Source organism: Stegodyphus dumicola, chromosome 7 (genome assembly GCF_044657685.1).
Source record: "Stegodyphus dumicola isolate Sdum_Otavi_A_Nest chromosome 7, ASM4465768v1".
In the NCBI taxonomy this organism is placed as follows: Eukaryota; Metazoa; Arthropoda; class Arachnida; order Araneae; family Eresidae; genus Stegodyphus; species Stegodyphus dumicola.
Window position 1 is genome coordinate 108,886,630 of NC_140774.1, and position 288,358 is coordinate 109,174,987.

A 288,358-nucleotide genomic window follows, 5' to 3' on the forward strand; every position below is an offset into this window, starting at 1 on the left:
AAATGCTCTATTGGATTAATGTTAGGTGAATTTAGAAGCTAAGACATGATTTGAAAGTCACTGGAATGTTCCTCGAACCATTCCCTGATGATTCAACCCTTATGACATGCTGCATTATCCTGTTGGTAAACACCATCCCCCACCGGAAATACTGTTATCATGAGTGTGTGAACTTGATCTGCAGTGATGTTGACATAGCGCACAGACATCAGGGATTGTTCTATGAGGATTATGGGTCCTAATGTGCTATATGAAAACATTGCCCACACCGTAATACCCCCGCCTCCGGCTTATCTTCTTCCAACTGTGCATCCAGAAGCCAGTTTCGTTTAGAAATCGCCGTGTTGGCACACACCCGTCGATGTGATGGATTAGAAAACATGATTCAGGGTTGCCACGCTACCTGGAAAACCGGGAAAAGTCAGGGAATTCGAAAATTGACCAAAATATTCAGGGAAAAGTCAGGGAATTTAAGTATTTTTGTCAAAATCTGGAAAAGTCAGGGAAGTTCATACAACGATCCCGCCAAAAAAAGCGATTTTTGCGGCGACGTCGGAAGAGGTAACTTTTTTGGCGAATTATGCATCACGTGAGTGTCATTCAGGTAGTTGGCATAGAGCCAATTTTCGCAGCTCCAATTTGATTGTCTTTTAGAAAGGCAAAGCAACTTTCTCGCAACTTTTGGTTTCCAGTATTCTCGAGAATCGCATGTGCAGTGCATGAACTAAAGAAAGTACCTGTTCTCGTATAAAACAAAATGGGTTTAATCCTAGTATACGGTACCATGGAGGTTAGAATCAAAGAAATATGTATCGTAAAGAAGGAAAACCTCTCTGCAACAGACGTGGCTGTGGCTCCGTTCCATCATAGAGGGAAACAGCTGTGCATGTCTGATATATCTGTTGCCAAAGCTCGAAACCGGTGTCGAAGTTCGAAGGTCACGTTATCAAGAGTTCATAAAATGAATATCGTTTAAAATTTCTTTAACCACTTGCGCTAAAAAGACGTGCCACGCACGTCAAGATGCTTTTGTCTCAACCCGTGAGCGACGTGAACACCACATCGATAAGCATTTATCGCAAAAATGAAAATAACGTGGTGCACACGCCGCCTAACAACGAGATTGTTTATTTCTCGAGTTAGCTCTGGATTGCACTCGCAGATGCGGAGCGGCGTAAATGAGACACTTTACCGCTTGTTATATTGTAGCGCACGGCACCGCAACCGTGAAGTTTAGTCTTAGCGGAAGTGGTTAAACTCTAAAGGAAAAGAAAATATTTTTTGGCGCAAGTAAATTAATTCATGGATTAGTTATTTTCAGGGAAAAAAAAAACTACGAAAATCCGTTTTTAAAACTATTGCGAAAAATCCAAGAAGAAACGTCCTTTGATAAAACGTTTCTTCTTGGATTTTTCGCAATAATTTAAAAACGGGTTTTCGTAGTTTTCTTTTTGTCAAAGAGTGTTTCTTCTTAACACGTGTTTCTCAATTTCCTGTACACATCGCGGAGAGGGAAATTCTGGCCGCCAGGTTCCGTCGCCAAATCCCTTGGCAAATTTTCCCTCCGCATTCTAGCGAGGTAATAGCATTTTACTTGAATGGAACCTTTTCTTCTTTACATAGACGTTCTTTGGTTAGAATAATAATGGGATTTGGCGACATCTTGATGCGCAATAAACGGGTCATTTCTGTCTTGGCGACAATTTTCAAAATCGTGCCAAAGCCTTACCGTATACTAGAATTTTACCGCAAAATCTTTTTAAACCTTTTTTTTTTTTTTTTTTTTTTTTTTTAATAAATACCTTGTCATTTTGCAGTAAAATAAAAAAAATAGTAATCAGTCATCTAGGCTAGCCATGTAATATAACTATATTCGCTAAAATATCGTTGATTATTCTAATTCAATTTTTAAGTAATTATTTTTATGTTATTCATATAATTTAATGTTGCTTCTTCCCTCTAAATTTATTTATTATTAGTAAATAATATTTCCAAATTTCAGGATATTTTCTCTGTCATAATCCTGAAATTAATTATAGCAGTATGATGACATACCATCACGAAATTTAATGCACATATTTTTTCCTTATGTATGCTGCGAAATAAATATAAAATACTTCAATTTATTAAAATAGATTTCTTTCTTTCGTTTAGCTGCAGAATGTCTGCAAAAAAAGCCTTATTTTATTCCAGATTGGGAAGATTCTAATCTCAATCTTCAATGGAGAAAACAACAACTATTATAATTATATTTGTGTTTTCAAGTGTTAAGGTGCCTTTTAAGAACATACCTCACACAAATTAAATTTATCTAAAATCTAACCGAACTATTTAGCATTGCGTTGTGATTTATAAGGACCGGATTAGCCTCGTGTTGAACTGGTGATGATCATGAGTAATAATTAAATAAAACATACATTTGTTATCCAATATATATATCTTAAATTTTATTAAGTTTCTTAAGTGGAAAACTAAACAAAATTATCAAACAAAGTATAGCAAGAATAATTAAGAATAAATGTCCTCTGGGATTTATTGAATAATTAAGTGAATTTGCTACACAATACAAGTAATACCATAATTAATTTACATCTTAGCACAGCCAACGTACATTACGCGGATAGACTGGAATTTTCTTGAAACACACCTGGAAAAGTCAGGGAATTTCATTCTCCTGTTTGAGTGGCAACCCTGATGATTCGTTTGACCATGCGACTTCCTTCCATTCTTCTAATGTTTCTTGGCCCATTGCAGACGCAGCTGGCGTTGACGTGCCGTCAGTGCAGGGGCATGCTTCGGCCTCCGGCTGCGTAGGCTCGCGCAGCAATGTACGCTGCACAGTGTGTTGAGAAGCACTGACTGGCTTGCAACTGTTGTAGCTGGTGGTGATTTCGGCTGTCATAGTTCTTCGGTCACAGCGAATAATGCGTAGCAATCTCCGCTCTCCTCTGGAATAAATACGCCAGCGACGACACACTGCTGGCCAGCGACTGGTTATTTCACCATCCATACACCACTTTTGATATCTGCTCACAACAACTGTACGTGAACAGCCCACTAAACGCACCGTTTCTGATGTTGACCTTCTCAGTTACCAAGCCATAACGATTTGACCTTTATGGAAGGCTGATAAATCAGCTGCTTTTCCCTTTATGTCGCTATGAATAGCATATTCTATTGCATAGCCCTTTATATACACCAACAACAGCCACGCACCCGCAGTGGTATTGTTCCTGTGCGAGCCCATTGTTATAAGTGGAGGGTGGTCATAATGTAGTGGCTCATCGGTGTATATATATCTAGATGTATACGATGATGTGTGGATTTTATATTTCATGTGTTGTAGACTTTAATTTTCTTAGTAGTGATTAAAAGTCTGCAAAATTCGCATTTAGCTATAAATGATCTATTAAGATATATAATATGTATCTTCCGTATTATATTGTTTAAGATGAGATATAGTGCAGAAAATATGACTTTCATATTGCGCGTATAGGGTTTTTAACCACCATTGTAATTACACAACATCAAGACAGTAATCAAAATCATTCTATATTTTCTTCAGCATTATTCTTTGCTGATTTTTACACAGTAACTGTGCATTATGAAATCATGGAGATTTATGGGCAGAGTTTGTTGTGCAATACATTCAAATTCACATTAGCAGATCTTTAACGAATCTCTAAAGGCAAATGTTGCTTGGTGTATCAACCTTGGCTTAGAAAGACATTTAACAAAATTAGCAGGTATGCACTGCGACTTAGCTAAAGTATATGATTTAGCTGAAGATTGATGATTTCGTGGAAACAGGAACGTTTTTGAGAACCGCTCAAACAGGAATCGCGGAAAAAGGAAGACACCAGTATATAAGGGCCAATGATGTCTTCGTTATGAGAGCATGAAAGATTATAAGGTTTTGGTGACATTCTAAAACGTATAAAGTTCATATTTCATTTAGAGTTCGTCAAATTAATGTGATTTTAATTTATGCTACTCTGAAATTGGATGAGTCATTTTGAATAATTCACTATTATTCAGAAGTTTGCCAATTCGCTGTGTGATAAATAAAATGTGTTGCAGGGTTTGCAAGAATTGATCAATTCTTCCATTTGTTTTATTTAATTTTTCTTTTTAATTAACTATTTTATATAGATATTGTTGGACCCTGTATAGCGCGACTTCGATTGCAAACATCATGCACGATCCGAATCGATATTCATGCACATTAAGTAAACGTCTTATTATAAATTGAACAGCTGTTGTAATGACTGTAGCGTCTAGCGCCGAGGTGGCCAACTTCTGTATGTATACACGATCGACTTTTTTTTATCTTAAAGCTGTACTGTGCAATGCGATCTGGATACTAAAAATCTTGATATTTAACGCATTCAAACTTGTGACACAGCATTAGTGGCATTGGAGAAGGAGAAATTAAACTAACATAAAATTTATTAATTGAAAAGTAGCCATAGAAAAAAGTATAGATTAAAGTTTATTTTTTTAACGGTAATTCTTTAGCATGTCTTCAACTGAGGGTTGGTAATTTGGTGTCTATCCATGTAATGATAATGAATCATTAGTAAGGAAATCGGCAAGTAGGGACCAACGTTTACCACTCCATAACCTTAAATATAAAAAAGCCGTTTCATTTAAAATGATTTTTGAAAACGAGCTAATGTGTTCGCTAAATTATCTACAAAATGATAACTTAAAAGACTTAAGATCCGTAATTTTAGATTTACTTAATATATTTTGCAGATAATTTGATATTTGTTATGTGTAGTTAAAAAATGATGACCCAGATTATCTTTTATATTAACGGCTATGGAGGCATAGCATATTAAGCAACAATATTTGTCACTCATCAGTGTTCAAAAGTAGTCCATTTTTCGTGAAAATGGTAAGTCTTTGATTTATTTTGGTGGGGGGGTGTTATTAATTTTAATGAGTACTAAAATGCAAAAGTAATATACAAGTAGACAATTTCAATTTCAATAGAAAGAAGATGCTTACATTTTTGCACTGCACTAATGATAAAAAAAACTTTACACTTTTTCTTAGAAATACTCATACAATGTGACCACTGTGGTAAATACTATCTTATGTGTTGTTACAGCAAGGATTAAAAGAGCAATCTGGTTGATGGGATGACAGCTGAATGAAGGACGTCGTTTTCCCACTTGCTCGACCGTTGGTGCAGAAGCCAAATTATCAGCGTTAATTATGAAACTGAATGGGCCACGACCGTCTGTTTTCATGGTGGTGGTTCTTAAACTTCTTGAAGTCAGGGCGCATCTAAAATATCATAGATTATTGTAGCATACTATATACATGTTTCGGAAAATAATAATTCAGATATTACAGATTCTTGTGTAATGAGAAACACGACCCTGATCTGTCTCAGCTAATCAGTGTTTGGGCATATAATATTTGAAAGGCATATTTTCATCTCATCGTCATTATTTTGAAGAATTCTCTTTTTTTTTTTTTTTTTTTTTTTTTTAACACTTCCTATCTTAATTCATATAAATATGATGTTGTAAACAGTGGTAAAACATTCAAACCTTTTTTCAGATATTGACTCGTTTTTTTACTGTATCATTTTACATCATGGGATATTTTCCGTGCTCTTAAGTTTACTCCTCCAAACTATCCCTTGATGAAGAACTAAATTATTTAAAAGCAATAGCTATTGACAGGGGCTTTTCACCCAACATTATTAATCAAGCAGTTAAAAAATTCTCATCTCAACACACTAAAAGGCACACTCTTGTTTTAGGAGATTATAAAAATTCTGTTGTCCATTCCCTTCTTTCCATCAATTAGCTATAAAGTAGCAGAAATTTAACTTTCAGATCATTTATTCTCCCATCAATAAAATTCCGAGTTCCATACTCAAGGACCCCATTCCGGATATGAATTCCTGGGGTATTTATAGGATTCCTTGCCAGTGTGGTTTAATTTAGATTGGCCAAACTAAGAGAGCCTTAAAATTTTGCCTCAAGGAACATGAGGCATATGTTAGAAAAAGGAAACGCAGACGTCTTCTGTTCCCCAACATCGTTGGTCCGAAAATCACACTTTCAATTTTTCTGCTGCCAAAATTATTTGAAACACATTTTCCATTGGAGAATTGGATTTTCTAGAGGCATTTCGCATTCAAAAAAATCTTTCTGTTCTAGTTAACGATCCTAATTCCAATCCATCTTTGCCTTCGGCCTTTAAAGAAATTATGTTTTATTTCTGGTTTCATCAACAGATGGCGCCACTAGCTTATTTTCTGTCCAGGCTTTCTTATCTTGTCTGATCATTATATCCTATCTTGTTCATTTGCGCTTTTGCAGCTGAGGATGGTGGTTCGGTAAAACCATCGAATAAACTAGTCCTGTGAAAATTTGAAAATATAACGCTGATTTTTGTTGTTGGACTTCTGAATTAGTATTTGTTCGGCGTGTTATTGTGTCTTAATGAGGACTTCCTAAAACATACCCTAAACATGACTTTTAAACTAGATAAATCATACTGTTTCCGACGATCCTCAAATTAGAAGAAATTACGGACTGTCTCTCCCGAGACTAGCAACGGTGACAACTAGTCACCCTTTTTTCTGCCTTTTCCTGCTTTATTTCCTATGAGGTACCACTGTTAAGATTTTTTTTTTCAGGTGATGCGTCTACAAGGCGCTACAATAATTGCGAGAAATACTTGAATAGTAACATAGATATTCTTTTTCCTTGATCTAATTTTGGAAGCGACCGTCTTGACTTTGGCCTTGTGGAAGTGAGAGAAGAAATGTTTCGATTCGAGAAGTTCTTTTGTCAATACTAATTATGAGCATATATATTTTATTCAACTTATCTTTGAGTAAATGAAGTATAATTATGAGATTATGAGAAGATTTATGATTTTCCCTCTGCAATTAGTCAAATGTATGCGATTTTAAGTATAGTTGTTCTTTACCGTTGTTAAATAAATATTCTTAATATAATAAACAATTGTTCTTAAATTCTCCTGTTCTCATATCTTCTGCTTCAACATCACAGAAAGTCTGAAACTTATGAAAAGAAACAAAAACTTAATAGGCTACTCTTTACCCAGAAAATCGCTGTTAAATAACATAATGATATGTTTCAAAAAGAGATGCATATCCATGGTGCACCCTTTAAGAATAACTGTTATATGATTACAACTAAGATGCGTTTTTGCGAATTGAAATCGTCTCGTGTCGGCTGTGATCGACCAGGAATCACTTCACAACCGACTTGCTAACCATTTCTAGAGTTACCAACTCTGCATATAAGATAAAGAGTAAGCATTCGCGCAATCACCATTTTATAAAAAAAATATTTACGTTATATCATAAAAGAACAAAAAAAAAAAAAAAAATTCAATATTTAACCAATGCAATATGCATTTTGTTGAAAAAATATAATTTTTGAATAAAACTAAATTTTAAAAAACAAACATAATGTACACTGCGCAAAAAAATAATAATAATAAATAAAATAAGTGAGACAGTTCTATATCTCCCGTTCTATTGGGCCGATTGACGAAATTCAAATTGCATTCTTCATGTCTCGAAAGCGCGACTTAGGATATATATTAGATTTATATATAGCATTGTTCTAACATAGGTATTTTGACACAAAATCGAACTTTTTCTGAAATAACATACCAACGTTTTTCCATATTTTGATTCTGCGACTCAAATTATGCGAAACTGTCAGGTTTTGTAAAAAATCGCACGAGTAGTTTTTAAAATATTAGCTTTCAAAATTTTAGCTTCTCAATGTTAATTGAATTTCGTATGTATTTATTAATATCTCTTTTTTAGTAAACTTTTTTTATTCTTCCTTTCACATTTCGAAATTTAGGTTCATTCCAAATAAAATTCACCTATTTTTTTATGATTTATTTTTTAAATTTCTATTTTTAAATAATTTTTATAAATTTTTCGAAAAAAAAATTGAATTATTTCTATAAAATTTTTACCATCATCTTAAAGTAGCAAATTTAACCTGCAAAAAATTAGTTTTTCATTCAGAATTTTCTAAGATAAGATGTGCACTAATTGACATATTTTCGCGTTTTGAAATTTAGCATTTTTTTTTTTTTTTTTTTTTTTTTTTTTTTTGACCGATAATAACGCCAAATAATGGTTTGTGGATTTTAGTTACAGTGTATTGCCACAGCTATTTTTAGCCTTAAATTTTTACGAAGAATTAGTTATATGAACTTTTTTCCTCAATGATGCGTAACAAATATTTATTAATACTATATGAAAAGCTACTTTCTTTTAAATTATTGCTGATATTATTCAAATATTCAACTTTTTTAAAAATTTCTTTCTTTCTCCTTTTTTTTTTTTTTTTTTTTTTTTTTTTTAAATATTTGTAAGAGTAATTTTTTACCTTCGCCGTGTTATCGTCTGCTACTTTACTTTAGCTGCATTTAAATTGAATTGTCTAAAACTAAGAAAATTCGTTTGATGTTTATTTTCACAATGTTTTTAAGCAAACAGAACGTTGACAGTTTGGGTCATGTCCCAGCTTCGAAATAAACACTGCTGGCCACCCAAATTGCAACACCAAGTAAGACAAGAGATATCACAACAAAATTTATTTAGTAGATAACATGTTGACCAAGTATCAAATGATTAAATTTATAGACTTCTGTGAAGTGTGGTTCTTTCTAGAATCAGTAGCCGCCATTGTTGGAGATCACCGCTGCCACACGTCTCGGCATTGATTCAAAGAGACTTTGGATGTGCTGTTGGGGTACAGCAGACCAAGCAACTTCCACAGCTACAGGTAGAAGCTAGGCCAAGTAAGGTAATCGAGGTATTGCTGAACCTAGCTAACTGTTAGCCAAAGTTGATCTGGTGTGGCAGCTTGAATGTAATCTGCGTCAATCGTTCAGCATCCATGGACCACATGTTTTCTATCGGCGAAAAATCCGGTGAGCGAGCCGGTCAGGAAAGCAATTCTATCTGGCGATTGACGAAGAACCCTTGGAGAATGCGTGCCACATGTGGTCGCGCATTATCCTGTTGAAATATGGCTGTGGACAAGCCCTGAAGGTAAGGAAGGACAACTGGCTCCAACACCTCGGAGATGAATCACTGGCTGTTTAAAGCACCGGCAATGCTTATTAGAGGAGTGCGAGAAGTGATATCCAATACCACCCCATACCATAATACCCTGTGCCTGGTGTCTCCAGGCTTGAAACCGACCATCGTGGTGTTGCAGACAAAAGCGTGACTCGTCAATAAAGACAATTTCATTCCATTCTACTGTCCACATCCTTCTTTCATCGCACCATTGGCGGCGGAGACGTCTGTGGTTCTGCGTCAAAGGTAGACGAAGCAATGGTTGTCTTGCGGACAGACCACTCTGGTGTAAGCGGCGTCGAATGGTACGCGCAGACACTGGATGATGCGTTACAGACTGAATTTGCTGTACTTATGGTTCGTGATGTGACTGAGCGATCCGTCACTGCCATGCGCACAATGTTCCTGTTATCACGTGAATTGGTGCACTGAGGTAGATGTCATCGAACACGTTGGTCCGTCGTACCCTCCTGCATCCAACGGTCACATATCCGCATTACAGTTGTTTGGTCTCGTCCAACATGACTACCGATTTCCCTGAAAGATAATCCACACTCTCGGTAGGCCACTATACTTCCTCTGTCGAACTCGGATACTTGATTAAACGACGATCGCTGTTTACTACGAGGCATAATTGATTGTATTTTTGAAAAAAAAAAAAAAAAAAATTGCCGAATTTGAAATCGTCGAAAACTCCAAGCCTTAAATAGCTCTTCGAAGTGGCTCCACAGGCCCACGTGATGTGCGTCTGCGCTGAAATTCTAATCATTTGCATATCTCACCTCCGCTAATGTATGTTGTAAATTTCATGTTATTTGCATGCTTCCTTTAGGGTGTTGCATTTACGGCGGCCAGCAGTGTATAAATTTTTACAATAATTCTCTTAGAAAGAATGTTTTAAGTAGTAATTTCCTCTTATGTTGCAGATCATATAAAATGGCAGCAATTGAGTTAGTACTAACGGAAAAAACAAAAACCATAACATTGCAGATTAAATTGAAGAGCGACTGGTTTTCGGCTATATGGTTGTATAAATTTAAATTAAAAAGACCATCATATCGTATTATAAACGGAACATCCCATGATTTCTCAGTCGAATTATTTGAAGATTCAGGAATTTATCCAGTGACGTTATAATGTATTACTCCCGCCTTCTTAGCGTGCCTTCGTGGTGTAATGGTCTGCACGCTTTGTGCGTATTCGAGAGGTCCATGGTTCGATTCCCGACGAGGGCATTGTTCATTTCTCATTTCCCCTGCTTCCAAAATAAATACCTAATGTCTCTACAGTGGCGCCCGAACTAAAAGGTGGTGAATGCTTATTCTTCACCACCAGGATTTCGGGACTGGGTTTCCCAGTCGCCCTCAAAATGGGGGTATATAATGTATTTCTCCCGCCTTTGCGTTCCTTCTTGGTGTAGTGGTCTGACCTGTCGAATATTCTCGGCGCGTATTCGACAGGTCTGTGGTTCAATTCTTGACGAGGGCATTGCTCATTTTTCGTCTCCTGCTTCCAAAAATCATAATATCTCTAAAACGTATATGGATATCATCTAAAGATGTTTTTCCTCTTGATGAAACCAGTCTTTCCTTTCACCTCACGCATTTAAAATGTCTAGCCTCTAAAGACTGATAAAGACCCTGACTAAATGCTGATGAAATGGATTGAATTGAATTATTAAGTTACGGCAAAGCAGGGCTATCTGCCTAAAAGGAAGGTTGCCTTTGTGAAGAACTTTCTAATGGAAACCAGCCGGCATACACGTTACGCGTGAGGGAAACCACGAAAACGCCCAGCCCCCAGCCCGTTTGCCGGGATTCGAACCCCGGAGCGAACTACCAGTATTCAGCGACGTTACCGCTCGGCCGTTTGTGGGCCCTTTTGAAAAGTATGGCGAGAGCTTTATTTAAAATTAATGTCAGAAATACCAAGATGTTTCGAAAAGTTGAATGCTTTTTTGTATACTTGCAAAATGCCTGAAGAAAAAGAGCAAGCCATTAAGAATAAAAAATAAATTTTTGCATAAAATTTAATATTTTTTTTAATTTAAAACTTTTCAATCTTATGATATCTGATTCTTGCGATTTAAAAAATAAAATATTTGACTAAAATAGAATAACATTTTAAGAAATTATATGTACAATGATAAAATTGTGTAAAGCAATGTGCACAATCATAAAGCTGTTTAAAGCAATGTATGCAAATCATCCTAAGTTAAAATGTCGGCTATACATCTCTCATATTTATATATCTTTCCTGAACGGAACATTGAAAGGTGTGTTAACTATGCTTTACTGGGTAGAGTTCCTCATTTTGTAAAGTTTCTGTTGAACGTGAAGAATCTTAAGAACTGTTAAGCGAATAATCTCTTGAGTTCGTGTGACAAGAAACAAGAAGATTGAAGGGTGAATAACCCTTTATTATTCAAATAAGATTTAACAGAACTCCGTCTTGGTGTGTACAATAAAAGAAGACACTTGGGCTTGAATTTAAGAGACTAAGAAGTAAACTAAAACTATTCTAAAAAGATTATAGCCGAAGCTATCAAGATTCTAACCGAGTTGGCCCCTTAAAGCTAACTGACTGCGAAGCTATCAAGGGCCTGAGTACGGCCGAGCGTAATAACAGCTTAGAGAGAGAGCAGCCAAAAGGCAGACGCGCGCAAATCAGAAACTCTGATTCTCTCTAACTCAGCAAGTAGAACTTCGCGGTTAAATACAGCTCTTCCTCATTAGTTTAGTTTAGTGACGGAGGACGTGGGCACCACACCTTTACCATTATGGTTAATTGGTTTAGCGCCACGTCCACCCTTATCTAAAGCTGACTCATGTTAGGGCCACACGAGATCCACTCATAGGGCACATTGATTAGTGTTACAAAACATAGATATTAAAAATGGTTACATCTGTGTGAACACAGTACTTATGAGTTATGAACAAAACTTTAGCATAAGATTACAATTTAATACCCTATCAAGTAATTTTAGCAAGTTACATATAAAGTTTACAATTCAAAACATAAAGAAGATATATCATACATAATGATTATATTGTACTGTTGTGATTGATAAGTGACGACATTGTCAACATGAATTTACTAATGCAAAATTCAACATTTAAACTCAGTATACAAAAAGCGAAGAACATACAAATGCTTATATTTCATACATTGCCAACTCAAATTTATAGTGGAGAAGTATAAAAATGCTTAGATCTCACATAAGTCTCTAATTATTCTGAATGTCATTGTTAACTTTTATATTACAGCTTACTACTAAAGACACAGTTATTATATTAAAATTGGATGTATTCAGAGTGATTCTAAAACTGAACTGGGTTCTGGCCGGAAGTAGTAAGTTGAAGTTAAGAATCGACAGGAAAGGAACTTTGACTCAAAATTTAACTGTTAATAAAATTAACATAATCCTTACAACTGTATTTTCTCTTTTAATACATGCAGTTTTCAAATGCATTGTAGTTTGGGTCACAAAGTATTCTTCCGGAAGAAACGCAATTCAAATAAATAAAATCAAATTCTGGAAAATTTATATTAATAAATATATTTAAAATGCTCTGTTCGAGTGAATAAATAGAAAATTTTAAAACAATTATCTGAAGAGACAATGCAGCACAAACAATTAAAATAAAAGTCTAAAAATTTAAAAATTACCTAAAATATTATCTATGACAAAAATTATAAAGCAAACTATTTGGAAAAAAAAATAAATAAATAAAAGATGCACCTTTTATTTAAACTACGCAGTTCGAAAGGGAAAATATAAAATTTTAAAACAGTTATTCGAAAGAAACCATGCAACTTAAACAATTAAAATGAAATTTTAAAAAGGAAAAATACTTAAAATAATAACAACTGTCCATTAAAAATATAACATAAAGAACATTATTTGAAAAAAAGGAACGATTGAAACTTTTTTCCCGTCACGCACGATGTAAAAAGGGAAAGGAAAATAGGTTGCCATATATTAAGAAGTTCGCCAAGTGAACTATTCTTGGCGCAACTGAAAAAAAGCGCCAACATAAATTTGCGAATTTCTCCGTAAACTTCATACCAAATTTTACAAAATTTCATATTTAGGTATAATTTGAGTCGTAAAATCGAAATATGGAAAATATTTGTATGTTATTCAGAAAATTTGCGATTTTGTGTCAAAATACCTATGTTAGAATATATAAATCTGATACATATCCTAAGTCGCGTTTCGAGACATAAAGAACGCAATTTGAATTTCGTCAATCGGCCCAGCAGAACGGGAAATATATAACTAGACACTTTTTTTTTTCGCAGTGTACATACAAAACATTTTTATTTTGCTCTTTTAAACAAAATCATATTTTGCCTGGCTTCCTACTTCTTTGAAAATATTTTTTTGGGCTGAAGCAGAATTCATAAAATTTTTGGCAGCTCATGTTTAAATTTTGGTGTATCATAATCAACTTTTCCATTGACTCTGGTGGAAACCTGTTTCGTTCATCTGTCTATATTGATTTTATAATATTAAAGACCATTTCAACATTAGCATTATGAGTTGTAATTGCAAAGAACAATGAACTTTTTTTTTTTAATTTATAATTCTGAGGACTGAGTCTCAGTTCTTTAGGAAAAGTATTTTGCGTATTTCAAATCAGTCAGAAGAGTTAAAAATCTAGCACTGCGTTCTATTTCTTGAAAAAAAAAAGTTTAAATTAAGTGACTGATCAAATAATGAAGAGTTATTAAGCTGCAGTCCTCGTCTGCTTAAGTATGCAAGGCATTGTTCAGAATCCTTCCAAGAAGGTATCTTTTCCAGTAACATCCAATCAAAAATTTCAAATTCTTTTAAAGAAATCTATTTATTCGTATGAAAAATTTCCCGTTCATAAATGTGAATAAACTCTTGCATAACTGAGCTTCTTGAATTTTCTACTTTATTTTTTATAATTTCCTTCACTTTCATTAACAAAAATATTCGTTCCTTTCTTTTAGTTAAACTAGCTTTAATTGAATATAATTTTTTGGGGTTTTAACTGAATATAAACTTTGTTATTACTTCCGAGAAAGTTATTCTCTTTTTACTTGTTTTCTATTTCTTGTTTCCTTTTTACTTATTTTTACTTGTTTGTGGAACACCATAGAATGTATAAACCATAAATGCGCATCGTTCAAATCATTAAAAAAATTAATTCACATGGGTGCTCTCGCGATAAAAAATGTATGGGTTTATTTCCAGGATTCATTAAACGGCGGGAACAAAAAATAACCGTCTTATTTTTGAGTGAAATAGCAACTTTTCGTATTATATTTCAACAGAATTACAAAACTCTTTCAATCCTTCGATTCTTACCCTGTAAATCGGAAAATAATTATACACTTTTAAGATTCAAGATCCAGTGTCCATCTAAGGCTGAGGTGTCCTACCCGCGGGCCGCTTGCAGCCTAAAGGAAATGTCAGTGCTGTTCAAGAAGAGAGTACAAAACGCAAAAGAAATATCAGAACCCAACACTGATGATACATTTTACTGTTGTGATAGGAGTTCGAGGCTGGCTTTCAATATGGACGGCCGGATTTGACGCTCCGAGTTGAAGCGAAATAAAATGCATTTTGAGCGGCGGTTCCAAATCTTCTTTTGACTTGTACGCGAAGTGATTATTTTCATTCCGGTATATTATTTGTATTTGTACGCTTCGCCAGGATGAAGATATCAAGATTAATATTTCCAGAGTATTCTTTCATGTTCAAATTGCAATAGATACCAGCATGAGCGTAGCCTACGGGGTGTAGGGATGTGCGTTTGCATCATCCTAAAGAAATGCAATTTTTTTTTCCTACTCCGATATTAATCTGCACAACGTGCCAAAATATTTGCTGTCTTTTTTATTATTATATTAAGTTTTTCAGTGGAAAAATTCGAGGGCCCTGGACCGACAATTTTAATTTTTCTTAACTTCATGAATTGTCATGCAAACAAACAGCAATCGTCTTGTCACTTGAGTCGGAATAGCCTTTTATCTAATCTCACCTTAAAAGATACACATGAGTAGGGGGCAACTGATTGTAATTTCAAGAGTTTTCTGTAGACAGTATTAGTTTTGTGTCTTATTAGTGGACCAACGAATATATCACTTTCTCAGTACCCATGGGAGCCTCACTACCAAGCGAAGCTTGTATTGGAAAAATTAGGGAGTATACCATTTGGGAGTCTCAGATTTCTTTGTACGGTTTATGAAAAAGGGAATGGGAATTGCTGCAAACTCCCCTTAATTTCATTCATTCATTACAATTGTTGTTTCATTGTATGGTGGTAGTTCGAAACTTCCTTGCATCCATTCACCTTAGAACTGCTGAAGATGATTGATTCCTTTTGAATTGAAGGTAATGAAAATAATCTTTTAATCTGTACAAATATTAACTCACGCTTATTCGAGTTCTCCTTCAATAATTCCCAAGCTACAATAATATTGTGCTCGCAACTGCTTACACAATTCGATCTGCATCATCTTTTAATGAAGATTTTAAACACTAACTTTTGAGCGTTAAAAGATATCCGCTCTTGCAAAATTCCACTAAATGTTGACAGATTTAATTTTTAGGAAATTTAGCACTTTTAGCCTTTATCTCTAACTTGAAACCCAACTTAACTGCCTCTGAGTTTATATTTAAATTTAAGATTACTTCATCTGGATTTTCCTGAATACTAAACTGTTCCTCAACATACTTTTCAAGACCATTTTCTCTACAACTTATATGCAACTAATCAAACATTTCTTTCAGTTCACTACTAAATACATAATACATTTTTAAAAGTAATTCGCATGTACTTAAGTCCACATTTTCTATGTTATCTTTATATTTCATTATTTATGATTTTAACACTCTCTTATCTCTTATCTTTTATCTTCCTGATTCATATTTAAAATAGCTTAAAACACAACTTATACTTTATTCGCCATCTGGACACCACTTAACGGGAATAACGCATTCGAGCAGAAAGTCTCCGGTATAGATAGACTGACCATTAACTTGTCATAAGAGAAACACCTGATGATTTGTTTTGTCATTGCTCGTGATTCATTTAAGGCAAAGATTGAAGAAGTATATAAAAACATATATTTCCCAGGTTACAGTCCACTGATGAAATCACCTCCATATGGCTCAACAATAAATGTTCTTGCGTGAACATTTTGTACTAATTATACATTTTTGGGATTGAAAGCAGTCTTTTCTGTACTTAGAGAAATGTACTGAAACCCATTTCCTGTGAGTTACCCAAAACTTTCCTATTAGGTCTGTTTTAATTTTTTTAGATCTATTATACTTTTTAGACTATCAGATTATAAGGTATTTCTCCCGCCTTCTTAGCATGCCTTCGTAGTGTGGTGGTCAGCACGCTCGGCGCGTATTCGAGAGGTCCGTGGTTCGAGTCCTGGCAAGGGCATTACCCACTTTTCATGTCTCCTGCTTCGAAATAACCTAATGACTCTACAGTGGCGTCCGAACTAAAAATGTTGATGGATGATGATTCTTCACCACCGGGATTTGGCGATTGGGTCCCCTAATCCCCAGTTCCATTTAAAAGGGGGAGTATATAAGGCATTTCTCCCTCCTTCTTAGCATTCCTTCGGGGTGTAATGGTCAGCACGCTCGTCGCGTATTCGAGAGGTCCGTTGTTCGAGTTCTGGCATTGCTCATTTTTCGTGTCTCCTGCTTCGAAATAACCTAATGTCTCTACAAGATTCTTGCAAAACATGGTCACAACCATAAACTGAAACATTTGACTTATCACCACAGTTGGCAGTAACTCTAAGAGAATATACAGTAGGCCTTCATTCAGATGGATTTTTTTATGATATATTAGTTTCAGCATTTAGTGAGAAATTCTTCTCAAATTTAGCATTAAATTTTCCCGTAGGTTTTGCATAAGTCTCAGCAATAAACATTCTAACATGCCATTCTAACTTTCCAGTATTCTGTTAATTATTTCTTTCATGAGTACTTTTGGTAAAGATGAGCTCCCAGCTCCATATAAGGCTTCCTTTCTCTCTTTCTCTCTCTCTCTCTTTTTTTTTTTTTTTTGTGTGTGTGTGTGTGTATGTGTGTGTGTGTGTTTTAATTCAGCTGCACTTCAATTTGTATGAATAATTTAGACAAATATGCATAGTAATATAAATTTAGATTGAATGGACATTGCCTTTGTACATTATGTTGGTTTCAAATTTTGATAAGTACCTAAATAAATTTATTGGTATTAAGTTCGTTGGTTCAAGTTCATTGTTCTAGTTCTAGCAGAAATAATGGCACGAAATTTGAACATTCTGCAGGTTCCTTCCCTTATAACTTCTTTAACGTGTGCTGGAGAGCTGCGCATTTCATATCATTCGTATAACTCTGTGACACGCGTTTCCCTTGAAATTTGCAAACGTTTCGGGCCTCTGCTTCCTTGTGTTGCCTTTTCAATATCGGGTAGTGTACTTTTAGAAAACAGTGTGCCATCATTTTATATGATAAGCAATATTCTGAGTCCTGTAAATCTGTATCGACGAAAGAACACAGAGAAATCTCTATTTTCATATTCTGAGACAAATGATGAATCATCGTCATTTACTCCTAAACAACACTCAAAACTCATCATTTGTCTCAGACTACGAAGACAGTGAGTTTGAAGTATCCTTTTGGCGATAAGAAGAATAGTCGAATAGCCAGCCTTCTGTCGATAAGAAAGTAGACTGTATGTCCATAGATCGCTGGTTCGGCTCCGGCTCGACAAAACAAACTGCATATTGTTTTGTTGTATGTGCTGGTTCAAAAATTAATTTTATATATCACATGGATATGAACTATAATCCTTTTATTGTTGCTAGTATACTTCAGGTTACACAGAATTTCTTCTTCAGTTTTACATTTACTCCAATGTTCCAAATTGATGCGACTGTTGGCGGCCTCTCTTTCACTCTCTTCCTTCATTATACAAGCTCTGCCACTGCCTTCGCACTGCTTCTTTGCAACCACATATATCAGAAACTCTCTCGGCATCACTACTCATGACGCACAAACAATAGTCTAGCTGTAGAGTGTGGCAAAGAGCTTAGCGATAAATAGTTGTAAAGAACATATGCTGTAGACATGGATGTAGCCAGTGGGGTGCAGGGAGGTGCATTTGCACTCTAAATAAATGCAGTTTTTTTCCCTTGTCAGATATTAACTAACAAAAAGTTACAAAAGAATTTGCTCCGTTAAACTTTTTTTTCAAGGCAAAAATTCAAGGACCTCTGAACCAACAATTTAAATCTTTTCCTAAACCTCACACTTGCCATGTAAATAATTAGCAGTCGCTTGAGGTCGGGGTGACCTTTTATCTACGTTCACTTTAAAAAATACAAATGAGTAGAGGATAATTGGTAGTAATTTCAGAAGTTTTTTGCAAGTAACACTAGCTTTTTGTTCTGTTGGCTGACAAATGCGTATATCATTTCCTCAGTACCTTCGGGGTGGGGGCTGAAGAGAAACTTATTCGGGTAAAATTAGGGACTATGCCTACAAAGAGTCTCAGATCTCTTTGTAGGATTAATGAGAAAGGAAAATGATATTGTTATAAACTCACCAGTATATCACAATATTAACCATTAAGCAAAATAAGCACATGCTTAGGGTATCAGTGATAAGATTAGGGGACAACACTGAAAAGGTCCTTGAAACTCATGGAACAGGGGCATCACAAAAATTATCATTGTTGATTTTATCACAGAATGCATGCAGTTAAGCCAAAACCGAGAGAAGAAACTGGGTATTATAACTATAAATGTATTACCTGGGGTATCAAAATCCTTTAAAAGCTTACGGCCTTTATTTAAACACTCTGAAAACTCTTTATTTGAAAAATTATTTTCTGATCTACCTTACTGGTGCAAGGATCGGAATTCTGAGACTATTCAAATAAGGATGTGAGTAAAGATATCAGTACTAAGTAAAAAAAAATCTACCTAGGTATTTAAAATATTTTTGTATGTGATATTTTTCAGTCATCACAGGTGCATAAGTGAAAATTTTGGAGTAAGTCCGGTTGGTAGAATATTGAAAAACTGGCTTCAAGATTTGATCCAAACAAATACTGAAACCAAGTAAAATATAACTTTGTAAAAAATATAGCTCATAAAAATGCGATTTAACATCTTATTACGATTTTTTAACTATTTACATGGAGTTCCCACATCAGGAACATCATCAGTTTCTTTGTATGTTTGTTTAACCAATGATCGAGTGGATAGGATAAAATATTACGTAGTTGGACCCGATTTTTGGAGTTCCGAAGTGCCAGAGCTTTTATGATCCACTCTAAGTATAATGCAAATACGAGTCAGTATCCTTTAGAAAGACGTCTATGAACGCATCCCTTCCCTATTGGATAGCAACTCTTGCGTGCTTTACTGTCAACAACTAAATACAAAAATCCAGTCCCTTATATCAGTGATCTCAAATTGGCGGTTTGCGAGCCGCATGCGGTTCTCTTAGTAATTTTATGCCTTCTACGAAGACATTTTAATTATGGTGTTGGACCTATTTCAAGATTTTGGTTATTTGTTGTCTGAATTTACATTATTTTCCTTACTATTAAAAATGAAAAAAATAACACAGTAGCAAATCTATAAATAGAGCTAATTAATTTACAATGCGATATAACTCATATTAAAGTATTTGAAAACACAGATTTTTATTACCTTTTTTTATGCGTACTTGCCAAAAAAATTAAATACTCTCAGTTACGATTTTTTGTGCTGAGAATTTTTTGTATTCCCAACTTTTTTTCACAATTGGCAGTTAATAAGAAAGAACTAGATTAACTAATGAGCATCTATCTATATTCCTTGATGAAGATAATATCTAGTAATTTCTCTTCAAGGTTAGAAACTATATCTGAATAAGAACAAACCACGCCATTACGAGTCATGCTGCAGTAAGAAGTAAAGTTTATAATTCTTTACATACAAATAATATGTGTTTTATTCATGCGCTGAAGAAAAAATAAATAAATAACAGAAGTTATTCTAAAGTTTGGTTAGTTATTCTAAAGAGTGGCTTGTTATTCTAAAGTTTTGAATTTCGAATTTGTTTTATTATCTATTTCATATTTTGTAAAACTTTAACAAATTTTTGATAAGCAAACTCAACGATTTCAAAGCGAGCAATTGCAACACTGTACAGGGGAAAAAAAAGAAAAAAAAAAGCTATTTTTATCTCCAGCTTGCAAGATTGTAATCAAAAATTCTAAAGGTACCTTTTTGAATTATTTTGTGTTATTGCTGCTGAGTTGAATTTTATGGTTTAAGTGCAAAGAATATGATATTTAATGAATAAAGGTAATGCACAAAACTAAAAAAAAAAAAAAAAAAAAAAAAAAAAAAAAAAAAAAAAACAGTTCACATAGCTCAGAACATTGCCATTGAATTACAAATGCCGAGAATTTTAAGTGCAACGACATTTTTCAAATACTTTAACATCTAAATCTGACAAACTTTAAAAAAGGTTTCTTCTAGATACCCTCTAAATACAAGAAACCCTCTAGATACGTAATTAACCTACGTATCTAGGTTCTTTATTATCAGCGGAGAAAATATTTTCCAGCGACAATTTTTTATTGTTATTGTTTTTTACTGGTTGTCTGAAAGGTGCTGGCTGAAAAAATTAGCAAATTATTGCAGTATTTCGTGATTTTTATGACTTCGAAAATTTTGAAAGTGAGATAGAACTTTGGCACAATTTTTAAATAACAGTAAAGATTGACAAAGGAAAAAGACTTCTTGACAATGAGTTTTTTCCACAAACAAAATATACACTTCTTACTTTTTTGCCGCTCATCAGAGGCCGAGCGGTTAATGGCAAAATCTCCCCTAGAAGCAACACAGCACATACAGCGATGTGCGATACTGTCAATTATGCATTCTATCAGTTTCGTAGGAAGTGAGAGCCTTTGCTCTTGCAAAGCAGTTGCAAGCGTGGCAAGGGTCTGAAGAGGAGAATTGATAATAGCTATACATCTTCTTAAAGCATCTCAAATATACTCGATAGGATTCAGGTCTGGTGGTCGAACTGACCACTCCATACGCTGAATTCATTGGTGCTGAAGATAATCATCTACAATGCGTGCCCTGTGCGGTCTAGCGTTGTCGCCCTGTAGCAGAAAATTATAACATATTGCAACGGCCTAAGGGCGCACATGAGCACCAAAGATGTTATAAGTTTGAGCATTCATTATTCCCCGTGAAAGGACATAGAGGTGTGTGCGAAAAAGATACCACCTCTAAACACAGATACTGCCTCCTCCGTATGCATCTCTTTCACGGATATTTTGATGGATGATAACTGATTCCAGGTTCTCTCCAAATCAAATAACGCCTACTATCGTTTTGGAGGTTACACCTGGAAACATCTGTAAAGACAACAGCCCTCCGTTGATCAGCTGTCAAGTGGACATGATGACGTGCCTAACTGAAAAGTTCCCTTCTGTGACGTGACGTGAGCAGCACGCAAATGTTGAGTGCCTCGCGTACATACCTCCTTCGTAAAGCATTCTACGCACGGTGGACGTTGACTCAAACCTTCCAGAGGCTGCAGCAAAAGAAGATCTCGGTTGAGTTGGAGTTGCGGTTATATTCCTTCGTGAAAATAACAACAAACTATCGGTCATCAGCGCTCATTATAGCGGTTGGACGACCTGGACTGAACCTCCTGAATTCTGAATCTGTAGTTAGAAATTGTCGCCAAAGTCTATGAACGACAAAAGGACAAAAATATTTAACCATCTGGCCACTTCTGTCTAACTTTGCCTTGCCTCTAGTCTTCCAATAGCTCTCCATCGCAGTTCTTCGGTCAATGCTGCCTGAAGGTGATTCTTACAAATTAGCTATCCCGGATTTCGTATCTCAGTATCACAGCAAAATTTGCAGGCTTGCTCTGAAGCATGTAGTTTTATGCTCTTCTCAGATGACATATTTCGATGGCAGCGCCATTAATTTGCAATTTTTACATTAATTAATTTGTATTAATAAAACTCGCTATGGCATCTTAAGTATTCCGAGGTTTTCTTTAGATTACTGCTTCCCAGCTTGTTTTATGCGGTTTACCCTTAAAATTTGAAATTTGTTTTTAATTTTTCAACCATACAATAGAAGATGAAGTAATGTATCTGTTATCGGCAAAGTAATGAAACGCCGGCATTTTATAGAATGCCTAGGCATCGTACATAATGCCGGACCATTTTAGACAAACTATGAAATATGAGAATTATTACATACTTTCCCTAGGCGTTGTATAGAATACCTAGGCATTCTGTAGAATGACAAATTCTCTTTTGGAAAAGTATAAAAAAAACCTTATGAATAAGGCTATTATTTAAAAGACGTTCATTCCTTAAAAATACAAACATTATTTTGGAAAAAAAAAAAAAAAAAAAAAAAAAAAAAAAAAAAAACCATTTAAAAAAACTGTTATTCGAAGTATGTAAAAAAGGTATAGCGAGATTATCTTGACACAATATATTAAATTTGTATTTTCTGTCTGGCTGAGACAGGGAATCAGTAAGATCTACCTGACAACGGAAATTAAATCCAGAAACAATAATAAGTTTCACAACAATGTCCATTTTAATATCTTTTTGTTTTTTCTGGTAGGGATCACATAGGTGGTTCTAGAGTTCCAATACCATTACGTGCAAAGTTTTTTTATTTGGTTGAAAGTTCTTTCAACATTCTGTCACGTCGTCCGTGTGCAGTATTTGACGCCTAAAGAGTTTTCATAAAGTACAGGAAATAACTCATCCATGACGTAATAATATTGTATAGTACTGACGCTTTCTTTAACAGTATAAATTAATGTAATTTTATTTTCCACAATCACTATATCCTAGTGATTCAGAAGCCAGTAGTCCCACGGTTCCCTCTTAGTAGTCATTTCAGCCATTTTACATCATTTTTTAACTTCTGGTAAGTAGCTGGGGTCTTCGAAACGAATCGAAAATGCATTTCATACTTTGCCGGTTTGTCATTTGGCATTCTATAGAATGCCTAGGAAATGTGTGAAATATGAATCGTTTCATACATTGGCGGCTAGGTTTTAGGCATTCTATAGAATGCTGGGTTTCAAACTTTGCCGGTAACATATCCAAACGAATTGTACCATAGCTCAGATTGGGAACCCTTGCTCTAACTCTTTTCTCAGGCTGTACCTACATCATGAGTAAGTATTTCGGCTGAATGCTATCTATGATCGAAATCTGTAACAACCATCCAAGGACGGGATTTGATGCATGGTCTGTTGATTAATTTTGATCTTGTGGTCACTATGATCTATTTTCCATTATTTTCACAGAAATTCTACAAATGTGCATTTCTAAAGTACATTCAAGAAACTAGATTTTTGGGCATATAACACTGGTTAACATTAATTAAAGAACTGATTATCATTAATTAAGTAAATTGGAAAACTTGTGGAATTAACCACTATATGCACATCATGATTTATAAGCAGACCTATTTAATGAGTACCTATAAATAATATAAATTTTCTTCCCCGCGTTTTTTCACAAGAGATGGGTAAATTTTATAAGGTATCAGGTAAAATGAGTAGCCACGAAGGTGATTAAATGTGATAGAGAATTGTCGGTACATTTGAGGCAAACCAATCAAAAGCAAACATAGCTACAGAGCTCAATGTAACGCCCAGTGGCAACTGCAATTTGTGGAAAAAGTTTCAGGAAACTGGATCTATATCGAGAAGACCTGGACAAGTTCGATCAAGATCCACAACGTACGGCGACATGGGATAGATACAGCTTCACAATTCTCACGAGAGCTATACGCTGCCACTGTACCTGGGGAGAGACTGGAACATGATACCATCCGTCATCAGGGAAAATTATCTTTGCGATGGGGGAGGAATAAAGGTTTGGGCAGGTATTAAATTGGACCAATTCACACCCCTGCACGTGTTTGGAAAGGCTTCGTGGCTGCTTTGAGATATAGAACAGGGATCTTTGAGCCCTATGTTCGAATTTTAGGGACGCAGTTGGTACTGGATTCCTGTTAATAGGCAACAATGTTCGTCCACATACCGCTGAGTTGGTCAACGATTAATTGGAAAAGGAGGATATTCGCCTCATGGATCGACCAGCCAGATCTCCTGACGTTACCCCTATGAAGTATATCTGACACGCTTTCGGGACAGCTATTTAAATGCTTTTTCTCTGTTATAAATGTATATTTATACGAAATTACGTTAAAAATTGTCCATTAGTTTTTCAAAAATTCGACGTAATATGCAGATTCTCTTAATTTTGTACATGAGTGTCCGTTAACACCTAATTCGCATTTTTATAGTATTTACATTTTGATAAGTAATAAAAAATTACCAGCATTTAGTAAAAAACTGATTTGCATATAATTTATACTCGCGAATTTCTGAACTGAACTTCGATTGAAATATTGCAGACAGCAAGATTCAGATTTCGGCTTAAATATGTTTATGAAAATAACAGATAAAATTAATAATTCATAGAAAGACCACTGAGATTCGTCTTTTGTATTAATTAGGCAAGTATCGATTTTTTTTAACAGAATTCTTTCATGCTTTTAGGCTGTGTACAGAGGGATATGAAAGTCCATAAACCCTTAGAAAATTTGGATTTTTATGAATTTGCAATATATGGTAAAATAGTAACCGTAAAAATGCATAAAATGCCTGTAGAAATTAAGAAGTTTATTATGTAAATTTTGATTACAGTAATTTTAAGCTTGCATTGCTAGGGTATAAGCTTATACAACAGCTGACATTTTGTTAAAAGCAAGAATAATAATTTATATATTATCATTTACTGCTAAAGCTTTTTTATTCAAAATTTGAAAAGATATCAGCTGTATTTACAATGATTTTTCGTGGATTCGAGATATGTAAAAGGACCAATGACTGTCAGAAATCTGAAGACATTTAGAAATTTGATTTAACAGGTTGTTTGGAAGATTTTTCGTAAAATGCAAGACCAGAGGGGATTGATGTTTCAGAACTGGACACTGCTAAATTATGAGTACGCAGAAAGAAAGTTGTGCTGAAATTTCCCATTGAGACTAATTCTTTGTACGTACTTACATGAAATTCAGCATCCTGAGAAAATTAAAACCGATTTTGAAGGTATTAATTGCTTTTTATTACAGATCGAATGCGATCTGGTAATTACAAATAGAACTAAAATATGGATGATACTGATTATCCGATAGCGGATCCTCTCCACAACAGTTCCTCAGAATGGCACCTGAAGAAAATGACTTTTCATGCAGCCAACTTCATTACTAAAGTGAAAATGAAATCTTACGCTTATTCATACTGGAAAAACTGAATCTTGATTTCGTAAAATTAAGAAAGCTGTAACAGCAAAGAATTTCATCGAAGTTATTTTGGTGTTCATTAGGAAACGTAAGCTTCGTTAGGAAATGCAAGAAACGAAAACAGATATGCGAGTGGAGAAGACTACGAACTGTAAATACTATAGCATTTCGCCAAGGATGACATTCTTGATGCTGTAACTCAATAGGAGTCAGTAGAGGAAAGTAAAGAAGAAAATGGCGATGAAACTGTGAGACTAGTCATGATATCTAATATTGGACTAATGTGGACGAATTTAGTGTATATAGGACTCGATTGAACGCGACCTAAATAACGTTATTGGTTCACGCATCGTTTGTCGCACTCTGTGGAAGAATGTCGACCTTTCGACAAAAAAAGAATACAAGAGACTTTTTTCAGAATAAAAACATTTAAGCGTATGTAAATTTTACTGCTATTTTAATTGAACCCCATTTTAGACAATAAAACATTAAGTTCATTTGAAAACCTTTAAATAATTTATTTTTTAACTCTTTCGCTACGAAAGAGCTGGTCGCAGTTATTCATTCGTGGCACGAGAAAGTTTTCCACAAGAGAAGTTGCAATCTGCCGCAGCGTAAGCCGCGAAAAAATGCTTTGCGGCATTCATTCATTCATATTCATTCATCATATTCATTCATTTAACGAAGCAGCAATAAAACATTTTCATTAATGAAAAGTACCGATCTTTGCTCATAATTTCACTGGAAATATCGCTTTGGAGAAACTTACTTTTTAAATCAATGTTCCTTTAAGGTTAACTTTTTGTTCCGCGTTATTAATAACGAAGCAGCAATAAAACAATATAATTCTTTCAATTCCGTCCCTTCTGACACCTGTACGTGATTCCTTTTAAGTTGTCGTTAAAAGTAGTTTGTTTTTCCCACAATTAATTGAATTAAATATTCAGAAAACGCAGTCAAAAGTAATCTAAAATTCTCAGCAAGCGATTTAAATTGCTTTCTACTGCTCCCGAATGTTGTGGCATAAAATCATTAACATTTGGGCTAAACTTCTTAGAAGTCCATTTGATACCAGAAGAGTAGGAAATCGTATTTTAAATTCCTCTTTTTCTTTAGATTCTGAAGTGCTAAGTATACGTGCTGTATTGTTTTTCCTTCTTTTGCAAAATGCTAAATTATACTCATTTTCTTCATCAAAATCACTTCCTGAATCAATTATTTCCTTTATCCATCGTTCTCCTTTCAAGCTCCTTTCAAGCACTCATCTTTTAGGAAACTACATTCAGACTGTAAGTAAAATATTAAAAGATTTACGATATAAACAAACATACCAATTTGTTTTCCGCAACTTATCTGTATAATATAGAATATATATAATTAACGCACGCTGTTGACTAGTTTCTAATCATATAATGGAATGATAAGAGCGGTCGTACCCAGAGAATGTTTCGTGATTGCCGCTATACCTAGACAACATTTCGTCGCTCTGCCGCCTGGCAGCAGCACCTAAAACATTTCGTGTAATTTTATGTAATGTTTTCTCTCTTAACTGTAAAATTATACGGTGTTAATTCATTGAAATGCGATTATTTTTAAATATTTACAGATTTTTTAATCGCACTGTATATATCTGCGAATCATGAAAAGTCCATAAAGCAATATGTTAGTAGCACATTCCTATCGAAAATATGTTTCATACCCTTTGAGTATAATTTTTTCTTAGGTACTCAGCTACGAGATAATTTTGTTTGCCTTTTTATTTTCACATCTAGCTTATAAACAATACCCTTTTATTTCTGTCACCATACACATTATTGCAGTCAATAATATGAAATAAATTTTCACATGCTGATGGCTATTATTACGAATAAAACAGTTGTAAACATTTTGAAAATAGAAGACATGTTTCTGCAAGCTGAATTTCTGTAAATGCGACTGCTGTGTCTTGTTACTGGTAGAGGATAAATTACAGTGCGAGGTGTCCAAGCTGGGGTAGTATACGGAGCTGCTCTTGTATTCAGTAGGTAAGCTGATGTGGACAATGGACTGTAAGTCTGTTCTAATTGCCGCAGTGCTGGTTTTGGATTATAATCTTGAGTTTGTTGAATGGAGACATCCGATGGGCAAATCTTATCAGTTGATTTCAATCTGAAATGGAAGCAGGTTGCGTTATTTTTTAATTAAATAAGTAACACATTTAATTAGTTCAACGCACTTAAAAATAGGTGATCGTCTGAAATCTTAAGCTTCTAAGTTAAAGAAAGGAAAGTTTAGCATTGAAGGAACTATATTTATTGTCCATGAACTATTTTTTAAAATTTATCTAAAAAATTACGTTAACAGACTCTTTGAAAAATTATCGAAAATCAAGTATATATATATTTTGACTCACGGAAGAATTTCCTTTCGCAAATGATTTTCAAACTTGCAGTTTTAATGGTTCTTCCCCTCTCCCCCAGTTTTCCCTCAAATATGCTTAACGACGTTTGCGCGGGTAGATACTACTAATAGAATTATTTTACATCTACATTTTCCAATAGCTGTTGTCAAAGGTACTTCCATATTTAAATAACATTCATTTTTGAATCATAGAAATATCATACAACATATATATATAATTTAAAGTCAAGTTGTAAGAACAAACGAAAAAAGACCCATGTTGTCAAAATTTTGCGCATTGAGCTGTAAAATTAAGGACATTAGAAGATAAATTTTAGTACGCACGCTAAAAAGTTACCAGAAACTGTGGCTCCGTGAAAACTTCAGCATAAGCATATTTAGTTGCTATGAAATGTGTGAAAGAGGAGAAAAATACAATATTTGAATATTTACAAGTAAAATTAATAAAAAGTAAGCTATATACTAAACTAATTAAGTAATTTTTAACGCAGTAAAAAAACAAATCAATTGAACGAGGTAAAATAAAAATAGTAAGCTATATGCTAAACGAATAAAGTATATTTAAAACACAGTAAAATACTAATCAATTGGTCAAGGTAAAATATAAAATAAATATTAATATATATATATATATATATATATGTGTGTGTGTGTGTGTATAAGAATTTACTTAAATTACCTATTTAAAGAGTGTAAACTGAAGTGTATTATTTTATAGGATATGCAAGCTAATGTAACATATATTTGTGATATATCATTATATCCTTGATGAATAAGCAATGTTTTCCATCTTGGAAGTTCGGAATAATCTTATTTATATATAATCATAGCTAGAATATCACTACTGTTCCTGTTAGTGAAATTTTCAAGCTTCTATTAGTTGCTTCAAAAACATTGTTCTTTTTCACCAATATCATTGTCATGATTCTCATACTTATTCTTAGTATCTAACACTGTTAATAAATGTGCAATACGACTAAAGAGTTCTCAGTAGGACAAGCATAGGAATTTTAAAAAATGCTATCGAGCTTTTAAACTGAGATTCAAGATTTTTATTTATGTTTCACACAAACATATAACTTTTGACCGCGATATCCGCAAACAGCAAGTTTGTCATTTATTCTGAATATACACGAGGACCATTCTCACCGTACTGCCAATTAAATTTTGTCGTACATTAATGCGGTAATTACTATTTCTCCGTGAACTTATGGTTTCATTTGAATCATTATTCCCATATTTATGAATTTTGTACCCAAGGTTTTAGTTTCACATATTATCTATCCTATGGTTAACAAGTGTACCTGTAATATTGAATAGCAGGTGAAAAATCCTGTAACTTGCCATATGTATATAATGAAACTTGCTGAAAACAGTTGTAAAAGTAAAAATCAACTTACGCTTGTGTTACCGTGTCGCATCTGGATTTCAGTGATGACATCGAATCGTCCAGGATATGCAAGGCTTGAGGACCGCACAGTGTTTGAATTGGTTCCGAGACACACTTCTCATACTGTCGATAAGCACTAATGAAAACAAATATGTGAAAAGATATCCCTAAAAATCTTAAACAAATTTCACTTGCAAATGTCATCATTATTATTACGAAATAACGAATAGAAAGTTTTAACTCGAAATTGGAATTTTATTATTATTAATTTCCTAGTCAATTACGGAAACGAAATACTTCTATGTATATTTTTATTAAAAATTAAATATGCAAGGTCACTAAAAAATTGCAAATTCTACCTGTAAAACCTTTATATCTTCTGTATACTTACTTGTAAACTGCAATAAAAAAACGAATGGTTCATCACCTGATAAACAGTATACGTGACATGTCTATACCAGATAATTTAGGCGCCACTTCGAGTCAACCGACATAATCAAAGCAATTGTCAATTTTATTCGGCACGTGTTCTAGCTGCGCTTTTTCTAACTTACATAGAAAGCAGTGTTATAACCAAGGCTTGGATTTTGAAGGTATATGCATTTTTTTGCTTTTATTTTTAGTATTTTCATTAAGTGCTTTTCTTAAAAGTTTTTCGAGTAACTGAAAAATAAAATCACCTTTAATGGTTAGGTAAGGATTGTAAATGGGGTTCTGTGGAAGAAGTAACAGCATCAGATCCTACTGAAAATCATTTCTAATGTTAAAAGTTTTAAGAATGCTAAGTGATAAGGCAGGGAAGAATGATTATAGAAAAAGAATGGCAATAAAGGGTCTGTGCGATTTTAGTTCAGACCAAGGGTCTGTGAGATAAATAAAGGGTCTGTGAGACTTTAGTTCAGACCAAGATGTTCTCAAAACAATAATTCAAACGAAATCCTGACCATAGAGATCTAAAAGTAAACATTTGATATGAAAATTTGAAATAGACTATAAAATTTGTCAAAACCTTATTAATTAATATTCTGAGTTTTAATGACGTTATAGCTTTTCAAAGCAGACTGCACATTATCTGAAAGAATGTCAATATGGCTCTCAATCTCTTTCTACCTTTTAAAAGCAATAAAAGACGGCAGCTTTGAAAACTTCAAAATACGATCTAATACTTTAAAAATGAATTTACCATAAAATTCATTTTAAATTTAAGAAGTATAAAAGAATTAAAAAATAAAAAATTGAAAACAATCATAAAAAAATCTGAATGTTTTCAGATTTTACATTACGCCCAAACAGGCATTATTTTCTTTACAGTTGTAAAAGTAAACACACACACACACGTTTCAAGAGCATTTGGGCTGAAAATATTTAAAACCAGCATATGTTTAGAATTTCTGATAGGCAGTCCGGCTCCTTGGAGAAAAAATGTTTTATTCTCTACAGTGTTGTCACTGTACTCTTTGAAATCGTTGAGTTTTTTAATCAAAAATTCGTTAAAGTTTCACAAAATATGAAATATGCAATAAAGTAAATTCCAAATTCGGGCTGCCATATTTGAGTGGAGGGCTACGCCATTCAAAATTTGAATAACTCTGGGTACCGCTGTTTTTTCACAATACGAGAAATATACATACCTTCATTCAGATTCTTTATTATTTAATTTCTTTAAATATAAAACAAGGCAATGATATTTGGTGGCAATAAATTGAAAAGTGATTCAACGCAAAATTCTGTTTTGAGACTAATAACCCTTCTTGACAACGCCATTTGGGCTAAAATTACTCTGTTCTTTTGTTTGCTATTAAATAATGAAAAATATGTATGTATGTAAGTAAGTTTGTACGTTTTTCGCATTGCGAAAAAACGAAGGCACCTAGAGCCATCAAATTTTGAATATAGGTAGTCTTCCACCCGAACATGTGCACTTCGAAGCCCGAATTTTGAACTTCAAATTTATTTTTGTATTATTTCGCATTTTATACGAAGCGATATAAAAGCTTTGCGCTTTTACTCAGAAAGATGTTTATGTTTTGAATTTAATTAGAAAATCAGCGATATAAAAGATGTGTGTTAGCACTCCACAAAACGCAATACATTTGTCTTTCGAAATGAATTAATAAACTCATCGATTTAAAAGAAAATGTTGTTTCTGCCTAAATTAAAAGTACTTTAGTGTATTGCCCTTTGCTAAAACGTAAAATTTTTAATTTTTCTTAAATTTGTTTTTCTTATTAATTAACAAACTAAGTGATTTCAAATCAATAAACGCAGATGCCTTTCCATTATTATTAATTACTTTGCTGGATCCATGAAATTCAATCAGCTTGATTCATTAAGATCAAGCGGCCAGTCTTACATAAAAATATTATAGTTACTCTTTATCAGAACTGTTTGAACATATCATTACGCTTTCTGTTAATAAATTAATTATATTCAACGATTCAGCAAGTAATTGTTTTCAGCATATAAGTTTTTAGTAAATGAGTGGATTTATTTATACTCTTTCAATAAAAACTGAACATTTCGGATCTAAAAACCATTATCGTTTCGCTTGTTGGTATTGGAAACTGTACCTTAATTAATTAATTAAAAAAAAAACTACCTATTTGAAAGCGTTAACCTTCCAAATGTTTTTTTCCGTGTCTCTTTCTAACGTCAAACGAATCCTTCTGGATTCGAAAGGTTTCTGAAAATAACCTTCACAGCGACCGAATGACTTCATATTCTTTGACTAAAATTTACCTACCACGCTAAGTTTTGACTGTGAACTTATGTTAACTTCGCTACAGTAGTATAGAAACATTCATCATATTATTAACAACTGAAGTAACTGAAACCATTTACATTCAAAGCAATCATGCAAAACGACTTGCATGATTGCTTTCACGACAAATTTTCTTTATGTCTTCTTGCAGTCATCATGCAACAACATTTATTTCATACAGATTAAAAAGTATCGGGTATGTGTTCGTCAGGGAATTAAATTGAAACTCAGTAGGAAAACGTTTAGAGAAATATTAATGAACACAATTGTTTAACTAAAAGCAAAAAATATTAAATGCACATAAAAAATAAAGTCTTAAAAAAAGGAGCACGAAAGATTATTTATTTTTCTAAGAGAAATGACAGTTTTTAATAATATTATGTTTTTATTTCATTCGAAAAAGACTTATAACTTAACAGATGTTTGTAGAAACAAAACATTAGGTATCTAGGCAACAGAATCATAGCTTCTAATTAAAATATGGAGAAGGAGAAGGAGAAAAAAATTTAAAACTGTCAAACTGTCATTATTTCCGTCAATTATTTTTGCCAAATATTTACTTTCCATCGATTTACCATGATCTTTTTCACAACGCTTTTTTCCCAGTTAAAAAGATTTTCTTATAATGTACAAATTGCATTTAACGCATTAAAATAGAATCCTATATTCTTTATGCAGATAGTAATGATTAAACATTTTAATAAACTGAAAGTGAACTGAAAAATGGTTACAACCAATCCTGGGATCCTGAGACAAAACTGTTAGTTTTATAACCAATAACTGGAATTTATTTCCAGAAAATGAACTTGAGAATTGATTCATTTCAAAATATGAAATGAGAGTTTGTAGAAAAATTAAGGTTAGAGATAGAATGGATTTTTCATGTATTTATATTCCTATGTGTTACTGAAGTAGAAACTGCATGCATAGTGCATGAAGACTGTTATTAGTATCATCAAGATTGTTGTAGAACACTGATTTTTTTTATTGAATGCTCCAAAAATTTTCCAAAAAAATGCTGAAACTGAATCAACAGCGAAGCTACGTTAAATCTTTTATCACTTCTCATAATTCAGATCTTTACAATAATTTCTTACTGGTTTTCAAGTTCTTTTTTATTCTAGGAGTGCCTTACCCGGAAAACAGACAAATGAAAATTATAAAATTGATTGAAAAATTGCTTTACTTTCTGTTCAATGTAGTATTGCTTTACACCGCTGCTATAAACATTTACACTATTTACAAGAATGGTTTTGGCAATAGAAAAATAATACCATTTTGTGTTTGCCAAACATTTGCCTCACTTATGCGTTTGCATTTTATTTTCAAAGGAAAAGCAATAGTCAAAGAATTTAAGACTATAACGAGTGACTGTTCTGTACAGAAGGCATCCCCAACAGCAGCTTGGAAAGCAGGTACAATCATTGTATTTGTTTTAATTGCAGGACTTACAATTGGCATCGTGATATTTTCAATGTTACACACAGAATGCTTTCTTGATCAAGCAAGATTTATCTTATTTGACTGCTGTTTTCAACTCAATAATAGTTTGTTGGCGTTAACCATAGCTTTAATATTTTGTAATTGTTGTATCACATTCATTATTCCTGCATTAAGTGTCGTATTATGTTCCTTTGTGTACTGTAACTTAGGCTATCTGATATTAGATTTCGAAACGAAAGTCCAGAAGCTTTGCACCCAACCAAAGGTAACCACAAAAGAAATGCAAGAATTCGCATTAGAACTCAGCAAAATATTTCGTTTGATATCCGATACAGATAAATTATTGTCACCCTTAGCTTTATATCTGGCATTTTCTTCCACAGCTTTTGTACTAATTTTGATTATTGCATTTCAGACAAACGAGCACAATATAATTTACTTCACATTTCAGAGTATTGTATTTGGATGTGTCCTGGCTTCCATCCTAACCGTGATCATTTTTGCATCAAGAATACCTGAATGCTTTCATAGGATTGCAATAATTATTGCATCCAAAGTCGGAGGCCAAGAAAATATCTACTTTAACCAGTCTGATAGATTGAGTTATATGGCTCTTTGCGATATGATGAGTTTGCTTAAAACTGATTCCTATATGACAGCAATGGGAATGTTTAAATTCAATAGACATCTTATCATTACTTCACTGTGCGCTTTTATAACCTACGGTGTCATTTTTCATCAGCTATCTATCGATAATTAATGATTATTGTGGGAACAAGATATCAAGCAGAATTTTTTTTCTGGGATAAGGTGAAAATTAGAGAGGATTTTAAAATATCTGTTTTATTTTTATATCTTCGGCCGTGGAAAAATTTAATTTCAAGATGAAAGCGAAGCTGATCATGTAAATTATTTCCGGTTAATTACATACAATTACTTAATTTCGGCAACTAAATGTTTTCATGTACGACAGAGCTGTTGGTTGCTCTGATATCACCAACACCTTTCAAGAAACAATCACAACTCTTTAAGATGAAAGCAACTGTGTTCACTAAAATAACTTTTTGCTTGATTTACAGGAATAATAACTACTGATTACAAGACTGACTGACAAGAATAATAGCTACTACTAACTGAATAATAATTACTGACAAGAATAATAACTGCTACAGCTAACTGATTTTAGCCTTTGACTTGAATATAATCTCAAATTAATGGATATCTTGAAGTTAAGAAATTAGCCTTATAAATTTGAAAAGATCGAGATTACGATCTTCCGAATTCTCTTATTTGGAAACTTCAAACCACATTCTGCACTATGGCAACAGCTTAGTTAATGGCTTTCCGTTTCCTTCTTCACCTTATAGCTGCAATATGCCGCGAACGTTTTGTTATAATAAGTATGCTAGATAGACGACTTACAAATTTACTATCACTAACTTCTGCTATTGTTAAAACTACTTTTCTCCCTAGGGAGTGTTGAAATATAGCATTACAAACACTAATAAATATTTTCAGAATTGTAACAAAAAAAGGCGAATGTGTATGTCCTGGACGAAGTCAGATGATCAAGGTCAAAGGGATTTTGCTTTTTTCTCCTGCCCTCTCGCAATATGAAAGCATAGATGAATTTTTCGCTATTTGCAGGAAAAAGTGAGTATTTTTTGTTCGCGCTGAGTGTGCCGTAATTTATTATTACGTTTTAGTTAACACAAAGCGGTTTTCTGTCTCGATGTTTATATTTAGTTTGTAGAACTATACATGTATGTATCATATTTATATTAATTTTTAGCAATGTTTTTACCTGAAGCATTGTATACAGCGAAGTTTTTGTTTAATTTCATAAGATGATTCATTTTAACTTTACTGCTCATTGTTACGCAAAATTTGAGTTATGTTGTAAAATAAAGCCTTAAAATAATCAATCCATCTTTTTTAATCTTTATTTAATGTTATTTATTTATTATTTAATTTCGTTTAATCTTATCGAGAAGTCTCAAGAAGTGTATACGACATTAAAGTTGGATTAATTTTCTACTTTTTAATTCTCCCATTCTCATACTTATAAAGAGTTTCATGCGTTCGCTTATTCAATTCGTTAGAGAATCGAGGTTTACTAGTAAATCATAGAAGGATTGCATTGAAAGTGATGTAAGCATGGTGTTGCAGTAAAAATATAAGTTAAAAAAATTATGATAAAAAGCGTATATCATATTTCTTCACTATTATGTAAAGTATAATAGCTATGGAAGCAATTGAAGTAATCTTGTCTCGAAGCTGAGTGCTAAATATAATTATATGTAGAAGTACAAGACAAAACTTTGCTGATAAGGATGATTCGAGAGATGTTGTAATTAAAGCCGGGGTATCATCAACAAAGTAGATTTCAAAATATGAGAAAGTGACAGCCATTATCTCGAAAATAACTGAATAACACACAGAGAATAAAGAAATCACTTTGAATATTCAGTTTTGGAATTTGAATGTAATAATTTACTTTACGAAATTTTAACTTCAAGCTAAAATGAGAAAACGAGTATCACCAATTCATCATTACTTTCGCCAAGATGGCAAACTTCGTCATTAAGTGCGCCAAAATGGGGAAACTCAAAACCCTTTTTTTCCGTCTGCTACAGACTGCAACACCATGTTTTTCAAAACTTTGTTTCCGATATATTTTTAAATGCTGCATTTTAAAATCTAAACGTCAAATAGTCTAAAAAACCGAGCGATTCTCAGAAATTCGCGAAACATTCAGAAATTAAGTTACAAAAGTTTCATTTAAAAAAACATTTTTCCACTGTATTTAAAGATGCAAACAGTAAAATTTTGATAGACTCAGTTTATTCTTTAAAGGAAGATATATGTGAAAAATTGTTTAAACATTAAATTAAAAAAAAAAACAGATTTAAAAAAATCGTCTCTACCCATTACATTGGCATCGAAGAAACAGTACGTGTACAAAATTTGAACTCGATAGCTAACGTAGGTTAAAAATCGATGACAAAATTCCACCCACGGTGAAATACCACGAGTGAGACCCCTGATGTAGTCAATCCGAATAGGCTTATCCTATGTTACTGTTGTATTCAATGCAACGAGAAGTTATTGGCTATAAGAATATCGAATCTAATTACGCACGTAAACAAAATTCATGAGATTCGCACGCAAATGTAGCGGAATGTATTATCTTTAATATTAATTCTGTTAAAAGAAATTACAGACACAAATAAGAACCTATACATATTTTATTCGGATGGACACTCCTGCCATTCACACCATAAAAATACGCAGCATAACCTCATCACATTACAATAGCACAACCAGAGTGTCACTTCTTTTCCATCCTAACATTGGGCTTCGCTGTAGCCATCATATATGGATATTGCTGAGCATTCCTAATTTAAGTTTTAAGCATGGTTTTACGTTATTTTTTAGACTTTTTTCTGCTTTATTCAAAAACCACATAAAAGGGGAATGAATTCATGGGCGCAAACGCGCTGATTTTGTGTCCCGGGATACTGTTTTTTCACTTCTCTAACTGCTGTTGGCTGATTCTCAGTTGGCCCTATTCATTCCTTCTTGTAACAACATGGCTACAAAGAAGAACCAAAGAAAACGGAAGAAGAAATCCACCGTGAATTTCAAGTTGGATGGACTGAGATTTTCGCGTTTATTGGACGTGTGGTATATGACTGAGATGTGCGGTATATGTTTATTGGACGTGTGGTACCAAAGCAATGTTAGAAAGCTTTTTTTTTTTTACCTGAAACTATCATAAAATAATCATTTAGGGAATATAACTATGGGCTAAGTCAGTGATCAGCAAACCGTGGCTCGCGAACCAAATGTGGCTTTTTCGCTCCTAGAGTGTGGAAGTCCATAAAATAGGACATGCGGGCGCGCGCATGTAAAAAACAAGAAATTCTTGAACCATCAGATTTTACGCAAGCATAAAAACAACTGTAAACAAATCTGCCAATGTTATTCCTAGGAAATATTTTGTACCGATTTCGGCGTTTTGATGGTGCTGATTATACATCAATTTACGTGTTCGTAGTAATTGTCATATGTCAAATTTTAACTAATGAAATGCTTTGCATTAATATGACATTAAATGGCAGTTTTAACTTGAATGAGAAACTAAATAACGTAAAAATTAAATTTAATTTCAAAATATTAGGAATTTTAGCTTCTAGACTTTTCAAATTTGAAGTTTCCTCAGTGCCTAAAGCAAACCTTTTCCTAGCAACTGAATTTAGGCAACATAAAGTGCATAAACCATGCTTGGGTTGCATATGATATGAATAGTCTTCAAATTAAGAAATATCTAAAAACTGAAAACCCAAGATATTTTGATACAAAATTTCATTTTTAGGTTATTTGGCATATCAAGTTAAAATTACCATTGTTCTGATTCAAGTAAGGTTTTTACTAATGTTTTGATGTGCCGACATCAGTAAAAAATCTGTTCGACGATGTTACTGGCCATTGTACTGATTTCAGTGCAACTGTACCGACAAGGATAACACTGATATGCGCCATTCGATAGTGTCCCTGCCTCGATGCGATGCGCTCGTTTTATGCGATTTATTACTCTATTCTACTGAAGAATTGTTTCTATACCCAATATAATTGCTTATCTTCTTGTTTCACACTTCACTACCTTCAGCTACTTGTTAGAAAGTACTACAGGTTCGAAAATCGGCTAGTTATGTTACACCGGATTAGCGACTCTACGCGGACACCTATCAACAGCTATACGCATTTCGCTTGGGTTCCCTCATTTCTGGCGATGCGCGCGCAGTTCATCCATGACTTGAGTTAGTGTTATTATTTCTGTGAGGTAGTCAGTCAGGAGGCTTGTTATGGGGAGGTTAATGCAAGACGTTTCCTCTGTTTTATAAAAAGGGAAATGGATTCATGGATGTAAACGCGCTGATTTGTGTCCCGGGATACCGTTGTTTTACTTCCCTAACTGCTGTTGGCTGGTTCTCAATCATTTCGCTATTTCTGGCCCTATTCATTCCTTCTTGTAACAACACGGCTACAAAGAAGAAGCAAAGAAAAACGGAAGATGAAATCCACCGTGAATTTCAAGTTGAATGGACTGAGACTTTAGCGTTTATTCAAAACTCAAATGGCCTTCCGACCTATCTTATTTGTCGGGAAAAACTGGTTAATATCAAGAAATCAAATGTGGACACTTCACAACAAAATACGTCTTATTTAGTTCTAATTATCCTGTCGTTGCTGCAGGGAAGAAAGCAACTGAGGAAGTTCAAAAGAGTCGAGAAAAATCAAGTTCTGTATTTAATTACTGGATGGTAATCTTCCAATAATGTTAATATTGCAAGTTTTGTGATTAGTCAAGATACTGCTAAAAGAGGGAAACCATATACAGATGGCGAATACATAAAAAGTTTTTTTTTTTTTTTTTATAAATGCAGCCGAAGAGATGCTTCGAGATTTTAAGATCAAAGCACGGATATTCTAAAAAAATTAAAGGGTTACCATTGTCTGCTAAAACAGGGAAAGACAGAATAGTCAAAATGTCTTCAAATATAACCAACCAGCAAGTCGAAGATCTTAAATTGGTTTCAGCTTTATCAATAGCAGCTGACGAGTTTTGTGGCATAAATGATACAGAGCAAATTTCACTTTTTGTACAATTTATTTCATCTACAGTTCTCAAAGAAGAATTTTTAGGATTATTGCCACTCAAAGGTCAAACACATGGAGAGAGTATAACAAATAAGAGAGAGTAAAGCTGTAATTGGATGCATTGAAAAACATCATATCCCACTCAATAAAACTGTCTGAATTGCAAACAGACGAGGCAAAAAGGTATGACCGGCGTAGAAAAAAATTGTTGTTGTTTTGAAAAGTTTGTTGCTATTTTGAAAGATAAAGACATCACGACATACTTACTTACCACTGTACCATTCATCAAGAAGCTCTTTATGCTTATACATTTCCAGAAGAAATTTGCAAAGTTATGGAATTGATGATTAAAATTATCAACTCCATTTCAGGTACAGCTCTTATTCATCACTAGGTTAAAGAATTTTTAAAGGAAATGGAGAGTGTGTACACACATCTTTTGCTACATAACAAAGTACGTTGGTTATCAAAAGGCAACGTTTCACATCCTTATTAACAGAAATTAAAGCATTTCTCCTTGAAAAGGGTGTTTATTATCCAGAACTAATGGATGATCAGTGGATCCAAAAATTTTATTTCATGGTAGATGTTACGTCTCATCTAAATCAGCTTAATTAAAAACTATAGGGAAAAAAGAATCACAATTTTTTCGATGTTAGAAGAAGTCATTTCATTTGAAAACAAATTATCTCTTTTTGCTCAAAATTTTGAAAGAGAAACTTTTATTCACTTTCCATGCCTGTTGAACATCGCGAAGAAAATAATCCTGATATTGACATTAGCTATTTCAAAACAACAGCTTTAAATATGAGAGAAGTTTTTCTCAGGTTTCAGGAATTCAGAAACAACAAAGCGATATTAGCCTTTGTTAAAAAAACCTCTTAATACTACGTAACAGAATTAATTTTTCTCGCTGACATTGGCAACTTTGAAATCCAGTTGGTGGATTTAAAAAACAAAGATTTATGCAGCTCGAAATTTGAACATCTTAACGAGTATTCAGAAAAACAAACGTGAGCTTAGTTCACAGCACAAATGGTCTGCTTTGAAAGACCTTTAGAAGGACGATTTGTTGATTTTTAACACATGGAATAGTATTCCTGACTTATATAATAGGCTGAGAAAGCTAGCGTTTACTATTCTTTCCTTATTCGGGTCTACATATTCATCCGATTAATAACTTTCAAGCATGAACCTTATTAAGAATAAATTGCGAAGTCGTCTTATAACCTGGAATCATGCTTAAAATTAAAAACAACAACATACAAACCTGAGTTACACAAACTTTCCAAGGAAATGCAAGGCCATTTCTCATCATTATCATTTAAGTTTTTGGATACTTTACAGTTTTACTTTATCAATAAATAGTATCATTATTAAGTAAAATATCAAGCTTTATTTGACACATCTATATACTAGTTTAACTAAGCTTTAAATATTGAAGTATCAAGTTAATTTTATGAAGTATTGTGGAGTGAAAGAAGATCTAGTGCTGAGAATTAAGAAAGGTATGTTAAAATGGTTTGGACATACAGAAAGGATAAACGAAAGAAGATACACGAACCCAATATACAAGACAAGTGTGGATGGGAGAGTTGGAAGAGGGTCTGCTTGAGGGAACGTACGTTAATCAGATTGAGGACGTTCTTAGTAAAAGCCAGCGTAAGAGTACGCTTTTTAAGTAAATAGCAGTACACCTACCTGTATAATGTAAGTTAAAAAAATGTGGCTCTCAAAAGCGATTTCAGTCATTGAACTGTTGATAACTGGCTCTGTTAACCAATGCGTTTGCCGATAACTGGGCTAAGTAATTAGTTAAGATATTTTTTTAATAGATGTTGTTAAGGCAGAAGTGATCTGGCAACCACGATGAGAGAAAACAGCAACGTGGTTAGCTAGAGGCCATTATTGTGCTTGATTGCGTGCTGCTTGTATGCGATGGCAAGAGTGTCCATCCAAACAGAAGTTAAGAGAAATAAAATTACAGTCCATTAAATCCTAGTGTTTGTGTTTCATGAGTACTTTTATTCTCGAACATATTGTGGTCCGTCGAGCCGGAGGAACTAGCGACCTATGGATAAAGTGCTGGTTAAAACGCTTAAAGGTGAAGTGTTAAATTGATAAAAAAGTGTGATATGTTACTTCGCATTCGACAAGATAATTAAAAACCTAGTGTGTGATTGGATTTACAAATTTCGGTTTCATTTGGATTACCTCAAACGGAGGTAAGTGAATTTGCTCATATATGTACGGTATTATTAATTAACGTTAATTATGGAAGCACTTTTAATTAAGAAAAGACTTTTTAAAGTATAACGAAAGCAACTTCAGATTTCGAAAAATATACTTGTGATGAATTTCAGATACAACTTTTTGAAAATAAATGTGCAAAATTTAATAATGAGTGTTCAGAGATTTTTGATAAATTATTTGTAGGAGTAGATGAAAAAGAGTTTGACAAATATGTAACTGAACTGCAAACTGTTCAAGAGAGCATTGATACTTTGTGGGTTAAGGTTAAACGGCAAATGTCAAAATTTAGTGCTAAAGATGCAAGTAATGTAAAGATTGAAAATACCAGTGCACAAAGTATGAAATTACCTAAATTAATCTTGCCATCTTTTAGTGGAAATATTCAAGATTGTTTAAGCTTTCGGGATCTTTTCATTTCAAGCATTCATAATAATAATGTATTATCGGATTTCCAAAAGCTCTCGTATTTGAAGTTATCGCTTAAAGGCGAAGCAGCTAGGATTATTCAATCAGTCACAATTTGTGATAGTAACTATAAAATTGCTTGGGATTTTTTAGAAGAGAGATACTCCAATAAACGTGATCAGGTTTTCGCTCAGATAAAGCGTTTCATGTCAATTTCTCCCATACAAAATGAAAGCCCGTCTTCTATTTTGAAATTAGTAGACACAGTGAATGAAAGTGTAAGGTCTCTGGAAATATTAGACCAAAAAATAGAGGGATTCGCAGAAACATTTCTTGCATATATTTTGCTGCAAAAATTGGATGTTTCCACTTGTCTTTGGTGGGAAAGAGATTCAAAAACAAGTGACTTACCTAAATTAGCTGAGCTTATTACATTTCTAAAAAATCATGCTAGAACTTTGCAGTCGTCAAAGTCATCTAATGTGTGTAATGCAAAAAAGGCTCAAACTATTCAAAAGGTGACTGCCTTGGTGTCAAATGTTAAAGGTCAAGATTTTAAATGTATTTGTTGTAAAAGTAACAATTTTCACAAGTTGTATAAATGTAATTCTTTCTTGAAAATGACTGTAAGTGAACGTCTTGAATTTGTTAAGAAACATAAATTATGCTTTGCTTGGGTTTTAATCCAACTCATTCTGCAAAGAACTGTCGTTCAGAATTCAGCTGTTCAAAATGCATGAAAAAACACCATAGTTTACTGCATTTTCTCAATCAAGACATTTCGCATTCACCTGCTACTATAGCGAGTTGTGTGGGGAGGGAGGAAACACCGGTTAATAATTCTGACCCTCCTTTAGTAGACAACTCGAATCTAAACCTTGACGCCAGATGTTTTGAAATGTTATCTAATTGCAACCAAATAAACAATTCGGAATTTATTTGTTCGTCTGTAACTGCTTCACAAGTGATTTCGAAAGAGGTATTACTATCTACTGCTATTATTTATGTTAAAAATTCTTTCGGGAATTTTATTGCTTGTCGAGCTTTACTTGACTGCGGAAGTCAGTGTTCGTGTTTTACCTATGATTTCGCTAATAGGCTTGGAATAAAAGGGAATAAAATTAACATATCAATTTCATGTTTAAATGGAAAAGCTCTATCGGTAAAATCCAAGCTTACTGCTGTGATATCAAACAAGCGTGATTACCACCGTGCTCTTCAATTCTTTGTTGTACCTAAAATTAATGATTTAGTACCAGTGAATTATTTTAAATTTTCATTTTCACAACTTCCGCAAAAGATCAAACTAGCGGATCCTCATTTTAACAAGCCCCAGAAAATAGATGCCTTGTTAGGTGCAGAATGCTTTTATGAACTATTGAAGGCTGATCAAACTCATCCACGAAATTCTAATTTAACCCTTCAAAATTCTGTATTTGGATACATTGCTACCGGTGTAAATGTTGTTTCAAATTCAGCAAATACGATTCAGTGCGGAGTTAGGAAAGTCAAAGAAGACTTAAATTTACTAATCAAGTCCTTTTGGGAAATTGAGGCTGTTACAGAATCTCTCAAAATAAAAAATAAAGAAGAAGTAGAATGTGAGGAGCATTTTGTGAAAACCAATCAGAGGGATATTAAGGGTAGATATGTAGTGACTCTACCATTAAGGCAAGATGTTCATTTGGGTGATTCTTCTCAATTAGCCACCCAACGGTTAAATAGTTTGTGGAAGAGACTAGACAAAACCCCTGACATGTCTAGGATGTATTGTGAGTTCATGAGTGAATATGTAGCGTTAGGGCATATGCAAAAAATGCAGAGTGTGACGGAAACTCCTAAATACATAATGCCTCATCATGGTGTTGATAAGGCAGAGAGCAGTACAACTAAGTTACGAGTGGTATTCGACGCATCGGCTCCTTCATCGTCTGGTTTTTCATTAAACGATTGTTTGATGAATGGAGGTGTAGTTCAAGATGACCTGTTTTCTATCTTGCTACGATTTAGAAAACACAAGGTGGCTTTCACTGCTGATATATGTAAAATGTATCGACAGATTCGTATAGATCCTGAGCAACGCAAACTTCAATGCATACTTTGGAAAAATACGTTGAATGATGCATCTAAACTTTATCAATTACTTACGGTAACATATGGAACAAAATCAGCGCCATTTTTTAGCAACAAGAGTGTTGAAGCAGTTAGCCGTAGATGAAAAGGATAAGTATCCATTGGCTTCTAAAACGACACTCAACGATTTTTATGTTGATGACATTTTGTCTGATGCAGAAGATGTCACCTCTGCTGTAGAATTGCAGCGGCAGTTAATAGACATGCTACAATCTGCGAAAATGGAATTGCACAAGTGGTTCTCAAACGAAAAAATTCTTTTAGAACAAGTTCCATTCGAAAAACAAGAGTATCGTTTTGGAGAATCTTCACAAAGTACCGTGAAGACTCTGGGTTTAAGATGGAATCCAGAAGAAGACTCTTTTAGTTTTACTGTGTCTAGTTCGTCAAAAATCTGTAAAAAAGGCACGGTTTTGGCAGATATTGCTAAACTATTTGATCCTTTAGGTTTCCTAGGGCCTGTAATCATGCGTGCTAAGATATTCCTGCAAAGGCTGTGGCTTTTACATCTAGAGTGGGATGATCCACTTCCTTTCAAAGAGCGACAAGAATGGGAGACATTTCAAAAGGCCCTACCAGAGTTGAAACAAATTAAAGTCCCTCGTTGCACTCTAATAGAATCAATTAAAGAAATTGAGCTCCACTGTTTTGCTGATGCTTCAAAGTTTGGATATGGTGGAGTAATTTACTTGCTCTGTGTCTCTAAAATTGGAGAAGTGACTTTACTTTGCAGTAAATCTCGAGTATCGCCTATCAAAGTAGTAACCATTCCTTGTCTGGAGTTGTGTGCAGCAGAGCTCCTTTCCAAACTTGTGTGTAAGGTAATAACATCTTTGAGTTTATATGTTGACAAAGTTATTCTGTACACAGATTCAACAATTGTGTTAGCCTGGATTGCTACATCTCCTCATCTTCTAAAAGTGTTTGTGTCAAATAGAGTAGCTCGTATCCAAGAGCTAACTAAGGATTTCTGCTGGCAACATGTCAGAACCGCAGACAATCCCGCTGACCTAATTTCTCGCGGTCTGAGCCCGGAAATTATTGCTGACAACTCTTTGTGGTTTCAAGGATCAAATTTTCTGCATCAACAAGTCATTAATTATAATAGTGTTAATAATAACTTTGAAAATTCAAATGAGAACTATGTGCGCGAACTGAAACTTATTTCTAATGTAAATTTGACAGTAACTGTTAAAAATTCTCTTTTGGATTATGTTTTTAGTATTACTAATTGTTATGCTAAATTAATTAATGTTTTTGCTTATGTTTTAAGATTTATAAGAAATTGTAGATCCAAGGAAAAACAAGTAGGTCATCTGACAGTAGATGAGGTTTCGTTAAGCGAAAATAAATTACTTTCCTTAGTCCAACGTCAAAGCTTTCCTGAAGAATTCAAGAACTTAAGTAAGAAAAGGGAAGTATGTAAAAATAGCCAGTTAAAATTTTTATGTCCCTTTTTAGATGAATCTCAAGTTATTAGAGTAGGTGGTAGACTGCAGGAAGCTAACTTGCCCTTCAACACCAAGCACCCTGCTGTCCTGCCAAAAAATCATAAACTGACTCATTTAATTATGTTACATTACCATATTCGAAACTTTCATACTGGAGCACAAGCGCTCTTGCATAGTGTTAGACAAAGATTTTGGCCGATAAGTGGACGTAATCTTGCTAGAAATATAGTAAGAGAGTGTGTTACGTGTGCCAAGGTAAAACCAGTATTGCTGGATCAAAAGATGGGAAATTTACCATTAGAGAGACTAAATCCATCCTTTCCCTTTAACCATACTGGTGTTGACTTTTGTGGTCCTTTTGGTATAAAGTATACAACTCAGAAGAAGAGCGTAGTGCACAAGATTTATGTTGCAATTTTTGTTTGCCTCTTGATTCGTGCAGTCCACCTAGAGATCGTTTCAAATTTGTCTACATAATCATTTATTGCTGCTTTGAAGCGATTGATTTCTAGAAGGGGTAAATGCGCAACATTATTTAGCGATAACGCTCGAAATTTTGTTGGGGCTAGCAATGAATTGAAGCGACTCTACAATTTGTTGAAATACCCTGATGAATTCTTAACCAAATATCTGACATCTAAAAGAATTCATTGGAAGTTTATCCCTCCCAGGGCTCTTCACTTTGGAGGTACCTGGGAGGCAGGTGTTAAGTCGTTTAAGTTTTATCTTAAGCGTGCAGTTGGGAGATTGATTTTTAAATTTGAGGAGTTTCTTACAATTTTGAACCAGATTGAAGGAATTTTAAATTCACGTCCAATATCCCCTTTGTCAAATGACACCAATGATTTAGAAGCTCTTACACCCGCACACTTTCTAGTCGGGCGACCTTTAACATCAATAATAGAGCCTGATTTAACTGATTTTTCTGATAGTTCTTTAAAGCGCTGGCAACGCACTACTAAAGTAACGCAATATTTGTGGAAATGATGGCAAAATGATTACATCAGTCATTTACAGCAACGATTTAAGTGGTATTTCTCTAAGGATAACATTAAAAAGGGCACTATAGTTTTAGTAAAGGAAGACAACATGCCCACTTCGACTTGGTTACTGGGTAAAATAGAAGAGGTAATTTATGGTAAGGATAAAAAGGTTGGAGTTTGTATTGTAAAAACCAAGTCAGGCTTTTTAAAAAGACCAATAACTAAATTAACTGTACTACCAGTAGATGTTACATAATTTCATGTATATTTCCTGAGTTCAAAAAATTATTATATATGTATTGTATTTTAATTTAGATGTTGTGCATTTCATGTTCTGTGGTTAATTATGTTTATTACTTTTGTTCATGTGTATCAATTTAAATTTTGTGATATATGATTTGGACTATATAGTGATTTAAAACTGTTTAATTTTGGTTATTGTTAACTATGTAACAAATGCCCAACCCGGGCGGTATGTTAAGGCAGAAGTGATCTGGCAACCACGATGAGAGAAAACAGCAACGTGGTTAGCTAGCAGCCATTATTGTGCTTGCTTGCGTGCTGCTTGTATGCGATGGCAAGACTGTCCATCCAAACAGAAGTTAAGAGACATAAAATTACAGTCCATTAAATCCTAGTGTTTGTGTTTCATGAGTACTTTTATTCTCGAACAGATGTTACAGTTCGTGTATTATTGTCTCGGACGTTTTACTTGATTTCCGATTCCATATGCCATGTATTAATTGCATCTAAAACAACACGCTTTCATCATGAAATTTTATCGCCGAAAAAAATAAAAATAGTCGAAATGATACACAGAAGTAAATGATTAATATCATTGTTCTCCACGGTTCCTTTAATAAATAGACTATATATAAAACTTACAAATACTTCTACCTATAAAACTTTTCTGCTTAAATCATTTAACCAATAGTCTAGGTATACAACAAATAGGGAGGTATGCTTTAAATACTTAATCAACGAAAGACATTTATTAAAAGGTCACTTAAGTCATGCAAAAGCTATCCACCCTTGGACTAGACTTGTTGGCCCAAAAGGGCGTTAGCCCGAATGGGCTGTTTGTCTCGAAATGGGATTTGACAACGTATTGCTTTAAAGGTCTCAATCACTTTTCAAAATGTTGCCACGAAATATTAACACCGTGTATTACTTTTAAAGAAATTAAATAATGAAAAATAGGAATGAATATATGTATGTTTTTCAGACTGCTAAAAACGACCTTGGGCCGTTAAAATTTGAATAACATTGTCCTCCATTCGATATGTGCACCTGAAAGCGCAAATTTTGAATTTCGAATATTATATTTCCTGTTTTGTAAAAACTTTAATGAATTCTTTAACAAACTCAGTAATTTCAAAACAAGCAGTGGCAACACTGTACGGATTAGAGTATTATTATCTCCAGCGCGCGAGACTGTATATTGGAAATTCTAGATATGCTGTTTCTAAATATTTTGTGATTTTGCTATTCAACTAAATTTTACATGGGGTAATTGCGAAGAACATGATATTTAATTAGTAAATTTAATAAACAAAACGTTATTAATGAAAAGACAAAAAAAAAATGTTTTGCAAGCCATCTAGGAAAAGTGTACATAAATGAAAAACTAAGAAAAGACTGAAAAATAGAGAAATGTATACCAACAATTAACATTTCACAGAGAATTCTAAACTCATGCTGCTTTTAAAATTGCTGTAATTTTGCTGTTGAATTGTATATGGCTTAAGTGTGAAGAAATGATGTTCAGTAACAAAGCTAAAAAGACAGAAAGAAACGGGTTAACAGGAGGGGCACTGGTAGGCTGCGAGCTCAGCGAGAGCGTTGAAAAACCTTAACAAACCCTTTTAGGCGATCGTTAAAATCTGAGTCCTTCCAGAATTTTATTTTATCTCTCTACATTAAACACAGTGTATTCATAATTTAAACCCGGATAACAAAATCAAATTGAAATATAATTTTACGAAGCAACAGGAAATAATTTGTATCGATACAATCTTTAGTTTAAGAAATTTCATTTACTCTAATTTTTGGGAATGGCAACAAGGAACTTGTTTGTTTACAGAAAAAAATGGCGTCATGCATTGAAAAGAAATATGCCTTCTTTGATCATGGGAAATGAAATCTCGAAAAAGAAATCAGAGGCAGTTCCAACTTTTGGGAATGGCAACAAGAAACTTGTTTGCTTACAGAAAAAAAATGGAGTCATGCATTGAAAAGAAATATGTCTCCTCTGTTTACGAGAAATGAAATCTCGAAAAAGAATTTAGAGGCAATTCCAGCATGAATTTAATAATCGTCTACCAATGAAACAATAACTTAAAAGATGATTAAGACAATTTCGAGAGAGAGGACATGGTTTGCATAAAGGAAGTGCTAGTAAGCCAAGCTTCAGCGATGGAAAGGTTTCTGCCATTCGAGATGTGTTTGTGTGCAATGCCCGTAAATAAAACAGTCGTGTTTCCGAGATTGTATGTTAATAAAGTTGTTCATCGATGTTATAACTAACTGCGTATAAACTACAGATGTCAACAAATCAAACCTAATGATCGAGTAGTTCGTAAGGAAATTTCTGTTTACCGAATAAGTAAGTAATGATGATCAGTTTCTTCAGAAAAACGTATTCAGTGATGAAGCAATATTTCATGTTTGAGGAGAGATTAATTGGCACAACTACAAGATTTTGATATCAGAAAGCACGCATTTTGTAAAAAAAATCATGCGAAATAGCCCTTAAGTTACGTTAATGTGCACTAACTCATAACAAACTGACTAGTCCCTTTTTTCTCGGTATAATCAGTTAATTCGGGTGATTACTGTCGATGGGTTCAGGGTCTTCTTTGACGCATTTTCTCTTGGAAAGATTAGTCTAGAAATTCCAGAAAGTTTACTTTTAGACATCTTTTTCAGTATTTTACTAAAAAGAAGATGCGTCAGATGAAAAGAATTATTACTTGCGATGATCTCACTTACTTCAGAAATTCATTGCTCAGATCCTAAAAGCAATTCCAACATTTTTCTTAATTAAAAAAATTTTAACCCCCTTTTTTTACAACAGATGATTGACTCGTGAGTTACTTGAGAAACTATTTTTGCTAAATATGAATTGCATTTTGAAGAATATTGCATCTCGTAAATTTTTTCCCTCATCGGATCCATTAAGCGTTGCAATTACTTTGATGTGCTGAGACTAATTTCGGTACCTCAATTAGATGAAATGAAGACAAACTTTTTCCAACAAGATGGGGCCCCCTGTCATTGGGCTGCGCATGATCTACACTACATTTGCCTTGATGATCGCAGGTCGTTGGATTGGTACAAGTGAAATAATTTCACGGCTAATCCCGTTCTCCGACGTCACACTACTCCATTTCTTTCTTCTGGGGGATACCTGAAGAACTGAGTTTATGCCGCAGAGATTCGCAGCACCGAAGAAATAAAAAATTTGGATCACTACAGAAACAGCTACTGTGACTCCTCAAAGCTCTGGAGGGAAATCGAGCATATACTTTATATTCTCCGAGCAACTATTGATACTCGTCTTGAAGTGCATTAGCATAAAATTCTTTGAAGTGCTTAGTAAAACTTTAATCAGTCTTTTTCCGTCATTCTTAGTCTTTCGTATTTGAAATATATCTTTATCCGGTGAATAAATTATTGACACCCTGTATGATAAATAAAATACACTTCTTGTGTAGTAGTGAGTAAAGTTTAAACAAGTTACTAACATTAGGAATCTTAAATAACTCTGCCTTTGTAAATGATTTAGAAATTTGAATGTAAGTATGAATTATGACTATGATGTATCAGTATGATTATGAATATGCATATTATTTGACTTAAGACTATGATTGCAGAATTAGTATTCAACTATATGTATATATGTTACAATTATATCGATATTTAGGACTCGATCATGAGATTGTGAAAAACTGATGTGGGAAATTCTCTCTATATTACACGCGAGTGGACATACTTTAGATATTCATTTTACCTACGTTCGAGGCCACAGTGATGTTCTTGGTAATGAGAAGGATGACCAGTTAGCTAAGCAAGCGACTTTCGTGATATTGATTTAATGTTGTCTGTTCCCAAGTTTTATTGGAAGCATGTGGCTTGGCAGAAAACTGATTGGAATGCTAAATATATTTCTTCTTTTGCAAACATTATATTTTTTAGTTTTAATTTTGATGATAAATATAATTTAATATCGAAATAAGTGCTAAATGCTTCAAAATAAATTTATGTTTACTTAAATGGTATTTACGTATTATCGCGACCACTTTAGTAGAAATCGCCATCATGCTAAACTTTGGCAACCATGCTCATAAACATTTATCAAGCAACCTTGCCCATAATAATGCTTCAGTCAAACAACGTCGCCATTTTCGCATGCCTTTTTTTTTTTTTTTTTTTTTTTTTTTTGTTGCATTCTGGGTTCCGTCAGTGTTCAGAGACAAATAGTGATATCTTTTGCCTTTAATTCGGTTCTAAAATATCTCTTATGGAGTTTGTGAGCAGTGGATGAAACTATGTTAAAATATCTCACATATACACTGTTTTGCCGCAGAATCGTTAATGAAAAAACAGCCCCTCCCCAGCGGCCGAGCGGTAAAGTCGCTAATTCGGTTCGAGGTTCGAATCCCACGAACGGACTGGCTGTATGGGCGTTTTCGTGGTTTTCCCCATGTGTAACGTGTATACGAGCTAGTTTCCCTTAGAACGTCCTCCACGAAGGCATTCCTCCTCTTAGACAGATAGCCCTAGTAGGCTTTGCCATAATTAAATAAACCAAACCAAACCTAAATGAAAAAACAACCAGATGAATTGGGTAGACAGACGGTGCGCAATACCGAGTTGCTTGAGTACTTTCATTGTATTAAAGTGAAAACAGATTGCTGTGTACATGGTCCGATGAACAACACCAAAACATTAGATTCAGCAAAAGATGTAACTGTTTTGATTTTTTAAATGTGTCTCATAATCTTTATTTAATAATTAAATATTTCATTTAAAATTTTAAAAGTGGGATTTCGTTCGAAGTTGATAAAGTTTGCCGACTTACGATAAATATCGATAGTCGGGAAATATTCCAAACAAGGAGTAGAGGAAACGTCAACTTAAATCTGATAAATAATTTTAACTTTTCATCTATAAAATATAGCCAGATTTCGCCAACGTGGTAGTATTAATAGGTAAGTGATAAATAAATAATGTAACGATTTTTTTTTACTTTGAGAATCGATTATTTTATTGATCGGTCTTAGTGGATTCAGCTAATTGGTAATCAATCCTTCCCCCATTTTGATGAAACTTTTCACATTAACCAGAAGTTAGAAAAACTTACCAACATATCTGTAACTCAGAGGAATGTGGGTTATACGCACTGTCGACCATTTTCTTGAAATGCTGACCACAGTTGTCCATAGACACTTTTCTGTAGCACGTTGCATATTCTAAGTAATCTGCGAAACATAAAAAATGTTTAACGGGCGAAATGTAAACGGTGAAATATATAAATTTAAATCATACAGTTTAATATAAAATTGTGTTATATGTATTTCCTAAAAATATTTGGCACTTACGTATTACCACCTCGATCGTGAAACTGTCACCAGTGCTATTTAGATCAAGTAAAGGATATCCTTGGCGTCGAAACACATTTATGACGTCTGCGCTTTCGTCTGATGTAAGCTGGATCTATTCTCGATAAGTATCCTTTTCTTTTATGAACAACGATAGAAAGTAATAAATGTTGTTATATTCTTCCATGTCTTTTAAAAGAAATTATTAAAATTGGAACCTACCCTTTAGAGAACAACAAGAAGTGGATTTTTTTTTTCAAATTTACAAAACAGTAATATATTGGAACAATTACGTACAGAAGTTTATACTCACTAGTCTTCTAAACAGAACTTCGAGAAAAATCGGAGGGCCTAAACAAGTAGTAGAACCTGACGAAGCTGACCTTTTAGGAGTTCAAAAACGAAGCGGGTCGAATACTTCCCGCAGTTCGCATTTTAGCGAATTGATTTATCTCTTAATTTAAAAACCTTAATTAATACAGGTTTTTAAGGTGATAAATTTTTAATTTGGATCTGTCGATTTTATAATGCAATGTGTGATTGTTTATGAAATAAAAAGACTTCAGCTCTTTATTTAATGAACAAGCACATTATTTTATAAATTTTTTATAAATAATAGTTAATAAACACTAACATAAGTAAATATTTAATAAATAATAGAAATTACTGTTTATTAATAACATTTCATTTAATAAACAACAATTATTTTAGAATTCCGCTACAACGATTGTCGTCTACAGCTTAGATGAGATCTCCGCCAACTCTCACGATCGACGAGATATAATACAAAAATACCAAATATTTTCAACGTGACTAAATAATATTTATTATATATGATTTAAATGGCCCAATTGCAACAAAGTGATCAAGAATTAACTTCTTGGGAAGGGGTATCATCACGTTTTAACTGTCTTAAACTATCTTGCCAAAGGTAGTGTAAAACTAATTAATCTAGCTAAAGCATATATCGTGCCTCACAAAAGCGATTGTATATTTTCGATTTTTGTAAATAATATCAAAATTTTTAAATACATTAAACTGAAACTAAACATAATTTTCTTTGAAATGTGCGTTTTTCTGGTGTTTTTCTTATATCAAATGTTTTTTACAAAATTAAATTTAGTACTTAAAATTTAATCTCTTTTCTTTTGGGGGGGGAATGAAATCATAAAAGTGATCGTACACTGATTTTTCTATCACATAAAAATTTCAAATAAATTTTTTAAAGTTTTTCTAATGTTTTATTAGCACTTAGAAGCGTAATGTTATCTTTTTTGTCTAAATTCAACTAGATTTTTTAATATTTAGAGCATAATGTTTCGTCATTTCCCTTACATTAATACACTGGTGTGCAAAAATTAAGGACGAAGTCGAAAATTAGCATATCAGCTGAACGAAGAGGCAGAGCGGACAGAAAGACCAATCAGGAGATTAAGTAAGGTGATGTACGGTAGCACATGAGCAGGTATGCAGGTAGACGTAATGGGGGAGTGTCTGAGTAGTATAAAGCATGTTGTCGGTGTAAGATCAGTATTTCTGGCAAAGAGATTGCACGCCGTATAGCAGTTAAAATCACACCGAGTTGCTGCCTCAGCAAGAAATGGCGAATAATCAATCTGTTAGACGACATCTGGATGCTTTCACCCGAGGTCGAATCATTGGGAAGTTGGAGGAAGGCCGCAGTGTGACAAGTGTGGCTGCAGAGTTCGGAATTGCTCACAGCATCGTTTCACGACTTTGGAGACAATTTCAAACTACAGGAACAGCTATCCGGGGTTTTAGTAGTGGTCGTCCACGAGGAACCACACCCGCAGATGACCGGTATATTGCCTTACAGACCAGAAGAAACAGGCGGCAGGCAGCGGCAGAAATCGCTAGACACACGACACAGACGACTGGACGACCGATATCGCGTTTTACCGTGGCCAGAAGACTGCACGGTGGTGGTCTGTTTGCACGACGCCCTGTATGGTGTGTACCTCTAACATCGTACAGGATTCCGGAGCTTCGATTGGCGCTGCAAGATGAATGGGCAGCAATGCTTCAACAACTCACTGACACCTTCATTCTCAGCATGGGCAGACGCTGTGAAACCTGCCTAGCAGTCAGGGGAGATCATATCCCCTATTAAAGACCGGATGTTTCTTGCTGGACACCCATCACAGGGATGTTTCGGCCTTCAGTCGCATTGCGCTCCATGCTACTTTTTCAATAAAGCTTCTTTTTATCCCTCTGATTTCTCTTTTAGTAAGTGTTGCTTACATTACTCATGTCTTTACGTATTGGGGATCTTACAGTATTAAATGTGTTGATTTGGAAAGCTTTTGTACAAAGTTATATTGAAAAAACCGTCTCGTCCTTAATTTTTGCACACCAGTGTAGTTTGAATGGTTCCAAAGAAATATTTTATTTTGGAATTTCAAATTTCGTTGTTTGCCAAATATGCTGGGTTGGATTTAAATCCGAACATTAAAATGGTATTTTGATAAAATTACAGTGGCTTAGGTTTGTTTTCGTATACTTATGTTCTTCAGTTTTATTTGCCAATATCAGTTACTATTAGCAAAATGCCTTTATTTTTCTTTCAGTTGTCCTATTCATTGTCTATTTTAAAACCTGCTTGCTGTGAAAAATGTGATTTAAGGCGTTATTAGTTAAAAACATAATTTATTTAAAATGTTATGAAAATAAACTCTCGTAAAAATTCTGACACTTTGAACGAGTTTATGTTTAGTAAAAAAGTAACGGGACATTAAATAATTTTTTGGATATCCTTTAACTAAAATTACACATTTCATGCACTTTCTCATTGATTCTATATTTTTTTTGGGGGGGAGGGGTTTAAGAATATTCCATTTTGTACTGCTCCTTCGTCAGAATTGCTTTTCGTACAGCTTTCGGAGAAATATTGTGTTTCCATATTCTTTATCATGCTCACTCTGCATATTGAAGAAATATGATACAAGGTCAAACATGTAGACGTTAGCTTAAACAGTATTTTCGTTATTAATTATATCACGAATTTTACCTACAGTACGCTTAGTAGCAAAACAAAGAATATGGCGTATATATCTGCATAATTCATACTATTACCGATATTTACTAAATTTCTTATTCCAAAGGCAGTGGAAAATCCCCATATCGTTATGCCTCTACCCTCATGCTTTACAATAGGCAACAGGTTTTTCAAATTCAGTTCTTAATTCGGATTTTGCTACATATTAATTCCTCTGTCGGCCCCAGATATATTAAATTTCGACATTTCTGTAATTATAATTGCGATATGAAGTAACTTTATTTACTATAGATTTTCCGAGTACTTCTTTGTTTTCGTGTTCAGAACTACCTTTATGCTGAACGCTCATTGTATCCATTTGCCTTAAATAATGCTTCTAAAAACATTTATTTCAAAACGTCCTTCTAAATCTATTGAACGTTTTACAATACTGATTTTTAGGTGTTCTTTGATTTTTCCTAGAATGAATCTGCTATTCTCTGGGGTTAGCCTGGAATGTGTTCCAGAATCCACTGCATTTTCCACAGTTCCATTCAGTTCGCATCGTTTTGTTACATTAAAGGTAGTTAAGTGCTTTCGATAAATTTTACTATCTTTGAAAAAAGATGAATTATTAAGTTTCTTACAGAATGCTAAACAATTAAAAATTTTCAAATGCGGACCACAATTTTTTGTGATGTATTGTCATTTGAAAGAAAAAAAATTATAACAAAAAATGTTGTGTACCAAAACATCTCAATGGAAATTTGGAGTGTTTGAATGATTATGCGAGTTACTGATTAGCAATTTCTGAACAAATTACTTTATTGCAAGGAATATTTTGATTATATTTGCTTTAGAACAAGCAAGGTTTAAAATAAAGAAAAATAATATATTAGAAAAAAATGAAATCTATGTTTTAATATGTAGTACAATATCTCTGCAAATAAATTTCAAAGATACAGTTGTCCAAAAAGAACTTAAAATAGTAGCTAGAACCACTAGCTCATAGCAATATGCTCATGATCTTTACATTAACAAAATTTGGAATTAGTTTATGGTTAAGGTTTATTAAACTGATGATTTCGAATTATATTTTGAGATTCAACAAATTTAAAACTCCATCTTCAAAAAGCGGCATACACTCCCTAAATCATTTCTGCGCCATTTTCTGCTGTTCGAACTAGCTTTAGTTTTCAAAATTCTTCTTTGGTATTTCTACTTGTCTAACTGCATAATAATCAAAGATATTAAATTACTTTTCTCTTCAAATGTTACTCAATTAAAGTATCCCAAATGCTTACTTCACAAAGTTTTTAGGTAAAAAAAAAAGACTTTTACTGTTTCAATAACACAGATTTCTTAACTTGCTAACCTAACAGTACTCCGTATATCGGATTAGTATTTTAACAGTCTTTTGATTTTTCTATATGATTATTCTGCATGCTTATTTATTTAAATTATTCTAAATGATCATTTATTTTAATTATTCTACATGATTATTATTATTGAATATTCTACATGATTATTTAAATTCTTCAACTTTGGGAACACCTAGTAACTAACACCAGTTATCGATAACAGTTATCAATCAACCACCGATCTGATTATTTTAGGAAACATTGTGTTACATTTTACCGGACATCTTAGGTGGCGTTATAAATATTTTTTATTTCCAATTTTGTCATGCTTTGATTAATATTTTATCAAACACTGTTGACTGCTTTAAATAAAAGGCAAATTTCAGATTAAAAATTTTTAAGATTTAAAATCTTAGATTAAAAAATGCTTAAGCAAATTTTCTGACAGGTTTTGCTTTTTCTAGTTGAAAATTAAGAACAAAGTTTAAACTTCTAAACACATATGGTTTTTAGAACAAGCTATGGAACTGAAATGTTGAAATAACACAAATGATAAGAAAACTTTATTAAAAACTCAAGAAGACGGCTTTTTAGATTTTGATTATTGTGGTTTGATAATGTAATAAATGCGCATGTCGTATTACTTTTTTATTTTTGGAGATCGAAGATATTTATACATTATTATCATCAAAAGAATACCAGTTACGCTGAACAGCTACCTGTTGGCCAACCCAGCTGAGCAATTTTAGAAATATGGTTCTCCTGAAATTTGTGCAGTTTATTGATAATATTTACAAGTGATTATTTTAGCTAATTAAATTAATCTGTCTATTTACTGTTTCAAATGCAGAAATATCTCCATATAAGAGGATAATACTTTCCAACACTTACCACAGTGACATGAGTAAACTGATGATATTGAACATTATGTATAAAGATTTTCCTGTAAGATTTTTTGAAAACGGTAAAGCTTAACTAACAAATAAACATTAAGCAAAATAATAATTAAGGGCATTTTATTCTTTACTATAGACTGCAAATGCACATTTTCAAAGCACCTTTCTTGCCTCATTTTCTCTCATGTTTATGAAAAAGAACTTTGATGTTTTATACTAATGCCTAAGGAAGCATATCAATGAAAATGGAATGTTTGTTTGTTATCGAGTATAGTTTTAAATGTGATAGAACTACAAAAATAATGCATTCTCTCAAAACATTTCATAAGCAATGAAATATTTATTTAGTCACGCATAGTCGGTACATATTCTTATAAGGTCATACAAATATATTTGACTTCAGTATTGGGAACTACTTTCGAGACACAGTTCGGGACAAGTTTGGCTTACTGCATTGCACAATATTACGCCGTGTTCTCAATTCACAGGCGTTTTGTAATTCACAAAATAGTTACTTATTTACTTTTCTAAATTTTTCATTATGAAATGTTTTTGGTTTACCTCTTCGATAACGTTCCGAGCTGCAAATGGCGTGAACAGAGTCAATAGAATTACTGACAGCTTCATTGAATTTCGTTCTTTGCTCTTCTGAAGAACAATCGATGACGTATTTTCTGATACAGTCCATAATATGGCTCCATACTCTGGAAAAAAAAGCAGATTCTTTCTAAAAAGGTTAAGGATAATTTTAAGAGTAATTTTAGATTCTCAAATAATTGTCTAACGATGAAAAATTGTCTTTGATTCTTTTCAAATGCGAGTATCTGTGTATGTTTCAGTAGTGTTGAATCGGTTTCAGTTGAAAAATTTCTGACTGAGAAGTTTCAAAATTAGAAGTGTTTATTGAATTCTTAGTTCCATTGACATCTCTTGGCATTAAATCATAGGCATCAAAATTAGTTTAATTTTGAAAATGCATTATTTTCTTTCCTAATAATTATCATAAACTTTTTAAAGATGACTTTTTCTCGGTAAAATATTTTTTGGGTTGCAAAGGATGCTCGAAAAAAACTATAGCAAGGAAAAATACGAGTATTTTCTGTATGACAGAAAATAACAGTAGATCAATGATTAAATGTGGAAATGTTCTGTTGTTCATAGATGATGTGGATTTTTTACACTAAGATCGTCTATAACTGATTGAGTTGAAAAAGAGTTATTCAATTTTAGTAAATGATAAATGTCAAGGAAATAATCAATAAACAAGAGTTTGATAGAGGTATATTATCTTTTTTATAGTTATAAATTTTTACGACGTTAATTCTACTAGACTGACCGATACTCGAAAATGCTGAAATGTGGGTGGTCACATGGCCGTCTTCATATTCGAAGTTGCTAAATTTTCAGTCTGTATTTAAAGGTTTGTGAGTTAAGTGCGCAATATCATGCATGGACTTACCAATTTAAGCATGTCATAGGTAAAGTCTGTGGCATTGCCAACCAGCTTCCTATGCTTTTTGAAAATTACTTCGGACTGTCTTTCAATATAAAGAGAAGGATTTACCTATGCATTATGAATACAGTTCTATACTACCCCCTCCATCCTGGGTCCAAACTATCTTCCATCCTCATCTATTTATTTAGGCAGGCTAGATAGATGAGTCATCTATCTAAAAGACAGACGTCCACACACTTTAGCTAGTATAGAATAGGATTCTGCGAAGGATTGTAAATGGTCATTACCGGATGAAAAGAAAATGTCCATGGTGACTTGACGATCCATCCTATAGTGTACTACATAACTAAATAAGCGTTTCTTCAAAACTGGAATTAGTTGTATTATTACAAATTTTTCAGAAGTTCTAGTTATCAAACCATTCCAGAAGATAATTTGATCAGACCATTTGTTACTCACATGTTTTGAGACCACAGCTTCGGAAACCTCACTTGGAGTGCTGATGTTTACTTCTTTTTTTTTTGTGTGGCGATACTTTTGTCTTTCGTCACTTTCCAACTGATTGCCATACAAGCAATATAAGAGACAATGGTCTCCTCACGTTTACCTTACTTTCTTGAGTTTCATAAGCTGGCTCATCAAAGTAATGGGCCCTCAGAGGCTTAAATTTCTCATCAAGTTTATTAAGGTATCCTTTGGAGCCACATAAGCATCCGTATGCGGGCAATATTATGATTAAAACCGTTATTTCGATCTAGATTTCCCGTTGTTAAATTTTATCAGGCCTTACTACACATGTCCATGTTGCATTAATGTTTCCCCTTTTTATTCCACCAAGTTTCTAGTTTCATATCTTGGTAACATTCAAAATACCAGAGCATCTTTTGAAAAATCCTTTGACCACTGTTAGCTCTTCAATTTTAGCATGCTAAGATGCTTGAAGGATTTTTCTGATCTATTTCACCTAAATTTAAGAATAGAAAGAAAACTTGAAATGTTCTTGTACCAGGAGCGATCAAGATCATCCAGCTGACTATGTACATGTACTCTACGCACAGGAAAACTTGGAGAAAGGAAAGGAACTTCCATAAAACTAACTCCGGATACCATTTTCGGATAACATTGCTAAAAAAGGAAAGGTGATGCGTGATAAGAGGCCTAAAAATGAGCCTTGTAAGATGACAAAATTGGCCAGTCTTTGGAACTCAGAAAATGTTTAGAATAGTAGAATGCAAAAATTTCCATACGGAAAATTACAAAGTCTATTAGACCATGCGAAAAGGTAAAAATTCTTTTACGAAAATTAAATATTAAGGTGTTGACAGTTGAAATCCTACCGAGATATGACGCTGAAAACTTTATTTTCAGAAACGTACTTATAAAACTCAAAAATGCAAACTTCGTATAATTTCTAATACTTTTTCTTCGATGTTAGAGTTCTGTTCTAGTCGTATTCAGTATAGATTAGTTCGATTTCTCCAACAGAATCTCTGATTTAGATGGTGAAAACAGAAAAAAGTACTCAGAAGATTTTACAAGACAAGCCGTGCAACGACATTGCTCTTTATGGATTATGGCATAGGGCGTACCAAATGGGAAAACTCACAGATTACCCTAAATTAAACTTACAGCACTTGCATTAAACATATTTTCAAATATGGAAGTGAGGTGTTAATCTCTACCACATAAGGGAAGATTGACTCTTTGGAAAGGGTCCAAAGCAAACTCTTCGAACTATCACAGAAGCGGTGAAAGCTACCCCGATTACAGCTATGCAAAGCTATACTTCCAACCCACTAATTGCTACTGAAATCAAGAAACAAGCAGTTGGTACATTCGTTAAAATGAAAGCATCGAAAACAGCGCATTGGATGAACGAATGTAAACCAAGTACTATGAGGACCCAAAAGTCTTCCCTAGAGGCTTGTGAGAAATTATTAAAAGAAACAGATGAAAACAAACCGATGAATTGTAAAAATTTCATGGTTAATCCCCTTGAATACACTGATATCAAATACCAGCTAGATATATATGATTTGGAAAAGAAAAACATTCCTGATGCAATATTAAAATCAAACATATTATGTATGTTATATGAACAATACCCTGAACCTGAATGAACTAGAGTATACACTGATGGCTCTAAAATACAAAATACTAGGGTAGTGTATGAATTAAACGTTTTTCTCAATGTACTCCTGTGGGACACTTCATGTCGAATTTTGATGCAGAGATCATTGCAATCTCACTGGCTCTGGAAAACCTCAAGGTAAAGATCGATGGTTTCTATAAAGCAGTTATTTTAGTCGATTCCAAAGCAGTCATCCAGGCTGTAGTTATAAATCATGACTCAGATACTCAGATTATCTGAGAAATAAGACAAACCCTGAACTTTCATTATAAACACAACAAAACAATCGTTTCTCAATAGATCCCTTCACATGTAGATGCCGACGGTAACGAAAAGGCAGACTCACTAACTAAGAGAGGAACACTTGCGCCACAAGACAGCAAACCACTTCCTCCAGAGTCACTTAAAAAGCATATTGTTGGGAAATTCATGGGTATTTTTTACATTTTACCAGGCAGCAAAATCGACAACCAAATCCTGGGCTAACGTTCAAACACACGCGGAAAAGGTTTTTGTCAAAAACCCCGTGAAGAGGCTGTGACAAATTTCAGACTACAAACAGGTCACGATTACATGGCACATCATCTTAATATTTTGGCATCCTTGCATCTAGTATATGCCAACGTTGCAATTCGAGCATCATGAATGCAGAGCATCTTCTTATATGTCCAGATCTAGATTAAGAGTCTCAGAAACGAGGTGAAATAAGTAAACTATATTGGAATGCCAGAGCTTTCATGAACTCCTTGTAAAGACTACATATCTTACGCTCCTTTCCTTGTTGTTTAAATTTTTAACTTTTTACTTTTTGTTCCCATGTTCATTTATTCTGATTCTTATTTTATAAATATATGTTTTTTATTATTTATCACTGCTCTTATATGATACTTGAGCTGTTTCGTATGTTTGGATTGATATTTTCAATAAATCCATATGTAACAACAATAAAACGTAGTCATAGATAAACACAGGTAACTCTGCTGCTGCTGAGGTCTCAAATCACCAATAAATAATTGGAGAAAGTCAGCTGACTTTGTAAAATGGAAGATTAAATTTCAGTCCAGTTTTGTTTCCCGTGATGACTCAGTTGTTTCATTAGGTTGCATAAAGTTCGACAATTGGATGAGAAAAGTCCGACGTGACCTTTTCAAGTAGTTTGCGAGTGTTTATTAGCAAGACGAAATCAATCTACATGGGCGAATCTATCTTAAAATTTAGGGAAGCTCGTCTTCTGAATGCATTGCGGACAGAGAAAATTATGGGGAAATTTTTCAAAATTTCAGGACCTGGTCCTGAAAGGCTGATAGAAAAAGTACACAAGAAAATACGGTAATAGGTTATTAATGTTTAGTATATCACTGATTGTTCAGTATTTTTGTATCCATTTAACGCTTACATTATTTTCGGTAAAAGCAATAATTTGCTTTCACAGATCTTAATATAAACCTTCACAGATTAATTTTAAGAAATTATAATAAAGTTAAGTAGATAGAGTCAAGAAAAAAAAATGGCGACCTTACATAGCAATGACCAAATTCGTGGACCCTTTTTGAAATTCAGAGGAGCAGCCTTTATACGTCTTTCACATTTACACGTCTTTCCATATTGATTCCGAATCAGTCCTATTTATTTTAATAGTAAAATATTTCTTTTATACTTCCCGTAACTTTAGCTGTATATCGCTTTCGCTTGACCTACTGCACTGGTTTTACATTTCGGAGACCCAGCGTTAAAGTATTTTTCTCAGAAATGGGGACAGGAGAAGTAAAAAAAGCATGAGACTGTGCTTTCACTTCTCTCTTTCCGTTTCCCCGCAAGAATACTAATTAGTTCACGTGTATTTAAGTGAGGTCTAAGATCGTGGCCACGTTACTAGATTTGCTATTCTGAATAAAAGTTCCTGTCTTCCGCCTTGCATTATAACTGCCGATAGTTGAAATACATGCCAGTGAAGTTCTGATCCACTTTCGAGCCTCCGGTTTCAAGCCTGTGGTACTTAGCAATAAGTCGCTTAACATCTACAGAATGCCCAACAGAGTTAAACTTATAGACTGAAAACAAACAGACTGAAAATATCTTACCAGATGAATATTTAAGTAGGGGTGTGAAAAAGAAAATGAAGAAATAATCCTATCTTCTTTTTAAAATGTTAGCTTCTACACTGACACTCTCGGAAATTTCTTTGGGTGTAATAAAGCCAGCGAGAAAATATTTCAAGAACAGCATTCAATTCACAGTGTTTAAGATTCAGAATCAAAAGACACGTCAGATGACAATTAGACATTTTCTTTTAAAAAAAGTTAAAATTTCTTGTACACTGGTGTGCAAAACTTAAGCCACAGGTCTTCTTTTTGGCATAACTCCACGAGAAATCATCTGAGAGACATGAAATTCATAATTAAGAGACAGCATTTTATATTTAAACGATGACGAAAGCATAATTGCTCTAAAAGTGAATACAGTGCATACAGTATGGAATCAAACAAAAATAGGCTTTATTGAACTCATAGTATCGTTACACATGATTGTCTGTACAAAAGGAAGAACAACAAGCAGGTGTTCCTTAGTATGGGATATGCTCCAATGGTCTCCCTTACTCCAATGGTTACTTCGAACGGTCTCTCCATACTCAGCACCAAGATTTTCCAACAGATCTTGAGGTAAGAGTGCCCATTCCTCACTCAGCATTTGTTTCAGTTGTTGAGTGTTCCCCGGTGAATGTAATCGTGTCACAAGCGTCTCCCCAAAGCATTCCACACATGTTCTATGGGGTTTAAATCAAGGGAGCACGCTGGTCAATCCATTCGAGTGATATCTTCACTTTTCAGTAACTTCTGAACAGCAAGAGTCCGATGTGTGGCCGTGCATTGTCATCCATAAAAACAAAGTCTGCTCCAATGGCACCTTGGAGTGAGTGAGTGAGTGAGTGCACCGCTATGATGGCTTCCGACTACGGACATGAACCAAACGGAATTATATACCATCACGGCGGGAAAGACTCCAGAATAACAAGGTTGAATATTATAAACTAATAATAGTTTTTACATATTGTTAACTGCAAGGCACTAAGCGTTATTCTGGTTATCTGCTTTAAGTTCTGAACTTTTGAAACATTATAATATTATCCACGGTTGTTTCTGAACAGACGCACATGGGGAAGGATCACCTCGTGACGATAGCAATCTCTGGTTACAAAACTTCTGTCGAAAACGTGGATCTCCGTCCGCCCGTTCAGCATAATGCCTCTCCAGACGAGATCTTCAGGACACCGTAACGGTCTCTTTCCGTAATGTTACTGAGATTAAACCGTGTCCTGACCTCTCTCCAAATCAATTTGTGTTTAGAATCGCTTGTGGCACTAAAACGATTCTCCTCTGTAAGGAGGATACGACTCCATTGATGAGATGCCCAGTTTTTGCGCTTCTTGCACCACTGTAAACGGTGATGCCGATGGCCAACTTTCAAAGGGATGCAGCGTTCAAAACGACAGGCGCATAGGCCACCTTTGTGAAGGTGTTTGGACACAGTAAACCACGACAATTGTCGCCCGTTGCTGTTCACAGTTGTTGAGCTGTGGCGCTTGCTGATTGGTTTCGGACTCTTTTCGTCTGCAGGACTATATATCGGTTATTTACTGCAGTTGTTTTCCTGGTACGGCCACCACCAACCTTTCTAACAGCTGTACCTATAGTATGGAAGGCTTTCTAAACGCGCGAAACGCCACTTTGTTGATTCCGAACTCTTCAGCTATACTGGTCACACTTCGCCCCTACTCCAGATTTTCGATCATTCTTCCACGTGTGAAGTCATCCAGATCATTTCTTCTAGCCATATTTCACGAAAAAACTCCTTGCACTTGCAGCGAATGTCTTTAATTTCATCTCCATCCTTCCTTTTATGGTAATCTCGAGTTGAGCGCGCCGACGGTATGCATATTGCGTACGCTCACGTAGCCTGTGAGCTTTTTTTCTTGACATCTGCATACACATGACCTTTCTACTGAATTGTGTGTTCATTGTACTGAACGCAAGAACCCCTTTTCTACAATTTCATGGCTATCTGATTAAAATTTACATCGTTTCTTAAGTTTTGCACACCAGTGTAAAATGTTCTTGGGGGGGGGGGAATTGTTACCTACTTAAGATAATAATTCAAATAAAAGTAGGAATTTTGTTACTCAATTTTACGTGACTACCCACAGATATTTATATTCTTATGATTTTAAAAACATTAAATTTGTATCGATATTTTTTAAAAATATTACTTGTAAAAATTTTAAAATTTGTTTATTGTTTGAAATATTCATATTAAATAAATATTTACTTAAATATTAATTTTAATTTTGTTTCAACATAGTTAATATCTTAAATACATTGAAAATACTATAATAAAATCGTGTAATATTGTATACACAAAAGACAAATCAACGTGGTGTTCACACAAAAGACAAATCAACGTGGTGTTCAACTCTGTAAGAAAACCTAAGACTTTGGCACATCCTGAGGCTCACTTAGGTTATTCCCGTTGTTAATTTCGAAGAGCTCGAGACTGATTTGTGACATTTGTTCCTAATGTTTGGAGGAAATTTGGCTATGTCTTTAATATTACCGGAGATATCTCTGACGCTATTTCTCCTCCTCAACGGTATTAATTCTTAACTCTTTGGGCGCACAATAAAAATCAAGGTTTTTCTTTCCATCTGGCTTTGTTATTAGAAAGGACAAGCAGTAACTGCTAATGCGTAAGACTGTACTTTTCTGTTATATTTTCCCTCTTCCTTTTAAACTCCCGATTGCTTTCATTTTTAGAAAAAGGAAGTGCCTTTCTTCTACAGCAGTTCGGTATTCTTTTGAAGTGAGATTTATTGAGGCGAAGTCATGTTCTAAAGGTACTTGAGCAAGAAACCTGAAAATTTAACTAGGTTCTCACCTGGTTTCGAACTATATATGGAACTACTATCACTTAACATCGAGCATTACACAACTTACTTATACGAGGTATGCGGCAATTCTTTATATTCGCTCCTCTCTACTTCCAGTCTTACGCAGGGCGACTAGAGACAGTCACGAAACTCAGTATATCAGGACTTGTGTTTCTCTTAATTTGCTTAGGAAACATGATGTGTCCTGAATGGGAACAGGGAGCTTACTCAAGCTATGTTCAAAACAGATGTGGAATGGGCAACACAAGCAGGAAGGATTGATTTTACCCTTTATTCTCTATAAGATTACAGGTGCTCCCGCACTTCGGGATACAGGGACCAACCACTTGTGGTCTGAACGTAAAAATATAAAACTACTAAAATTTTAAATAAGAGCTAACTTTGAATTAGTTTACAAATGCCTAACGCTAAGACTGGCCTTTTAAATTATTACGTATGTAGTACCCAAACTGCCGAAACTACAATACATTTTTATATATCAAGAGGACTAAACCTCTGGCCTTAAAGGCGGGCAGCGCTAATTGAAAACGCGCGTGTAATGCAGTGGCAAGGCGACTAACTTCCTCCCTCTCTCTTTTACTCTTGACAAATAGCCACAACTTAAATAATTGGGCGTTAGCAAGTACAATTTCCATAAACAAATTAACACATTTAATTCTGGCCGGAAGTAGAAAATAAGAAGTGATAGTAAAGTTTTAAAATAAAATAAATGTTATAAAACTTAAATTCCTTTCAAATAGACCAATTCAGGTGATGACAGTGCATTTTATTCCGGATCTGCTATAGAAACATTTAGACTTTTCAAAGCAAGAATTACCAGAAAACAACTAAGCTTTTACTGAGATTCGAATCACAGACATTCCAGTGCTAGTTAGACGTGCTTACTACTTATTCGGATAATTTCTTGTAATGTGGCTAACACCACATACAGTTATAAGTTTTAACTATAACTGAAACTGCGATATTTTGTTTATTATAAACTAGGTAGATCATCAAGCAATATCAGGCATTATGTTTCTTACAGTTATCTACTTATACTTAACAGTTATTGAAGAACTCATTAAACGTTTTGCTTCTTGAAACTTATGTCAGTTAAGCCTCTTTTCTCTTTTTACCTATTGACAAATTTAATTCATGAGAAAACATAGTCATAGGGAAAAAATCGCTCTTCTAATTACCGAGAAATAATTAGTATGTATAATTAATCAGTATGCTTTTTATTCCGTCACAGAAAATGCATGACAAAAACGTCACAGAAAAATAATAAAATAGTACAGAAATATGATTTACATTAATCTCTTTATATTTACACAGAGAAGAATTAAAAGGAATACGCAATAAAAAGTAAGGTCAAAGATTACGTTTTTTAAAGACAAAGTTCTATGGTAACATCTCTTCTGTGCCCACGTGTTTATCCATAATCAACAGGTGAAAGTTGGACAAAAGGAGAGTTTTCGAAACAGGAAATCCATTTTTGCAACAGTTTGCCTGCATCCTCAATTTAATATTTTTTTAACGCTGCTTCATTTGCTTTGTTTACTGGAGCTTTGTTGTCAAAGGGCGTAGTGACATTGTAAGCGCAATCTTTCACTAGAACTTTTTTGTTACCTTCGCTGTTAAAGGGAAAGTAAATAAAGCCCTCCAATTAGGTAAAAATAATGTTTTCTGTACCACCGGCTTCGCACTTAATGATACATAGGAGAATATTTTGCAGGAAATTTATGGGAATTTCATGGACACTGTATTAAAATCTGACATGTTACCTCGAAAGATAAGTATGTTGTGTCAGGAACTTAAGACTCATACAGATCTCTTTAATAATTATTCCAGAAAAAGTGTAATCAGTTTGGTTTATTCGATTATGGCAAAGCATAATAAGTGCTGTCTGCATAAGGGAGGGGATGTCTTCACGTAGAACCTCCTAAGAGGGACTAGCTTGTATCTACATTACAAATCAGGAAAATCACAAAAACGTCCACGCACCCAGCTCGTTCACCGGGATACGAACCCGGATCGCTTAACCAATGTTCACCTACTTTACCATTCGATAACTGGTAGGCGGCAGAAATTAAAACGTTTTTGGAATAAATAGAAGCTCACAGCAAAGTAAACATCTATAAACATCTCAACGGAGAACAGATAGAAAGAATGAAAAACAGATAAAGAAAATTCTTTAAACTATACGAGGGCTTCAAATATCACTCATAGAGTAAATTCTAAAACGTTAATCACTGAGCAAGACATCAATGTAGTCGTATAGTTTTGAAATTTTTGTAACTAGCTGAGACCTACGCCTAAACACAGCAGTACGTGTAGAGCCTAGCGCTTCTAGATGCTTTGGAAAAAATAGTTCTTAAGTTTCTAAATGCGCATTTTCCGGAAACTTCAGAAACAGTTTTTCCAAAACTTCCTAGTTAAAATGGAGGGAAATCGCGAAACATAGATTATAAGTATTTTCCTAATTAATCTGATAATCAGTTTCTTTTGTTTTCTTTTGTTCTGCAGAAGGGTTACCAATATTAAAGGTTAAATTCCATTTATTTATGGCAGAATCCTTTTTGGTCCTTAAGAAGAGGACTTATGTTTGATCAGGTTCAAAATAAATAGAAGTTTTGCTCAAAATCTATTCAGTATAAAGTTGCTGTTTTGCCTAATTTTAAATTTTACATTAGCATGTTTGTCTTCAATTTGGGATAGCGGTAGTTAACAAAATTCTGATGGTTAACTGATTGCAAACGAAAAATATCCAGCTGTTCACAAAAGTGAAGAAAAAGACATGTAATTTTACTTGAAGAAGATGAATGCAAAACCCCACAAAGCTGTGAGCATGGTCTATAGTTCATTGCATTTTGTAAAACTGCACAGTTTATAAGGTATTTTCTCCCGTCTTCTTAGCGTGCCTTCGTGGTGTAGTAGTCTGCATGCTGGGCGCGTATTCCAGAGGTCCGTAGTTCGATTCCTAGCGAAGGCGTTGCTCATTTTTTTATCTCTTCTGCTTTCAAAAATACCTAATGTCTCTATAAGTTGTTTTAATTTAATGTTCTCACCATCTTCTGTGTAACATAAGCTTACAAAACATTCCTGATGATCTAATTAATACAACGCTCAGTTTATAAGACTAAACATTAATTTCACTTCCCCTACTTGTTTTAATAGAGCAAGCACCGAAGCTCTTAACCAAGAGTCAACTAGGATAAATATTCAAACGAGATTGAATACCCCGATACCTGAGAGTGTTTAAAAATCATTTAGCGATCACACAGGCTGAGTTACACTTGATAGAATCGTTACGAGTACCGTTAACTGACGGGGCACCTTAGAAACAGTGATTCTAGTCCCTTATACCGTTCGTATAGCTTAAAAGGAAGAAACAGAAAGGAAAATTCTTCTAAACATGCAAGGGTTTCCCAGATCACGAATATCATTCACAGTGAGAGAAATCGTTCTAAAGCGCAATGGAGGGGAACTCGGTGCATGTTTTGAAAGAAAATGTGCAGGACTGATGAACAGTCAACGGTTTGAAACTAGGAAATATGAAAAAATAAGAAAAAAAAATTCATGGTAGGTGGTGAGAAGTACAAATGGTTTTCCTTTATATATTTGACGCCATTTCTTTTGATGATTAACCTTATATTGGGAAAAGATATAATTAAACAGGTAGACTGTCTACGGGGTCTATTATTTCTTGAGTCTTTCTTTCTAATATCTTTGGTTTTCGGTCATGCGCTGAACGATGAGAGAAAACCGTCGTTGCATAATTTTATTATACCCGTAGTTCTAAATAGATTTCGAAAAAGAGGTGTGATATACCACCTGACAAATGTAAAATGACGTGAGGCCTGGTTACGACAAGTGTCAGTTTTTATTGATAATGAAGAAAAGACATAAATAGTGAAAATATTGTCAAAAACGGGAGGAGGAAAAAGAGAAAAGGAAAGAAGAAAAAGAAAAGAGGATGATCTGAGTTTGTGGAATGAGAAGGAGAAAGGATTTTTTTTTTGGGGGGGGGGAAGATACGAGTATGAAGAAAATAAAGAAATGGAGAATAGACAGAAGAGGGCTGCGTTTATTTTGTAACATGAAGAAAGGATAAATGACGATGTATGCGGTAAATCTCCAAATTTGTCCCATGGATGTGACGAATTTAGACTTATAAAATATATATTCTTTGCCTTAAATACAGATTAGACATTTAGATTCGCTTTGAATGAAGTTATATTTGTCCTTGAATGATTATCAACGGAATTATTGTTCGAGATTGCATGTAGTGTGCAATAGATAGAAAAAAGTCTGATGTGGCCACCACATGACTTCCTTGTAAGGCCTATTAAATTTTACACATTTTTGCCGCTCTTTATTCAAATTTATTTCCACGAATTATTCTAATCTAACCAAACTCTGAAAGCAAGTTGAAAATGACATCTGAAAACTGAATATTTTGAAATTAATATCCTGGTGAATTTTTGTCACACGGGAGTCAAACTTCTTCTAATTTTATTTTTCCATAGAAGATAAAATGTTTCCAAAGTATAGAAACTGGGAGACTGCATTAAAAATTAAATTTAGTTATTTATCGAAATTAAATTTAATTTTTAAATTTATAATTGCCAAAACACGAATATTTTCGTCATTTAAGCCACTTCTATAGCTGTAAGTTCATGGGCATGACGAACGACTGGGAAAATAATGGCCGGATAAGGACTTTTAGGCCAGGAAAGAAATAAAATACATGTACACATAATATATATATATATATATATATATATATAAATACACAATCAAATGTAAGGAAGGATTATTAAGAGTCCTGCGCCTAGGCTGCAATGATTTAATTAAACATAATTATACTTAAAAGTGGATTACTCTTATTAAAATTCTTATAGTTTAGATTAAATTAAGAAAGTCAATAAAGTAAAAGAATACCTGAAGAGTCGGTGTATTGTTTCATTAAATTCATTCCATTGGGTAAAGCAATTTTTCCATGCCGATTTATATTTTACTATTTAACACTTGTAAAACTTTTTAAAATTTAAAAAGTTTTAAACATTATTTAAAAATTACGAATTCGTAAACTGGAATTTATTGGGACTTCAAATTGTAATTCTTTTACTTTAATGGCTTTTTTAATTTAATTTGAAATATAAGAATTTTAATAATTTTAATAGGAGTATTGCCCTATATATATATATATATATACATACACACACACACACACACAGATACGTTTGGCTATGCAATAAAATGGGAGGTGCACAGCTATTGGGACAGCTGTTATAGCAGTCCCATGCAGAAAATTTCAACATTCTACGGCTAATCATTTTTGCAGTTATGCGAGATACATACATATATACGTACGTACTTACAGATGTCAGGGAAAAAAACCTTTGAATCCATTTTAAATCTATTTGGGAAAACAGCAGTCCTTTATTCTGTCGTACGTACAAAAGTCACCCAAAAAATTCGTCCAGATGGATTCGGGAATGGTCAAAGTATGTATTTCTGTGGAAGTATGATACCCGAAACTTTTAGCGGTAAGACTATTTCTTTTACTTCTTGCAAAAAGTAAAAAACGGGATGTGAGCATGCCAGCTCTATTTTTAAGAGATCTGGAGTTTCTGGCCCGTTTGTGACATGTTGACTGACTATCTATTTGATGTGTTCCTGCCTACTGCGATTTAGGTAGAGACTGCTTCTTGTGGGTCAGAGTTGATTCTGCCTTGTCTAGGATTCTAGAACGCTGATATGGGCCTGACAAAGCGCAAATTACTATTTTCCTGGAATGACATCAACTGAAATATTACGTTCGAAACAGTTATTTAGTGCATAATGGAAGGGGGTGGTGGATGTGATAAACTCTGGATGAAAAGCTCTGGCTTTTTGGCTTTCGATTAAGATGTAAGATGCGCAGGAATAGTCTTGTCCACTGCTATTTAAGAAGAAATTAATTCTCGAGAGTTTTTGTTCCTGAGGCTTCGATAATTTGAACCTGCATATTGCCATCTTGAGCTCAATGGTTACAGTCGAAAATATCACGGCAAAAACATCGCGGACGAAAACGTCGCGGGGAAAACAACACAAGGCGAAAACGTCGTGGTACGAAACGTCGTGGGAGGAAAGAAAGCAAAGAGAAAATTTCGCATTTCTAAAAACATCGTGGCACAAAATATCGTCATCGAAAATAAAGCGGTTCAGAAACTTCGCAGTTTAAAATCATCGTCGTCGAAAATATCGTGGTAAAAAATAAAGCACCTACAAATCATCGCATGACGATAACATCGCAGACATGCGTTTTTCAGCTTTTAAAAGTTGTAAATGCATATTCGCATAAAGATTTGAAAGCGCAAGAAATTTTAACGACACTAAGAATAAACGGAAACAAAACAAGATATAATTTTTACCAAATTATATCTTGTTTTGTTTCCGTTTAAAATTAAAAAACGTGAAGTAAAGTAATTTGATAATTAACTATGTAATTTTTATAAAGATTATTCATCTTCACGCAGTTATCTTCTTTTTTTCTAAATATTTTAGGCTGTATTTTTCATGAAAAATATGAGTAAAACGGTATAAAAATATTAATTTATTAATGATATTTGTTAATTAACTATGTAAATTAAAATTTTGTTAAGTGCTCTAAGTTGCATTAACTTTCTACTCATTTTCAGTTTTAAATGTTTAAATTTCCTTCTTTTTCATTAAATTTTATTAGTTCATTCAAAAATATGAAATATAAAAGCAAAAATATTCCTCTTTTCTTCTTGCGTTCCCAAATCATTATGTGAAAATACATTTACAGCTTTAAAAACTTGAAAACGCATACTTGCGGTGTTATTGTCATGCAAAGATTTGTAGGTTCTTTATTTTTTACCACGATATTTTCGACGACGATGTTTTTAAACTGAGAAGATTTTGAACCGCTCTATTTTCGATGACGATATTTTGTGCCACGATGTTTTAGAAATGCGATGTTTTCTCTTTGCTTTCTTTTCTCCCACGATGTTTTGTAGCACGACATTTTCGTCTTGCGTTGTTTTCTCCGCGATGTTTTCGGCGGACACCGATCTATACTGAGAATCCTTTGAATCCTGTTGTTTCCTGAGACGATTTTACACTGTTTATAAGAATGATGAAATTTGGTGTGCAATGTCAGGGCTATCTTTTGCAAAGAGCAGTGTTTCAAAATTATGCCTATTAACAATCAGGTAGAAAATTCATTCTTCATTTACAGGCCAGGATTTGTTACACAAGACTTTCCTGAGATATTAAAATTTTACTGAAGATTGATTTAGTAATAATTTAGACCCATATAATGAGTTTAATCTGAAATATTTAAAAACTGAGTGAATAATTTAGTGAAAATATTATAACATATATTTTTGTTTTTAAATGTTTATCTTATTTAGTTGTTTACTGTTTTTAGATCCACTGTTTTAAGGACCTAAATTGTTTTTTCCAAGCTTGCCCTTGAGCAAGAGGTGGCAACGCTAGTCACGACAGTCTCATTTGGGGAACTTACTCGTAAACCGATTGATCCGTCAATCAAAGTTCAACTGTACTTCATTGTGTTTCATTTTGACCAGTGTTTAGTTGAAATATTTTTAATTACTTTTGAGATGATGACGATATATTTTTTTTTGAAATCATAAACCTTTGCATATGATGAAACCAAAATATATATGACCGAAAGTAAAAAAGAAACAGGATGCACGTACTTGCACATTCCTTCTATTTCAAGTTGAGTTGTGGGAAACATGTAACGAACTTCATTCAGCACTGGTTGCATCATTCCAGTACAATTGTGCAGCTTCCGATCGCAAGCCTCTTTACATTCTATAATCCTCAGATGACCTGAAAAATAAAACGTTTCCAGCTGATATAATTGACATAATAAAAATGTTAAACAAAGCTCAGAATTTTCTATTGAATATTTTTTTAAAGCAATAGTTTTGAAATAGTAGCGAATGAATGCGGAAATGTATTTTTTAATCTACTAATATAAACTAAAAAATAAAATACACAAAAAATTTAAGGTTTTGTGATTTTATTTTAAAAAAACTAAAAACTAAAAATAACGTTTTAGCTGTCATAATATCCTTTGTCGTATGTGGCTAAAACATTGCTTAGGTGCTAAAGATATGTCTTACAACTCAAAATTGTCAAAAAGAAGGAATTCTCATTTGTTTTCGAGCACTTGTATTTTCGAAACTTATTTGCATTAGTCTGTACTAAATATTGAAACACAAACTCAAAATCTTTTTTTCTAATATACTATTTTCACTCTATTTCAAGCCTCGTGTGTTACAAAATAAATGTTATCAAAATATTTCTTACAGTAAAATAATTTATTTAAGAAGTGTTTATCAATAATTCACATGACAATTCGGACACTCGAAAGTTTGTTGAGATATTTTTGTTAAGAAGTGGAGCTTGTCGAAATTCTTTATTTTAAACAAAAATACGTCACAAAATTATTTATCTGCATTTTCAACAAAATATATTAACATTTCCATATCTAAAGTGAACATGGCAAGACGCTAAAAACTAAAGACAAATCGTGCTAAAAATTTAACAATTCACAAAATCTAAAAATAGTAAAAGTGTTCAAAAAGCCCAACAAATCTTTCATGTAATACATCTAACTATCTTTGGTGTATTAAAAGGATGAAAATTGCTTAGAACTGTTAAAAATGTCCGAAAGTCTGAACCATATTCCAAACTAACGCGAAGGTATTAGTATTTGAATATATATGGGTCCGCTAGGCGAATTGCAAAGTCGAAAGAAAAATTGAATCTTTAAACTCTACAGTTAAGTACTCTGATATATAAGCAAGTCTATGTCTGAAAACTCTACTGTTAAGCACAAGGATGGAACAAAATTATTGAGAGATTTTAATGAAAATCTGAAAACATCTTGAAGAAAACTTGGAATGCAAAATACATTCATATTCTGTCAAAATAACGATCCTAAACATGCAGCCTTAAATGTTCGCTTGAGGTATACAACTGTCCTATTATACAACTGTCTCGAAGTTATCAAAATTGTTTCCTATTCTTTGCACTTAAATCCTATTGAACATGTATGGAATGAGTTGACGAGAAAGAATATGGAAACATGACATTTCTTCGAAAGCTCTACTAAAAGCAATTCCTGTGAAGGAACAGTATAAAATAGATATTTTTACATGAAAACAAATTATTGAATCGATGAAAAAGTGCATGAAAAGTGTAGTTTTTAGCTAAAGGATATCCAACGAAATATTGTATGTCCAGTTATTTTCATCTTTGTTTTCAATATAAACTGTTTCTACATAGTGTACTAATATTTATATGAGCTCAACTTTTACTGTGTAACTTTTTGAATAAACTATTTCTTTGTTCAAAACACTTTGAATAGTTGTATTCAAAACAAGCAAATTTTAAAAGGAATGATAGGATAATACATGTAGAATTAAAATAAAGATAAGACGCAAGAGAAACACGCCGACGTGGAAAATAAATCAGGCAAATCGACAACCTTGTATTCGGCGCAGATTTTGTAAAATCCCAATCGATTTCGAGGGCAAAACGGGTCCTCTTTCATGAAGGAGACCCGTTTCACCCTCAAAATCGATCAATTGATTTGCCCTTGACGAAGGGGGACCTGTTTTGCTCTCGAAATCGATTAGGATTTACAAAATCTACGTCGAAAACAAGGTTGTCGATTTGCCTATTTTATTAAAATAAAATAATTTCGCCAATATTTAGTAACTAATATTCGCCAATAAAACTATGTAATTTCTATATAACCACCTCTGTTTTCCCTTAAAATTCTGTTAATGTTCTAATTAATACATTTCGTATATGGTCATCCAGCATAACAACGGTGCTAAAAGATATTTCTTACTTTTTAGTACATTTAAATAAAATCATTTAATTAAAACATTATTTTTATTACTTTACTTTCCTGTGTATATAAGGCATAAAAGTAATAAGAAAAGGAAATACATTGTCTCTATGAAAATTGTTCATTCAATCAGCGTCGCTACTAAGTACAGGCGTTGATATCTTTCTTCTAAAATCTTCCGTTCCATCTGATATCGTTTAAATTTTGGTCTGATTTTAAATCCGATTTCGTCATCTCTTAAAATCATGCATTAATATTGAAAGGCTATAAAATGTTTTGATTTAAAAAATTCATCATTATAATATCCACAGCTAAAAATAGTCGTACGATTTTTGAAAAACCGCAATAATTGATTAGCGTGCTTTAGAAACACAGAAAAATCTTCATTTGGAGAATTTTTTCGATCTCTCTAATGAAGATCGAAACTCGATGAATAGTTTGGGTGTTAAAATAGGATATATGAGAAAAGCTATATAAATAAAAAATAAATCGAAATAAAATTTTGAAATATTCACATTATAACTTTGTATGTCAAATTCTGAAATATTTACATTTCAAATTTGTATGTAAAAACATTTTACGAAAATTGCGTGGGTAGAAGGGAGTCAAAAAGTAATTGCAAATTTGGATCCAAACAAACGAGAGCCAAGTTAAAAGAAAAACTGGGTAAAATTAACTTAAATCAGCTCAAAATCGTTTCCATTTTATAGCCAAAAATTCACATTTGAGGTCTAAAAGATAATTCTTATTGCCTCACGTTCTTACAATGCAAAAAATATAGTTTTTTAAGTATGTTCCATGAATCTAAAAGTTTGGAAAGTTATATTCTGAGAAATCTTCATAAAAATCTTCAAATAAAGTAACTAATTTATGTTAAGAAAGCAAGTCACAGTGTCTAAATATGGCGGGTTGTTTACGTAATTGTTGATTTCACATCACAGGGAGAAGTAATTTGTCAATTGATCATTTAACCTTGAAGAAAACTCCTATTAGTTTTATATCAAATATAGTAATTAGAACATGAATAGGAAATTTCGACTAACTAAAAACCAGAAGTACACGTCAAACAGTCTTTTAGCCTTGACATAACTTAGTGGTTAGTTTTGCTTCAAGTATAGTAGTTAAAGCAATTAGGAAACTTCGCATCATAAAACTCTTCTAAAGCTTCTTTTCGTTTCACAAGTGTAAATTTTCTTAGATTTCGTGAACGTTCGTTGTTCATGTAATGTATGCAGTAGGATTTTCTAAAGCACATTCAATCAATATTGTTGATAAAAATTTCATTATAATGAGCTACAATTAACTAAAAACTAAACGTTCCTCTAGTCTTTCATCTTCCGAAACTCTCGAATCTTTCAAATGATAATAATAAGAAAAATAGGAAAGAAAATTACTTCGTTTTTAATTAAAGCAAAATTTGAAACCTGTATTTGATAAAAAGCAGATTTAAAAAGTTTCTAAAAGTATTTACTAATTATACTTGTAATATATTTATTAATACAGCCTATATTTATTAATAAGATCCAAATTAAATTTAGTAATGAAGTAAATAACTAAAAGTCTTGAAATCTGAGGTTTATTTTTCTTAACAATTGGACAAAAAAAATATACGAAAAACTTCAAAATCCCATTAACACTTCAAAATTGACTCCAAAACACGCGAAGGATATCTGCTTAAGGAAAGGAATGCCTTCGTGACGAGATACATTTTTTTGACGAAAAATAATTATTTGAAGAAATGTTGCACTTAGAAAGCATGCACAATGTCCGAAAAATTAAGCAGTTTTCCTAAATTAAAACTGAAACTGGATGAAAAAGAGTGAGATTTTATACATAATTGGAACAATGATGTTATTTTTAAATCTGAAACAAAAATAATCTAAGTTTGCTTACTGGGAGCAATGGCAGCAATATGACGTATATTCGATAATAAACAGTGTGAAACCTTTCGTAGCATCCTCTCAAACAATCAACAGTATTTTTCAAAAATATATAAATAAATAGGCTTAGATTGTTTGAATAAGGCGAAGTAAGGATTAATTGTCAAAGGGGGAGGATGTTTCCCGGGAAAGTGGCTCGTATCTACGTGACACATGAGGAAAAGTACGAAAGATAGTTAGCCCATTCTTCAGAATTTGAGCTTGGGTCTAACTACCATGTTCAGTGACTGATCAGCAATTTCTGGCCAAAGTTTTATTTCATCATTAAATTTCAGAGTTGTAGAGCCGTGAATAATTAGTTCAACTGATGGACAACTGGAATCACGGCGCGAAACAGCAGTTATCTAGCCTGGCAAGTGCTGCTAGAAATATCCAGCACGTATTAGTAATAAGACATCTATGTTCAGAACTATTGAGATGATTTTAAAGTTACTGTCAGGAATTCTCGGCAAGGCATAGTGTACCGATTATTTGAAAATTGAGGCAGGTTTCATTAAATGACATGTTGATATAGTGTGGCGTTTAAGGCTACAAAAATGTGATACTGAGAATCCGACTAGCACTAAATTGAAAACATTATTTAAAGAACATTATCATTAAGACATCAATTAGTTCCAAAATTTCTTGCTGAAATGTTCGACGATTTTTTAGGTTAGGATTCTAAAGGTTTGAATGACCGAAAAATGCATGAATATTCGAAGAATGCGAATGTACCATCCTACTAAACACCAGAAGACTGCAGTACAAAAATTTAATATTTGCTTGTAATGGCTTATTATACAAGTTATTCATTGCCATATTCCCTATCAGGTTATTCCAGGACTTCATTCTTATATATGAAATGAAAATAATCACTTAGCTTGTGACTAATTAAAATGTACTTCGATAGAAAACTCATAATATGCCCTATGTGATAAATTTACTTCTGTGAAGCTGTATGTCTATGCGGAATATTTAAAGTTCCTTATTTTGGATAAGAATCGAGGCTTAAATTATTGGAGATAACGACTTCATCTTAAACTACGATAAGAAAGCCATTTCTTTATAAAACTTTCCTTCCCCATACTACTTCGAGAATTCAGTGATTTTATTTATATTTTTAACTTCACATTATAGAAACAATTGATCTCGATACTATCAGTCAGTCAGTGCTAGAAAAGCTTTCCTTCAACGTAAACTAAGAGTAATGTTTCCAGAGTTCTAGGAATTTAAGTATAAGTTTTTTATTTTGTTAATTTTCATCAATATTACAATGCAGTTTTTCGATACATTCCCCATTTAATTGAATTACGTTTATGCCGCAGAAAAACTAATTTTGTAATCTGTCCTCAAAGAATTTATTCTGAATTCCCTTAATTCACCTATTTGTGGCATGATCCAAGGTTTTGTAAAATGTGAGAAGAGAATAATCTATGCAGAGGTTGAACAATTTTAGAAATTTTCACCCCTCTTTCTCCAAAAGTAAAAAGATTGCTCTTCACATCTTCCATGGTTGCAAAAACAGTGCTGCAAAAACTCGCATGAATCAGTCAAACAACTTAATCTAACTAAACTACATGAGATAGCTACAAAAACATATCAAGACTTTATACGGTGATCATTATTTAAGCTAACCAATAATTTATAATTTCAATCTTTATTATAACTTCTCCTTTCTGTTTCCTCACCAGAATGCAAACCAGTTAGCCAGTATTCAAGTTGAGGTTTTTGAATTATAAAACAGAGCGTTTTTCTGCCTTTCCAGGGGACGTTAGGTTAGTTCCTGCCAGCTCTGATTAAGTTTGTAATTATGCGGCTTTAGGTTATTGTTACCGAAATTTGAGTTTAATACTCCGGTTAAAACTTCTGAGCTAATTTTGATTAAAGTTTAATTCTGTAGTCTTTGATTACTATTCTGCGTTTTAAATAGATTTTGACTATTACTTTAGCTGTACCACCACGAGTTGTAGCGACTTTATGAGCAAAAGACAATTAATTTTGCTCAAAGCTGATGGCCTAAAGCGTTTCCTGTAAATCCTAAGAACTGAACTAGAGCTTAATTTCTAGAACTTTGGAAACACTCCTATATACTTGCTGTATAAATAAGGTAATCGGATACGCGCCTGCTCATTTTGAAGTTGCATTCTTTATGCACTTTAGTGCTGTTTCAGACTACCTTACTATTCTTAATCTGATGGAATTGGTGACTTTTCTGTTCTCCTGGTTTATTTCATTAATCGCTGATTGTCTCTTGATACCACTGAGTTTCCTTTAAACTATAGACAGCTCAAGGGACATAGTGCTCAAAATGAGAGTGTTGTCCAAACACAGCTGGTGTATGCTTTTCTCCTCAGCTGCTATAAGTTTTATTTCTCTGACTCTTTATAAATTAAACGACATGAATTGCTAATTAGAATATAATTGTACTCGTCCAAGGATCAGATTTGCATCTTAAAGACCAAATGTGGTCTTTCAAATGTAAGATTCCGTATTTTCAGTTTCCTCTTTTATGCAGTATTTCACATTGGTTTGGTTTGGTTTATTTGATTATGGCAAAGAACGTAATTATGACAAAGCACTTGTCAGTTATCTGCCCTCCACAAAGAGTTTCTTGAAGCAGATAGTTTTCTATACATAAGTTCTAGCGAAATTTAAACAGAAAGCATTTAAATTTAAGCACATAAATAGCCTTACCGTCTAGAAAACATTTCTTCATAACTCCATGGATCGCTTTTTTTGGTAATAATTACCTGCATGATCATCATGATACATCTTTGAAGTGATGGATTTAAAGGTTTGGTTCCTGAAAATTCCATGTCACTTGCGCGAAACGTGCAGTAATTGATCTGCTATTGCAGAGCATTATCATAGTCTATATAGAAGGAGTCACATCGCAAGCAAAGCAGAATTTATGTTGTCCTGGAAATTAATTTAAAACAACTTTTGATCATTCAACGCGATGCCGCATTTTGAGCAAAGATGCTTGAGATCATTTAATTGGAAACAGATCTCTGTCATGCCACAACCAAAATATTTGCCACATTTCTTTCCCTCGACTGTTCTCTTTTACTAAGATAGCGCTTAAATCAATGCTTATAGAGAACTCAAGTTATCGAAACTTAGGCGACGGCCGCGTGTGATAGATATCAAAAGGCACATACTAACAATTTTGCAAGAATATGAGAGGTGTTAGAGCAAATGTTGCATGTTCCATATTTATTTGTGGATTAGGCAATTGGTTTTCATGTTTCGTTAATACTCTATTTAATTTTATCTTTATTTTGATATTTACATAAGCTTTATAAGTATTTTCTGAAGACATTTATTTTAAACACAAAACTATTATAAACATAATTAGGTTCAGCTCCTTAATTGCTGGGGCTTAAATGGTAACGCTCTATTCAGGAGTAATTAACTTGGAGGCTACTGTTATTTAGAGCACATCTAAAAAAATAAATATTTTTAATATAACGGGGGAATTTTCTTTTACACCTACAATATTTTGTTTAATTACTTTTAATACCGTAGGCGACGCTATGTGATCGCGGGTAATGTTATGATTCGGATAATGTTGTCGAACTACCCAAGTCCCGTCCGTTTGTGTACAAACACATGGAAAATACACGGCTGATTTCAGTCAATGTAGATTTTGAATAACTTTATCGATTTTGAAGGTGCTGAGACGCAGATCTGTCTTCTTTAGAATCAAAACAATTTCTGCATATTTTCCCTTCTTTAAAAAAAATCTTGCATTGACATATTCTGTTTTAATTTGATTAAGTTGACCATGAAAATGAAATTTTTTTTTCCAAAAGTTAAAGAATATGCATTGGACTAACGAGCTTATCGGAATTTGCCAGTATTTCTGAAACAAATTTAAGCAAATAGCTTGACAAACTTTATGAAAATGACTATGTCGATATCTTTGAACATACTACAAAGGATGAGATGAGGATACCTTCCGATTATTAAGATTACAGGTACAGAATCAGTCAAATATTCACCCAAAACATTATGAACAATTCATAAGTGAACTTTTGCGTAACACTTGCAGACATTCCGTTCGTAATGACTTTCTTTCTAAGTAAAACGTTAGACGGAAAGAAATAAAAATAAAAATTAAAGGTTTATAAAGCTCTGAGGAAGGAATTTAATGTAATCCTATTTCTACTATTTCTTCAAGTGGTACAATAGCTTAACGTTGGCTTCATGTTTTAAGTTCGTGTTAATTCTTCACTGCCAGCTTTTCCATTACGATTATCAACAGACAATAAAAAATGATTACGAACACTCTATGTATGTGCGGCTTTTGAAGCTCTTGAAATAAAACGGGTTTGTATTTTCTAGAGTTCTTATGCAAAACAATAAATTGAGTTTGTACTTTTTGTAATTCTTATGCAAAGCATGAAAATAGAATTTTTTTCAACTTTTATTTTTAGCTTGTTCTAACTCTACTCTTATGCTCTTGCCTAAATATATAGCTTAAATATTTAAATTTCTTTGAGATCATGTGACTTAACCTAAAGTTGTAAATTGCTTTGGGTTTGGTTTCTAGTTGTGCTTAGAAAGAATGAAAACATGTCTTCGCTGATGCGATTACAAACATTTATTCTGCGCAGAAGTAGTAGACTTGTATATACAGTGACGTAGCTAGAGTTCCCAGCGTCCGGGGACAATTGAAGAATTTGCGCCCCTTCCCGTGTGCCAAGAATGGAAAACATTTCATTAAAAAATTTCGTTGCATCAATCTGGCGCCCCTTGGATGCTGCCCCGGGACAGATGTCCTCCCTTGCCCCACTCTAGTTGCGCCACTGTGTACATAACATTTCAAGATTTCATTTAAAGATTCACAACATAATATTCAGTACATTCATCAAATACATGTTGTAAATTTTAATATCTACATCTATATACCCGATAAAAGTCTGTAAGTGAAAATCTGCTTTCTTGATTAATTTTCTGTGAAGGATAACTTCTTAGATGAAAGCCACAAATACTTAATTAAAGCGATGTTTTATCTATCATAATATTCATGGTCGTATGTGGTAAGAAATAAAATAGTGGGACACTCATATAAGAGCTATATGGGGACATTAACAATATTTTAAGTAGCAACAGAAGTGATAATATAGATATGACATATATACAAATGATTGCATTCAATACACTTAAATTTTTATTTACAATTTACCCTTAAAATTCGCTATTATTTCTTAGCTAAATTATTTTTTTAGTCTTACATGAAAAATAATATTATATTTGTTAAAAATTGTATTTTACTGTATGGTACATTCATCTTAAATCCTTAAAAGACCTTTTTATATTCCTTATTTCATGTTTTTAGAATACTGAAGAAGGGAAAATGATTGTTTTTTCTAGGCCTTTTAAGAAAATTAATTCTTCTAATCAATATGGCAACAAAGCGTGTGATGTTCTCTTTCTTTCAAGGTTTTCCGGGGTCTTAAGGTAACATTCAATTAATTTAAATTTCTGTCTTAATTTGAAACTCCGGTCTTATTAATACTTAAAATTGATGTCATACTATTGATAATGAAAGCTTAAATATTTCGACTTAAAAATCCGTACTCGTAAGTAACCACTTGAAACTCCGCACAAATTTTCAAGAAAATCGATTTGGTGCAAGGGAATCAAGAACTAATTTCAAGTTTTTATTCCAATAAACGAAGAAGGAATCCAGATTAAATAAAAGCATGTAAAATACGATAAATCAATTATTAAGAATTTTTCTTGAGCAGATAAGAATTCATGGAATATACAATTTTCAAAAATTAATTAAAACCTTTTTACTTACCTAACGCGATGAGCACTAGCACTGCTGTTGAAGTTTTTAAAAATAAAGACAGCATTTTAATTAATCTTCTACACTAGATTGCAGAAATTTTATGCTTTCAAGTCTAATGTTAAATTCCAGTGGCAACACAACTTAGGAGATCATCTTTATAACTTACAATATTTTAAAAAAATTCTTGACATATTTCACTGCTGAAGATCACCACTATATTTTTAAAAGTAAATTAAAACTGTGCATCAAACTACTTTTCGAAGTTGTTCCGGTTAACTAAGGACTTCGATGCATACCCTAATGTAGGAACAGCGAATGTGTTTCAAGGTCAGAATTTACTAAGCAAAGAGGTAAAAGCTATTATGCGATTTGAGCAAATCGCTGACGTTATCAATAAAGCTGTAAACAAGTAAATAACTGGAAAATGTCTGAAACATCTGCCATCGCAGAAGCGTGTAGTTTGCAAAATACTTCAGGCGGGGTCAAACGTGCTATTCTTCTGGTAGCACCAAATTCTCTGGCTCGATGACCAACAGAGCGCAGTTCCAGGACGTCCGCCATATTGTGATGATGGCATTTTTTGCCCCGAAATATTTCTATTCCTATAAAGGCGGTGACATCCAATAGTCCGTCATGTTAGATAGTGAATGGACTGCGTGTATAGAGCGGGAGGCGGATTCATTGCTGAAGCATAAGAACAATCACAACTTTAAATGTACCGTTTGTTGAATCACTCTCCGGGGCCATGGAACTTGGAAGTCTACCAACAGATTTCAGTGTATTTATTATTTATTTAATTCAGTTACTAAATGAAATTCGAATAGCTGTTGTCATCCGGTTCTCACGTTGTCGAGATTATAAAAAGAAGAAATGAAATATGACATGGGCATCATTTAGTAAAGAAAGTTCAACAGCGTAACCAGCATGTTAGAATTTCAAATAGCATTTTACTGTTGACCTGTCATAGAATTATTTTTTGAGGCGAAATTTTATATTTGGCTAACTATTAATGTTTATCATTGCGCTTAATTCATGAAGTTTAAACGATGTTAACGTGAAACAGAATAAATTTTAAGAAGTATTCTTACCATCTTAGGTTTAGTAAATCATTTAACTGGGATTTATTTTTATGGTCTTCAGATTTAAATATATAGATTATTCATCAGGGCATTGAATCTGTTACGGACAACGTTTGCCTTCATTTGATGTCTGTAATTTCATTTCCGTTTATTTGCTACATTTATATGATTTATCTGATACTATGAATTCCTTTATTATCTACAATTTTAAACAGTTAAAAGTAAAGAACCTTACACAATTAGGAGGGTAACTACTACTTAAGTACTACTACTACTTATTTTGGAAGTTACTAAATAGGTGTTTGTTAGCAAAAAATTTTACAATGATTTATTTATCCTCGGAAATAGCAAAATCTCTTGAAAAGCAATTTCATTTCATTTAGTTTGGAACTATTTGGCTTCTATTTCTGCTTTCAGCATAACGTATTGTAAATAAATTTCAATATATTGAAAAGCTAAAATTGTATTCATTGAGAAAAAATTTAACGACTTCCTTGTATAAATTGCACGTAACAAAACAAAAAGCAAACGAACCAAAACGAAACAAAACAAAAAAAAAAAAAAAAAAACAGAAAACTTTCTTTGTCTTATAAATCACTAAATGAAATGAAAAACTTAAATTGAAGGCTCTTTCTAGAACTGAAATCTTATCAGCATTTAATATTTTAAACTGCATTTCTGTCAGTCTATTGCAAAAGAGGAAAAAGGCAGTCGATCTTAAAGACAATAAACTGATAACATAGTAAACAGAAATTGGGAAATCAGAAATGTCCCAATTAACAATAATAACAGTAATAATAATATGGTAATGATAAAACTAAAGAAATAATACTTAAGTAATGTTAGAATTGCATAATGTCCTAATAAAAGAATGTCATTTATTTTATTTTTTAAAATATGAAAATATTTTTAATGACATCGAAAATTTATGATATTTTTATGAAAATAGAGGGAAAGAAGGAATAATTTATTAATACAATATAAAGCTTTCAGAAGTTTTATACTATTAAATTTTACCAAAGTATTTAACTTTGAATTTTACTTTAATTGACAAACTTATTTTCCTAAATTAAAGACTGTTTCAATTTATTGCACCTACCAAAAAAAACCAAAAATCTATGTCTTATATATTAAAAAATGAAAAATAAAAACTTTTTAAAACATTAATATTTTGTAACATAAACATAACCTATTTTATAAACGTTAATAGCATTTTCATCAATAATCTAAAATCTATAAAATTATTTAAAATTTGCTGTTATTAATAAAGCACATTTATTGACATTAAGCAAATAAATTGCTAAATTTATAAACTATTAATATAAAAAATAAATGTTTCTTTAAAATGATAATAAGCGAAACAATCTAAATTTTTCTTTTTCAACGAAATTCAAAGCTAATATGATGATGTTATACACTTTTCTCGGGCATCGCGTGACAAAACATATTTTGAGCCTTTGGTAGATCCAAAATTCTAGTTAAAAAATTTGATGTGGACACTACATGATTTCCTTGTACGCCGTATTAAATTATACACACTTTTTGCTGCATTTCATTTAAACTTATTTCCTCGAGTTTAATTGGAGATATAATTCGCATTCAATTAATTCAGTTCTCACTTCGCGGCAAGGCAAAAATACATAAAAACTCAAAACATCTTAATTAAAAATTCGAAAATATCGAAAAACATAAAACACTATATACAGTTAAAACAATTAAAAAACAATTTTTACAGTTAAAATGAATTGCAAAAACAAGCAATTCAGACAGCGGAAAGAAGGCAGATTTTTCAATTCAGAAAACTGAAAATTTACTTTTGGTCCTACTCGGCAAAAAGACACTGAAGATGCAGAAATTGACTTTATTTACTACTTTGCACAGTTTCAAATGTAAACAAATATGGCTGTTCCCTTAGGGTTAGCCGCACTTAAACAACTTTCAAACTGCTGATAAATCTGCAACTATTGCATGCAGATTAATTAAAGACATAAAAACCTTAAACGGAACACAAGAACAATATAATTTAATGATCTTTAAAGTAAAATATGCACAGTTTACCAACATCTAAGGATACAAAACCTGAGCTCACCAAGCCGAGTAACAGAGCGGGTATATATTATATGTAAAATATAAAAAATACGATGCCTTTGCTCTAAGCGAACAGTCAACCTCTAATTAACTTTCCGCATTCCCTAGATCAGTACTTTCGAGAACTTTTGGCATGTTATGTAACCGCTGGTATAAATACAGAGTACGCGCCATTTTTCGTCAGACTGCTTCCTACTATTGCTGCGACAAGACTCTGCGCTGTTTTGTCCATCTTTCTTACCTTAGTTAGAATATTTATGATGTCAAAAGCCTAGATTTCGTCTTATTTAACTTAAAACACTATTTGATATGTAATTTGGAGAATTCATCTAAAAGAAAAATGATCTGCCATTTGAATTGAATAAAGATATGCAATTAAAAGCAAAATCCTCCTGTGTCATCATTTTGTCACTCAGCCAAACAACGCCCGGACTCTGATACCAAGCTTCGTTATTCCTATGCCTATCTGCATAATCATAAGATATATATATATATATATGTATATATATATATATATATAGAGAGAGAGAGAGAGATGTATTTTTGGTGTGCCCGATTATAACCAAAAAATGAGGTGCACAACTACATGTTATAACTGTCCTATATACGAAATTTCAACGTTCTGAGGCTACTCGCTTTAGAGTTATGCCTGATACATACATACGTACGTACGTACGGAGGAAAAAAACTCTTCTTAATCCATTTTACAATTCGTTTTAGGAAAAAGAGTTCTTTATTCTGTATTCGGGCACGTCGTGGAGGTTAAACCTCCACTATTACCCTCCAGCAGAGCCGCGCACCTCCTGGATACGTCACCAGGCAGCACCGGTCGTCAATTGCTCCTGCCAGTCGCTCGGGCGAGCCCGTCGCAGCGGGACATTACCCAGCGACCCCGGGGGAAATCCCCACGGGTTACTAGCACCACGCCGCGCTAGGACGTGCCAGACTCCGAGGCCGGCCAATAAGTGACCTTTCCCAGAGCCTTCAGAACCACCAAGCTCATAAATTTTATACCCCCGTGGCCGAGACTGCCTAGGTACAGATCCTAGCCAGTAGCTTCGCAGAGTTCTCTACGTCGACCCCCGGGGGGGACCTCTGTACTGGCCCAGGGTGCAAAACCACTACACCACGAAGACACGCTAGGAAAGCGGGAGAAATACCTTATAAGGTCAAACATCAAAATTTGACTTAACAGGTTTTCCTTTGATAACTCAAAGCCTTTGATAAGTCATTCAAATTAGTTTTGAAGCTAATGTTGGATTTGATTGTACTCTGAAAATCAGTGACAGTTCACCTGAATTGTTTCCTTCTGGTGTTATCGTAAAATACTCTAAAGGTAGAAATGTTTTCATATCATTACCTTGCTCTCTGCGTTTTTTGGTACAAAAATATTGTTGCAGTCATTGTTGGCCCACTAGCAATACTGAACTCGCACACATTTCAGTAAGCTATGACTCTTACCCCCTTCCATGTAGAACTGGTTCAGAAACTCAACATAGATGCATTTTCACTCATGCGTATAACATACTAAATATTACCATAATCTGAAGGTTTATCTTATTTGATTCATTCTGAAACTGGAATCACTGGTCAACGACTAACCATTTAAGAGGTACTTAGTCTTACAATATTTTTAAACTTTTATGATCAGAATGATAAAATTTCTGTCATTGAAAAAGGAAAGAACTAGTCATCAACAACTTGAAAATAAAGAGGATGAATTTTTAATAACTTATCCTCAGTTAATCGCTTAGCTTAACGAAGAATGTTTCAACCGAAAAAAAAAAAAAAAAAAAAAAAAAAAAAAAAAATATCCCTTCTGTTCTTTTCGATGACGGCTGGAGACCTCAGTTGTACTGCAGTAAATATTCCTTGATTTAGAATGAAATATTATCATATCATTCAATTCTTTTTTTTCTTGGTAGCAGGACATTACTCTCTACGGCTCTGTTCAACTAGAATACATCATGGCTAACTGGAGCTATGGAAAATAAATATGATTTGACAGACTATTGAAGCAGCCCATACTTTTCTAGCTAGCATTGTGTTTCATTGCGCGATAACTAGCTGTGGGTTTCCTGTAATATTTATTAAATTTTTACTGGTATTAACAAAAAGATCTCTAAATGTAAAAACATTTTCGAAGCAGTAACTTGCTGTCTGTGTTCTTGAGGCAAGGATGTTGTTGCTATCAATGCTGATCTATAAGGAATGCTGTACTTCAGTAAACTTTGTAAATATTGAAAGACACAGACTTTAATCCTAACTATTGTTATCTCCATTTCCCTAAATAAGGAAAAAAATATATTTCTTCTCCGATGTCGTTTTCACATTGCTTTCAACGTCAATTTTTTTTTAAAAGTGGAACTAAGTGATCAATGAGATCTAATTATGACAGTAAGCGCGAAACTGGCGTAGCAAAAAAAAAAAAAAAAAAAAAAAAAAAAAAAAAAAATTCCGTATCAGAAATGGTGAAGGGTAATTACGATTATTACGATCAGATTATATTGACTTGATTAGCAAGTGTTTATTATTTGATATACTGAGTTAAATGTATACTAAATTTTTCATATTAAAATTCCTTGATATCTAGATGGAATTTAATGGGAAAGATGTCTTTGAATATTAGAGGCTTTGAATCATAACAAAAAATTACGGAAGAATGTGAAATCTGATACTTGGGCCGAGAGAATGAAAAACCACTAATTCAAATGCGACAGTAATGAGAAATGTGCAAGAACTGATTGTGTTATTTACTCTTGAAACACTATATAACAGCAATGCAGTAAAACTACATTTATGATATTCTGTATTTGTCAAAATGACACCGATTTCTTATTTTTGCCTTTTTTTATTCATGAGAGCTCATAAAGATGTTTTTTAAATTTTGCTAATATTTCCATAGCAAGGTTTGAGAATTGATAATGATGAAGAACTCAGGTTATTTTGATTTTTCACGGCAGTTTCCAGTTTTACTTCATGGGATACTAGATATATACATTGCTTTACTAAAATAATTGTAATTATATTGATGGATTAATATGTAAGTTAATGTTTAAGGTTTAATAATCCTTTAGACTTAGTAGATTTACGTGATCGTACTTAGATATTATCGATTTTTTCAACTATCATAAGTAGAGTAATTCGAATGCGGCATTTAAATTATTTATTACTTTGGGAAAAGCTTTCGAAGCATTAAGGTTTTAAGCGACATCTAAGCCTTTGGCATCATTATACAGCCAATTTTAAGTAACCTGGGACAAAAATTTTATTAATTTCGAAGTACGTTAGACTATGTCATCAGGAAGTTAAAAAATGTTCTTGTAAATGTTGTAAAAGGGTAGGCAATCAGTGCATTCTGCATTGATCTTCATGCCATCACAGTAGAAACAAGCACAAAACTTTCTTGAATTCATTTTATTAGAATGGTAACAGTACGTCAAATGTGGTAATGAGAATATAAAAGAATATATGTGGTAATGAGAATATAAAAGAATGTATGAAAGATCCATGTACAGAAGTGGGTTAAGATAACTGAAAGGAGCATTATATTTATGTTTTAATTTGAAGTTTTTCAGTGTTGTTATTTCCTTCAAAAATAGAAGATAGATACAAGAATGTACATTAGAAAACAGTTTCAGAGGAAACTGATATAACTTACATAAAGAAGTATTAAAAACTTAAAGGTATGCGTTATTTAATATTTATCGCTTCTCTCACAGTGTTACGTAGCAGTTTTCATTATACCCTTTTCTTATACCCATTCTTCCATTTAATAAACTAAAAAAAAAAAAAATAAAATGGGAGTTAAGAATGCTGAGTTCTTTATTGCAACGTTGGATTGACAATAGGATATGTGTGGAAAAAGGACATAAAGACGACGCCAAGTATCCAAGGTCACTCTTGAGTAATTATTTGATTGACCTCAATAACGAATTCTGAAGTGTTGCAGTCTTCTGAAAATTATGTTTTTATACAGAGAATGAAAACAGCATGTCTAAGTACCTAATAACAAAAAATGTTAAAACTGTGATTGCAGTGCTAACATTAGCTTAAGAGTTCTTTATTTGCCAGTCATTACGTGTTAGCTACAAAGTGGAAGAGGCTTTTATTTCCTTATTATATTGAAAACTTAGAAAAAAGAGCTGACATATTTCGAATTAAGTGTTCCTGTTTCAAGTCAACTTATTTACTTAGTTTAATTATTTTCATGCTATGTGACAAAAATTTGCATAATGCGTAGTTCTTCATCAGGCTTTAAAAAAGTCACTGGACATCACAGTTTTCAACTCTTTCAGATCTAATAATACTGTTCATTGACTAATAAATGAATCAGCATCATGGATGAAAGATAGAAATATTATTTAGAAATATTATAGAAATATTATTTAAAAACCTTCAGAACATTTATTAGTAACAATTAATTTCAAACATTTCTCTTTATAAATTTCAGTTTTTCAAGATATCATGCATTAGATCTATTTGACTATCTATCATACGTTAGTTCTATCTTTACCATAGCTCCTAATTCCAATGTCAGAAACTTTCGGAGCTGGCAAGATCTAAAAATTTGAATGCTTTCATTTAATTCATGATCTTCATGAGCATCGGGTGCTTTGCTACAAAATATCCACTAAATGCAGTTTTCTGTTATTAAATATATTTTTTATTTTTACAGATATAGTTTCTTTTTTCTGTTTAAATGTATATTTTCTGTTTTTAAAGGTAGTTTTCTCTTCAACACATATATATACTATACTCCTAATTTCTTTTTCTGACTATTTGTGGATCACTATGCAATTATCCAATTCCAAAAACTCACCTGACAAACATTTCATATTGTAAGAAATACTTGTTGATACTTCTAACTTTTCAGTGGTTATTTTGCTATTATTAGCATACTTTTCAGACTTTATGTAATAAAGAAATCTACGTTTTAAATATAATGTATCACAACAGGGAATGTTTCTTTTTTTAGTCCAAAGGGATTTGAATCCCGAAGGACTATTAGTTTCGTTTTGGCATTTTGCGTCGGACTCATAAATGTCGGTTCACTTTTCAAACTGTTGCCACAAAATGTTAGAGTCCTGCATTATATTTGAAGAAATTAAATAATGAAAAATCTACATAAATGTATGTATATTTCTCGTATTGTGATAAAACAACGGTACATAGAGTCATCGAATTTTGAATAACGTAATCCTCCAACGAATATGAGCATGTGGAAGACCAAATTTGAAATTTGAAATTTGTTTTATGATCGATTTCCTATTTTTTAAAACTTTGACGAATTTTTGATTAACAAACTCAAAGATTTCAAAGCGAGCAATGGCAACGTTGTGCATAAAAAACATTTTTATCTCCAGCGCGTGAGTCTCTGTATCGGAAATTCTAAAGATATGCTCGTTTTAAAACTATTTTGCGATATTGCTGTTGCACTGGATCTTATGGTTTAAGTGCGAGGAACATGATATTTAATAAAGAAAGGTAACACACAAAATGTTAAAAAACGCCCCTTTGGACGTAATTTAAAATCTGAAACATTTCAGATTTTTTTTTTTTTTTTTGACTATATAAACCTTTTGTGCAATTTGGGAGTTATATTACTATTTAGACATCAGTAAACAGTACTCGTTAATTTTTGGAATTATAGCTGGATAGTGATTACCATTTGTTCCGGGTGCAGTAAGAAATAAAGCAACACGGGTGTGTTCGAATTTGCTACTGCTTCTTCATTATCAGCAGTGCATCAGCAGTGCAATAAGTGCGTGTTTTTTGTAACATGTCTGCTTTACAAGAAATTTGTAATTCTGCAAACGAAATGCTGTTATAAAAAATCATTTGCGGCCATGGCTGGGTATAAATAGGTACCACTTTTAGCAATAACAAAAGTAGCCTTTATATATGTTGCATTATTTTAGATTAAATTCTTTCTATAGTGATTCTGTTTTCCAGAAAAATATGTTAAGTACCACTTCCGGTTCATCATATGTAGATAAAATCTAATGTGGCGTTTTCAATAATGACTGCGGAGTTAGTTTGATATACATTTTTTCACAGTTCACTGTATAGTTGCATTTTCTCAGTTCACTCAGTTCACGCATACACAAGTTTTAAACATCAAATATGAGAAGTTTTGGATTATATCTTAATATATTTTTTCAGGAAAATCTGTTTAGGGCTTCATGAAAAATATAACTTTATTTTATCAATTATAGCCCAAATCTCATATATTGTTCCCATTGATATAAAAGTCTTAAATAATAAAACTGAAAATTTTTTATTCTATTTCAATACAGTTTTTCATTAAAAACTGCTATAAGTAAAGTACCACTTCCGGTTGTTCAATAAAATCTGCTATGGGCTTCAAGTAAAGTACCACGTTCAGTTTTCCAGTTTTAACCTAAAATTTAATAAATCATGTATATGAATGTAGAAAGCTTGAATATGAGAAATGTATTTGTTTTGGAAGTTTTATGTTAGAGTAATCGTGGCCGAAAAAATCACATAGACAGTCAACCATCACTGCAAAAATAGTAAAAACCCTATTGTGGAGACCCTAATCATTGCTTATTTACTAAAAGTCCAACACCGAATTTTCGGACCGAAAACTATGTGTACGGCAGGGTTCGGCGACCTTGTAGCTGTGGTGTGCCAAATAAGTCTGTCAGTATGATTCAGGATGCCGCGCAGTAGGAAATACGTATTTCAAAACAATTCGATTACTGCGGCAATACATGCAGAATTATGGAACAGAGGAAAACATTCAGACTTGAGTTTTATTATATATTAATTATGCGTCATTTAAAGATATTTATTAACACAAAAATGAAGAACATAAAATATAACTATTCATTCAACATAAATAAATAGTTAAAATTGTACATATATTATGTATCTTTTAATCTTATTTATAAAAATAAAAAACAAGCAACTAAAATATAAGTATTCCTTCAATAGAGTTAAATAAAAAATATAAATTTTAAAGCGAATCTTCTCCCTGAATTGCTCTACTTAATATCTCAGTATCAGGAGTATGATTTGTGACTTTCAATCTGACACATGATTCTGAATATTCAGTTGTTAAACAACTTCTTTTTGGACTTTTTATATTAGATATATTATTTTTATATATTTATATATATTTTTTATATATATTTTTTATATTAGAAAGATTTGTTCACATACATATGTGGAACCAAAAGCAGAAAGCAGAGCACATACAGTTTTCTTCAGAAAATTAAATCTGTCCAGCACTAACATCCAGCGATTTAAAATACATGTCAATTTATTGTTATCTTCCAGATTTTTTTCGTAATTCCATAAATTTTGCTTTCTATAATGCTCAAGATGTTAGTTCTATAAGTTCCATTTCAAAATTATCAGCTTCTATTCACTCATAAACTGACAAATGGAATGGGATTATTAATGGGTCTATTAAATCTCGTTTGATTAGGATGGAAAATATAGGCATACAAGCTTCAAAGTTTTTACTTTATTTGAAACACTTTTCCTTATGTTCTTTAACGTATGTTTGAAGTTCATCTTTGTCTAAGATTGACGTATTTGCAAGCGCTTTGCACCTGGGAAGTATTTACAGATACTAGTATTAATATCAAGGGAAAATATATTTAATTTTGTAGCAAAGCCTTTTCAATATTCAGAATATTCAAGCGCTGTTTGGCCTTTTCCTTGAAATCCTTAGTTCATTGAGATGTTTACTTATATGATTCAAAACCATCAATTTTTATAAACATTCTTTATCGTTCAATTCAGGGGAGTGTTGATTTTTCTCATTATAAAAAACTTTTATGTGTTCCATGCTGACGCAAAAGTATTCAAGATGTTACCTCAACTAAGCCAATAAACAGGGTTTTGTAAGTGAAGATCCATATATTCGCTCTCCATTTCTTCTAGAAGAGATTTAAATTGCCTGGGTACCAATGAAGAAGGAGATACTATGAAATTTATCAATTTAACAAGTGTGTTTATTACAGAAATTAGGCGCTATGATGAAATTTTTGTAACTAAACTTTCCTGACGGTTCAGAGAGGAGAGATAGTGCACTATATAACTTGTCTGATAACTTTGTAGAGTAGTTTAGACTGCCACCGAGAATTGTATCGTGTGCCCATAGGTTGTCGATATCTAGTATATAGGTTGGAGGGAGGTTAAAAAAAAAAAGGCAAGTTTCAGATTACCTTTTATTTCATTCTTTTTCACGGAATCCGCCAAATAAATTCTTTATATATATGCCAGTCAACAATTTTAGTATGAAGTACACAGCTTTTAATAAATCAAGAACCAATACCAAACGCATAAAAAGCAACCAAATTTTAAATATGACTCTAGGAACATTAAAAAAATTCTAGTCAAGAAAATTAAAAACATTTAAGAAAACAATTTGAATAAATACTCCTGAAAACTGAACTGCTAATTAAACTATTTTCAAATCAGTTTTTTAGTTCAGTTAATCAAATATCATAATCAAATCGGTTATAATTATTAACCGATTGTTATATCTATTTTATCATATGTCACCGAACTGACAAATTTGGTGACATTTAGTTGTAATACCTACTATAATCAAGGAATTAGCCATTCTGTATTAGGGTTTTAAAAATTGGCGTTAGAAATATTTTTCATTAACTGCAATAGCAGAGAAAGTATTTATAAAGCTTATCACTTAGGTCCATTATAAATCATAAAATTTAGGTACATTACAAATTATATCAATAGCAAGTAAGAGGACAGTATTTTACAAGTCCTTAATATTTTTTTAAAAATTAGGCCATAAAAATTTGTAAATAATAGAATTAAATTAAAATAAAATAAAGAGGGTTAAAAATTCGTTATAAAGCTGCGAATGAACGATCGTTCTCTACTGACGTACATAATGTATGGTTTAAAATAATAGTTTAAGTAAACACTTATAAAAATATCAATTAAGTACTATGTTAATAAATTACGTGAACTAGATTCGTAATAAATTGCATTAATTACACATAAAATAAAGACATAAATTATTGATAAGTACGTGTTATTCTTTAAAGACAACCAATTACTTAAGGTATGTGAGTTATAAATTAAAGATCTTATGCCTATTTTATAGGTTAGGTTAATTTATTCAGGCAAAGTAAGTCGAGGGTTATCTGCCTACGAGGAAGAATATCTTCGTGGAGGATTTTTAAGGGAAAATGCGCTAGTATCCACGTTACACATGGGAAAGGCCATGAAATCTTCCATGTAGCCAGCTCGTTTGCTGGGATTCAAACTACCGTCTAAATACCAGTTCCACAACATTCAAAACCTCTGCGAACGAGATTTGGGAAGCAACGGTGTTGTGAAATTAAAGATCTTAATATCTTGTAGAAGGTAACACTAACCATGCGACTTGGATGATAAATTATGCGATAATTATAGCCTAGTAGAGTAACATAACGTAAAGAAATGCGGAAAATAGATGAAATGATTTTAACATCGAAATGATTTTCGAAATTGACTCTCAAATACATAAATACGAATAAACTTTACTGCACAAATGTCCGTTACGAGACTTTCGCTTTCACTATTAAACTGGTTAAACGATCATACTACCTAACTACACTCATGTTCATAAATTAAGGATAATTCGGAGTCACGCAGAAATCGAACTCTAAAATAAATATATCACCTGTAAAATCACTACACACAACTTCAAGAATCATATGCAAATTTCAGGAAGTAACCAGATGACACCGATGGTACGTCACAATAACGAGAGTGTAAGAGGGTGATATATAAGGAATACAGGCAAAAAAGTAAAATTGTTCGGAGGCGCTTTATAAGCATTTCAGTGCATTAACCGAATAGTTACGACTCAAAGGACGCATTTGGATGATTATTTACGTGGTAGAATTATCAACCGTCTGGAATGTGGGCGTACCCAACTGGAAGTATCAGACGAACTTGGAATTGCCCAGAGTGTCATCTCCAGGCTTTGGCAACGATTCCAAGATGATGGTATTGTGAGTAGACGTTACAGCAGAGGTCGCCACAGAGTTAAAACGCCGAATGAGGACCGGTATTTGGCAGTTACTCCTAAAAGAAACAGGCGGAGCACAGCCTCAGACCTGTCTCGTCAGCTCTCTTCAGCCACTGGTACGACAATTTTAAGGCAGACCGTGTACAAACGCTTAGGGCAGATTGGTCTATATGCTCGTAGACCTGTCAGATGCGTTCCACTTACTGCAACTCACTGTCGCCTGCGGTTAGCCTGGAGTAGAGAGCATGCATTGTGGACACCGCAACAATGGGATTGTGTGATGTTTTCCGACGAGTCCAGGTTTAGCTTGCAGTTTGATTCTCGTCGGACTTTCACATGGAGAGCTACAGGTACCCGTTACCACCAAGAAAACATCATTGAACGACACCGTTACGGTGGTGCAGGAGTGCTCGTTTGGGGTGGAATTATTCTGGGTTCCAGAACTGACCTGCATGCTCAAATTGGAACCATGACAAGCCAAATCTATCGGGACGTCATTCTGGAACAACATGTACGTTTGTTTCGAGATGCCATGGGCGCACAATTTGTGTTTATGGATGACAACGCCCGTCCTCACCGTGCAAACATCGTAGGCGAATGCGTTCAATCGGAGGATATTACTCGTATGGACTGGCCAGCATTCTCACCGGACTTGAATCAGTAGAGCACGTGTGGGACATGTTTGGCCGACGAGTAGCAGCCCGTCAACCTCCTCCTACATGTCTACCGGAACTTCGGAAAGCATTGCTTTTTGAGTGGTGTAATTAATATCCCCCAAGATCAGATAGATAATTTGATACTCAGCATGCCTAGGCTTTGTACGGACTGTATTGCATCGTCTGGGAGACATAAAATGTATTAATAATCATACCAACCATGTAATATTGGTTTTTTGTAAATAGGTTTTTTTGTAATTTGCTCCAGGGAGAAAAAATCGCTAATTTTTTTAATAATATCAAACATATAGCATCTTTTTTTGCTCTTTACCTTTTGTTTAATAAACAAGCTTTACAAATAAGTCAAATTTGTTTTGCTTCTAACTCTTCCTTTGCCTGATTTTGCATTATCCTTAATTTATGGACATGAGTGTATATAATGTTGCATAATTCTTGCATTTCCTACTTTCAAATTCAAAGAAAGTAGAAAGAAAAAAAACACATTTATAATAATATTGCTATTCATAGCTTGTAACGCTTTTTCTAGTGAAAGTTTACGGAAGTGTTACTTTAAGGGTCTTCAAGCTGTCAATCTATAAATACACAATTAGTCTGTTGAACACTGTAACTCGAAATAGAGGAAAATGTGGCACTTGCCGTGTCAACATCCTAGAAAAGCGGAGAAAAAATAATAGCTCTTCTGTAACGAGTTTAGAAAGCAGGTCACTTGTCGAGTCGCTGAGCACACCTGCCAAGAGGTTTATTTTTCATTTAAATAGTGATCGTCATTCGGGAAATATACAACGGGCCCTAATCTTTTCTTCCCTCTTTTCATGAAATATTAAAATAGAAAGCTTTCTCTATAGCCGAAACGGAATAAATACTTTCGACGAGAAGGGAGACAGCATCTGCAGCACAATTTTATTATTTCATGCAATTTATACTCTCAGTTGGAACATTTCAATTGCTCAAAAGCTATATTCAATCCTTTTTATTGAACTCAGGTATACATACGATTTCTGTTTTCTGTGAAGGCAATCTCCTAAGAGAATACAAATATTGGCGATGTCCACTACCATATTTATGTCAAAACCGTTGAATACTGCTAGTTCAACACGGTTTTGGACTCATACTGGCTGCATGGTACGTGGTTTTCTCTATTTTATGAATGTACAAGAATTTCCCCTACATGTACATGAATACAAGAATTTCCCCTAGACAATTTTCCATGAAAGTCTTCCTCTCCTTAAGGCAGTTTTCGTGTGCTTTGCCTTTTCAAACAATCTAACTCTATTTATTTATGTTTTTGGAAATATTTTTCATCTTAAAGATGATGCTATTAGAGGTTTCATTCCATTTATTATGGAATAGTCGTTATATTTCTCCATAATTCAGAACAAAGAATCATTCAGAACAAAAGGATCAAAATTATCAAATTTTTCAGATAAATGTTTAAGAGTTAAAATAAGAAGAAAGTTAAAATAAGAGAAGTAAATAATCATATTTTCTTAATGACATAAGTCCCGTAAAGAGAATTAAAGTAATATCCAATTAACAATTTAGAATCACTGCATACTCTGAAAAAAAAAAAAAAAACGCAATAGTGCCAAAAATAGAACGTCATCAGATCTAAGCTGAGAACAATCTTAAACAAATTGGATAAGTCTGGAAAGCAAAATAAAGCCATGGAAAGTGTTTAAATCATCTATATCCATATCGGAAGATGGATTGCAGTTTGTGTAGAGCCACTGCTATGTAGAGGCTGCATATGTCATTCGACTATGGCTGCGACTTTACTGGACTTTCCTGTGTTAATAAATTGACCGTTATCTGGTGATGAAGGGAGAGATTCGGTTCTAGAAGATGTGGACATGGAGATCTGCTTAGAGAGAATGAAAAGATTTCTGTCTCATATTTCTTTTATTTTCGTTAAGAATTAAACAACTAGGAACAAGTACTTAAAAATATCACTTTGTTCCCAGCCGCTGCCATTTCTGCTAGACTCTTCAATTAGAGCATATGGAAGGACATACTTAAGGGCATCCAGTTTGCGTTACTCTTGTTCTTTGGTGTTTCTCCGTTTCTCCGTTTCTATAGGTATATTAAATTGTACCTAAAGAGACGGAGAAGTTATTATTTTAGTTCTTAGTTCTTCAGTAATTCTTCGTCTTAATCAATTATGAGATACAAGGCAATGCAGTGGATCAAAACAGACTAAGAAGAGAAGACTGAGTGTAGCTGTTACAGATGGCAATCGCCTGATCCGTATAGACGTCAGTATATAGATTAGAGATGCTGCATGTCGTACCCATGACCCTAGGCTTGAATCCCAGAGAGAAGGCTTGGAACGTGGATGTTTGTAAGTGTCTGTGCTGAATGGGGCACTTAAAATACTGACATGTCGAAAGTCCACTTAAGGGATTTAGTGGTAGCGAAAGACTGGTTAGAGAACCATGGTGTTTCCCATTAAAATTAAGACGAAGGCAGGTGGAGATTATACTTGTAAAATCATTGGTGAAATTTTGGTGACTCGTCCATTCATTTTTGTTCTGTTAACTTCGACTGCGGTCGTGGTTTTATAATTATGTTTCTACTCAAGAAATTTAATTTTTAGTCCGACGGGGCAATTTCCGCAGAAGGACTATTAATTTCGTTTTGGCATTTTGCGTTCATTCGTAGTATAAATGTCGATTCACTTTTCAAATTGTTGCCACCAAATAGTAGAGTCCTGTATTATACGTATATTTTTAAAAAACAAATGATGAAGAATCTGCATAAATTTTGAATAATGTATGTTTTCACACGAATTTGGGTACCTGGAAGCCCAAATTTGGAATTTGTTTTATTACCTATTTCATATTTTGTAAAACTTTAATGAATTTTTGATTAAGAAACTCAACGATTTCAAAGCGAGCAATGGCAACACTGTACCAAAAAAAAAAAAAAAAAAAAGCATTTTTATCTCCAGCGAGCAAGACTGTGTATCGGCAATTCTAAAGATATGCGGATTTTAAAATTATTTTGCATTATATTTAATAAATAAAGGTAACACACAAAACGTTTAAAAAACGCCCCTTTGGGCGAAATGTAAAATCTGAAAGCTTTCAGATTTATATATATATATTTTGTAACTTGCACTTATCTCTCTTTGTTTCTTTCTCTCAGAACAAAGAGAGAGATAAAGAGAGAAAGAATTTTTTTCCTATTTGGATTTAGTTTCTAAACGCATATAAATTAGAAATATCGTAAAATATAGCGTGTATATATGCACAATTGTATACAACCTGCTGTATGTAAAAATACAAATACATTGATGTAAAAATATAAATGGCTACAAGGGCAGTTAAATATTATTTTCGCTCACTAAAGTACAATTCAAATTGATTTTATTTTTACACATACATAGTATACGTTTCCTGTCTGTCAAGTGTGTATGAGAGAAAAATGTATTGAAAAAGAAATTGTACATATCCTGTAAAATGTTTACAATTCATACAGTTATGGGATTGACACAACGTTAAAAGAAATCTTACTTTTATGAACAATGCATAAGCAATGAAATATTCGTCAAAATCCGAAAGCCTAGAAACATGCCTGTTCTCAATATCGGAGCTATGGTGAAAAAACAGTATTGTATATTTTTAGACTTGTTTTTAATAATGTGACCTTATTTTGCCTTTTGTAACTTAAGAATCACTTTTTTATCAATTTTCAAAAAATTTTGGACCTCTCTAAAGTTAGCATAATTAACATCACAGAGACAGAAGCAGTGGATGTTGGGGCACAACCAAGTATATTTTTTCCCTCAGTGTTATTCTTTGTCTTCCTTCATATTCTTCACTGCATACTACATAAAGCAAAGCGGTACGTATACATAAAAGCTTCCGTCTGCATACATAAAGCAGGTCTGCATACATAAAGCCTCCTTGCAAATGAAACCATTTCTAATCATTAAAAAAAAAAAAAAACCTTCGAAATTACAAGAATTGTGTAGCACTAGCTCGTCAAAATTTTAATTCTGTCGATGACTTAGGACACTTTTCCTGTAGATTGCGCAAGACTGCTGAATACAATTTTAGAAGAAAGAAATCTTTATTGTCATATTTAAACTCAGATCAAAAGTTTAACTACATTTATGTCTTTAAGTTGAACAGCATGCATAAAGCTTAAAAGTCAGAGGGTGCGGATTTATAAATATGAGATCAGACAAACACAGAATTAGATGTGAAAAATGCGTAATCGTATGAAAAAGTTTCAAGTAGAATATCTCATAACCTTTCCATTGTGTACCCATTTTGTAGATTACCTCTGGATTTAAAAGGAAGATTAAGATATGAAATCGTAGCATTGAACTTTTAAGATTCTGAAAGAAAAAAGACTTGAATATTTTGCTGTGCAAATAATAACGGAACTCGTTTCATTAACTCTGACTACAGAATATTGGTTTATTTTAGTCAGAAATTTAACGAAAATTGCCTTCAACAAGTATTGCACATTTAAGTCAAAAATATCATTCTAAATTTCTCATTAAATTTGGAATGCATGTCATCAATACAAAAAAACTATTCTACCAACATACAGTCATTCCGATTTATTTTTCCTTCTTATATTTCAGCATCGAACTCCAACTTTCTTCGAGTTTTCTCCAGATAAATGTTTCTTAAAGGTCTACTTACAGCAGCATGATTTTTACGTGACTAGCTTGCAGTTCTTTCCAAATTAGAGTTGATCCAGAAATTTACGGCATCACGATTTTACCATGACTCTCACTCTCACTGACCCTATTACCTTGAACGTCCAGAAAGATGAGTCCTTGACACTGTACATGGGTCAACAGAACGCATATATCAAATCTTGGGTAACCATTTTTTTATTAAACCTGTTTGCCTAGATCCTCGCTTTCAACGTGCCAAAAACTGGTTAATGTCCTACCAGATTTTAACGGTTGCCGGCGATTGAAATAAAATAACTCTCCTAATTGTAACTTCGAGCAAAATTTCTCTCTCTTCCTATTTTTCTTCTTCTTCTTTTTCCTTTCCTGGGAATTTTTTAAATATTTTTAGGGATTCCAGAGCCGTGCAAAATAATCTATGCCGTTAAAGATTTATTAGCTAATCCATTCATTTAAGAAATAATATTCAAAAAGTTATTAATAGTACTATTTAAGGTGAAGAAATTCTGCTTGTTTTATCTAAAACGTTTCTTATATCCTTTTTTATGCAACTGGTTGTCATATTTTCAGTCATTAATTTCGTATCAAATGAGTAGTTTGCTCATTCATTCATTTCAAAACGGCGCCCACCAGCGGCCCGAGCGGTAAAATCGCTGAACACTGGTAGTTCGGTCCGAGGTTCGAATCCCGCGGACGGGCTGGCTGCATGGGCGTTTTCGTGGTTTTCTCCATGTGTAACGTGTATACGAGTCAGTTCCCCTTAGAAAGTCCTCCACGAAGGCATCCCTCTCCTCAGGCAGATAGCCCTAGTGTGCTTTGCCGTATTCTCAATACACAATACACACATTTCGAAACAAGCAAATAAGGATCCAGCACACGAAGCAACTTTATGCGGCCCTCGAATACATTTCGGTTGTATATTTGTTGCATATACGTTCTTGAAAACAGCTTCAAGATTTTAGTTATTTGAAGTTTGAGTTTATATTATTTTCATTACCAATAAAAACAAATATGAGTAACACACTAGAAAATCTATAAATGGAGCTCATTAATTTACAACAGGATATAAATCTTATTCAAAGATTTGAAGGATGCAGAGCTTTTATTTGTACTAGTGAAAACATAAATGCAATCAGTTATGATTTTTTTGCAATACGAATAATTGATCTGCTTGGGAATACACACACTCAGTTGAAAATTAACAAGGAAAGAACCCGGTTGACCGATGAGCATCAGCAATCAGTAAAGAAGATAATTTCGTGTAATTTCTCTCCTAAAAACTTCGAACAGATCAGAATCGAAACGCCACAAGTGTCAAGCTGCAATAAGAATCTGCCTCTGCTTTCTATCATATTATGTGCCTAATTAAAACCATGGGCTAAAAAATTACCAATAAAAACGTGGAGAAGTTACTAGAAGACCATTAAAATGATCTCAGAGGAAAGAATCTGAAGCAGCAACTGCGATTGTAGAAGAAATGTTTTCAACAGAGAGAAGGAAAGAAAAATAACGACCCTGGTTATCTGATCCATGAAATGTGCGCAAAATGTGGTAAAATACAAAGTTTTTATGTAGCAGTCTCGATGCAATAGCAAGCAACAACTTAACCATTTTTCAATGATAATGCCATATCTTTAAACATTTTAAAACATAGGCAGAAACAAACCGCAGCAGACAAAGTAAAAAGAAGTTCAGTGAGTCTCAAGCAGAATCGAGTGGCGCTTTGAGGCAAAGAAATGATAAAAGGAGATACTTCCTAAAGCGAGATATCTGATTTTGCATCCGAAGAATAATTTTTTACTCATCATTTTGCCCTTATGTTGTCTTCTTCATACACTTTCTTTTGTGCAGGCATAATAAATTTAGATTTTGTTCTGTCTTATCTGTTTCAATATTTGCTTTATATGTAATGATTTCCATCGACATGAGGTTATGTACTTGGGCACAAAGTATGTTATAAATATTAAAGAAGCAATCATCTGAGGTCCAGGAGCAAGTTAATTCCTATAGGGAAAATTGTTTCGGTTGACGAACGACCTTCAAGAACGAATAAGTTCGGGAAACAGGGTATCATTATAATTAAATTTAACTTTTGATTCTGTTTCTCCAAAAGCTGTGAACCTTCTTTTCTCTTATTACGCAGTTTGTATTATCTTCAAACTGACTATTCAATAAAAATACTTCTTGTAGTTAATATAGGGAGAATTTCAAGACTAGAGGTAGGTTATCTGGCTATCTTTATTAGTCAGTTAACGTATCCTTGCAATTTCGAAAAATGATGACTTGCAAAAAAACATATTACATATGTATTTGCAACTTTTTCCTCGAAACGAAATGGCAGTGATAAAAAATAAAATATTCGGGAGGAATCACTGTGGAAGCTGGCGCAATAGGAGCTCCGAAAATTCCTATACCGGTTCAGCTAATGACCATTTCCGATTGTAAGAGGTTGCCTAGACTAGTACGTAGTTTCGCTTTCGAAAGTAGGCTAGCTAGTTCATCATTAAACATTTGTTTGTAGATATGTATTTTTCATAACTTCCATTAACTTATTTTATTGCATTCGAAACTTCTTTTATGATAAGATATTATGAGGTCAGATAATGCAAATAACCCGTCTCATAATCAAAATATGAGAAAGGTAATCAGCCCCCCTTATTCTGACGATTCATTTTTTGCGACATTTAATTAAAGAAAATTATAAAACATCCGCTGCTATGTTTTACATGGATTTTTTACAGACTGATCAATTGCAACTCGGTTTATAATAAAAAAATTCGAGACTATATTGAGTAACAGAAATATTTTAGTTTTGTTAACCCCGGGTCGAATTACTGCTGCTCAACGCTCTTATCCACTCTGGCACAAGTAAAATTTATAACGGAGATACTATGTAAGAATTATAATGAAAGATTTTTTCACTCGGAAACGCATTTTCTTATTGAAGGCATTCTTTATTTCTTTCCCAGTAATCGTTTTTAATGCATATTTTAACTTCATAGTTATTTTTTTACTTAAAGCTATATCTTTGAAAATTCTTCGATTCAGTTGTAGCAAGGTAATACGTTTTCCTTCATCTGTGCATGATTCTACTTTAGATGCAAGAGTGATAATTATAGAAGTATGATTACTTTTACATTTGTTACTATCAGAATAAATTTTATAAATTATCATCAGTTCAGTATACTATATAAGAGCTTATTCAAAAGTCTAAGTACCTATTTAGCATTTAGATATGTAACTGTTTTAAAATAGTTTATGTTAATATTGCAATTTTTAAATATTTAATAATTTTTAACGATGAACAAGCAAATTAAAAGAGATTTTATAAAATTGTTTTTAACGTGAATCAAAGCAGCTTTTATGAGAAGTATTAATACTGTAATCAAAACATTTTTTTTCCATATACGCCATTTTGCACTAGACTCAAATTATTATAATTTTAGGTCATGTTTTATCCTTTACATGTGTGTGAAAATACCTTGCAGTTTTAAAAAGCTGAAACTGACAAATTAAAAAATATATATAAAAATATTCCTATCACTGAATATACTCTGGAATTTTTTATTACATACCGATATGTAATTTATCAGTCTATAAAAAAATCCATGTAAAACATAGCAGTGAATATTTTAAAAGTTTCTTTAATTAAATGATGCGAAAATGAAACATCAGAAGATAATGGGTTTACTTTCCTGTATTTGGATTATGAGACAGGTTACTTGCCTTATCTGACCTCATAGTACATCATCATAAAAGCAATATCGAATGCAATAAAATAAGTAAATGCAAGTTATGAAAAATATGTATGTAGCATGTAAGTATAGGCATGTGGAAGCTCTAATTTGAATTTGAATTTTTTTTTATTATCGGTTTCAGATTTTGTAACACTTCAACGAATTTTTGATTAAAAAACTAAACGATTTCAAAGCGAACAATGACAACATTGTACCGAAAAAAATCTATCTTCATGCGAGACTCTGTATCGGAAATTCTAAAGATACGCTCATTTTAAAATTAATCTGCGATATTGCTGTTGAACTGAATTTTATAGTTTGAGTACGTAGAACATGATATTTAATAAATAAAGGTAACACACAAAACGTTAAAAAAGCGCCCTTTTGGAAGAAATTTAAAATCTGAGACCTTTCAGATTTTTTTTTTTTTTTTTTTTTTCTGTTTTCTTTCTTTTTGTACTTTCTTTCTCCCGGTGATTATCAAAAGGTAACGTGTGAAAAAATTTATCGAAAAGAAAGATGAAGTTTCATTGCTATTAGAGCATGCTTAAAACTGATAAGAGATGTCTTATCTGAAGTGAAAGGAATTCTTTAATTTGATAGGTTATCAATGGTAATTTATTAAGCAGATACATATGTTATCCCACATGAGCTAAACATAAATCTGCAAGGCACTAACGTAAATGTTTTTAAGTTCTCAAGGATAATTAAAATTACCTTTAAAAGATTAAAAGTTATAGATTATTCGGATATGGCAAAGCACGTGAGAACTATGCTTGTATTTAAGTTACAGAAGGAAAAGAATAAAAATTACCCATAGAGCCAGCCCGTCCACCAGAGTTAAGCAACTCGAGATGAAATACCAATATTTAACGGTTTTGAGTAGAACCGGGACAATGGTGAGGCAAGTGTCTTATCTGAGTGCCTAAAACGGGCTCCAAGCTAGTTGCGAAATTTTACGAATACATTAAAAAATGAAACTGACTTTTAGTTTTCATTTTCTGAATGTTTCAAGAAGTTCCATTTTAAAATGCAAAAGCGATAAAAAGAGTGCTACATTCTTTGAGCCGTTGCGGACCCTCATATTTTCTCTTAAATAATTAAAGGAAACCAAATCAAAAGCTTAATTAATTATTAAATATTAAATAAAATAAGGTAGAAAATCATTATTATATTATATTTTATATTATTTAAACTCTTTGTTACTGTTTTGAATTTACATAAATGCATCATATTTATACTAGGCATCAAGCGATAAATTATTACAATGGTTGAACTATATGCTTCTTTAAGTAAATCAGTTTAACATTTTTATGTATACCTTAGGGAAATGATCGCCAGCGTCGAGCGGTAAAGTCGCTGAACACTGGTAGTTCGGTCCGAGGTTCGAATCCCGCGAACGGGCTGGCTGCATGGGCGTTTTCGTGGTTTTCCCTATGTGTAACGTGTATACGAGTCAGTTTGCTTAGGAAGTCCTCCACGAAGGCATCCCTTTCCTTAGGCAAATAGCCCTAGTGTGCTTTGTCATAGTTAAATAAACCAACCAAACCTTCGGGAAACTGAATACTGCAAGAAAGAGAGAAGGTAAATAAAGCCTTGCAATCAAAAATTTTTAAGTATGCATAAAGCTCCGCTCTTAAAAGGGGGATTTTTCTATCGAATCCCGGCGAATGGATTTGCTACATGGGTTATTCGTACTTTTCCCTAAATACAAGCCAGTCTTGCGAAGGCATTTCTCTCTTTAGGCAAGTAACCGTAGTATAACTTGCCATATTCAATAAAACAAAACACTAACTGATGGATTTTGTTATACTTTACGGCAAATAAAAGAATTCTTGAAAATTGGGAAAATTTATCTCTAAAGATAAATATATCAACAGAATAAAAAAAATGAAAAAAATGTTGTAAATCAGATTATCAAGAATGAATTGATAACAAAACTACTTTTCAGAAAAATTCTTTTTCATAATAGGAATAATAGAAGTGATAGATGATCTAATCTCACAACTAAAATGGAGAAATGAAAAATGAAATCTTACGATTAAAAATTTTTGACCGGTGAATTATTAAAGAAACTGGATTCAGGTATTTCGAAAGTAGAAGCTTATAGCGTAGCATTTAAGTATCTAAATGATATAAATTCTCTAGATATTCCATTAGAAATATAAAGTTTTAAAAACCGCGCTATTTTAAAAATTCTGGTGGCTAGAGGAGGGTCAAATTTTTTCAACGAAGTTCAGGAGTACAGCTTATTTCAATCATGTCCGATTTCCTGATTAGCATTGAGAATATTTTTAACGTTAACAATTGTTACTGTGAACGAACAAAAAAACTTAAGATAAAAAAAAAAGAAAGTTATGCAAAATCTTCTGATGGCATTGGAAAAAAAATTCAAATACTACTGCTTTCTCTATAGAACATGAATTAAATAATCAAGTAAATATTGTATATTTTACTTCATTTAAAGCAAGAAAAATTAAATTAAAATGTCTGGTGTGGAAACCACATCGTTTCCTTGCATGGCTTATTAAATTATACAAATGTGTTTGCTATACTCCATTGAAATTTATTTTCTCGAATTATTCTAATTTAATTAATCGATCTTTCAAGGCAAGTTGGAAATTCAAAAACTGCAAATTATAAAATTAAATATGGCAGTCAGTTTTTGTCGGAATCAAATTTCTTGAAATAAAGAGTATAAAACGTTCCCTAATATAAGAACTGGGAGATCGCATTAAAAATTAGATTTCGTTCTTTTCGAAAAATTTTTATTTCAATTCGGCATCGTCAAAACATGAATAGTTTCGTAATTTTAATCATATGACTATGACCAACGGTTGCGAAAGTCCGGATAAGGACTTTTAAGCCGGGTAATGGAATGGGTATATTTATATACAAATTTGATTCTGCCGATTGCACTAAAAAATGGAGCTGCACAATTAGGTATTATTGTAGTCCCATATACAAAATAACAACCTTCAGCGGCTAATTTCTTCTTGAGTTATGAGGATACATACATACATACTTACAAACGTCACAAAAAATTCCTTTTGAATACATTTTAAATCTATTTTACAATCCATTTTAGCGAAAAAAATTCCTCCATTCTGTCCTTACGTACAGACGTCACACGCAAAAAAAAATCTTTCAAATGGATTCCGAAACGGTCAAAATTGATATCTCCGTTTAAATATGTAACCGAAATTTTTCGCGATTACAATACTTCCTTTGCTTCTTGCAGGAATATAAAAAGAACTTAAATATTAATTATATCATTGTTTTTATTATTTCAAAACTAATTTATATTTATCAAAAACATACTTTTCAATTTAAAATTCATAAATAATTTACATATATTATTTTTATACATTAAAAATAATGTAAGAGTTAGAGTATGATTTAGTTTAATTAATTTTGTTGAACATAAAATGCACAAATATACTTAATTTGGTTATATTAGAGATGCATATTTATCTTTAAGCCTTCGATAAAAAAATACCGAGGCACAACTCTGGTCTTGACCACTCAGAACTATAATTAAGTCATTCTGCAATCGAAAAGAAAGATGAATTTTGTCCTCCCCCCTCCCTTTAACTAAGTTTTTGGAATACCATGTGAAAATTAGAAACTTATCTGCGCTTTCTACAAGCCTAAAATATATAGCATTAAAACTATCCTCGAATTAAATGACTGACTAAATGATATTATATCTAGTGATTGAAAAGTTTTTGTAGCTTAAATACACAAAATAAAACTTAAAGTAATATGACATACACACACGCACTGGGGGGAACAGAATTTGTTTTCAGAACTTTAGAGTATAATCTTCACTTCCGCTTGTTTTAAGTTGGTCGAGTTCCCTTTTAGCAAACAATTAAATCTTGCGATTTCAGTGAAGTCCTTTTCAAAAAGTGCGGAAAAAATTATCTGATAAAAATAACCACTTGAATAGCAAAAACACTATACCAAAAGATAAAAGCTACTCTACCAACTCTGTAGAACTAGAAATGCCGGAAATTTCACATTATGAAAAGTTTAAGTAACATAAGCACATTTGTCTTCTTCTGCAAAACCATTTGACAGATTTTGAAAATATCCTTTTCTTTTCCTTCCCCCTCCTTTAATTTCACCTTGAAATATTTTTTACTCTTCATAAAGGTGTCATCTGGCGCACTTTATGACTTAAAATGTTCTAAACGCCCAGCTGTTTTAATTGTAACTACTTGTTCTGTTTTTACATGTATTGTCAATCAGCTAGTGAAAGTGGAATTTCGAGTCGAATAGCTCCGCCCCTTTGTCTCGAGAGTCTTATCCTTGGATGAAGAGTTCAAGAGAAGTTTTATCTTTTCTTCTATGTGATTTCGAATGGCAGTTGAATCTTTCGCTCGCTCTTAGGTGAGTTTTCCTTTTCATTCTTGCTTCCTGTGAGTTTTTTCTTTCCATTTCTGATTTGTATGCATTTTTAATGAAAACAATGTAATCAATAAAAATGCCTTCATTACTTACCTCACTATAAATGTGAAATTAAACTGAACATGTAATGTTTTAGATAGCTATTAGCTCTTCTAAATAAAAATGAGTAAGATTTGAATATTAAAGATACTGATGAGCAACATAAAACAGCGTAACATGTATAAATTTGCAGTAATATAATTTGGAAATTTGACTACAGCATTCTTCTTGAGGCTGATGGTAATGACACATGTGGCGTTTGAGTGGCTTATAATATTATTTGCTGTGTTTTTAATTTTAAATGCAAATTGCCATTATTAGTGTAGGCAAACTACAATTTCAAAGATCCGTTTCATATTTAAAAGTCCTTTTTTTTTTTTTTTTTTTTAGTCTTAAAAATAGTCCTTGTTAACTGACAAAAAAATAAGACAAATAGAAAAAAAATATTTAGAATTATAAATAACAATTAAAGCTTTTTATAGAATTTCAATTATAATTTCGCAAATGATTGGGCTAAATATTGAAGATTTCAAGCACAATACTACCGAAAATTTACAGCATCATACTTACAAAGAGAAATTATAATCCTTCTACTACAAATCTATCTGTCAGATTTGAAAATGACGTAAAGTGTTTATTTTGTGAAATATTTAAAATTTTGTTTTGTGCCAAATTCTGAAGATTTAACGTAGTATACATCTGTAAATATTGCAAACATTATGCTATGATAAATTTCACAAGGCAAAACATTTAAAAAGATGAAAAATTTAATCCAGAACATGTATTTATTTGCAGGGTTGCCAAAGTGATTTAAAAATATTTCTAAAAAGCGTTTATTTTGCATAAAATTAAATGATGTGTTAGATTTAAGTTAATATTTGTAGCGTTATTTTCTCCTCTACCGCGGGCCTTCGTAGTATAACTGGAAACACATCACGTCTAGAAACTGAAAGGTTCGGAGTTCAAATTCCAGCGAGTACTGTATATTTTCCTGTTCCGAAAATTTTATAACTCCGATGGGCCGGCGCCAGAGTATACGCAACCGATACGATCGCACCGGACGGCAGAATTTAAGGGCGGCAAATTTTTAGAATTTTGGAAGGGGCCAGGTGGGAAAATTTTGGGGCGCAGAGTTTGCACCGGGAGGCGAAAAGTATAGCACCAGCCCTGGATACCCACATCTTTTGTCTCTCATTAAGTGGGAAGACTATAAAGTATTTCTCCTTTTTGCTACGTGCCTTTGAGTTATGCTGGAAGCACGTCCATCTAGCAAGTTGGAGATCCGAAGTTTGAATGCTGGCGAGGGTACCGCTCGTTTTACGTTTCCTGTTCCAAAAAAAATCTTAATACTCTAAGTATTAATTAGCAAAAAGAAATTTAAATCTTAATATTTAAAAAAAGACTTGGACTTTTGAAAATTTGATTCTTTGAAAGATAATTATTACCTTCTAATTGAGTAAGCAAAATGTAGTGTTTCATTTTAATATAATATTATAATAAAATATTTACTTTTTCTCCAGCACTAATCAAATCTGAAAAATTATTATTTCAAGAAACTACATCTAAACGTTTGACACGTGTTATTAAAATTTATTCATATAATATAAAAATTAAGTTTAATATTTTAAAACTAAATTATGAATTCTGTATACTAATTCTTCCTATGCGTATCTATGTCTTTCGGCATAAGGGAAAGAACATTATAGAAAATACATGGAAGCAAAACCACCGAAAATGTTCCTGTTTTTGGTGCGCTGCTGACGTTACTTTAATAGCGTTTTAATTAAGATTTACTGTAATTTTGTGGAAACTATAGAGTATTTTTGAATAGTAACATTTTTAATAGCATGTACTACCTTAAGAATGCGATTTCTATGTATGGATTTTAATATATCCTTATCAAAATATTCCTGTCAGCATTTATTCTAATAATAAAGTTTCAAAAAGACTTTATTTAAATATAGTATCTGCTCTCATTATATTAATATAAATACGTTTGAATATATTTCTATTAATAAATTCTTTATTATTTCCTTTTTTTAATCTTCGTTTAACTGATATCACTAAGTCTCAAAAACTTACATACAACTTTAAAGTTGTACTTATTCTCTACCTTTTTCCCATACAATTCATACCATAGCGTTCGCTTATTCGATTCGTTAGAGAATCGGGGCTAACTAATATCAAATATGTGATAAAAATCTTGTCTGAAGAAGAGAATTAAAGTTTTAACAATTGTCATTGGTTAATCAAGACCCATACCCAGAAGCAGATTTTAATAACCAAGCGCGAGGAGAAAAAATGTCATTTTGTTTTGCCGTACGCTGTAATTGGATTTACCTTGATGAAGAATCTTCTTCAAATTGTGAAATTTGCGAAACTCTACAATTCGAAAGTTTATTTTTTAATTCTAATTTGCAGCGTACAAAACAAACTTTCTACTTTTTTAAAAAATTAAAGATAACTTAGCCATGCATCAAGTTTCGTTTATGTTAACTTTTGACCCGTTTCTCTTAAAATTCTTTGTACTGCATTGTAAATGCGTTATTTTAGTAGAACTAATAAGCAGCTCATCATTTTTATTGTGAACACAGAAATATATTAGTAACAAAAATTCCTCTTTGTCCATTTTTTACTTCGCAGTTTTGAACTCAGACTTTCATTCTGAAATTAAATCAACAAGCCTCTCAAACATTGAGCAATTGAAAACTAAATTGTGCAATGTATAGAAAAGTCCAAGGTCAGTTATAAAGGGACACAACCTCTGAAACAAACAACTCTTTGAAAACATATCTTGATACTTCAGAAAGCTGGCCAAGGAGAGCAAGTTTCAATTCGTAATATGAAATGAAGTAAAATTTTACTTCACCTCCTTTCAGTATTATTCTTAAACTCTGGCTATAAGGTAGATATATTAATCAAAATACCCACAAAAATAAAATTTCCTACGTGCATCTATATAGCAAAAAATAGAATAGATACGCCGAAATACGATTTTGATATCTGATGCTTATCGTATTCGTCTTGTTCAATTTGATAACAAGAAAATGACAAATATATTTCTTATTAGAAAGCTTTTCTCGTAATCAACTCTTACTCAGAAAAATAAAGCTCACCATAAATCAATTACTAATCTATCGGTCACGATCACATTTTAATTTCGTCTATGTTAGCATGCAATATGCTTCTTCTCATAAGCTAAGTTTCCTGCCCATGCATGACAATCCTCAGCGGTTGGCTAGCCGGAGATGGTAGTTTAATGGACAATCAAATACATAGTGGTCGAGGTCGCCATATATGCAAAGATAATTTTTCATGAAACCTAACCAACCGTTCATGCAGAGTGAAGAACTGTGTAAACTCTGGAATGCCTGTTTTGAGAACTGATTCAACTTCTGGAATGAAAGTGACTCTTTTACCTGTAAATTCATTGTTCCAATCTAGTTGCCATTTATTATAACGAAGTTGACACGTCGAAGATTTTATACGAGAAGCTGGCAGTTTTACATTGAGAGTTCTAATCTGAATTTTTTTGTTTCCGTTGGTTTTGTTATCTGGTCAGCTATGTCATTGCCAACAATTTCAATATGCGGGTATTTAAACTAATATAAATTTATATTTCAGAATAAAGGTGAGTAATCGTAGATTATACAAATTGGCTTATTTAAGCTGGATCAGTCTTTTAGTGGAATGTTTCAAATTCCAGCTAGTGAAATGGCTAAAACTAAAATACTCTTTAGCAGAAAAGTGCAATAGAACGTAAACTGCAGGCGTCACTGCCATGGGCTGTAATTCTAAAGTACTCAACTCTAAAACTATACTCTTCTAAAGTATTTTACAACTTAATTTCACCCTAGTTAGGACTACGGAAAGAAGAAATTACAATAAAGGTTTAAATCACAGTAATTGGCTAATTAGCATAAAATACTCTACAAATAAAAACCCTTAACCTCTCATCTAGCGTAAAGTTTATTACGCATTGACGTTCATTACGCAGACTACTCACTAAGATCTCCAGAATTTAACTGTAGTATTATTACATCTTAACCGAAATTACAAGGTGGTACAGGTAAAGGGAATAAAAAGAAAATTGTTCAAAGACTTTTATAATACTTTGTAAAATTTTTATTCTCCTTTTGTAACTGGCAAATATTTATAGCTGGCTTGTGTTTGCCAAGCTTTTACTAATTCACATAAATTTCAATTTTGTTCCTTGTCTTTCTTGAAAAAACAAATTAGCCAAAGAAGGAATTGGGAGCCACATCTTACCTGGCCGCATCAGTCACTGCATTTAACGTCACGCGACTTTTCCTTCTGTGCGAAGGTTAGGACCAGATATTTAACCCCCTTTAATATCAAGATTAAACGTAATTGAAAAAAGGTATTATCACGACTATTCTTCATGTAAACCAAGCATTGCTAGAGCGTGTATAGTTACGATGGAAATTTGCCTGACATGAAGAGCCTACATATCTATAATTTGTTAAGTATACAAAATCTTTAAACATTTCTCATTCTATTACCTTGAAACTGCGCAAAATTATCTTTCTGTTTTAATGTAGATGCAAGGCGAAATTTCTGAGGAAATTATGACTATCCTAATATTATAGGCATAGTTTTTCCGATCAGTTCAGGTACTGATCATACATTACGTAACCGATAAGCTTAGATTAATAAATAATAAAAATTTCAAATATTATTACACTTTCTTAAATTCTTCTTCTAAGTCTAGATGACAAAACTACTAAACATTTTGCAAGTTTTCTGAATATTTAATGAATCATTTCTTTTCAACACGATGTTAAGAGAGAGCTAATATTTTTACACGATTACTAAGATAAGTATTTTTCCTATGTTGTTTATTCAATGTTTTTTGATTATTTAGGAATCAAATTTTACCTCTACCAATCAACTTCAGATAACACCCAATCGCAACTGTGTTAATTCAAAAGTATTTCTCGAGTCTTCCAGCTTTACTAATAATAAAAAAACCGTTTCAACTTTTAGCTATTTTTAAACGTCTCACAGAAATAAATTAAAGCATTTCAAGTATGCTTAATAAAATGAAAGATACACAATTGATACACAATCTGATTTACACAAATTGAAAAAAATTTTAATATCAGCTACCATCAAATATATATACTGAAGCTTTCAGGTCTTGAAAGCACTATGCATGCATGATGATTAATCTCATTTATATTTAGAAAGAAAGGGACTTTGTACATTTTCCATCGTCTATGGATACTACAGGACATCTAAATCTCAATGAAACTCTACTTATCTGCATTAAACCACTCGCTTCAGTTCCTTTCGGAGAGACCAAAGCTCTCTATGGAAATTCACTATATATATGGCAAATTTCGCTAAAAATAGCAAAAGACCGAAATGAGAGACGAGATATTAGTTGCTGTATACTCAGTGACAGGTCTTTTCTTCTTTATCTATGCAAAGAATTCAAGAAGGGCTGGAAGGCTTAATTTATTAAGCGAGAGGAAAGGGTAGTTGATTAACTTTCGCTGAAAAAAACGCATGTAGGATAACATTCAACAAAATAAAATATAAAAATTGAAATTGAATTTTCATTCTTTAAGCACTGGTTATAGAAACTGCAGAATAACTTAAATACTGCCTTTCTTTGTATTATTTCATGAAATCATAGAAATCCTTAAATCGTTTTAATAAATTTACCTTTCAACAATATCATTTATCAACTCCATTTATACCTGCCTCATATACTAAAGGGCATTTAAATCATTTTCTTCTACTTGATATATCAGAGTCATTTTTATTATATTGGTTTATTTGGTACCAGTCATTGCTAACTCACTTTTCTTAGTATGCCATGCCAGGGAAAACGAAAAGGGAGGAAATGTCCATGAAACGTTTAAATGTAAATTGCTTATTGTTAGGCAGAGGAAGATCAAGGTATCACAATAGCAGGAGACAACCGAAAACATAAACATACTTAAAGTACATTTTTTAAGAAGAAATTTAATTTTGATTCATTTCATGCCAAGGACTTTATCGAGTTAAGAGTTCTGCTCCATTAATATTCTGTAACAAAGTAGTATGTGTATTAGAAGCTGTGTAATTAGGCTTTTTCTTCTGATTAGAATAACTTTAGCATAATGATATTTACAGGTCGCTTAGAAGGAAAATAATTACTCGTTATAATTGTTTCCAAAATACCTTTCAATACCTTTAATTGTAAGCTTATTTTTTTCTGCAAAATGCTATGATTGGAACATCGCTTACACATGTAAATTTTATTTCACAGAACACAAATTTATTGAAGTTTGGAGAGGAGAAGAAGAATTAAATATAAAACTCTTAATTCTTACATTATGAAAAATAACACATCAAGTTAGTTCTATAAAGAAACTTTATACTCAGCAAACATTGAATGCTTTTCCACTTTTCCAATCTCTGGGCTTAATTTTTTTACGTTAAGTTAAATTATTTGAATTTGGCAAAGCCCGGGTTATCTGCCTAAGGGAAGAGGTGACTTCTTGGAGGACTTTCAAACGGAAAACTGGCTCACTTAAACATGGAGAAAATCATGAAAACAAGCCATGCAGCCAACAAGACATTCAGCAGCCTTAACCATTCGGACACTAATGGGGGTTTCACATTTTTTAATATTTGCTTATGTATAATCAGTTAATAAATTTAAATGCATTATCATGTAAAAATATTTTCCTTTGCGATAACGTTTAGTGAAACTGACTGCCGTACCGATGGGCCTAGGTCCGAATACTGTATAAGGCATGAATGCTTTAAAGAGTATACTGTCTGAGCGGCAAGGAGTCACTCAAAATACCCGGCGAATCGGAATTCCTGTCGAATGGTTGAGGGTAGAGGAAAGGAGGTAGGAGACTGTTGGACTGCCCTGCGGGATATTCTGTATCAAAATTGGCACGCCCGGACTCTACCTTGTAGGGTTTATATTTATTTTAACTAACATTTATTTTAAGTTTAAACTATCTTTCCTGTCAAGCCTTACTTTCCCCTGGAACTGCCAATGCCAGAATATGTAAATTTGAGTAGAACGCGCAAGCATTCAAATTATCAGCGGAAGTATTCTGATTTAAATAGAGAGGAAACGAGTTCGGTGTGTGATATTCTTACTTCACGAGCGCGGAGGTAGTTAGCGAGAAATTGAAGAACCCCGCGTTTCGGCCTATGTGCTTGGCGGGAAGTAGTGTTAATCGTCCAAGTGAGCTTCAAGTCTGCTGAATTAGCAGCGGTATTGTAAAACGCGGTGAGTTAGTTATTTTAGAGAGCCTCGTAGTTAGAGTCTTGTCTTTAATTTCTTTTCAGGTTATTATTTTTATTTGACCGCCGAGTTGGCGCCGTCTGTAAGCGTCAAGAGCACGCAATTGTAATTTATTACGTTGAATAAAAAGGGACTTAAACCCTTCACAAGACTCGGTGTTTTATCCAGTTTCCACAGTCACCTCTTGGTTGCGTGCAAGTTGGAGGCGCGCAACGTTACATTGGCGCCCGAACAATTATCGAACTGAAATGGCCGAAAATTGGATGGAAGCCGCTGGACAACACCAAGAAATGACAAGCCAGTTAGAAGGATTTGGATACCTGGTCCAGACTTTGAGAGCGTCAATCAAGCCAAACGTCCATTTCGACGGAAAAATTCGGTGGCGGTATTTCTAGAAGGTCTAGAAAACCACTTTCAGCTCTACCCTGTTCCCGAAAGACAAAAAGTTGCCATCGCCACATCAGCACTAAGAGGACAGGCCGCGCTATGGTGGGAAAACATAGGCAAATTTTTATTAGGGGAATTTGGAAGCCAGACGTATATATTTGAAAATTTCAAAAAATCGTAAGTAAAGGCCTTTCCCATAGTGAAAGATCGCGCACGGCTGGAAGCCGAGCTATATAGTTTCTATCAACGGGATACAGCAGAATTGACGGACTTTATTCTACGAAAAATCAAGCTAACGGATATGCTGTATGGAAAGAAACCCGATGCGGAGATTATTGAAATAATATTACCAAGATTGTTACCCGCTGTTCAAGACTACTTTGAAATTAGAAACCCAAGCACATTGCAGGAACTTTTCGAATTGGCGGTGAAGTTTCAAAATCGCAGAATAGCGGAAAAAGCGAGAGGGGAAACATATTCTCAAAGTACCCGAAGGAAATCTTCAAAGGAGGAAACCAGAAATGGAAATCGCTCTTATGGGGGAAAAAGCTATCAAGCTAACGCATCGAAACTCGAAGGTCAAGGCCCAAAAAGAAAATTTGAAAATAAGCATCCGCGTACCCAGAAGACACAGATTGAAAGGAAAGCTTTAAACGAGTAGAGGGGCCTGTGAAAGGGAGGGTCCAGACCCCGGAAGTTTAAAAAAAACCCTCAAATAGACATTTAAATACGGTCATCGTAAAAAACTCACAGCTACCAATTATACAAGTCCTGGTTGGCGATGTACCAGTAGAAGCCCTCATCGATACAGGAGCAGAAGGAAATTTTATGAGTGAAAATTTCTTCAAAAAGAATTTTGATAGGGTACGACTATTTAAAACCAAAAATACGGAAATTATAGCGGCGCAAGGAAAAACATGTCACTGCATCGGGAAATTATCATTAAACTTACAGGTAAAAGAGGAAAGTCTCAAAGTATTAATTTTTGTGGTGAAAGATCTGCAACACTCTCTTATTTTAGGTATGGACTTTTTAAGGGCCGCGAGGGCCAAATTAAATTTTCAAGATAGTTCCGTGGTGTTGGAGATGGACCAGAGGGTAGTGGAACCTGTGGAGACACTGCAATTGGACCTTAGCCATCTGAATGACCATGAAAGGAAAGCAATACAGCAAGTGGTGAGTAATTTTTCTCATTTATTTTCAGAAAAAACAGGAAACTGCCAAATAGTGACGCACAAGATTCAATTAAATGCCGAAAAACCTTGTAGGACTAAACCTTACCGCTATGACAAACAAAAAGACGTAATCATCGAAGAACATATTCAGGAGATGTTAAAGAATAAAATAATAACGCCCATAAATAGTGAGTACGCGAGTCCAGTCGTACTATGTAGGAAAAAGAACGAGTTTCCTCCTTCGGATAAAAGGGCTTGGAGGTTTGCTATTGATTACAGAAAACTAAATAGTATTACCAAATTTCCAGTTTACCCTTTGCCGGTTATAGACGAGATCATTAGACAGATCAAATCGACAAGATATATGTCTACTTTGGACTTAACGTCTGGCTACTATCAAATAGCTATGAGACCCGAAGATATACATAAAACCGCGTTTACAACAAAATCGGGCACTTATGCATTTTTACGCATGCCTTTTGGGTTGTGTGGGGCCCCATCAACATTCCAGAGAGCTATGGACATTGTTCTAAAGCCTGTCCTAGGAAAATCAACTTTAATTTATCTAGATGATATAATTATAACGAGTAGTACGTTGGAACAACACATTAATGACCTCGAACAAGTTTTTAAATTATTAAAAGAGGCCGGTCTTACAATTAACGCCTCAAAATGCAAGTTCGCAACTAAAGAACTTAAATATCTCGGTTATAAAATTTCGCAAAAGGGTATAGAAAGGCAAGATTCAAAAATAAAAGCTATTAAGAATTTCCCACCGCCCAACACCGCCAAGAAACTTTCTTCCTTCCTTGGGTTATGTTCTTACTATCGATCTTTCATAAAAGATTTCGCTAATATTGTTGAACCACTCTTAGTAATCAAAAGAAAAAGGGCTAAATTTACGTGGACAGCGGAAGCTAACACAGCCTTTGAAAGATTAAAAGAAGTGCTTATTAATGCCCTGTTTTAAAATTCCCGGAGGGGGACGAAAACCTGGAAATTGCAGCAGATGCGTCTGACTATGCGGTGGGTGCGGTTCTTATACAAAATAACCATCCTCTGGCATTTTTTAGTGAAACGTTGAATCAGACACAAAGGAATTATACAGCTACAGAAAGAGAAACATTAGCCGTATTAATGGCTGTACACAAATTTCGAGTTTATTTCGGCAAATCGCCAGTAACAGTCTTTTCGGATCATGCGGCTGTTGGTAGACTTTACTCGGGGAAAAACCTAACGCCCAGGTTAATAAGATGGGCTTTAAAACTCCAAGAATATAATATCACAATAAAATATAAACCAGGTAAGGAAAACAATGTAGCTGACGCACTTTCTCGTATAAAACTGGACGATGAAGGAAATGAACTTAAATGCGCTGTGTTGACTTCAAAAATTTTAGATTCTAGAGATACGGTTATTACTGAACTGAAAGCTGATCCTGAATTTGGAAATATCTATACTTATTTGAAAGACCCCGAAAGCTTTGAGCACACAGATATCGATGCGATAAGAAATAGAGCAAAAAACTATGAAATAATAGATAATTTATTATTTTATACGAAAACAACAAACGAAAATCTTGAGTATAAACCAGTCATCCCAGCCTCGCTTCGATTAAGCATTTTGAAGGAGTTGCACGAAGCAAAAACAGCGGGCCACCTAGGGGTCAGAAAGACTTTAAAAAGGGTACGCGAGGCGGTATATTTCCCGCAATTATACAAAATAGTAACGGCGTATGTCAGGTCCTGCAATCAATGTCAGTTAATAAATGATATTAATTACAGCCCGGCCGGGTACTTAAATAGCATTCGCGCTACATTTCCGAATGAAATTTTAGGCATAGATCTTCTTGGTCCCTTCCCCCAGAGCGAGTTAAATAAAAATCGTTTTTTTTTTTTTAGTAATAGTAGATCATTTTTCAAAATGGACAGAAATTGTTCCACTTAAACGCGCGTCAGCCAAAACAGTCGCAGATGCATTCTTACTCAGATACATTTTAAAATACGGTGCACCGATAAAAGTCATTAGCGATAACGGAAAACAATTCATTAGTCAAATATTTGAAAACATATGCAATGGACTTGGCATACGCCATATCAAAATGGTTCCGTATAGACCACAAGCTAACATAGCAGAAAGAGTTAATAAAAACATAGTAAAAATAATTCGCAGTTACGTGAGCACACATCACAAGCGCTGGGATGGCTACATAAATGAATTAGCTTATGCTTTAAGAACGGCACATCATGATACTACGGGAAAAACTCCAGCAGAATTATTCTTAGGCCGAAAATTAATTACGCCTTTAGATAAATTATTCTTTGTGCAACAAAGAGAGCAGGAGTTTAAACAAAAAGATGTGCAAAAGCTAATTGATCAGGCGCTTAAAACCTCGGATACGGCACGAAATAGGCAGAAAATATATTATGATAGAAAACGCCGTGAAGCAGATTTTAAAGTTGGGGATAAAGTATTGAAGCGAAAATTTTCTTTATCAAGTGCCCCAGACAATTTTATGGCAAAGCTAGCTCCAAAGTTTGAAGGCCCCTATGTAATTCAGGAAATCAAAGGAGTCTTATTATATCTTAAGAACGAGAGAGGGGAAATCTGTAAAGCAAGTCCCGACCAGGTGAAAAAATACTATAATCCAAATGATTTTGAAATCCTTAAAAGTTTCTTGCAGGACTCAAGTCTAAACGAAATAGAAGGTCCAGAGACAACAACTATTCCACCACCCAAGAAACAGAGAACTGAAGAGAGACCTAGCACTTCTACAACCCGGACGTCGGTATCAAAAAGAAAAAATAATTTTCAAACTCCAGCGTTTAAGAAAAACAAAAATACAGATGCACCGGGTAAAGAAACCGTGGTAAAGAGAAAAACACCACCTACAAAGGATTGCAGGAAAAATTATACATCAAGGAGAACGCGCACACGGCCACAGAGTCAGGTGCCAGCAAGGCCGCCGTTCCGGAAACTGAAACGCCAACAGGAGGCACAAAAATACGAGGAACAGAAGAAATTCAAGAAGGACTCCAGACCGGAGGACGTCAAGACCAGCCGTCCCAGGGAGAAACGGAAAAGCCAACAACCAGACGATTACTCCGCCAAGAGGCCAGCATGTAGAGGACGCAAAAGAAAAAGCAACGTGGACCACACTCGGAGATCAATAAGGAGAAGATTGACATCCATGAAACCTCTAACTTGGGATCAGTTTTGCCATAAACGGATGACGGAGTTTCAAGCATCGAAAACTCAAAGATAAGTTAAAACCTTCTATAAATTTTTTTCTCTTTTGTTCCGAAATGTTATGCATAAGTACGAAGTTCTATGTTTTGACGAAAGTCAATATGTCTCGGTTGAGACTTAGTTTTGTTTTACTTCATTTAGCTAAGGCAAAAGTATTATTTTCTTCAAGTGTAAAAGCTAAAAACAAGCATTTTCTATTGGTCGAAAGACTAATTCTGTTATGTTAAAGCCAAAATTTGGCCGAAGATAAAAATAACTTCGTATTCTTGTACTAATAAGAATTTTATTCATTTTATGGTAAATTGTAAAAATCATATATTTTGTAAATGTACATAAATACTTGAATGTTATGTAAAAGTAGAATTTAGTCTAGAAGCATAAAATTGTAGATGCTAAAAGTGAATGCTTAAAAGCAATGAAGTCAAAATTTAAGTATTAAATTGTAGATAAAGTCATGCTTTAGAGCGAAAGCCTGCATGTTTAAAGATGAATGAGGGGGAAGTTAGAATGAATGTGTTTTGTAGGGTTCTCCACCTACATTTGAATTTTTAAGAATATTAAAGTAGCTCATTGAGTTGTAGAATGTCGAGTAAGGTGTGTCTATTTGGTCGTTGAATTCTAACAAATCATGGTGGTTAGGGGAAGTGTTGTAAGACTAAAACACGAATATTCCCGTTTGACACCACACACGGTGGAGAGCCAGGGTAAAGTTAAATTAATGCTTGAAAAATTGAATGAATGTGAAGTAAGCAATAACTAAGAAAAACGAATCGTTTAAAAACAAAAATTTATTGTTTCAAGAAAGTGTAAATTATAATGTATGTAGGAAGATACTGATACTTATTCCTTCCAGATGCTGGAAGGAAAGACCAAGATTGATTGATGAAGTCCAGGAAAAGTTGCTGTAAGAAGAGAGCTTTATAACGAGCAACAGAATTTTAGTATACAAATTGTTACATAAGATATTTTTTTGTGTAAACGAGGTTCTCGCCAATTAGTTCAGAATTAGAGAAACTTACAACAGGTCGTTTGTAGGACCTGCTTCCAAGTTTTCCAAATTCTGGCAGCGGCAAATGTAGGGTTTATATTTATTTTAACTAACATTTATTTTAAGTTTAAACTATCTTTCCTGTCAAGCCTTACTTTCCCCTGGAACTGCCAATGCCAGAATATGTAAATTTGAGTAGAACGCGCAAGCATTCAAATTATCAGCGGAAGTATTCTGATTTAAATAGAGAGGAAACGAGTTCGGTGTGTGATATTCTTACTTCACGAGCGCGGAGGTAGTTAGCGAGAAATTGAAGAACCCCGCGTTTCGGCCTATGTGCTTGGCGGGAAGTAGTGTTAATCGTCCAAGTGAGCTTCAAGTCTGCTGAATTAGCAGCGGTATTGTAAAACGCGGTGAGTTAGTTATTTTAGAGAGCCTCGTAGTTAGAGTCTTGTCTTTAATTTCTTTTCAGGTTATTACTTTTATTTGACCGCCGAGTTGGCGCCGTCTGTAAGCGTCAAGAGCACGCAATTGTAATTTATTACGTTGAATAAAAAGGGACTTAAACCCTTCACAAGACTCGGTGTTTTATCCAGTTTCCACAGTCACCTCTTGGTTGCGTGCAAGTTGGAGGCGCGCAACGTTACAACCTGTACCATCAATGGTGAAATTCTGGTGTCTAGTCAACTTCTTACCGCATCTTCGCTTGCTGAAGTTGATTTCTTTAACCTGCAAGAGAATTTTCTGTAATGAATCACATTAAGGCTATCAAATTGCTGAAAATATTCAATGAAAAGTCATTTTTTGACACACACACACACATATATATATATCAATATTATTTAGTAACTTGTACCACCCAGACGGGAAAGTGGTTAGTGACTCTGACTGCCATACTGAAGGGCCCGGGTTCGAATCCCGGAGAAAGTATTGATGTAAATTGTCTGTCCCTTCATAGGGGGGACGACGACCACGTAGCAGGGGCCTCCATTATAAAATAACCGCCGCTTCTGACCAAACCCTAAAATGGCTAGTGAGTGCCTTAAATAAATAAAAAATTAGTAATATGCATATGATTTAGATTTAAGAGAAAATTTATAAAACTTAGTGCTACTTTCGTTTTTTGTAGTAAAAGTTTCAAAATTCAAGGCCATTTCGAGGCTGTATTGAAAAGTTAAACACGTAGATAGATAAAAAATTATTTTCATTGCCACTTAACGTGACATTTCCTATGGTAATTAAACTGTTGCATTTAACCGTTAGAGAATCAAGTTCAGCCATCAAAGAGGCTTTTACAGAACAAGTGAGAAAGTTAAACGGTCTGCTGTGACAAGGTTAATAACTGGTTTGGCTCGCCTACAAAACTTCAGAGTTGAAGGTCTTTCTCTATAAGAATGTACAATGGATGATAGCTATCTTTACCTCTCATCTCATTTTAGGTAGAGGACAAGGTCTATTAAGTAAGATTAGAACAAGGATACTCTTTCAGATTTCAACAGTTGCGAAAGTTGATGCAAATACGGAATGTATTTTCTTTGTTTTGTGTTTCTGAAAGGATTTAGAATCTTGCTGTCATCCATAGCAAGTAGAATGTGGAATCGATGTAACAATATTCTATATTTTAATCGGCACACTAGGCAAAAAAAGTTAAATTTGCCATTAATTTCCAGACGATTGAAAAAATATTTAACCTAATTATAATGTGTTAAATATTTTTAATGAAGGTATCAAATAATGAAATGATGATATAAAATAAATAAATATATCTGCAATTATTTGATCCCATATATGTATTTACGTATTAAATTTGTGTTTAATGTGGCCTCAGAATAAAGTAGACACTATGAAAAAAATAAGTGTCGGGATCATCATCTTCCTCCCTAACATCACTCTCATCTTGGTATTTTATTCTATTAAATAGGATTGTTAAATAGTCTACAAGTTTGAGCAAAATTCTCATTTTTTTTTCCTTGGTGCATGTGCTGGAATTAGAGCTTAATTAAGAACAAAAATGCGTTAAATAGCGTGGCTTCCTTATATTGTCCTTAACTATATTTCAGCTACTCTTGCGATACATTTTAAAATCTTTATTGAAGCACTTTATGTGCCTTCTTTATAACTTCTTAAGGGATAACAAATCAGAGAATATTATATCAGGTGAAGACAAAATGAAAATATCATGAATGGTTCCAGAATACTTATATGTTAGCGCAACCATCTTAGTAGAAGTCTGATAACCTTCCGCATAACCATTCTTCAGGCTACCATATTCCTAAAAACTCTTCAATTTAGCTACGTCGTCATTTTTGTTACTTTTTTTAATTGGATTCCAAGTTCCAATACGTTTTATAGGTAAATCATGATATATTTAGCTTTAAACTCAATTTTGAAATCTGTGCTTGTAGTATTTCCCAGCAATGGAAGAAACTGCGGTTTAATTTCTGCAAGAATACAGTATTTTGTCGCAAAAGTGCTAAAGGAAGCAATCGTTTTAAATCTTTTGTTAAAACAATCGCCCTAAATTCTCCACCAGAGCAGGAAAAAATCAAAAGTATCTTGTAAGTAGATTTATTGATCGATTTTGGGTATAAATACCTGATCATAATGTAAAACATATAAATGCTAATAAGTATATATGTAATAAATTAATTTTTTCAGTTATGATAAATAATGAACTACGTCATGATTTGTAAAAAGTCGCCACACTGCGTCAAACTGCGTGCTTTTTCTGCAAAAAATTCCAGCCATACTCTGGACAAATTTACTGAACTTATTGGCATCAATAATTATAGTAATGTCATATAATAATAAATGTAATTTTTTAGCTTTTAATCTAGTTAGCAGCTTAATTTCTTGCAGAGCGTTCAGGATCGACAAAAAGAATTTTGTCCGCTATCCGTAATTTGAAACACAGGAACCTGGTTTACATCTGTCCATATTTAATCCAAAATTTTCTCTAAATGAATTTTGGATATGTTTTCTAATTTATCTGGCTGTCTCTTTATTCTCTCCTTGGGTTTATTTATTGGAAGACTTCAGAAAATATTCCAAAAAGGTGTCCATCTGTATAATACTGACAATTTTTCTTATAAATTTTCGGTCTGTCTACCTCTATTTACCATTATGTCAATAAGCTGAATTTCCATTTATGCCACAACTTAATAAACATTCTTGTGCCGCTGAAATATAGTTACGAAGGATAGTGAATGAAAACGTCTTATGTGCACACCTCATGACTTCCCTGCACGACTTATTATACATATTTTTTTGCTGCACTTTATTTAAACTTATTTTCTCAAATTTCTTCAGAGGTATTTTTCATTCAATAAATTCAGTTTTCACTTCGCGAAATTAAGGCAAATTTCATAAAAGCTCAAAACTTTTATATTAAAAATGATAAAATATAGAAAATCGTAAAATACCAAATAAAATTAAAATAGTTTAAAAAACAATTTTTGTAATTGAAATTAGAGTTTCTACAGAAAAATAAGAAATTCGACCAACGTGCAGGAACACAAAATTTTCGGTGCAAAAACATTTCAGTGACCCAAAGTTTGGGCAAAAAGATTCTGAAGTTGGTGCACGAACAGACTTAATATTCTGACTACTAATAGTTTCAAATGTAAACAAAGAACCGCCACGCTGGTAAACCTCACAAAGCATCAAGTACTAAGTACCGTCTTTCGATGAATTCCCAATACCTTCGATTTCTTGAAATTGCTGGAAGGCATTCATAATTATAGTTACATAAGGTCAAAAGCAATTACAGTTACATATGAAACCAATTACAGCTATACAGGGATCGGGCCAAAATGTCACAAAATTTTCGCCAAGTTTGACGACATTTGGAGATTTCTCGCCAAATTTGGCGATAGAAATTAGTTGCCAAAGCCATCGACCGCTTGGCGAGATAACCATGTGCCTTATAAGGTATTTCTTTCGCCTTCTTAGCGAGCCTTCGTGATGTAGTGGTCTTTTAAATTGGAATGGCATTTCAGTAGATATCAGTGATATGGGGATAAATACTTCGTATCCGTTTCCCTTTTCAGTCATAAGTTCGGCTTCGATGATGTTAATTCGATAGCTGTTTCACGACCACCTTTGTTCCATTACATAGTTTTAGTGAGTTGAGATTTCCGAGTAGGATCATCCGGAGATCCAGTTTTTCGTCGAAGGTAGTGTAATGACATTCCCTGGCACTTGCGAAGAGTTTAAAACGTTTACCATTGTGTCAATCGATTTGTATATTCTCTCTTCACATAGAATTTTCGTTTGAATATTAAAGTTGATATTGTCTACAATATTATTTTAGTTGCCAAAATTGCCCTTTGAAACAGGCACGCCGGATTGGTGTTTTTGTGTTTGTTATATTCTTTCGCCGGGGTAGTAGTGGGATGTTTCATTTGTTAGGTTGTACTGTTTACTTGTCCTTGTCAGCGCTTCTCGTAGGGTGATATTTTTCATGGGTGGCTTGCGTTCGCAGTCTTTTATTATAGGATTGTGTCACAATTCTTGATTCTTCAATTCGTTCATTTCGTTGTTCTTCTGTTTCTCTGCTTCTTAGAGTGCTCTTCTCCTTCGTTGGCAACGTAAACGCGCTTCGCGCACTTCGACTGTTTCGTTTTTTCGTTGTTCTTTTCGTTTTTTCCGTTTTGTCTCAGAACCGGCAAGATCTTCTCCTCTTTTACGTTTGGACATTCTAATGAATCAAATCTACTTTTTATAGAAATACCGTAAGTATCTTATATTCAGTCACTGTATCACTTTGATTACTCACACTTCACTGTTTGTTTTTATTAACTTGTTGCATTTCACTGATGAGAAACTGACGTTCGAACCCACGACGGATCTTGGTTTATGTACTCCTACAAATGGGTATCCCCACCCATACAAAAACGGCTTGAAATGATCCACAATGTTCTAGAACATTTCACAACATTCGAGAGTGTTCTGGAATGTTCCACAATGATCTGGGATGTTCCCGAACATTCTATAATGTTATGAAATGTTGCGGAATGCTCTCGAATGTTCTGGACTGTTCTAGAAATTTCTAAAGGGCGAAACTTTCGGCCCTTAAATCTTCAAAAGCACGCTCTTCAGGTAAAAACGGGAACTTTCTCCATGGATCGGGCATAGAGGGCTATCACGCCATATAAATCCACTAATCGTACCAGGACTCGTTTCTGAGGTTTAGCGGCACGCACATTGTACAGTTACTTTTAAAATATATATCTATGTATTATAGAGAATATTTATTGCTTTGAATTATAGGAGTTATTTTTCAAAACTGCTACTGTCTTTTTTCAAAATGTTAAGTATGTACTAGGTAAAATAATATACCATATTTAATAGGTTTTTTTTTTATTATTATTCTTTTCCTGCTGCACAAAATGTCCGCCGGTTTAGATTCGGCTCAATAATATTGCCAGATATCACTAAATGTTATTTATTGTTAGCTTCAGTTTTCTGGAATTTGTTTATAATCAGTGCTGGCTTAGGATTGAATAAATACGATATATCTGATCAGATATCCTCTTAGCAACAGGCGAATGAAGTGAGAAATAGAGAAATAATAATTGAAATTCAAACGTCAGTCAGCAATCATTTAGAATTTGAATTTTTTTTCCTTCGATTACGAATAATCGTTTCAAGCTAATGCGGTAAAGACAGACGAACATGTTAATGTATGCGAGTGCTATAACGAGGAAAGCATTCAATTTTTCATCTGATGAAGGATTTTTAAGCATTTTACTCAAATGCTCCTGAACAGATGTTTACTTTTATATTATATTAATTAAAGACTTGGTGAAAATCCATTTATCGCTAGACGATTTATTATTTTAAGAGTTGTTATTATTATATTTATTACAGGTATAACCAAAATGATACCTGTGCTTGAATTCTTCTTTCCGGTCACTTGGTTTTTACTCTTACTGTTTCTCGTTTGGTACTTCCTGTTAACGGACTGTGATGCTGTTTTAGCATTTGCGGAAAAGTTCGGTCGTCCAGTAGGTAAGTGATTTTCCTTCCTTTTCAACCAAGAATATTGTCATTGAAACTCAGTAAGTTATTACGATATTATCCGAAATCAGATATACAAGGTATTAGGTTATAAGTAAACCCTGTTTATATTTTAGTTCTAGTATAAGTTTCTTTCTCAACAGCGCGGTAGACTGAGAAGGTTCGGATTTTCTGTTTCTTATGCATGTGCGAAAGTAGAAAGTTTCATTTCGCAGAGCGGCGCCTTTTGTGGGGGTATAACTACTGTGTCTTAACCTCTATTATAAAGTTTTAGTTTGATTAGATTTGGTTCATTTGATTACGGCAAAGCTCTCGAGAGATAGCTACCTAAGAGGAGGAATGCCTTCGTAGAGGACTTTAAACTGGCTCGTATACACGCTTTACATGGAGAAAACCAAGAAAACACCCATGCAGCCAACCCGTTCGTTGGAATTCGAACCACGGACCGAACTACCAGTGTTCAACGACTTTATCGCTTGTAATCAGCTGGGTCTAACCTCTGTAAAGAGATCATCCTGGACTTGAGAGCCCTAATGCTTCCAGAATCATATGAAGAAGAATGTTTTTAAATGAGACACTAGGCTTAAAATGAGAGTCCGAATCTCTCATTTTAAGAGTATTTTCATGTTGAGATCTCTATAAACATACCTTAACTTCCAGTAAGGCTGTAAGGTATTTTTTCCAGGTAATATAACTAAAAGTGCGTCTAGTTGGGGATCGTAAGGTCCGGAGATCGAATCCCGGCGAGAGCACGGCTAATTTTTTATGTTTTCTGCTCCAGATAAACTTAATTACTCCATACGGTCATGGAGTGAAGATAATTGCATTGCAGCCGTTTTTTTTTTCAAGGTAAAAGATTAAAAGCAGAGAGTTATTAACTTGATTCATCAACGAAACACTACCTAAATGCCAGTTTTATTTCTTCTTAACAGATTGAAATCAACGAGTTGTACAGTTCTCAGACAAAAATGTTTCCATCATTCTCATATTGTGGAAACAGTATTGTTTTGAAAATCTTTCATGCAAACATCTCTTCCATCTCATATGGAAGACACTCATGTGAATATTAAATACCATTTTAAACTAAGGAAAAATCAGTCTTGGATGTATGTTGATTTTTTTTTAATCTTAACTTGTTTCAATTGTAGAGTCATTAGCTTATTTCGTTAGCAGGAAACATGAAAAATGAGCAATGTTCTCACCGGAACTCGAACCTGTTCCTCTCGAATACGCGTTAAGTGTATTAGCGTTACACCATGAATGCATGCAGAAAGTAGGAAGAAAATACCTTATTCTATGAATGCAAGTACAAGGTCGCTTTTCTACAAGAAGCAGAATTCTACTTATTTAAGACAGATTCATTTTCAATTAGAATCAGAATTAGAACTGCAACCGAAATACTTTAGCTGCTCGAAGAAGGGAGAAGACTTCCTTATCTTCATTAAAAAAAAGCAGTAGTGTTTCATCAAAATCAATTTCCTAGGTTGGCTTTTGTTTAAGCTTGTTGATGTCAAACAGCAGTTATACATGCAGGGCATTTAGAACTTTAGCAGTAGATATTACTGATATAATGTATAATAATATGGTATAAATATTAAATTTAACCCTGTCAGGAACTGATAGATTATTCTGCGATTTACATAATTATAAAAATCTAATTTCTTTATATTTTTCCACCTCTAACTATTGCATTGTTATCTAGTAAGAATTTACTTTTTGTTATCAGGAACCGACTTGATCTGCTAAACAACAGTGAAAATTATTGCTCTTTTTTTGCATATTCCTTCAAACGAATATTCATCATCAAAAAGGTCGCATTACGATAAGTCCTTTTTCCCTACTTACCATGCATAAAAGTTTGTTTTATGTGAATAGATGGGAATAAAGCAATATAGCATTCAACAGACATGCAGGGTTTTATGTTAATTTAACTAAATCAGTGGTTTTCAAAGTGGTCCCTACGGACCCCCAGGGGTCCCCGGTATCATTCAGGGGCTCCGCGAAAAATTAAAATTGATTTAGGGGACCCTGAACAACGTCAGGGGGTCCGTGCAAAGTTTACTATAATAAAATTCTGTTCCATTTTTATCGTTATGGAAATTTAAATAAATAACAATAAATAACATAGTAGCGATTTTTACGTCCTGAGTAAAATATAAATATAGGTGGGTGCTTAAAATACAGTATGTTACGTAAGCACTGAGCGTTATGTAATACCTTTTGTGAATAAGCATTGCATAATTCCACTGATTTTTCACTTGTATTAAAAACAGTGGTGTATACAACTTGTTTTAATGTTATTACTAAAACTTAGCTATTGTTCAATTTACTTCAATAAATTTACGCTTTCAATTTCCATCAACACGCTAACAACAATATAACAACAAAATAATAAAGAAATAACAGTTAAAAAACTGAGATAATTCGTCAGATACGAAAATAAAAGAAAAAATCCACTGACACGCGCCTATGATTTAATATTTCTAGATGGCGCCAACTACTTAAGTTAATAACAAACATGGCACGATGCGAGACAGATGGCCGAAAACAGGTTTATACAGGAACGCAATAACGCCGCTATATGCACTAACTTTTCTACAATATAAATATAAACTACACTCGCTATTATAATTGCAACACCAGGAAGGAATGATCTGACGAATGTCAAAAATCACATGTAACGAAGAAGAGGTTGGGATATGCAAATGATTAGTATTTCAGCGCATTTAGACGACACGGGAGGCAGATCTGAATCATTGCATAAAAGGAGAGTTGTGTAGTGGATTTCTCATTCGGAAAGCGCTTTGTAAGGTCGGCGTTTGCTCAGAATATCGTGTTACGCCTCGAATAAGAAGATGACGTGGTTACAGCAAGTATCGGAATTCGATAGAGGCAAGATCGTTGCCTGTCGAGAACATCGATTATCGTTCCGTGATTTCGCCCGTCGCACTGGAAAACATCAATGTGTTGCTGAGGGTCATACTGAACGGCAGGCAGGATCTCAACACCCTCCCATGACTAACTCCCAAGAAGACAGCTATATTGTGAGGTCAGTCCTGCAAAATTGTACGGCTACATCACGGACCATTAGTCAGAAAATGGCCATGTTTGCAGCACGCCCAGTATCCGCTCGTACGGTGCGTCGACCTTTAGAGCAGAGTGGACTATCAGCACGACGACCATTCCTTCAGCTTCCCTTGACAATGCAGCACAGAGAGAGACAGCGACTCTGGTGCGCTGAACGACAAAGCTGTACACAGGAGTAGCATAATGTCGTCTTTTCAGACGAGTCCTGGTTCTGCTTGCAGTATTCTGATGGCCGTATACGTATCTGGAGGCTCCGAGGAGATTGCATGTCGCCTGTGTGCATTTGATATTGGCATAGGGGCTCTGCACCTGTGATGGTTTGGATAGCCATGGTGTGATGGTTTAGATAGCCATTCGGTCCGCGGCACGTACCGCTGTAGTTCGGATAGACTGTAATTTGAACGCAGATCGGTACCTTTATGACATCTTACGTCCAGTGGTCATGCCGTATCTTCGATACCTGCGAAACGCCATCTTTCATCAAGATAATGCCAGACCACATGTTGCACGTAGTGTTCAGACCTTTTTCTATACACAGGTATTCGATTGTTGCTCCGGTCTGAACGGTTGAAAACAACTGGTCGGTTGAAACACCCATTGAAACCATCTAGACGTGGGTTGCTAAGAGGCTGGCCTGCCACCCTTACCACTTAATACGGTTGATGAAGTGTGGCCTAGACTTGAAGCAACATGGATAATAATAAGTAGTCTATTTCTGTCATCCAAGCCTAGTTCGACTCATTGCCCAGTTTGTCTTCATGCCATACTGTTTACGTACAATAAATATCTTTTTTCTATTTGCTTTCCTTTACTGTCTTGCAGTTTCAATGGCCAACATTGGATAAAACAGTCGTACATTATGCATCTAATCAACAATTTAGTTGATTAGATGTTATGCTGATACGAAGTGTATAAACAAATTTTCCCATGCTTAAACAAAAGGAAGTTTTGTATTGTTAGCTGGAAGTTTTGGTATATTTGCATTTGGTATATTTGCAGTTTGTCTTCATGCCATACTGTTTACGTACAATAAATATCTTTTTTCTATTTGCTTTCCTTTACTGTGTTGCAGTTTCAATGGCCAACATTGGATAAAACAGTCGTACATCATGCATCTAATCAACAATTTAGTTGATTAGATGTTATGCTGATACGAAGTGTACAAACAAATTTTCCCATGCTTAAACAAAAGGAAGTTTTGTATTGTTAGCTGGAAGTTTTGGTATATTTGCATTTTTACTTCCTTGTGCGAAGTAAAAAGGAAGTATTGTAATCGCGAAAAGTTTCAGGCAGCATATTTCAACGAAAATATCCATTTTGACCGTTATCGAATGCAATTTAACGATGTTTTTGCGTGATATCTGTACGTAAGGACAGAATAAAATACTCTTTTCCTTCAAAAAATTATAAAACTGCTTTAAAATTAATTCTGAAGAGAATTTTTCGTGGCGTCTGTACGAACGTATGTACGTATCTCGCATAACTCAAAAACGAGTAGCCTCAGAACGTTGAAATTTTGTATATAGGACTGTTATAACATGTAGATGTGCACCTCGTATTTTGGTTGCAATCGGCCGCACCAAACGCATATAAATATATTTATATATATATCCACTTTGTTACCCGGCTCAATGATCTCAGTTTCTTTACTCTTATATGTTTGTAAATTGTACATTTTTTGCTTTAAAAATGATTGAATTATGTTGTTTTTATCTTTCGGTTAAGGATTTTATGCCTTTGGTAAATCTGTGTGCAATATTTTTAGAATTATCAGCAATTTTAAAGTTGTTTAATTGCCGCTAAGCCTGTTTTTAATGCCGGCCATTGATGTTTACATTTGAAACAGGAGACTAGAGGATTTGTTGCCAATCTAGAGAAACTTAGCTTCGCAACAACAAAGATAACGCATTCATTTATTATTGCCAATTAAATCATGCTTAATTCTTTCTGGAATTTTTTGGAGGAAATAAGTGTTTGAGATTTACTTCGTAATTTTTAATATAGATATTTTGAGTTTTTATGTATATTTGCCTTCTCGCGAAGTGAGAACTGAATTAATTAAATGAGAAATACTCAATCGTCTGTGAAAATCTGTTTCTTTTTTGTTTTGTTTACTTAATTTCTTTTATACATCATTCTAGCTTTATTATAGTATTTGAATAGAACATGTGGCAACGATTAGATAATTCTATTCTTTAAATGATATAAATTTTGTGCATTATGAGTTATAATATGAACGAAATATATACGTTAACTGTTATATAATTATTGGATTATATAACAGTTAACTTAGTTTCCGTTATATAATTAATGTAGAAGTTAACTGTTATATAATTATTAATACTGTTAAGTGAATCTAGTGCCAGAGTGTCGCTATGGTAAACAAATACTAGAGTGAATTTTAAAGAATGCATTTATTCTACTGTGGTTTATGCGCTGTCGGCGAAGTAGATTTAATTCAATCCAATAAGTTTAAATAAAATGCAAGAAAAAATGCGTATAATTTAATATTCCAATTTAATATTCCAATACAAGGAAGTCATGTGGTGTATACATCAGATTTTTTGTATTGTTACGCAGATAGTGTACTTTTGTTATGTAAGTATATTTGAGGTCTTTTGAAAAAATTATATATCACATTTTTCACTATAGTACTTAACTAAAGTTAAGGAATTAGTTATAATATTAGTTACTAATAATATAGTAATCCCTTAACGTTAGGTTTGGTATAGTTGCATTTTTTGCATTGCTACATATATAGTATACTTTTGTTACGCAAGTATATTTGAATAAAATTTGATCTATTTTGAAAAAATATCATATATCACATTTTTTAATATATTACGTTATTTTACTAAATACTTAGGAAGAGATCGTAAGTTTTTTTAATACAGATATTTTTTTAATAAATTATTGAGAATCATATTTATTCAATTTTTACATGAAATTTTATTTTTACGTCAAATAATTAATTCAAAAGTGCTTCACTGCAGCATTCCACTGAAAAGTTAATAATAATTAACAGTGGTTTCTTGCAAATAAAGCATTTGATGTGCAAATTTTCTTATATCCTTTTCTGCCCTTTTTAACAGATAACAGTATGAGTGAGCCGAAGAAAAAGTGCCGACAATACAGTGTTGAATATTTGAAGTATGGCTTTATTTCATCAACAGGAACTAAGTACTTTAACTATGCCTTTTCTATGTAATAAAACTATGTCAAATGATTCAATGGAACCTTCGAAGCTTAAAATCCATAGTTACAAAAAAAGTTTTTTCATTTTAAATTAACGTAAATAATATTGCGAGTTGGTTGCGTTTCAAACCTGAACCTTGAGTTTATTTTCTAAAACAATAATTCTATGGGATTCTGTGCAAGAATAAGAATTCTCTGAGATATAAAAATAAAGAAATAATAATTATGTAAGAATATAAAAAATTCATAGAACCCTTTTTTCTCACAGAATGTGAGAAACAAGAATTCTATGAGATATAAGATCCCCATTTTCCTAAAAAATATTATGTTGAACAATATTTTCACAATGATCTGCATAGAAATGCCGTCACATAATCTCTTAACATCAGAAATAATTTTTAAGCAATATTTTATTTTTAGTTATGTTCACATGCAAAAATTTCACTGTTCAATTTGTGTATGGCCCCTGAATATGATTCCCGATCTCTATATCAAGTATCTCAGTAAATGTTTGTGGTAAGGGAGTCAAACGTTTTGGGTCTTCTTTTTTCGTAACGAGTAAACATTTTTTTTCTGAACATAAGTATAGGGATTGTACGAGCGTAAAAAAGTTATATTTCGTAATAGTTACAAAATTGGTGTCTTTAAATTTGCAAATATCAAAACATAATTCTTACGTCATTAGATATAGCTTTGTAATTGGAAATATATGTGTACAACAAATGACTGCGAAAATAAAAGCCAGATAAACAGTTTTGTTCACGTGGTGTATGTGTGTGTGTAAATAATGAAATGTTTAGTTTGTCGCTGGGGAGGATTCGAATGATAGCTGATTTGTTATAAGGAAGTTTCAGTAATGGACTGTTGACGCATTTTTTTATTCTTGGCTTTTAACATTCTTGAAACATAAAAAATTTAATTGGCGTAAGACGTGCATCAAGTATTCCATAATTATTAAGTGTACATTTAACATATTCATAGATTACATTGAACTATAAAGAAAGACGATGGAAAATACGTTTGTTGCTCAGATGCAAGCATGAGAAGATAATTATAGCCTGGACATAAGGTGTAGGATATTAATGGATATATAAGGTGAGACGCACGCTCGTTATATCCCATTTTCTGACATAAGTTTCTGATATTTATTGATGAGAAATGAGACAGCAAGGTACATGCTGAAGAAGGGAACTCACTGGATCGCACTTGGTACACGAATGGTGGATAAATGAATTTTGCTCTTAAGAACCAATCACATTTTTATTTTATTAAATGGAAAAGTAACGTACTGGTTCTGACTTAACGGCTTAGTTGTAGTAATAATTTTGAAGCGATGATGTGAAATGGGTAGAAGATAAAGATCTTCATTTTTAAGTCAAAATTATGCTGTGCCTAAAGTATTCAAGAAAGTGTATTGGACTGATTGTTATGAGGAAACATATCAGTGCACTATTTTTTCTACTTATGTCGTATTCATTTTCAACCTGTGCATGCTGGAAGTCAAGTTACAGATTCAGTAGGTTTGGTTCGGTTTATTTAAGTATGGCAAAGCACTCGAAAACTATCTGCCTAGGGGGTGGATACCTTCGTAGAAGACTTAAGAGACCGACTCGCATGACTGTCACACATAAGGGAAAACCACGAAAACTCTCATGTAGCCAGCCCGTTCGCCGGGATTCAAATCTTGGACGAACTAACAGTGTTCAGCGACTTTACTCCTTGGGCACTGGTGGGCACAGTCTTAGTAGGAAAACGGATCATAAATAAAAATCGATCGGTTTAGCTTAAAAATCTTTCACGGAAGCTTCTCATGCAAGAAAAAAAATGACTCTGAAATGTTTTACTACAATATAAAGGAATTAGAACTTACCTAAAAAATGAGCGTCTGAAGGAAGATGAAGTGAATCCATGAATGCAAATAAGTGATTTCTGTTAGTATTATCAATTTTCTGTTCATCCTATCGTGTTTCGTAATGTTCAGTATTCAGCAGGGAGCCAATAACTCCAAATTTCGTACAGCTTTTGATCATCGAATGCTTAAACTAAATTGTCTTTGGAGAGCAAACACAGTGAGCATAATTTAAACGCAATGTTGCCGTCACTATTACATTTTTTTGCTGTGTTCTTGTGTTCATGAGACTTTCAGGACACCTTTGGCCACAACAGTCAAGCGGCTTGCAATAATATTTTACTTTAAATCGCTGTGAATGCATATTTGCATTTTAGAAAAGAGAATTTATAGAAAAGCGAATACTGAGGTTGTATCTAAGCCTTTAATGTTAGATTATTTAAAAGCGATATATCTCTCCGCCACACTGGATTTATTAACTTTAGATACAGTTATTGCATTTTGTTATATACACTAATAGTTTTCTTGTTTTAATGATATCAGATAGAACCAATCTTTTTCTGTTATAGTGTTTTTAAACCAGCGTATTGTACAATACTGAATACTTCTTCTTATTATGAATAAAACGACAGTTGATTTGCTGAGTGACTGCGCAGTTTTCATTGCATAAAAAAGTGAGAAATTTGAAATGCCGCGTATGAAACAGAAATTGCCACACATCTGATGTTTTTAAACTAAGGCTGCATTTCTATTTGCTACTAAAAGAAAGAGAATGAAAGGATTTGCCTATCAGAAAGTTTACAAAATTGGGTTTGTGAAATTATGTACTGATAGTGTAGAAATTAATGCTATTTAAGTATTAATTTGTGCTAAGTAATTAATTATAAATAACCAAGTAACCAATTGTACCATCCAAGTACTTGTGTCTTCTCTTTCCTTTCATAGTTAGCCTAATGTCGTGGTTTTCTCCAGGATAAGAACCTGTTTATTTTAGAAATCGATAAAGACATCCTCTTTCCATAAGTAGATAGCTCTCGAACTGCTTTGCTTTAATCAATCAATTTAACCTTTTATAATAGTTAGGAAAGTAAGCAATCATGTGAGAAAAAAATGTCTAACGTTGTTTTATATATATATATATATATATATTCTTCTTCAAAACAGCCAGTTTTGTTAACATGAAAAATTGCAGTTATCTCGTGGCAGATTTGAATTCATATAAGCTTGATTTATTAGCTAGGCAGGAAATACATTTGGTGAAAAAATTGTTTATACTCATTATTTATACTATTATCCCCACAACTATTATTATAAATTTTTTTTATTTTAGAATAAGTGATTCAAAGTCCTCTCTTTTTCTGCATTCCCTCGTAACCATGGTAATATCTGCTGAGGAAGCTGAGCAACTTTCATAATTGCTTAAATTCCTTAAGCCCCTGTAAACGACGATAAAAATTCACGTTACGAATGAGGCAACGGTCATTGCGCTATTTACGTGCTCATTTTAACGTAACAGAAAAACTACAATTTAATTGCAGAAGTAAAGAAATAAAATTGACTTTGAGAACCAAAATGTGTATAGTTATTTACCGGTATTAATATACACTATAACACTTGCAATATGAAGTTTCATGACGTTGATTTATGTATCTTCAGGTTTATGTTATCAGCAGGAAAGCATTTAGGAATCGTATTAGGATAATTTAAACTATTTTTATTTATTTATTAAGATTAACAAATTTTTAAAAAATATGCAAGTTTTAATTTATAGAAATGAAATGCATCTTTATCGAAATTCAAATAAATAGTAGTAGGATGTCACTATTGCAATCCTAAATGCATAAATTTATATGTTAATAAAAATTCTTAAATTTAGTTCCTAATAATTATCTTAACTGAAATATTCGAAATAAAGAAAACTTGAGCTAATTTAAAAGAGTTTATTATAATGCTCATTTATTTCAATTTTAAGCGCGAATAATTAAATACTGTACATAAGTATTGTACTGAAGTATAACTTTTAATGAGTTTAACGCAATTTAAATATTTAAATTACGATTAAAAATAGAAGATTTTCTATAATATAAAAGTATTTTTTATTATATTACCGGGCAGTTTTAAAATTTTAGTTTTATTAAAAATATACTAAACTCTGCTTATTAGTTCTGTTTAATATTCTTCTATTTAGCTTCTACAATAATAGAAAAAAAGGATATGGACACCTCATGACTTCTTTGTACCGCCTGTTAAATTATGAACATTTTTTGCTGCACTTCATTTTAAATTATTTCCTCGAATTATTCTAACTTAATTAAACGATCTCTCAGGACAAGTTAAAAATGAAATTGGCATAAAAATGAAAGATTTCGAATTTAAATATCCTGGTCAATATTTGTCGTATGGCAATCAAACTTCCTCTAATTTTATTTGTTCACAACGAGGATAAAACTTTCCCAAACATAAGTATAGGAAGCGAGAGACCACATTAAAAGTTACATTTCATTATTCGTCGAAAATTAAACTTTTGTGAAAATCTGATATTGCCAAAGCATGAATATTTTCGTCATTTAAAACACTTCTGTAACTGGAAGTATATGACTGCGACCAATGATTGCGGAAAGGAATGCTGGGTAAGGGATTTTAAGCCGGGTATGTACTTTCGGTTCCACCGATTGCATTAAAAATAGGAGATGCACAACTACATGTTATGGCAGTCCCACATACAAAATTTCAACGTACTACTGCTAATCGCTTTTGATCTTCACGAGACACTTACATACATACGTACGTACGTACAGGGGTCACGAAAAAACACCTTTGGAATCTATGTTAAATCCATTTTCCAAAAACGAGCCCTTTATTCTGTCCGTACGTACAAAAGTCACTTAAAAATTGTCCAAAAGGATTCGAGACCAATCAAAATGGATATTTCTGTTGAAATATGATATCCGAAGTTTTTCGCGATTACAATACTTCTTTTACTTTCTACAAGGAATTAAAAAGCAAATTTATCAGATGTGGGAACTTGATTTGTACAAAAATGTGTAGATTTAGTTACACTTTTGGGGAGGAAAAATTATTTGGTAATAACTTAAAGGAGAGTGAAAACCGTTACCCTTTTAAAGAATTTGGTATGGTGCTCGGAATCTTAATAATTCTTATTTAGTATAAATATATCGTTTATGCAACAAAGTTCACTGCAGATATTCCGAATTATTTTTAAAATATAGATTGGATTGTTTGATGGAATCTTTCGTTTCACACTGCAAGTGCGCTGTTTGGTGGGTAAGTTGGAATTAGTCAGACTGCTAGTATTTTTTATGCCTTAGTTTATTTTTAAAGCTCATTGATAATTTTTACAATTTTTCAGGGGACTTCAAAAGAAAGGTGGTATGGGTTACAGGTGCTTCAAGTGGTTTGGGAGAAGCGATGGCATACGAGCTGGCTAGTGTAGGTGCGAAATTAATTTTAACAGCTAGAAGTGAAGATTTGTTGCAGAAAGTAAAGGAAGATTGTATAGGTATGTTTCTGTCATTTTGAAGTCTTTGAATTTTAAAATATTTAGGTTCGATTAAAGCTCATAAGCATGATAGTTAATGATCTAATTAGGGTATCATAAAATTATTTTTTCCATTTGATTTCAAAAACTTCCTTCCTAGTCTTCGGGTACATATTCTTATAAAAATTACCGTTCAGAAAATCAGTTTTTTACTGGACTAATTACTCTATAATTAACAATTAACTAATTCCTTCCTGATTTATAATAATGAGAGGTAATTAATTTATCTCTAAAGGAACTTAAAATGCAAGTTTGTTTGTCCACACATTTCAAAGAGGAAAATAAATTTTGAAATTTTCAAGAAGAAATACGACTTCTACATTAGATTTTGAGCAATGGAATGATTAAATTTAATGTTAAAAATGTTTGAATTTGAAACAAAATCATCATATTTATTAACAGGCGTTGAGTGAATTAAATCATCGAAACAGAAATTGGCTGAAAACATTTTCTATTTTTCTGTCTTATTATACGAGTCCACATACGCAGTGATTTAAGTGTTCACAAGAAGTCCATCACACTTTCTTTACGACTTCCTAAATAGAGAAAAATTGGCGCTATTAAAATAAGCGTAATCAATTTATTAATGGAGAACGAAGAAATTGGAACTGAAAATATTGCGGATATTAATCAAAAAAGAAAAGAAAAAAAAAAAAAAAAAAAAAGAAAAAGACTTACAGAAATTCCAATTTACAAATCCTATGGCTCTAACAGATAAAGCAGGAATTCCCTTTCAAGATTGATGTACTTCAAATTCTCTCAAGTCACAACATGGTCGCAAAATGAGCCAATTTTAGATTTTAAAGGGACAATAAATAATTTATTGAAATACTTTAAGGAATAACAGCAGTTTGCTATTTAGTGCCAGCAATAAAACAAAGTCCCACTTTTATCCCAGCTTTTCGCGCCCAGTTGGCGACGTTTGAATTCGAAATACAAGATCGCTAAGTTTGGAGAAAACACAATTAAAGGCAGCAACAGTAACTTTTTTAAACTAGAAAGAGAAGGAGTGATTAAATATTCTTGTTCTCCAGAAATTGATAGGCAAATTGCGCTTATAAGTGCACACAGCTGTAACTATTCAGATGATAGGCTAATTTATCATGTCAATTTGCATCGGTTTTCGAATATCACGTTGCACTTTCTATCTTTGAAGTCACTTTTTTATTGTTTTTCCCTCAACTAATTATCAAAATGCTGCTAGCCCACTAAAGTGACTGATTAAAACTGATGTGACTAAAATGAACGAGGATGAATAGTGTGAAACTAAAACCAGAAGTGGCCTAGAGCAAAGCTGAAAAATAATTATAATTCAAAGGTTTGAAATATAATATTATCTTTATATAATAGAGAAATATTAATCTCTTTTTCTATAATTAAATTCCACTGTTTAGTAATATGTTTTAAAAGCAATCCTGAAATAGTCAGAATAGGATTTCTTGCAGCCATTAGGGCAAACTATTTTAATTAATGGAAGCCAAATGCTTCCATTAATTACAATAGTTTGAAGCTAAAATGCATCTATACTAGCTGTACGTGATTCAAGAAGCCAAGCAACTGCAAATGAAACAGCTGTGGAATCTTAGTTTTTTTACTGGAAACAATTTTCCTCTTAGTTACTATCCAGAGGCAACTGTTGCTTACTGCGAGGTCAAGTTTCTTCTAAAGCTGTTTAATTAACAGTGTCCACAACTGTAATTTTGTGTTCAAAGAATTCGAAAATGTTCTATATATATCATATTCAATAAATACTTCAAGCTGTCGGTTTCATACTTTAGGATACGATAGTGTTTAATAAATCGACTAAAGCACTCCAAAGTATAATATCAATCTTAATTAATTTTTCCAGTATATTTCATCGAGCATCTTGTTTGCAACAGCTTTATGTGTTAGCTGCTACATCATTTGGCTTTAAATCCCAAATAAAAACTTTTATGGATAGGTCGTCTTTTTCGATACACTGATAATTTAATCTATATTTACAATGTATTAGATTACAATTAGTCAAAACTTTCTGCTTTGCAATGCTATCAGTGTTTAAATGATCATTCGTGCTGTCTACCACAAAAACGTATTTAAATTATTACTAAAGATTTCATTCTGTAGAAAAGGTATGTTTCTTAAAATGTTTTCAAAGTTTTTAATTATTATTTTCAGTAGCACTATATTTAGGAATTATATCAAATTATTAAATAATTTGCCATAAAGCAAAAATTGAAATTATTTGTTTTAATTTACATTTGAACATAGTTTCTCTTTTAATTTCTTTAGAATTATCTCAAGGACAATTAGAGAAAAAAGATATTTTAGTTTTACCTTTTGATTTATCACGCCTGGAGTGCCATAAAGAAAATGTAGAGAAAGCAGTAAATCATTTTGGAAAAGTGAGTTTTATTGTTCATTAGATATTTTTGCGTGTATGAGAAATAATACAAAGTAAACACAGTAATCTTATCTCTAGAATTTACAAAGCATTCGTTCATTCTGAATAACCATAATGTACAGTTGCTTGATAAACTGAGCTAAGATAATTATTAAAGATTGTATAAATTTACTATGTGCAAATATATTAATGGCGCATCAGTATGCACAAAGAGTTTAAATATCTTAAAATAAAAAAATAAAAATTAGAAACATATACAATTCCTTCTTTTTTCCCTAACTCATTTATTTTGTTCCCTGTCCAATGAAATGAATTACACTTATAGCATTTATTGCATTTTTTTTACCAGAAAAGAATGATATGACAGTTTTCTAACCATTCATTGCATACAAAATTTTTTATCCAACAGACTTGTATTGTACAGCTAACTCGTGATTTATCCATGTTTAGTAACACACGAATATGCATGAATAACTGGAAAACTTATAAGGTATTTCTCCCACTTTCCTAGCGTCCTTCGTGGTGTAGTGGTTCTGCACACTGGGCCGGTATTCCATAGGTCCGTGGTTCGATTCCCGGTGAAGGCGGTTGCATATTTTTCATCTCGCTGGCTTCTAAAAAAATCCTAATGTCTCTACAAGTGGCGCCCGAACTAAAAGTGTTGTGGATGATGGTTCTCCACACCCAGGATTTGGCGACTAGGTACCCTAAAACCCTAGTCGCCCTTTAAAAAGGGGAGTATATAAGGTATTTCTTCCACTTTCCTAGCGTCCTTCGTGGTGTAGTGGTTCTGCACGTTGGGCCGGTATTCCAGAGGTCCGTGGTTCGATTCCCGGCGAAGGCGGTTGCATATTTTTCATCTTGCTGGCTTCCAAAAAAAAAAAAAAAAAAAAAAAAAAAAAAATTCCTAATGTCTCTACAAACTCACTAAAATTGTAACTAAAGTGAGGTTACAAGTTAATTATCAGATGTTTTGAGTAAACGATATATAAGCTACTAATAACATTTAGTCAAAATAATGGTAAAATTTGCGTAGAATATGCTATGTAAACTATACCTATTTAATGAGATTTTTTTTACTTATGCAAGATCTATTTGATTGGTTTATAGGCAACTATATGCTATGCCGATTTGATAGGTTTTTGTATTGCAAAATGCCTCTCATTCAGAAACAGTAAAAACTAGATTCGCTGTAAAGAACTCACATTTGACTTATTTTAAAGATGGGTATCTTCTCAAAAATCGAATATTTTGTGGAACAATTACTTTTCTGCAAAATGTTCTGCCTCGTTATTCTAACTGTAAGGAAAATTATTAGCGAAATATGCAAATGAACTTACAGAGAAATTATATCATACTACTTCAAACCAAAATATAAAAGCATGTGGAAGATTTAACAGCCTTACCCTTTGTTGGCTTACCCTTGCTTTAAGAGCAGCCTAAATTTTGTAAAACTGAAAGTAACAATTATGTAGCACTTTTTTAAAATCTTTTTTTAAAAATAACATTATATCAACAACTTTCCATAAACCCACACGCAAAATCAAATACAGTAAACTGTCAGTTACATGCTTGTGTTTTGTACGACTATTTCGCTTACATGATGATTTTTCAAGCTCCCGTTGTGAGAAACTGGAAAACAATGCTTAGGTTTTTCACATTTTATATCATACATTTTAGAACATACTCTTAGTTATGCGTTGCAAAAATGTTTTCTTTGAGCTTGGCTTAGATAAAAAGAATATTTATGTACTATATATTTTTATACTTTACACTGTTTTTGTACAATGCCAAAAAATTGATTTTATAACAAGTTCTTTCAAAACCACTCAGCTTTCAGTTAATCCATTGCTTAATTTGTCCACCTCTCTTTCTCAACATGTTGAATGCAATACCTATAATCATTTTCCAAATATTTCTTGCGCTGCTAATCGGAGAATGCACATGTGTTAAATGTAATGTACAGAAAACTTTTTCTTAAATTTTAATGTTTCTAAATTTAAGATTTTAGAAATCTGAATAAAAGAGAAATTTTATTAATCTTGTTTAAAACGGAAATCATTTGCACAACAGGAAAGGCTCTAATGGCTTCAAAAATAACATCTTTTGCAAAAGTTTCTAATTGCCAGAATTGCAGAGCCATTAGGTTATTTTTAATACAGAAAATGTGCAGTGCCTTCACCGCGACTCGAACCTGGACCTCTCGAATACGCGCCGAGTGTGTTACCATTACATCACGAAGGAATGCAGAAAGGAGATGAAAATATTTTATATACTCCCCCTTTTAAAAGGCGACTGGGGATTAGGTGACCCAGTTCAAATTCTGGTGGTGAAAAATTATCATCCACCCTCTTTTAGTTCGGGCGCAACTGTAGAGTCATTAGGTTATTTTAAGAAGGAGGTACGAAAAATGAGCCCTCTCCGGGATTCAAACCTGGACCTTTCGAATACGCACCGATCGTACTACCGTTACACCACAAAGAGATGCGGAGAGGAGTGAGAAAATACCTTATAAAATGAACTCTGAAAGAAATCTCGAAAAATAAGATTCCAATAGAAAATACTAGAATGACTAGAACGTATTCACAGAAACGATCTAGATTTCAGAATGAGAAATTTGAGACTTCGGAAGATGTTAAACAAGCTTTTCTGCAGATCTGCCTCTCCGATGAACATAAGGATGCAGTTCGTTTTCTTTGGAGTAGTGATGATCCAAGTGTTGATAAAAGGCCCAATTTACAGACTTACCGTTTCAATCGAGTAAATTTCAGGGTCAGTTCGAGCCCATTCCTGTTAGCAGCTACTATTAGACATCATATTAAAAAATACAAGGAAGATTTTCCCGAAACAGTTGAAATTTTAGACCAGTGTTTTTATGTAGATGATCTCATTTCTGAAACCGAGGATTTCGAAGAAGCACTTGAAGTATCCAAAAATGCCAAGAAAATTATGGAAGAGGCTGGAATGGTCCTCAGGAAGTGGATTAGCTATAATGCTGAATTAATGGAGCAATGGAAGAATGAAGAATTCGATACTATCCTGCAGACGCTACTCTCAGCTTGGGCGCACACCAAACTAAAATCTTGGGACTTGCTTGGAAGACACACGAAGATTATTTAACTATGGATACTAAAAATCTTTTGGAATTTCTTTCTATTTATAGATAACGAAACTGATTCACGCTGTTCCAAAAATCTAATAAACTCGTCAAATGTTGGAACTACGAAGTGCGTGCTACGCACAAAGAAGGAGAAATCTAACCGTTCTGACGTGAGCAATTACTTGTAACCGAAGCTCACGTCAGACCGGTTAGATTTCTCCTTCAAGTCTGCTGCCTCAATCATAGGAGGCAGCAGATTTGAATAACTGAAACTTTAACATTAGTATTTCATAATTAAATTTATGTTAAGTTCTTGCATGTGAACATAGTAAGGCCGGGCGGGATGTTGGCGCATTTTACGCCAACGAATCTCGCCAAATTATCGCCTCCTACGATTGAGGCAACAGACTTGAAGAAGAAATCTAACCGGTCTGACGTGAGCAATTACTTGTAACCAAAGCTCACAATAAATTGTATTTTGCTTCACTGTAAATATTTGTATATGATGTTTTTCTAAATAAAATAATTAAAAAACGAAGCAGTGAAGCTGGTCCGTCGATAAAAAATAACCTTTAAGAAAAATAAGTTTAATCAGGCTGCTGATACTTACAGATATGCTGGAACAAATTTATTTATTAAATTGCATAGCAAGGTACCTTGCTTAGTAAGGTATTACATTTTTCAAGAGGGATATTTGTGATTTTGGGTAACGGTCTACAGAAAGACTAACTGTGCTCTTTTATGCTTTAGCACTGGTGGAAGTGAGACATTTTAACTTCTAGTTATTAGAAAATCATTGAAAATCATTTGCTTCAAAAACTCACAGAAATGCAATGGTTTTATGCAAATAACAAAAACGCATGACCAGCATCTAAAAATTCAAAATGATAGGCACAGGGGGAGGAAACTCCTTTGTTTTACAAATCAGTGTGGTGTACCTCCATAGTATTTCGCAATATATTAATTCTCATATGTTGCCATTTTTCCCTAAAAGACTATTAGGAGATTTAAACTACTAGATGAGTAGTTTGAGATTATACGATCACTACAGATACACTATAACAAAAATTTTCTGTTGTTTTCAGATTTAAAAATATATATGTATATAGCAGTTTTGTTTTAATCCTGGATACGAAACACACACTGTCTTCTTCCGGTGATAAACAGTCATGGTCCAAACAATGTATAATTGTTTCAAGAAAGCGGTTTTTTTTTTCCGAAGAATGAAAAAATCATTTTATGAGAACACACACTAAAGAAGGAAAATCATGATTCAGTACTAAATACTAGATCAAGATTTTGTCCATGTTAATGATCCCAGCAGATGAATTAAGAAGTGCTGAGGATATATGGCACGAAATGGTGACTGAAGAAAATAATGATGGCAATTAAGCTGACTAAGAACAGTTTATATCCGTCGGGTATACAGCTTTTATGCCTTATTCAAACGCCAAGGTTTGTTATCTGATTTGGTTGATGCGAAAGACTTAAAATGCAACAGCATTTTTAGCTGCAAGTTTAGACTCACATATTTTTTCTCTGTTGCTCTACACTTCGTAGACAGTCAAAATACCTATTAAAATGCATTCAATTAGTGGGTTCTTTCACAATTAAAGTCATATTTAATAATGTTTATTAAACAAAAGAAACGCTAAACAACATTTTAGTCTTTTTTTTTTTAAAAGGAAAATTTTTATGTTTCATTTTTGTCTCCATGAAAATTCGTTTTCTTTATAAATTCAGGACCTTCAAAACAGTATCATTTTAAAAAGAGAAGAAATGTTTAACACTCTTCATCTAAAGCGGTATAGGGCCTGCATTAATAGAGAAAACGAATTGTCATTTATCTTTTCCAAAGGAAATATTCTCTGAGATGATAAGAAATAATATGCCTGAAAGAAAATTGTTAAAATTATTTTTATAATTAATTTATTTCCCATTTTATTTTTTCTTGGAATAATAATAAAGAACTAATTGCTTAATGCCTGAAGTGCAGGTATTCCTCTTGATTATTAATAATGGTTTCGTTTGCGTCTTTGTAACCATAAGAGAGAAAATAGGATTCCAAATAAATTAAAAAGTATTTTTGTAATTCTTTCTTCTTTTATTTTCAGATAGATGTTCTCATTAACAATGCGGCTAGATATCAGATTGGAGAGATCATTGAAACCGATATCGAAGTGGACAAAGCTATCTTTGATGTCAATTTCTTTGGAACGGTATCTCTTACAAAACTCCTTCTAAAGCATTTTCTGCAGAATGGTGGAGGACGCATTGTCGTAATTTCCAGTATTGCAGGAAAATATGGTATCATCTGTGTCTATTTACAATAATAATTTGCTATTCAGGATGTCTAGAAAAGAAGTACAATTCCACAGAGTATTTGCAAGAAAGTGCTGAGTTTTAACAACTCACTTTTTCTATCAGACGGAAGTGGTAATTGTAAACGTTCACGGAGTTTGATAATGGACCCAAAGCACTGAATCAGAAATATCAAACAAATAATTTCTTTATTAAAATAACTGTTCCTTGCACAAAATATCTGGATATATGGAAGCAATTTATAATTCCACTACTCCAAGACATTCCATAGATTGTTTTCCATCAGACATTGTTCCTTCCAAGGACTGATGATGTAGGTTTGGAACTCTACATATAACATTTCTTTTTGGTCTGAAATGTCTGTTTAACTTTCTTTAAGAGGGAAAAGTAGGAATGAAATGAGAAGTTATGGGATTAGATTTCAGGTCTTTTTAAAACTTGAGACCCTAGATTCAAGTTTTGTGAGTTTAGTAATTCAGATTTGTGGGTCTCGCGGTAGATTTAAGAACTCGTGGGCCTCCCTTTGGTCATTCAGTCACTTGCACAGATTAACAATTCTTAGAGCATTGGACTGGACTTAGTATTTGGTACCATTTCTTGTTAGGAGTCTACTCTTCCTTTCCCCTTTGGCTTTGCTAAAAACGCTATTTAAAAAAATCGCGTAATCTTCCTACACTTGTAATCGAAATATATCTATGGAACTATAGATTATCGTTTATTCCTTCTCTAAAAGTGGCATACGTGAAGACAAATAAAATATTCAAAAAAAAAAACTTTGACTGCTGTAATTCATTTTAAAAACTAATTAAATTACCCTGTATCACAGTTTTCTAACGAAATACATTAGAAAGCAATATACTTCTTTCATAGACATCATGTATTATTATTATTATAATTTGATTTTCAAGAGAAAAATTACTGTTCTCTGAATATTAATTTAAATTCCTTGCAAGCAAATGTTCTAATATTAACAAAATTATATTAGCAGTAATTTTTATTAAATTAAAAATAAAAAGCTGCCACATCTGAACCTGATATATTTGCATTTATGTAAAGTTACAGTTGATGATACAAATATCATTTAGTATCCATGACAATCGATATATTCCATTTTGTACGTCATGCAATGCTTATTTATAATATAACGCGGTATCTGTAGCATAAAGTGGATCACCAACTAAAGCTTTGTGCTATCACTTTGCAAAGCGTAGGTTACAGTATTTGCGTTTCAAATTTAATCTAAACTAAGCGATTTAAAAGCGGAAAACACAGATTATTATTCATTACTCACTGAATCCGTGACATTACACTAGTTGGATTCATCAAAAGCAGCTATATATATGATGAAGAGTGTCCGTTTGTTTGTGCGCATACAAAGCTGCAATTTTATTCCGATTTTAAAGAAATTTTGCGCAATTTTATTCCGATTTTAAAGAAATTTTAAACAAGGGGAATCTACACAAAATTTCTAAAAACCGTCCCATGGGGTCCAAACTCAGGGCCTTTATATTAAATTTTGCGCTCGTGTTACTCATCTTAGATTCACGTCTCCGTTGTTACATTCGCGCTGTTAGTGGAAGTCATATATGCTAAGCGAAGAATGTAAAATATTTCTTTTTCTTTTGCTTTTCCTTCCCCCTTTTTTTACAAAAAGTAACAGTTTGGTGATCATATCATCTATCTTAGGTTAATGTCGCCATTGTTACATGCCCGCTATCAAAGGTACTAAAATACTTAGATGGTGCCATGTTTGTTTACTGTTTAATTAGATGGTTCCATGTTCGTTTAGTGTTACATTGCAGAATTCTCCAGAAGAGGGTACAACAAAGAATATAAGTGCGCTCTCTTTCAGATTTTCTAGAATATTTCGTAAACGTTGGAGAAATCAGCCGGAATGGATGGGATTTTCAGAAAACAGGCATAACCGACAATAAAGTAACTAACAATTCTTACTAAAACCGTTACATGTTCGAATTTTTATTCTACAGTTTTATTCGATCTTGGTAAAATTTTGCATAATTCATCTTGAACAAAATAAAAGAAAAATTTCTGCTTCCCTGAGATTTCCAAAAAACTACCCCTATACCTATAAATAAATCCTCTTCTCTCTACGTAAATCCCGGGCAAGGCTATTACTACAACGCTACTTGATATTTCAACTACTATCATTATAACTCAGACGTTAATTAATCCAAACTATAAGTTAAAGGCATAAGTTAACGTATAAGCAGAGATCAAAAGATTTTCATCTGCTAGAGCTGTGTGATTTATACCAAAGTTATCGTACATAACAGCCATGATTAAGACATGTGAAGAGTAAGACATTTCATTGTTTTCAGATTCGCGTACTTGACGAGTAATAATTAAGTTGAGGATCTTTTATGTCAAAACCATACAAATAGAAAATTTGCTGCTATTATTTGTACTTCTAAGAAAGTATTTAAGTTAGTAAGTGTTTATTTGGATCTTAATACTACAGCTGAAATGTGAAGCTAAGGCGAATCGTTTCAGTAACTTCTATCCTTCAAATGCCAGGATAATCATGCAGAAATTGAGTAGCTAAATTGTCCTTATTTGATTTGTTAATCCTCTGTCCTCTAAAAATGCATCTGAAAGGGGATTAAGATCAATTTAAATCAGTCAATGGCTAGAACAGAGCTATATCAGATTTTCACGTAGTCTATCTACCTCAGTTTTCAATCAGGAAAACATCTTAAATTTTATCATGGATGGATAATTACCTTAACTCTAGAAGTGAGACATTTAGTTCTTTATGAGCTTGATGGCTCGTGACAAGAACAAGTCAGCTTTCAAATCACCCTTCAACCAGGGCTTTCTAAATTGTCTTCCTAAATTAAATTTTATAGCCTCATATTTAAAACAGTTGCTCTAGAATGTGCAAAAATAAAATAAATCAAGCTGTTGACAAATGGCATGCTTAAAAAATCTTAAATTTATTTTATATTTATTTTAGTTATTTATTTGTGGTTTTTCCTAGTTGTTCTTTTCTTTAAAGTGCCTTATTTTTGTTTATCGTTAGATCCTGGATAATACTATGAATGGTTTTCAGTAAATCCTGTTTTGAAGTTTGAGTAGTATATATACATCACTGAAAGTACAGTTTACATTCAAGTTTCAGTTACTACTTAACTTCACGAATATAACGTCCAAATTCGAAATGTTCAGATTGTGTAAATGCTTTTCTTTTATTAATAGCATCTGCATTTTCTTTTAAAGATTTAATCTTTTAAAACCAAGTATATTATTTTTTCTTCAGCTTAATTACGTAAATTTTATTAATATCTTCACCAATTTTCTACGTTTAAAACTTAGTTTAACGAGAATTTTAAAAGCCTAGAAACAATTTTTATATACGAACTTAACGCTCTTGTGGAGAATGGCTAGTACTCGCCTTATAAGCCAAAACGTTGCTCAAGATGCACCACTGTGAGCGACCGATTTCACCCATGAGAAAAGGGAACTTTCTCCCAGTTTTGATAGAGGGGACTGATCCAAAGCCCTGGGTTGACTGGTCCAAAACTACTCTCCATCAATATCCGAGGATGTTTCTAGATCTATCTTCCCACCAGCAAACATCTTGAGAGGATTTTCGGGTCGTCAGTATTTTAAGTGACCGCATACTATATACTTACAATCATCCAAGCATTCTCCGGTATTTGAATCCTAGGATCTGTCCCTCGAGATGCTTTCCATTAAAACTATGATGGAACTTCTCGTGAGTATAATTCGGTCGCATGCTTGGCAATATCTTCGTTGATGGGACTGCTGAATGACCAGTAGCTATTGGCCTTTATGAACGAACGTATTAAACTGTACTTGGCCGGTAATTTAGAACAAAAACAACAGCATAAATACAAGCAGTGTAAATGTAAACAACCTTAATTGTAGGTAAACAAGCATTTAGCGCCATTTATACACATAAAAGAGGGTGAAGCAAATTAATTATAAAATTCTTATAAAGAGAGTACGAGGTTATTAAAAATGGTTGAAATGATTAAAAAACGAGGTTATTAAAAAGACTTGTATTTCAGCAGCATTTTATAATGCATGATTACATAATGAATACAGAAATTCATAAAATCGCATACTTTTTTATTAAAAGAATCTATGTGCACTTTTTTTTGTGTGTGCGACAATGATATATATTCATACTTTGATACGAATGTAAGAATTCAGGATTTCTAGGGCAGTAGCAGTACTTTTCTGTTAACCTGAATTAATTCCGCAGTGGGCCTGGTGATGAAAATTGCCTGAGAGATATCTCGTAGCGTGTAACCTGCTAGCGAGAAGAATCTATGATTTCTTCATTAAAATCGAGTATTTTCTTCAAACATGACTTGATAGATCTAACAAGCCTTTCCCCGAAACCGCCCCACCGCAAATGTGGGAGCAGATTTCTACGGCTGTTCTTCATCTCGATAAATTTTTGAGTGATTATCTTAAGTGGAAAAAATTCGGAAATGGGTCTAAAAATGAGTTGAGTGACGAAAAAAATTAATTTTGCCAATAAAGTGCAGAAATAAAATTTTGCACCCTCGATTTTCTGATCCATGGCGAAGCGCGCTATTCAGCTGAACTGGTATGTCGTCGGAAAGGAGATGGAGTTCCCGTAAATAAGGCTTGGCGTGGGGGAAATTGAATTTATTAAGCAAGAGTATGGGCCGTAAAAATGGCCGGGCAGAGTAGTCATCTTCTAAAGATCTAATAATTTAGAAGGTCAGCAAAGTATGCTGCATGATTATTTAAGGCCCTTTTTATTGTAGAATTTTTCGTTGAGTTTATTTAAGTGGCGTCTTACGCACTCGATTTTGGGGCTTGTATGTAGGCTTTTCTTTTTAATGAAGTACTTGATATATTCAGAGGTTTGAAATTAACATAAAATCAATTTATCTTGCTCTTTTTGTGAATGTTATATTCATATGATTAATTATCGTATTTAATGTATATGAGTTCTACTAAAAATAACATTTAATTTTATCATAATGTAGGCATTCCGTCAACGGCATCGTATGCTGCTACTAAACACGCACTGCAGGTATGTTTTTCCTAATAGAATTAATGTTATGACATGTTAAAAATTCTTATTGTTAACAGAATTTATTGAAAAGATGAAAAATTTTAAAACATCGTTTCACTTATAAACATGAAATGTACGTTCATTTTGATAATATATCATTCATTTTAATATATAAAAATATAGGCATATTATTGTTGTAAATTTCTGCAAATGTTTAAATCCTTTTGATCGCATTGTTGTTTTTTTTTTTTTGGGGGGGGGGGGGTATTTTCGTGATATTATGTATTTTTATGTTAATTTATTTATCTAATTTTTACATTTAGGGTAAGAGTTTTTGAGTTAATTTTGTATGCAAGTGAATTTGTGGCCACATGTTTTGCATATAAGTATTTATTTCTTAAAAAGATATGCGGATCTTTCAATTAAGTCCAACAATGTGTAGATCGTGAAAAAAGGCTCAACACTCCTGACGCGCCTTAGAGGAAATTTCTGTCACCAAACTGGGGATATTTGGCATTTTTTCCTCCAAGCTGACAACTTTTTTGAAGATTAGGGAAAGCGGATTTTGTAAACGTTAGGAGTGATTTTTCCCGAACCTTCCAGAAGTCCGTGCAGCAATAGAATTGAATATAGAGTTCCGAAAGTAAGTAGTCGGGTAGAAATCATCTTTGAAAGTTTGCCGTTCAAAAAGATTTTATTGCATTTTAAAGTTTACTCTAAACATAATATTGGGAATATGCGATATTTTTGGCATTTTTCCGGGATAGAAAATGTTCTCAACTCGAGCCTCGACCCTAGCAGAAAAACAAAGGAAATCGACCTTCACTGGTTATCAGCTAACAATATTTTTAACAAAATCATTAACGACGCTTGTAAACGAAAGATTACTTTCATTACCGAAATCACCTCTGTATGAAAAAAAAAAAAAAAAAAAAAAAAAAAACTTTATTTTTTTACAACTATATACAACAAAACTTTTTATATTAGAACGTTCATCATTTTACTTTTGTTGCCACTACATTTTTATCAAAAATCCGCAATGCGGTAAAACAATATAACGAGCAGAAAAATAAAAAAGCCACGCTCTTTCGTGGTCAGTAACATAAACTGTAACATGATGAACTCTTGGTGAACTCCTTGGTGAACACCCTCGATGAACTCTTGGTTCATCAAAGGTTTGGATTCTGAAGTTATCTTAACATTAAATGTTTTTAATGTCTACAAGTTTAAATGTTCATAGAAGCAGTGTTCGTAGTTTAAGTTCACTGTATTCAGGTCATCTCTAACGGGTACAATAACTGCACAGGACGACGAAGATGATTTCCATTAGCTAAACGGATAGTGCAAGACCTTATTTTTCCATCTCGTCCTGGATGACACTCCTGTACAACACCTATCTTCCATAATAATCTTGGCAGTTTTTCTCCATGTACTAGAACTGCAGATCCCTTCAAAAGCTCTGTTACGGCATTACCTCTCTGAATTTGCTTTACGTTTCTTATTTCAAGTAAGTATTCCCTTTTCCATCTTTTCCATAAACCTTCTAATAATCTTAGCCGGTATTTATATCGCCTTGTTAAATTTTCTTTAGTTGAACCGGGTTCAAGAAATTTGCCAGATGGTAAAGATGTCAATCTTCGTCCAACTAGAAAATAAGCTGGTGTCAGGTGTTCTGATTCTCCGACTTCACTATAAATATAAGTCAGCGGACGTGAATTCAAAATTGCCTGAATTTCAATTAAAACTGTTTCCAGCTCTTCAAATTTAAGTAAAACCTTCATGAGTATTTTTCTTCAAACATGACTTGATAGATCTAACAAGCCTTTCCCAGAAACCGCCCCACCAGGCCGCCTTCTTCACACTGAATTTCCACTCAATACCTTTATTACCAAAATAATTTTGAACTTCTGTGTCCTTGATGGTATTCCATAGTTTTTGTAAATCCTTGTCTGCTCTTTTGAAGGATTTTGCGTTGTCTGAATATATCAGACCCCATGTAGTACAATTTCTGAATCAGCTATACATAATAACTCTGCTTTAAAGAATGAAGACAAATTTAATTACCTCAAATATTTACTAATTGACACAGCTTTAATGTCAATAAAGGGATTACCATTAGTTTCCGAAAATTACGCTAAGGCAATAAATATTTTGACAGAAAGGTTTGGTAGAAAGGAAATTTTAATAAATGCACAATAGGAATCGTCTGCTGAATTTAAAGCTAGTAAAAAATGAATGATATTAAAACATTACGTAACTTATATGATAGTTTAGAAAGTAAAATTAGAAGCCTTGATTCCATTAATGTTACTTCGAATTCTTACAGCTATTTGTTATGCCCACTGTTATTGAGAATACTTCCTAGCGAATTAGTTTTAGAGTTCAATCGATCGCTAACCCCTGACCAGGTGACTAACATTTTGGAATTTTTGAAAAAAGAAGTGACTAACATTTTGGAATTTTTGAAACAGTGATTAACATTTTGGAATTTTTGAAAAAAGAAGTTGAAAGCAGAGAGTGTACACTTTTCCAAACATACGCCAAATTATTTTGAGTTTAACATAAGAACCGAACAACATAAACATCAATCGCGAGACTTTTTTCAAAGTGAAAAATATCATACTGCCTTAAAAAACAAACATTTTGTCCCAGCAGTTGCGTCGTTGAATACGAATGCATCAACAGCCGATTCTATATTTTGTGGGAAGATAGAAAATGAACCTTTGAAACATTCTACTTCAAATTGCGCAATTCCAATTGAGGAAAAAAAAGAAAGAAATTAAAAATGGCTGGCAGACGTTATTTATGTTTTCGTAAGGCTCATACGTCAGCCTGTTGCAGCTCGGATATACGCTGCGATTTATGTTCATTAAGGCATAATACCATTTTACATGATAATAAATTTGAAAATAAACGAGAAAATAAAGGTGAGCTTAAAACAGACACAGGGGTAGTGTCGATTTTGGAAAGAGATAACATAAATAGGATTTATTTATAAACTGCAAATACAATAGCTTTAGGTCAGAATAAAAGAAAAAATGAAAGACTTATTTTCTATTCTGCCTCTCATAAATCCTCCTGGTAGAAGTATCAAAACAATTAAAATTAAGTTTTGTGCGGAAGAAGTACTTCAGATTTACACCTTCGGCTCTACCGAGCCTATAGTTAAAAGGCTAAAAAAGGTTAAGGTATATGTGGACCTGGGAAAATAATCATTGAATCTCTTGAAACTCCAGAAATTAACCAAGCTGTTACTGGTATGCAAGAAAAGGTACAATAATTATGAAATGGTGCCAAAATTCCGAGATAACAGTGATATTTAGATATATTATGATTTCAGTATTTGTTATTGTTCGATTAGTGATTGAATATTGTTATTAAGATGGATAAGTTAAAAGCAAATTCAGAGAGGTAATGCCGTAACAGATCTTTTGAAGGGATCTGTAGTTCTAGTGCGTGAAGAAAAACTACCAAGATTATTATGGAAGATGGGAGTTGTACAGGATTGTCATCCAGGACGAGATGGAAAAATAAGGGCTGACACTATCCGTTTAGCTAATAGAAATCATCTTCGTAGTTATTGTACCCGTTAGAAATAACTTGAACACTTTGAACTGAGCACGGTGAACTTAAACTACGAACACTGCGTCTATGAACATTTAAACTTGTAGAACATTAAAAACATTTAGTGTTTAAGATAATTTCAGAATCCAAACCTTTGATGAACCAAGAGTTCATCGAGGGGGGGGGGATGTTACAGTTTATGTTACTGATCACGAGAGGCCGTGGCTTTTTTTATTTTTATGCTCGTTATATTGTTTTACCGCATTGCGGATTTTGATAAAGGCAACAACTTTCTGCCTGCCACAACAACAGTCAACAGCCATCTACCCGCCACAGCAACTTTATTTTAAAAATTTGAGTGGATCAGCAACAGTTTCCCCGGCTTTGCTTTTTCAAGTATGACTTAATGCGCTTAATTATTCCTGCAGTTGAATACCGTACGTTTTGGTTAAATTAGAATAGAATAGATCGGCCGATTAGGCCTCCTTGAAGGCGAATTTTCTTATATATCCTTTAATACAATATTAATATACAGAAAAAAATAGTATATTAAAAGAAAAAAAAAGTTTTCCATGCAACAGAAAATGGCGTAAAAACTAAATTTGTAAAATAAAATTTTGATTGAAACCTCTACTAACACACAATGGAAAAACCTTTTATTCATTTCTTCTTGAATGATTAGTGTTAATTTTAAAATCGTCCTCATTTAAGGAAAAAAAAGTGAAAAGGTTCAGATTTTAATATTCGCTCAAAAAGGTTTGTTAAATATTTTTACGCTCTCGCTGGGCTCGCAGTCTACCAGTCTGCTGTTGCACTCACTCTTGCTTACCCATTTCTTTTTGTCTTTATTACTAAGCATCGCTTTCCTCGTAGTTACGCCCTATGTTATTCAACTACAAAATTACAAAAATTTTTAAAGCAGCGTATGTTTAGAATTCCCGATGCAGTGTTAAAGTGTTGGCATACATTTCTCTATTTTTTCCAGTCTTTTCTCAGTTTATTATATCAATGTTCCGTCTTCTTAAAAAGATGGCTTGTTAAACTTTTTATTAACATTTTATGTGTTAACTTTATTAATTAAATACCACGCCACATAACATTCAATTCAGCAGCAAAATCACAAGTTACTGAAAAGCAGCATACCTTTAGAATTTCCGTAGAGTCTCGCGTGCTGGAGATAAACTTTTATTCCGTACATTGTTGCCACTGCTCGCTTTTATATCGTTGAGTTTGTCAACAATTTGAAATTTATTAAAGTTTTACAAGATATAAAATATAAAATTCGAAATTCAAAATTCGGTTTAGAGGTGCATATTTTTGGAGACAGGACTATGTTATTCAAAATTTGATGGTTCTAGGTACCGTCTTCTTTCACAATGCTAGGAACATGCATATGCACAAGTAGATTCTTCATTATTTAATTTCTTTAAAAATAATATCGATAATATTTGGTGACAACAATTTGAAACCGTTTATAGCGGACAATTCAATATTCAGTTTCAAGACTAATATCTCATATGTGATAGCGCCCTTTTGGGTTACTAATAAAATCTAATTTATTTTACACTAATTACACACCTCAAATGTGAAACTGCAACAGCAAGAAAGAATGCGCGTAGCGTCATGCAAATTGCAAGAGCGAGAGTTGTGAGGTGGATATGCAAATGATAAAAGTTGCGTACGCATTGGATCACGTGGTATGCATGTGCAGGCTATAAAGGTCAGCCACTTTCCCTTAAACAGCATCTGAGGGCTTACGGAGCATTGGAGACGTTAGAAGAGCATAGGAAATGCCTCTGAGACGTCGGTGAGCTCAATCGACTCAACACCCTCAGTTAACGACCGGGGAAACGTGACCGTATTATCGAACTCCATGAACTAGGTTTGTCGCTGCGCACAATAGCCACTCGTGTTGGGCACAACGTGAAATACCATTCAACGTTGTGTTGCACGATGGATTGCAGGAAGGTGTACGATCTCATCGAAGAGGAAGTAGTGCGCACACGTGCACGTCAGACAGCTCAAACCGGCATATTCGTCGGTCAACTACTAGAGACCCTTCCTCAACGTCACGTGATATACGAAGCCGGTTGCCTCTAGGAGCAGGTGTATCTGTGTTCACCCAAACTTATAATCAATAGATTGCATGAAGTACACTTACGTTTACGGGTACTAGACATAGGGGTACCACTGACTACTGAACAAAAGACTACATGCCTGGTGTAGTGTCAGCTTCATAGTGCGTGGACTATGAAATGGCATCGGGTTTTGTTCACGGATGAATCTCGTTTCTGTCTGTGGAGGAATGACGGCCGTCGACGGATACGGCGGCGACCCGGAGAACGCTACGAAACAGCCCATTTTGCCGAGCGTCACACAGGTCCTGCACCGGGAATTATGATTTGGGGTGGTATAATGTTTGATGACAAGACGCCTCTGATACACATTAATGGCAGTTTGACAGCGGATTGCTACGTCACGCAAGTTGTAGAGTTTGTTCTTCTGCCCTGGTTGCAGGGCGTACCCAAAAGTGACCTTCGAGAGGGAGAAGGCCATGACACTTTATAAACATGGCGGAGCTTTCCGTCCGATGTTATCGTCTGAAAGTCATCTGGATTTTTAAATTTTCGTCGGAAATATAACTTTATCATGTTGCTTATTTAATTAAAATAGCTGAAAGAAAGGAGGCTTTATATGCATTATTTTCTTTAGCTTTTTAAACTTTTTACAGTTATTTTAATTAAATTTGTGCATAAATATAATTGAGAGAACCGGAGAACAAACAAACATTTTACAAAAATTTAAACGCTGATTGAAAATTGCCACTGTCATGATAAATTGAGAAGGGATTCTTAAGATAATAATTAATATTTTACCTAGGCTCAAGTATTAATTTATTCGTGTTTCAAAGCAAAATATATAACCATCAACTTCTATATCTCCAACGTATGTAAATGAAATACTATATAAACTAGCTAATAAATGTGATAAAAAATATTTCGCACAAGAAACATACCTAAATCTTATGACGAAAAAGCCTTCCAATATTCATATTTGAAATGAGATAACCTAACAAACAACATACAATATTTTTAAATATTAAAAAAATATTTTAAAATAGTGTATATTTAGTGTATGTGGCAATATTAAAGAACGCATAAACTATGCAGTGTTTGAAAGCTACCAGAACAAAGTAACAGAACTACTATTTCCAATTAATAAAAAATCCTTTAGTGTTTTTTAAATAGCAAGCTGTTAAAAGTACAATAATTTGTAGTAAGGCTGATGATTTTTAACATCATTTCTTTCAATCATATGTAAATATATATATATATATATATATACACTTGTTTTAGACAATGGCAGATTCTCATGGCCATTTTATTCATTTTTTCAAATCAATAACATTCCTTTGGATACTTTCCCTTGGATACTGCGCAGAAATGATTTGAATAATATACACAATAATAAGAAATGCACATTTAAATCTGCTCTTCATTAAATAGCACACAATAAAAAGTTTTTTCCCATTTATCATGAATTTTATTGCTATCACAAGCATGTACAAAAATTAACAATGAAAATAGAATGTATTCAAATGTAATAGTTAAAAACCATAACTTGCAACACTCGTATTCATACCAAGAGATATATTACGAATTCCAAGAGAAAAATAACAGAACTGCAATTTGCACTTAATGTAAAATTTAATGCTTTTTAAATAGTATATGATTACAAATTAGGAATTATTAGGAATTACAATATTTAGTAGTAATACTACTGATGTTTCTTAACACCATTCCTTTCAATCATATGCAGGTCTACATATTTTTAGTTTCTAAATTTTAGGATAATGGGAATTGCGATTATCATTTATATGCATTTTATTATTTTTTATTGCCAGTTGTGTATGTTGTTTGTTAGGTTATCTCATTTCAAATATGAATGTTGGAAGGCTGTTTTTTTAAAGATTTAGGTGTGTTTCTTGTACGAAATATTTTTTATCACATTTATTAGCTAGTTTATATAGTATTTCATTTACATACGTTGGAGATATAGAAGTTGATGGTTATATATTTTGTGAATAAATTAATACTTGAGCCTAGGTAAAATATTAATTATTATCTTAAGAACCTCTTCTCAATTTATCATGACAGTGGCAATTTTCAATCAGCGTTTAAATTTTTGTAAAACGTTCGTTTGTTCTCCAGTTCTCTCAATTATTTTATGCACAAAGTTAATTAAAACATCTGTAAAAAGCCAAAAAAGCTAAAGAAAATAATGCATATAAAGCCTCCTTTCTTTCAGCTATTTTAATTAACTAAGCAACATTATAAAGTTATATTTCCGACGAAAATTTAAAAATCCAGATGACTTTCAGACGATAACATCGGACGGAAAGCTCCGCCATGTTTATAAAGTGTCATGGCCTTCTCCAGCTCGAAGGTCACGACCCAACACAGTATTTCAGCAAGACAATGCTAAGCCACGTGTCGCACGGCGTACTCTTAACAGCCTGACTGGATCTGACATCCTACTCTGGCCGGCAGTCTCTCCAGATCTGAATCCCATCGAACACCAGTGGGATGTCATTGGACGTGACATTAACCGAGGACCACGACCGCAAACCCTGGATGATCTGCATGCATCATCAGATGTGGCTTGGCAAAAGCTGCTTCAGGCAACCATCAATGAACTCATTGATAGCATACCGCGTCGGATTGCGGCCTGTATCGCTGCCCGAGATGGCACATTAGATACTGAATAAATTGAGTTATAATAATTTTATGTACCTTTCTTTTAATCATTTGCATATCAATCTAACAACTCTCGATCCTGCGCAATTTGCATGACGTTACGAGCATTCTTTCTTGGTGTTCCAATTTCACTTTTGAGGAATGTATATTTATAAGAAATTTAATTTAAAAAGCTTTTATTTTATTCCAAAATATACTTCAGAATGCTTTTCCAGGGATATTTCGAATCGGTGAGAATGGAGCATAACAGAGATCGCATTTCCGTCACCATGATATGTCCTGGAATCTTCAGCTCATCTATATTTGGAAGGACTATGACAACTAAAGCAGATGAAGTAAGAAAATTTTACTTGAATATAGGATAACCTAAACAAACCTGAAATCTATCTAACAAAAAAAAAAAAAAAAAAAAAAAAAAAAAAAAAACATGACGAAGTACTCACTTTTTTTATCTGAAGTGAACAGGGTTGTTACAGAAGAATTTAAATATTATACTATCAGGTTCAATGTTTCTTCTAACCTTCTTCGGAAACATACAATGACCTGACTAGAACAGAGAGCTTACTAAAGCTATGTTCACTAATTGTAGTAAGTAGACAGGATACAGACGAAGGGTATACAAAACCCTTTATTTTTTCTTTATATACAATGACTTCCGTACTTCGGAATACAATGACCCTCCACTCGGGGTCTAACGTAAAAGGTATAAAAATAAAACTAAACTCTAATTTAACTTTAGAATTACACACGTGTAAGATTGGCCTTATAATAACAGGAAGCGTATGTAGCACAGAGACTGTGAACACTACAATACGTTTAATTTATCAAGAGGATTAAAACCTCTGGCCTGGAAGGCAAATAGCAACTGCGTAACTTCTAAGGTAAGCGGCCTGCTTCGAACTCACTGCTTCCTCTCTCTCTCTTGGCAAAAAGGCCACACTTAAATACTTGGCGTTCGCCAGACAACTTTGCATAAACTCCTTCACGCTTATAATTCTGGCCGGAAGTAGAAAATAAGAAGTGATAGTAAAGATTTAAAATAAAATAAACGTTAGTAAAACTTAAGATCCTTACAATACATCTGCTAACGACTATCGCCGCCTTTCAGAAATAAACAAGAAAAATTGACGTTAAAGCTCTGAATACTTACTGTATTTCTTCGTGTATTCTTCCTCCCCCCTTTTTTTATCGTCCGAAAATTTAGAGAGTAAAATTATGTGCATTAAAACCTTTGTAGGTTCTGTTCAGACCAAAAGATAATTCGTTCCAAGTCTGTTAGGAGTTTTGATGCCAATTTATGATACGAAAACAAGTCAAACTTTACAAAGTACATAAAGTACCAGAGGTATTTTGGCATTAAAATACAGAAAGTACCACTTTCTCATGGCAGTTTTGGAATCTGTACTTTCTCAGTGAAGCCCAATGCGGGTCAGATACTTGGCAGTTAAGTCGTTTTCTCTAATCTCTGTTATTATAAAATGAAGTACCATATTTCCTGGCATATTCCTCCTCCCTTTTATTTTTCTAATTTTATTGTCCCAAAAATTAGAGAGGAAAATTTTGCGAATCAATTAATTTTCGAAGGGCGCCGTTACTTAAGGAGATAAAAAATGAAAAGTAGTTATGGACAAACTACTGGTGACTCTCACAATAATATTTCTTTAAAAGAAATGTACATTCCAATAGGAATACATAGTAACATTAACATTACAATGTCTAATAAACTATCTTTATTTCTAATTAACTGTTGTCTTGAATTTCGCCCGTTCTTATTGCTGTCTCTGCTATGCCTTAGGCCTCAAAACATTCATAAATAAATGGAGATGAATGTGCAGCTGATTCATCGAAATTGTTGACCCAATGTAAATTCGTGTTTGCTTCGTTGTGATGGATCGTTTCTTCTATTATTAGACTAGCATAAAGTTCAACAATAAAAAAATAAAAAATCTCGTCTTGGCCTTCGCAGATAGTTTGCCGAGGTTTGTCTTTGCCAGTAAGATGAAAGCAGTCCCCACGTGCACGAACCCATTTTAAAATTTAGGGACACTCGTTCTCTGAATGCTCCAGAATTGGGAAATTTTCCATCTCATTCTTTGAACGCGTTGGAAATAGGAAATGAACGCATTGGAAATGGGAATTAACGTTAAATGTACTGGAAATGGAAAATGTATGGAAAAAATCAAGTGAATATTAAAAAAATTTCAGAGCCTGCAGCTAAAAAGCTAGGGCAGGAAATGCGGTATATAAGTTTGTTGAAGCCCATGACGGTCTAATGATAATGTAAAAAAAAATTGATACAAAACTTTCAGTGGAAAACGCTATTTCGACATTAAAAAACACTTTTTTTTCCTTTTTTTTGCTTTACTTTTATTTTGCATGATTGAAGGTTTGCGATAAGATAAGAAAATAGTGATGTATTTCTTTCTCTACAGACTGTTTTCCGTGCTAGTTTCAATCCGTCACTAGCCGAGTGGATAAGACAGATGTGCACGGATAATTCGGTATAGGTTCGAGTCCAAGCAAACAGGCTGGCTGCATGGTCCCTTGGAGTTTTCTCTGTGTGCAACATAAATACGGTCCGGTTTTATTACTGAAATCTTTCACGACGGCATACCTTTTCTTGCCATGCAGAGTATAGTTTTAGTAGTTATATAATAATAATAATTTACTAGTTTAATAGTTTTTAATAGTATATATTTTAATATAATCCATTTTTGGTGGTTTTCGTAAATTGCTCGTAAAATCTTTGCACATTCTTCAGGTTCTCTATATAAAGAAATTAATTATCCAATAATATTACTGTTTAATTATTTACATTTAATAAAATTGTAACTCTTCGTATAATTAATGTTGCAATTAAAATGCGGATGCACAGCTTGATAATGACTAAATTAGTCATATAAGCATTTTAATATTTTCTCAGCTGTTATGCGTAGTATAATATTGTTCTAAGGTCTTATAAATTTAAAAAAAAAAAAAAAAGTGCCGCGCATTTCGCACATTATTTCTTTTCTCAACACCACATGAAAACTGTTCTTAATTTGTTTTTAATTTACAAGTTTTATATTTTCCATTAACTTGAACCTTTAATTTAAACCCTTGAATCTTACCTGCATTAACCATTTCTATCCTTTTGAAATGCAGATGTTTATAATAGTCATTGAATTTCTTAAATCGGGAATTCCCAAAGCACGGCAAAAGCATTGCCACCTACATTTGTGATAAAGTATTACCAACAAATCATGATCACTTAAAGTTCCTACAGCTCATACTCTATCAGACAGATGCATTATTTCTTATTTCTACCAAACTATTATAACAGGTTAAATTTTTGTTTGAAAATATGTTTTTACGTGGCTGCAGGATCATTTTTCGCTGAAATTCATTCTGAAATTTTCATTTTTTTTAAACTCACGCTTGAAAGACTTTCTTTAATTACGGCCATCTTGTATGAAAGTAAAGAATAAGTTAGTAATGAATTCAGTATTTCTTTAAGAAAAACAAGCCATTCGGAATTCTGCGGGCGAGTAATGCCAAATATACAATCCATAATCCTTTGCAATAAGTAAAAGATAATACTGAAGTAAAAAAATAAATAATCAGAAAGTTACTGTTTATTATTAAGGAGTTTTAAAAGAAATGAAAAATGTGAACCCATTTAAAAATATAAAAGCCAAAATCCTAATTATGTCAACAGTTTTTACATCAGCACATGCGCAGATTTGAATCTTATAATTCTGACTCTTATGCTAAACATGATCTGGTTGGAAAGGATAATAGAACGTTGTCAAGGATTGCAAAAATTCAGTGGGTCCACCAGCGGCAGAGCTGTAAAGTCGCCGAACACAGTTAGTTCTGTCCGAGGTTCGAATCCCGCGAATGGGTTGGCTGCATTAACGCTTTCGTGGCTTTGTATGTAATGTGTATACGAGCCAGTTTCCTTTAGAAAGTTCTCTACAAAGGCATCCGTTCCCTTAGGCAAATAGTCTTAAAGTGCTTTGCCATAATCAAGTCAAATAAACCAAACCATAAAATTTAGTGTCGTACAGAATCCTTTGCATGTTCTTTAATTTTTCTTAGTTTATTTTCTCTCTCTCACACTTTTTTTTTTTTTTTCGTCTGACAAAGCATTTTTCACAGATACCGATAAGCAATATACTATGGATACTTTTCATTGGTCTTACAATCAAGGTATATGGCGGCCAAATTCATATTTCTTCTTCTGTTTATGTGTGTGTGATTATGGCAAAGCCTCGAGGGCTATCTGCCTAAGGGAAGGGATGCCTTCGTGGAGGAATTTCTAAGGGAAACTGGCTCGTATCTTCTGTTTATGATAGCTCGTACACTTGAAGTATTTTCAATTGATTACTATCTCAGTTAAATTTTCACTCAATCGATGACAAGTTATATAACACGTCTGACCAATCTTTGGAAGGTATTTTCTCTTTCTTTACTACGTATCCTTGTGGTCTATTCAGAAGTACGCCCGGCTAGCATCGCTTGCTGCGAATTTCGAATCCCTGCAAAGGCATTAGACATTTTTCGCGTTTCTTTCTCCGAAATATAATGCCTAATGATTTTTGCAGTTGCGCCCAAACTAAAAGGTAATTAATGATAATTCTTCACCTTCAGAATTTGGCGATTTTGTCTCATTTCCTTTACATAGGGGAGAATTTAAGGTATTTTCTCTTTCCTTACTGCATGACTTCGTGGTGTAATTAGGATCATGTTCGGCTGGCATGAGGAAATCCGGAATTCGAATCCCGGGGACAGCATTTCACATCTCGCGTCTTCTGTTTCGAAATAAAATGCCTAATAATTTCTTATGTCTTATCTAATAATCAACTCAGCATTTTTATGAATTCTGAAATCTGGCATTTAAGACGCTTTGTATGATCCAATGGATGAGATCACCGAATAATGCAGTTTTTTCAATCAAAAATGTGAGTTCTCTTTAATTGGAAGTGTCCGTTTCTTTGAAAGCATTTAAATGGGATTTTAAATTCCGTATGTTCATATGGATTCAATTCTTTGCGACAATTTGCGGAATTTACACACTGTTTTCTAAGTGAAAATAAATAATTTGTATTCATTTATGAAGCTTTTCTTCAAAAACATGCATTTCCATGACAGATATCCTTTAGTGTTTTTATCGTAATAAATTACAAATACCTTCAGGATATCTGCTAGGATTGTTTTAAAATTATGACAAGGATATAGAATCATTCTATATCCTTGTCATATGACATGATGTCATTATGAAAACTTTCATATTAGTACGAAAGTTTTTTTTAATCACATATGGTCCGTTCTCTGTATGACATAGATATATTTATTGACTATGAAACCTAGTCATAGTTATTATTGAATATGAAACGAAGTACGGATATTTTCTAAATAATAAAATTCAGATGTTATTTATTGAATACGTTTTATATATCAAATAAAAGGATGTGTATTATAATCGTATTAAACCTCCTAAACGATTTTTTCGAATAGCTCTTGCTGTATTTCGTGATCTTGTTACCTCCAAGTCCAGGATCTTGGTCAGGCTACCAGCTCTTGAAATGTAGTCTTGAAACTTCTCATTTATAATAAATCAAGAAGCCCCCATAACAAACTAGGTTAATGCGAAGCATAAGAACTCAAAACTATTAATTAATGTACCCAAAATACTCATGTTTTGAAATGTCGTAAGCTGCATACTGATATTTCTCAAAATTTCTAACCAACTTTACATGTACTCTGCTTTTTTAATTTAATTACAAAACACATATTTGTAGATACTGCAGAAGGACTACATTCATTATGAATGTACGAATATGTCATCAGAAAGATGCGCTCACCTGACGCTTGTGGCAGCAATAAATAAATTGTTTGAATCATGGATTGCCTACCAGCCATTCCTTCTCATGCTTGGATCATCTCAATATGTACCTGATTTGTACAAATAGTGAGTAAATTTATGTTTTCTTTATTATGTGTATAGCTATAAGATATCCGATTCTATATATTAGACACATATTTATATGAATATTTTACAAAAGACATATCGTTTATTGCCCCTTTTTAAAAATTTAAAAATTAATTTTTCATTTAATAATTTTTAATTTTTAAAAATTTTTTATCGTTTTATTGCTTATTTTTTAAGCACCAAATGTGTTCTCGGTCCTCACTTTTTTTGTGCGTATCACTTTTCAAATAAAGGCATGTAGCCACCAAATATTATTGAAAAGTTTATTTTTTAAAGAAATAATATAGAGATTATAAGAAATTGTATGGCAACAGAAATAAAAGAATGTTGCCACCAATGTTATCGCCGTGTATTATTTTTAAAGAAATAACATAGTGAATATAAAAAAATCTATCGTACATTCCATCGGGAATCCTAAAGATATGCTTGCTTTTAAATATTTTGTGAGTTTGCTGTTGAATTTTATGTTGCTCAAGAAAGTAATATGAAATAAATAAAATTAAAAATATAATAATAAAAAGATAAAAAGGGTTACATAAGTCATGTGAGAAGACTGATCATTGATAACATAAACAAACAAAAGACTGAAAAATGAAATGTATAGTAGCATCGGAAATTCTAAAAATATGCTGCATTTAAAATTTTTAGTCCAAAGGGCTTTGTCCCTGAGGGACTATTGTTTTCGTTTTGCGATTTTGCGTCGAATCATTCTAAATATCCGTTTCACTTTTCAAACTGTTGCCACCACATATTATCGCTCCGTATTATATTTGAAGAAATTAAATAGTAAAGCATATGCATAATTGTATGTATGTTTCTCGCATTGTGATAAAACAACGGCACCTAGAGCCATCAAATTTTGAATGACGTAATCCTACTGCGAATATGAGCATCTGGAAGCTCAAATTTGAAATTTGGAATTTGTTTTATTATCGATTACATATTTTGTAAAACTTTAACTAATTTTTGATTAACAAACTCAAGGATTTCAAAGCGAGCAATGGAAACGTTGTACAGAAAAAAACATTTTTATCTCCAGCGCATGAGACTGTGTATCGGAAATTCTAAAGACATGCTCAATTTAAATTTATTTTGCGATGTTGCGCTTGAACTGAATTTTATGGTTTAAATACGAAGAACGTGATATTTAATATATAAAGGTAACACACAAAGTGTTAAAAAAAATTAAAAAAAAAAAAAAAAAAAAAGAGAAACGCCTCTTTGGACGTAATTTAAAATCTGAAACCTTTCAGATTTTATTAATTATTTTTTATTTTATTTATTTGTTTTAATTTTACTTTTGATTTTTATGTGGCGTAAGTGCGAAAAAAGTAATGTTGAATAATAAAATTTAAAAAATAGAAAAAGTTGTGCTGAGTGTGTCTAAAAGCAGACTGTTAAACTGCGAGTTTAGCGAGAGCGTTATAAAACCTTAGTAAACGTTCTGATTGCGATGCTAAAATCTGAAATACTTTTAGACATTTTCCTCCGTCGCAAATCAAATTTTTGCTACAATCCTGCAAAACAGCTATATTTTAAAATGGCAATGCGGCTTCTTTAACTTGCCTCTATAAGTGAGACTGACATTTTCTATTACTTATTACTGTGATTTTAACAGACTTAAAAATCTCCAAGGTTTATGGACGTAAAATTCTGCGTAGACGGATGGCTTTCCAATTCATTACACACCAAAAATTTCTGCCAGCTCCTGATATACTGGCTGCATCCACCTCTCGGTCATTTATCGTCCTTGTACCTGAAACGGTTAAAGCTACCTTCTTTCCTTTCTGCTCTTCTTCTGACCAGATGATTCATCTTAAAGGAAACCGTCAGAAACTCACGGCGCGAATTCCAGTAGTTATAGATCCCTATTACATAAAGTGGATTATATACATTTACTTATTAACCGCTTATATTTCTGTCTATAGTTATTAGTTTTAAGGGCAAAATTCAGACTTTTCCACAACGTGCTGTCATTGTATACATAGAATTTTCTGCTGTCATTGTATACATAGAATCTTGGTCTGATAAATATCCAAGCGTCTTAATCAGTCTTGTCTTTTTACAGGTACTCATCAACACTTTTTTTTTTTTTCGTTCTGAAGTTCTAGAAGTTTTAAAGTTCTGAACTCTAGATATAACAAGACCGGCTTCTGCTAATTGTTTATGGGTAGACAATACCATCTTTACGACACCAGAGATCAGTCCTATTTTTTTTTTTTTTTTGGATATAAAATAACAATAAATATTTTACTCTTTTCTAAACTTTAGGAATGAGATTTGTATCGGAAATCGCAGGTTTTCTCCGAAAACTATCAAATTTTTCATCTTCGTCAGGTACAAAATCTTTGTCGGATGCAAGGATGATCCTCATTAAGATCGCCGGGAGTTTAGTAAAAGGAATTTTTACTTATCGAATTTGTGGAACCTATTTCACGTGGAATACCTTGTACATATAATATATGTGCACGTAATTAAAAAGTAGACATATTAATAATATTATAACTAGGCGAGTTGATTTTTTGAAGCTTTAATTCATTAGATTTTCTACACTTATCTTTCAAACATTAAAAAAAAAAAAGTTGCATTTTAAATTAATTTGATTGAAATCTTTCTAAAGGGATATGAGCAAAAAATTTTGAAATATTCCAATTGATTTCTATTAATCATTTTCAGTTAAGAAATAATTTAATGCCGTTTAACTTTTTCCCTTCTAGTGTCATGAATATTATTTACACCAAAAAACGTGTGTCTCAACTACAGGAAGGAAAATGGCCACATGATCTACCAGTCTGGAGACCCCTATTCAAGAAAGCGACAAGTCCTACTCCAGTCAGAGTTGTAAACGGCACTACAACTCCAGTTAAAGCTATAAATTGCACAAAATAAACTGTGCAAAATGAATATCAGCACATATAGTTTTAAAGAATTGAAGATGTAACACATAATTAGAGCTTCGCATCATCTGTTATCATAATGTCAAACGGAATTTTCGAACCAGTTTGTTTTGCAAAAAACATTCCAATATTGTATATTTATGTATGTATGTATGTATTACGTTGATCACGTACGTGATCATCAACATTCCAGAAAGAAGGAATAAAATTACTTTATCATATACAAGTATACTGTTAAATATTTTGCATAATCGCCTGTAGTAACGGCAACCGCCGTCAATAAAAGGAGGTGCTTTCCTTGGTAGCGGTGCAGTTCATTTTCAGTTCGAGCGAGTAGACCTGCCCGGGAGAGAAGCCAGGGGATGATAAGGTTCCGGTTTCAGTCTTGTTCCGGTTTCCATCCTGTTCCAGTTCCCGTCTTGTTCCGGTTCCCGTCTTGTTCCGGTTCCAGTCCTGTTCCGGTCCTGTTCTAGTTCTAGTCCGGCCGTTTAAGTCCAAAACACGTAGTAGCTGAAGTGTGAATTCAGCGAAGCTAAAATGGAGATATATGCCGAAAGGGCCAGATGGATTTTGTCTTTTTAAAGAAAGTGTTCTTTACCGTGCCGGAATAGCTGCCAGTTTAAAGCATTTTGAATGTTTCCACCTAAGATGTTACGTTTTCGTTTATGATGTTAAGTTTTTCATCATTTTTGAAGTTCCAGTTGAATAAACCTTTAAGTTTTACACAAGGTTTTGTGTTCTTTAGAAATTTTAGATTCGAAGTCAGATATATCACATAGGATTTAACAGGAAAAATCAACATTTGGCGTCCGCGATCTGGTTATTGTCTGCAAGGTAAGCGACTTTTTTATTTTTGAATCATGGAAGCCTTAAAGTTAGCACGAACTCAATATAGAAGATTATTTAGTAAAGCGTGTAATGAATTTGACAATGAAGAAACTAAATTTAATCAGGAAGAAAAATTAATTAAAATAAAAGTTATTGCCGAGAAAGCTAAAGTTTTGTTTGATACTGAAATGGTGGTGGTGTGTGTTGGTGTATTTAATTATGGCAAAGCACACGAGGGCTATCTGCCTGAGGGGAGGGATGCCTTTCGTGGAGGACTTTCTAAGGGAAACTGGCTCGTATACACGTTACACATGGGGAAAACCACGAAAACGCCCATGCAGCCAGCCCGTTCGCGGGATTCGAACCTCGGACCGAACTACCAGTGTTCAGCGACTTTACCGCTCGGCCGCTGGTGGGCCGATACTGAAATGAAAATACGAGAATTAATGTTTAAAGAAATTACAGATGAGACCTTACTTATTAAGAAAATAGATGAATCTGAATTACATTTTGATTGGTGGAGACTTATGGAAAGTAAACTAAAAGATCTCACTTCTGGTACCCCGAATGTAACTTTAATTGATCCGTCCTTTGTTCAGAATAAAATGTTACATTATCCGAAGATTAAATTGCCTATCTTTGATGTTAACGTGAAGAAATGGCTATAATTTTGGGGGCAATTCCAGAAGATTGATAAAGATCCTACATTAGACAATAATGATAAATTTGCTTATTTGGCACAGGCTATGGAGAAGAATTCTCCCGCAGAGGAAATAGTTAAAAGCTTTCCGCCAACTGGCGATAGTTACAACAGCGCAATTGAGGCACTGCAAACGCGTTTCGGTAACAAAGAATTATTAACGGAGATTTATATTTGTGATTTGTTAACTCTTATTATTCAAAAACAAAGTACACATTCTTTACGGAAATTATACGATGAACTTGAATCTAATCTAAGAGCCTTGGAGATATTGGGAATAAATAGAGGCAAATATTGCGCGATATTATACCCATTGGTAGAATCAGCATTGCCGAATGATGGTGTTGGTGTGTATTTAATTATGGCAAAGCACACTAGGGCTATCTGCCTAAGGGGAGGGATGCCTTCGTGGAGGACTTTCTAAGGGAAACTGGCTCGTATACACGTTACACATGGGGAAAACCACGAAAACACCCATGCAGCCAGCCCGTTCGCGGGATTCGAACCTCGGACCGAACTACCAGTGTTCAGCGACTTTACCGCTCGGCCACTGGTGGGCCCATTGCCGAATGAAGTTTTGAAAACGTGGAAGAGACTAAGGTTTTCGCGTAAAGGATCAGAAAGTTTAACCGGCGAAAACGCCGAGTTAAGAGAAAGAGAATCTGAATTTGAGTGCCTTTTATGTTTCTTGCGCGGTGAAGTTAAAAGTGAGGAAAGAATTTCTTTAGCAGCTAAATCTTTCAATGTTTTCGATCGATTGGCTCACGATAATAAGAAAGGAAATTCGGGTTAAAAGATAAGAGAACCTCACTTAAAACCTACGGCAGCTAAACTGTTTACTTCTTCTCATGAAGCTAGAAAAGTCTGCATATTTTGTTCCAGTATAAATTATGGTTTTGCGGAATGTTTTCAGGCGCGTAACTTATCGTTGTCGGAAAGAAAAGTTTTGGTCCAAAGGACACGATCTTTTTACCTGTGTCTGAAATCTGGACATTCTGTCAGGAGGTGTAGATTAAAAACAGTTTGTTTTACATGTGGTAAAAGGCATCATATTTTTCTATGTAAAGGCCATTCACAAATGAGTGAAACAAGGGCAACGGAACAGCCTCCAAATCAGGCTGAAACTCTCGCCAACATTTCTTCAAGGTCTCCTAAAGTTTTGCTGCAAACAATAAGAGTAATAATTAAAGGAGATAAAAAATCTCGTTCGGCTCGAGCTATAATTGATATTGGTTCTCAGAGGTCGTATATTCTGCAAAGCACAGCTCAAGATATGGGTTATAGGTATATGGTTAAGGAATACCTTAGCCATGCGTTATTTGGCGGTACAACGACCAGTTTGTGACGTCTGGCTCGTACAGCTGTAATTTTGATACGTTAAGTCAGCGTGTTATTTGTAATAATATACCTTCTATTGGACAAGGAATATTGTTTAAAGAGCTTGCTGACTGTGGAATAAGTTTAACAGATCGTTTAGAAGGACCTATAGAAATTTTAATAGGAGCCGATGTTGCAGGACGATTATTAACGGGAAATAGTAAACAGATTTCAAACGGTCTTGTAGCTATTGAGACAAAGTTAGGATGGACGGTTATGGGAAAAACCGGGGAGTTGAATAGTGAAAAGGTTCAACATTCTTAGTTACTTCAATGTTGAATAAAGAAGCATGTATTTCTTATTTATGGGCCCTCGACTCGCTTGGTATTACGAATCCATCCGAACAAAAGAGTAAATTGGAATTGTATGAGGGTACCAGGCAACATTTTCTTGATACTGTAAAAATAGAAGATGACCGCTTTGTAGTGCCTTTGCCTTGGTTGGAAGGACACACTCCCCTATCGGATAATTTTGAGTTATCGCTTAAAAGATTGCACAGTACGATTAGGCAACTTGAACTGAATAATCTTCTCCTAGAGTATGAAAATATATTCCATGAATGGCTCAAAGAGGGCATAATAGAGGAAGTACCCGTAAATGAATTAGATTTACCCCATCATTATTTGCCACATAGACATGTTGTTAAGGAACATAGTACTACGAAGTTACGGCCAGTATTTGACGCTTCGTCTAAAGGAAAGGGTTCTCCGAGTCTCAGCGATTGTCTTGAAAAAGGATTAAACCTTATTGCATTTATTCCTGCAATCTTAAATAGATTTCGCCAAGAAAAAATAGGGGTGATTTCTGATATTCGTAAGGCCTTTCTACAAATTGGCCTGAATTCTAGTGACAGAAACTTCCTCAGATTTCTTTGGATAAAGGGTGAAGATTGCTTGAAGCATTTTCGTCATTGTCGAGTCGTATTTGGTGTAACCAGTAGTCCATTTTTACTTGGAGCTGGTATTCAGTATCACTTAAATTCAATTTCAGAGAAAAATGATGCAGATGTAAAATATCCTTCGGACATTATTGTTAAATTAATGAATAGTTTCTATGTTGATAACTGTGTAATAAGTGTCAGGAGTGAAGACGAATTACAGCGCTTCATGAACGTATCTTCAGATGTTATGGCAGAACGAAAATTTGAATTACGGGGTTGGGAATATACCGACTGTAGTTTAGAAACAGAAACTATTGCGAATGTATTAGGTTTATTATGGGAAAGACAAGGCGATACTCTTAAAATAAATGTTGCTAATTTGCAAAATCTTTGTTTTGAGAAAGTCACGAAAAGAAGTATTTTGGCAATAACCCATAAAGTATTTGATCCCATCGGTATAGCATGTCCAGTCCTTATATTACCTAAGATGTTATTACAGCGTACATGGGAAACAAAAGTAAAATGGGACGAAGAAGTTAACACTGAAATTAAAAGTAAATTTTTGAAATGGGTAAAAGACATTTTTCTATTGAAAAACATTAAAATTCCAAGGTGGATACGATATCAGCCAAAACAGTGTTCAATACATGTTTTCTGTGACGCCAGTCAAGCAGCGTATGCGGCAGTAGTTTTCATTCGTGTAGAAGAAACTGAATCAGTTAAAGTCCAGTTGCTTCAGGCTAGGTCTAGAGTTTCCCTTGTGGTAAAAAGGAAACGACTATTGTAAGATTAGAATTGTTAGCAGCAACTATTGCATCTCGTCTTGCTGCAAACGTTCTAAAAGACTTTGAGGCCAGAAGTACATTTTTCTGTACAGATTCAACTACCGTCCTTGCATGGATAAAAAGGGAAGAACCATGGGGGACATTTGTACAAAGTACATTTGACAAATACAAAATAGAGTACAGGAAATAAGGCTTTTGGCACGTGTGGATGATTGAAGGCATACACCTGGTCACCTTAACCCTGCAGATCTTCCAAGTAGAGGGTGTTCAGTTCGCCAACTCTCCCGGTCAAAATGTTGGAGGGTCCGAGCTGGCTTAAATCCCAAGAAAATATAAATATAAAATCCCAAGAAAATTGGCCGAGTGCCGAATTCAGAACTGATGAAGCGGAAATAGCCAACAAGAAAAAAAAAAAAAAAAAAAAAAAAAAAAAAAAAAAAGCAGTGGTTTCATCTCTAGTGTCTACTGAAAGGTTTAGTTTGAGTGAGCGCTTTTCTAGCTATCGAAAAACAGTTAGAGTTGTTGGTTGGATTCAACGATTTTCCTTTAATTGCGAAAATAAGAAAAAAAGGAAAGGTGAACTCACTGTTGATGAAATTGATTTTGCAGAAAAGTTTGTTATTCACTTGATTCAATCGGAATCGTTTCAGGATATAGAAGACGCACGCTTACGAACTCTTAGTCCATTTTATGATGCGGGAATTCTAAGAATTAAAACTGGTGCGTTTCGAAGAGATGACACGTTAGAGTTTAGAACACCTATAATATTACCAGGAGAACATCCGTTAGTTAGAAATTTAATTATGGAAGAACATAAAAAGAAAGGACATGCAGGTGTACAATATATACTGAATACCTTAAGGGAAAGGTTTTGGTTGTTGTCTGGCAGAAGAACTGTGCGTTCTGTTTTGAGTAAATGCATTACTTACAAGAGATATTCTGCTGTACCTGTTGACCACATATCAGCCCCACCGCCAATAGAGCGAGTAAATGATTCAGCAGTATTTCAAGTAACGGGTATAGACCTTTTTGGTCCTTTATTGTTGAGAAACAAAGAAAAGGCATGGATTTGTGCTTTTACATGCGCCGTTTATAGAGCGGTCCATTTGGAGTTGCTGACTTCTCTATCTACAGAATTGTTTCTTCAGGCTTTTCATCGGTTCGTGTCGCGAAGAGGTAAACCCACAACTGTGTACAGTGATAATGGAATTAATTTTGTAGGAGCTTCAAATGCATTCAAATTAATAGATTTTAAATAAATTAATCGGCAGGCAGCCAATGAGCGAATAACATGGAAGTTTATTCCCCCTGGTGCTCCATGGTGGGGTGGTTGGCGGGAACGTCTTATCGGAATGATGAAGCAAGTCCTTAAACATGCTTGTTTAAATTATGAAGAAATGTACACGATACTGTCTGCCTGTGAAGCGATTCTTAATGACCGACCGTTGACAGTAATTCCTTCCGATCCTGAATTTAAAGCTTTAACTCCTGCCGACTTTTTAAAAGAAATCAGAACTAGTAGTTTGCGGGATATAAAATACGGTATTAAATCAAGTAATTTACAAAGAAGATTTCAGTATATTCAAACTGTACGAGAAGCATTTAAAAATAGGTTTCGTAAAGAATATTTGGGAATTCTCAAGGTTTCGCATAAAACAGCTGAAAGGAAAGTTACTATTAAATTGGATGATATTGTTTTGATCGGTAGTAGTGACAAAAGACTTTTTTGGCAACTTGGTCGTGTCATAGAACTACTTCCAGGACCTGATGGAATAAATCGGCTTGCAAGAGTAAAGACCCGTCTCATTTTGAAACATGCTCTGTCTCATTTTGAAACAATGACCAGGAGATAGATCCAAAGATCATCTATCCCTCTTCCATTCCCATTAATTCTTGAGGACTATTTGTTTCCTTCTATATAAAGTACACAAATGCCACAAAGTGAAGAGAAATTTAAATGCCATCAACCTGCACCCCTTTAGTTCTCATTCAAAACTTTTCAAAATAAATACAGATTTATCATATGAATATAGTGCATAAAAACAAAAACATATGGGGTAATTAATTTTTTTTTTTTTTTTTTTTTGTTCATTCTTCAAAAATCTCTCAATAGAAAGCATGGATTTTCATTTTTCTAGAATGAAAAAGTGAAATAATTATTTAATATTTTTATTTAATGTAATGACTGCAAAAATGTACGCCTTAATTTTAAGAAGGTATACTGATCTAAGGCAGTTTCTTCAAAATGCTTTGATCATGTATGAAAACAAATTTTTGTGTATATTGAATATATTAATTTTAATAGTTTATACTAACCATAACACAATATAAACCTGAATTGCCAGTGCTGTGAGCAAACAGGCATAGAAATCATAGGAACAGTACACACTGAAGCAATGGTTAAGATACTACTAAATGATTTTCGTTCTTCTTTCTGCATAAAAAAATTGCATGTTTTACTATCAGATCTTTGACAACTCAGGATACCAAAAATAATTACTCAATCAACTGTAATTATAATGCACTTGCTGGCCTTTTAAATGCTAATTAATAATATATGTATTATTAATTAGACTATATATTTATTACACCATTTTATATTTTATTACTTTTAATTTGTTTAAATATAATTTGAAAGGCTTTTTCTTCCTAATTCGAGAACATTTTTCCGTTTAAATTAATGATAAATAGTTCTTTGATTTATACCATTTTGTTTATAAAAATGTTCATTGAAAGATTGCTTTTATTATGTATTAAATCTGATTTTAGTTTTTATACAATTAATTATATAATTAAAATTTTATATAATTAATAAATTTTATATAATTAAAATTTTAAAATTGTTCTGTAGTTATATCAGCTTGACACTATTAATTAAAATAATTGCCATAATTTTTAAACTTTAAATTTCAAGATAGTTATTTCTTAAAAGTGCACAGTGGATATTTTAATAACACACAAACTAAAAGCAACATTATGCCAAACTTATGGTGTATAATAAGAGGAAAAAAATATTAAAAACAAGTCTTAAAATATTTTCATGCTTTTAAAATGAGATATATTTCTTGCAAGAGAGGTAGCACATAAAATTGTCATTTTGCCACATAAATTTGTCATTTAAATATTATTTATTTAAACGTTACAATTGTCAAATTACTTAGCTGACACATTAGAAATAATTTTTCTCTTGCAGTCATAGAACTACTTCCAGGACCTGATGGAATAAATCGGCTTGCAAGAGTAAAGACCCGAAATGGAATTTTGCTTAGAGCAATTCGAACTCTGTATCCTTTAGAGGTAACGCAAAATGATGTACCCGTGAAACTGCAGAATGAAAAACAAGATTCGTTGTCTGAACTTAAACTCAGCGTAGATGATAAATCTGTAAGACCTGTAACACGGTCTGGTAGAACTGTAACTCCGCCGGACAGACTGGCATATTAACGCTCTTTGGCATTGTTTTACTTTGTAGTGAAACTTCTCTTTTTTTTTTTTCCCCTTAGGTGGAAGGATGTTAAATATTTTGCATAATCGCCTGTAGTAACGCCCCGTCAATAAAAGGAGGTGCTTTCCTTGGTAGCGGTGCAGTTCATTTTCAGTTCGAGCCAGAGTAGACCTGCCCGGGGATGATAGGTTCCGGTTTCAGTTCCAGTCCGGGCATTTAAGTCCAAAACACGTAGGAGCTGAAGTCTGAATTCAGCGAAGCTAAAATGGAGATATATGCCGAAAGGGCCAGATGGATTTTGTCTTTTTAAAGAAAGTGTTCTTCACCGTGCCGGAATAGCTGCCAGTTTAAAGCATTTTGAATGTTTCCACCTAAGATGTTAAGTTTTCGTTTATGATAAGTTTTTCATCATTTTTGAAGTTTCAGTTGAATAAACCTTTAAGTTTTAGACAAGGTTTTGGGTTCTTTAGAAATTTTAGATTCGAAGTCGGATATATCACATAGGATTTAACGGGAAAAATCAACAATACCATACAATATTATCACAGCTTTATACAGCATTTATATAGCAAGATTAGCCTAAAAGATCTTTTAGTCTCGAAACGGTACTTAGCACCAAATCACTAAAAGCGTTCAATCACTTCTCAGATTGTCGCCACCAAATATTATCTGCCTGTATTATATTTAAAGATATTAAATAATGAAGAATCTGCATGAATGTATGTATGTTTATCTATGCAATATTTTGTAAAACTTCAACTACTTTTTGATAAAAACTCAACTATTTCAAAGCGAGCAGTGGCAACTCTGTACAAAATAAAACATTTTTTATCTCCAGCATGCAAGACTGTCTATTGGCAGTTGTAAAGTTATGCTGTTTGTTTTTAAATATTTTTAGCCCAAAGGGACTTTAACCTAAATATTCTCGAAACGTGTACGTGTGTGTAAATGAAGAAAACGCCCCTTTGATAAACACTGAAAGCTTTCAAATTTTGTTTTCCTTTTTATAGTGTGTATGCAGAAATAACTACCACTTAATTAACACTGCATTTGCACTTTTTTTTAGCGTTTAAATATCTCTTAAACGGTTGGCTGTAGACCTGCAGTTTTGGGTTAAGAAATAAATAAGTTTACAGATGACAATTATACATATTTTATTAAAAATATTGAAAAACTAAAAATTTCAACTTTTCCTTATTGTGCAGAAAATTATCCTCTTTCTCACAGAATGCTCTTAAATGCCTTCTGTAAAGACAGAACAGCCAATTCTATAATATGAAAAACTGGCTTTGTATGAATTAAATTATTTCCACTTTAAGCAAAATCACCGATTTTAGAGAACAAAAAATAATTAAGTTTCTTCAGATATATAAGATATCAGATTCTACCATTTTTAGGAATGTAAATTTGAAACCCATGCTTCGGTATGTTTATCTGACGTAAAAGGTTATCTTTTAAAATCTGTATTCGATAATGTTTATAATGCATAGTTGCCAGCAGCAGTATTTGTACAGAAGTTTGAAAATTTTTAATTAATGGTATCTCGGGAAATTGTTACTATATGTACATGCATTTTTTAAATTCACCACTGCTAATCGAATAAAAATTTTGCATATTGTTATTTAAAACGTCCTGTGACTAAAATTATCGTAGTCTAGAAGCACATTCATTTCATTAATTTTACCTAGAAGTCTTTGTATATGATATATTGAATTGCTTAAAAAATAATTTGCATTAGTCCCAAATTCAAATTACATGTGGGCCAAATAAACGATATGAAAACAGCTGTCGACCCGATATTTTTTAACAGAAGTGAAAAATTTTTAAGACAAGTTTCACTTGCTAAATATCTATCTATATATCCATAAATACTAATAATAGTAATGCAAAGGAAAAATTTATGTTGGTTTTCTATCTGAGGTCTAAATATTGGTACTTATACAACATTTCTGTTGGTTACATTCTGTAAATCAAACGTATTGACAACTAAATATTAAATGTTCAGTCTGACATTCATTTCAAATTCACAAAATAACTTAATTTTAGTTAACATTTTTAAAAAAAATTATGAAAACTTTAAAAGTTTTCAGAAAATCAAATGGGACAAAATTGACAATAAATAATGACAACACTTTCTTAATATTTATTAAATTTTTCTTGGATACATACAAGCAAATAATTATAAATTTATTATAACTTGAAACTTAAAGGTGTTTTGATTTTGATAAAGTTTGTAGCCTTAGGTTTTTGATATTATTACAAATAAAACATACAGTTTGATTATGTACAATATCACTAATATATGCAGTTTCACTTTTACCTTAAAAAACGCTTCCTTTTCCCCCTATTTTACCTTTTATCGTTTTCTAAAGAGCATGGCTTGTGCAGAAAATTCAAGAAAGTTCATTACTGAATATTAATACCGAACTTAATTATAGCTTCATATAATTATACATAACATAGGTTAGATTTAATACAATTTTCCTAGACCTATACCTATACAGTTACTTTGAACGCTCAAAATGACAAAGAGGTAGGCCATTAGCGGCCAAACATATAGCACAAAGGTGAGTGGTTGCTTAAGGAACTTTGGTCAATGTGTCCATGAGGATTGCTACACATGCTGCTGTAATTTCTAAATGAAGGGCTCTGGTATAACCAATTCTTATGCTATACAAAGTTCCTGAAAGCCATGTTGATTTACTATCATACATCACATATTACAGTCATGAGACCATGAAAGTACAGGCATGGGTTGAATAAACACCATACTACATAATGAAACGCTATTTCAGTTCAACTTAGAAACCATTTTCTTCCTACACATTGTTATGATGAACCTTGCAGAACAGTAGTACCAATTTAATATGAAGAAACAGGAGGCATCAGAACACTGGAGCCCCACAAACTATAGCAGGTTAAATAGATTTACTGATTGTACCGGCATGGGAAGCTCTTCTACTTTACTTCAGTCATACAGTGACAAACACCATCCTATTCATTCCAGCTCCTTTTATTCAATAGCAATCATGCATATAAGCTCAGTCTATAGCTGTTATCTCTAAAACTGTATGCGCCATTAGATAATTAAAATGCATTTGCGAGCCTTCTTTCTTTCGGGGAACATCAGTTTGAGATCACTGCTATTTAGTTTAATCTAAAACTTGCATTACAGAAAATAATCCTCCTTTGTTAAAAAAGTTGGTGGGAAAATATCATTCTTCTCAGGTGTGCTGACAGATAGTAAATCAAAGATATTCCTCTTTTGTTTGGAGTTGATTATTTGGTAATTTCTTGAATGTGGAAACAGTTCCAAACAAATAAAACAGCTGCCAAGAGACTTGTGTCTGGTAGACCAAGGGTTAGCACTATTTCTAAAGATCAGTCTATTGCTACAGTATTCAAATGGAATTGATGAGCGATTTCCACAACTATGACAACTGCAGGGTATTGGGACGACACCATATTGTGAAGGTATGTTGCAGCAGTTGGTCAGGTATTCCATCTTATAGATGATGCCTATACCCATTGAGTAAATATTGTTAAAGAGTACCTAGAACATAAGGGTATTTTTTTGTATGACGTGATTGCCGTATCCCTCCAATATTAATCCCATTGAAAAATCTTCAGAATGCCCTCAGGTCTGCTGTTAAAAGTACATTTTCCTTCCCTAGCCAGCTGGAAACTGCCCTATTCTAGGCATGGCCATAGTCTGTTACTTTAAAATAGGCACTTCAAGACTAAATTTAAGCCAGCTATGTCCCCGACACGAGTATTTTTGTCATTTGCAAACATAACTTGTGTCATCATCACCATGCAGCATTTAAGAATGTAATTTAATCAACATTCATTCGCGTATTTTTCATAAAGCAAAACTCGCTAACTAGAAATGAAGCAGGTGAAAAAAAAAATGAGTTACTTTTCTTCTGCAGCTGTTGTTTCTATGGTTACAAGTCAAACTGACTGGCGGAAAATAATCTTGAAATTCCTGTTCTAAAGTAACAGACTATAGCACCTGCAGTGCTCAAGCACAGTAAAATTCGGGTGAAGTTTGGGCAGTCACATGCCTTATTAATATTAGTTTCATTTATTAAATTTTAGCTTTAAACATCAATTAGTTAATAACCCAGATGTGACATTATATAACTTATAAAAACTATTTTTTTATGCATAAACAGATTTGCTACCTTCATGTATAATTTAGTGCTATTTATAGCTTTAGTTTTCAATTTTTGTGGTTTTACTAATGCACACTTAACTTTTGTAATCCAGAGTATTATTTCCCATTCAAAATACACCAGTTGCTTATCAAAAACAACTGCTTTTAAAACATACCGCCTTAAATACTCCAGTACCTGTTTCAAAATTGAAGGACACGTATAAATTTGACTGTTAATAATTTTCTGATCTTAGAAAAATGTGTGTCAACTGATAAAATTAACAAAATATTACACACTGTTTTTACTAAAAGGAAAGATTTTTAATCATGTCATTTATTTTTATTAATATGTTACAATGTGCAGCAAAAACTAATAAAACAAAAATTTTTTATTTATTTATTTATTTTTTTTTTTTCAAATGGCAGTTTTTTACAGATATTTTTTCATTAAAAGTTTAAACTTAAAACATATAGAAGCATTTGTGTTCATTTAAATATGTACATACATATTTAAATCTTTTAAAAAATACACAGATTTCTTAAAACACTGATTTAAATTACACAATCTTCTAAACATATATTGATACTTTGATTTACAATCAAGAACAAAAGAAAATCAAAAAATACTCCAAGGAAAACTAACTATGTTGTACTCAAAAGAATACAAATGGTACTTAAGATATAGTCGAAAACTATAAATGATTATAATGCAAATAATGTATGCATAAAATCAATAATAAAAGATTAATGAATACTTGTATACTCAGAAACCATCTACAAAAATAATATTTTTGTCTTCCATCAGTGCATCCATTTTATAAATTAATTTAAGACAGGGGAAAAAATCTATTGGATAAGCCTGAAATACTATAATGGCTGCAAATCTCAGAAAACAAATGAAGTAATCTGTACTCAAGCTTTGACAGTAAATATGTAACACTATATATATATATTATTAATTTCATAATTATATTCATTTTATGGTCATTATTTAGGAAGATAGAAATAAAATTTTATTTTTGAACAATTATTATTACATAAGCAAAATTAGTTTAGTTTTTAACTGAATACAATTCACATATTAAAAAGACTCAGAAACACACTAAAGATGACAAATTAATATCTAAAATATTTTGTAAATAGTTACTGGCATTTTATCATTAACCAAATTTGCTATAAAATTAACAATATGAAGAAACAACACATGATTAAATAAATAAAATTTTCCAAAAATGCTTGATGAGAAATATGAGAGAGAACCTTAACTACACATAAGAAGTAAAGCTCTTATAAATACACTAAAATAAAAAAGCTGTCAAATAATTTCTTCCAATTCTCAATTTAAAAAAAAAAAAAAAAACTTCTAGAAGAAAATTTCACAACCAGTCAAAAGTACAACAATCTACAATCAAAACATCTGTATAATTTCTTAAAATGGGCAAAAACCCACAATTCCTTAAAAACTTTTCAATAGTGGGAGGAAGAGGAGCAACATGTGGAATAATTAAAAACATGTTTGACAAGTTCATGCAGAATTTGCTTCTGTCTCCCTCTTTTTAAATTTAAAAATATCTCCAACTTATAAATCAAAGTTTTTCATAATGACAATTATATCTTCTATCACGCAACCATTTGTTTATTTTGCACACACGCTAAAAGATAGCTATATCATGCAGCAATTTTTCATGCTGGCACACTGCACACAAATTTTAAAAGGCAAATGTTAATACTGCAAAACAAATGCAAAATTTGCATTACATAATATAACATGCATAATATAACAAATTTATTAGATCATCTCAATTGTTTTATTTGGAAACACTTCATACATGAAGCTAATATTACGAAGTATCAAGAGGGGCATTCTTCAGTACCATCTCATTTCAATAAAAATTACATTATTCTTACAGAATGGAAAAGGGAATTAAACGATGCAACTTAATTTGAAAATACATTTAAGAAAAGATTACTTCCATTATTTCACTTGCATATAGCACATATTATACATTTATACTGCAGTTTCTCCAACATTATTTACTACAATAAGAGAACAATGAAAGCGAGAGGGAAGAGGTTTAAAGAATGTAAACATATTCCAGCAACCAAACAAAATAATAATTGCATTTAAGAGATATGTACAAAAACTTAAATATTGCCTTTTCACAAAATTTTCATTTCATATACTTTAAATAAACACGGTCAAGTTTTCAAAAACTTATGATTCATTGTCTTTTCATATAAAAATTGTTTCGTATACTTTTAGCGAAATTAATGCCATAAAATACATATAAAAATGGGCTTTACTGTAAAATTTCTAAAATGAATTTTAATAGCACAGAAGAAATGCAAACAGATATTTCTTGCGATGCTGCAAAGCCATTTCTAAAATAAATTTTTCTACTAACACTGTTTAAAATCAAATTTAATTATTCACACATTACAAACAAGATGAGAAAACTATCTATAGTGTATCAATTTTAAAAAAGAAATAAAAAGTAATTCATACAAGAAAATTTCTCTGAATGACTTAAATTAGTGTTAAATGTTTTAGAGAACTATAACTGATTGGTTTTATTTAAATAAAAGAAATATTAAAAACTTAATTCTAATAGTAGTAAATGCAATCTGAAAAACATAACAAGCATTCTTAATAGCAACACATTGGAAGAGGGGGACACAATTTGAAATGAAAATACTGCAGACATTTAAGCAAATGCAATAGACATACATTCTACAGCATTTAAATACTGAAAAATATATATATTATAAAGATTAATGTAATAGAGCAGATTAAATGGAATGCCTGACATTTAAATATGCTCTTTGTTCACTCTTCTCAACAGAATCATTAGAATAATGAAATTACAACACATCATATTTCAGTTAAACCAAATGATGTGCTCTGCGATACGGTTTTAACAAACATATGTCGACATGGGATGTTGTATCACAAAGAGCTGCTGTATAAGTGGTTGTTAAAGAGGATGCTTCTTATAAAGCACTGCATGCAATTAACCAGATTAATTCAGTAATATACATATGCAAAAAATTTAAGATAAAATTAATTTTAGCCTAAAAATATCAAATAAGTTTTCAAGTCTACACTTATTAAAGAGGAAAAATATAAGAAGAATATAATCATGGAAAAGTGCACAGGAATTACTGATGCTACAATTTGACACAATTTAAGATTTGTTTGTACTTTCAATTATCCACTTTATTCATGGTCAAAATACACCATAGGTAATTTTCTAAATAATGCTATCAAATTATCACAATAATCATGCACCATATAGTACATCAGTTCTCAAACAGAAATATATACTCCTTTAGGGACACACAAGAAGCTCTAATGGGGAAATTATTCAATAATACTCTTTCCTACACATGTCAAGGAAAAGAAAGGGTAGGGGTAGATTAGTTAACTGATTAAAGAAAGAATGCAAACATTTTTAGAGAAAAGAGTAATTGTACTCATGTCATGCACATGGAAAACTATGAGAAACTAATGCAACCAACCTGTGCATGGAATATGAACTAGGATCAAACTTTCTTGTTCAACAATCTTATCAAACTGGAAAATGGAGCGCTCTAAGCAGAGAAAGAATTTATAAGCTCTAGAAAAGGATACTCTCCCAACAACAACAACAACAACAAAAAAAAAAAAAAAAATCTAATATTTTTTTTTCTATTCCATTAAAAGATATAAAAATATTAGATTTGAAATAATTAGTATTACAAGCACCCAGGACTCTTCAGACATTTTCGAATTCAGTTAGATGATCTATACTACAATGTATCAACCACTCTAGATTGATACACTGTAATTTTTTTTTCAGATTTTTTACCCCTGAAATAAAATATAATAATGAGGAACTCCTGTTTGTATTAACTGTTCGAATTACATCACAGTAAGCAATTATAACATTGCAAATTTAAGTAGAACTTTATTCTTTTCACCTCTACAATTAGTAGAGTTTGAAATCTCTTTCACAGCATTTTCCTCAAAAAAAAAAAAAAAAAAAAAAAAAAAAGTCTTTTCATATCAGTCAAGGAGAATAAGTGACTAAATAAACAAATCTGACCTATTAAAATGCAAAGACAAATATTAAAATTGTATGCAACTATGAAGATGATGATTTTCAAAGATTTCCTGAGACTATATCTTCCGTTCTTAGTCCTACTCACTAACAGAAATGCCAGCACAGTGTAAGAAAATGCTTCTGAATACCTGTCCTGCAAGTCATATATATATATATATATATATATATAAGAAATCAGAAAATTGTCAGAATCTAAAATCTCTCATGTGTTTCTTGCCGTTCCAACAATTCAAATTAGATAAAATTCATAGTAGTAGTTTTCACAGGCAGGTGCTTGTTGCTGTCAAAAGATATATAACACAAATATACTGAATACAGAAATAATGAAGAAAGTGACTTTCACAACATCAAAAAGATGACAACAGATTATTTACATTTTGCGAAAATTTCAATTTTCAAACTAAGATAAGGTGGCTTTCCAAAGAAACTTGCATTTTTTGTTTGCATGAAGGCAAATTAAAGTTTTCCTTTCTGTTAGAAAGTGTGAGTTTAGTGACAATTTTAATAAAGATGACCAGTGATTAGATTCTTTGGCTGATGCTCCTAAATCTGAAAAAACTGAAGAAAGATTTCTTTAAGTTAGATATAAAACCTTTCATGAGTTATGACCAGAAGGAAAAAGTACTATCATTCTTTTTTTATTAAAAAATTTGCTATGAACTATTAAAAAAAATGCAAGTTTTAAAAAGATGTTTTTTCTGAGAACAAAATAAATGAGTTCCAGATATGAGAGATTTTCAGTGCAGTGGAAGACTCAATTATGCTACACGTTTTTGTTTCCTTGTTTTGCTTTTTAAGTGGAACAGAAGATACAAATGAATGAACTGCCTTGCACTAAAATATTCAAATTTCAGTTTAAACAAGATGACACATTCTGAAGAGAATAAACAGGTTTCCATCTATCACTGGTAGTGCCAACAATTTATGATGGAATATTCAATACTACATCAGTGTTAGAATAGTTTTTCATACATGGTACAACAAAAACATGAGAACTGGAATTAGCTAAGTTCAGTGCCAAACTTTAGCCTGAAAATTTCAGAATAAGAACCAGTCATCAAAAATTTATATTTGAGTTAATCTTCCCCTTTAAACTTTACAGAATTTTTGAAAAAACATAAAAAATTATGAATGTTTACTATTACACTTGCATTTTGTCTTTTTTTAACTGATCCTAATATTTTGCAGTAAGAGATAATATATGACAGTAAAAGTAGGATTCTGCTGCACATTGTGATATTTGAAACATTTTAAAAATTAAGAAATATTTTCCCCCACTTTGAAAGGCTTAAATAATTTACCAGGTAGTTATTGTTTTTAACAGCTATGAGAACTTTTCTTGTTTGGAGTAAGTTAAACCTTTATTTGTCATCAAAAGGTACAAAGTAAAAAAAGGAGGAGGCTTATGAACCTCTGACATACTGATTTTTGCATACTAGATTGAAATACAGTTAAATCAGTTGTGAAAGGAGGAAAATAAATACCACTTATCTAAAGTTGCATAAAAGCTAGTAAGTATATAAACCTGAAATGATATGTATATGAATAATAATATAAATATATATATATAACATAAAAAATAAAAACAGAGGAATAGTTACTCAAATATCATAAATCAACAATCATATATCAGTATACAATATATGAGTTTTACAGACTATTTAAAAACAAAATCAAAAATGAAACTTTTAAGTTTTAAAATTTTATGAAATTCATATACCTTACTGCTATGCAATTACTTTTTATTGCATTTTCGCAGGATAAATATTACCCAACTTTGTTCTTTAAAATGCACTCTTCAAGATTTAAATGAAGAATCAGTTTGAAAACATTACCTAGCCTTCATCACGAGTACAGCATGAATAATTTTATATACAGAGCAACAATATTTACAACAATTATGCTGAATAAATACACTGGGAGCAATTCAAAGTATAATATTTTAAAAGAATTAATAAACTTACAAAATAACATGTTATGATCAATTAAATTAACATGCTTATATAAAAAGCTTTTGAAATATGGAAATTATTACACCTCTTATCTATTGAGCTTTAATTTGTAACATAAAATAGAGTAATCACATTTAATTTGTACTATCACATCAAATGCATTGCATATGAACAGGCACTGCTTTTTATGAAAGACGGCATAATAAAACAAATTTCTGGATTGAAAAAAAAAATGTTAAAAATCTAAAAACTCAGAAGGCAAAGTATAATTAAATTTATAATGTGACAGAATATATGCATTAACATATTGTTCAATAAGTCCCGGGACTAAGCAACAGATGGCGTTAGTAATATCAACTTGACTTCGTTGTTCGAAAAAACTAACCGTTGAATGACACATATATGATTTTGATGGCATTCGGATCGGAAACAGTGAAGCTACTGTGGGGAAAGTGACACTACTTGTGCATTTGTGGACAAAATGGAGAAAAACGAATTTAGAGTGTTGATCAAACATTGCTATTTAATGGGCAAAAATACCATGCAAGCTCAGCAATGGCTTGAAAAATGTTATCCAGACTCTGCTCCATCAAAAAAAAAAAAAAAATTGACATTAGTATGCATATTTTAAGCACGGTCGCACAATACAAATGATGCAGTACGCTCGGGTAGGCCAAACGAAGCAGTCACTCCGGAAAATGTGAAACATGTATTGAAAATCATGAATGACCGCAGAGTGAAAGTTTGTGAGATTGTCGAGATGGTAAACATATCAACTGGAAGTGCAAGTACGATTTTACATGAAAAAAGTGTTTTCACAAATGTGTACTCACAATGGAACAAAAGCAGCAATGAATCGACAATTCACAGAGCTATTTGTCACTGTTTACTTGTAATAAACAGGATTTCTTCATCATGTAACAATGGGCAAAACATGGATCCACTATTTCACTCCGGAGTCAAAGTGGCATGCAGCCGGTGAAAGCCGTCCAAAAACGCAACAGTCAGATGGCAAAGTCATGCTGTCAGTGTTTTGGGATGTGCAAGGTTACAATTTACATAAACTACCTTGAATAGGGAAAAATCTATCAATAGCACCTATTACAGTGAGTCATTCATGCGTCTGAAAGACGAAATCGGAAAAAAAAAAAAAAAAAAAAAAAAAACCTCACATGAAGAAGAAAAAAATCATCTTCCATCAAGATAATACTCCATGCCACAAGGTCAATGCAAACACTGGTTACATTGAACAAGTTGGGCTTCACTCTGCTTCCCCACCCACCATACTCCCCAGATCTACCACCCAGTAACTACTGCCTGTTTGCTGATCTCAAAAAGATGTTCCAGAGAAAAAGATTTGACTCTAATGGGGAAGTCACTGCTGCCACTGAAGCTTATTTTGCAGACAAGGATGAATTCTTTTACAAGCATGGTATCGAAAAGCTACAAAAGCGCTGGAATGATTGCATAGCTCTTGATGGTGATTGTGTCGATGAATAAACGTGAATTTTGTGAAATGGATGTTGTTTTCTTAGTTAGTCCCGGGACTTGTTGAACGATGTGTTACAATGTTTATTACAAAATTACTTTTTTATTCATATCATTCAAAATTTTTCTAAAATTAATTCTTTTGAAGACTACTTATTGAGCATACTCCAATAAAAATATAACCTGATGACTAAACAAAGTAACTCTGCATTAAATAAATTTTTAAAATATTAAAAATGATACCATTAAGGAAAATGTTACTCATTTAGCATTAGGTTAAATGACATTTTACATACTGTAAATGCAACCAAAGTGAATGAATGATAAAATGGTTTTAAAGTGCATAAAAAAGCTATAATATTTACATGAAATTTTCATTCATTAAAAAAAGTTTCAACAATCCATAATACTTAGAGCTGTTTCTAAAACATTCTATACAGATTAGCACAAAATATTTTGAAAAGGCACAACTAAAATAATAGCAAAACTCCAAAAAGTAATATAGTCAAGCCTGAATATAAAATACCCAGACATACGCTGCATAATCCCTGCCAATTATAAAGGTTCAAGGTATTCACATTTAGTGTCATTATGAAATATTCATGCTGCTATTATGGTCACTGCAATCTGAAAGTTCAAGGTTTCTCTATTAACAGTTTGAATATTTTGCAAGAAAGTTTCCCTCTAGTAAAATCATTGTTGTCATATTGTCAACAGTCACTCTTTTTCAAGTTCATATTCACATTCATTCATTGTTTGTGCCATTCATCTGGCCCCTTTGCTTATATAACAAAAGGGATGACAAGTGGGGTAAGAAAGTGACAATATTTTATGATTCACCTTTTCATCATCATGCATCACTCAAAACAGAAATTTAGCAATCAAGTTCTGAAACCTTAGAAATCAAATTCTAAAACTAGCTTGAAGTTATCACATGACACGCATTCTAACTGAATAAGGGACTAAAGATCTAATTTTCATTTGTTGATTCTTCAAAGAAAGAAGGGAAAGAAAAAGAATTTCTTCTTTGCAAACTGAATCATCATTAGAAGTGAAACTAACATTCTACATAAAATAAAATACTTTGATTTGCCAATAATAGAAATTCTGGCGACATCATTTTATAGTTGCTATGGCAGTCAATGCTGATGAAGATTTTGAAGTTATGAATGAAAGTGAAAAAGGCATGTGAATATAAAACTACGGCATTAATTAACTTAGTGTAATGCAATTTTTAATGACAGCATGTGATGCTACAGAAAAATATTTAAAAGTTGTTAGTAATTTAGTAAAACCTATTCAGCTTTTGAAAAAAAAAAAAAAAATCAATTTTGGATTAATAATTTTTTTTAACAGTCTAACTCAAAGTTCTGTGTGATGTTGTATATAAATAAAAATGCATATATAATTTTTAAATGGGCAGTCATATTTGAAAATTTTTTATACAAATTATATTAATTTATTTGCTAAATACTGAAAATTATAAATTGAATGAAAATATTTATTTAAAAATAATTCCTTTCTTTTTTCATAATATTACATAACTTAACAATTATGTAGTTTCATGCCCTTTCTCATATATTAAGTCATCCTGCTTATACAGTCACTTTTGTCAAGTACTGAGCGTTAATTTTATAAACAAGGTTTGACTTTCCAATGCCAAAATCACAAGTATTTTGAATGGCTTTAGTTTCATTGCACACAATACACAGCAAAATCTGATGCACAATATAACAACAGATTTACATTTCTAAGCAACCGCAGAATAGAAAATTTGCTCCCTAATAGAGGTAGCAAAAAAAAAAAAAAAAAAAAAAAAAAAAAATTAATATATAAAACATTGATAAAAATCTAAGGAAATATTAGTTACTGATAATGTAACGAAATGAAATTCAAAATATTTCTCCATCACTCAGGAAGAGAAATGCAATTGCTTCTTAATGATAAAAACAATTCTTCATACATTGTATAATTGTCTGTAATAAGAAAATATTTAAAAACAAAATAACTTTTTAAAATATAACATTTAAAATACCACTCAAAAATAATGCAGCATATCACACTAATTATCAGAACTTAAAATACTTCTGATAAGTAGTAATTTAATGAAAAAGTGAAATAAGAAAAACAGTCATTTGCTTAAATCAAAAATAACCTTCATGTTGAAAATGAATATACGCACAACATATAACTATTTTTAAATTACTTATTTAATCACACACAATAAACAAAATTTTTTTGTTCACCATCCTCAAAAATAATGCATTTCAAATGACAGATATTAGTAAGATATTAAGTTTTGCATCTACAGTGCAAAATATCCTACAAAAATTAAAGTTATAATTGAAGATTCTATCAGATCTAAATAATTATAGAATAAAAAAAAAATTATAATTTGTTTCGTAAGAGAACATTTCAAAATTTATTATTGTCTCCCTATGTTAAATGTGACTACATAAAAGGAGAAGGAATTGTAAGGCCTGAGGTTTGTTATAAAATAATAATCTTCTAGTTAAACAGAAATGAGGCTGAGAAAGTTTCACCAATATCTGGTGTGTTTTAGGAACAAAACAACTCATTGAATTTCCAATATCTTAATTAACTATACAAATTATGAATGATCAAATCATCAGTTTTGTCAGCTTGAATTTACAGAATGCAGTTGGCTCTTTAACCGCTTCACATAACATTCATGTAACTGTATCACAAAGTCTTCATCATTCTGAAGGAAGAAAAAGAAATAAAATTTTGAAATTTGCAAGTTTAATAATCTAAAATATTCACGTTTGATATAAACTGATTGCAAAATCTTGAAAATAATAAAATCTCTAAAAGGAGAAATTCATCAGGTCGATCACTGAATGTGCAGCTAAGCTTGGTCCTCAGTGTGCGTTTTATCAAAATTCTACAGCATACACACCCTGTTCACAAAAGTACTGACTTTTATTTTCAAAATCATAGGTCATAGGTACTTCCAATTATAAATATTTTTTAAATGATGCAAACATTCTTATTTTCCTATTTTTCAATTTAAAAAATTAATTTTGTATAAAATATGAAATCTAACTTTTCATATGTTCTTCTGGCCTCTATACTTATATTTAGGATATTATTAAACTCATTATATACCATATAATATATAAAAAACATTTGAAAAAAACTGACCAAGGTATTTGGTATTAAAGTCAAGGTTCATACTTAGGGACTGTTCACACATTGAACACCAAAATGTTTGCATGCATATGTAACTAAAAATAAAAATTAATTTTGAAAAAATGTTTCTGATACTAAGAGATTAAGTGATCGGCATGTCTATGCAGATAATTGAGAGAAAAACTAATCAATATAATTTTCTTTAAATGGATTCACAAAATCTTATAGAATGTGTATGATAGGAAACACAAGTAGGATTCAGCCAATTTGAAATATTACCTTCATTAATTAAAAATGAAAAATATTTGAAGTTAAAGGAATTTTTTCTAAAAATTTCCACAAAATAAAAAAACCACAGATTCTAAAATTAAATATCTTGGTCAATTTTTGTCATAGGCCAGTCAAACTTTTAGTTTTTTTCCTTTTTTCTTTTTCGACTTTTTTTTTTCAACAAGTATAAAAGTTCCCTAAACATAAGGACCAGAAGATTGTATAGAAAGAGTCAGTAATTTTTACAAAATTAATTTCTTTTAATTTAAAAGTGCCGAAAGATGAATTTTGTGACATTTAAAACATTTTTATGACAGGAAACATGTATTTATGGCCAACAGTCAAGGAAATAAAGGCTGGGTAAGGACATGACATATATATGTAAAATAAAAAAATATGTAAATCAAAACTTAAATTAGCCAACTTAATCCTTCATTTCAATTTGGGCATTCCCCGTTTTTGTTCCAAACGTAGTCACTATTTATACAGTATAAAGTAAGAGATCTGGACATCCAATATCTGGAATGATCTAAAATCTGGACCTTAAAGCCATCACCGACCAATTTCTTTTAGGGGGGTGGGTATGCTTTACACATGCGCATTTGATGTTTTCCTCGTCATAATAAAACATGCGGAGAGTCCAGATTTTTAATCTCACTTTAACACTAAATAAAATACCTCATTATTGAAGAAATAATCATTTTACATAAATTTGTGTGATCAATAATTTGACTCTGTAGCTGCGCATCTGCTACTCACATATCTCAAACTGAAACATTCTACATAGAAACACTGCTGATTTTACACCAACTAATATTTTAAATCCTTTACGTCAACCTGGCGAACAACAACAACGACAAATTAAGTAATGACTTATACAGCGATGTCTAAACAATTTTTTTTATATTAGTAATTGAATAACATAGAGTGTGGTAACATTTTCTGTTGGCATACACTTGGCGTTGATTACAGATTTAAGTAAATGCAGTAAGAAATGTTCATGCGGAAAAATTTAACAAAAATTTTTTTCCATATGCTAAAAATAGATTTTGTTAATGATACTCATAGGCCAAAAGATTACATTTAGTGCTATTTGAATTAAGAATAACTAATTTGTTATTTACATAAAGCCAGAATCACCATCAGAGCTCACATGGTCATATCGGGCATCAGAATTTAAGGAAGGAGAGTTAATACAAGTTTTCCATTGTCATGGCAAAGGCCCAATCATCAATTAATTAACAGATGACAATATCTGTTGTATGGTTCTAGATCAAGAAAATACCACTATTGATAGTGAGGAAAGTGAGAAGTTATTGAAAAAGAAAAAATTTCGATTAACAAGTTAGCCGGCATTATCAATACAGCAATTACAGGGCTTGAACAATGGAACTTAGTAACTGAATATGAAATTCTATCTATCTATAGAATTAAAGAGAAAGTATTAGCACAAAAAACAAAGCAACTTAAACAAGTTACATTAAAAGAAATGTTTAATAAAATAAACATATAAATATTAAGTTCTTTTTTTTTATTGGTAAATTTTGATACACTTTAGATCATAAATGCTTCATTATTTCATAAATCATGATTTCATATTTTTAATTTTATAATTTCTGCGTTACTTTACTAGATTTAAACTGCTGATTTAACATCCAGAAAAATACCAAATCCGGGATCGCCGAAGTCCCGACGAGTCTGGATCTTTGACTTGGTACTATAATAACTTTTTCTAGACTACTTCATTTCTAAATTAGTTCATATCACATGACTTAAACACTGGTAATTTAAATGGAACTAAAACTCATTTTCAAGCCAATATTAATTATCTAATCAAGTGCATTAAAACCAAAACTGACCCATTTTGAAATAAGGATTTTAATCCTGAACACATCACATTACACATCTGCTCCTTTTGTAACTAAAATGCTGTCATGCTACTTTCTTCCTAATGCAATATCAAAAATTTAATTTTCTTGAACAGGCTTGATTTGTGTGCCAATTTGTTTGTTGCTGCAAAACAGTTAACTACAATAACAGCAACATTAGTTAAACCCACTATTATTGCATCTTATTGTATCTACACAGCTTCCCAATTTATTCTTTATTACGAATCAACTATGCATGTTTCAACAACAATCTGTGTCATTCCCAAATCATCCATACTGTGTAAACACAGATGAACTAAACCAATTTTATACAGAATGGAAAACTACATTCAATATTCTCCATTTCCATTCCAACCTATCACATTACCTTTAAATACTATAGAAATGGTTATTTTATTAAAATTGTTCAATAAATTAAGAATGCTTTTTTTTTGCATTTAAAATGAAATGCTAAAATATTGTTTCAAAGAATACAGTTTTGTACTGTCCAATAAAATTATAGGTAAATTGGCATGCAAGTTTGATAATCAGGGAATATCATATTCTTTAAGAAACTTTTAACAAACAGTTTGTAAAACATTATCTAACTTCAACAGAAAAATTTTCCCATGTTTAATTGTGTGATGCTATTTTAAGAGCACAATACCAAAAATAATTATCTTATTATGCAGGACATACAATGTATTTTTAAAATACATCTTCTGGATACTGCAAAAAGTAAAAATTACAGTGCATTTTATTTTAAATTTAAATGCAACTTAAAGCATACTAAGAAAATGAGACATTTGGGTTTGGTAAAGGATATTTCAGATTACTTTTAAATACAAGGTTCTAAATTTAAGTAAACAAACTAAACTATAATGTGATCAACTATGAAATCTACTTTTTTTTTTTTTTTTTTTAACCCACACTATAAATTTGCACTACGCTAGAAACACATTTTCAGTATTGGAAACTTATATCAATGGTGGTAAATGTTTGTTATTTGTCATGGTAGTGGTCTTGAAATTAACAGATAATTGAAGTTTTGGTGTACATAAGACTGAAAGCAATTAAAACATGCATTTAGCTAGCAAAATTTAAAAATATATAATAAGTATATAATAATATAATATATATATATATATAATAAGAGACCTGCAGCATATAAATTAATGCTTCTCTGAGTTGATCCCTGTTTAGAGGAGTGACAGTAGAAGGCTTTACCATGGTATGCAGGTTTCCAGACACAGAGCCATTTATTAAACAATGAGGATGAAGTAAATCTTCATTACTATTTCCATTACCTAAAACATGTTAAATTTTTAAGCAGAAGTATGTATGCTGAATGTTAGAAATTATATCAATTAAAAAAATAAATAAAACAAATCTATTACAGTTAAATTAGTTCTAATCTATTACAAAAATGGGTCAAAAGATTATAAAAAGATTTTAAGAAATTTATATAATTATAAAAGAAACATCAAGGATTACACTAACACTTATAATAGTCATACTGCTTAAAAGACACTCATGTCTAAATTTTATCTTTACATGATCAAAATTAATGATACTAAAAGAAATTGATATAATCCATTTTTGCAGGGATGCTAATTAGCTGCTTTATGAAATTAAAAGGGATCAAATAGTTTCTGATATGCAAATCCAGGCATGACATCATCTGATGGTGAATCAAGCACTTTTAGACAAAGCAAATCTGAGTGAATTTCTGCAATACAGCACCTGATTTTAGTGTCTAAGGGACTTAAAATGGTTTGTTATGTTTCCAAAAAATCATTCTGAACAATTTGTAAGGTGATTAATCATCAACTGTTTAAAACCAGGGCAGATGTTTATGGATGCAATATTTCAAGACAGAAAGTCTACACGTAGTGGAAACAATTTCAGAACTCTAACACTTGTAAGACCAGGACAAAGTTGTAAATGAATAAGAAGTGCTTCTCTATATTGATATCTAGCAATGGCTGCCCATCATATCAGTCTACTGCTCCTCAACTTAATTCAACCCGTCTACGGAAAGTCTACAGTCCCTCAGTATGTTGCAGCCATCACTGTAACTGTTGCATCATGACAAACTGTGTACAGAAGACTTAAATGAAAAAGGCCCTTTGTACCAGAAAGCAAAGATATATGGTTCACTATATGTTTCACAATAAAAGAGGTATTGCTTCAATTGGGGCAAATAACATCAGGATTGGAATGAACACCAGTGGTCCTATATTCTGTCTACTGACGAGTTAAGATTTAGTTTCACATCTGATTCTAAGCCTGTTTACACCTGCAAGGAGTCACAAATGCAAAATCTTTCAATGAACATTATGGAACATGATCATTTCAGTAACACAAATGTTGTGGTAAAAGAAGGAATAATGACTGATGGACATATGTGCCTAAAGGTTTTCAACAGCAGATCTGTGACCACTCAGAGATATTGGCATAAGGTGTCTTACAGCCTTAAAGTAAGACTTTTCAGAAATGCATATAGACCTGCTTTATTATTTACGGACGATAATGCTTGTTTCACATCAAGAAAGCTTCGTCGAAAGTGAAGACATTGTGTGAATAACCATGACCAGCAAAATTTCCCAATCTTTAACCCAATACAGAACTTATGGGACTACCTTGGAAAAACAGTTCCACAGACACTTCCTTCTCATAGAGATGTATGTTCTGAAAACCATATTGTTGGAGGAGTGGAGTCCTACTGTGGTTCACAACATTATTGCCAGCAAGAAAACTCAAAATCAAACTTAAAAACCATATATATTTCACCTTCCATTTCAATTTGCAAAAATGAGCATGAAATGAAATTATCGAATACTACATAAGTCATGTACAGAAGCAATGTGAAAAACAGCCAGTAATGAAAGGCCTTCACATCTACAACTTTCTTTACCTAGAAACCAGCACTGCAAAATATGGAAAGACTATAAGGTTCTGCAAAGTGGAGAAATAAAATACAACATGGTATGGTTTGCCAATATCTTGCTCATATCAAAACTAATTCCTGTGTTGGCAATTGTAACAATACATTTGATGTCATATTAGCTAGTATTGCTAATCTATGCCAACCTGAAAAATAAAACTTTTTTTCTAAGTAGGAACTTTTTCTAATATATTTTCTTTAAAATGTCATTATTTGAAAGCACATTTTATTATTATTATAATATTACATAGCACTTAGCAATACTTTTTTCCCTTGGTGCTTTGGTTATTACAGTTAAAACCAACAGGTACCTAAGAAAGAATCTTAAATATGTTATTTATGAAAACTACCATGTGTGATACATAATTTATAAATAATAAGCCATAAATTACCACAATGGAGCATATCATTCATAAAAGTTGTGCCTGATTCTGGAGAATATGAGGATGGAAAAGTAGGGTGAAGACCTTTCTTTTTTCGGCAAGGAACTGTGAAGTCCATAGGTGATAACAATTGATTTGGAGAATATGACCTAAAATCCTTCCCCTTCTAACAGAAGAAAAGAAAAAGCTTGTTACAAAACATTTAAAAATAAAATACAATGCAGACTTCTACCTATGCACCTTCTCGCACATTTTCACCTACATACACTATCATAATTACGAAATATAGCAGAGATAAAAAAAGCTGCTAAAAACTATCAATTTTTCATAATTAACAATCATTAAAAAAGCAGTGAATTGGCAATGCATGGAACTCCAGTGTATATTGTTTCAGAAATGTCACAAAAATAAGTTACATAACTGAATGTTAGCTTGGGGGAGAAGGGAAGCATTTTACCTCCTGCCAATCTGTATACATCAAAGAAAGTAATGTTTATGGTCCAAAAATTCAATACCGAGTTTTCGGCAAATAAGCACAAATTAGGGTTTGCAAAACATTTTTTTAATATTTTTACAATGATATTTGTCTGTGTGTGATGAGTTTTTCATTCATGATATTGCTTATATCAAAACTTCCAAAATCTTCCTTTTACCATAAAGCTTTTTGCATTCATATGAACAGTTGATTAGATTTAGGCAAAACTGGACAAATGGAAGTAGTACTTTACTTGAAACCTATAACAGTTTTTAGCAAAATACTATATTAAAATATAATCCAAAACTTTTCAATATTTAAGACTTTTATATTAATGGGAATAATATACTAGATTTTGGTTAAAATTAATAAACCAAAAGAGATACTTTACTTAAGCTCTGACCGGATTTTCATGGAAAAAATATACAATGATGCAATCCTGATTTCTCCAATTTGGTATTTAAAACTTGTATATGCATATATGAGGCATATACTATCACCATCATGTTTGAATGCATATTGCATTTTACATATATAATTATCCAGAAGTGATACATGGAACTTGTAAGACTTTCATGGAAAGTTATAAAATCACTATAATAATGAGTTTAATCTAAAATAATGCAAGCCATACTAATGCTATTTCTATTATAATTAGATATGATACTATATTAGGTCATAGAAAACAATGAAGCAATTAAATTATATGTTATTCAATTGTCCACTAAAATATAAAATATAATTTTTAATAAGAAAAAAAATAGAAGGGAAAACATATATGTGTAAAAACTAGCATATAAAAAATAAATTTAGAGAAACCAGTTTTTACACATGACAAATTATATTTAATAAAATATAATCCAAAGTTTCACATCACAAACCTTTTTTATTTCTTGGAATAACAGATTAGATTCTCTTTACAAACAATCAATCGGAAGTGATACTGTTATTTAAATCATGAAACTGGCAGGTGTTCATGTACTGGCCACAACAGATATTTTTCAATGCCACAGAGACATAGGGGCACCCAAAAGTAACTGGAAGGGCAACACTGCATATGCATATTTCTTAATTACGGGTTAGGAAGCATTAGCTTTAGATTTCCTGCACTAGTGTAGCTCATGGCATCAATTTGCACTTGCTGCTAATTTTTATTCCTACTCAAAGACCAACAAATTTTGTAATAGTTAACTAACAAAAAATCTGTGTGAAATTTTGCTTTTCGTTATACAAAAATGCTGCATCAGAGACAACTGTGCTTTGGCAAGTCCTGAAAGAAGAGGCTTTGAATAAATCACATGTGTATCAATGATTTTTCTCAATAAAAAAAATGACAGTTGTTAACTGAAAACATGCCACGAACTGGCCATCCATTGACAAGCAAAAATAAGAAAATTCAATTAATAAAATTCATTAAAAGACTACTGACTGATTTTCTGAAGAGAAACATTTTTGGTGAAATTTATACCCAACAATTTTATCAGAAGACATGGGAACATGATAGTTTATCACCAAGTTTGTGCCTTGCATACACACTTACACGGGAGCAGGAAGAAAACTGCACAAATGGCTTAATGTAGAAATTGCATAACGATCCAAACTTCCTTAAAAAGATAAAACTTTGTGGTGAGATGTAACCCAGAAACAAAATAAGCATCAAGTCAATGGAAGTATTTAAATTTATCAAACCCTAAGAATCATGTCAAAATTTGAAACCAATCCAAAAAGAAGGTCAATTTATGGTTATTTTTTTTTTAAATTTTTTAATGCATGATACTGTAGATAAAGCATTTGTTCTTCAAGGACAAACGGTGAACCAAAATTTTTATCAAAGCATTTCACAAAGATTATGTGCTAGCATGTGATGAAAACGACCAGAAATATAGAGAGATAGAGATGATTCCTTCCCCATGACAATTCAACAATTTTGGGTCAAGAATAACATTAAGCTTATGACTTTACTTACTTGATCATGCCCCTTATGACTTTTTCCCTACTTCCACGTAAAAAAGGTAGGTCTCTCAAAAATGCACAATTCAGAAATATGGGTGAAGTACAAGAAAATATGCTACGTTCTTAGACAGTATTCTGGATGAACAGTTTTAGATTTGCTCCCAGCAAAAGACAAAATATTGAAATAAGCATACAGATGAGTTCAATACAATTAATTGATTAAAGAAAAATTTGAGTTACTTTTGGGTACTCCCTTACATACCTCAGGCAAACTCACCTTATTTACAACCGTAATAAGGCAGAAAATTAAAACCATAATCAACAAATCAAGTTACTACTTTTAGACCTTTACTATCACTTCTTTGTTTCTCCTTACCAGAATGCAAATCACTTTAGAGAATATACAAGTTGAGGGGTTTTAACTGTAAGACACAGTGTGTTTGTGCCTCCCAAGGCCACATGTCTAAGTTTTGCTAATTCTGATAAGATTGTAATTCTTCAGCTTTGTGTTACTGCTTCTAACATTTAATTGTTACAACAGTACAGACTAAACAAATTTGCATTAAATCAAATGGGTAGTTCTTGAGTATTAGGCTTAGGTTTAAACATGAATTTGTTATTTGTAAGTTTTATTGCCGCAAGTGGTAGTTGATTTGCAAGCATAAGCTATGCATTTGATATTGAAGTTCCGATTTAACAGAAAGGTTGTTTTAGAATTTTTCCAAGACTCTGATATTACTACATGCGAAGCAATAATCAGCTCCAAGCCTCTTAGGAGTTTGATACTGTTTATGCTACCAAAAAAAGACCAAACTCTATAATGGTGCCCAAACAATGGCTTAAGAAAATTCAACTTTTAGTCTGCCCTCCACCCATGATCACAGACTCCACCAGCATTTATAAATCCCATGGAAGGTACAATGTCTCGTAAACTGGGATAGCATCAACTGAGACCTAGAAGACTATGAGGAATTATCCTCAGGTCTTAGTTAGAACAAAAAGTCAGAAGACAGGTGTAAAGAAACCTTTATTAATATAGTTTCACAGTTGGCCCCCCCCTTTGGTGTATATACAAGCCAGCACTTCTGGCTTTAATGATGAACTTAAGATTAAATGTAGTAAGTTTAGCCTAATGGCTGAGGTTAATTTAATGTACATTGTACAGCAAAGCTCTAACTTGACATAAACAAGCCTAATGGCTAGAAGCATTCAATGCCAGAGAAATCTAATCACTGGTAATGTAAGATAGCAATAAGGCCTTCAAGCATAACACATTCTAAAATCTCCGTCCAAAACCTTCATTTAAATACTTTTTACCTCATTTGAATACATGCATGCTAGCTTATTAACATTCTGGCAAGAAAGCGTGGGTGAAAATGACAATGAAAGAAAAATTGTTTTAAAAAAAGAATTAACTGCTAGATAAATGAATTTCCAAAAGGGATTTGGATTTACAGATACAATGTGAGCATGCAATTACTTTGGATGCAGTACTCTGCATACAAGGCATGAAACTGGCAGTTATTTTGGATGGTAGAATTTCTGTAATAACCTTTTTGGAACAACCCGATTTGCATTTTTGGCTTTACCTGCTTATAGAAGTACAGAAGATCACCACAGCAACACCCATACTATGAAGACAAGCATTCAGCTGGGACAAAAGATTGCTAAATGTTTGTTTAGTGAACCAGGCAGTGAGAATTTTACATTCAAAGTATTTAAAGCTATCCTAGTAAAAGCATTCAACGTAGTAAAAGACAGCGCAAAATTAGAATCAGAACTGTTTGGTAGACATCAAACTAGGGTGGAAGAACTCGCTGAGTTTATACTCAGAAAAATTCAAGTTGTAAACCTGACAAATATTTGACAGTTAGTTGATATTAATTATATGTCAGCCGGGTATCTAAATAACATAACAGCTACTTTCCTCAATGAATTAATAGGAATTAACCTACTAAGTTTCTACCCATGCAGCAGGAAGAAAACAAAAATACATATTTGCTTGTAGCTGCAAATCATTTTCCAAAGTGGGTAGAAACACTTCCTCTTAAAAGAGCTTCTGTTAAATTTGTTGACAATTCATTTTTAAATAAATTTATTTTAAAATATGGTGCGCTACTAAAAGTAATTTCAGACAATGAAAAGCAGTTTGCTGGTAAAATCTTTGAGAATGACTTGGCATACAGCACTATAAGATGGCTTCTTATCACCCACAATCAGTTGCAGAATGGGTGAATAGAAATATAGCAAAAATTGTTTGCAGCTATTGTAAAAAATTACCATTATGCTGATATAACTGCATCAAGCTAAAAACTTTCTGCGCATGCGTACGCATATGAGTTTACGCATGCGCATAATACCTTTACACATGCACATTTAATGAATAATGGACGGTAAGTTAGGTTAAAATTATCTAATTATCTATTTCAGTTAATGTTGCAGATTGCATTGTTCCTTAATCTTCTAATTGGATCCGGGTTATTATTTTTTGCAGACTGTTTGAGCAATTCTATAAAATGTAAGCCTGAACTTTCGATTATGTCAAAAAGAGTTTCCGATTCTGGAGCTGCCAAAGGATCTACAAAGCGAAAGCATGTTTCGATGTCCATCAAACAAAAAGTGGAATTGCTGCAAAAAATGGATAAAGGCATGAAGAAAGTGACAGAGAGGTTAGTGAAAACGAAAAAATTTCGATTGACAAGTTAGTCGGTATTCTCGGCACTGCAATTACAGGACTTGAACAGCAGAATTTTGTAACTGAACAAGAAATTATGTCTGTTTATAGAATTAAGGAGAAAGTATTAGCACATAAAATGAAGCAACTTAAACAACTTACATTGAAAGAAATGTTTAATAAAGTAAATAAATAAATATTAAGCTTTTTTTGGTAAATTTTGATACCCTTTAGATCATAATTACTCTTTATTTCATAAATTACGGTTTTATATTTTTAATTGTATAATTTCTGCATGCCATGTTACTAGATTTAAATTGATAATCTATAATCCGGAAAAACCCCTAATCTGGAATCGCAGAAGTCCTGACGAGTCTGGATTAAAGACTTTGTACTGTATTATGAGTGCAATGATATGATGCCTCCACTTAAGGATGTTTTGCAGGAACCACCAAGTCGGAACAATGCAGGGTATTGTTCTGTTATTGGGACTGGATTCAGAAATGTATGAATGCATGCATGTGTGTGTATGTATGTGCATATATATATACCCACATACATTTGTACTTACATATATACATGCATACATGGACACATACATGCATATTTACATGCATACACACATACATTTCTTTATCTGATCTCAATAACAGAACAGTACCCAACGAAGGACCATCTGGAAATACGGCAAATTTACTGTCAACTTCAGGAATGCAAGGTCCCAGAAAGCAAGCTGGAAATGGCAAAACATAAAAGAAAAGACCCAAGTGTGATGAATTAAAAGGAAACTTACAAGGATCTTGCAGATGCAGCAATTAACCGAGTAATTAGCAACAACCAGTAGAAAGTCAACGCATGAAGAACCTCATAATGATGGAAAAATGCACATTTACCTAGTGCAAAATTCACAAGCCAAATGGCCAATAAAAGAAACCACCCCAGGAAAGGAAATTCCAAAAGAATCAAAGGATGGTTCCAACAGTGCACTGACTGACAAACCAGCCGATGAGGACAGAGAAGGATTTCTGGGGGCAAGCCCACGTATGACTCATAACGAGGAAATGGCCCACAACTTCAGATTTCACCCAGCCGCCAAGTTTACAAGGGTGCAGAGAAAAAGGAAAAAGAAAAAAAAAAGTTTCAAGTTCACAAAGAAGGGAATGGAGGTCTTGATGGAAATTTAAAGAGTTCTACAGAGTACAATGTACCTTTCCTGGTTAAGTTTGTGTAGAAGCAGATGAATGACTACTATCAAAACAAAAGGTAACTGAAATTTATTTTTATCACATTTTTAGTTTATACATTAAGTATAATAGTTGTTAATTCAGAAGTCAAACAACAAAAATCAGCGTTATATTTTCAAAATTTTCGCAGGACTAGTTTCGATGGTTTTTACCGAACCACCATCCTCAGCTGCAAAACCACAAATGATCAAGATAGGAAATAATGACTAGATAAGATAAGAAAGCCTGGACAAGAATAAGCAAGTGGCGCCATCTGTTGATGAAACCAGAACTAAAACATAATTTCTTTAAAGGCCGAAAGCAAAGACGGATTGGAACTAGAATCGTTAACTAGAACAGAAAGATTTTTTTGAATGTGAAATGCCTCTAGAAAATCCAATTCTCCAATGGAAGATGTTTTTTGAATAATTTTGGCAGCAGAAAAATTGAAATTGTGATTTTCGGACCAACAATGTTGAGCAACAGAAGACTTTTGTGTTTCCTTTTTTCTAACATATGCCTCATGTTCCTTGACTCGAAATTTTAAGGCTCTCTTAGTTTGGCCAATGTAAATTAAACCACACTGGCAAGGAATCGTATAAATACCCCAGGAATTCATATCCAGAATGGGGTCCTTGAGTATGGAACTCGGAATTTTATTGATGGGAGAATAAATGATCTGAAAGTTAAATTTCTGCAACTTTATAGCTAATTGATGGAAAGAAGGGAATGGACAACAGAATTTTTATAATCTCCTAAAACAAGAGTGTGCCTTTTAGTGTGTTGAGAATTTTTTAACTGCTTGATTAATGATGTTGGGTGAAAAGCCTCTGTCAATATCTATTGCTTTTAAATAAGCACACCCAACATTATTAATCAAGCAGTTAAAAAATTCTCCTCTCAACACACTAAAAGGCACACTCTTGTTTTAGGAGATTATAAAAATTATGTTGACATTCCCTTCTTTCCATCAATTAGCTATAAAGTTGCACATATTTTGCAGAAATTTAACTTTCGGGCTGTGTATTCTCCCATCAATAAAATTCCGAGTTCATACTCAAGGACCCCATTCCGGATATGAATTCCTGGGATATTTATACGATTCCTTGCCAGTGTGGTTTAATTTACATTGGCCAAACAAAGAGAGCCTTAAAATTTTGCATCAAGGAACATGAGGCATATGTTAGAAAAAGCAAACACAGAAGTATTCTGTTGCTCAATATTGTTGGTCCGAAAATCACAATTTCAATTTTTCTGCTGCCAAAATTATTCAAAAAACATCTTCCATTGGAGAATTAGATTTTCTAAAGGCATTTCACATTCAAAAAAAATCTTTCTGTTCTAGTTACCGATCCTAATTCCAATCCGTCTTTGCCTTCGGCCTTTAAAGAAATTATGTTCTAGTTCTGGTTTCATCAACAGATGGCGCCACTTGCTTATTATTGTCCAGGTTTTCTTATTTTATCTAGTTATTATTTCCTATCTTGCTCATTTGCGGTTTTGCAGCTGAAGATGGTGGGTTCGGTAAAAACCATCGAAACTAGTCCTGCGAAAATTTTGAAAAAATAACGCTGATTTTTGTTGTTTGACTTCTGAATTAGTATTTACTCGGCATGTTATTGTGTCTTAATTATAATAGTTGCTGTTTATTTTGTGTTTTTCCTTCAATCAAGGAATAGATTTGTATGTAGGAAAAATATTTTAATTTAATTATGCAATTATTTGAATGATTTTGCATTTTAGCACCAGAAATGATATTTTGACTTTAGTCCAACACACTGTAAAGTAAGCTTGCCATGTTTGTTAAATAAATTTTACGCAACTGCTGTACATTGTGATGTAAAATTCAAAATGGGTAATCTTTTGAATGCAAATGTATTGTAAATGTCCCATGAAGTAAGTATGTTTACTAAATTAGTTTTCTAAACATAAAAGTTTTCTGTTAACTAGTTTGTAAAAGGTAAAATTACTAATGTAGAATTATTAATGTAGAGACTAATGTTACATTATCCACATGAGAGAATTTAGAACAAGCGAGTATGTTATAGTAAAATACGTTTAAGAAACAGTTAACATTGTGAATGCATGTAGTTAAAGTTAGGCTTTCCAGTCATCACAAAAGTATAGTAAATTTTAAGCTTATCACATCAGGAATAAATTTGAATTTAAGGTGTTCATTGAGGTCTAAAGTGTATCTAAAGGCCCGTCCACACAAGTATCCTCGAAACGTAGCTGACGAACATGCTTTTATGTTACCAGCGTAAAAGCATCCAAACGAGTACGCTTGCGAAGAGCGCGTTTAACCAATAGAATTATTTGGGGCAAAAATCACGTGACACTGTAATATAGCGTCAACAGAGCTGTATCTTATTACTTCGCTGCGCTTCAGTATGTTTACAGCAAGTTGTCCGAATCAGATGATTTTTTTTTTTATAGCTGAAACTTTACTATTAAGTGCACTCATTAAGCAGAGGCAACAAAACCGCAAAAAACGGCAAGAATGGGTCCGAAAGATTTATTTAGAGCGACCTGTTCAAAGAGATTTTTTTTTTACTGCCTCGTTTGTGAAATGAATAATCCAGAATTATTAAATTCCTGCTATTAGCTCACACTCTCCCTATATCTTGTTCAAAGTTTCAGTACATAAAATGCTTTTTATTCATCCACTCAATTGATCCAATTCAAAGTTCAAATACAATTTTTTAAACTTGTAGTGAATGACGATGTTAATACAGCTTTTTCACATATTAAAATTTTTCATTTAAAAAAATTCTGTTTGTATTTTTATTTATTTTTTTATTTACTTATTTACTTGTATTTTTTAAATTTTTCTTTGTGGACCTAAGTAGGAATTTTTTTTTTCTTGTATATTACTTGTTTTTTAATTACTTCAGGATGAGTATCGACCAGTTTGACAGACTTGCAGATTCTATATTGTATGAAAATTAGGATTTATAAAATTGGTTTGGAATACAGTATAAAGAGAATTAAATTACTTAATTCTCATTTCACAAGCAGTGGTTTCATTACCACAAGCGGTGGTTGATTTGTAAGCATGAGATGTGCATTTCATATTTAAGTTCCGATTTAGTAAAAAGGTTTTTTAAATCTGTTGCAAGATTTTGCTGTTATTACAGATCAAGCAATAATTTGCTTGAAGTATGTTACGAGTCTGATACTTGTTTATGCTGCCATATAAAACCAAACTCTATACAGTAATCAAATAATCTAGCTTTGTAAAGAATTTTATATTTTCACTGTTTCTGAGAAGACTTAACTAGAATTCTAGGCACTGTATGAACTGAAAGACAAATTTGATTAAGAAAACAAAAATGGCATAAAACATAAAGCTCAAAAGTTACACCCTATTTTAAACTCTTTTTCATAAAGCAAATCTAAAAGAAATGAGCGTGAATCAGTTTAAAAAAGACATGATAAAACATACCTAATAAAATTAGCATAATAATAGAATGATGAAAAAAAGTATCATACAAACTACCTTCACAGAGGGTATAGCTAGAGTTCTCAATGCAGGGGACAACTGAAAATTTCATGTTTTCCCCTGTTTGCCAAAATGCAGTGGGGAACATCAATTTGGCACCATCTGGATGGCGCACCCAGAGACAGATGTCCCCCCTTTGCCTCCCATTCTAGCTATGCCCCTGCAATTTGATAACTTAATACTCACACAATAATTTACTAATGGCCAAAAAATTTTATATATTCAAAATAAAATAATAACAGTGATAAGGAAATAGTTATAATAAAGAATAATGCCACTTTACTCAAAATATATATCTTTTCTATGAAGTTTTTAAAATTACATTACCACTGGGAAAAAAGCATTGCAACTTTCAGAAGCATTTTCAATAGTCTCTACGAGTGATCCAATTTTTGTAGTAGGAACAGATGAAAATGATGATAATTCTAACATGGCTGGTGTGAGAATCGGAATATCAATGGGCTCACTTTTGGCAGGTTCTTTCAGTTCTGTAGTAACACCAGCCTTAGAGTCAGTTTTCACATCACAATTAGTTTTAGGCAATAAGTTTAATTTTTCTTTTAAATCTTTTTCCAAAGTTTCTACTGAAAGCATTCGTTCACCAGCAGAAAGAGCTCTTGGTTCAGAAGAGCCTTTTTTTATTTCTACATAAAAATCACCATTATTTTGCCTGCCTTCAATGTGTTGCAATGTGTGCGCTGAATTTGACATTAAGCTCTGAAGTATTGCTTCAGAACACAACTTAGAGTCACCTGAGGGTTCTTTAAAGCTGCTTGTAGAGAATGATTTGACACGAGATTCAAAATCTCTAGTGTTCTCATCTGGCTTCTTCTCTTTATCACCTGCTTGTTCAAAAAGCATTCCTACAGTCAATGGAGTTATGTCACTGTTTGATGCCACTGCACCATTCACTCGAACTGGTGTTGGTTTAACAATATCACCATTTGCAGCATGCTGAGAATTTTTTGAATTCCTCCAGAGAGAGTTCTTTGCAGCAGATGATTTCTATTAACAAATGATAAAAAAAAGTCACATAGATTGAAAAATGAGACAAGAAATAAGCATTTGCAAGTTTACATTATCACAATTGGTCTTTTAACTACAAATAAAGTACTGTAATATAAGAGATATTAACACATCTAAAAATGTTCTCTTTCTTCTAAAAAAATCTAAACTTTGTTGCTTTCTTAAGTTCTTACGTGATTAATATATTTTATCTCTTTGAAAAATTTGTATTATCATTACAATTCACATTACTATTTAGAAGTAAATCACAGAGGTAAATATAAAGAACCATACTATATACAATACATAAATATATTTAATATTATGTATCTCCATTGTGGTGATCCAAAAACATTGCATGATATGTGGCAACACTATAGCCATGCTACAGAAGAAGCCGATTTCTTATTTGCTCGAGTGGGGAGGAATCATTTTCCAAACAAAGAGGCTCCAGAAAAAGGTCCATAGGCAAAATATATATAGATTTCGAATGCAGCCTACTCATGACATAATCTTTTGATAACAGTAACAAAGCATTCTCTACAAGCAAATGTAAATGGCATTTTCAGATAAAGGTGACAAAAATAATGACTGAGCAAAAGACAGTAAAAACTCAAAACAGTCATAATTCATGCACAAATAAAAATTAAAAAATTCGAGAAAAAAGATTGCACAGACAAAATGTGTCAACATTGTACCACAAATTGTAGCAAACTTAAGATAAAAATCACAACTAGGACAAAATAAGATATTTCTGTAAAACACATGGAAAATATTATCAAGAGTCATTAAAATTGGCAAAAACCATAAAACTGCAATGATTTGTGAAAAATATAGATTTCACTAAATTTGTCTCTAGAGCTTCCATGAATCTCTCAATGGCACCATTCAATCCACATTTCTCTAATGTAATCTTGTTTGTCACAGAACAAATCTTTTTTGAACTTGATCATTTAAAATTTCTAAAAAAAATTGTTCAATTTTGAAGCAAATAAATAATCTCTGCAAAAAGCATTAACATTTTCCTTGACAATTTTAGTTACAAAAACACTCCTTAGCAGAAAAAAATAAACTTTGGAAAACAATGTTATGGATAAAAATTTATAAATACTTTTCTTCTTCCAATGTAATTAACCAACCTTATCATATTCATCTTGGGCACGTGTCAGAAGAGATATGATATCCGCTTGAGCATTATCTTGTTTCAGCTGCTTTCGATTACTTTCAGAATATGAACGTTGTCTAATACTATTTGACTTGTCTGGTTTAGTAAATGCTAATTTAGATAAGCTGCAAATTAAGCAAAATGGCAAAAACAAATTCATTATTAGAAAAATAAAGAAACAGATTTATACTAATACAAGAAATCCTATTTAAGAAACATTATTTGTATATGCAAATGATTACAAATCAAACATAAGATTTATTTAAACATGGTGCTGCAATACTTACCTCATTAAAAGTTTGAAAATTTTTAAACAATTTTTCTCTTCATAAAACCATATACCATATATGTGACCTGAAAATTTCATAGTTTGTTATAATTTAATCTCTGATACTGTAAAGCATTTTACAAACATTTTAAAAAATAAAATGAACTGTAGAGTTCAGTGCTAATAGAGAAAACACCAAATGGAATAAAAAATGAATTATTTCCCTATGCATTTTAGCAAAAATGTTTAAATCTTCCTAAACAATTGACTGGTTATACACTAGATCAGTTTATCCATTTTAAAAAAAGTTATACAAATAAAAGAATATACTCTACAAAATGGTAAGCACATAAAAATACTTTCAATGGAATTTTAGTACTTTAATCACAACTAGCATCGATTAGTCATTACTGCTAATAATGCAACAATCACGTTATCATGGCTCACCAGTTTTACTGATTCCCCTAAGTGTTCTACTTTTTGGCTATACCATTTTTTTCTATCAAACTAAAAACAGAAACATATTAAATAATAATAAAAAAACTGTTACAATTAATTCAAAAGGAAAATTTTTATAAACTGAAAATTTGATACTATCTGATTGTCCAACATCAAAAAGTTGCAGATCTGTTGCTGACTTAGGAGAGAAATCTTTGGGTACCTTTACTTCTATTTCAATGATACATTCAGTGTCGCTTACTTTTTTACTATCTTATTCTCACATGGAAGAATGTTCTCCTTATATATATATATATCAGTTGATTTTCACCAAGTGAAAAAAAAAAAATCTGAGAATTGCATGATAACAGCACAGTGCATGAGCCCCGATCGTCCAAAAGCAGTTGAAACTTTGAATGTAGACTCCAAGGAAACTTTCCACTATGATAAAAATAAAAGAAAGCACACTCCATAATTCCACTATAATTCAATGGCAGAAACAAATGTATTCAATGTAAAAAGAAATGCTACAAAAAAATCTGAAAGACTTCAGATTTGACATTATGCCCAAAGGGGTTTTTATTTTTTATTTTATTTATTTATTTTTTACCTTCTGTGAGTTACCTTTATTTGTTAAATATCACGTTCTTTGCGCTTAAACCATAAAATTAAATTCAAACTGCAATATCACAAAATAATTTTAAAATTAGCATATCATAATAATTTCCGAGACACAAACTTTCACGCTGGAGATAAAAATGTTTTCTTTTTCCCATACAGTATTGCCGTTGTGCACTTTGAAATCTTTGAGTTTGTTAATCGAAAATTCATTAAAGTGTTACAAAATATGAAATCAATAATAAAACAAATTCCAGATTCCGGTTTCCAGATGCCCATATTCGGGGTAGGACTACATTATTCAAAATTTCATGGCTAAAAAAAGTGACTACATTTTCATTGAGACAAAGCGGGACAAATGGAATGAAATGAAAATTGTAATTTAGTTATAAAAGCAGACCAAAACTTGTCTGTAAATATACAAAAATATATTTATTTCTAGCTATTGGTAAAAAACTATAAATTGAATATAATGTTTTTTTAATTAATTTAAAATTTTACTTGAAAAATTTTGATTTTCTTTCATGGTCATATTTTTTTATCCAAGTGAATACTTTGCAATAGATTCAAATCATTTAATAAAATGTCGTAAAATTTCTCACATGAATTGGTCAAATTTCATTTACCCTTAATACAGATTTTTAAAGTATTAATGTTCAACTGCGTTTCTTCAATTGTCCTTATTTTATTGATACCAGAAAAAACACGTTCTGATGCTGCATTTGTTCCTGGAAGGGAGAGCACGTGTTCTACAATTTAAAAAATATTTTCATAAGGAATATTATTAAATGACATCTCATAAAAAAAGATCATTTTCACAAATATTATTTTTCGGAAAATGGTTACTAATATATTAAAAAGATTTTCCTTTATATTTCCATAAATCTCCTTTTTACTTCCTTGTACGAAGTGAAAAGGAAGTATTGTAATCGCGAAAAGTTTCAGGCAGCATATTTCAACGAAAATATCCATTTTGACCGCTATCGAATGCAATTTAATGATGTTAATTGCATGATATTTATTTTTGCACGATATCTGTACATAAGGACAGAATAAAAGACTCGTTTCCTCCAAAAAACTATAAAACTGCTTTAAAATGAATTTTGAAGAGAATTTTTCGTGGCGTTTGTACGAACATATCTTGCATAACTAAAAAACGAGTAGCCTCAGAACGTTGAAATTTTGTATATAGGACTGTTTTAACATGTAGATGTGCACCTCATATTTTGGTTGTAATCGGCCGCACCAAACATATATTTATATATATATCCACTCTGTTACCCAGCTCAGTGATCTCAGTTTCTTTACTCTTATATGCTTGTTAATTGTACATTTTTTGCTTTAAAAATGATTGAATTATATTGTTCTTATCTTCTGGTTAAGATTTTTATGACTTTAGTAAATCTGTACGCAATATTTTTAGAATTATCAACAATTGTAAAGTTGTTTATGTGCCGCTAAGCCTAATAATTTTTTTGATGGCGGCCATTGCTTGTTTACATTTGAAACAGCAAAATAGTGGATTTGTTGCCAATCTAGAGAAAAAGATGCTTCGCAACAACAAAGAGAAAGCCTACATTTATTATTGCGAATTAAATCATGCTTAATCCTTTCTGGAATTTTTTCGAGAAAATAAGTGTTTAAGATTTACTTCGTAATTTTTAGTACAGATATTTTGAGTTTTTATGTATTTTTGCCTTGTCGCGATGTGAGAACTGAATTCATTGAATGAGAAATACTCAATCGTCTGTGAAAAACTGTTTCTTTTTTGTTTTGTTTGCTTAATTTCTTTTATACATTGGTCTAGCTTTATTATAGTATTTGAATAGAACATGTGGCAACGATCAGATAATTCTTTAAATGATATAAATTTTGTGCATTCTGAGTTATAATATGAATGAAATATAATACTGTTAAGTGAACCTAGCACCACAGTGTCACTATGGTAAACAAATAGAGTGAATTTTAAAGAATGCATTTATTCTATTGTAGTTTATGCGCTGTCGGCAAAGTAGATTTAATTAAATCCAATAAGTTTAAATGAAATGCAAGAAAAAATGCGCATAATTTAATATTCCGTACAAGGAAGTCACGTGGTGTATACATCAGATTTTTTAATATTTGATTTCTGCACTTTCACAAAAATCCAACATGCATGGTATATATATATATATATATATAAAATATGAATAAATTTTTGCAATAATATTTTCAAGATCCACTGGAAGTAAGTCAGATGCTGTTTGAACAGTACTGTGTAGAATGCGCACTGCACAACCTATTCCAATAATTTTTTGGTTCAAATGTTATTGATGCTTCTTCTAGCTTTTCTACCAAAATTTGCATTAGTATTATCCTCACAATAGGCAATAATATTATTGTTCAAATTATTCTTTTTTAAAATAGCACTTATTGAATCAAAAATTATTCATGAAGTTTCACCCAGCAAAAAAACAAAATCTAATTTTAATTCTTGTTTCTGGATCAAAAAGTCTGTCTAACTATTGTGGGAAGCAATTTTAAATCTTTGTGGTTGGAAGCATCATAATATATGGATATAAATGTACATTTAATCTAATTCATTCTGCAATTGTGAAAACGAATATGTTGAAAAACAAACATTACAAATAATTGCTTCGTTTTTTGTCCTTACACATGCAGATTCTTTGTCGTACAATCGCCTAATTTAGTTTACTCTGCATGCATTTTATGCATTTATTTTATTTATGTACTTTTATTTCTTTATACTTACTATAATAATTAATAAATACAGTCAAAAGTCGTTAATCCGGACTCGTCGGGACTTCGGCGATTCCCGATTATAGATCATCAGTTTAAATCTGGTAAGATGGCATGCAGAAATTACAAAATTAAAAATATGAAACCGTAATTTATGAAATAAAGAACAATTATGATCTAAAGGGTATCAAAATTTACAAAAAAAAAAAAAAAAAAAAAGCTTAATATTTATTTGTTTACTTTATTAAACATTTCCTTCAATGTAAGTTGCTTCGTTTCATGTGATAATACTTTCTCTTTAATTCTATTAAACAGACATAATTTCTTGTTTAGTTACAAAGTTCCGCTGTTCAAGTCCTATAATTGCTGTGTTGAGAATACCGACTAATTTGTCAATCGAAATGTTTTCGTTTTCAATAACCTCTGGGTCACTTTCTTCACTATCGGAAGCGAATTATAATGACGAGGAACTTGATTTAAATCATATCAAAGACAGAATGAAATACTACACTTAACGTCTCTCTGTGGCAAAAGACATTCTACCATACAGACTATGAGAAGCGCAAGCCGATCATGCTTGGACACCCTGCAGATACTGATTTATTGCACACAATATACATGCAATACACGCCGCCAAGTGAGAAGGCATTTGCCATTTATACAGATGGCTCAAAGACGGAAAAAGGCACAGGCTGCGCCTACTGTGTACTCCAAGAAGGAGAAATGGTTAAAACTTGGGAAAGACGACTGGCAGACAAAAATACCGTCTTTCAGGCAGAGCTTCTTGCATTAAAAGCAGCCATCAATTTGGCAAAATATCAATTAGGATTAAAGGTGAGCATATATAGCGACTCTGCCTCAAGTTTGGAGTCCATCCGAGGGCACAAGACAAGGAGTCCTTTGGTGCAAGATATTCAGAAAATTCTTCTAAGTATCCCACCAGATGACAGACCTATCCTGATCTGGGTTCCAGCTCATGTGGGTATTACTGGCAATGAAGCGGCAGACCTGCTTGCGAAATCGGCTGCCAATGACTCCAGTAGACTGGAAAGTGCAGTAAGTGTTCCGCAGTCATATTTAAAAAAAACCACGCTCAATAGCCTTTTTCAAGAATGGCAGAAAAGATGGGAAAGGGAAAGCACAGGGAGGAGAACCTACAAGTTCTTTCCAAAAGTCACGTGCTCAGTTAATACATACAGCGGAGCACAAACTCAATTCTACACTGGCCATGGTCCCTTCCCACATTACCTTAAGAGATTCGGCATACGAGCATCAGATTTGTGTGAATGTGGTGCGGTAGGTGATGCAGATCACTTCCTCTTCAACTGCCCACAAACCAATAAACTGCATTTAAAAATGCCAAGCAGTGAATACTGGCCGCAATGGGCAGAGAATACCCGCGGCAACAAGCAGACGAAAACTAAAATAGAGGAGGTAATCAGGCTTTGCTCAGCAAGATTCTAAGAAATTCTCCCCCTCTCTTGAGAATTGTATCTTCGCAGCATAATTTTAATAGCAATTCAAAATACTACAACAACTGAACATCAACACTAGGAAAATAGCTCACCCCGTAGAATAATAACAGGACTGTAAGAGCAAAACTATTGTAATGTAAGCATATTACTATCCAGTTTATATGTACTTGATAAAAATAATATTGTAAAGCAGTTTAAATGATATTGAAAATCCAGTCAATGTGTAAATGAATTACAAGTTTAATTTTGATTATCTCAATAAAAGTATTGTAAATATGAATTCATATAATGTCTAAAAATGTACACATAGCTGTCATGATTTTATGTATCTGTCATATGTAACTTGTACAAGACAATGATTGTAATCAACATATCTATGCTTATTCACAGGCCTTGTATGCCCATGTAATATTTATATGTATATTCTTACACGGAGGAAATTTTCCCTTCTGCCAGGATGACTACTAACACTGTAAGACTTTTACAACAAAGTTAGGTCAGTGGTTATCTCAGGCGGCACTCAGTATGGAATTATAAACCAAATAAAATAAAAACATCTGCCCTGAAGATAAGGATAGTGTTGACAGATCAACTCCCAATCCGCCGCGTGAAATTGATAAACAGATTTCGGATCTCAAAACATACTTTCGCTTTGTAGATACAAATTACATATTAGTAAATATATATCGGAAATTCTATTTGACATAATCTTTCTAATCTATCATAATCTAATAATGACGTTTCTGCCACCCCCCCCCCTCTGCCGCAGAGCAGCGTGAAATTGATAAACAGATTTCGGATTTCAAAACATACTTTCGCTTTGTAGTAAATATATATCGGAAATTCTATTTGACATAATCGAACGTTCAAGCTTACTTTTATAAAATTGCTCTGACAGTCTGCAAAAAATAATAAGCCGGATCCAATTCGAAGATTAAGGAACAACGCAATCGGCAACATTAACTGAGTTAGATAACTTTAGCTTAGCGTATAACTCCGTTACAATTTAAACGCGCATGCGCACAAACATATTCGCAGCCGTAAGGGTCTTACGCGCTCTCGTAAACGCCTGTGCGCATGCGTGAACGCGACGCATGCGCAGAAAGTTTGTAGCTTTGAGGTCCGGATTATAGATCATTCCGGATTATGGGTGTCCGAATTAACGACTTTTGACTGTATATATATTTTAACATATGCACTGAAAGGAAATTGCAATACATATTCCTATTTATACCCTTTTAAATCGATCCCACCAGTGACCGTCTGGTAAAATCGCTGAACACTGGTAGTTCGGTCCGAAAAAGCATAAAAAATTAAGGCATACAAAAACTGTTTTCAATAAATAACTAAATGTATTATAAATATATTAATATATGCAGTGAAAGAAAATTGTAGTACATATTCCTATTTATGCCCTTTTTAAGTCGATCCCACTAGTGGCCGAGCGGTAAATCCGGATTATGGGTGTCCGAATTAACGACTTTTGACTGTAATAGGTAATATATTTTTACAGTACATTTAAAATAATAAATGCAGATGTTTTCTAAAACGTGGGACATTTTTAAAAATTGGTGGGACACTCCTCCAAAAAGCGCGTCTTGCCAAAATCGGGACGTGTGGTCACTTTACTCTAGTTACCGTTGTTTTGTCATAATGCAAGACACATACATACATTTATGCAGATTCTTCTTTTATTTAATTTCTTTAAATATAACATAGAGTGATAATATTTGGTGACAACAATTCGAAAAGTGATACAGACATTTAAAGTATTCGATGCAAAATAGCAAAATCAAATTAATAGCCCTTCTGGGCTAAAAAGCAAAAATCTGAAAACTTTCAGAATTTACGAGGGTTGGAACTTTAATAGTGGCAACACAGCTGAAAAAAGGCTACACAAAGAATATCGCGTATAACCACACGTCAACTACATACCTACCTTACCTCTCAGCAAAAAGACTCGTCCTGCCTACGTCACGTGCATGCAAAGTGACGCGAAGAACGAATCCTTGTATTAGCTCGCGGTCTAAAGTAAGTGTTGTCAGGATGTTTTCAAAACAAGAACAACGATGTTGGATAAAAATTGAATGTGCCAGAGGTCGTACAGCACGACAGTGTCATCAAGGGCTTCAAGAGGCTTGCGGGGAATCTGCATTGCCTTACAGAACCGTAGCAAGATGGGTGAAAGCATTCAATGAAGGACGCCAAAACGTGGCAGACATGCTGTGGCCAGGTCGTCCGAGTGTCAGAGATGCAGACGTGCAAGCTGTTGCCGCACTAATGGACAGTGATCACCACCAAACGATTCGTCAGCTGGCCGGACAAACAGGATTAGTGCCTACGACTGTGCTGCACATTCTGAAGGAATGCCTGTCCATGAGAAAAACTGCTTCACGATGGGTTCCACATCAATTGACTGAATACAATACCATGCTGCCCGAACCCACCTGGAGCACTATGAGCCCGAAGGAGATGCTTTTTTATGCCGTATCATTATGCTGGATGAGACTTGGGCCCGATCATACCAGCCAGAACTGAAACGCCAAACGAATGGCGTCATCACGGGTCACCACGATGTTCGAAATTTTGTCAGAACCCCAGGAATGTGAAAGTTATGGTGATTCTCGTGTACGACTGTGATGGTGTCATCCTAACGCATACCATTTCCCCACAGCAGACCATTACTGATCATTTTTGGAGCACAATCTCTGACCAGCTTTGAGAAAAAAACAGCGACACTTTCTGCAGAACGCTCCTCTCATTTTGCATGACAATGCTATGCCACATGCAGCGCAAGCTGTGAATGATTTGTTCAAGCGATGGGGCTGGGAAGTGCTTTACCATCCACCATACTCCCCAGATCTAAGCCCTTGGGACTATGACTTAATTCCTAAGATGAAGGAACCACTTCGTGGCACTCGCTTCCAAACTGTTGCTGAGATTCTTGCGGCAGTAGACCGGTCCATTCAAACTATCAACAAAACAGGCACTGCTACAGGTATTCTGCGACTTCCACATCGTTGGAAACGGGTTGTACACAATGCTGGTGGCTATGTTAAAGGACTGTAAAACATGGTGACATGAATCACTTTTGTATTCCTTGTAAATAAATAGTTGCCACTATTAAAGTTCCAACCCTCATATTACGCCCAAAGGGACATTTTTTAATGTTTTGTGTGTTACCTTATGTTAATATGTTGTGTTTGAGCATGATATTAAATATCATGTTCAAACACAACATCTTCGCACTTAAACCACAAAATTAAATTCATCAGCAACATCACAAAATATTTAAAAGAGCAAATCTTTAGAATTTCCGATACACAGTCCCGCAAACTGGAGATAAAAATGTTTTTTTTTCGCATACAGTGTTGCCATTGCTTGCTTTGAAATTGGTAAGTTTGTTGATAAAAAATTCTTTAATGTTTGACAAAACATGAAATAGATAATAAAACAAATTCCAAATTTGGGCTTCCAGATACCCATATTCGAATTGAGAACTACATTACTCAAAATTTGATGTCTCTAGGTAGCGTTTTTTTCACAGTGTGAGAAATATACATACATTCATGCAAATTCTTAATTACTTGTGAAACGACGCAAAACGTTCCAAAACGAAATTAATACAGTCAAAAGTCGTTAATTCGGACACCCATAATCTGGAATGATCTATAATCCAGACCTCAAAGCTAAAATCTTTCTGCGCATGCGGCGCGTTGACGCATGCTCATAAGCGTTTTAGGCGTGCGCGCAAGACATTTACGACTGTGCATATGCGTCTGTGCAAGCGCAGAATACGTTTTCGCGTGCGCGTTTAATGTATAACGGACAGTATAAGCTAAAATTATCTAATTATCTATTTCAGTTAATGTTGATGATTGCGTTGTTCCTTAATCTTCGAATTAGGTCTGGCTTATTATTTTTTGCAGACTGTGAGCAATTTTATAAAAGTAAGCTTGAACTTTCGATTATGTCAAATAGAATTTCCGATGCTGGAGCTCCCAAAGGATCTAGAAAACGAAAGTATGTTTCGATGTCCATCAAACAAAAAATGGATAAAGGTATATCCTTTGTTTATCTAACCGTTCCGAAATCTGTTTACCAATTTCACGCTGCTCTGCGTGGGGGGGGGGACGTCGCGGTGCGCAATGAACTGGAAGTTGATCTGTCAGCACTATCCTTATCTTCAGGGCAGATGTTTTTATTTTATTCGGCTGATAATTCCTTACTAAATGTAGTATTTAATCTCGATGTACTCCGTCTTTGTTATGATTTAAATCAAATTCCTCGTCATTATAAGTATCATGAATACAAATCAAATAGTTTTCTGGTTGCAATTTTCTAATTTCGGCTATGCGTAAGGTATGCTTTACGCATGCGCGCGTTGAAAAAAATGTTTAATAAAGTAAACAAATAAATATTAAGCTTCTTTTTTTGTAAATTTTGATACCCTTTAGATCATAATTGCTCATTATTTTATAAATTACGGTTTCATATTTTTAATTTTATAATTTTTGCATGCCATCTTACCAGATTTAAACTGATGATCTATAATCCGGAAAAATCGATAATTCGGAATTGCCGAAGTCCCGACGAGTCCGGATTAAAGACTTTTGACTATATAGCTCTTCTGGGCAAATTACTTCTTTGGACTAAAGAGAAACACTGAATTTCAAAAGTGCAAATGCACATGCACATCAATTAACACAAATACTTTTGGGCAACATTGTGAACTACCACATAAATATTTTTAGCTACATGGTGAATTACCTCATCAATACTTTTTCATGGATTTTTGGTGCAGATGCAGATACCCAAAAAGCACAGCAAATTTTCACTAGCTGAAGAAATGTTAACAATGCATATATGTGCACATAGTGACCATTAAACTTCCGTAATTTTGGGAAGAAACACCACAGCGTTTACATGTTTAAAACTTAAATTTACAGCGGGTACAGCATTTCTACCCATGTGGTGTTTATGTGCACTAAAAATAAAATATTTCCTATGATGGTCATTGTACATAGTTTGGATGGCCTTGTCATTGTACATAGACTGGTGCTGTTCCACACAAAAGACCACTCACTTGCTTTTTGCGAACGTTATTTTGTTTACATTCTTTCCCTTGAACGGACCTACATGCCTTATTCACCCTAAACGGGATCTCAGAACAATAACATTCTTTCCCCTTTCAAATCAACATTCTCATCAGTTTGAATAGTCTCTCTCCTCTGCCATTCGATGAATCTTCGAGGACCCATCCTCTCCCCACCCCTGCCTTTTCTGCAATTTTTTTTCAAAGGCGGACACAACTCCACCTGTCTCGCAATAACGAACTCTGATGTATTTCCCCTTCAGCACGAATGGTTTTTTCTTGGCATTCTGCCAGATACAGATCTCATCAGTTTGGGTACAAGTGCTTGTTGGATAGCTTTTAAGTAAGAAGGGAGCGGAAAATTTTTGAAAATGGCACCTAAACGGCACAGAAGCTATACTGCTGGTTTTAAGCTTAATGTAGTTTCAAGTGCTGAACAAATTGGAAATAGAGCAGCAGCTCGAGAGTTTGGAGATGTATTCGACATTGGAGTACTGAAAAAGAACTTCTTAAAAATATTCCACAACAGAAACAAGCCAAAAGGAGTGGTACTGTAAGTTGGACGAATCCAGAGGATGACCTTGCAAACTGGATAAAGGAGCAACGAGGAAAGGGAATGGCAATTTCAACTGTAAAAATTCCCTTACAAGCAAAATTTATAGCAAAACAAATGAACATAAATGATTTCAAAGGAGGGCCTTGCTGGTGTAGCAGATTTATGAAAAGAAAAAAATATTTCTGTGCGCACTAGAACAACAGTCGGGCAACAATTACGAATGGACTGGCAGGATAAAAAGGCATATTTTCTAAAATATGTGACAGATATTATTGACAAAAAAAACTTCGGTCACAGATAATAAATATGGATGAAACGCCGTTAGCTTTCGACTCTCCTGCAAACTGTTGATGAAACTGGTGCAAAAACTGTATGTGACGGGGCATGAAAGAATGTCATTTACATGTGTGTTAGCCTTGTGCCACAAACGGTGACAAGCTAAAGCCGATAATCATTTTTAAACGAAAGACTATTCCAAAGGAAGATTTTCCTAATGACGTAATTATTTGTGCAAACGAGAACGGCTGGATGTGCGAAACAATTATGAATGAGTGGCTACAAAACATTTGGCAGTGTCGTAAGGGATCTTTCTTCCAACCAGAAGGCTTTATTGATAATGGATTCCATTCGTGCTCATTTACTCGAGTCTGTGAAAACCAGATGTCAAAAATTGTCTACGACTGTAGCAATCATTCCTGGTGGTTTGACAAAAATCTTACAAACATTAGATTTGTCAGGTAATAATACCTTCAAAGCTGAAGTCCGAAAGTGGCGGGAGCGTTGGATGAGTGAAGGATTGCATACGTATACCAAAAGCGGTAAAATGCATAGAGCATCTTATGAAAAAGTTGCAAAGTGGGTAGGAAGTGCGTGGAAATTGGTAAAAACATCATCAATAATAGCAGGGTTCAAAGAAGCTGAAATTATATCCTTAGATAAAGAGACTGTAAACCAAGAGGATGAATGTGACGATCTGGAAGACTTGGACTTAGATCAGGATTTACTAAATCTTTTTAATTCAGATAGTGAAGAATCAGATTTTGATGGCTTCATATGATGCATAGTTTGCTGTAATTCCTTTTGTAAGTAAAATTTAAAATTTCTTTTTGTCATCCAAATTTAATAGTTCGTTGTTGCAATATTTTTTATAATATAATCTGAGTATTACAAATATGGACTTCTTTTGCGGGTAAATATGAGTATAAACATGAACGTAAATATATTTTCAACATTTCTTACCTTTAATTATTTTTGAGTTATGGTTTCATTTCATGCATTTTTCTTAACTGATATGTCATATCAGGACTTAGGTTGAAATTTTGCCTCTATATGGCCCACGATGATGTCACGCGCAATTTAATCTATTGCGGCGTTTATGTTGATGCAGCGTTTCTGTGTAATTTTAATTTTTTTCTAGAGCGCGGCCTTTCTTCCGGAAATTACAGTATTATATTTTAAAACAGAAAATTTTCACCAGCTGAAGGAACATTAACTTTGTGCAGACGTACTACTCATTACCATTCATTCCTCATAAAGGCGGGAATATGCCAAATTTGTTTCTCACCATGGGCACTACAAAAAATAAAGCCTTTAATAAAAAATAAAGGCCTTACTGTAATTAGGCCTTTAATTATACAAAAAATAAATTAACACTTCAATACCATGATATGCGAATTTTCTGTACATTAGGCTTAGCAGTAAATTTCTTACACTAGGCTTACAGCTTCAGTTTTAAAATGTGACAGATTTACAATTTTCACAAAAATGAATCAAATACAAAATCTCAGCACCAGGTGCTGATCATCTGAAAATAATTGTGGTCTATTAAGCACAGATGTGAATTATTATGTATAATAAAGTTAAGCTGTATGCGAGATTAGGTGCTAATATGAATCACAGAAAAGGTTGGATTTTTCCAGTATGGCAACGTCATAACCTTCGCCATTGCTGCTCGAAATAAAGGTAAATCCTTCTTATTTTCCCAAGAAGGGAGGGGATAGGCCAAAAAGTTAAATTAACCAAAAAAAAAAAAAGTTTTTGACAGTTTTTTAAATATAGTTTTAATAAGTTGGCTAGAATTTTAGCCATTAAATATTTAGTAAATGAAAGAAATATGTAGAAAGCATATTGCTAATGCAAAATGAGATGACTTTTTTTTTTTTTTTAAATCAAGTATGTAACGAGGCAAGGTAATATGCAGATAAAATTTGTCACCATATTATACTAAAAACTCACTAGCTCCATGCTTACCCAGTGGATTACAAGTGTCCTCTCTATGACTCGACACCACCAGTCCTCCCCCCCCCCCACACCCAACAGGCTTTTCCAATTCTTCCTTGCTTGATTATCGAGCCTTCTTTCAGTGGTGAAAAAGACAAAGTTCTAAAAGTATGTTAATAACTTTGTTCTAATAAAGAACAATTTTAACGGTACCTTTATGTGTTGTTTGATAGCTTTTAAAGAAATGAACTCTATGCCATTAAGAGAATTTTGAATAATAACTACTATATGCAAATTTTAAATGACTAGAATTTTGAATAAATAAGTGAAAATTTGATAGGCATAGTCAAATGAATATGGAAGATAAATCAAACATCCTAGCCATACTCAAAAAGTCTCTAACAAACATCCATCAAAACATAATACTGAATACTGTAATGATGAAAGAGAACACAATAATTAATCTACTGTGTATGCTGTGCTCAATTTCTGCCTTTAGACCTGCTTTATCTTTTAGATCTTCAGCATTTTTTTGAATTAATGGTCTGATTATGTTGCCCGATTATAAAATTTGTGGCAAAATCAATGCATGTATAGAGTAACAAACTTTTATACATAAAAATAGAACGCTCAATTTAAATATAAAAAAATTTTCAACTTTTGATAGCATTTACTACTCGGAAGAAATTTGCCAATGATGACTGTAGCACACACATAAATTATTTTAATCCGTTAAATAACTAAATGGTATTTTTTTGATTATCCATACCACAATGGGAAGTTGCCTATTCAATTGCGACTTTGCAGACTGATGGAAATCAGTTGTTTGGCTATCTTTACAGATCATACGTACTGTCATATTCACAAATAATAATAAAAAGAAGTGTTAGTAAAAACGAGAAACTTTATGAGAAAAATAAAAATTTGTAAGGCCTATATGTACATTTTTACAGGTTCTAGATATGTACTATTAACACGTTGACTGCCCAACACAAGATAATTTGTATTAGTGTTCTTCTTCAGGACGCCCAATACAAGTTATCTCATAGTTTCCTGACTTGCTACTTTTGCGCCGTTACGAGTTACTTACTCGCTTAGCGCTTGTTTTAGCTGTACTGAGGCAACAAGTGAAGAATGTCTGCATGAATCAACTCGTAGTGGGCTTCTGCGAAGAGGTTTGTCTAACAAAAGCTGACTACAATATAATTCGTTAGACCTTTTTTTCTACCAAAAAAAAAAAAAAAAAAGTAAACTTTTTAATGATTGTTATGGATCATAATTAGTATTTTTTTAATAATATAATATGATTAAATCAATTTGGCTTCTCGGACCGGAATCTGAAAAGTGCTGTGGCAGTCAACATGTTAAATATACATGTGTAAATTCACATGGGCTTCAAGTACATATGTGGATTGGCTACATATGAAAAAAATGCCAAAAACGGGACCAATTATATCAAATGTTAAAACATGGTTTAAACTAAATGTGATAATGAGAAAACATCTTTTTATGTTAACTAACTCCCTAATGGCTTCTCCACCTCCAACAAAATCACAGGTTCTGTTTACTAATAAGTATTTTGCTACAAAGGAAAGAATATTGCACAGAAAAAGGCTCCAGAAAAATAATGCAAAAATAAATAAAAGCTTGAATAAACTAATTTCTTTTTTAAGTCTGCTTTCAAACCATTTTAAGACAGTATAACCAATATGACATTCTTTTAAGCATGTTATAAAAGTATGATTTATACACATGAAAGAATTAATGTAAGAAAGAAACTGAATTATGCTGTTGAATACCATATTTGGTTATATTCTCTCTGCTTAACAATAAAAAAAATTATGTATTGAAGCTTACAGAAGAAAAAAGTTTAAAGAAAACTATCAAAATCTGGAAATTTTTACTTAATGATAGAAAGTTTCTCACTTTTTCACATGCAAGAGTTCATGAATATATTGATTTAATTCTTGTACAATTTCAAGTGTAAAATTTATAAACTATAACTTAAGCATTCTACTCACCTTTTCCATTGCGATATAAAAGAAAAGGAGTCTGGTCTTGAAAATCTAAATTTTCTGTAATAGGTTCTACTAAATTTGTTGTACTTAACCTATTCATAACCATGAAACCATGCTGGGGCTTTTGAGATCTATTAGAATATATGATTTTAAATTAGCATATCAGAAAAGATACATTACACTTACATTTACACATATTAAAACTTAAAATAAGGTATCCATTGCATATAACTCAAATGCTAATGAATAAAATTAGGTAATAAATGCTAATTTATAGCAAGCTACTATATTAAAGACTTATTGCAAAAGAGAAGCTTATACGAGGGCCATCCAGGAAGTAGATTACGTTTCCGTCTGTGTCCGCTAGGGGCGGGGCTAGCGCGGCCATCTTGGGGTCAGAGCGTTGCACAGCTCAGTCTGCATCTAGCCGTGCTAGTGAGAGGTTCGTGCTGTGCTCCGTTCAGATACTGTGACGGTTTGAAATGTCTGAGTTAATTGAAAATCCCGCGAGGTGCGCTCAGTAATAAGGTTTCTGACTGCAAAAAACTGTAAACCGATAGAAATCTATCGGCAGCTTCGTGAAGTGTATGGGGACAACATTATCACTGAAGGTGGAGTGCGTCAGTGGGTCATAAGATTTCAAAATGGCCGAACCAATGTTCACGACGAAGATCGAAGTGGGAGACCCAGCATAGTGACCGCCGAACTTCTCGAAAAAGTCGATGCTAAAGTCCGTGAAAATCGAAATTTCACAATAACGGAACTTTCTTTGAGTTTTCCACAAATTTCGCGAAGTTTGTTGCACGAAATCATCAGCGAAAAGCTTGGTTACCACAAGTTTTATGCAAGATGGATTCCAAAAATCTTGACAGAGGACCACAAAAATCAGCGAATGGCTGCAGCGTTGAACTTTTTGGACGCTTACCATAAGGATGGTGACTCTTTACTCGATCGCATCGTTACTGGTGACGAAACATGGGTGAAACATGTGAACTGTGAAACGAAATTGCAATCAATGCAGTGGGGGCACACAAGTTCTCCCCAAAAACCCAAGAAATGCATGCAAACAATGTCGGCAAGGAAGATGATGGCAACTGTTTTTTGGGACAGAAAAGGTGTAATTTTGGTGGACTTCCTGGAAAGAGGCACTACAATAAACTCTCAAAGGTATTGCCAAACTCTCCAAAAACTCAGAAGAGCAATTCAAAACAAGCGCAGAGGAATGTTGAGCTCTAAGATCTTGTTGATTCACGACAACGCCCGGCCCCACACGGCAAATGTCACTCGTAAAGTTCTTGAATCTTTTAAGTGGGAGTTGTTTCCTCATCCGCCGTACAGTCCCGACCTGGCACCGAGCGACTTCCACCTATTCCCAGCAATGAAGAAGTGGCTGGCTATACAGCGTTTTGATGACGACGCACAGCTGCAAGAAGAGGTAACGAAGTGGTTGAAGGCGCAGGCGGCCGAATTTTTCGACGAAGGAATTTCCAAGCTCGTACATCGCTACGATAAATGCCTTAATTTGTATGGTGACTATGTAGAAAAGTAGTATTTGAGTGTGGCTTTCATCTGTATATAATAAAATTTGTTTCCTATACTTTGTTTATTTTTTTATTCCAAAACGTAATCTACTTTCTGGATAGCCCTCGTATTTAGAAATCTGATATCTTTAATGAAAACCTATTTGGTATTTTTTTCAAAATTCATATCAAAATACAAATTAGTTTAATTTTAAAAGTGACATAAAGATCAGCACTTACATATTAACACAACCACTTTAATGCAATTTGGTGATTTTTTACAGATGAAAAGGTAAAAGTTAAACATTGGGTGCAAGTTGGGGAGACGTAAAATGGGGATTTTCTTTTAAAAAAAAAATTTGTAAACTATTGATATATTGTAGCCGGCAGATATTATCAATACATGAAAAAATATACTTAGCAAATTAAAATACAAATTTAAATATTAAAAAAAGGCTTATTTTATGCATTAAAAAAATTAGACATTCATTTCCAAACTTTTTGCAATTTCCCCCCCCCTTGTACAGCAATTTGTTTTTGCTTAAAAGAACATCAGACGATTGCAAAGGCTTGGCCAATGTACAAACCTTAGCAACACTGGCTATCTACCAATGCATCTCTCTGTTGTTCCCATTAAAGATTTTGCCACAAAACTCTGTATTCATGCAGAAATTTTACTGTACTTTCTTCGACTGCTGGCAAATCCCGCAAGTGCATATTTTAAGGCAGGGATTCTCACCCTTTTTGTCCCTAAGACCACAATTTAGAATATCTGTTTTCTGTAAGACCATTTACTTTTTCAAGGTGAATTTATAATATGATAGAAATAATAATAAATACACATAAAAAAAGACATCGATTGCATTTCGCTTTGTGCTGGTATCTGTGTTGGGCACAATTTCTATTTCATTAAAAATGAGAAAACTTTCACTTAGAATTTTATTGAAAACTAAAACATTTTTATTGTGATCACATTGCGGCAGGTATACGTTAAACGATCGGCGGGTGCCATGATGCCTGCTTGAATTTTGAGAACCCCTGCTTTAAGGTTTTATTTAAAGCAAAAAATATCAGGATTTGTTTATAAAAACCATTAGAACTTAAAATACAAAAAATAATGCAAATGAAAATGGTAACAACGCTTGACTGAAAAGAGTCTGAAGAATGGTTACAAAAATGGCTTTCAAAGTTTGGCACATTCTGAAAAGTTGGCGACTTCTACTAAGGTGGCTGTGATAACAAATAAGTACTTAAAAAGTCTAGGAGAAGAAAATGTTAACATACCTCATATACACAAAAAGTGTACCTTCTATCTCAGTTTTTTCCTAAAAAAAATTAGATGTTAATCAATTATCTAAATTTAATATATTTAATACAAACATTTAGTTAAAGATTTTAACTACATACATATATCACTAATTTCAGTGGTACTCTGATCTTTATATCTATGCTACTGTATGTCTTATGCACATTTTTTAAAACCATTAAACATTTTAACACAAAACTTTAGAAAAATACATTTTATTGGCATCCAATACAAATTTTCATTATAAAGAGACCACAACTATTGCTCCAAACTTAAATTTTCAAGTAGTTTATTGTGTTTGATGGCAGATAGTCATAATAGAACTGATATGAATATACAGATGTCACGCAATATATAAGGCTAGTTCAAGTCAAATGACGAACTCAAAAGTAATTCTTAAAATGAACTACACTATTCAGGTTTTAAAACTACTTTTGATTTTTCTCAATTTTTTTAAACAGAATTTATTCTTTCATATTAGTTTTTATATATGTTAATTCATGAAATAATTTGTTCCTCCTCTATATTTGCTTTGATTTAAAAATCTGGAAAATATAAACAAATCTTCAGTTATTATACAAACATCCCCCCCCCCAGCTGAGAAAATGAATCTTAAAATTCAGAAGCTCTAATTATGTATTTCATTTGTACCTTCTTAAGAAACTCAGATGAATTTTTAAAAACTTAATTCTTAAATTTGCTTTCACTAAATGCAGAATACAAATAGATTATCATTACTATTATTCTTATGGGAAGGAGCAGACTCACTGATGAAATTAAATGCAATCAATTTATAACATGTCATAAGTACATATTATTTATTAACTGCTGATGTTATAATTATTATTTTGTATATTACATACAGTTTTTTTTATTAATTATCAATCACATTTTGTAAGTCATAAAATTTATGAAAATAGAGAAGTTGATAAGCAAGAATAAAAAGAACTTTTCTGAGTGACATGCAGTAAACAGATATTGATTCATACTTGATGCTTATAGTTTGATCATTTGTTGTAGGATTACTGCATTTCAATTTAGTATTACAGGGTTCATACACATTTCTGCACACGGAAATTAAGTACTTTTAAGGACCATTAATGGAAAAAATTAAGGACCTATGAGCAAATGGAAACTGAATAAATTTATATGAAAATATTATCTATGCCTGAACTTCACTTTGTAATACCATCCTAAAAATAAAATAGATTTGGAAGTGGGATGCATTATTATTAAACATAACGTAATTAACATAATTATTAATAAGTTTGAGAATTAAATAAACTTTATGAAACTTATCAAGTAGCATTAAATATTTTATGGACATATTTGAAAAAAGATACGTTAGATTTTATTTAGGCTTTACTAACAGTTAGCTTTATGTTCTTTTTTTTTTTTTTTTTTTTAAATGTCTCATTTTGTCACATACTTGATCAGTCTAGAGCAGGGGTGGCCAAAGAGCGGATCACAAGCCTGATACGGCTCTCGCAGGCAATTTGTGTGGCTCACATACTTGTGTGGCTTTTCATACATACATAAAATATATGTATGAAATATGGTAAACTAAAACTATTCAGTGTCCAAAAGGAAGTAATTAATTAGTTTAGACTCTCTTTACAAAGTTATCAGGGATTTCTTTCTATTTAAAACCTCCTCCACTACTTGTATAATGATATAAATATGAACTTGTGGCTTTTAGAAAATCTAGATGCGGCTCTCGAACATTCCTGAATTCAAACGTGCGGCTCTTATTGACATGAAGTTTGGCCAACCCTGATCTAGAGGTCTGGTAAATAATAAGTAGATTTTATGCTAACCAGCATAGGTTAAAATGAGAAGTAAAATCATAATCAGATTGATTCAAAACAAAAGACTGGCAGTTGTCACCGCTCCTGCTTGCCTAGAGAGAAACCTGCTGATCAGAGCAAAGCTGAAAGGCCTTTTGCAAGTTTTGGAAGTCAGCTGGGCTCTGTCTGACGGAGTTAGCCTCGTAGCTTTGTGTAGAGTTCCAGGGTTGTAACTCAGTTAATATACTTTAAGGTTCTAATAATCAACCAAAGCACCAGAGGTAATAAATTGTTTTATTTTAAGTCTCAATAGATGCGAAGAATAGGTTTTACATGAATTTTTACATAGTGTTTAATCTTGTGACCATGGTAAGGGTTAATGAAAAGCAATAACTCGCTTTAATATGCAGAGATAATTTTTAAAGGTAAGTAGTAAGTTATAAGTAATTAAATTAGGTATTAAATAACCTTAATCATTGTGGAGTTACATGAGCACTATTAAATTTTATTTATTTTTTAACAATATTTGTTGAAAAATCCTTATTAAAATCACAAACTAATAAAATTTCACAGTTTAAAATACATGTAATTTATGACATTGATTCTTAAACAGTATTAGGATAATTACACATTAAAAGCCACAAAACATTTATGTTCTGTAGCAACAATATGCAATAAAATATTTATGCATCTTTTTAATTTGAAACATTCAAAGACATTTTGGCTAATTAATATCGATTTCCTTCTCTTTAAGCATCTTTTCTAACAGTTAGAAATTTGTCTCAATACGCAAGACAATGTTCTGGGTAGTTTCTGCGAGTTTTATCTCCTAACCTATCAACCTCTCCAAAATGTACCTATGAGGGTTTACTTGATCTGGTAATAGTTAAATAATCCACCCCTACTCCGACATATCTAAAGCAAATTATCGCTATGTCTCAGAGTAACTATGAAATCAGACAAAGGTTTAAATAAGCTTCTTATTTTAAAAGAACTTAGAACATAAAGGTATGTTCTTATGCTAACAAAATCAATTACAGCTCGTAGTGATGTAATTAAGCAACAAGAATCAAATTCAAACTAAAAATAGACTAGTGATCAAAGACTATACAATTTAATTTCATTTTAAACTGGCTCAGTAACTCTATTGTAATAACAAATTCAAATGTCAGCAGCGGTAATGTAAAGACGAATAATTACAAATTATCAGAACTGGCAGGAAATAATGCAAAGAGCAAGTGGAGGTCAGAAACACACTCTTGTCATAAAATCCAAAAACCTCAGTTTACAAACTGTCGAAGTGATTTGTATTCTGGTGAGAAAATATAAATGGGAAATTATAGTAAAGGCTGGAATTGTAAACAACTAGGTAATTTACGTGATAATATCTGTAGTTTCTTTCTTCCACGTTTCCTTTTCATTTTAAAATTTTTGGATTTAATTAAAGATTTCTGTTATTCTAAAATCACTAAATGCATTTAGAATGTATAGAGAAAGCTGCTAATTTGAGTTCTTTAGGCATATGAGTATAATCGTACTTCTCCTCGCCTCATAAACTACTTCTTATCTCTAATATTCAGAAGAATTATGAAATGTATATGGTAAGGTCCAGTTATAAAGCTGGTGTGGTAGAATTTTTAGAATTTAGTGACACATCGTTAAGTCTTGCCTTCAAATCTTTCTAAACTTTCCAAGCTGCAATGTCCAAAATCCTAACAGAAAATTTACCTCTACCAATTCGGTAACAGCAAAAAGCCAGAAATATTTTGAAAAAAAAATTCAGAGGGTAAAAAAGTGTAAAATTAATTTTATAGAGGAAAGTGATGCATATTTTGAGAATTCTGAATATTCTCAGACAATTACATGGAAAAACTCTAACCATGAAAAAATTAAAAAGACATTTTTAGTTAATTACATAGATATTTTGCTTTTGCTAAGACCTGTTTTGTAAATTGTGCTTTATAGCATTATACCTTCCTTGTCTTTCATATTCAAAATCAATGTTACAATGTTCTAAAAAAATCGTCGAAAAATTCCCAGACCTTGGAATAAAAAATTATCTATAGAAACTGATCTTAAAATCGCCAAAATGTTGATAAGTCACCAAAAAGAGCCATTTAATAAAAAAATTCACATCTCCAAAAGCGAAAAGTTCTTTAAGAGCTCTTCATTAGAAAAAAATGAAATAATTCAAAATGCTTATGTTTCACTTCTCGATCAGAAACTCTATAACAATATTTATATTAGAAATAGGAACAAATTATAACCCACGGACGCATTCACCCATTCAAAAAATAACAATATTTGTCCTCCAAAATGCTAATTCACACTCAAAATGGCAGTCGTAAAAACAGACAGAAATTTCAGATGATTAAAATTAAGGACCTTCTGCTGATTTTGGTGGAAATTAAGGATTTTTAAGGACCAAAAATAGATTCCAAAAAACTTAAGGACTTTTAAGGGACTCTTAAAGACAGTACGAACCCTGTATTAGTTGTTACAGATATTTTTCTGTAAATTAAAAAAAAAGTGCTGATAAAATTTAAAGAAAAAGAAAATTACATAGGCAGTTCTTTACAGCAAACGAATTTTGTTAAATAATATCTCTAGGATTACACATGGTTTAAAACACAAAAGAGCATACATTATACCAATGATTCTCAACGTGTTTAGTCCCATGCACCCCTTTCACCATTACTAGAAGATATTTGACCCCTTCTTTCCAAAACTGGAAAAATACACATATACATTTATTTAGATTATTTTTAATGTGTTTTATATATAAGTATGGTTACAAAAAGTATGAAAATTTTTTATAAACATCAAACTCGAATGAAAGCAGTTTACTACATTTGTAAATTGAAACTAAATACTTATAAAGACAGATAAAAAGGCTGGCATCATTCTACTCTAAAACTATGAAATTTCTCTGCGAAGAATTCCTCCTTGGTTGAGAACCCCTAGAATTATACTTAATTGATAATACTCAGTCAATTTAAATTATTACCCATTTTTTATACTATTTCTGTTTGATTATCTGCACCCACGTGAAAAGTCAGAAATCATTTGCTGACATTGTGAATTAATGACAATTGCATTTTTGTTTAAGATTTGAGTTCATAGATATTGTTCTGTTCCCAAATAATTAAAAAAAAAAAAAAAAGGAGCATTATATATATATATAAATATTATAAAGAAAAAATATTTGGCTAATCTTTGGAATATGGTAACAGGTAGTTTGGCGACATTTTGGTAGGCGATAAAGGGACTTTGGGAATAATGTGAGAAGTACTCAGTTCCGATTACACATTATTTCGTGTGAGGGAAATGAGAGATCATGAGATATGTCATGTGACATTAATGGACGAATTACAGTTCTTTAATCGGAAAAGGGGGGAAATCTGGAAATTTTGTATTTAGCTTCATTCTGTGTTGTGTGAAACAGTGTTGGTTAATTTTTGGATCCCATGGCCCTATCTAAAGTGAATTCGAAATGGGTATTTAGTGGGATTGAAAGGGGTAGTAATAAGTGTTTTTTTAAAGTTGTGCGAGATAGAAGTAAATATTGCTTATTCAGTTTTATTAAGCAGTATATTCTACCTGGTACAATAAAATCTGATTGGTGGAATACATATGTCTGTTTGGAGGATGAAGGTTTTCAACATCTTGCTGTGAACCATAAGTATGATTTTAAAGATCCTGAAACAGGTGCACATACGATTGCTTTTTATTTAGCGGAGGAAATAAGAAAAGTTTATCCACCTTGTAATCAAGATTCTGAAGAAGATTAGGTAAGATAGTATTTTTAATTATTTGAGGATATTATTTTTAAGCATTGTTCTAAATGTAAGGAGTAAATAAATTAATATGGTATTATTGGAAAATTGTTATTAGCAATGATTTAGTTTAAAATAATTAGGATTGTAAGCTAATTTTTATTAATTTAATGTATGTGCTTATTTATATTGTAAGTAGTGTTTTTTAATTTAATTATATTTTAATGAAATGACAGTTATTTTGTGAATGATATGTTTGTAGCAATTTGGTATACGTTTCAGTGGAAGTAAACATGCATGGAAATAATTTAAATATTTGACACTAAGTATTTGCAACCATTTTTAATGTTTGCATTAAATTCGTTGGTGACGTTTATAATAGATAATTTAGAGGTAAAAGTTTTTGGATATTTTATTTATTTTATACGTGCAAATGTTCATCCTTGGAAAGGGTATATACTTTTTTGCGATCAGGTAATTTCATATATGTCGTTTTTACCAAATTTAAAGATTCAAAAAAATTTCATGCATTTTCGTGAAATTTTTCTAATTTATGAGAAAAAAGCAGTGTACATGGATATAGTGAAGGGTGTGCGCAATGCCATTTTTGTGCAATTCTGGGATGTTTTTTTAAGCAAAAATAAGTCGACGTGTACATGTTTTAATTATATTTTAATTAAATGATAGTTATTTTGTGAATTATATGTTTGTAGGAATTTGGTATACGTTTCAGTTGAAGTAAACCTGCATGGAAATAATTTAAATATTTGACACTAAGTATTTGTAACCATTTTTAATGTTTGCGTTAGAAATTCGTTGGTGACGTTTATAATAGATAATTTAGAGGTAAAAGTTTTTGGATATTTTATTTATGTTATACGTGGAAATGTTCATCCTTGGAAAGGGTATATACTTTTTCGTGATCAGGTAATGACCTTTTTACCGAATTTAAAGATTCACAAAATTTTCATGCATTTTCGTGAAATTTTTCTAATTTATGAGAAAAAAGCAGTGTAGATGGATAAAGTCAAGAGTGTGCGCAATGCCATTTTCGTGCAATTCTGGGATTTTTTTTAAGTAAAAATAAGTCGACGGGTACATGGTTACCGTGTATGTGCGATTCTGAAAAACACAGCAAGGAGTTTGCGATTCTGCACTTTTTCCCAATTTTGCAGTTAATATTTGTCATGATTAAGCAGTTTTGTTCCATAAAATTTCTAGCATAAGTGTAATTCAGCTAGCAGATTGTTGGAAAAAGTGTTGAGTAAAAAGAAAAGAAACATGTCTTTTCTTCGTGAAGACAAGATGGCGGCGAAAAAAAATAGAGGGTTGCTGTAGCAGAGTTTGTCACCAAATTTTCGCCAAAAAATCGCCAAGTTACCATAATCCAAAGATTAACCAAATATTTACATTTTTAAACCTTGTGGGTGATGTTCAATGAAAAAAATGGTCAAATATAAAGTCTGTGAATACAAGGGCATAGTACGTGCATGCATAGATTGGCTCACACAGATCCAAAATTCTACCAAAAAAAGACTAATTTTATTAAATGCAAAACTTAAATTCTGCCAAATCCTAGCTCCAATGTTTCTCAATTTCTTAGATAAACTGCAATTCCAGATAGAGTAAACCGATGCCCTAAATAAAACAACTCGGGCATTTCTTTCATGTAACTGAAATGCAGTTTCAACAGAAAATTGTTTTGATATTGAAAATTTTATTTTAATTATAAGTAAGTCTTAAAAAATGATGTTAACTTCTGAATGCATGTCTATCCGTCCCTGGGAAAAAAATCCTTTGGCGAAGGTTGAGACTTTTAAGAAAAGAACCTTATCCACAAGCCAAAGGCTTATTCTCCATGGAGTATAATGAATTGGCTAATCTTTGGAATATAGTAACAGGTAGTTTGGCGACATTTTGGTAGGCAATAAAGGTTACTACCTAGGACTTTAGGAATAATGTGAGAAGTACTCAGTTCCGATTACGCATCATTTTGTGTGAGGGAAATGAGAGATCATGAGATATGTCATGTGACATTTATGGACAAATTACAGTTCTTTAATCGGAAAAGGGGGGAAATTTGGAAAAATATCTGCAGTAGTTTATAGCATTTTGTATTTAGCTTCATTGCGTGTTGTGTGAAAGAGTGTTGATTAATTTTTGGATCCCATGGCGCTATCTAAAGTGAATTCTAAATTTTTATTGCGTTTATCTGATAATCCAAAAGAATTGCTTGAATGGTGTAGGATTAATTGCGGATAAGTATGAATGTCCAACATGTGGGAATGAAATGAGATTGTGTGAAAGGAAGGATATTACAGATAAGTTTGAATGGCGGTGCAAGAAATCTGGTGAAAATGGACATTTTGTGAAACGGAGAGTAAGGAAGGGTATGTGGTTTGCTGAAAGTCGTTTGAGTATGGGTGAAATTTTATTAATTTCTTATTAATGGGTGAATAGACTGCCAGTTGACTACTGGATTATTGAATCTATAAGAAAAGTTTATCTGCCATGCAATCAAGATTCTGAAGAAGATTAGGTAAGTCAGTATTTTTAATCATTTGAGGATATTATTTTTATGCATGTAAGGAATAAATAAATAAATATAGTATTATTGGAAAATTGTTATTAGCAATGAATTAGTTTAAAGTAATTAGGATTGTAAGCTAATTTTTATTAATTTAATGTATGTGCTTATTTATATTTTAAGTAGTGTTTTTTAATTTAATTATATTTTAATTTAACGGTCGTGATTTTGTGAGTTATATGTTTGTAGTATTTTGGAATATGTTGAGTAGAAGTAAATGTACATGGAAAGAATTTAAACATTTGACACTAAGTATTTGGAACCATTTTTAATGTTTGCGTTATAAATTTGCAGGTGACGTTTATAACAGATAATTCAGAGGTAAAAGTTTTTGGATATCTTATTTATTTTATACATGCAAATGTTCATCCTTGGAAAGGGTATATACTTTTTTGCGATCAGGTAATTTCATATATGTCGTTTTTACCAAATTTAAAGATTCAAAAAAATTTCATGCATTTTCGTGAAATTTTTCTAATTTATGAGAAAAAAGCAGTGTACATGGATATAGTGAAGGGTGTGCGCAATGCCATTTTTGTGCAATCTTGGGATGTTTTTTTAAGTAAAAATAAGTTGATGTGTACATGGTTTAATTATATTTTAATTAAATGATAGTTATTTTGTGAATTATATGTTTGTAGCAATTTCGAATACATTTCAGTAGAAGTAAATATGCATGGAAATAATTTAAATATTTGACACTAAGTATTTGCAACCATTTTTAATGTTTGCATTATAAATTCGTTGGTGACGTTTATAATAGATAATTTAGAGGGAAAAGTTTTTGGATATTTTATTTATTTTATACGTGGAAATGTTCATCGGAAAGGATATATACTTTTTCGCGTTCAGGTAATTTCATATATGTGCATTTTACCGAGTTCAAAGATTCACAAAATTTTCCTGCAATTTCATGCAAATTTTTCTAATTTATGAGAAAAAAGCAGTATAGATGGATAAAGTCAAGAGTGTGCACAATGCCATTTTTGTGCAATTCTGGGATGTTTTTTTAAGTAAAAATAAGTCAACATGTACATGGTTACTGTGTATGTGCGATTCTGAAAAATGCAGCAAGGAGTTTGCGATTCTGCACTTTTTTCCAATTTTGCAGTTAATATTTGTCATGATTAAGCAGTTTTGTTCCATAAAATTTCTAGCATAAGTGTAATTCAGCTAGGAGATTGTTGGAAAAAGTGTTGAGTAAATAAAATGAAAAGAAACATGTCTTTACTTCGTGAAGACAAAATGGCGCCGACAAAAAAAAAAGTAGAAAGTTGCTGCAGCAGAGTTGGTCACCAAATTTTCGCTAAAAAATCGCCAAGTTACCATAATCCAAAGATTAACCAATGAATTTATGATAGTGGATAAATTTTTCAATCCTGAAAATACTAGAAATGATGATCCTGGCCATGCATCTCCAATGTTAGTGACCTCTCACGGAAAAGAGCACTCACAAATTTTCTGGAAGCATGTAACCAAATCTTGGATACGAAAATTGTCACTTGTATAGAACCTTATGTTTGTTTTCATCTTCCAGATCAACTGTTGGATTTAAATGGAATTCCCATCACATTCTGCTTGACAGTTAGAATTGCATCAACAGGAATCATGGCCAGAAAGAGTTTGAATCTTCTTTCTTTGTTTTCATACCCACAGATCTCAATTCTCTTGTATATTATATTATTTCTAGCATTCTCCCTACTCTATACTTGCCAACTTACAACATTAAAAATCGGGAGAATTTTCTCAACAAGATTTTTTAAATGATAAAAATATATAAAAAGAAAATATACTTTTTAATAATGAATTAAATTTATATAGCTATGAATTAATATCTGAAATTTCAGTAAATAATTCTTAAATAGTACAAAATATAAGATAGTGCAATTTACTTATATGTTTTAATAGAAAAATAATACTTTAATCAATGATTAATCAGTTTTTGTACAAATGCAAAGAACAGTGGCAGATTTTGCTAAGAAAGAAACTCTTTGGGGTTGGCCTGTTTTTGCTAATACAATTTTATCTAATGTAGTATTACTAATATTGGATCTAAATTTAGTGACAATGCTCAAAATCATCTAACATTCTGCATTACCATGGGGTATTGTTATGATGGCCAACATTATTCTAGACCAGAGTTTGACCTACAGTAGGGGATTGCCAAAAATTTTAGCAACTTTGATGCTTCTTTAACTCAATATAATAATTTTACAGTTGCCAAATATTTTTACATAATGTATCTGAAAAACGATAAGACAATATAAAGAAAAAATTAAAACGTTTCGATGTATTTTTTTTTTTTTTTTGTATAATAGAAACGTTCATTTCACTTTAAAAATTAAAGTCAATAACCTAAAACTGCAATAGTATATTACAGTACAGTAGCAGAGACTGATAGTTTCATTCCCACATGTGTCGGATTAGCGTAATGCTTATGGAGGGTTCCAAAAAATTTTTCATAAATATTATGGGGTCCCCAAGCCGAAAAGTTTAAGAAAGCCTGTTCTAGACCATTCACTATAATTTAAAATTCTATCAGCACTTTTTAGTTTTCCAATTAAACTTCACTGGGTGTTAATCCTTACTGCTTTTATAACTTTATCCTAGTTTATATAAATAGCTTACAAATGAAAGGAATACAAACCGATCCACCTGGCCTTATGATTTTGTTTGGATTGCCTCAAAGTTATATAAATAGGTGTTTTGTAACTTTTAATAGAGTCCTTTATGTTAACTATAGAAGCATTTACTTCTTCCTTAAAAATATAAGAAGTGAGTTCCATTGGTTACGTTTTCTAGATAAACATTTCTTCTTCTAATATAACCAGTGTGTACATATATGTTTCAAGATTTTTTTTATTTCAGAATAATGCAGCTGTTGAAATTATTTCAATTTTCCCTTCCATTTTGAACCTTTTCAAGAAAACTCTTTTCAAGATAATAATATATGTTTACTTACACTTACTAGCAAAGAAGCTGCACTTTTTTCAGCTGTTCAATTCAGAGGTGACTGGTGTAGCTCAAGATTTGCAAATCTGAATTTTCTTTTATTAAAGATGCTGAAAAACCAGTCTTTAAGTCTATCATCACTGGCATGTGGTTGACACCAAGCGCTAAATCATCCAGAGGAATTCAATTTTCTTTTAAAGTTTTAATAATTAGCTGTGCTATACATAAGCTTGTCAGATCTCATTCTACAGTAAGTAAACTTTACTCAATTTCTGGTCTTTGGATTAAAGAAAGAGACAACAACTGGATACAGTTTTGCCTTAGTATTATTGTACCTTTATTTGTACTTATTAAAAAATAAAGAAGTTCACTTATGGATTTTTGCACTAGAAATAATTGCTTTGTTTGGATATACATTTATATGCAAAAAGCTTTTTTTTTTTTTACAGTTGAAAATTAATATTAAACGATCACGACCGATCAATAATAAGCATCCACAATCCGTGATGAAGGTAATTTCTAGTAATTTTTCTTCAAGGCTACAAACCTTATTGGAATTGAAACACCATCACGTGTAGTGGTATAATAAGAAATAAAGGAAGCTCATAATTATTTACATACAAATATACATATTTTTGTTTATGCTTTGAAGAAAATTGAATAAATAAGAAATCGATTTATTCACAAGCTTTTCCTACTTAGCAAATTTTCTCTGAAAGATTTTGAAACTTTTCATAATTTGTTCATTTTTAGTTTCAAATAAAGTTAGTTAATCATAAATAAATTTATTAATATTAAATAATTAAATTATTTAATAAATTAGTTTATTTGAATTTTTTCCCTTGTAATATTATTATTACTATTATATGATAAATATTTAAATATTAGTAAGAAAAATTTTGGATCATTTATTTGAAATATTCCTTATTTTGTTATTAAAATATTTCATTTTGTAAAATAATAATAATAAAAGAAGCCAGAAGAAAGAGAAAAAAAAATATTGGCCCGTCATGGTCCATATGCTAGCATAAAAAAATAAAATACAAGATTTGAGATTAAAACAAAATCTTATGTATTAATCACTATCTGAAGTAAAAGCCTTAAAATACAAACGTCTACAATATTAGTATACATGCACTATATGAAATGAACGTTTAATAGACAGCATACTTATAAAGCAGCTGTGTAAATGTTCGAAATATACGCTACATATTTAAGCGAAGAAGATCGATATAACATTTTGCACAGCCAAGATTTCAATACCTAATGTAACAATTCGATTAATTAACTTCATCTATACTACTTCACTACATCAGGTAAGGAAATTACATACTTCGGATAACATTTTTCTATCGAAGGATAAGTATTTTCAGTATATAATGTAAATAAAGGAATAATTCTTAGCATGAAAAACACCTTTCAATGTAATAAAAGTTATAAAGAAAATAAATATACATAAAGCGTGTTTGAATTTTACACTTAACAAATAGAAATATATTTCAGAAAATCAGGCTAACTTCGAAACAAGGACGTCAAAAATGTTTCCTAATTATTAAAATTATTATGTTCGGTAAATTCAACTAGACACGGTATTTTTCTATCGAAGGATAAGTATTTACAGAATATAATGTAAATCAAGGAATACTTCTTAGCATGAAAAACACCTTTCAATGTAATAAAAGTTATAAAGACAATAAATATACATAAAGCGTGTTTGAATTTTACACTTAACAAATAGAAATATATTTCAGAAAATCAGGCTAATTTCGAAACGAGGACGTCAAAAATGTTTCCTAATTATTAAAATTATTATGTTCGGTAAATTCAACTAAACACAGTATATACGAAAAACTATACTTACCCATCTACTAGATTCAGATATATATTTATACAATGCAACTTGACTTGCATTATCTACAATTGATGATATGGAAGAATCTACTTTACGTAATGCAGCAAGATTCATTTTCAAAGCTTCATTATCCGTCATTTTGAAGATTTTATATTTTCTAGTTCATACACAATATTAAGCATAAGAAAATTATAAACTTTCGTAGATATAAGGTCTGTTGACGAGTGGAGTTGAACTGCCTGTTTTCCTAACAGATAGACAGACAGACAAAGTAGACAGATGTCTTGTTTTGCACCCGCTAAGTCTTTTTGCACCGATGGGCGAAAAATCAAGCATAGGTGCGAAGGAAAGGTATATAGAAAGACGGGCAATTTCGTATTTGAGGAGAGTAAAAAGGAACTTCGTACATCTTGTACGAGTTCAAAAGGCCAGAAAGAAAAGATGGGACAAAATAAAATTTAAAATAAATGGCCCAAAAATAATAGAGGGAAAAAAAAAAAAAAAAAAAAAAAAGGGGCTATAGAAAGGGAAAAGAAGTAGAAAATATCCTAAAATACGATTGTGTCCATGAGTGTAGTTAAAAGGAGAAGAAACTGTCTTCATTTACAATAAATAGTGTCTCACAGGTGTGTGTGTGTAGTGAGTGTGTTTGGTAATGGTGAATAGATGTGTTACTGGGGAAAAAACAAATATTGACGGTGTTAAAATGTTTCGTATTAAGGTATTTAGCATGGAATATAAAGTAATATGTATGCTTGCATCCTGAGATATCAACAAAGGTCATCAAGCAAAAGTATATATTAATTTAACCAAAGTAACTTATGCTACTTTCATTCTCATTATTTTCATACATTTTTCAAAAAACAGCAGCAGACTAACAACATAGAACCATATACAATACAAGACCACAACCGCACACACCAATATATATATATATATATATTTATGTGTGTAAATTACTTAGTATATGTATTAAAAACACAAATTAAACAGTATTTATTAATTTAACTATCATAATTTATTACAAGATTAATTATTTTAGTATCATAATTTATTACTAGTTAATTAATGTTAGTATAACACAATGAGGCACACTGTTATTTATATAAGCTCATAGTTCTAAGAATTCATTTAAGGCGGTGATGAATAAACCATCCCTTACATATGGACATTTAACAGATAGCAAAGAACAGTATGAGAAAAAATCGGTGAGGTATAATATTATTTAAAGGCGAAACTATATTCAAGCGATCTAAAAAGAAAAGAGAATCCAGAAGATCCGAGAGGAAAATAGCGCGATGCCCAAATTTTCCCTTTCATCCCCAAATTTTCCCTCTCATCCCCAAATTTTCCCTCTCTCGAGATTCCTTAAAGGCTTTGTAAGTGTTGACAGACGTGAACTGATAACGTTGGCGTCTGTTTGGAGTTGATACACAAAGGAAGCCACAAGCAATGGCAATTTCAAGTATTTTTTAATGCTTTAAACTGATGAAAAATTAAGATTTATTGATTTAAAGGCACTTATTTATAGAAATTTCATTTAGTTTAGATGAAAGAAAAGTACTTATCCTAAAATTCCAGGCTTTTGGATTATATCCTTACATTATCCGCTGTTTTATTCTCGTCAACATCGGAGTCGAAATTCATTGGAATGATATAGGTGTTGTAGAAAAAAAAACTTTTTTCAAAGAAATTTAATTGATAATCACCAAGAGGAAAGGAAATTTTTGCACTTTTTTACAGAGCGCAGCGATCGTGCTGCCGCTTGCCTCGGTGATCGCAAACTCTCATCTGCCTGACTTCCTACTGGAGGTTTACAGAAAACGCTACAGAAGTTAGCGGGTATCAAGTGATCTGAGGCAACACTAGGAAGTTTCCGTAATTTGAGCCAATAATTTAAAAATGAACCCAAATGTAATTTCTATAAGTAAGCAATATAATTTTTGGTCATTTTGCTTGTACGTTGCGCCCATGGTAACTAGGTAGGTAGTATTAGCGCTGATATTTTGTGTTTTAATCATCTTATTGTAGTTATGTCTTTGCTTAGGCAGTCAATATTCATGATTGGGGTTTCTATTATTAAATATTTAAGAGAATATTTGTCTCCGAATTTACTTGATTATAAAGTATATTTTTCTTGTTTTCCAGGGGGGGGCTAATATTGAAAGGTTGATACGTGAAGTTGCCTTTATGGACAATTATTTTTCACACACACTTATATGTATTGTTAAGAAGGAAAACTTCTCCCTACAGGAGTGGCTCCGTCCCAACGTAGAGGGCAACAGGTGTGCGCATGCGCGAAATATCGATCGCCAAAGCTCGAGGCTTTTACGTCGAAGCAAAAAACGTCTATGTAAAGAAGGAGAGGTTCCATACACGCAAGGAAGTTAGAATACTTAATCTAACCTCCTTGCATAGACGTAATGTAAACCAGTTTGCTATTACGCTTCTAAAAAGCGGAGGGAAAATTCTCCAAAGGATTTGGCGACGGAACCTGACCCCCTCCGCGATGTGTACAGGAAATTGAAGAACACGTGTTAGGAAGAAACGTTCTTTTACAAAACGTTTCTTTTTATATGTTTCGCGATAATTTAAACTCGGATTTTCGTTTTTTCCCCCTCGAAATAACTAATCCATTAATTAATTTACTTGTGCGAAAATATATTTTCATTTCCTTTAAAGTTTAAAGAAATTCAAAACGATTTTCCTTTTTTAACTCTTGATAAACGTAACCTTCGAACTTCAACGCCGGCTATGAGCTTTGGCGACAGATATTTCGCGCATGCGCATCTGTTTTCCTCTACCTTCAGACGGAGCCACTAAGTTTTCCTTCCTAACAATATATATTCTCTGGTCGAAGTTCGCGTTTACCAAGAGTTCATAAAAGGAATATCGTTTAAAATTTCTCTAAACTTTAAAGAAAAACAAAATATTTTTTCGCGCAAGTAAATTAATTAATGGATTAGTTACTTTGAGCCAAAAAGTACGAAAGTCCGAGTTTAAATTATAGCAAAAAGACAAAGAAGAAGCGTTTTGTCAAAGAACGTTTCTTCTAGTAGCGTCTCCATTCTGCGGGGCTAACGCTTCACGCATGCGCAGAGATATGCCTCGCTAGCGTAATAGGCTGCGTATGTTATACACTACTGGCGATGTATCATAAGATTGGCGATTAATGTTGTTTCGTTAAATATTGTCACGCTAGAGTTAACCCTGACTTACAGGCTTACGTGTGTGTTATATTTAGTGTGATTATTATGTAAGAAAATTTTTTGTGTTTGGAATGTTCGAAGTCCTATTCATTCCGACGAAATCTACGAGCCCATATTATTAAGTGCCATCCTTCGAAATTAGAGGAATTAGCTCCTACATTAAGAACTGCTCGACAAGACATCACAGACAAATAGTTTAGAACAGTCCGAACTTCTGGCTAGTATGTATGGTGTTTGCTTTTACGTAATAGTTGTCTGAATACCCAGTAGCTTCCATTTTAGATTATAATTAGACAGTAACCTAGAATTCAAGTTTTTTGCAATACTGATTAATAAATGTTATGAGAGAAATAAAAAAGTCTGTATAGATAAATTTCATCATTAAATTGTTTTATCTAAATTCATTAATGATACCTGTTGTTTAGTAACTATTTTGTTGACTAATAAATATCAATATTTTTCTATATTTGAAAAGTGCATGCTCATTGAAAATCATCTTATGGGTAAATAACAAGCATCTCATAAAGGAGTTAGTCTAAAATTTACATCAAATTTAAAACATGTGAATGAATAACATTACACTATTCTAAAAATTTCTCAATTTCATAGTAATTTAGATGCAACAAATAGTAAACTGGCCCGATACCAATATTCAGCTTGAATTTAATTTGGATATTCATCTACCCAGTTGCTGTTTATAAATTATATTTCAGTCAAATCATATGTAAACTAAAACTCTGTCTATAAATAATAGTAAGAGTCAATGAATGTACAAAATGTCTAGAATTTTGGTTCAGAAAAAAATACTAAATTTTAATTAGGTATAATTAATAAGTATAGATTAGTATGTTATGAAAATCCCATCAATTTAAATCATATAGCAAATCTTAACCCAGTAGAGCTCATTGGAAAATTTTGGATTATCACAGAAAATATAACTTCATTGCTTAAGATTTTTGTTACTGTATATACTAATTATTATACTTCATTACTGTATATACTAATTATATATTAATTTGTAAGTCAAAACAAAACAAAACAAAATTCTCCCTTAAATCATGAAATTCTTGGTTGAGAGAAAAATTCATTACTCTTCAGAACTTTTAGTTTAGACGATATTTATTTCACATACTTGTTATTTAATAATTTCAAAATGACTTCATGTTTTAATATATCAGCAACATTTTTATTGTACATTGAGTGTCTTGTATTAACTCATCTTTATCTCTTTCTATGCTTTAAAGTTCCAATATTTTCAGGATTAGTAGTTACTAATTGGAAAAAAAAAATACTCAATTACAATATTTCAACAATTTTTTCTGCATTTAGTTGCTTAAATTTGGAACGAATTCATTAACTATAATAATGTAATATGCAGCGATGTCGAATGGTATTTACTGAACAGGACAGCATATAAAAAAGGATAATCTTCTCTAAGATGACTATGCATGAATGGTGGAGGACATCTTATAAATGTGAAATTTTAGTGCTAGTATTTATGTTTTCGCAGGGCCGTTCGTATGCCATTGGCTGCCCGCATACTTTCCTAGAATTGCCGTCCTTAAATTAAAAAAAAATTTCAACGATTAATAAAATTTTTATTTCATACTCATTATGTATTTACATATGACAAATTGTGTATAAAAAGCACTTACAATAAATTTAAAATATTTAGTTGTGGTATCGCAAGAGTCGGGCTGCCCGTGTACTTTTAAGCGCTGCACGCCCCGCTAGGACCGGCCCTGTGTTTTCGGAAATACTGGTCATGTTCAGAAATAGCCATCTTACAGTGGTGGTTGTCTGACAGAATTTGCTGTATTTCAGATATAAAGACTATTGAGTTAATATACTCTGATAAATTTGTAAAAAGTGGATAAAGAGGGGAAGTCAGAGTGCCGTACTATAGTAAATACATAATTTGTTGTGTACATGGGCAGTCAACTGTAAACACCGTGCCAAAAAAGTCGCCAAAAATCCGTGCACTCTGCTACCAAAGTAGCATCTAATTTGTTTAATTTGATGAATGTCGTAATAAGTTAAACATTTTATTGCAATGAAGGATGTGATATTTCATGGATTTTAATTCCATTCTTAATTTCTAAAATTAGAAGTGCCGAAGCCCTATGGAAGACCGCCAGCAAAGAGGAACAAGAGTAAATAAACAGATAAAATGACTATTAAACTCATTAATAATTTTAAAACTAAATAGTTAATTACTATCAATTTAATTAATAGCGATTTAATTAATGGTAATAAATTGTCATTAAATCAATAATTATTATAGAATTAAATAATTAAAATTAAATATAAAGAGATAAATTAAAATTTAATAAGCGATTTTTTAATATAATTTTATTGCTAAAAATAAAATTTTCGAGATAAAATTTCTCCTGAAATTATTATTCAATTACATAAAAGAAGTACCGCAACCTTCTTATTTATGATTGTTATGATGGCTCCGGTGCGCTCCGGCTAGAATTATGATTTATTACAAAAACTAAGAAGCATAGGGCCTGGAGCAATTTAAGTTCTGATCGTAGGGGGCAAAAGGTTCTTTTATCATCACAAAAATTAAATATACTTAAAATATAGCTGAGGAAAATTCAGATAATGCTAAAAAGAGGGCGAAACAGAATGAGGGCGTGAGGGTATGAGTGGGTGGAAACAAATACTGAGGTAAATCTTGGTGAGAGAGAACGTTCTATTTGACCGCGGTTTTTTGCTGATATAATTATAGCCATCAAGCGTATGTGTCAGGGGTAAAATGAGTCCTGAATCTGATTCCAAATGATGAATGTAAAGTTGCTGGTTACGCTTTTCGCCTCCCTTCCCGTATTTGGTTACATTAGTGGATACTGTGGGAACACGATGTATAGGACGTGCTTGAGCAGTTTATCTCTGTATTTCACTCTTATTGTACTTGCTGTCACTTAACGCCCATTTAAGAACACAAATTTTCGTTCCTGCGAGGATAACTAACTGTAACCATCAATAACAATACACTAGATACGATGGCATGGCGAGAAATTTACGCGTTTCTAAAGAAACTCCCCTAAATTTATTGACCTTCTTAAAGGGAAATGTTTCCGCATGAGGGGGATTTTACTTGAACGTCTCATGTTCTCATGAGCTCGTATTTCTAAGAAAATAGAGTATTGCAAGATCTGCTTATTGTTAAACTAAAACGTTAGGAATTCTAAATTTTGTTTTCTTGAAATTGTGGCCCAGATTTATAAAAAAAAAGTGCCGGAGATCATCTTATTTAGGGCTCCGGTGCGCTCAGGCTAGAATTGTAATTTATCTTAAAAATTGAGAAGTACCGGCCCAATTTAAGCACTGCAATCACCATTAAGTATTTAATGATATTTTTACATCAGTCATGGGAACAGGTGAAACTGAAGTAGTCTTTCCTGCTATAGACACAATGTAATTCAAGCTATTCTCTTTAGCGCGATCACTGAATACTTGTAATTCTGTTCGAGGCTTGAATCCCGGTGAATGGGTCATTTGCATTGGGGTTTTCATGATTTTCCCTAATAGGGATATGAGTAAGTTTCCCTTAAAAAGTCCTCCACGAAAGCATCTCTCCCTTTTGAGTAGACAGCCCTAGAGTGCTTTGTCATAATCAAATAAAATCAAACTCTTGGATGTGAAAGCCCAACTATATTTGAATAGCGTAGCATTTCAAAAGTGATAAAATGACATTTATATAACATTTGTATAACAATAATATACTTCAAAGTGTTAATGGAACTAGCCCAGTTCCTTTCCAGATTTTCCGATTCCATCTTTTACTGTTTTATCCTGTATTCAAAACTACGCAGATTCGTCCGCTGTTATCTCATGATAAGCAAAACTGATGGAATCTTTCTTGATTCATCTGCTGTTACCCCCTCCCCAGTCTCCTCATCAGTATCCCCTTCTAAAACATGGCTCAATCTTTTCCCGTTCATCTCCTTTTCAAAAAATTGTTGATAACCCAAATTAGTAAATCTAATTTGTATTTTATTTTCTTATATTTAAGTTATAAATGTGTAGAAATAACCATTAAAGCTAACGAGGCACTACAGCAGGGTGATAAAAAAGGGTTTGAACACACGTCCTGGAATATCTGTGGCAACAAAATGAGAAATATTAAGTACACTGCTGGCAGTTAAAATTGCAGCACCAGGAAGGAATGATCTGATGGACATCAAAATCGCATGAAAGGAAGAAGAGTTTGGGATATTGAAATGATTAGTATTTCAGTGCATTTAGATGACACAGTGAGAAACAACATCAGAAGCAGTGCATTTAGATGACACAATGAGAAACAACATCAGAAGCAGTGCATTTAGATGACACAATGAGAAACAACATCAGAAGCAGTGCATTTAGATGACACAATGAGAAACAACATCAGAAGCAGTGCATAAAAGAAAAGTTCAATATATTACTCAAATTGGAAAGTGCTTTGCAAGGTTAGAGTTTGCTCAGAATATCGTGTTATGCCTCGAATAATAAGAAGAAATGCTTACCAGCAAGTGTCGGAATTCGATAGAGGCAAGATTGTGGCCTATTAAGAGTGTGGATTATCATTCCGTGATATCGCCCGTCGTACTGGTCGACATCCAACCACTGTCATACGAATAGAGAATCAGCGGGTTTCTGAGGGTCATACTGAACAGCATGCAGGATCTCAGTGCCCTCCCACAACTAATGCCCGAGAGATCAGCCCTGTAAAACCATACAACCACATCATGGAACATTAGTGAGAAAATGGGCGTGTCTGCAACACTCCCAGTGTTCGCTCGTACGGGATGTCGACATTTGCAGCAGTGTGGACTATCAGCACGGCTACCATTACTTCAGCTTCCCTTATTAATGCAGCATAGAGAGAGACGTCGACTTGTTCTTGGTTGGTGTTTGTTCTTGTTTGGTGTTCCAAACAACAGAGCTGGATACAAGAGTGCCACAATGTCATATTTTCAGACAAGTCCCAGGTCTGCGTGCAGTATTTTGATGGCTGAATATGTGTCTTTAGGCTCCCAGGAGACCGCACGTAGCCTGCTTGCATTCGATATTGGCATAGGAGCCCTCCACCTGGTGTGATGCTTTGGGCAGACATTGGGTACATGACACGCACATCTCTAGTTTGGATCTATGGCAATTAAAACACAGATCGGTATATTTATTATCTTAAACTTGTCTTTTTGTGTTTTTATGCATGTGTATTTAAAATATAATCATGAACTTATGAAACCTGAATTTATTACACAAATATAACCATCCAGTGCTAATATTTGAAGGGAGATGATAAACATTAAAATAAAATTTTTTAAATGGAAATAAACAGTGGATTTGCCGAGAAGCTTTCTGCAATGTGTGTCAGTGATCGACTTTTTCATTCATACTGCTATTGAATTTTGATAAGAATAACAGAAGTTTTTTGTGTAATTCCTCTGAAAACATCTAAAAAAAAAAAGAAAAAGAACACATATTTCTTTATTCTGAAAGTATTTTTTTAGTTGTATGAAACTCCCTTGCTCAACACTGCTAACACTAATATTGCCAGAAATAACAACTGATCCCAGGAGTTTGTCCATCACACGGTGTTTAAATACTGCTTCAACAGAAGCCATCTACTATTTGAAAATGCAGCTAAGGATTAGGCCTGCAGTCCAATCAGATGGTAATCATTTATCTATATTCCCCCAAAATTTTTTTCAGAATCTCATGTTGTTAAATTACATTAAAGTTACAAACTCAGGAGACATTAAATATTGAGAAGAAAACAATATTTACAATAAACTGAGAAAGCAACTAGGAAGAAATGGCACTGGCAACTAGTTGTAGTGCTGAAAGTGTACAGAAATGCCTTCAAACTTCAGTTGACATTGAAATAGAAGCTGCAGCAGTCAAAATTTATAAATATTTTCATACTTATAAATTTGAGTCACAAAACTAAAAGATTTCTGTGAATCTGTATATGTAGACTATAAAAAAAGTTCTTTTCTTTACTTGAAATTTTACTTCACAAGAACATTTTGAAAGGATAAAAATTGTATTGAAATGTACTATTTATGGTTTGTACAAGGACAACTCACGTTATGTAACAAAGCTATGTTAATTATGGAAAGTACGTAGGAGCTGAAGTCTGAATCCAGCGAATGGAGATGTATGCCGAAAGGGCTAGATGGATTTCCTCCTTTTAAATAAAGTGTTCTTCACAGTGCCGGAATAGCTGCCAGTTAAAGCATTTTGAATGTCTCCACCTAAAATGTTAAGTTTTCGTTTATGATGTTAAGTTTTTCATCATTTTGAAGTTCTAGTTAAATAAACCTTTAAGTTTCAGACAAGGCTTTGTATTCTTAAGAAATTTTAGATTCGAAGTCAGATATATCACATAGGATTTAACAGAAAAAATCAACATTTGGCGCCAAGTGACAGGACATTGTTTGCAAGGTAAGGGACTTTTTTATTTTTGAATCATGGAAGCCTTAAAATTAGAACGAACTCAATATAGAAGACTATTAGTAAAGCGTGTAATGAATTTGAGAATGAAGAAACTAAATTTAATCAGGAAGAAAAATTAATTAAAATAAAAGTTATTGCCGAGAAAGCTAAAGTTTTGTTTGATACTGAAATGAAAATACGAGAATTAATGTTTAAAGAAATTACAGATGAGACCTTACTTATTAAGGAAATAGATGAATCTGAATTATATTTTGATAGGTGGAGACTTATGGAAAGTAAACTAAAAGATCTCACTTCTGGTACCCCGAATGTAACTTTAATTGATCCGTCCTTTGTTCAGAATAAAATGTTACATTATCCGAAGATTAAATTGCCTATCTTTGATGGTAACGTGAAGAAATGGCTGGGATTCTGGGGGCAATTTCAAAAGATTGATAAAGCTCCTACACTAGATAGTAATGATAAGTTTGCTTCTTTGGCACAGGCTATGAAGAAGAATTCTCCCGCAGAGGAAATAGTTAAAAGCTTTCCGCCAACTGGCGATAGTTACAAGAGCGCAATTGAGGCATTGCAAACGCGTTTTGGTAACAAAGAATTACTAACGGAGATTTATATTCGTGATTTGTTAAACCTTTTTATTCAAAAACAAAGTACATGCTCTTTGCGGAAACTATACGATGAACTTGAATCTAATCTAAGAGCCTTGGAGATATTGGGAATAAATAGAGGCAAATATTGCGCGATATTATATCCATTGGTAGAATCAGCATTGCCGAATGAAGTTTTAAAAACGTGGGAGAGACTTAGGTTTTCGCGTAAAGGATCAGAAAGTTTAACCGGCGAAAACGCCGAGTCAAGAGAAAGGGAATCCGACCTTGAGCGCCTTTTACGTTTCTTGCGCGGTGAAGTTGAAAGTGAGGAAAGAATTTCTTTAGCAGCTAAATCTTTCAATGTTTTCGATCGATTGGCTCACGGTAATAAGAAAGGGAATTAGGGTTTAAAGATGAACGAACCTCACTTAAAACTTACGGCAGCTGAACTGTTTACTTCTTCTCATGAAGCTAGAAAAGGCTGCATATTTTGTTCCAGTATAAATCTTGGTTCTGCGGAATGTTTTCAGGCGCGTAACTTATCGTTGTCGGAAAGAGAAGTTTTGGTCTAAAGGACACGCTCTTGTTACCTGTGTCTGAAATCTGGACATTCTGTCAAGAGGTGTAGATTAAAAACACTTTGTCTTACATGTGGTAAAAGGCATCATACTTTTCTATGTAAGGGTCATTCACAAATGAGTGAGACAAGGGCAACGGAACAGCCTCCAAATCAGGCTGAAACTCTCGCCAACATTTCTTCAAGGCCTCCTAAAGTTTTGCTGCAAACAATAAGAGAAATAATTAAAGGAGATAAAAAATCTCGTTCGGTTCGAGCTATAATTGATACTGGTTCTCAAACGTCGTATAGTCTGCAAAGCACAGCTCAAGATATGGGTTATAGGTATAAGGTTAAGGAATACCTTAGCCATGCGTTATTTGGCGGTACAACGACCAGTTTGTGTGAACATAAAGTTTACAAAATTCATTTATCTAATACGTCTGGCTCGTACAGCTGTAATTTTGATACGTTAAGTCAGCCTGTTATTTGTAATAATATACATTCTATTGGACAAGGAATATGGCTTAAAGAGCTTGCTGACTGGGGAATAAGTTTAACAGATCGTTTAGAAGGACCTACAGAAATTTTAATAGGAGCCGATGTTGCAGGACGATTATTAACGGGGAATCGTAAACAAATTTCAAACGGTCTTGTAGCCATTGAGATAAAGTTAGGATGGACGGTTATGGGAAAAACCGGGGAGTTGAATAGTGAAGGTTCAACATTCTTAGTTACTTCAATGTTGAATAAAGAGGCTTGAATTTCTGATTTATGGGCCCTCGACTCGCTTGGTATTACGGACCCATCCGAACAAAAGAGTAAATTGGAATTGTATGAGGCTACCAGGCAACATTTTCTTGATACTGTAAAAATAGAAGATAACCGCTTTGTAGTGTCTTTCTTTGCCTTGGTTGGAAGGGCAGTTATGGGAAAGACAAGGCGATACTCTTGAAATAAATGTTGCTAATCTGCAAAATCTTTGTTTCGAGAAAGTCACGAAAAGAAGTATTTTGGCAATAGCCCGTAAACTATTTGATCCCATCGGTATAACATGTCCAGTCCTTATATTACCCAAGATGTTATTACAGCGTTACATGGGAAACAAAAAGTAAAATGCGACGAAGAATTTAACACTGAAATTAAAAGTAAATTTTTAAAATGGGTAAAAGACATTTTTCTTTTGAAAAACATTAAAATTCCAAGGTGGATACGATATCAGCCAAAACAGTGTTCAATACATGTTTTCTGTGTCGCCAGTCAAGCAGCGTATGCGGCAGTAGTTTTCATTCGTGTAGAAGATCCTGAATCAGTTAAAGTCCAGTTGCTTCAGGCTAGGTCTAGAGTTTCCCCTTGTGGTAAAAAGGAAACTACTATTATAAGATTAAAATTGTTAGCAGCAACTATTGCATCTCGTCTTGCTGCACAGACGTTCTAAAAGACTTTGAGGCCAGAAGTACATTTTTCTGCACAAATTCAACTACTGTCCTTGCATGGATGAAAAGGGAAGAACCATGGCGGACATTTGTACAAACCAGAGTACAGGAAATAAGGTTTTTGACACGTGTGGAGGATTGGAGGCATATACCTGGTCAACATAACACTGCAGATCTTCCAAGTAGAGGGTGTTCAGTTCGCCAACTCTCCCGGTCAAAATGGTGGGGTGGTTGGTGGGAACGTCTTATCGGAATGATGAAGCAAGTTCTTAAAAAGTTCTTAAACATGCTTGTTTAAATTATGAAGAAATGTACACGATACTGTGTGACTGTGAAGCGATTCTTAATGACCGACCGTTGACAGTAATTCCTTTCGACCCTGAATTTAAAGCTGTTTGGTGTATTTAATTATGGCAAAGCACACTAGGGCTATCTGCCTAAGGGGAGGGATGCCTTTCGTGGAGGACTTCCTAAGGGAAACTGGCTCGTATACACGTTACACATGGGGAAAACCACGAAAACGCCCATGCAGCCAGACCGTTCGCGGGATCCTGAATTTAAAGCTTTAACTCCTGCCGACGTTTTAAAAGAAATTAGAACTAGTCGTTTGCGAGATATAAAATACAGTATTAAATCAAATAATTTACAAAAAAGATTTCAGTATATTCAAACTATACAAGAAGCATTTAAAAATAGGTTTCGTAAAGAATATTTGGGAATTCTCAAGGTTTCGCATAAAAGAGCTGAAAGGAAAGTTACTATTAAATTGGATGATATTGTTTTGATCAGTAGTAGTGACAAAAGACTTTTTTGGCAACTTGGTCGTGTCATAGAACTACTTCCAGGACCTGATGGAATAAATCGGCTTGCAAGAGTAAAGACCCGTCTCATTTTGAAACATGCTCTGTCTCATTTTGAAACAATGACCAGGAGATAGATCCAAAGATCATCTATCCCTCTTCCGTTTCCATTAATTCTTGAGGACTATTTGTTTCCTTCTATATAAAGTACACAAATGCCACAAAGTGAAGAGAAATTTAAATGCCATCAACCTGCACCCCTTTAGTTCTCATTCAAAACTTTTCAAAATAAATACAGATTTATCATATGAATATAGTGCATAAAAACAAAAACATATGGGGTAATTAATTTTTTTTTTTTTTTTTTTGTTCATTCTTCAAAAATCTCTCAATAGAAAGCATGGATTTTCATTTTTCTAGAATGAAAAAGTGAAATAATTATTTAATATTTTTATTTAATGTAATGACTGCAAAAATGTACGCCTTAATTTTAAGAAGGTATACTGATCTAAGGCAGTTTCTTCAAAATGCTTTGATCATGTATGAAAACAAATTTTTGTGTATATTGAATATATTAATTTTAATAGTTTATACTAACCATAACACAATATAAACCTGAATTGCCAGTGCTGTGAGCAAACAGGCATAGAAATCATAGGAACAGTACACACTGAAGCAATGGTTAAGATACTACTAAATGATTTTCGTTCTTCTTTCTGCATAAAAAAATTGCATGTTTTACTATCAGATCTTTGACAACTCAGGATACCAAAAATAATTACTCAATCAACTGTAATTATAATGCACTTGCTGGCCTTTTAAATGCTAATTTATAATATATGTATTATTAATTAGACTATATATTTATTACACCATTTTATATTTTATTACTTTTAATTTGTTTAAATATAATTTGAAAGGCTTTTTCTTCCTAATTCGAGAACCTTTTTCCGTTTAAATTAATGATAAATAGTTCTTTGATTTATACCATTTTGTTTATAAAAATGTTCATTGAAAGATTGCTTTTATTATGTATTAAATCTGATTTTAGTTTTTATACAATTAATTATTTAATTAAAATTTTATATAATTAATAAATTTTATATAATTAAAATTTGAAAATTGTTCTGTAGTTATATCAGCTTGACACTATTAATTAAAATAATTGCCATAATTTTTAAACTTTAAATTTCAAGATAGTTATTTCTTAAAAGTGCACAGTGGATATTTTAATAACACACAAACTAAAAGCAACATTATGCCAAACTTATGGTGTATAATAAGAGGAAAAAATTGCTGTATAATAAGAGGAAAAAAATATTAAAAACAAGTCTTAAAATATTTTCATGCTTTTAAAATGAGATATATTTCTTGCAAGAGAGGTAGCACGTAAAATTTTCATTTTGCCACATAAATTTGTCATTTAAATATTATTTATTTAAACGTTACAATTGTCAAATTACTTAGCTGACACATTAGAAATAATTTTCCTCTTGTAGTAAATGCTTCTATATTGTAAATCTTATGCCGAATAAGAATTTTCTTAACCTGTTAAATGTCTATATGATTGCAATTAATTCCAATTTGCTGGCATGATAAATGATTCTATATATTTTTCATCAATTTTTATAAAAATTAAAATTTTGTAAGAAATAATTTCCAACATTTAGGATTGTGCACTGTTGTAATTTGAATGAGCAATCAACTAGGATTTTTTAAAATAACACTCATTAACAGACTTCAAAAACAGACATGAGACATATCTAGATATAAAATGGTTAAAAAAATTTCCACATATAATTGTTTTAACCACCAGCTGTATTGCATATTACAAAACTCAATTGAGGTCAGTCCATGGTACCAATGGTACATAAATATTGCAGTAATTATCATTTCTATATGTCCATTGATTGACTTTTAGTTTTCGGTTTTCTAAAAATTCTATAATGGTTTATAATTTAATAACTTCGCCTAATAAGAGGTAAAAAGTATATTCTATAACTCATAATTCTTAGTGTTTTATTTTAAAAACTGTTATTAGAAATGTATTTTGAAATTGTATCACACAGAAAACACACATAATAGCTTATGTAGTGACATCATCTATCACTTTTTCCCATCTGGCTTTTAAAACTAAGTAAAAAACCATAAAGTTACTTTAGAGGCTGAATATTGTTTGATATCTTGCAACACAGCTGAGAACTTTGTTGAAATCAAAAGCATAGTAACGAGATTATAATATGTCTGGGATTTGGAAGTTGTGTGATTATTTGTGAGATCCTTCAAACCAAGTGTGATATTCGAAAATTTTTCTCGGCAAGATCTAAGGTTGCAACGTTATTTTGGTGCATCGTAATTGGTAAAACACATCATTTCAGGATTATTTTTACAAAATCTTCAGCTATGAGGAATCCCTTTATTCTGTAGTAATTTCACTGCTTCCTCCTCATTTTTAGGTAATTCCCAGGGAATTCTTTGCTATTGAACAAGAATTTCTGTCTATCTATAGAATTAAAGAGAAAGTGTTAGCACAAAAAATTTAACAAGTTACATTGAAATAAATGTTTAATAAAGCAAATAAATAAATATTGAACATTTCCTTTTTGTACATTTTGATTCCCTTTCGGTCATACATACTTCGTTATTTCATAAATCACCATTTCATATTTTTAATTTTATAATTAACATCTTACTGGATTTAAACTTAAGATGTAGTATGCAGCAAAATCCCAAATCCGAAATTGTCAATGTCACGAATATTCTAGATCTCTGACTTTGTACTATATCTCTACCAGCAGTCAGTATAAAGCCATCCTATGCACGATATAAACAATTGCAGTGACAGTTTCTTTTTCAAGGATGTTCATGGTCTGAACAATATTTTGTTGTTTAGGAAATGCTGCTTAGCACTAACCAAAAACACGTCCAGTATACATTAAATTAAATCGACGGAACATCGTTAATCGTGCATTAAACAACATTAATCGTGCATATGTTTTTAAATTTCTGCGGCATATGCTCAGAATGAGAATGTCAAACAGGGCCCGATAAATAGGTTCTGATAAATAGGCAGGATAAATAGAGGACTGGGAAATAAAATACATCTTCTGTTTTGAAATGACATCAAAAGGAACATTTTCTAGATTTTATAACAAATGCTTTATATATTGCAGTCCAATGCACAAAGACTACGGTTAGTATTGGAAAAATGCACAACCCCAAGCTGTACGGCATATAAATTATATTTATTTAATGAGAATAAGAAAGTGTAATTTATTAAGGATAAGTTACAATTAGGTTACCTCTACCTTGTAAACGAAAAACAATCCTATTAATGCGTAATAACAAATAATCACACAACTTCCAAATCCCAGACATATTATAATCTCGTTACTATGCTTTTGATTTCAACAAAGTTCTCAGCTGTGTTGCAAGATATCAAACAATATTCAGCCTCTAAAGTAACTTTATGGTTTTTTACTTAGTTTTAAAAGCCAGATGGGAAAAGGTGATAGATGATGTCACTACATAAGCTATTATGTGTGTTTTCTGTGTGATACAATTTCAAAATACATTTCTAATAACAGTTTTTAAAATAAAACACTAAGAATTATGAGTTATAGAATATACTTTTTACCTCTTATTAGGCGAAGTTATTAAATTATAAACCATTATAGAATTTTTAGAAAACCGAAAACTAAAAGTCAATCAATGGACATATAGAAATGATAATTACTTAGGTCTAAATAAGAAAAAATACATTTATGATTTATTTAAATCTATTATTAAAGAGACTGTAATATTAAATTACTCAAATGTATGTTAAAGATAATCTAAAATAAACCTAACACTGATAAACATAATAATTACTTTAAATGATCTTTCAAAATATATTACCTAACTATGTTGCTTCTGATTAACATTCCTTACATGATAAAATATTTCTCAGATTGAATTTTCCTTTAAAACAAAAATGCACATTTTGAATATACTGCCTCTCATGATATGTCCCCATATATATATATATATATATATATATATATATATATATAAAGGAAAATATATCACTCTTTGTAAGTGTTTGTATATGTATATGTGTATATGTTACTGTAAAAGCCCAAAGTCCGGTAAAACCTAGCTTTCACCAAAATGCCTAAATAAAAGTCAAAGTTTGCTTTAATACTTTACTATGATTCCATTTTGGACTTTTACCAAGCTTTTGCGGTAGAACCTAGGACTTGCCAAGGACTTCCGGTAAAAGCCCGAAACGAGGGATTACTTATGATAGGATTTTCCATTTCCAGATATAATGTATACAGTGTGTCCCCCCCCCAAAAAAAATAGTTAAAACACGCTTTTTACTTTTAATTGAGATTAAACTTTTTAACTGAGAATTTAAATTGTAAAAGTGATCAAAATAAGATATGATTTAAGACTATATCAATGAAACTGTCTTACAATTATTTTTCAAAAAGAGTTGCAAATTAATGCACAGTTCTCTCGATAACTGCTGAAGAGATTTGAACAATTTTTAAAAATGATTTCAGCAATAGTTAAAAAAATTAAACAGGTAGCTCAGAAAAAATTAATAAAAATAAGAAAAATGTAGTATGTTTTTCTTTAATACACCTAATACTTTTTACTACCTATTACAACAAAGTTGTAGGGCATTTTGAATTACAAAGTAGATCAGCTGATCTGCACTATACGGTATTTCTCCCACTTTCCTAGCGTGCCTTCCTGGTGTAGTGGTTCTGCACGCTGGGCCGGTATTCCAGAGGTCCGTGGTTCGATTCCCGGCGAAGGCGGTTGCTAATTTTTCATCTTTCCAGCTTCCAAAAATCCTAATGTCTCTACAGTGGCGCCCGAACTAAAAGTGTGTTGGTTGAGGTTTCTCCACACCCAGGATTTGGCGATTGGGTCCCCTGAAAACCCTAGTCGCCTTTTAAAAAGTGGAGTATACAAGGTATTTCTCCCATTTTCCTAGCGTGCCTTCGTGGTGTAGTGTTTCTGCACACCAGGCCGATATTCCAGAGGTCCGTGGTTCGATTTCCGGCGAAGGCGGTTGCTAATTTTTCATGTCTCCAGCTTTCAAAAAAGCTTATGTGTCTACAGCACAAACACATGTTTGTAGTATACTTTTTTGAACAGTTGCATTTTCTGAGTCCTTGTCACCCAATTAAAAAAAGTTCTTACTACTTCATGGACACATTTCTCGTGTGCAAACAACTTCTTCGCTGTTTAAAAAATTTTCTTCGTAAATAATAACCTTTTTTTTTTTTTTTTTTTTTTTTTGTGTGTGTGTGTGTGTGTGTGTGTACAACGATTTTAATTTACCAAACTTAATACCAAGAACATCAAACTCATAATGTCTATAATAACAGCTCTTACTGATTTTGAATCCATTTTCGATCTTCAATATCAGGTACTTTTATTTTAACATTTTATCCTAGACTAGGTTTCGGAAAGTTTTTAGTAGACGCAATCTTCATCTTATTTGCATACTTCTCAAGTCCTTCCTTAGCTGTCTTTTGAAACACGTTCACATTTTGAACTTTGCTGATAATTGCACCCGTTGTGTAAACCATGTATCTGTGTATTATTATTATCTTGCGCTTCAAATATCAACTGTTCATTCAAAATTAGTGCCTTCATCTTCTGTTAATCTGTTTGATCATGGTTAATAACCATGTATTCATTATTAATATTTATAATATTTTCTAAGTCCTTTTTAGTGATCATGTTACTAATAAAATTACGTGGAAAAATCGAGTTAGCAGGTCTCAGCTTCATAGGACAACCAAACATAGCTTTTTTGTAAGATGAACATTTGATTCTCTAGTGATAGCTTTGTTTTTCATTGCTTCAACAATCTTTACTCCTTCTGACCATTTTTCTGTGTTATTTGTTTCCTTCCATGTTGCCAACATGTTCTCAACGTCTTGGTTCACCCGTTCGACAGAACCTTGCAATTGACTGCATCTCGGCTTACCGTGAACTATTTTTATATCACTCCACATAAACTGTTTAGGATTTGGTTGCAAAATTTCCTTCCATTGTTGGAATGGAGAATGTTCGGGACTCCAAAAGTTGTGAAAATGTTTTGCAAGATATACGTTACTTCATCAATTTTTTTATTGTGCAGGCTTCAGTTTCATCCTTCTGTAATGAAATGATTGTTTTTCCTTCACACATTTTGCTTCTTTCACTTTATTAAAGAAGTGTATTTCTGATTTGTTTAATAAAAGCTTATTAAACAAATCAGAAATTTTATTAGAAAAGTCATGCTTATTTTTTACAGATTCAGACGAAATGTCGTAAAAAATGTCTTCCGCATAACTTCACTCATTTCCTTTCAGCAAACTAAAAAAAGCAAAACATGTTGAAATGGAAACAAACTGCTTCTATTTTAGCAGTGGCGTAGCTAGGGTGAGGCAAGGGGGGACATCTGTCCCCGGGCACAGCTTTCAGGGAGTGCCAAATTTATGTTACATAATTTTAGAATAAAATATATATTACATAATTTTAGAATACATTAAATAATTACAGAATTTTAGAATAAAATGCTTCCCCATTCTTGGCACACAGAAAGGGGGCAAAATCTTCAGTTGTCCCCGGGCGCTGAAAACCATAGGTATGCCTCTGTATTTTAGATCATAGCTGCTTGCGCTTGTTTGAATTCGCTCGAAGCTAGACTGCAAATGGCACAAAATAAAAGGAGCAGGAACAGAATTGTGTTGTGATGGACTTCGCGTGCTAAGGTTTATTCAGAGGCGATTTAAATCCCTCATTTCGGGCTTTTACCAGAAGGCTTGGTAAAAGTCCGAAATGGAATCATATTAAAGCACACTTCAGACTTTTACCAAGGAACTTTGGTAAAAGCTAGGTTTTACTGGCAAAATCTAGGATATACCAAAATTCGCACTTTTAGAGTAACATACAATCAGAAACTAGATATATGTATGTATAAGCTTATGTCACGAACTATACAACGGAAGCAAGGGAAGATGAAATGAGTTAAAAACTGTCAAAATGAAAAATTATTAATTTTTATGCATCCATTGATAACTTATAAGAAACAATATATATCCTAACAGAACTATTTAATAGATAAATATATACAATATATGTTATAGCTACATAATTATTAATACTGAACTATGTCAGCTAAACTAAGAATAGTCATTATTAAATTAGAAAGAATAATTATTATTTTATTGTTCACTCTCGACCAAGTATACTCATTATTAAATATCACGGTTTCATAAATCTCGCAAATTTACAGGAATGATGAAATAACACAGGTGCTGAGACAAAGTACGTACAACTCCAGCATTCTATAAGCAAAAAAAAAAAAAAAAAAAAAAAAAAAAAACTACTACCTACATTACTTTTATCATATCCTATGAACTCATACTCAGCTAAAGCCGTTTTTTCGTGTATACCTAATATTTTATCTTTATTGTAATGCAAGCATGCTAAGAATATGCAGTGCTAATAACTGCCAATAGCTCGATATGTAGTCAAGCTATAAAAAAAGCACCATAAGTATACTCTGTTGAAAATGAACCGCCATTTGACTCCCCCCCCCATTAATCACACGTGAAGTCTGCTGCTTCAGTACTTATATTTGACACATGCACAACTACATAAAACCTAACATTACAAAATACCGAGGATCAAGTAGCCTTCAACAAAATACGACATTGCATCACGATAGCATGTCCCTCTTTGCGCATGCACTAGCTACACAATTTCGCTAAGACCTCATAAATCGCCAAAATAGCCGAGAGTTGCGTTTCCTGGGGAGGAAATAAAATACGCGATGCGGGGAGTATCTGAGGGTGCTAATAAGGATATTACTGTGGGTTTTGTACTGAATGAAAGAAGTTGGCCGATAATCGTTTAATCTTTTGAATAGGTTCGATTTGAAAGTCTCTGTGAATGCAGGTGTTTGGAATATACCAAGGAGCATTGATAATTTCTCTTAAAATTTTATTTTCCAGTACTTGTAAATGTTAATATTGGTTAAAGCTGCATGTCCCCAGAGAAGAGAGGCTGGGATTACAGAAATATTGCATCTGTTAGTAATGTTATTTGAGATAAAGAAGGCAATTGTGGTGGCGCTGTTGTACCCGTAATGGGTGGGCTCGTCTGGGGCATAAATGCTATAATTATGTGATCGAATGAGGTTAAATATGTCATTTCCTTACCTGTTTGCAAGTCTCCGGTTCCAGCAGGGGTGTTTGGCGTTCAAATCCCCTCCAACAATGTTAGAAGTATTAGATTAAAGGAGGTGAATCAGTTCTTGTGTGCTGGAATTACTATTTAGTGGGATGTCTATATTAGAAATTTTGAATATTTTGTGTTCTATTGTGTTACTTTCGAAAGCGGTGCTGGGACATGGAATTTGAGAGTGTTTTATGCTCCTTTTAACAAATGTGATAATACCACCGCCTCTTCCTGTCTCCCAATCCGTATGGTAGGTGTTATAATTAGCGTAAAGTATTTTCAGTGCTGGTCTAAGATGAGTCTCTTGTATGAGTATTGTTGCGTTGAATCTACCTGAATATTATTTCATTCAGTCTTTCTCGCCTTTAAATTAAGTCTGACTCCATTCTATAACACTTGAAAAGAAATATTTTTAAATAACACACTTAAGGAAATCAAAACCTTATTCTAATCTTTCTTACTGTTGCCAAACTACAAAAGCAAAACTCTGTATAAAAAGGAACACAACGGCTGTTGAATATCGTTAACAAATATAAATCATGGAGCTCACAACATACTCCCACCTTTTGGTTTTCTTAAAATGGTCTATGAAAATCAAAAGATTAAATAAAAATAAAAATAGATTTGCATATAATACTCAATATACTCACAACATAAGTTAAATAATAATACAGAACATATACTTAAAAAATTCACTTATAACGAGAAGGTTTGACAATTTTTCTACCACATCTAGTTTTTAGTTCAAAATCAGTTCCTTTTAAGTACTGTCCCTCTTAACATTTTCAGATTTATGAGGAATGTTCCTTTTATGAGAAACAGTTGGCACAAAATTTCGTTCAAGTTCTTTAGCTCTAAGTAAATTGTTCGGATTAGTAATCTCTAAAGGGTATAACCGTTGGACAGAGTGTACGAGTTGTTCTACTTCTGTTTTTACTTTCACTACTCTCACATGATTGTCCTTTCCAGGAAAGACCTCTGTGACTATACCCAAAGGCCAGAATATTCGTCTTCTATTATCACATCCAACCAGAACAACTTCACCGGCACTTATCTGTTTCAGACTGTTCTTACTAAAATTCTATTGAATTAAAAGACCTAAATATTCTTCCCTAAACCTTCTTCTTAACTCTTGCCGTAGCTTTTGTTGATACCGGTTTCTTTTGGTCAAATTAATACTGTCCAAGTTATCTAAGTAAGGTACTCCTATTGTCTTATTATCTTGAAGAAACATGGAAGGTGTTAACGACATTAAGGAAGGGTATTTATTTTGATCAATTGGAGATTCAAAAGGGAGGTTACCAAATAGTAAGTATGCTGGGGTGAACTTAGATACCGTATGAGGGGAGTTGTTATATTCGATAACAACTTGCTCTAGCACTTTAGTCCATGGTACGTTTTTAGAAGAAGAATTTACTTTACATTTTAGTCGACATACTATTGATTGATTTACTCTTTCTACTTTACCATTTGTCTGGGTATGGTGAAATGAAGTTAAAAGTTGTTTAACATTATGCTTTTTAAGGAATTTTTTTGAATCTAGAGGAAGTGAAGGCTGCATTCCTGTCACTCAGAATTTTTTCGGGGACTTGTATTTGAAATATTTGTTTTAGACAATTGGCATAGGTTTCTGAAGTTACACTTTTCGAGGGAAAAGCCCAGACATATCTTGTTGCATGGTCAATAACTATATGTAAATATTTTTTGTAGAATTATAATAATTAAATCCTCCCACAGTGTCAATAGAGAGACATTCGAAAGGTTTGCCGGTTGGGGGTACGTCTTGCATAAGACCAAATTTTTTCTGTTTTTTCTTTTTATTAAGTTGACAAGTATGACAATGTTTAACAAAATTTCCGATATCTTCGCTAATATGAGGCCAATAATATTGAGGGGTGATTAAGTTAAGCATAATTTGAACTCCCGGGTGACCAAAATTTTCATGGGTTTTATTCAACAATTTTAATCTTAAAGATTTAGGTACTACAATTTTATAAAAATTCTTTTTCTTAATTACCATCATATCATTTATCTCTTGGTAATTTTTTTCCGCAGACATTATCAGTTTTTTGTTGTTGGATTATTTCATTTCTATCAAGTAAATGTACATAATGTTGGAGGTGCTGTGAAACAGGATGTCTAGAAAGCATGTCAGCTTCAATATTGGTAGAGCCCTTCTGATACTTTACTTCATAATTGAACATACGTAGTTTGAGTGACCAACGGAAGAGTCTACCTTTTAAATTTTTAACATTTTTGAGCCGAACGAGGGCCGCATGGTCCGTATGTATAACAAATTTTTGTCCATGCAGATAGTAATAGAATTTGTCTAGGGCATCTACTATGGCCAAACATTCTAACTCAGTAATCGTATAATTTTTCTCATAATTTCTTAAAGTTCGGGAATGATATGATACAGGGTGAAGGACATCATTTTCATCTGGTTGTTTCAAAACAGCTCCAACAGCAGTTTGAGAAGCGTCAATAAAAATATGACATGGCCTACTGGAATCATACAATTGTAAAACAGGTTTGGAAATCAGTATTCTTTTCATTTCGTCGAAAGCTTTTTGACATTAGTCATCCCATTCCCACTTGACATCTTTTTTCAAGAGTCTGTTTAATGGAGCTCTAATAGTTGCATAATTCGGAATGAATCTATGATACACATTCACACTTCCCAAAACTCTTTGTAACTCTTTGCAGTTACTGGGGTTTTTTAAGTTTCTTAATAACTTTTATATTATGGTTATCGGGAATTATTCTACCATTTTTATTTCATAGCCAAGAAATGTGATCTGATCTCTGGCGAACACACACTTGTTTCGATTCAATTTAATATGCTCCTCTTTAAACACCTCAAATAAAATTTTTAAATGTTCTAAATGTTCTTTCTCAGAGGAAGAGTAAACGATTATATCATCAAAGTAACTGCAAGCGAAATTAACTTTATTTTTTGTTAATATTCGTCTAATTGTTCTGTTAAAAATTGCAGGTGCATTTTTGAAACCAAAAGGGAGTCTTAACCATTCGAATAATCCAAAATTCGTGCAAAAAGCTAATTTCTCATTATCTGCAGGGTGAATCGGGATATGCCAGAAACCAGATCTCAAATCAGTTGTAGAAAATACTTTTGCTTTACTTAATTTGTCTAATAAAGTGTCAATGCGAGGAAGAGGGTTTGCATCTGTTTTAGCCAGGGAATTCAATTTTCGATAATCTATACAAAATCTAGTTTTCTTACCTTCCTCACGTTTAAATACTAAAGTCACGGGGGACGAATATGGGCTACAACTTTCTTTAATTATACCTGCTTGTAATAATTGATCAATTTGGGTCTTAATTTCCTCTTCTACCATAGGGGATGTTCTATAAGGTCTTAATGATACAGGCAAATCAGAATTTAAATTAATTCGTTGAGGTTCAATATTAATTTTTCCTACATCATACTTATTTTTAGAAAACACAGATGAATAATCATTTAACAATTTTTTTAAGTTATACTCTTTGTTATCGACAGTATTAGAAACAGCATTTTTCACATAAATGTTAGACTGAGAAACTAATTCCTTTGGATTTGTAGTTCGATATTTACAGGTTGGAAAATTTCTTACATCATCATCATTATTAACACATGGATAAACATTTGTTGTACCACCTTGAAGTTGGAGGTGTGGAGATATGGGTCGGCTGTCAAAATGGCAGTCAAGTACAATAGCTCTCTGTTTAATTTTTAAATTACTACAATCAATACTCAACTCAAATAATTTGCATTCATAAAGTCGTAAAATTACATAATTCAAATTATTATCAAGAGCGAACAAGGTAATTTGGTTACTAATCCGTCCAATTTTCATTTGTATACAACATATTTTGTTAAAGATTATGTTTCCTTTAGTTTGGGTTACTGAAAATGACCTAACTCTTTGTACTTTTAAACGTAATTGTTTGTACTTTTAAACGTAATTGTCTAGCCGTTTTGGAAGAAATTATCGATATGGTGGCACCACTGTCTACAACACACTCTAGACGTTTCTTATTGGACAAATATCCCGACACCTTTAATAGTCAACTACTGTGAGGGGTTTCTGGGGTTGGTTTTATTGCAAGGGGCGTAACATTAGGTGTATCAGATCTCTCCCCTCTGAAAGGACAAACCTTAAACCAGTGAAAAGCATTTGGGATTCCGTTCCGGGTGCAAAGTCTACAGGGACTGGGTGGCAATGGCAATCCATTTTGAGAATTATAATTATGATGGCTTGTAAATCCTGGACCACTGAACCGATTATAAAAATTACTTGGTCTTTGAAAATGTTGGAAATTGTTGGGTCTAGGAGAATCTTGTCTCACAGTAGCTGAAATTCTACTTCTATTAAATCAATTGTAATCTTGGGGACTGTTCCCAATCGGAGTAACAAATCTGGGAGGTGCACTTTTGATTTGTTGATTTTCGCTAATCTTAATAAGCTTATGGACATGAGTAAGCCAAGAGATAGGGTCAGAGGGTGCGTTGACCGTCATTAAGGATTTTAATTCTATAGGAAGACCATCCGTTATCATTTCATGAGATTCATCTAAGATCATTTCATGAGTTAGATTTAATTTTTTACCAATATCTAAATTTTTGCGAAAATATTGCGTTATGTCCTCTTTATGATTGTACTTGTAATTGGCAAAATCACCAAACGTAGTTAAAGTGGAGTCGAAAAAATTTTCTTTTAAAATTTGGACTAATTCCACATATTTAGTAATTTTATGGCAGTTTTTGACATATACGCAAATTGCATTACCTTTTAGATATCGAGCTACATTATTAAGCTTCCACGTTTCATCTTTATCTAAATGAGTTTTGTTAAAGTACTCAAGCCATGAATTTATATCCATATCATTCTGCGCGTCAAAGGGAATTATACTTGTTTCAGGTTCAGCGCTAGCTGCCCTTAATGAATCATCAGGATCAGAGAGGTTTTCATTAGCCATTATTCTTTTAATAATACTTTCCTAAATAAAACTAATAATACTTTCATAAATAAAACTAATAATACTTTCATAAATAAAACTAATAATACTTTCATAAATAAAACTAACTCAAAAATAATACTCTTGAAATTTTCCCAAAACAATATTAAAACCAAAATACATCCTTTAAATACCAAATTTAAAATACATTTATACCAAAATAATACTTTTTAAAATTTTCAAAATAAAAACACTATTATTAAACCAGTAATTATAATTCAATAGTAATAATATCATTTGCATCGCCAATCTTTTTACTAATTGCTTCTGTTTGACTTATTGTGACGAGAATACGAGTGATGAAATCGACACGAAAATACACATTTTTGTGCACTCTTAATTAGATTTTCGCAAAACACGATCAATCACCACACAAGCACAAAGCTCTCGAGAGCAACACAGAACGCCGCTGACGCAGGAAAAGATTTCCATCCTCAAAAGTAGGTCAACGGTAAGAGCACATTTGATGAACGACGAACTTTCGATGGAAACACAGATCACGCATCACAGGGGGCAGAAGGGTGCTTCTCTGGACGTAAAATAATCTGCAGAATACCAGAATACAGGTAACAGAAGGATGATTCTCTTGAAGCAAGAACGCCTAGAGAAAAATGTAGAAACATAGAAGTCGCACAGCGGCAAATTCATCTTAAGTGCGTAACATTTTATCCGTATAATCCTTGGGGTATCTTCTTTTTTAGATAATCCCTTTGAAGGTGGTATCCTACCGGCTTTCTGAAATGTAATTTCTCATACATTATTTGTTTTGTGCAGCCGGGGCAACAGGAAAGAGACAAATTTTGGAATATAAAGTGGTAGGTTTATTTTAGCATCCATCTCACAAGCGTTCTCCTCGTACCTTGAGCAGAAGCCCTACTTATACATATGTGTGCATCACGAGGCTCCTCCAATCAGCGATATTAATTGTAATCACGAGGTGACGCTATCTTCTCATCAGGAGTGTTCTTAAGGACTTTATGTAATATGACAGATTTATGAGTTTGGCGATTTGGCGGGCGCCAACAGGTTAATATATTTTATAGTAAAGAAAGGATTTCGCCAAAATTTAGGAACAGGGATGCAATTTAGGTAGAGAATCGCCAACACGTTATTAAGCAATATTAATAGAATTTAATTTAATCAATTGATTTAAAAATATCATTACAGATTAATAAGATGCATCATAAGACGCGCTTTTTCGGTATGAAAAATGCAAGCTAAATTCCGTTAATCGGCTCTGCAGAATTGAAATTACAAAACTGTCACCTTCTAGTTCCCTGTACGAGTTAAATGAAGAACTATAGTTGCGAAAAATTTAGGGTTGCAGATTTTAAGAAAAGTATTCATTTCTACCGCTTTAAATCAATAGGAATGACTTGTTTTGGCATAGTATCTGGACATAAAATATATGGTGCACTTTTTTATAAAAACGGATTGTAAAATAGATTCAGCACAGAGATTAGCGGTATTTTCAAGTATTTTCGTTTCGTGAGATACGTATCTCGAATAACTCGAGAATGAGTAGCCGTAGAATGTTTTAGTATACGGGAGTGCTATAACATCTAGTTGTACTCCTCGCTTTTTCCTTGCAATCGGTCACTTTAACATGTATAAATATATATATATATTCCTGTCTTCTTACACCGGCTCGTTTAGCTCTGTATTTTTGTTCTTATATATTAATAAATTTTGCATTTTTGCCTTTTAACCCTTTAAAAGGTCGATTTATGTTGTTCTTATATTTCGGTTATGGATTTTACACCTTTCGTGTATGCGATAGCTCTCGAATTATGAGCAATGTAAAAGTGATAGTAGGCGTAACGAGGCCAGACACTGTTATTAGAACTGTTGATTAAATCATTTGGTGCGCCAACTTCCATGTCTTTTTGCAAAGGTAGACTAAACATTAACTTTCAAAACTGTACACCAAAAATTTTGGTCTGTCTACCTGTTGGTTGAGTTGCTTGTTTGGACGCAGAAACTCTAATTTTAATTGTAAAAATTGTTTTTAACTGCATTTAATGTTTTAGATTTTTATATATTTTACAGTTTTCAATGAAGGTGTTTTGAATCTCCATTGATTTTTGCTACGCCGCGAAGTGAGAACTGAATTAATTGAAATATAAATATATATCTAATTAAAATTCGAGGACACAGGGGCAAATCAATTGAAGCAGAAATGTCTATAAATTAATAGTCCTTACAGGGAAGTCGTGTGGTATCGAAATCAGATATTTTGTTGGTTGCGTGTGCCTACATTACATATACGTTCATGTCAGGTAAGTAGTGAAGGAAAACAATTATTATTATTTATATTAATAAGAATCAAAGGGTTTCAGTAGGAGGAAAAGCGATGTGAGACTTTTTATATCCAATATAATATTCTGAGATTTTAGAGGAGAGACAAAAGAAAAGTTTAATTAAACTCCCACTTCCCTTAACTCTGTGATTGTGACCCACTAAGTAGTATAAAGATAATAAAGATTTCCATTTTAAGTCTCATGAATTTTTTCAGGCTTGTGTGTAAGTGTTAGAATGATATTCACCTAACAGCTTTAAGCAGGCGCATAATTTAGCTCTGTTCGTGCACCGAAGATGACATATAAGTCCCTTTCTCCCTTCCACTCTCTAGTCATAATCTGTTGGACGAGAAAGTGACCATCGCACAAGCGAACTTAAATCCATTCGCTGAATCCCTTAGTAATGTAGGCGTTCTGAACACTCCATGTTGACTCAAATTATTATATATTATTTTTGAGGAATGTAGAGAATTGAAACGTTATATTCTGTTCACTCGGTTTACCATGTTCAGAATGTTTGTTATGACTGTCGTAGCCTGGTATGATGTCAGAATGTTGTGTCTTCTGATGGTTTTGTATGGAAGCATATTGTTGAGCTTATCATTTAAAGGCCTTCCTAGGCATGAATACCTTCCCACTAAGAATATAACGCTAATATAAGTTAATTTTATGCTAATCAGTTGATTTTATCTTAAATAGGTGCCTATTAAAGAATTAAAAACATTTTTATATATTTTATATTGTGTTTATATTTAAATTCATTTTCACCTAACCAAAGGTAGAAGAAACGCTTTGCATGACAGTCTACGGTAAACATGATATTCTGCGCTTTGCACTCATAAAACCAGGAAAACATCAAGTTTTGAAAGTATTTTTTCAATTGAAATATATGTTTCCCATAATTTTCGTTTTAATAATAATAATCTTTGGTTATATATATATATGAGGATTACGTTTATGTTTTGTATCACAAGAAACCCCCAAAAAATATTTATTTGAATATTTATGGGAGCGGTAGTTTAGCGTTCGTTCTTTTGTCCGCTTTTCCGCTTCCTCTTTTATCCAAAAAATTAGCAAAGATCAGAGATATTAATTAAAATCTCTTAAAACGCTAATTTTCGCCTTAATCTTTCCGAATGACAACAGTTCTGATACAATAAACAATGGCAATAATGATACAATAGCATTATTGCTGATATAATGAGAGAGAATTATCGATTTGATGCGATTTCATGAAAAAACATACGATAAAAAAACATATTCCAATTTTGAAATACTCGCTTCGAGGTACACTGGCTCTTGCCTAGATGCACCTATGTACCAAATTCGTAGCCCTGGGTCTATTAGCTTACACGCAGCATGAACGAAAGACACACAAAGAAACTTCCTTTTTATTATGAATTATATATGAGAAGATCTTTCATTGCTACATATTCAAAGAATCCTTTTAATAAGATATGTAACAATCAAGTTACCAATAATTGTTTTTCAGCTTCTGTTGAATTACAACAAAGTTAATGAATACTTTTTTAACAATGCTTATCAACCATAATCATTAGAGATATCAAATCTAGTGGTGCTAAAATCTTACGTGTGGATCTTATTTGCTTAAATATATTATTTTTATTGCTAAAATCGAATTGGGGCCATTTTTAAAATGGGCTTCTTTTTGTTGACAGTACTGTGTTACGTTTTTATACCAACACCGTTTATCGACAGCCTATTGGGCATACTTATTTGTTTTGCGACTGCCTTCATCTTGTTTCCTCGAAGAGAAGAGAAAACTCGGAAAAGTAATGATGAAAACACCATTAACCGTAATGAACGCAACCTTAATGCCGGAAAGAAGGTACATAATGTAGATTTCCTTGATTCATATGCTGATATTAATGAATTTAATGACGATTCCTTTGAAGTGGATATAGACAATGACACCGATTTCCTCCAAGTTTCTAACGTAGCTTTTGATAATAACCATCTTAATTTGCATATTGATAGTGCCACTGACCACATCGAGCTTTTTCAAAATGATTTCGATAATAATCCCACTGATGTGTACCTTTTCAGTGATGAAAATGAATTTAGTTACCTTCATCAAGAAACAGAAAAGAATTTTGATTTTCCAAAACCTTATAACTCAGGTAATCAAACAGGCATGAATACCGCTACAACCACCTTTAACCAGGAAGAACTCAGTTTGAATACCTCTATTAAATCATTGGATGCTGAATGCTTTGTATCGCATAACGATCTTGGAGCACAAGGGGACATCGATTTCGGCAATCTCATCAACACAAATAATGAAATAGAAATAAAAGGCAAAATGGATCATGTAGACAGAATAGAAGTGAAACCAATTCAAGAATTTCAAGAACGCCTTATTGATATCGTCGTTGATACTGTCGCTGTTATCTACGTTGATGACGAGTATACTCAGCCTCCTTCCTCAAATCGTAGCCGGCGTTTCACATTTTCAAACCTAAGAAAAGCGTTACTCAAATATTTTTGCTCTAAGAAAATTAAAAATAAACATAACACTTTAAAGCAACCTATCAAGATCTGAGTTAAGTTGACATACTTTCAGTTTATATTCGTCATAAATTTGTTCGAAATGACATCAATCTGACCAAAATTGTTCATTGACACACCAGAGACTTACTAAATGACGATCTCGATGCTTGACCAGTGGCTGGCTAAAAAATTGCACGCTGATTGACCAGTGAGTGACTAAGTGGGGACCTCCATGACGGACCTGTGACTGATAAAAAATTGAGCTCATAAGCTGAATTATATTTATTTAATAAAAAAGATATTAAGTGGGGAGCCAAGGATGCGGCTTGAATGCGACTAAACTGTGCATTTTAGCCAAACTTAAAGCCCTTAATTAAAGATTAAGAATTCTTTTATGTATATTTTTGCAATTAATGGATTTTTTTACTATTTTTATATCATATTCAATTTTAATGCTATTTATTTTTACTTATTTGTTTATTAATATTTACTTTTGTGTTTTTTGCATTTTCTTATTGTTACTTTTTACATTTTATATTTATTTCTTCTTAATATTTTACTTTCCTTACCATTAATTTTTATATTATTTATTTTATTACTATTATTATTATATTTTTGAACTTGATTTACTTATTTAAAAATTTTTGATTATATTTTTCATTACAATTTTATTTATTATTATTATTTCAAAAAAAATTTCGAACGCGTTATAATGTTTAGACTTTTATTCAAAATTAAATGTAAAATTAACACTTTTGGTTCTCCAATAAAATTTGAATCATTCGTCTTTTCATCTCATTTGTATTAAGGACTTTCGTTTATTATTATTTATTTATGATTCATTATAATATTCAAAGCTTTATTCTTGAGACACTGCATGAATCATAAAATATTGCCCTTTCAGGCAAAATTACGAGACTTCAGACCCCCTTAGGGCGGAGTCTATAAGTATAAGTATAAGGGCGTCGTCCTTTCCTCGTAATCCATAAGTATATCCAAATCCCAGAGAATGATTTTAAATACTGAACTATTTACTTAATAAATTCTTGTAATATGAATTCTAATTTCATGTAACCGAGAAAACTTTCTTCGGGTAACCGAGCTCTTTAAAAGGAGATTAATTCTTACATGTAAATTTGTATATTTTCCCTTTCGCATTTTTACTTTTCGAGTTTGTTCAATTATTAATTCTTATTTTAATTTCGATTATTTTTTATAATTGTGTTAAAACTCTTATACGAGGTTGCGATTATTAATATTGTTGAGGAATTGCCTTGCTTTGATTTCAAATTAATATTGGTTTTAGGTGTTTAAATTTATCTGTCTTCTATATCTCTGTCTCTCTCTATATATGAAATGTAATTTCTCATACATACTGCCTGTGAAAGGACTAAGAGAACCCTGTCCTCAAGTACTCAAGCCAGCATCGAAATTGATTCTCTCTTTGAAGGTGTAGATTTTTATTCAACCATAATTAGAGCCCGTTTTGAAGAACTGAATGCTGATTTGTTTAGAAGCACATTGGAACCTGTTGAAAAGGCTTTGCGAGATGCAAAATTAGATAAAGCTCAAATCCACGATATTGTCCTGGTAGGTGGATCTACTCGTATTCCTAAAATTCAGAAGCTACTGCAAGATTTCTTTAATGCTAAAGAACTTAACAAAAGTATTAATCCAGATGAAGCTGTCACATATGGTGCTGGAGTCCAAGCTGCAATTTTGAATGGTGATAAATCTGAACAAGTGCAAGATCTGTTGCTGTTGGATGTAACACCACTGTCTCTAGGAATTGAAACTGCTGGTGGTGTAATGACTGTACTCATCAAACGTAATACAACCATTCCAACTCGTCAGACACAAACATTTACAACTTACTCTGATAATCAACCAGGTGTCTTGATCCAGGTTTACGAGGGTGAACGTGCAATGACCAAGGACAATAATCTTCTTCGAAAGCTTGAATTAACTGGCATTCCTCCTGCACCTAGAGGTGTCCCACAGATTGAAGTTACCTTCGATATTGATGCCAATGGCATATTGAATGTGTCTGCTGTAGATAAGTGTACTGGAAAAGAGAACAAGATCACTATTACGAATGATAAAGAAAGGATTTCGCCAAAATTTAGGAACAGGGATGCAATTTAGGTAGAGAATCGCCAACACGTTATTAAGCAATATTAATAGAATTTAATTTAATCAATTGATTTAAAAATATCATTACAGATTATCCCCCCGTCTGAAAAGGCTTGCAGTCGCGGCCGTCGACCCAAGACAGTCCAGATATTGAGAGCAGAAAATTTAGTTATTAAGAAATTAAGTGAGTAGGAAAACTGATTGGATTTATCTCAAGGCAACAAAATGTTTACATAAAATATGACATAAAATATTTGAATATAATGAATACAGTATATAAAATATAATAAATGATTAATGAAATTATAATATAGTAACTAAGTGCAGAACAAATAAAGCACTAATAACATATTGCTGGTTAGCTACGCGGCAATAGGAAATAGTAATATAACTGAATTTGTAAGTTTATATCTTAGGGCATGCCATTCACAGTTTGTGTAATCATTAGAGTCCGTACAATCATTAGAGTTGTCATTCAGGCTCATCTTCAGTCTTTTACTGGTCTTTGGAGATGTTCGGATCATTTAATTAGCGCTAGAATTATGGATTAGTATTGGCACTGAAAACATTTGAGTTTTTATGTCACGATACTAGAGCTCTTATACTCTTGTTGAAAATACACATTTTGCTAGGTTTTTAACATATTTTGTCACTCTATTTTTGTCTTATTAATGATAACAAAACAAAATTTAACTTCCAACATCCGTACCAGTTTTTTGAACACGATGCTGCAGAAACATAAAATGAAATTCAGAAATTTCAACAACTGAAATTTGATTTTTTCAACTGTTGCTACAATTTATAACACAAACATAGGAAAACATGAGCTCAAGGAAATGTGAGGGTATAGTACTCTACTTGTAGTATAGCCTCAATTGAGTGTTTCCCACACGGAAAGTGTATTGAACCTGAAACTCAAGTTTGAAAGAGCCCAGTAAAAGGAAAGGCCAGACAAACTTTTCAGACACTGAGAGATAAATCAACTATTAAGGGGGACAACAGTATGAAAACTAATAGAAGGGTTATGGATAGTTTATTGATTTATAAATTTTGATTTATTCATGATGTAATTTAAAGTTCTCGGGTGGATAATAGAACCTTAATTTTGACGCATGTACAATCTCAGTTCTTTTCTTCGAGTGAAAATTTTCCCTGTCGATTTCATAATTAACTTCAGATAATTTATTCATAATCCGATAAGGGCCTGAATATGGTGAAGTCAATTTTCTAGTATTTGGGTATTCAAATTCCTCGTAAAGGACAAAATCTCCAGGTTGAAATTTAGAATCTACTAATCTGATGTCATATCTAGTTTTATTCTTTCGGTGGTATTCGATAGTTCTTTTCTTTGCTAAAGCCCTTGCTTCATTTAAGGAAGGGTATTTATTTTGATCAATTGTAGATTCAAAAGGGAGGTTACCAAATAGTAAGTATGCTGGGGTGAACTTAGTTACCGTATGAGGGGAGTTGTTATATTCGATAACAACTTGCTCTAGCACTTTAGTCCATGGTACGTTTTTAGAAGAAGAATTTACTTTACATATTAGTCGACTTACTATTGATTGATTTACTCTTTCTACTTTACCATTTGTCTGGGAATGGTGAGATGAAGTTTAAAGTTGTTTAACATTATGGTTTTTAAGAAATTTTTTTGAATCTAGAGGAAGTGAAGGCTGCATTCCTGTCACTCAGAATTTTTTCGGGGACTTGTATTTGAAATATTTGTTTTAGACAATTGGCATAAGTTTCTGAAGTTACACGTTTCGAGGGAAAAGCCCAGACATATCTTGTTGCATGGTCAATAAGTATATGTAAATATTTTTTTGTAGAATTATAATAATTAAATCCTCCCACAGTGTCAATAGAGAGACATTCCAAAAGGTTTGTCGGTTGGGGGTACGTCTTGCATAAGACCAAATTTTTTCTGTTTTTTCTTTTTATTAAGTTGACAAGTATGACAATGTTTAACAAAATTTCCGATATCTTCGCTAATATGAGGCCAATAATATTGAGGGGTGATTAAGTTAAGCATAATTTGAACTCTCGGGTGACCAAAATTTTCATGGGTTTTATTCAAGAATTTTAATCTTAAAGATTTAGGTACTACGATTTTATAAAAATTCTTTTTCTTAATTACCATCATATCATTTATCTCTTGGTAATTTTTATCCGCAGACATTATGAGTTTTTTATTGTTTGATTATTTCATTTCTATCAAGTAAATGTACATAATGTTGGAGGTGCTGTGAAACAGGATGTCTAGAAAGCATGTCAGGTTCAATATTGGTAGAGCCCTTCTGATACTTTACTTCATAATTGAACATACGTAGTTTGAGTGACCAACGGAAGAGTCTACCTTTTAAATTTTTAACATTTTTGAGCCAAACGAGGGCCGCATGGTCCGTATGTATAACAAATTTTTGCCCATGCAGATAGTAATAGAATTTGTCTAGGGCATCTACTATGGCCAAACATTCTAACTCAGTAATCGTATAATTTTTCTCATAATTTCTTAAAGTTCGGGAATGATATGATACAGGGTGAAGGACATCATTTTCATCTGGTTGTTTCAAAACAGCTCCCACAGCAGTTTGAGAAGCGTCAACAAAAATATGACATGGCGTACTGGAATCATACAATTGTAAAACAGGTTTGGAAATCAGTATTCTTTTCATTTCGTCCAAAGCTTTTTGACATTAGTCATCTCATTCCCACTTGACATCTTTTTTCAAGAGTCTGTTTAATGGAGCTCTAATAGTTGCATAATTCGGAATGAATCTATGATACACATTCACACTTCCCAAAACTCTTTGTAACTCTTTGGTGTTACTGGGGTTTTTTAAGTTTCTTAATAACTTCTATATTATGGTTATCGGGAATTATTCTACCATATTTTATTTCATAGCCAAGAAATGTGATCTGATCTCTGGCGAACACACACTTGTTTCGATTCAATTTAATATGCTCCTCTTTAAACACCTCAAATAAAATTTTTAAATGTTCTAAATGTTCTTTTTCAGAGGAAGAGTAAACGATTATATCATCAAAGTAACTGCAAGCGAAATTAATTTTATTTTTTGTTAATATTCGTCTAATTGTTCTGTTAAAAATTGCAGGTGCATTTTTGAAACCAAAAGGGAGTCTTAACCATTCGAATAATCCAAAATTCGTGCAAAAAGCTAATTTCTCAGTATCTGCAGGGTGAATCGGGATATGTCAGAAACCAGATCTCAAATCAATTGTAGAAAATACTTTTGCTTTACTTAATTTGTCTAACAAAGTGTCAATGCGAGGAAGAGGGTTTGCATCTGTTTAACCAGGGAATTCAATTTTCGATAATCTATACACAATCTAGTTTTCTTACCTTCCTCACGTTTAAATACTAAAGTCACGGGGGACGAATATGGGCTACAACTTTCTTTAATTATACCTGCTTGTAATAATTGATCAATTTGGGTCTTAATTTCCTCTTCTACCATAGGGGATGTTCTATAAGGTCTTAATGATACAGGCAAATCAGAATTTAAATTAATTCGTTGAGGTTCAATATTAAATTTTCCTACATCATACTTATTTTTAGAAAACACAGATGAATAATCATTTAACAATTTTTTTAAGTTATACTCTTTGTTATCGACAGTATTAGAAACAGCATTTTTCACATAAATGTTAGACTGAGAAACTAATTCCTTTGGATTTGTAGTTCGATATTTACAGGTTGGAAAATTTCTTACATCATCATCATTATTAACACATGGATAAACATTTGTTGTACCACCTTGAAGTTGGAGGTGTAGAGTTATGGGTCGGCTGTCAAAATGGCAGTCAAGTACAATAGCTCTCTGTTTAATTTTTAAATTACTATAATGAATACTCAACTCAAATAATTTGCATTCATAAAGTCCTAAAATTACATAATTCAAATTATTATCAAGAACAAACAAGGTAATTTGGTTACTAATCCGTCCAATTTTCATTTGTATACAACATATTTTGTTAAAGATTATGTTTCCTTTAGTTTGGGTTACTGAAAATGACCTAACTCTTTGTACTTTTAAACGTAGTTGTCTAGCCGTTTTGGAAGAAATTATCGATATGGTGGCACCACTGTCTACAACACACTCTAGACGTTTCTTATTGGGCAAATATCCCGACACCTTTAATAGTCAACTACTGTGAGGGGTTTCTGGGGTTGGTTCTATTGCAAGGGGCGTAACATTAGGTGTATCAGATCTCTCCCCTCTGAAAGGACAAACCTTAAACCAGTGAAAAGCATTTGGGATTCCGTTCCGGGTGCAAAGTCTACAGGGACTGGGTGGCAATGGCAATCCATTTTGAGAATTATAATTATGATGGCTTGTAAATCCTGGACCACTGAACCGATTATAAAAATTACTTGGTCTCTGAAAACGTTGGAAATTGTTGGGTCTAGGAGAATCTTGTCTCACAGTAGCTGAAATTCTACTTCTATTAAATCGATTGTAATCTTGGGGACTGTTCCCAATCGGAGTAACAAATCTGGGAGGTGCACTTTTGATTTGTTGATTTTCGCTAATCTTAATAAGCTTATGGACATGAGTAAGCCAAGAGGTAGGGTCAAAGGGTGCGTTGACCGTCATTAAGGATTTTAATTCTATAGGAAGGCCATCCGTCTGACACTCCAAGATCATTTCATGAGTTAGATTTAATTTTTTACCAATATCTAAGTTTTTGCGAAAATATTGCGTTATGTCCTCTTTATGATTGTACTTGTAATTGGCAAAATCACCAAACGTAGTTAAAGTGGAGTCGAAAAATTTCCTTTTAAAATTTGGACTAATTCCACATATTTAGTAATTTTATGGCAGTTTTTGACATATACGCTAAGTGCATTACCTTTTAGATATCGAGCTACATTATTAAGCTTCCACGTTTCATCTTTATCTAAATGAGTTTTTTTAAAGTACTCAAGCCATGAATTTATATCCATATCATTCTGCGCGTCAAAGGGAATTATACTTGTTTCAGGTTCAGCGCTAGCTGCCCTTAATGAATCATCAGGATCAGAGAGGTTTTCATTAGCCATTATTCTTTTAATAATACTTTCCTAAATAAAACTAATAATACTTTCATAAATAAAACTAATAATACTTTCATAAATAAAACTAATAATACTTTCATAAATAAAACTAATAATACTTTCATAAATAAAACTAACTCAAAAATAATACTCTTGAAATTTTCCCAAAACAATATTAAAACCAAAATACATCCTTTAAATACCAAATTTAAAATACATTTATACCAAAATAATACTTTTTAAAATTTTCAAAATAAAAACACTATTATTAAATCAGTAATTATAATTCAATAGTAATAATATCATTTGCATCGCCAATCTTTTTACTAATTGCTTCTGTTTGACTTATTGTGATGAGAATACGAGTGATGAAATCGACACGAAAATACACATTTTTGTGCACTCTTAATTAGATTTTCGCAAAACACGATGAATCACCACACAAGTACAAAGCTCTCGAGAGCAACACAGAACGCCGCTGACGTAGGGAAAGATTTCCATCCTCAAAAGTAGGTCAACGGTAAGAGCACATTTGATGAATGACGAACTTTCGATGGAAACACAGATCACGCATCACAGGGGGCAGAAGGGTGCTTCTCTGGACGTAAAATAATCTGCAGAATACCAGAATACAGGTAACAGAAGGATGATTCTCTTGAAGCAAGAACGCCTAGAGAAAAATGTAGAAACATAGAAGTCGCACAGCGGCAAATTCATCTTAAGTGCGTAACATTTTATCCGTATAATCCTTGGGGTATCTTCGTTTTTAGATAATCCCTTTGAAGGTGGTATCCTACCGGCTTTCTGAAATGTAATTTCTCATACATTATTTGTTTTGTGCAGCCGGGGCAACAGGAATGAGACAAATTTTGGAATATAAAGTGGTAGGTTTATTTTAGCATCCATCTCACAAGCGTTCTCCTCGTACCTTGAGCAGAAGCCCTACTTATACATATGTGTGCGTCACGAGGCTCCTCCAATCAGCGATATTAATTGAAATCACGAGGTGACACTATCTTCTCATCAGGAGTGTTCTTAAGGACTTTATGTAATATGACAGATTTATGAGTTTGGCGATTTGGCGGGCGCCAACTGGTTAATATATTTTATACTATAGAAAGGATTTCGCCAAAATTTAGGAACAGGGATGCAATTTAGGTAGAGAATCGCCAACACGTTATTAAGCAATATTAATAGAATTTAATTTAATCAATTGATTTAAAAATATCATTACAGATTAATAAGATGCATCATAAGACGCGCTTTTTCGGTATGAAAAATGCAAGCTAAATTCCGTTAATCGGCTCTGCAGAATTGAAATTACAAAACTGTCACCTTCTAGTTCCCTGTACGAGTTAAATGAAGAACTATAGTTGCGAAAAATTTAGGGTAGCAGATTTTAAGAAAAGTATTCATTTCTACCGCTTTAAATCAATAGGAATGACTTGTTTTGGCATAGTATCTGGACATAAAATATATGGCGCACTTTTTTATAAAAACAGATTGTAAAATAGATTCAGCACAGAGATTAGCGGTATTTTCAAGTATTTTCGTTTCGTGAGATACGTATCTCGAATAACTCGAGAATGAGTAGCCGTAGAATGTTTTAGTATACGGGAGTGCTATAACATCTAGTTGTACTCCTCACTTTTTCCTTGCAATCGGTCACTTTAACATGTATAAATATATATATATATTCCTGTCTTCTTACACCGGCTCGTTTAGCTCTGTATTTTTGTTCTTATATATTAATAAATTTTGCATTTTTGCCTTTTAACCCTTTAAAAGGTCGATTTATGTTGTTCTTATATTTCGGTTATGGATTTTACACCTTTCGTGTATGCGATAGCTCTCGAATTATGAGCAATGTAAAAGTGATAGTAGGCGTAACGAGGCAAGATACTGTTATTAGAACTGTTGATTAAATCATTTGGTGCGCCAACTTCCATGTCTTTTTGCAAAGGTAGACTAAACATTAACTTTCGAATCTGTACACCAAAAATTTTGGTCTGTCTACCTTTTGGTTGAGTTGCTTGTTTGGACGCAGAAACTGTAATTTTAATTGTAAAATTTGTTTTTAACTGCATTTAATGTTTTAGATTTTTATATATTTTACAGTTTTCAATGAAGGTGTTTTGAATCTCCATTGATTTTTGCTACCCCGCGAAGTGAGAACTGAATTAATTGAAATATAAATATATATCTAATTAAAATTCGAGGACACAGGGGCAAATCAATTAAAGCAGAAATGTCTATAAATTAATAGTCCTTACAGGGAAGTCGTGTGGTATCGAAATCAGATATTTTGTTGGTTGCGTGTGCCTAAATTACATATACGTTCATGTCAGGTAAGTAGTGACGGAAAACAATTATTATTATTTATATTAATAAGAATCAAAGGGTTTCAGTAGGAGGAAAAGCGATGTGAGACTTTTTATATCCAATATAATATTCTGAGATTTTAGAGGAGAGACAAAAGAAAAGTTTAATTAAACTTCCACTTCCCTTAACTCTGTGATTGTGACCCACTAAGTAGTATAAAGATAATAAAGATTTCCATTTTAAGTCTCATGAATTTTTTCAGGCTTGTGTGTAAGTGTTAGAATGATATTCACCTAACAGCTTTAAGCAGGCGCATAATTTAGCTCTGTTCGTGCACCGAAGATGACATATAAGTCCCTTTCTCCCTTCCACTCTCTAGTCATAATCTGTTGGACGAGAAAGTGACCATCGCACAAGCGAACTTAAATCCATTCGCTGAATCCCTTAGTAATGTAGGCGTTCTGAACACTCCATGTTGACTCAAATTATTATATATTATTTTTGAGGAATGTAGAGAATTGAAACGTTATATTCTATTCACTCGGTTTACCATGTTCAGAATGTTTGTTATGACTGTCGTAGCCTGGTATGATGTCAGAATGTTGTGTCTTCTGATGGTTTTGTATGGAAGCATATTGTTGAGCTTATCATTTAAAGGCCTTCCTAGGCATGAATACCTTCCCACTAAGAATATAACGCTAATATAAGTTAATTTTATGCTAATCAGTTGATTTTATCATAAATAGGTGCCTATTAAAGAATTAAAAACATTTTTATATATTTTATATTGTGTTTATATTTAAATTCATTTTCACCTAACCAAAGGTAGAAGAAACGCTTTGCATGACAGTCTACGGTAAACATGATATTCTGCGCTTTGCACTCATAAAAGCAGGAAAACATCAAGTTTTGAAAGTATTTTTTCAATTGAAATATATGTTTCCCATAATTTTCGTTTTAATAATAATAATCTTTGGTTATATATATATATGAGGATTACGTTTATGTTTTGTATCACAAGAAACCCCCAAAAAATATTTATTTGAATATTTATGGGAGCGGTAGTTTAGCGTTCGTTCTTTTGTCCGCTTTTCCGCTTCCTCTTTTATCCAAAAAAATAGCAAAGTTCAGAGATATTAATTAAAATCTCTTAAAACGCTAATTTTCGCATTAATCTTTCCGAATGGCAACAGTCCTGATACAATAAACAATGGCAATAGTGATACAATAGCATTATTGCTGATATAATGAGAGAGAATTATCGATTTGATGCGATTTCATGAAAAAACATACGATAAAAAAACATATTCCAATTTTGAAATACTCGCTTCGAGGTACACTGGCTCTTGCCTAGATGCACCTATGTACCAAATTCGTAGCCCTGGGTCTATTAGCTTACACGCAGCATGAACGAAAGACACACAAAGAAACTTCCATTTTATTATGAATTATATATCAGAAGATCTTTCATTGCTACATAATCAAAGAATCCTTTTAATAAGATTTGTAACAATCTAGTTACCAATAATTGTTTTTCAGCTTCTGTTGAATTACAACAAAGTTAATGAATACTTTTTTAACAATGCTTATCAACCATAATCTTACAGATATCAAATCTAGTGGTGCTAAAATCTTACGTGTGGATCTTATTTGCTTAAATATATTATTTTTATTGCTAAAATCGAATTGGGGCCATTTTTAAAATGGGCTTCTTTTTGTTGACAGTACTGTGTTACGTTTTTATACCAACACCGTTTATCGACAGCCTATTGGGCATACTTATTTGTTTTGCGACTGCCTTCATCTTGTTTCCTCGAAGAGAAGAGAAAACTCGGAAAAGTAATGATGAAAACACCATTAACCGTAATGAACGCAACCTTAATGTAGATTTCCTTGATTCATATGCTGATATTAATGAATTTAATAACGATTCCTTTGAAGTGGATATAGACAATGACACCGATTTCCTCCAAGTTTCTAACGTAGCTTTTGATAATAACCATCTTAATTTGCATATTGATAGTGCCACTGACAAGATCGACCTTTTTCAAAATGATTTCGATAATAATCCAACTGATGTGTACCTTTTCAGTGATGAAAATGAATTTAGTTACCTTCATCAAGAAACAGAAAAGAATTTTGATTTTCCAAAACCTTATAACTCAGGTAATCAAACAGGCATGAATACCGCTACAACCACCTTTAACCAGGAAGAACTCAGTTTGAATACCTCTATTAAATCATTGGATGCTGAATGCTTTGTATCGCATAACGATCTTGGAGCACAAGGGGACATCGATTTCGGCAATCTCATCAACACAAATAATGAAATAGAAATAAAAGGCAAAATGGATCATGTAGACAGAATAGAAGTGAAACCAATTCAAGAATTTCAAGAACGCCTTATTGATATCGTCGTTGATACTGTCGCTGTTATCTACGTTGATGACGAGAATACTCAGCCTCCTTCCTCACATCGTAGCCGGCGTTTCACATTTTCAAACCTAAGAAAAGCGTTACTCAAATATTTTTGCTCTAAGAAAAATAAAACTAAACATAACACTTTAAAGCAACCTATCAAGATCTGAGTTAAGTTGACATACTTTCAGTTTATATTCGTCATAAATTTGTTCGAAATGACATCAATCTGACCAAAATTGTTCATTGACACACCAGAGACTTACTAAATGACGATCTCGATGATTGACCAGTGGCTGGCTAAAAAATTGCACGCTGATTGACCAGTGAGTGACTAAGTGGGGACCTCCTTGACGGACCTGTGACTGATAAAAAATTGAGCTCATAAGCTGAATTATATTTATTTAATAAAAAAGACATTAAGTGGGGAGCCAAGGATGCGCCTTGAATGCGACTAAACTATGCATTTTAGCCAAACTTAAAGCCCTTAATTAAAGATTAAGAACTTTTTTATGTATATTTTTGCAATTAATGGATTTTTTTATTATTTTTATATCATATTCAATTTTAATGCTATTTATTTTTACTTATTTGTTTATTAATATTTACTTTTGTGTTTTTTGTATTTTCTTATTGTTACTTTTTACATTTTATATTTATTTCTTCTTAATATTTTACTTTCCTTACCATTAATTTTTATATTATTTATTTTATTACTATTATTATTATATTTTTGAACTTGATTTACTTATTTTAAAATTTTTGATTATATTTTTCATTACAATTTTATTTATTCTTATTATTTCAAAAAAAATTTCGAACGCGTTATGATGTTTAGACTTTTATTCAAAATTAAATGTAAAATTAACACTTTTGGCTCTGCAATAAAATTTGAATCATTCGTCTTTTCATCTCATTTGTATTAAGGACTTTCGTTTATTATTATTTATTTATGATTCATTATAATATTCAAAGCTTTATTCTTGAGACACTGCATGAATCATAAAATATTGCCCTTTCAGGCAAAATTACGAGACTTCAGACCCCCTTAGGGCGGAGTCTATAAGTATAAGTATAAGGGCGTCGTCGTTTCCTCGTAATCCATAAGTATATCCAAATCCCAGAGAATGATTTTAAATACTGAACTATTTACTTAATAAATTCTTGTAATATGAATTCTAATTTCATGTAACCGAGAAAACTTTCTTCGGGTAACCGAGCTCTTTAAAACGAGATTAATTCTTACATGTTAACAATTTGTATATTTTCCCTTTCGCATTTTTACTTTTCGAGTTTGTTCAATTATTAATTCTTATTTTAATTTCGATTATTTTTTATAATTGTGTTAAAACTCTTATACGAGGTTGCGATTATTAATATTGTTGAGGAATTGCCTTGCTTTGATTTCAAATTAATATTGGTTTTAGGTGTTTAAATTTATCTGTCTTCTATATCTCTGTCTCTCTCTATATATGAAATGTAATTTCTCATACATACTGCCTGTGAAAGGACTAAGAGAACCCTGTCCTCAAGTACTCAAGCCAGCATCGAAATTGATTCTCTCTTTGAAGGTGTAGATTTTTATTCAACCATAATTAGAGCCCGTTTTGAAGAACTGAATGCTGATTTGTTTAGAAGCACATTGGAACCTGTTGAAAAGGCTTTGCGAGATGCAAAATTAGATAAAGCTCAAGTCCACGATATTGTCCTGGTAGGTGGATCTACTCGTATTCCTAAAATTCAGAAGCTACTGCAAGATTTCTTTAATGGTAAAGAACTTAACAAAAGTATTAATCCAGATGAAGCTGTCGCATATGGTGCTGGAGTCCAAGCTGCAATTTTGAATGGTGATAAATCTGAACAAGTGCAAGATCTGTTGCTGTTGGATGTAACACCACTGTCTCTAGGACATGAAACTGCTGGTGGTGTAATGACTGTACTCATCAAACGTAATACAACCATTCCAACTCGTCAGACACAAACATTTACAACTTACTCTGATAATCAACCAGGTGTCTTGATCCAGGTTTACGAGCGTGAACGTGCAATGACCAAGGACAATAATCTTCTTCGAAAGTTTGAATTAACTGGCATTCCTCCTGCACCTAGAGGTGTCCCACAGATTGAAGTTACCTTCGATATTGATGCCAATGGCATATTGAATGTGTCTGCTGTAGATAAGTGTACTGGAAAAGAGAACAAGATCACTATTACGAATGATAAAGAAAGGATTTCGCCAAAATTTAGGAACAGGGATGCAATTTAGGTAGAGAATCGCCAACACGTTATTAAGCAATATTAATAGAATTTAATTTAATCAATTGATTTAAAAATATCATTACAGATTATCCCCCCATCTGAAAAGGCTTGCAGTCGCGGCCGTCGACCCAAGACAGTCCAGATATTGAGAGCAGAAAATTTAGTTATTAAGAAATTAAGTGAGTAGGAAAACTGATTGGATTTATCTCAAGGCAACAAAATGTTTACATAAAATATGACATAAAATATTTGAATATAATGAATACAGTATATAAAATATAATAAATGATTAATGAAATTATAATATAGTAACTAAGTGCAGAACAAATAAAGCACTAATAACATATTGCTGGTTAGCTACGCGGCAATAGGAAATAGTAATATAACTGAATTTGTAATTTTATATCTTAGGGCATGCCATTCACAGTTTGTGTAATCATTAGAGTCCGTACAATCATTAGAGTTGTCATTCAGGCTCATCTTCAGTCTTTTACTGGTCTTTGGAGATATCCGGATCATTTAATTAGCGCTAGAATTATGGATTAGCATTGGCACTGAAAACATTTGAGTTTTTATGTCACGATACTAGAGCTCTTATACTCTTGTTGAAAATACACATTTGGCTAGGTTTTTAACAT

At 32.9% G+C, this 288,358-nt stretch overlaps 4 protein-coding genes across 7 annotated transcripts; 2 read left to right on the forward strand and 2 right to left on the reverse strand.

The window, feature by feature from the left end:
- Nucleotides 1-27,213: 27,213 nt before the first annotated feature.
- LOC118184834 (uncharacterized) lies at nucleotides 27,214-109,611 on the reverse strand. 2 transcript variants are annotated; one of them, XM_035354565.2, is made up of 6 exons: nucleotides 109,591-109,611; nucleotides 73,454-73,589; nucleotides 57,774-57,916; nucleotides 51,723-51,840; nucleotides 29,275-29,400; nucleotides 27,214-27,622 (listed from the first exon to the last, which is right to left on the reverse strand). In XM_035354565.2, exons 2-6 carry the CDS (start codon nucleotides 73,525-73,527, stop codon nucleotides 27,316-27,318), a joined length of 768 nt encoding a protein of 255 aa, XP_035210456.1. In that variant the 5' UTR covers nucleotides 73,528-73,589; nucleotides 109,591-109,611; the 3' UTR covers nucleotides 27,214-27,315. The 2 variants fall into 2 exon arrangements, with proteins under 2 accessions (XP_035210456.1, XP_035210455.1); XM_035354564.2 differs by lacking the exon at nucleotides 109,591-109,611 and adding an exon at nucleotides 83,356-83,905.
- Nucleotides 109,612-109,848: 237 nt separating this feature from the next.
- Nucleotides 109,849-171,104, forward strand: LOC118205666 (dehydrogenase/reductase SDR family member 7-like). Of its 3 annotated transcripts, XM_085820704.1 has the most exons (9): nucleotides 109,849-109,997; nucleotides 129,004-129,144; nucleotides 140,655-140,804; nucleotides 143,115-143,227; nucleotides 148,441-148,633; nucleotides 153,658-153,704; nucleotides 162,223-162,342; nucleotides 167,791-167,960; nucleotides 170,699-171,104. In XM_085820704.1, exons 2-9 carry the CDS (start codon nucleotides 129,015-129,017, stop codon nucleotides 170,868-170,870), a joined length of 1,095 nt encoding a protein of 364 aa, XP_085676830.1. In that variant the 5' UTR covers nucleotides 109,849-109,997; nucleotides 129,004-129,014; the 3' UTR covers nucleotides 170,871-171,104. The 3 variants fall into 3 exon arrangements, with proteins under 3 accessions (XP_085676830.1, XP_085676831.1, XP_085676832.1); XM_085820705.1 differs by lacking the exon at nucleotides 162,223-162,342; XM_085820706.1 differs by lacking the exon at nucleotides 129,004-129,144 and having other exon boundaries at nucleotides 109,890-109,997.
- A 13,493-nt stretch (nucleotides 171,105-184,597) lies between these two features.
- LOC146996309 (uncharacterized) lies at nucleotides 184,598-242,910 on the reverse strand. Its single transcript, XM_085820708.1, has 9 exons — nucleotides 242,430-242,910; nucleotides 229,445-229,485; nucleotides 226,644-226,771; nucleotides 211,501-211,567; nucleotides 211,188-211,338; nucleotides 209,371-210,048; nucleotides 199,226-199,382; nucleotides 197,045-197,193; nucleotides 184,598-193,317 (listed from the first exon to the last, which is right to left on the reverse strand). Exons 1-9 carry the CDS (start codon nucleotides 242,556-242,558, stop codon nucleotides 193,234-193,236), a joined length of 1,584 nt encoding a protein of 527 aa, XP_085676834.1. The 5' UTR covers nucleotides 242,559-242,910; the 3' UTR covers nucleotides 184,598-193,233.
- Nucleotides 242,911-266,196: 23,286 nt separating this feature from the next.
- Nucleotides 266,197-275,674, forward strand: LOC146996310 (heat shock cognate 71 kDa protein-like). Its single transcript, XM_085821413.1, has 2 exons — nucleotides 266,197-266,237; nucleotides 274,906-275,674. The coding sequence occupies exons 1-2, from the start codon at nucleotides 266,197-266,199 to the stop codon at nucleotides 275,672-275,674; spliced, it is 810 nt and encodes a 269-aa protein (XP_085677539.1).
- Nucleotides 275,675-288,358: the final 12,684 nt, after the last annotated feature.

Coding starts and splice junctions, on each gene's coding strand:
- LOC118184834 (XM_035354564.2), bottom strand. CDS start 83,410: ATGCTGTCTTTATTTTTAAAAACTTCAACAGCAGTGCTAGTGCTCATC. Junction 57,917..73,453: donor GAAATAGAAGGAATGTGCAA/GTACGTGCATCC, acceptor TTTTTTTTCCAG/AGTATGGAGCCATATTATGG. Junction 29,401..51,722: donor TCTGAGTTACAGATATGTTG/GTAAGTTTTTCT, acceptor TGTTTTCATTAG/TGCTTATCGACAGTATGAGA.
- LOC118205666 (XM_085820704.1), top strand. CDS start 129,015: ATGATACCTGTGCTTGAATTCTTCTTTCCGGTCACTTGGTTTTTACTC. Junction 129,145..140,654: donor AAAGTTCGGTCGTCCAGTAG/GTAAGTGATTTT, acceptor ACAATTTTTCAG/GGGACTTCAAAAGAAAGGTG. Junction 143,228..148,440: donor CAGTAAATCATTTTGGAAAA/GTGAGTTTTATT, acceptor TTTTATTTTCAG/ATAGATGTTCTCATTAACAA.
- LOC146996309 (XM_085820708.1), bottom strand. CDS start 242,558: ATGACGGATAATGAAGCTTTGAAAATGAATCTTGCTGCATTACGTAAA. Junction 229,486..242,429: donor TATCTGAATCTAGTAGATGG/GTAAGTATAGTT, acceptor AATTTTTTTTAG/GAAAAAACTGAGATAGAAGG. Junction 211,568..226,643: donor TTTATATCGCAATGGAAAAG/GTGAGTAGAATG, acceptor TGAAATTTTCAG/GTCACATATATGGTATATGG.
- LOC146996310 (XM_085821413.1), top strand. CDS start 266,197: ATGGCCTACTGGAATCATACAATTGTAAAACAGGTTTGGAA. Junction 266,238..274,905: donor ATTGTAAAACAGGTTTGGAA/ATCAGTATTCTT, acceptor TCTCATACATAC/TGCCTGTGAAAGGACTAAGA.